General features: G+C 37.1%; 23 protein-coding genes, 1 long non-coding RNA gene and 1 pseudogene across 92 annotated transcripts; 10 read left to right on the top strand and 15 right to left on the bottom strand.

Annotated features, from left to right (window-relative positions):
- The first annotated feature begins 9,666 nt into the window (after positions 1-9,666).
- Positions 9,667-11,093, top strand: LOC126632138 (ethylene-responsive transcription factor ERF021-like). The gene is made up of 2 exons (XM_050302380.1): positions 9,667-9,812; positions 9,971-11,093. Exons 1-2 carry the CDS (start codon positions 9,782-9,784, stop codon positions 10,495-10,497), a joined length of 558 nt encoding a protein of 185 aa, XP_050158337.1. The 5' UTR covers positions 9,667-9,781; the 3' UTR covers positions 10,498-11,093.
- Positions 11,094-21,046: 9,953 nt separating this feature from the next.
- LOC126631488 (protein DETOXIFICATION 14-like) lies at positions 21,047-24,877 on the bottom strand. The gene is made up of 7 exons (XM_050301608.1): positions 24,602-24,877; positions 22,989-23,536; positions 22,269-22,355; positions 22,119-22,175; positions 21,784-22,022; positions 21,282-21,487; positions 21,047-21,094 (listed from the first exon to the last, which is right to left on the bottom strand). Exons 1-7 carry the CDS (start codon positions 24,875-24,877, stop codon positions 21,047-21,049), a joined length of 1,461 nt encoding a protein of 486 aa, XP_050157565.1.
- A 5,067-nt stretch (positions 24,878-29,944) lies between these two features.
- LOC126632193 (uncharacterized) lies at positions 29,945-42,375 on the top strand. Of its 49 annotated transcripts, none has more exons than XR_007626605.1 (18): positions 29,948-30,454; positions 30,952-31,046; positions 31,571-31,690; positions 31,790-32,401; positions 32,497-32,538; positions 32,935-33,032; positions 34,058-34,167; positions 34,877-34,951; positions 36,237-36,297; positions 36,409-36,434; positions 36,528-36,582; positions 36,798-36,878; positions 37,109-37,147; positions 37,235-37,339; positions 37,859-37,947; positions 38,514-38,588; positions 39,030-39,153; positions 40,291-40,452. XR_007626605.1 is itself a non-coding variant. In XM_050302476.1 (14 exons), the coding sequence occupies exons 4-11, from the start codon at positions 32,222-32,224 to the stop codon at positions 36,425-36,427; spliced, it is 465 nt and encodes a 154-aa protein (XP_050158433.1). In that variant the 5' UTR covers positions 29,953-30,454; positions 30,952-31,046; positions 31,571-31,690; positions 31,790-32,221; the 3' UTR covers positions 36,428-36,434; positions 36,517-36,878; positions 37,891-37,947; positions 40,291-40,452. The 49 variants fall into 49 exon arrangements, 12 of the variants coding, with proteins under 12 accessions (XP_050158427.1, XP_050158433.1, XP_050158432.1 ...); XR_007626601.1 differs by having other exon boundaries at positions 29,949-30,454; positions 31,790-32,224; positions 32,335-32,401; positions 36,528-36,878; XR_007626609.1 differs by having other exon boundaries at positions 29,945-30,454; positions 34,058-34,209; positions 36,528-36,878.
- Positions 42,376-44,499: 2,124 nt separating this feature from the next.
- On the top strand, positions 44,500-46,579 carry LOC126632322 (cytochrome c). 3 transcript variants are annotated; one of them, XR_007626707.1, is made up of 4 exons: positions 44,500-44,746; positions 45,514-45,674; positions 45,763-45,852; positions 45,906-46,201. XR_007626707.1 is itself a non-coding variant. In XM_050302694.1 (3 exons), the coding sequence occupies exons 1-3, from the start codon at positions 44,635-44,637 to the stop codon at positions 45,784-45,786; spliced, it is 297 nt and encodes a 98-aa protein (XP_050158651.1). In that variant the 5' UTR covers positions 44,500-44,634; the 3' UTR covers positions 45,787-46,201. The 3 variants fall into 3 exon arrangements, 2 of the variants coding, with proteins under 2 accessions (XP_050158651.1, XP_050158650.1); XM_050302694.1 differs by having other exon boundaries at positions 45,763-46,201; XM_050302693.1 differs by lacking the exon at positions 45,763-45,852 and having other exon boundaries at positions 44,505-44,746; positions 45,514-45,647; positions 46,179-46,579.
- A 334-nt stretch (positions 46,580-46,913) lies between these two features.
- Positions 46,914-54,187, bottom strand: LOC126632321 (uncharacterized). The gene is made up of 13 exons (XM_050302692.1): positions 53,925-54,187; positions 53,730-53,814; positions 53,572-53,642; positions 53,171-53,285; positions 52,981-53,060; positions 52,441-52,525; positions 52,259-52,339; positions 50,922-51,016; positions 50,719-50,769; positions 49,976-50,056; positions 49,031-49,103; positions 48,848-48,925; positions 46,914-47,187 (listed from the first exon to the last, which is right to left on the bottom strand). Exons 1-13 carry the CDS (start codon positions 54,044-54,046, stop codon positions 47,149-47,151), a joined length of 1,056 nt encoding a protein of 351 aa, XP_050158649.1. The 5' UTR covers positions 54,047-54,187; the 3' UTR covers positions 46,914-47,148.
- Positions 54,188-63,809: 9,622 nt separating this feature from the next.
- LOC126633172 (uncharacterized) lies at positions 63,810-66,285 on the bottom strand. Of its 3 annotated transcripts, none has more exons than XM_050303724.1 (7): positions 65,968-66,284; positions 65,578-65,719; positions 65,412-65,493; positions 65,098-65,314; positions 64,475-64,616; positions 64,289-64,379; positions 63,810-64,088 (listed from the first exon to the last, which is right to left on the bottom strand). In XM_050303724.1, exons 1-7 carry the CDS (start codon positions 66,161-66,163, stop codon positions 63,984-63,986), a joined length of 975 nt encoding a protein of 324 aa, XP_050159681.1. In that variant the 5' UTR covers positions 66,164-66,284; the 3' UTR covers positions 63,810-63,983. The 3 variants fall into 3 exon arrangements, with proteins under 3 accessions (XP_050159681.1, XP_050159682.1, XP_050159680.1); XM_050303725.1 differs by having other exon boundaries at positions 63,810-64,049; positions 64,277-64,379; positions 65,968-66,283; XM_050303723.1 differs by having other exon boundaries at positions 64,027-64,379; positions 65,968-66,285.
- Positions 66,286-67,425: 1,140 nt separating this feature from the next.
- On the top strand, positions 67,426-68,499 carry LOC126632833 (F-box/kelch-repeat protein At1g22040-like; annotated as a pseudogene).
- Positions 68,500-72,775: 4,276 nt separating this feature from the next.
- LOC126631487 (uncharacterized) lies at positions 72,776-73,753 on the bottom strand. The gene is made up of 3 exons (XM_050301607.1): positions 73,718-73,753; positions 73,477-73,619; positions 72,776-73,109 (listed from the first exon to the last, which is right to left on the bottom strand). The coding sequence occupies exons 1-3, from the start codon at positions 73,730-73,732 to the stop codon at positions 72,776-72,778; spliced, it is 492 nt and encodes a 163-aa protein (XP_050157564.1). The 5' UTR covers positions 73,733-73,753.
- A 1,666-nt stretch (positions 73,754-75,419) lies between these two features.
- On the top strand, positions 75,420-83,990 carry LOC126633483 (uncharacterized). 4 transcript variants are annotated; one of them, XR_007627073.1, is made up of 3 exons: positions 75,420-75,495; positions 75,724-75,876; positions 83,740-83,990. It is a non-coding gene; the product is annotated as an uncharacterized LOC126633483 (long non-coding RNA). The 4 variants fall into 4 exon arrangements; XR_007627074.1 differs by having other exon boundaries at positions 83,687-83,757; XR_007627072.1 differs by having other exon boundaries at positions 83,677-83,748.
- Positions 76,686-82,710, bottom strand: LOC126633482 (uncharacterized). Of its 9 annotated transcripts, none has more exons than XM_050304099.1 (9): positions 82,688-82,710; positions 82,465-82,565; positions 81,513-81,594; positions 80,961-81,098; positions 80,118-80,179; positions 79,254-79,314; positions 77,624-77,676; positions 77,314-77,405; positions 76,686-77,214 (listed from the first exon to the last, which is right to left on the bottom strand). In XM_050304099.1, exons 2-8 carry the CDS (start codon positions 82,495-82,497, stop codon positions 77,358-77,360), a joined length of 477 nt encoding a protein of 158 aa, XP_050160056.1. In that variant the 5' UTR covers positions 82,498-82,565; positions 82,688-82,710; the 3' UTR covers positions 76,686-77,214; positions 77,314-77,357. The 9 variants fall into 9 exon arrangements, 2 of the variants coding, with proteins under 2 accessions (XP_050160056.1, XP_050160054.1); XM_050304097.1 differs by having other exon boundaries at positions 76,686-77,202; XR_007627066.1 differs by having other exon boundaries at positions 76,686-77,202; positions 77,314-77,676; positions 82,443-82,565.
- A 2,346-nt stretch (positions 83,991-86,336) lies between the features above and the next one.
- On the bottom strand, positions 86,337-88,212 carry LOC126632795 (uncharacterized). Its single transcript, XM_050303287.1, has 2 exons — positions 87,408-88,212; positions 86,337-87,233 (listed from the first exon to the last, which is right to left on the bottom strand). Exons 1-2 carry the CDS (start codon positions 88,040-88,042, stop codon positions 86,534-86,536), a joined length of 1,335 nt encoding a protein of 444 aa, XP_050159244.1. The 5' UTR covers positions 88,043-88,212; the 3' UTR covers positions 86,337-86,533.
- Positions 88,213-95,085: 6,873 nt separating this feature from the next.
- Positions 95,086-95,703, top strand: LOC126632406 (50S ribosomal protein 6, chloroplastic-like). The gene has a single exon (XM_050302814.1). It carries the CDS (start codon positions 95,148-95,150, stop codon positions 95,505-95,507), a length of 360 nt encoding a protein of 119 aa, XP_050158771.1. The 5' UTR covers positions 95,086-95,147; the 3' UTR covers positions 95,508-95,703.
- Positions 95,704-96,483: 780 nt separating this feature from the next.
- Positions 96,484-102,281, bottom strand: LOC126632405 (inositol-tetrakisphosphate 1-kinase 3-like). 2 transcript variants are annotated; one of them, XM_050302812.1, is made up of 11 exons: positions 101,901-101,919; positions 101,119-101,200; positions 100,903-100,935; positions 100,296-100,517; positions 98,514-98,634; positions 98,254-98,346; positions 97,966-98,085; positions 97,690-97,866; positions 97,299-97,354; positions 97,132-97,216; positions 96,484-96,989 (listed from the first exon to the last, which is right to left on the bottom strand). In XM_050302812.1, the coding sequence occupies exons 5-11, from the start codon at positions 98,554-98,556 to the stop codon at positions 96,901-96,903; spliced, it is 663 nt and encodes a 220-aa protein (XP_050158769.1). In that variant the 5' UTR covers positions 98,557-98,634; positions 100,296-100,517; positions 100,903-100,935; positions 101,119-101,200; positions 101,901-101,919; the 3' UTR covers positions 96,484-96,900. The 2 variants fall into 2 exon arrangements, with proteins under 2 accessions (XP_050158769.1, XP_050158768.1); XM_050302811.1 differs by lacking the exon at positions 100,296-100,517 and having other exon boundaries at positions 101,901-102,281.
- A 2,657-nt stretch (positions 102,282-104,938) lies between these two features.
- LOC126631486 (uncharacterized) lies at positions 104,939-106,069 on the bottom strand. Its single transcript, XM_050301606.1, has 2 exons — positions 105,807-106,069; positions 104,939-105,446 (listed from the first exon to the last, which is right to left on the bottom strand). Exons 1-2 carry the CDS (start codon positions 106,067-106,069, stop codon positions 104,939-104,941), a joined length of 771 nt encoding a protein of 256 aa, XP_050157563.1.
- A 13,684-nt stretch (positions 106,070-119,753) lies between these two features.
- LOC126632657 (probable inactive poly [ADP-ribose] polymerase SRO3) lies at positions 119,754-123,057 on the bottom strand. 3 transcript variants are annotated; one of them, XM_050303099.1, is made up of 6 exons: positions 121,920-123,057; positions 121,474-121,712; positions 121,265-121,383; positions 121,038-121,140; positions 120,219-120,370; positions 119,754-120,036 (listed from the first exon to the last, which is right to left on the bottom strand). In XM_050303099.1, the coding sequence occupies exons 1-5, from the start codon at positions 122,825-122,827 to the stop codon at positions 120,321-120,323; spliced, it is 1,419 nt and encodes a 472-aa protein (XP_050159056.1). In that variant the 5' UTR covers positions 122,828-123,057; the 3' UTR covers positions 119,754-120,036; positions 120,219-120,320. The 3 variants fall into 3 exon arrangements, with proteins under 3 accessions (XP_050159056.1, XP_050159055.1, XP_050159057.1); XM_050303098.1 differs by having other exon boundaries at positions 119,754-120,028; XM_050303100.1 differs by having other exon boundaries at positions 119,754-120,020.
- A 3,788-nt stretch (positions 123,058-126,845) lies between these two features.
- LOC126632190 (KH domain-containing protein HEN4-like) lies at positions 126,846-132,182 on the top strand. Of its 3 annotated transcripts, none has more exons than XM_050302465.1 (8): positions 126,846-127,007; positions 127,441-128,170; positions 128,447-128,902; positions 129,048-129,302; positions 129,571-129,906; positions 130,162-130,350; positions 131,316-131,465; positions 131,656-132,182. In XM_050302465.1, the coding sequence occupies exons 2-7, from the start codon at positions 127,472-127,474 to the stop codon at positions 131,457-131,459; spliced, it is 2,079 nt and encodes a 692-aa protein (XP_050158422.1). In that variant the 5' UTR covers positions 126,846-127,007; positions 127,441-127,471; the 3' UTR covers positions 131,460-131,465; positions 131,656-132,182. The 3 variants fall into 3 exon arrangements, with proteins under 3 accessions (XP_050158422.1, XP_050158420.1, XP_050158421.1); XM_050302463.1 differs by having other exon boundaries at positions 131,653-132,182; XM_050302464.1 differs by having other exon boundaries at positions 126,892-127,133; positions 131,653-132,182.
- A 678-nt stretch (positions 132,183-132,860) lies between these two features.
- Positions 132,861-139,535, bottom strand: LOC126632192 (amino acid permease 6-like). Its single transcript, XM_050302466.1, has 7 exons — positions 139,322-139,535; positions 138,979-139,212; positions 138,769-138,862; positions 137,236-137,450; positions 137,001-137,143; positions 133,614-133,841; positions 132,861-133,494 (listed from the first exon to the last, which is right to left on the bottom strand). The coding sequence occupies exons 1-7, from the start codon at positions 139,431-139,433 to the stop codon at positions 133,069-133,071; spliced, it is 1,452 nt and encodes a 483-aa protein (XP_050158423.1). The 5' UTR covers positions 139,434-139,535; the 3' UTR covers positions 132,861-133,068.
- A 15,409-nt stretch (positions 139,536-154,944) lies between these two features.
- LOC126632159 (uncharacterized) lies at positions 154,945-164,966 on the top strand. Its single transcript, XM_050302404.1, is given in 16 exon segments — positions 154,945-155,303; positions 155,305-155,468; positions 155,672-155,757; positions 156,617-156,771; positions 157,192-157,256; positions 157,349-157,543; positions 157,677-157,731; positions 159,171-159,398; positions 159,505-159,638; positions 160,670-160,862; positions 161,024-161,083; positions 161,166-161,420; positions 162,306-162,564; positions 162,637-162,842; positions 163,089-163,139; positions 164,020-164,966. Coding segments are annotated over 16 exon segments (2,436 nt in total). The 5' UTR covers positions 154,945-155,264; the 3' UTR covers positions 164,311-164,966.
- A 14,676-nt stretch (positions 164,967-179,642) lies between these two features.
- On the bottom strand, positions 179,643-221,796 carry LOC126631485 (uncharacterized). Its single transcript, XM_050301605.1, has 3 exons — positions 221,482-221,796; positions 220,880-221,351; positions 179,643-179,671 (listed from the first exon to the last, which is right to left on the bottom strand). Exons 1-3 carry the CDS (start codon positions 221,794-221,796, stop codon positions 179,643-179,645), a joined length of 816 nt encoding a protein of 271 aa, XP_050157562.1.
- Positions 181,805-183,455, bottom strand: LOC126631695 (probable protein phosphatase 2C 55). The gene has a single exon (XM_050301824.1). The coding sequence runs from the start codon at positions 182,841-182,843 to the stop codon at positions 181,944-181,946; it is 900 nt and encodes a 299-aa protein (XP_050157781.1). The 5' UTR covers positions 182,844-183,455; the 3' UTR covers positions 181,805-181,943.
- Positions 184,076-185,048, bottom strand: LOC126631694 (probable protein phosphatase 2C 55). The gene has a single exon (XM_050301823.1). The coding sequence runs from the start codon at positions 185,046-185,048 to the stop codon at positions 184,128-184,130; it is 921 nt and encodes a 306-aa protein (XP_050157780.1). The 3' UTR covers positions 184,076-184,127.
- Positions 187,390-192,713, top strand: LOC126631692 (xylulose kinase 2-like). The gene is made up of 11 exons (XM_050301821.1): positions 187,390-187,632; positions 187,967-188,621; positions 188,782-188,870; positions 189,467-189,531; positions 189,720-189,775; positions 190,709-190,829; positions 190,916-190,990; positions 191,468-191,521; positions 191,901-191,998; positions 192,093-192,264; positions 192,349-192,713. The coding sequence occupies exons 1-11, from the start codon at positions 187,574-187,576 to the stop codon at positions 192,576-192,578; spliced, it is 1,674 nt and encodes a 557-aa protein (XP_050157778.1). The 5' UTR covers positions 187,390-187,573; the 3' UTR covers positions 192,579-192,713.
- LOC126631693 (tubulin alpha chain-like) lies at positions 192,671-194,464 on the bottom strand. The gene is made up of 2 exons (XM_050301822.1): positions 193,620-194,464; positions 192,671-193,529 (listed from the first exon to the last, which is right to left on the bottom strand). The coding sequence occupies exons 1-2, from the start codon at positions 194,316-194,318 to the stop codon at positions 192,873-192,875; spliced, it is 1,356 nt and encodes a 451-aa protein (XP_050157779.1). The 5' UTR covers positions 194,319-194,464; the 3' UTR covers positions 192,671-192,872.
- On the bottom strand, positions 214,136-218,023 carry LOC126631691 (receptor protein-tyrosine kinase CEPR1-like). The gene is made up of 2 exons (XM_050301820.1): positions 215,193-218,023; positions 214,136-214,630 (listed from the first exon to the last, which is right to left on the bottom strand). The coding sequence occupies exons 1-2, from the start codon at positions 217,975-217,977 to the stop codon at positions 214,236-214,238; spliced, it is 3,180 nt and encodes a 1,059-aa protein (XP_050157777.1). The 5' UTR covers positions 217,978-218,023; the 3' UTR covers positions 214,136-214,235.
- A 271-nt stretch (positions 221,797-222,067) lies between the features above and the next one.
- On the top strand, positions 222,068-222,865 carry LOC126633445 (SKP1-like protein 11). The gene has a single exon (XM_050304055.1). It carries the CDS (start codon positions 222,068-222,070, stop codon positions 222,638-222,640), a length of 573 nt encoding a protein of 190 aa, XP_050160012.1. The 3' UTR covers positions 222,641-222,865.
- Positions 222,866-231,634: the final 8,769 nt, after the last annotated feature.

Below are 231,634 nucleotides of genomic sequence, written 5' to 3'. Positions count from 1 at the left end.
AGAGCACTGAATTATTTTAGCCTAAGCTAAATATGTCTCATTGAGAAATTAATTTTTGTCATTTGGTGCTAAATGACACTTTAGCCTAACTAGGCTTGTTTTGCATGCAGTAAACAACTGTAACTTAAATCACAAGCCCTAGGTCCAAGCCCAATGGGCCTTGAAACCTAAACCTTCTTATGAGCCAATTCAACATGTTAATCTTAATTATAAAATTAACACCATTAGCTGATTTATCTCGAAATTAGAATTCATCCATGAACTATAGTTTTTTTAATTTATGTCCCTAAATATAACAAAATGTGCATTATTGGTCCATGCCGTTCAATTAATTTCTTAAAAAAAGTTTGTTCATCTTATGATGCAGCCCACATGCGGATTCTCATGTCCAATTTTGTGATGTCATGTAGATTAAACAAAAATATATTAATATATTAAAAATAAAGGAAAAGGAGAAGGATTCAAGATGGAATTGGGGAGGGTGTTCACGTGTTAAGTATTAGAAAACATCTCTAATGTAGACAATTGAGTTGGAATACCTGTTTTAATCAGACACGTAAGTAAAAACTAGCTCCAATAATAGAGGCAATTGAGTATGCAAATTATGCATACCCTCCAAAAATAGGCACATTGCCTACACCATCATGAGTAGGCGATTCAGGCGCCACACCCTCCTTTGATAATCAAATATTCGATGTAGAGGAAGATGACAAAACCAAAAAGTAAAAATTGATGTTACACACGAAATAAAGAGTAGACGTGATGTAAATCCAATTTTTTGAGTCATTATTGAATTTAGTCCAGTTTGTTGGACTAGGTCTACTCATTGATTATCTACATCAGTTTATATTTTATTTTATTAAATTGTAAATGTTATCCCTTATTTATAGGAATGTCTTTTACTTGAATATTGTATGTTGTAGGTGCTATATATCATCATAATATATATATGTGTGTGTGTATATATATATATATATATATATATATATATATATATATATATATATATATATATATATATATATATATATATATATATTGTGTGTGTGGATTTATAAATGTATAAAAGATAAAATATCTTCGACTATTTTTATGGATAATAAGTATATTAAGTTTTATTTACTTTCGTATATACTTTTTATAAAAGTGGTTCTATTTTCAAATTTAAATATTCAAATTCAAATTTTGAGTAAAGATGCATAAATCAAGAAATTTAATTAAAGTATAAAAATATGGAACAAGACTAAATCCAATAGCAACTTTAAATTTTAGACTTGGATCAAAGTATAACATATAATTTTGCCTAATCTATTAGAGTCGTTTCAAACTATTATTATAAGTCAATTCAGTAGGCAACATACTATAATATAATTTTGCCTTTTATAATATAATTTTGTTATTTTAATTGAGTATTGTTGATGCACAAACTCAGTGATGACTTTGTTACAACAGAAAGTGTTAAGTTTGTGACATTTGCTAGATTGCTCCGGTCATTAGTGTTGATAAGTATGTAAATGGATAGGGACAGGGAAGCAAACACAAGATGTACGTGGTTCATCCAGATTGGCTACGTCCATGGAGTAGAGGGGTTCTCATTAATTGTGAAGGATTTACACAAGTACATAGGTTCAAGCTCTCCTTTAGTGAGTACAAATGAATGATTTAGTACAAATGACATTAGGAAATATTGTGAGAGAATGATATCTATTTATAGAAGAGAGTTTCTAGTTTCATTCTGACATTGACACGTGTCGTGCTGTGATTGACCTCTGATGTCAACACGTGTCGCGTTATGATTGGTCTTAGATGTTGACATGTGTCGCGTTGTGATTGGCCTCCTGGTTGGAGGGAGACTCTTGTAGGTCCTTGGGATTATAATGTTGACCAGTACTTAGTAGTTTCGGAGTTAATCAAGTATGGTACAAACAAGTATATTATTGAAATGCTTTATAATAAATAAATTCGTAGGTCTAAATAGCATTGTATATTAATATGTATGCCATCAGAGTATATTGCCCCGCAAGATCCTTCCTTGCTTAGTCCTTTCTACTCCTAATTTTCTAGTGATTATGTATGTCTCAATCAATTTGTTTCTGACTGGAGTCAGAATAGAATCTGACTAAACCACCGACCTTTTGTCCCCCAAAAGTCAAGAGACATCGCAAATTTGCAATGTGAAAACTTGCAATTCGTGCGACCCAAAAACAAAGGAAAAACACATGAAGAAAACTTGCCAATATTGCTTTTAAACTTGAGTCAAAAGTAAAATAATGTCGTTTTTAGTATTTAATCATATATAACATCCAAGCACTCCATTGTTTTGCAGCTGTTTTCCGCATTGATTCTCGACCTTTCTAATTTAATTAACTTAATCCGTTTAATGGTTTAATTATGACATATAATAAGATCTCTTGAGGTGGATCACTTTAGTCACCTTCTTCTTTTCAATGAGAGTTCGGATTCTCTTTGTGAGGATCCTAGGGATCCGTGAATCGTGTTCGTTCATCGTACATCGTACAGTCAAAAATTATTTTAAATATTTTTATTTAAAAATAAACATAAACAGTACTTGACAAAAACTGACCGCATGATATACAATGAACGAACACGATTCACAGATCTCTATGAGCCTCACCAAAAAGATCCGGAGAGGATCCTGTTGGTTTCAAAGGTCCAAAAAAGTCAAGGTTGGTCGGATCTACTTCTGAGATGATGAGTTATAAGACCCAAATGATGACGTCGGTCGCCATTTCGCCAATTAGCCAAAAAATAGAAAAAGGCAGCCGAACACGTTGGATTTGGAGGCCTCGCACTGCCATGTACGGCAGGTGGTTCATGGGTGAGTTTTGTAGAGGGAAGTAAGAGCTTCAAACTGGCAGTGGTGGCGTCAAAAAAAAATTCGCCACAATTGGCCGTAATTTGCATAAAAAACTTGAAGTTGTGCGGCTCGGTATATTTAGTGGGTCGCGAATTATTGGTTTCGGTTGGGTTTCCATTTCTGGAAACTACTTTATGCTTTTTTTTTTTTTTTTAATCTGGAGTCAAGTTTTTATTTATAGTAAGTGACAAAAGATCAAAATGCGAGCACTCTATAACTTCATTTCCACTGTGATTCGCAACGGTTGTTGCCCATGCGTTCTACCTATCTATTCTAAATCCGCCTCAAACACCAAAGTAAAATTTAAAATGACCACAATGCCCTTTAAAATCATTTTTCTCACAACTGTGAAATGAATCATTTCAAGATGGCGTATCATAGGTTATGTCCTAACTATTGGAGATACCGCAATATCTTGGAGGTCAATCAAGCAGACCTCTTAGTTGTGACTTTTTCGAATCATGCCGAGATCTCACCTTTCATGAAGTTATGCATGAATGCTTATGGTTAAGTGTTGTTAGTGAGGATATTAAGAGTATTTGTGGACCTTCTTCCGTAGTTAATTTCCCTACAACGGTTTATGAAGATAATGTTGCTTGTGTCATCCAAATCAAGAAAGGTTACATCAAAGTAGAGAATAGCAAGTATATGGCACCAAAGTTTTTCTATTCACATCAGCAACAAAAGCATCAGAAGATTGAAGTCAAGCATATCCGATCCCAAGACAACCTTATTGATTTCTTCACCAAGTCATTTCCGAAGTCCATTTTTTCAGAAGCTTGTTCAAGAAATTGGTATGCGTAAATTATCTGAGCTACAACATTTATAATTCTCATTTGGATGTTTTGTCAAATTCAATGGGAGTATCTTGCAACACACTCATTTGACCTTAATGTTCTCTTTTTCCAACAATCAGGACCATTTGGTCCCATTGGATTTTTGTTGCCTGACGAGATTCTGATGAGACACCTATCCTTGGTTGGTCATACTCGTTTGTGCGTCCCACTGGCGGTCTATACACGTTTAGTGTTGACAGGTTTTGCATTAACTCACTTTTCTACTAGCCTATAGGTTTTGTCTCGCCTTGATTTTCAACATAGCTAGGTTTTTTGAGACTTACTTTCCATGTGCATTTCGTGTTTGAGACTTCATTAACTATTTTTACATCATTGCTAAAAATCTAATGCACCATCTACTTGAGTATTTACACAAATAAGGAGGAGGAGTGTTGCAGTTAATATTCCATTAGAAGTGCAATTGTGTAAATCTTAGTAGATTATGTATAAGATTGTATGAGATCATTCTTTATTGTACTTGTATTACTTGGAGAACAAGACTCTTTCTTCCATATTACTATAAATAAAGACATAAAATGGTGAAATCACAGCACATAATTCCCACTCTCTGTCTATTTTCTCTCCTATCGCGGGTCCTCTCCCTTTTCTTAGCCTACAACAACTATATATCATTTTTTGTGGAATTAATGATTTACTAATATAAAAAGAAAAGAATAACTAATATTCTAATTCAGATCCCAATCGTTACTCATACAAACAAAAGTTGTCGGTGGTAGACAAGCTAAAGGCTCGATGACCAACATAAATCTAAGGACAACAAAAGGCTCTTGCTCTTATTTTGTTTTATTTATTTTTTTTATCAGTAAGGCTCTTGTTCTGCATTCAGTGAATCAAAAGATTCATCAACGATTGTGGATTTTGTGATCGAGACATTAACTTTTTATAGTTGCTTTTTTATTTTATTGGCTTTAGTTAATAGATTAATCCTTGTCGGTTTCAACAAGTAAATGTATAAGTCTTTCTTAAGCACAAAAAGTACGGCAATTGAATTTTGCTTAATTTTAAGTAATTGTGAGTTAGACTAATCGATTAAGGTAGTGAGCAAATGTGGTGAGGCTAATCGATTAAGGTAGTGTGTTGGTCCATCTCACTTAAATTTGAATGTTCATTTTTATTAATTAGAATAATTCAGAATTGAATAAAATCTAATTGCACTTTCTTAGTTGGTAAATTAGGTGTGTTTAAGATGGAAGATTATACGGTCTAGTGATATTCATCTTTATATATAAATGAACGTTCTCTTGTTTAATTCATTAGATGGCGAGGCCAAAGTATATTTGTGTTGTATTCAATATGTAATTAGTGACTGATATACAATGTAACTTAGTGCAATCTCCTCTTATTGTACAGTAAAATATCGCCTCCTTTAGAGTACATCGTTGTATTAAAAAAAATAGAAATTTTAGAACATTTTTGAGCATGTAATCCAAAGTGCAAGAATTGGATCCTCTCCTGAGCTTGGGCTTAGGATCCTCTTGACTGATACACAAGGGCCGTTGGATTTTGATCCAACGGCTACAATTATTATAATTTTTAGAGAGCTCCACTGTTTGTAGCCGTTAGATTAAAATGCAACGGTCCTTATGTGTTAGTTAGAATGATCGTGAGCCCAAGCTCATGAGAGATTTTTTAGTGTGACCGTTACACGAGGTGATACATCACGTGTCTTTATATAAATTGTGGAATATGTGTGTTAAAATGTTAGTAACTTAAAAATTAAAATTTTCTACCACTTACATAAAAACACGTGGTGTACTATCCGTATTCCCTTCACAACTAAAAATTTCTCGTTAATAACTTAAAAATTAAAATTTTTCATCACTTGCATAAAAACATATGGTTTACCATTCGTATTCCCGTCATAACTAAAAATTTCTCGAAGAAGCTCAGGAGATGATCCAATTCCCAAAGTGCAAACCATCTGACTTCCACATGCAGTCATAATAACCTTGGAAACTGGAAGATTGAAGGCAGGAAAACTAGAAAGAAAATGATGATTTTATTACTTTACGTCCTGACAAGGGAATAAAAGAGGGACAAGAGATCATTCAACGGATTCTTTGTCTGAAGATTTGGAGAGTTTCGTGATCGGGTACGTTATCATCGTATATTGTATAATTAGTTTTCGTTAAATATTATTTATATTTAATTTTAAATTTTAAATTTTAAATAATTTCTGACCGTACGATATACAATAAACGATTACAGAATTCCTAGAAAAAAGAGCAGATCCTTTTCCGATTCAAATGGCAAATTTTGGACTGCTCTGTGAATAGTGTTTTACGGTTGTATTCCATTTGGACTCATGATACTTTATTTGACGAATTAAAGGGTTAAAAACAACACTTAAGTTTTAAGAAGGTTTTTGGTATTTTCCCGTTTTGTTTTCTTTTGCTTCTAGAGTTTTCTCAAGATTATATAAACGACTTTAGAGTTATATCATGATTATATTACTCAATTGAAAATCGAGATTTTCTCTAAAATCTATAAAACTGTTCGTGATCCTGTATTCTATAACTTATGTTGTGTCACGTCCACCGTCAAACATACGAAACCTCGAGTGAACGCGGAGATCGTATATCCGTACGCCGCATCAATATCATATTGTCATGACAAAAATTCAGAGAAGATATTCATGGCAGCGCTGATTATATAAACCTACGATTATGGCGACGCTATTAGTAAACCTTGAAAATTATCACATATTAAATGGGAATAAGGGGTAGAGACATCGCTTAATTATATTTTATTATCAAGATAATCGGATGCTTAGCATGATCCAGCTGTTTCACTCTAAAGAAGGTCTCTCGTCCGCTGTATGGTCTCATTTGGATACATATTGCCCTTGAGCTGTTACCCATTAAATCCATTTCCTATTAGGACTGATTTCTGTGTTAGTCACTAGCCAAATTACATTAGAAATATGACACTAAGTGGACCCAATAGCTAGCTTCTACTATATTATATATTCGTGTGGTATAATTTACGAAACTTTGGTTATTTAGATGGGAGAAGATATATATTGTAATTTGTGGTTTAGGGTTCATACATTGAATGAACAAACGTGCATAACTTTCTAAAATTTTATAAAGTAGCTAGAACCAACCAACTTCGAATGAAGAGGTTCTTTAAAACGACTGACAAAAGAGGCAACTAAAGTGCGCTACTCCATCACATACATGCAAAGCAAATAAGAACACACAATCCTCAATCGCTTGGATCAAACTATAAGAAATAAGTGATGATAAACATATTCTCAGTTTATTTCTCAAAATAATGCCTTATAAATTCTATTCGATATGTAGTAGTATATTTTGAACAAATATTGAAAACGTAAATACCTTATATTTTCGTACTCCTCACATGTAGGTTCATAGTTGATTTCATATGGAAGAGAGTATATCGTTCAGGGGATACTGTGGTACTTTGGGGTACCTCATCTTTAAGGTGTTTTGGTTATTAAATTTTTGTTTAAAATACAAAAATAAAAATTTAAAAGTTAAAACTAATAAGAGCATCTATATATATTTCGAAGCACGATACAACTTTTGTTTCATTTAAAAAGGTACAAAAGGAAGCGATCATAATGGAAGCACACAACAAATATTTTTGCATCGATTTAGGCTACTTTTAGAAACCCATTAAACCCCACGTTTCTCATTTTAATGTTAATTTTGGGTGTGCTATCTACAACTACAAGTATTTTGTAGTGATAGTTTAAAGAACACGTGCATACACACGAAACATAACTTCTTCGTCTTTTCCTGGTCAACAGAATTCTCTTTTCTTTTTTTTTCCTTTTTCTTTTACCAATACAGAATTTTACTTTCTTGACTACAAAAGAATAACATTCTTACAAGGATCCTGGAAAAGGACATTATAGTTTGTATCATAAGATAACTAGAGTAAAGGGTAAGCTAGTTGCTGTACAAAGTAGAGAGAGATAAGAAGAGGAAAGTCAGGATGGAGAGAGGAAGAAGGTAAATCAAAATTATTATATATGAAAGTTATATTTAAACTGATTAAAAGTGTTAAAAGACACCATATTTAGTTGACAAAGAGAGTTTTCTTAAACGTGTAGGGGACGAATTCCACACAAACTTAAAATTACTCTGATATCTTTGCAACCAAGAATGAAAAGGTACATGTGAGACCTTGCCACATGTACACTAGTGTGGTGTGAGCCAAAAGCTCTTTGATGCTTAAGTTAAACTTATTGTAGGAAAATGAATACTAAGTTATGAGTTTATTAGCTAAAGGATATCCTTCATTGTATAAGCATACCTTTATATAAAGACAAACATGGGCTCGAAGGTGATTTATTAGGGCACACATGACGCTCTTTAAGTGGTTGGTTTGAACTCACGTTATCCCGCTCATTTAGCCAACAATTGTTGATTATATGAGAGACGTGATAAGGAGCACCAATTAATAATCTTGTTTAGGAATGACTTGTTATATCGGTAATCATGACCTATGTATGAGCCATGATTATAGGGATCATTATGTCTGGGTCGTTTCATAATGAATTGGTTTTCCATAAAAATAGAATGCTACGTCTCTCCAAAGAATCCACTTAGTCAATCCAAATCAAGAATTGAATTCCTAATTTTGGGTAGGCTATGCTTATTTTTTTATCCTTCCATGCTCATTGAACTTGTGAGTGATTCGTAATTGCAATCCAACTCCTTATTTTGTTCTTATTAATAACTAGTAAACATGCCAACATAGTATACAATACATATGAATTTGATTCTCTTTTCTAATATTCAGCATGAATAGAGGAAATGATGGGTGACACTTAATCTTATGTAAGTTAAACTTTTGGAATTTCAATTTTTTTCTTGGACGACGTCAGTGATTAGATTGAAATCTAATGGTTTAGCTAGGATCACTTAATGTGACTATACTATGTTAAGTATCTGAGTATCCAACTCAAAATCATCGGAGATTAAAAAAAAAAAAACATTTTTGATTATGTTAGGTAGAAAAATTTGAGAGATCATAAGAGTCATAAAAATGTCTTCAGAAGCTAGGTGCTTCTTCAGGAGGACCTTCTTGTTCAACTTAACGCCTCTCCTGTTCAACCCATTCTCCTTCCCTTAGTGTAGCTTAGAGTACTAACTTTACTTCTGATGAAAAATTTAAACGTAAAAGCACTTTTAGAAGGAACACTTATGACTCATTGGAAAATACTTTGTAAATGACTGAAAACACTTTCAGAAAAAATATTCTTTTGGGTTCCAAAAGCATTTGAAGTGCTTTATGCAAAAAAACTAGTTATGTGCTTCTTTCATGAAGTAGTTTAAATGTTTTTCCAATTAGATTCACTTGCATTTTTACTAAAAATTGGTTGCAAAAACATTTTCATAAAAAACGCTGTCAATTATTTTAAAAACACTTTTAAACGAGTCTTTATGAACATTGTGGTTCCTAGAGAAGCAGAATCCTTAAACAAGTTTCTAGTAGGTGGTAACATGTGGTATTCTTTAACAAAAAAAAAATGTGGTAGTATTAAATCACACTAAAAAAATTCAATTTATATATTACACTAAAACATGGGCCCTATTGCAAAGAAAAATCAACATAACAGTACAAAAAAAAAAAAGGTTGTGTGGTGATCTTAGATTCGCCATGAGCTGATCACTGATCAGCTCTACATTATCCTGTCTTCTGTGAGAACGGATATTCAGTGGGTCCAGACTCCGAAAGGATTTCATACTTCAACAAAAAAGGAAGAAGAAGAATGGATATATATATTTCATGCCACCTGGGTTTAAACCGCGTCCTCAACAGTTCAGTACATATTATTTATCTATTAATTATTCTGGTTAACTGCATCAGTCCGTCCAGAATTTGGCTTAAAACATTCCCCCAACACTTGTTAATCTTCTGATTCATCATATTGCCTGAATTTTCATCCCCAACTTTTATAATTTCAAATATTTTTTGTTGATTTATTTTTTAGATTCTTCGACAAATAGAAAAGATAATTCTGCAAGCAGGCACCTGAACAAGGCAACTGCGTGGAAGCTCACTTACTTTCATGTTATGCGACCACGTATCGTTCAAAAATCGTAAGACGTTCGCATCTATAAATACGTATCAACTGGATCACACTTTCACCAACCAATGTGTTTTATAATTGTACTACCATTGCTTCAAAGTTAATTAATTTTCAAACACAAACACCAATTTTAACGTTTCTGCTATCATTTCTCTGCATGCATGGGAGATCCCGCCAATTCTAGCAATGCCTCCGGCCCTGCCTCTTCGACCTACAGAGGCGTCCGCAAGAGAAAATGGGGCAAATGGGTGTCGGAAATCCGTGAGCCCGGAACCAAAACCCGAATTTGGTTAGGCAGCTTCGAGACACCAGAGATGGCCGCCGCCGCATATGATGTGGCCGCGTTACATTTCAGGGGTCGCGACGCAAGGCTCAACTTCCCTGAACTTGTCAGTAAATTGCCTCGCCCCGCCAGCTCAACCCCCGATGACATACGCACGGCGGCACAGGAAGCAGCCTTGATGCTGAGAGGTAGTGGTGCTGGTGCGGTTGAAGGTCATGATCAGGTTGAGGGCTCCAGCTCAAACGTCGGGCCGGTGACAGTGGGGCTCTCGCCGTCTCAAATCCAAGCGATCAACGAGTCACCCTTGGACTCGCCTAAAATGTGGATGCAAATGGCAGAGCCTACGATGTTCTCTGATGACTTTGAGAATCAGTGGGAGGATATGCCAAATGACTCTCTTTGGGATCCTTAATTAGGTAATTAACGTTTAGTACAATGACAAAATATGAACTACATATATTAATTTCCTAAAATTATTATCATATACAATTATTTTTATTATAAAATACATGTTTGGGACGTAGTTTGACTAAAATATATGAGCTATATATTCAAATAAATCTTCCAAACATATACAGTTTCATTAAAAAAAAAGATGGGGACAAGTCTACCTTATAAAAAGTTTGGTAAAGTTTGAGCTTAATTTGTTTCGAATTGATTGACAAAATTAGCAGATTAAAATGATTTAATTGTTGATGGAACAATCATATATATATGGTTTGAGGAAACACCAACTTTCTTGGTGATCCAATTTTTAAACATCTGGATTGGAGGGACACTGATGATTGATCAAGCATTAGTTCTGGTTGGTAGTAGGTGAGGTTGGATCGATTTGTGTTGTGTGAAGAAGGACCACAAACTCTTTGGCTACTTTTTAAATCAGCTTTAGAAGAGTGTACTCGATCGTGTGATTTAATTTTTATTGCTCCCATTGTTTACATTATTTGATGTAATGCAAATAATTTGTCATTGAGATTACGCAATAATACTAGTGTGTATGGGCAATCACTTATTACATTTTTTCAAACGATAGAATTCAAATGGAAACGTTACATCAGAGGCCAAAGTAAGAAGTGTTAAACAATAACTCTAGCTCAAAGGAGTCTCATCTATAAGGGCCACCCTCCCTCAAAACAAAAGAAGTCACAGATGTACAAAATTTCATGCCTATTTCTGAGAGATGACAAATATGAAATTGTTGAGAAATGGTTATTAAGTATGAATGCATTTTGTTCCCTTTTCCTATGATTGGTCTAGTAGATAATAAAAATAAACAACAAAACTATCCCGGCAAACAAAAATAACACATCCGTCGACACACTCTTTGATAAATATGAGCTCTAGTATTATGTGTGAGCATCACCCGTATTATAGAGAGTGTTTAAGTAATAGCATCATCCCAAAATAAAATTCAGTTCAGTTTTTCACTATTACTGTTAGAGAAAATTTATGTTGAGTTATTAGCATGTCAATCTTATGAATGAGGAGACCAAGAAGAACTATAATTCAAACCTGATCAGAAGTTGATAATTAAAATTGAATCTTTCAGTGGTTAATGGTACTTAAAACTTATCAAGGACAGCACTACATGCTTAAAACTTATCAAGGACAGCACTACATGCTTGACAAAATCATTTTAAAAAATAGGCCCCTTGTGCATATATTATATATAGAGAAATAGAGAATGGCAGAAATAAGGAAATAGAGCAAAGAATAAGAATCTGTGTTATGGAGTAAATACTTGATGAACCCTTTGCTCATTCTATTGATACAGATATATAATCAAATAGTTGACTTTGTATAACTTGTAACAGGCAACTAATAACTATTGATTATTTACTTACAACCAATGGCGTAGCCAGAAATTATTCGGTGGGTGGGCTAAGTTAAAATTATTACTACGAAATCAAATTTTTAATCTTATGTTGCCTACATAAAGTTATATAATAGTAAAAACTTGAATGTAGTAATTTAAAGCAAGAATTTTATGCTATAGGTTTCTAGCCTTCAAGTGAATAACATAAGGAACCATTTGTGGTATGGAAGTTTTAATTTATTACTATTAAATATAATATTGGTTAAAGCGATGAGTTTATTTAACATCTATTAGCTCTTATTATTCTTAAAAACAGCCTTACTAATAAAAAAATTCATTTATTAAGTAGAATATGACAATTAAAAAACATAAACGAACCCAAAAATTAATATTTTTAAGCTTGAAGAACCAAACTCTCCCTATGCTATAGCCTAGGGGAGCCTTGTACTTGGCTCCACCCTTGCTTACAACAATAAGGAGAGATTGGTGGAATCACAGTTTAATAGTAGATTCATTGGAGAGATTAGAGGTTGATTGGACAATGCTATCCCCCCTCAAGCGAAACGGAACAAAGTGTAGATTGAGCTTGGAAATAAGGAAAGAGCTGTTCACGGATAAGTCATTTGGTGAAGACATCAGCAATTTGTTTATAAGAAGAGATGTGTTGAGTATGAAGGACTCTTTCAACGATAAGCTCACAAACAAAGTGTTAGTCAATCTCTGCGTGACTAGTACGCACATGAAAAATAGGATTAGCGGCCATGTGTTAGCATCTCGAGTAAACACAACCATGTGCAGGTTCTCTTGGCTTGGGTTCCTTCTCCTTCTAGGACCTTTAAGTTAAATGTGGATGGTGCTAGGCTTGGTTCTAATGGGGTGATTGGAAGTGGGGAATTAATTAGAGATTGGCATGGTAACGGATCATTAGTTTTATTGCTAAAAAATGAGTTGGGGAAGTTCTCCATGCTAATCTTTGGGCTTTGTTTTATGGGTTGAAGATAGTGAAAGCTAGAAATTTCTCTCATCTTATTGTAGATGTTGATTATTCTTTGGCAATCTCACTCATTCATGGTTCGCCTATCGTTAATATTATCCTCTTTATGGTCTTGTCTCGGAATGCAGAAGTTTAATCATAGAGAATTAGAATTGTAATGTGCAACATATTTATAGAGAGCGTAATTTTGTAGTTGACGAGTTAGTCAAATTGGGTTTAAATTGTGAGATGGAGTTTCAAGAGCTTGCATAACCTCCTCCTTGTTTAGTTCAAACTATTTCCGATGATTGCTCTGGAGTTGCTACAACTAGATTAGTTATTCCTTAGTTTTTCTTTTTCTTCTTCCATGTTACCGAAAAAAAGAGTTGAAACATTGTCGACAAAGATGCATGGTGGAGTGCGAAGTGGAATGCCTAGTTCACAAAAGAGATAACAAAACTATCGTATCAGCTGCAGTCGTGGCATCTGAGTTAGAGCGAGACATGTACAGTGGACTTCTTTTTGGTTATCCAAGTAAGGAGATTGAGACAAGAAATATGCAAGCACCATTTATGGACTGACAATCATCAATGGAATCCACCCAGTCAGCTTTGGAAAATTCACGAAGAGAGAAATCATGGGATGAACGGAAGAGAAGACCATGCTCAACGGTGCCTTTTATATAGCAATAGATGCGTTGACAGCCTAAAGATGAGGTGATTTGAGATTGTGCATGTACTAACAAACTTGATTGACAATATAGGTGATATTGTAGTGTGTCAAAGTCAAATATTGTAGACTAGCAACCATGCTTCAATATGTTTCAGGATCAGAGATAGGATAGCCATTATGAGCGGACAAGCGTGTAGAGGAGAGAAATGGTGTAAGGCATGGCTTACATAATTCTATTTTGAATTTCTTCAATAATTGTGAGGCATAACAAGTTTGAAAGAGAGATAGATGATTGCCATGTCAAATGACCTCCGTGCCGATAAAGAAATTAAGCTCCCCTAACTTGCGACTGGTAAAGGTAGTGCACAAATGTATAAACTTTCGAACTGCATCAGAGTTGGGACCTGTTAGAATATGGTCATGTACAGACACCAAAACATAGAGTGAGCATGTAAAGGAGTGGTGGATAAATAAAGATGCATCCGATTGTCTCTTGAAGAACCCAAGACTACAGAGAAAGGAGGCTGAACGTTGAAACACATTATGAAGTGGGTCCACAAAAATGTGCGTCAAAAGTTGCAAAAAGAAAGTAGTGCCACAAATCCTTCCTATTGTAATATATTATTTGGGCAGATTCAAGGATAGGTGCATATTGGGGACTCCTTTAACCATATTCAAAACCATAACTGAATAATATTTACGGTTTTTTCCCCATATCCGAAGAATACCCGAATTTTCATTCTTAAATCTGCTCCACTCGGACGTTTATCCACGGTTATCGGGTATAAATAAAAGGGCAAATTTCAGAGAAGCAAATTGGTTATATAGTTGGGTTTTTATCACGCCGGTTAGTTTTCCCCAATGCTTATAAATATCTCTTATTTAAACTTCCAAGAGTGACAACAAAGGAATTTCAACAAACACCTTCCGGACAAAAAAAATTCAATTGAAGAAGAAAAAGAAGAAGCTAAAGATGTACAACAGAGTAGGGCTACAAACTCTTAGGGGGTTTGGGAGCAGCGGCCATGTCCAGACCAACTTGTTCTTCATCAAATGGATTGAGTCCCAAACAGGGACAGGTAGCCCAAACCTCCAAAAGTATGGCTGTCATCACCAAGAAGCCGAACAAAGTCATCGTTGAGCATGATAACAAGCACCAGATCGAACTCAAGTTTGTGGTGCTTGATGACAAGCTGGTCGATCTTGATATTTACTGTTAGAAAGTTTAGAATAAAGCTTTACTTGAAAACCATAGTGTTTAGGATTTAGGGTTTAGTGTTTAGGGTTTATGGTTTAAGCTTTATTCTTAAGCTTTATCCTAAACCCTAAACCCTTGCAAAACCTAATCTTTTTTTCTTAAGCTTTATTCTACGTTAGTCGATATTGATAAAGCTTAGAATAAACCATAAACCTTTGCAAATAAACCGTTTTGACGATTCGAACATGTGACCTTTTGGTCACAGAGGAGCAACCCTTTCGCTGCACCAAGACTTGCCATCTTTGAAGGCATTGTATGAATATTCAAAATAAGAGCCCTCTGTGGTCACAATACTTACACCATAACATCATGCATGGTCATTCCTTAACCCTTTCCTCTCTTCTCCACCCTCACCACAAAAGATTATGTATGCTCATACAAAAACATTTCTACATCTTGTGCACTGCCTATAGGTATGAAACTTTATGATGGATACCGTATGTGAAATATGAGCCCAGCGTGCTTGGTGAACGCAAGTGCTTTTCCAGTTCCTAGATGCAGCAGTGACACGCCTCGATCTTGATGTCCGAGGGATATTGGGATGGCCACATGCTGGCCAACACCCAAGGGTGACGCAAGCCATTTAATGAATGCATATGCTGAGAACATGTGAAACATGCATGTAAATTTGGCGCGAACTACGCAATGTAATATTCCAACATAAACCTTATAAAATAATATAATAATATTCAACTACCAACAATGATAATGATAGTGATAATGCATGACATGTTCAGAGCATACATCTAATTCAGAATACAAGGGGAAAATGCTATTACAATGATGTCGAAGCAGAAAGGATGGCATGATGTCACTGGTAGGGGAACGCCTCATAGCTTGGATCATAAGCCTTGTTCCAATGTCCTGAGGGGGCGCAAAACAAACATGAGTGGACCAAGTTAATGTATAAGTAGTGCAAACATAGTTATTCAACAACTTACTAACCCCAAAAGTTTATGAAAACTAATAGCATAATATGTAATAGGTTTCCGGAAACACTAGTATGCCATAAAACCTTTCTTAAAATATATATCATATTTAGTGTGCTAACTAGTGGTATCATAATTGCCTGAAGGCTCTCCATCACGCTCCCGTAGGCAGGACATACATCTGTAGACAGAACATACGCCTATAGGCAGGACCGTCACAAGCCCGTAGGCAGGACATACACCCGTAGGTATAACATACGCCCGTAGGCATGACAGTGACCACTAGATATGCACAAAAACATTGAATATAATCTTTCCAACATAAGTACATATATCTCAAAACATCTTCATAGTATATAGTCATCCATCATATATACTATAAAGAGTGTAAAAACATGTTCATAAATAGTATATAGTCATCCATCATATCTAGTACAAAGAACATAAATTCGATAAAGTATGGTATTCCAAAATAGTCTCAGTAAAGCATGATAATAATAAAGTATAAATCTAATTTACTCATAAAACGTAATCATTAAATCATGCTTTTTCATGTATGCATTTATACTATTAAATTATGCATTTTAGAAGGGGTCCACTCACAGATACTCCGTTGTCGAAGAGCCGTGCGAAATAAGAATGACGGAATCCCCTCTAATAATCGCACCTAAACAAATAAAGGGTCCAATTAATAAAACTCTACCATAATGATTGAATTTTTGCAAATGGACGTTATAAATAGATTCAGGACGTCGAAAAACATAAGGAGGGACCTCAAGTACCCCTACGCCCCACCGCAAAGTGGCGGCTCCGGTAGCCACGCACCTCTATGGGTGGCTGGAAAATTCATCGGTGGACGGTGGCGTATGTGCTCTACGCGTCGACACGGGCAACCCCTCTCATGCGCGCCCACACGCAAGCTTACACGCTACCTGGGCTCTAGGTTAGTTGGTTTGGGCCTAGGGTTTGTTAGGTTTGGGCCTAAGCTTTGGACTTGGGTCCAAAGGGTTTGGGCTAGTTTTAACGGGCCGAATGCCCTATTTTGTACAGTCTAAGGGCCTGGGTTCAAAGGATTTTGGGTTTGGGTTCTAAGGGTTTGGGCCGAGGGTTTAATAGGCCAAATGCCCAAGTCATTACGACCCAAAGGCCTTGTTTCATTTGGGTTTTGGGCCTGAAAGCCCGACCCAAGACTTGGGTTTAGGTCTTAACCCGGTTTTGCGAGGGAGAAGGCTAGAGATTTGGTCGGGATTCTCCCTGACTCCTTTTTAGGGTCAAACCTTAACCAAATTTCATCATACAAAAGCCAAAATGAAGATAAAATAGTAGGGATCCAAGTCGTACCAAGATGGGTTGGAGTTGGCATCGGAGATGACCGGAAAATGTCCTGAAACCTACGGTATTTCACGGGAAAATTGAAAAATGCTTCCCTGAGTTGTTTTCGTGCTTAAACCTTCACCAAAACCATTTTCCATTCAATAACCAAGCAGTCTAGACTATGAAGGAAGGAGATTGAAGGGTGATTTCGACTTACCTTTGTCGAAAAATGCTTGTACCGTGACTGCAATTGGGTTAGCTTGTTCTCATGCATTTATGTTGTTATTTCTTAGTTAATTATGTATTTTAAGCTATTTTCGTGTGTTTGTAGGTCCAAAGGGTTAATATGGCAAAGAAGTGCATTTGGAGCATTTTGGAGCATTTTTGGGCATGGAATGGATAGCTTATGCTTGGAGCAAAAGCAATGGATGAAATTTGAAGTTTGTGCATCATCATCTCCCTATAAATAACCATTTTAGCACACTCATTTCACCCAACACATTCACCTACCACTACATCCACTCATTTCACCCAACACATCCACTCATTTCTACCACCCAACACATTCACCTACCACTAAATCCACTCATTTCACCCAACACATTCACCTACCATTACATCCACTCATTTCACCCAACACATCCACTCATTTCTACCACCCAACACATTCACATACCACTACATCCACTCATTTCACCCAACACATGCACTCATTTCTACCACCCAACACATTCACCTACCACTACATCCACTCATTTCACCCAACACATCCACTCCTTTCAACCACCCAACACATTCACCTACCACTACATCCACTCATTACCACCACCCACTACATCCTCTTCCTAGTCTATAAATACATTCATCCACCCTTCATCAAGGGGAGATGAATCCAAACACATCCATTCATCTTCACATCCATTCCTCCATACAAACAAACCTTCAAACACTTACCAACACCTTGTGCCGTAGCAAAAGAAGGGAAGGTAAGTGCTTGGATGTGCTTGCTGTCCAACTTGGATCGTTGGAGCGTTTAGGTGTTTTCTTTCTTTTGTTTCCAATGTTTAAATTTATTTTATTTTGTTTTGTTGTGAAGATGAGTGGTTAAACCCCTTTTGGCTAGGGGTGATTTCAAAGCCATGATTATGTGTGTAATATGATTTGATAAATTCTAGTTATGAACTCTTGAATCGTAAATGCAATTAGCTTAACTATTTGATTGATAACTTATTTGTATTTGTTGATTAAGGGTCGACACTTAATTGGCATGCATAAATCCGTTGCTAGAATATAAGGAAGTTTCACATAATCATTACAAACTTATATTCACATGTAGTGAAGGTCGCTTATAAACGATTGCGTTAAGTTCAATTCCTAGCATGAGTGACATGATGTCATAGTTGCAAGTGCTTTGTCAATGCTTATGATTTTCATTAAACGTAATGATCTTTGATTGTATCTCTATTATGATGTCATGTAGGGAACTTTAGAAGAGTGTTTTGGGTTGTCAAATGATGTCATCAAATCCAATAAAACAAGGAAAATCTGAGAGTTAATTAGTGATGTCACGGTTAATTTGGAGCATTGTCATTCATAATTCAATGAAGTAGTAACTGGAAATCGAGTTATTTGCATACATATCATGTGTGGAGAAAAAGCCTCTAGCTATCCTATCCATCATCTTATTTCTCAAATTTGTTTTACAATCTGTCTAGTTTTTCATACTTGTTTGTTTGTTTCAACTTCGTCCAAAACTCAATCCCCCTTTACTTTAGTGTGTCTAATTAGTTAGAATTTGTTTTAATTTGTGTTTTTAAATGTTTTGATTCAAGTAAAAGTCAATTTTCGTCCAAAGTCATTCCTAGTGTCAAGTTTAAGTTTATTTGGTTGTTTTAAGTTGTTTTGAGTATTTTAAGTTTGCTTTGAGTCTTGTGAGTCTTGTTAAGTGTTTTTAAATTTAGTTTTATATTTTTAAGTCAGTTTAGAGGTTATTAGCAAGCCCTCCTAATCCCCGGTCCAGAACGATCCCTACTTATACTTGTACTACAATTGTCAAAAGAGGGTTAAATTTGTGTGCTTATATATTTCGCATCAAGGACGTCGAAAAACATAAGGGGGGACCTCAAGTACCCTTACGCCCCACCGCAAAGTGGCGGCTCCGGTAGCCACACGCCGCTGTGGGTGGCTGGAAAATTCACCGGCGTCACCGTGGACGGTGGCGTATGTGCTCTACGTGTCAACACGGGCAGCCCCTCTCATGCGCACCCACACACAAGCTTACACGCTACCTGGGGTCTAGGTTAGTTGGTTTGGGCCTAGGGTTTGTTAGGTTTGGGCCTGAGCTTTGGACTTGGGTCCAAAGGGTTTGGGCTAGTTTTAACGGGCCGAATGCCCTAGTTTGTACAGTCTAAGGGCCTGGGTTCAAAGGATTTTTGGTTTGGGTTCTAAGGGTTTGGGCCGAGGGTTTAATAGGCCAAATGCCCAAGTCATTACGACCCAAAGGCCTTGTTTCATTTGGGTTTTGGGCCTGAAAACCCGGCCCAAGGCTTGGGTTTAGGTCTCAACCCGGTTTTGCAAGGGAGAAGGCTGGAGATTTGGTCGGGAATCTCCCTGACTCCGTTTTAGGGTCAAACCTTAACCAAATTTCATCATACAAAAGCCAAAATGAAGATAAAATAGTAGGGATCCAAGTCGTACCAAGATGGGTTGGAGTTGGCATCGGAGACGACCGGAAAATGTCCTGAAACCTACGGTATTTCACGGGAAAATTGAAAAATGCTTCCCTGAGTTGTTTTCGTGCTTAAACCTTCACCAAAACCATTTTCCATTCAATAACCAAGCAGTCTAGACTATGGAGGAAGGAGATTGAAGGGTGATTTCGACTTACCTTTGTCGAAAAATGCTTGTACCGTGACTGCAACGATGTTGGGAAAGAGAAACGATTTGTTAGGTGTTTGGTTGAGGTCGAGGGTTGTTGTCACTGCCAACAGGTGGTGATGATGGTGTGTGTGTGTGTGTGTGTAGATCGAGGAGAGGGAGATAGTGTGCAAGAGAGAGAGAGAGAGAGAGAGAGTGAGAGGGCTCGGGGAAAAGGAAAGAATGAGAGAATGAGAGAGAAAAGAGATGGGGGTGCGGTGATGCCACGTGGCAAGCAAAGAGAGGGGAAGAATTTGGAGAAAATCCAAAAAGGAAACCAGATTGGGTAAGTGATAGGAGGCAAACTGGTCATTTTATAACTCCGTTAATATGCCAACATATATAATTCGAGACATGGTTTTACAAGTAGTGACTCTAAAGAAAGAAGGATTAACGCGATGTTTAGGAAACAAACTTGAAAGTCAATATAGAGGTGACCCTCTAAGAAAGAAGGATTAACGCGATGTTTACCTGAAAGGCAATATCGACCACATATTCATGAAAGAATTAGCTAATCAATGGTCTATGTTTACAGTCTGCCAACAGAACACTTCGCTGTATGAGTGTGTGTCATATAACTCAAGAAATCCAAGACCATAATTTTCTTGAAGAGGGGAAGAAAACATGAGTTGATTACCAGGTCATTATAGCTAAAGGAATAGCAAACCGGAAGAATTCTTTCAGCTTAGAATACAGCTTAAAAAGAGAATAGATTTTGTGTTGGACTTTCATCTCTATCTCAAAAAAGACATAGTTGCGCCTTGCCTTGTTAAAACCTTTACTTGAAAAACATAGTGGGCAAAACTAAAGGGAAGGAAAAAAGAGTACTGCATTCTTCTAGACAATTGAAATGGTGTCGTACGCATTTATGATGCTTCGTTAAAATCTTGTTTTGGAAAACCCTATGAGACATAAACCTAGTCGAACATAAAAGAGTACAACGTGGATTTATATGTCCTTTTTATAGAAACTTGCTAGATGCTCCTTCTCATGAATTACTCCTGAAACTGTATGTTAAGTCTTCTCCTCTTTTTGGAGATTATATATATATATATATATATATATTATCCAACTGATTCCTCTCTAGGTACGTACGACCTCTTTCAGCATCCTCTCTCTTGCAAGTGAAGCCTGCATCATTCCACATGAGCTTAATTAGTTAACATATCATGCTTGGGGCAAGTTTGACATTGTTGGTGATGATAAAACTGCTTCTGTCAGTGCCGAGAAAATAATCAGCTGTGTGATTGGTAAACCATACTGGAAAAGTGTTGTATGTGTAATAACGAAAAAATAATTGGTGAAAGAGAGCTTGAACCTGCTTTTGCCAATTTGTGAGACTAGTTTTAAGAGTAAGCAGGATAGCCTGAACAGTAGACCCTGTCAATAATCCAATCCAAAGGCCCTTGGCTCTCAAGTGCACAACAAAGGCAAGCACTACACCCACAGGAGTGCCAACCAAATAATATGCCCCCAGATTTACATAAGCTCCTATGTTCTGCCATCCTGTTCCTCTAGCAACCCCTAATTTGAAACAAAATCAACCGTCATGAGCATGTCTCCTAGATTTCAGAGGCTTTGTATGAATATTTAAAATACGGCTGAAAATGCAAGAGGTACAAATCGTGCACTGCGCCAGACTCCTTACGTGATATGTGAGCCCAGCGCCTTGGCAGAACACAAATTTATATCGGTATCTCTTTTTTCTAGTTCCTAGAGGCACCAATGACCCTCTAAAGGAGTGGAAGTGAAGTTTGGGAAACAAAGAGGCACCAATGACCCTCTAAAGAAGGAGTGGAAGTGAAGTTTGGGAAACAAACCTGAAAGTAGTGCTTGTAACCCATCCATAACAATGGAAAGACTAATAAGAGGACCCATATCTGCAATACGCTCCACTACCTCCTTGTCTTTGCTGAATGCATATCCGAGATTATGGCGGTAAGAGAAAAGAGTTGTGCTTACAACAATCATTTCCATGATTGCAAGAACTGTAACAGCACAGACTGTCACTTTAGCAGCACGAGGATTCCCAGCTCCTAACTCATTTGAAACCCTAGTGCTACAAAATCGGCAAAAGTATTCTTTGAAAACAATTTAGATACGAATTTGAATTAAAATTCTCTTTGCCGTTATCAGGATCAGGTTAAGGGCATACCTTGCTGTGGCTCCAAAAGCATATGGTACGTAGTAGTGCATATAAGTAACTGTAAAGCTGCTCAAACTCGATGGAAATGAAAAACCATTAGCATGCTGCATAATCTTCAAAATGTATCAAAGACATTAGATAATTATGAAGGAAACATACCATATAGAAAGCACTGATGTCTCCAGTTTCGGATTTGCTAACAGCCCAGAAAGCAAAATAAGCACCTCATAGGACCACCATTCAAGACTACAAATGTGTAGCATGTCAATTAGAAAAAAGGCCAACAGGGAATTGAATACATGTATCTGCATGCTTGTTAACATGAAATAGAGACAGTAAGGAAAGGGAATCGAATCTACTACCCTCCTCAGTTGATTTGATTATTGGTTTTTATGTGTTAAATTACGGAGTTTAAGGGGGGAACCCACACTTTTTCCGATTCCATATGTGTTGGTAACACGGGAAGTTAGAAACTGAAGTCATTTCAACACCCATGTTATAGTAGGCCCAAGGAACTTAAGAATCATACTGATTCCAATTCCTATTCCATAAACGTCGTACCCAGTGCACAAGGCTCCCGCTTTACGCAGGGTCTGGGAGAGGTGAATGTCGGCTAGCCTTACCCCCATTTATGGAGAGGCTGCTCCCAACTATTCCATAAACGTGCTAGAGTAATTTTCTTGCTACACTTATGTTGTCCGATAGTCAACTTAGATGATATATTCATGAACGTAAGAATCTGATTAATGGTTTAGATTTACAATATGACTGTTAAAACTTTTGTTATATATGTATGATTGCGCGCCCTTGCAGACACGGGCAAAAGAAACCAAACACTACTATCTTGTTAGAAAGAGAAAGAAAAGAGGAATTGATTACCAAGCCATTGCAGCTGATGGAATAGCAAAGCAGAAGAATTCTTTAACGTTTCGAATGACTCCTACTGAAAGCACACGAGCACGAGTGTTTTCACATGCCACCGAATACTTCATGTAAAACCCGAGTACAATCACATTAAACCAGTAAGAGAAGGTTATTGCTAACGCTGCTCCAACACTTCCTAAGTTCAGTTTAAGGGTGAAAGCCCAACAAAGAGGTATATGCAAACACAGAGTTGCACCTGAGCTATACAACATCGGAAGAATCAAACTCTGCGTCTGGAAATACCGGATGAGCGATTGAAGAATGGCGTATGAGAAAAGATTAGGGATGAGACAGACTGAGTATTTGTGTGCTACTTTGGAGATTAAAGGATCTTGACCTATCAAATTTAGAAGTTTGTCTGTGAACACCCATAGGAGGGATATTGGGAGACAGACGAGACAGAGACAGAGGATGGAGGTGTAAGTATGAATTCCAAGCTTTTGATATTGCTGTGCCCCATATGCTTGTCCACACAGAGTCTCCAGTGCACCAGCTAGACCAAACTGCAACATTTTCAAAGATTAATTATACATCATGAGTAACTTAAGGTCACTTGACGACTAAGTAACAATTGAGCCAAAAGAAAAATTTATGATTTTATCAACATATTTGAGTTTCCAGCTTGTAGAACACGATTTCTCCGGGCAACTCATATCATTGCACAGTTTTTGGATGAAAATATAATAAATCTATCTAAGACCCACTCCAGTGGTTGGGTTAAAACTCAAAATTTGAGTCCTAAACCTCTCAAAGCTTCTCTAATCATTGGGCTAAAAAAAGGTTTTGTATTAAAACTTATTTTTAGCCCAAAAAATGAGCAAGCATAGTGGCTAAGACACAGTTGCTGTCATTGTCGCACTTGTGGAAATGCCAATGACTATTAAATCCAACGGCTCAAATAATTTAAAAAAAACAAAATTCACTGAAAAACTCTATATACCTATGTTTTTGTTCAAACATCCACACAAAATTCGCTTTCATCGTACAATTCTTCCATTTTTTTCTTTCTACCCAGTTTATGTGTTTGTATTTAAGAATGGGGTAGGTTGTTTGGTTTTTCATGTTCTTTCATGTAGCACATTTGTAAGGATGAGATAGATTTAGTGATTTTTCATTCTTTATTGGAATTTTAATATTTTTAAGTTAAAATGTTTTGAAAAATAAATTTGGATAATCTAAATAAAATTTCAATGTTACTGAACCCAACAATTGGAATTGGTATGAAGGGTTAATTGCAATCTAGTGGTATTTTTTTTATTTTTTTTGGTTAAACGTGGTCCAAATCGTTTGATATTACATCCTTACATCAATAGTCTGATATTATTATATTTTTGCACGATGATATCGGTAGTAGGGGGCGGGTTAGAGCTACATCACACAATAGATTAGCAATAATTTGGTTACGATAGTATCTTCCAACCCCTTGGTAACCTTTTTCGTTTACCTTTTCACTGAAATTTGAAGATAGTTGTTTAAAAATGCAAGGAGCTAGAGCACAAGATATTAATATCAATATGAACAGGATGCAGGGATTGCACTTAAAGGAGAAAAAAGAGATAGGGACTTACAAGAAGACTGAAGCCAGTAACACTAGTGAAAGAGGTGGCGATGGAGACCCCGGAAAGAGAGAGCTGGTCGACATGTCCAACCATCATCACGGGAACAACCTGTATAAGGTACTGCATCACCATGACAGCCACCATCGGCGCTGCCATGTAGCTCACCTTCTTAAGCTCTTTCAGGAACTCCCTCCATTTCCCTTCCATTTCCTGCAGCCCTTGCTTTCTCAACGTGGAAGATATTAGTGCCTCCTCTAAAGTGATTTCATGCTCTCCCTCTCCCATATCGTAACTAGCAAGGAAAGTCCAAAAAGAGAGATGTGGATTTAGTGAGTGGTGGATTGTCTTTAGCCGATTCTCCTTAAAGGATGGCGCAACGATGAATTTCTGCAAATGGATGTCATTAAAAGTTTTATTGTTTTTCTTTAAAAAGTAATTACTTGAAATACGTGTTGTAATCCATGCACAGTGAAACAGGAATATTGTTCTTTTGTGATACTGGGTTCGAGTTATGAAAACAATCTCTTTGTAAAATAAGGATAAGATTAACTACGATAGACGTTCCACCCAATTTTCGTAAAGTTAAAACTAACTACGATAGACGTTCGACCGATCCTTGTAAAGCACGAGCCTTATCAGCTTGAGGTGTGCGGTGAAACCATAGTACATTTATTAGGATATCAGGATATTGGAACTTCGGAACTCGAACAGACTAGCTAGGCGCCACGTCATATTGTGATGTGTTTAAGAGCTTTTATTAGTAGTACAAAAAAGTTACTTTGCACCGCAACTCCCTATGAATATTAACAAAACATGCAAGATCTTATCATATTTGGTTGTGAAGGTTAATAGTTGTTAGTGAAGGTTATTATCCTTGGCACAAGACAAATGTTGCTCCTTTGTAATTGAAATATCACAAGTTTAAATCGTGAAAATAGTCATTTTGTAAAGCAAATGTAAGACTGCATGCGATGAAAGTTCTCCCTCCTCTCGCCCCCTGACCCTCGCAAAGTGAGGAGACTCCCCCCACCCACCCCACCCTTCCACATACTTGAAGGTAGGCCTGGCATTTTAGACCCAACCCGTTAACCCGACCCGACCCAACCCGTTAATATTTGTATTTGGGTGGATGCTTAACGGGTCGGGTAGCTAATGGGTGAACCCGTTAACAACCCGTTAAATAACGGGTCACTTTGGGTCAACCCGTTAGGATCCGTTAACACCGGTTAGCATCCGTTAGTTGAGGATATTTTAATAATTTTAGTAAAGTCTTAATAACAAAAAAAAAACTTTATGCAAAAAAAAAATAATAATAATAATTGTTAACGGGTGAAACGGATGATCCGTTAGCTTAACGGGTCGGGTTCGGATGACCCGTTAGCTTAACAGATTGGATCCGGATGACCCGTTAACTTAACGGGTTAGGTTGAACCCGATCCAAACCCAATAAACCCGACCCGTTTACAGGTCTACTTAAAGGGAACCAACGCACCATACCTCTATTTCACTTGCTATCTAATGTCCTCTTCTTGTTTACTTTCCCTTCCCCATCGTTGTCTTGTTCCAGCAAACTCACTAATTATATTTTTTTGTATATATAGATGACTTATTGGGATAAAGCTTCATATAGCCAACCCTAGTCAGTGAAATAAAAGGTTTGTTGTTGTTGTATAGATGACTCATTGTTTCTCGGTGTCTGCATTGTTGCAGTTCCGAGTTTCTGTGTAGACTCGAGATGCTGAGCCGGGACTTTAACTCTCCAAAGCCGTGGTGACTACTGTCCCGTATAAGATCAATTGGGCTAACGCAGCAGGATCATGAACGTGTCATCACATTTATAACGCAGAAGCTGTTATGAGATGGATAGCATATCTCAAGGATGCATCAACACCAATCTTGGTCAACAAATGCCTTGCCTCCTCCGACATTTCAACTTCTTGGCATCTGGTTTCCAAAATCTTATGGATTTCAGCCTCTGTATAAGGATGGGTGGTAACAATACGCAGGCGATCAAGGAGATCAACAGGGATTCCGCGTGGGGATCTATAATTTGTGCCTCTGGTAGTAGTTCTGTTGGTAGCAACAACTAATATCGAAGCCATCTCATTCTCAAAACATATAGCATACAATTCAAGTGAACCTGTAAAAGAGGAACATTCAAAAGGTAAAAGATGGAACTCAACTTCTTTCACTGTGTTGCAAATACTAAACAAACTATCAAAAGTTTCTAGACTCGCGATCACATTACATGAATATATGTGTTAAGACACTGAAAAAGAATGGCACAAGATGCATTGAGAATAGACAGAAATCGTCATATTACTACGCCAATTGGAATCAGCTGACGATCACTCCTCAATCTGCCTACTATTGCAACCAATTTTGCTCTCCTTTGCATAGGTTTCTTTGTCGATAGTGTGGAATTGCATTTACAAAGCTCTGCCAAAGACTTCAAACTGGCCAATGACCAAGCCCCCAGGTACTTTACAGTACATCCATAAGATGAACACAAACACGTACATCCATGTCGAAAAATATTTTCTTGAAACTAGCGATATTTCTCACGAATGCAACTAATTAAGGACTCAACAGCACTTGATTCTTCTGAAACCCAAGTGAGGCATGAGCCCAAGTGTTGAACATATTTTAAAATTGCACAAAAATTACATGTGAGAAGCAAAAATGTAGCTGACGAGGGTGTTGACTAACACAACCTAAACAGCTTCCTCTGCCCGTTGTACATGTAAGGCTGGGGGTTAAGGTCTTCCTAGCTGCATTTCTAGTATTCTAAAAAGAATGCCAGCCAAACAATGGAAACTCTATAAATAAATAAAAAAAGAGAGATAACAAAATGCATTACCTTTTCTTCTTTTGGAAACTCAAGTCCAACACACCAAGAAATAAGGAGATAGAATGTTTTTATTCTTATAGCCTGCATAGCAACATGAAATCGTTGAGGAAAATTACCAAAAAGTTCAACTGATTTGTATTAAGTCTAGCAAAAATGCTTTTGAGTATCACTTCAACAATTGGAGGTTCGATAATAGGAGATTTCACCACTTCAACTGGAAAAGAACAAACAGGCAAACAGACACCAGAAGGTAATCTACATGAAAACAAGGCGAACACGTTTTCTGGAATACATCATCCAGTTCCTGCTAGACTAGAGAACCTGCTTTCCAAATCTTCAGCCAAACCACTTCTGCCTGACTTGGACAGCCGTTTCAAAACTCTCACATACACTGAATAATCTGGTCTAAAACCCTTATTAATCATTTCGGTCAGAATATTTTGGGCAACGACTACATTTCCTTCCTTCATATAAAGCCTTGCCAGCAAGCTGTACACTGAACTGCTAGAGAAACTGTCTTTAGCAGCTAAATCAACAACGTAATTATATGCTTCCTTATATCTCCGCAAGTTAAAATAACCCTTGACAAAGGCAGCATGTGTTGAAACACGAGGTTTAATGCCCTCCAATATCATTCTATCAAATAACTGTCTTGCAAAATCAAGATTTCCAACTTTAAATAAGTAAAAAATAAATATTTCGTAGGTTATGCCATCAGGTTGACAATTCCTTTCTAGCATTTCTTCATATAGTTTAGTAGCTTCAGCAAATTTATGGTTCTTGCATAAGCTACTGAGCAGATAATTGTAAGTTTTGGCATCTGGGTCACAACCCACTTGCCTCATCTCATCAAGCATATCAACAGCTCTGCCAAAATTTCTTCCCCGACAAGTTTCTCTGATCATTATAATGTAATAACATCTCTTCCTCTCTGTTTTCTTCATCACAAACTCAGCCATTTCAAATAAACCCTTGACACTAAACATCTCAATCAAAGAGAGCACTCCAGTTGCCCGACACAGTCCACCAACTTTATTCAAAACCTCTACCACTTTGACAACAGAAGCCTTATTTGGAGATATAAACCCAAATGCCTTTTGGGTGAGACGAATTTCCTCTGATTGAAAGTCTTTCAAAATCTGAAGCATTGCAGGGTAATCACCTACCCGCCCACAATTATCAATAACCAAGCTACATATTTCATTCCCATAACAACCAATGGGTTGTGAATCCCTAATCCAATCAAAGAAACATAAAGCAGGTACCTTTTCAGAATTCAAAACCTCGAAAACCCGAGTAATGGAGGCAGGAGATAGACTTACATTCATGGAATTCAACTTGGACTTCAAATCACTCTCACCCATTCTGATCATATCAATAATTTCCAAAACTTGATTTGAAGTCTCATCCGGTCGAATCCCATCAATAACCACATTCCCAAATCGATTACCCTCATCGGAACCCGAAGCTCTTGGCGGCGAGGAAGATTCGAACACATCGGAAGGCGCAGTGGAAAATGGCTGAACGCGTCCGTGACATTGATGCTTGAGTGAGTAAATAGTCAGCAAAGATTGGGAATTTTGAGAAGATGGGGTTGACCCAAATAAGGAAATCGAGGAACTCAGAGAGGAGAAAGCAGCTTCTGTGTGGGGCAGATTTGAATTGGAGAAATTGCCAGGAGGAGAGGGCTCGTGTGAGACTAGGGTTTTGGGAGGAACAATGGGGGAATGAAATGGGGGTGTGGATTGTGATAAGAAAGAGTCGAGATTGTGAGAGTTGGAGAAACGCCTGAACATTTTCATGGTGGTAAGATGTTGAAGGTGAACAGCGACTGAGCTCGCGACGGGGACAGGGGAGAGCTGCCAGTGGAGCAGGGTTTGGTGTTGGGAGATGGACTGTGGAGTCCGCCAGATTTTCAGAAGTGGGTTTGCGTTGGCTTTCAATTTATATTTTAGTAAACTGCATTTTGCACCACCACAGTTTTAGGTTATTTGCAAATGAGCCCTGAAATTTCCATTTTTTTTTTTCCTGAATTGTATCCATTTAATCTCAATTACACCGTCTAATTACACCGTCTAATTGCACGTTCATGTGGTGACGTGATATAGACTAAGCCACATTCACCAATATATGAAGATTGAAACATTGTGGCTCAATTCGCAAAATTCTTTTTTATTTCTCCTTTTTTTTTTCATTTATAATTTCTTTTTTGTCAAACAATAGTTTTTGTTAGATTAGTCATCGACGATATTCAAACTTACGCCGTTATATAAGGGTTCAATACATTTTCATCATTATGATAAAGAGTCATTTGTACTCCTTCTCAAAAGTGTATTTTTCTTTTTACATATAAAAAATATTAAATGCACAACGAGATTTCTGAAACCCTCTACTTGCTCCATTGAGATGGGGACATTGGTTCCCAACATTACTTATTCTAAAGTAGGGGGGAGGGCAGGCACTGTTCATGTTTGTTTTGATTTTGCTTTATTTACAACAATACCAGCCGAATGGGAGTGGGTTGGGAGGGTAATTCTCAAAATTTCAGAGGGTAATTTTGTCCATATGGCTTATCAGGGAGCCACTCGATTTCACACTATTTACAGCAAAGCCGTCAGGTTTGGGCTGATATTGGGGGTGGGTTGGAAGGGCAATTTTGTCCTGTGCGTTTGAGACGGATTGGGGTGGGTTTAGGTTTGCTGTCATTCGGTGAGGGCTTTCGGGGATGGGAGGCCATGCCTCCGATAGAGAGAGAGAGACAGAGCGAGAGAGAGAGGGAGCGGGAGGAGTGGGGATCTCAGCACCATTGCTGCAGATCCTCGATTTCATTTGGCTTCGTTTACCCTTTCTGAAACCCTAGCAGCCACAACACCATCTCTGGAATAGCATCGGCTCCCTGCTTCCTAAAACCAAAACCACTCAAACTGGCCTTCATTTCTGTAACTCGGTGAGATGGAGGAGAGGAGCAGAGAGATGGGCTTGAGTCCGCGAACGGCGGAAGAGATCTTCAGGTTTGATAATTTTCGCACTTTCTCGAATTGATTCAGTGAATTTTTTTATAAATTACTCAGTTTTGGGTTTGAATCTTTATCTGGAAATCCAAAACGAAAAAACTGTGCTCTGCAACACGATTGACGATTTCGATGTCGGCTTCGTGAGATCTCTTCGATCTTTGCTCCCAATTTCTGTAAATTTGGGGTTTCTTGGGGTATAATGTTTTCAAACTCTGTTACTTATTGGATGTGAAGATCTAATTCAATTTGGTGATTAATATAATTAGATTGTATTAAATTTTTCATGATTTTGTAGAATTTTACGTTTTAATTTGTGGGTTTTGGAGAATTCTTCATTAAATTTCTGGGTTCTTTTGATGTGGGATTTAGTTAATTTTTGTAGCTTTTGTAAAATCCTTCGATTAACTTTTTTTGTTTTTTTTTCTCTTTTCGTATTAGCAAGTTATGGAACCAACTAAGATCAATTAACTTATAACTGATTCTTCTCTCTTCAGGTTCATGGATTGTTAACGAGAGTGTGGGAAAGAAAGGGTGCCTCACTGGTTAGGCACTTGAAATCAATTATTTCCATCGGAAGAACTACTTGGAGGTAAAGTTGAAGAAATAATTATTAAAGTACCTTAAAAATTGTAACTTGCGTTTTGATATTCTATTACTCCACATGCTAAATCTGCTTGGACATTGAATGATGGAGGAGCTGGTTTCTTTTTTACTTAGGGCGTGTGGGATGAGATTTAAATGTGTGGCTCTCATGATTTGCATAAACATAACTTGGATATGAAAGTATAAGATATCATGAATCATATGTTATTTTCTAATTTGGATACATTATGTGAATTATTGCTTCTTTAGAAAAGATTAAGGAAGGTGGGTTCATCATGGGATTTAAGTTTTAACAATACAACTTCTTAAAATTGAGTAAATGCTCGCATTTGATAGAATTTTGAAGATGGATTTTCAGGTTCAAATTTTGGTTGTGTATTGGTACTGTGGAGTTTTTACTTTTATTTTATTTGGATGTATGGTTGGGAATGAGGTATCTGAAAATTTTGGAGAAAAATTAGCGGCTATTGTTTACTTGCAAAGTCTGTAACTTTCTTTTAGCTTTTGCAGTACGTTTGGGAGCAAGCTGAAATTGATATCATTGAGCACAAGACAAGAATAAGCCTCAATTTCCATCTCCTAAAAGCAGCAGAAGAAAATTAAACAAGCATTTTCATACAGCTAGAGGCTGTAAGTTGTTTATGTTTTTCCAATTATTACTTATTTGATAATATTTTGTTTTTCTGGTGAATTCTGAATTACTGAGAGACAATTACTCATGTGTTACAGGTGGTCACTGCCTGACATCAAAGACTTCTTAGAAGTGGCAGCCTTTAAGTCCGTTCATTTTTTAATGCGCAAGATGCAAGACAACAGAAAAATCCGAAGAACAGAGGAGTTTACTATCGGCCAGGACATAAAATATGAAGAGATGAAACGTTTTCATCAACATGATTCTTGGAAATAAGAAGTGTGCTTATGTTTTTGTCACAGATCCTGAAGAAAACTATAGATCTGCATGCATTTGTATCTTCAGAGAATTCTAACTGTTTTGAGAAAATAATCTCAAAACATATGATGTGAAGTGGACTTGGCTGATAATTCATTTTGATTATGTATATGCAGAATTAGTAGCTGAGAAAATAGAATGGCCAAGTATACAAATGGATTTGATTTGATTCTTGGAGCTGACATATATCTTCACAATTGTTAATTTTTATCATGGTTAGGCAGCATGACTATATTATTTGCTACTAACTGAGAGAGTGCACCTGCAATTCAAGCCCTTAACGTGTTCTTTATTTATTTATTTTATATTGAAAATCATTACACAGCGTTGGTGGTGGGTACCTGATACGGTACCTCTGGCTCTCTTCTTCACTGCAACAAGTTGCCAGAAAAGTAAGTCGAAATCGTGATGCATAATTTCCTTTCATTTTTTAATTAATTTATGAATGTACTTTCATCATAATGTATTTACTTCTTGGGCAGTGCAGCATTTACAGAAAGGGATGCATCCATTCTTTTCCCTGGTACAGGTATTGACCTCTGTTAAATTTGATTTTCCTAAGCATTTTCTTTTATTTAAGGTCAAAACTATTTATGAGTCATATTTATCATCGTCATGCATAGAAAAATGTTGTAATTATTTCTCTCTCTCACAAAATTAGTAGATTTGAAGTCAGTAATTGACTAAATCATTTGTATTTTGTTTGAATGCAAATGTCTTATTAGTTCATTTATGATATTTATTGTGAGTGTTAAACTATTATTCTCATAATTATTTAAATTATGTTTCTTACCATAGTAACTAAATAGTTAAAAAAATCTAAACAGGAATTAGTATGCAGTTTGTTGAATCCGAGTGATATTTATATATGCCCTCATTTCATCTGAAAACCGGCTTTTATGCTTGGTGACAATGTGTTTTTCAGTTTACTGCAGCCAACATCGAATTCTATCTAATTGGGGAAAAGGTCCAACAGATTTCCACTGGATCCATCAAGCGCATGATTAAGCTTTTGAGATTTTTGTAAGTAATTCTTTTGTTTGTTCCTTTAAGTTTTGCATATATGATTTTTTGCATTTATAAGATTTAAAATCAAGTTTTTTTTTTTTTTTTTTTTTTTGATGAGAATGCAGGTTTTGGATTTAGCATTTGATTTTCTTTGATGGGATTTTGAATTTATTGTGTGGAAATTGGGTTTCATCTTTTGCATTTATAAGAGTTAAAATCAAGTTTTTTTTTTTTTTTTTTTGATGAGAATGCAGGTTTTGGATTTGGCATTTGATTTTCTTTGATGGGATTTTGAATTGATTGTGTGGAAATTGGGTTTCATTTGAATCTGAAAAATCTGAATGTTTAGGGTTTTTGTTTGCTGATTATTGTTTGTTTTATTTGTATTTTTTTGAGTTATATTTAATTTATGTTTATATTGGGAGGTATCTTTAAGGTTTAATAGAATAGATGAGTGGATAAGGTTTCTCAACTTTTAAATTGTTTTGTTATCAACGTGCAACACCTATGCTCACAAAGTCCTAAACTAATCTTATTAAATTAAGGAGTTGGCCGACCACTTACAAAATGATGGAATCAAGGAATAAAAAAAAAAGTGGTCCATTTCCCACTGTCCTAACCTGTCTCCCCCTACCCTTAGCAGAATTAAATTTTTGTTTTGAAGTGTATGCCATTTCGGATAATTTGGGCTTGATTTTGAGCACGTTGTTAAGATTATTAATCACACTTTTTCATGGTAATTTAGATGAAAAAAAATGCTGAATTTGGGGGCATGGGGGAGTGGGAATGCAGAGATAGAATTATGGGTTGAGTAGTGATGCTGAATATGGGGGTATGGGGGAGTGAGAATTTCAGAGAGAGTGAGGGAGGGATGGGGTTGGTTTTGAAAGATTTGCTCTACCTAGGATTGTTCCTATAAGATTTCGACAGAGTTGTCTCTCTAAAATTTGTACCATTTTCTGGCGTTTGTAGGGTTTAGGTTTCATCAGATGGTGTTTGTAATGTTTATACTGAACTGTCGACTCTTTTATTCTATGTAGGTGAAATTGAAGGTCAGTAGATCTCTTAAATTGATGAGGGGGCTACAATTCGTACAAGGAAACTAGCCAGAGATATGCTACTATTTTGGAAGAAAGTAGATAAAGAGATGGTATCCTTCTCTTCTCCTTTGGAAATGCATTGAGTACAAGAAGTACATGCATGAAAATATCAAAATGCATGTCTTTTTATCCTATTGATCTTAAATTTAGTCCTATATAATGATGTGTAGTAGACCTCTAATTCATATCTTGAAATATTTGTGTCTAAAGTTCTGTACATCTTATGTTTTGGGGTTTTTCCTATTTTAGGCTAAATAAAAAAATTATTATGAAGTTTGGATAGTCATTTAGAATTTTGGTGATATTGAGAGTTGCTGAAGTAGGTGATGAAGGAGGAGGGGACGGAGAAGGTGAAGGTACTGATGGAGAAGGTTATGAAATTGGTGAATTTAAGTCTGAAGACACTATTATTTTGCTTATTTGCACCACTGATATATAATAATTTTCATCAGAAACAATATGTCGAACTACTGCTGCTTCATCAGAATTAGCAATTGAAACAATTGAGTTTATTTATTTATGATTTTCCTTATTAATTTGACCATAAAATTGTCAATTATTTTCTAAATATTGGATGCTTTAATTCCTAAGTTGAGCAGTTTGTGTTACCCCTGTTAGTCATTTTCAAGCTCATTATTTAATTGCGGACATTACACTAAACGTGTTCAATCGGTTTCATAATTTCTGATAAGTTCATGCCCATTGAACGCATCAACTTATTGTATATATGTATCTGATATATGTGACTGTTTGAATCAGGACTTATCGAATGAAGGCAGCAGCAAGGGAATTTGAGCCTTGGCCTGTAGAGATACGATTTTGCAAGGAAGCTAGGTAGCTTTCTAAACTTATTGGATGTGAAGATTTGATTGATAAAATTTGTGAATAATGTAATTGGATTTTATTAAAATTTTCATCATTTTATAGAATTTTTTGTTTAAATTTGTGGGTTTTTTTTCATTTAAATTGTGGGTTTTGGAGAATTGGTGCAACCATATCTCACTTCCTCTGGTACTCGCTCTCTCTCTCTCTCTCTTTCTCTCTAAAATCTCTGTTGGGTTTCTACCAATATGTCAATTTGTATAATTTATTTTTTGATGTGAGATTTGGTGCATTTGATTTGGGTTATGGTTTTGAGATGTTATTTGGAAGATTTCATTTTTGAGTTGGATTCATGGTTTTTGCTTAAAATCTTTTTTTTTTTCTTTTTTTTCCTCTTATGGTCGCTGTAGCTTGCTGTGCATGTGGTATTTTCTTCCATGTCCAATATTATCCAAATTCATTACTGCATTTCAAGAGCTTGCGACTTATAACTTCGCTCCCAACTCCCAAGTGAGTCTTAGATAGCAAATCACCCTAATCGGCACACTCTAATCGATTACAAGTTTTGGATCCTAAACACTTTGAAAGGGTTTCCAGAAAAGACATCTTTCCAAAGGCAAGTAGTGACACTGTCAATTTCCTCAACTAATCTTCACTGGAATTTTCTCCGTCATCCTATATATTGCAGCATTAACACATTTGATAAGAAATTTTCAGTTTCTGGTCACTTAAGATGGTAGGAAAATGAACACAATAAATTATCCATGGTCTTTATCTTGCTAGCTGACAACTGGAAAGTGCCTGAAGTTATTAGTTATTAAACTCTTCCTTTTTGTTTGAAATGCTGGTGGTGTTGGACAAACGGGATAAAAGAAATGGTTGTTGCCCTGTATTTTACTTTTTTGGTTGGCAAGAAGCATGTTCAGTTGATTCAATTTATTCTTTTACTTTCTATGACAAAGCAATCCTTTGCAGTCCTTTGGTATCAAGGTTTTTTTTTGAACCAGCATCCGTGGTATTTTATTGATTCACTACCCGATTAATAAAACTCATATTTTAATTTTATGGATTTTTGGCGTCTGATTTTGGTTTTTGATGTTTTCTCAGCGATTGACTTCTTTGGTGTTCATTTTTTTATGTTTTCTCAGTGGTACAGTGACTACCAGAATTACTGGGTTTTCGATTTTATTAGAATCGGTTTTTAAGTCGCCGGGTCTGTATCTTTTTTGGTCAGTTTTGTTTTAATCTCATAATCTTTGTTTCTTTCATCGCTAAATTTTGAACTTAAAACATGCAGACTCTAAGGGACACCATCCATCCAGAGTATCGTCATGTTGTCGAGAGGCGAGTTTTTACAGGTTTGAACCCCTCACTTGCCCCTCATCAGTGGTTGCTATTTCTGGAACTTCTACTTGAATTTCTATGATCTGATTTTATAGTTTATTTCTCTTGCATTTTGTGAATCTCAGTGATGGGCGCAAGAGCTGATGAAGAGGTAAAACTTATTGCACTGTTGAAATTACAGTATATCTATACCACTGTGAAAGCTCATTTTCTAATTATTTTACTTTGTACAAACAATTGAAAGATTAATTGAGACAGGAGACGGTGAACAAATTTTCCAGAAGGCAATCCAAGAACAAGTGGGAGGCCAGATTTGTCAAATATCCTTTTTTATTCTCTGCCCCCAGATAAGCACTTTTTACAATCGAAATTGTGCATTCTCTCACAAACTTGACACATTTTTTGACATCTTAAACAATTAATTTTAAGCTCCTAACTCTTCTAGCTTGGGTTGTTGAAAACTTAATTTTCTGATTAAGATTGATCATTTCCAAAATTGTGTATCAAATTGTAGATAATGGACACTCTGGTCGAAATTCAAGAGCGACATGATGCTGTTAGAGATCTTGAGAGGAAGCTTCTCGATTTACAACAGGTATCTTCTTAGTTTGTTCAATGATGTGTACTCTCTGATGGAAATGAAGTTGCTATATAATACAGATGTCTAACATAGGCCTTACTTTTTAGAGTTCACTTTACAATTTGGTATTGCCGTATTGAATATAATAACATTTTATATTACATTGATCGGTATTATTTTAAAGTATATATAAAGATTAGTTTATAGGTGTATGCACTTAATATTGGATATATAATATTTTTCAGGTTTAGTTTGATTCCAACTCCTTTTTGAATAAAAAATTGGTAAGTTCGGGTCAATTTGATTATTTCTTGCTTTTCTACTTAATTTTGACTTCTTTTTTTTCCTGCTTTTCTACTGTTTTTCTGCAGCTTATCTGCTGCCTGTCTGCTCTCCCCCTTTTCTGCTACTGTCCATTGCCTTGAACAAAAAAAAAAACCCATTTGCCAAAGCCACCAAAGCCACAAGAAAAGAATGTATGATGTTGGTGTTTTGTGTATCTGTTTCACATCTGTGAATGAAAAAAAAAAAAAAAAACATTGTAATGTTGGTGTTTTGTGTATCTGTTTCACATCTGTGAATGAAAAAAAAAACCATTGTAATGTTGGTGTTTTGTGTATCTATTTCACATGTGTGTTGCAAAAATTTGATTAGAATTGGTGGATTTGGGTAAGAAACTAAGAAACCGAAACATTTCTTTCGGTTTTAAGAGCGGAAATGGACATGCATGTGTTTCTCTTTGTGAGATATAAGGGATTGAGGAATTTTGAGAGTGATGGCTAGCTAAGGAATAGAGAAGGAATAATTTTTTTGTTTTGGGATCTAGAGTTTACTGCAAAGTTGATTTCTCTTGATTTTTTGTTGTTTTAATATCTTTTGTTCATGTATTTGAATGGATTTTTTTTTAATTTCTGCCTATTTATGTAAACCCCTATTCAATTTGTTGGATTTCATCAGAGAGTATTGGGTCTAATCATTTCTTTTTAATTTTTCAGGTTGTTTTTTTATTTCTATAGGGGAGTTGCAGGTGTCCGTGTCAGATTCATAAGGAAAAAGAACCATTTTTGTGGATATATTGAAACATGTAAGAAATTGTTCTCTACTAACATATTAGGAAAAATTAGAAATTTTCCAGTAAATTTGTTCTCTTTCGGTTAAGTAGTTTAGGCAATATGGACAGATTACTTCAAAATTCAAATTGAATGATGGTTTATTGGTGTGAATTATGTTACATGTTTAGCTATTCTAATAGATGTATATGTATTAATCTTCAATTTATCCCCATTCTCTTATGTTGTTTACTAAACTGTTGTGCACTATTGCTGCACAACCTCTGATGGTTCCATTGTTGGGCAAAAAATTGAGATTAAATTAAATTACAAAATAAAAAACTAGATCGCTACACAGACTCTGATGTTGTTTGCATATTTAGTTGTTTTGTAACTTAGTTGATTTGGGTTTGTACAGTTTTTTTTCGTCTTGGAGCCACTGGCTTGCAGGTTTTCGAGTGTTAAATTGTTTACTCCTTGCTATAATATATTCAACAATAACATGTTAACAATTGTTTTAGACAACATGATCTGACCGCATTTCCAAAACAAATTAAAAAAGTAATGATTGAAAACCTTTTTTAAAGTCTGCTTGAATCAGGCCTTATCGAATCAAGGCAGCTGCAAGGAAATTTGAGCTTTGGCATGTATAGATACGATTTTGCAACGAAGCTAGGTACCTTTTAGACTTATTGGATGTGAAGATTTATGTGATCGAATTTGTGATTAATATACTTGGATTTTATTAAAATTTTCATGATTTTATGGAGTTTTTCGTTTAAATTTGTGGGTTTTAGTTTAAATTGTGGGTTTTGGAGATTGAATATGTAAAGGCTGCTTGAGAAACTAACAATATACAAAATTTGAATGATTCTATTTGTTTCTATCTGTTTTTCCGGATTTGTCTGCTATTGGCTATTCTGATTTTCTCTGGCTAACGGACTCTCTGAAAATGTGTTTTGGCTTTTTTAATCGAAAAACTAAAACTCATTTCATTTGTCGACGATGATTTGTTATGAGGTATTGCTATAAAATGGAGAAATTAACACTGATTCTATTACTATGTGTACATCAGTTTGTAATATCTAATCTTAAAATATATATATTTTTTTGGTAGTCAGAAAGAAGGCACTCAAATTACTTCTGCTCCAACCCATTTCAACAATTTATCAAGCTTTAGTTGAAGCTCCTGGGAAGCATATCCATTATATTGCCAACCTTGAAAAGCCTTGGTAAATAATGTCAGTTGTTGCTTCTCCAACTCTTTTCCCTAATTTAAGCTTTTTAAGCTTCATTTCCTTTTTCCTATATGTAGTTTTGATTGTGTTGGGAGTTAGCATCTTTGGTTTCGACATTGTTTTGTTTGTGATAGATCTCAATATATTGCAAATATTTTGCAAGTTGAGGTGCTAAAGATTTTGCATTAACTTATTTTTTCATTTGCCCGTGTTCTAATCCAAAAGGTTTAAAGTTGGTTGAATATTACAAACTGGTATAAGTTTGGTTATAATAAAAGAAGTAATATAAATTATTACTAGAGGTGTGACATCCACACACCTCATTTTACTTCTCACACACCTTTTTAATTTTCGGCCATCGGATCGGATGAATTGAAGAAGATCAATGGACTGAAATTATCAAGGGGTGTGTGGATAGCACACCCCTTATTACTATGACATAGTAACATTGCGAGAGGTCTTTTATTAATCTCTATCTATGACAGTACGAAATATATCATAGATGAGACTAATATTTAAAACCATGTTTATGTACTGGTGAAATACAAGCATCTATATTTCATTGGAAAATCAGGTGAAATACAGGTGTTTTTATTTGCAAAAAATTCAGATATGGTGTCTTAATAACTTTCTCATGCTATTCTATTTGATTCTTTAATCAAAGTTTTGTAGCTTTTAGATTTGGTAGATGTTAGTAAATTAGGTAGTAAAAAGTACTCTTTTGCTTATTCTCAATGTAGTCAAATTTTCTCAAGACGATTTGAGTGGGGAAAAACAATGTCAAACATATGTCGTATATATAAACGTTTCTTTTGGTTGTGAAGATAATACTATGGAGTGTGGGCATATTTGAATTTCCAGTTTCCTCGACTGTATTCAATCTCCCATTTCATTATAGAGACCTCACGTAGTACTTAATTGTTCTCCACTAAGATGCATGCTTCAGTACAATCGAATGAAAAAAAAAAAAAAAAACCATTGCAATGTTGGTGTTTCGTATATCTTATTTATAACAATGTTTTCTATTGCAAATCATTGCCACAACAATTTATATACGCAAGGTCCATGTGGCTATTATGCATGCATTATTTTCTTCTAACTGAGGATACGTTTTAATTAGTTCCTCCCTTAATTTTTTAGGTACATTGTGGTGTTGAAAGTTTTCCTCATTATGCTCCTATGCCCAGTTGGTCGGGTGTATATGACATACAGTGAGCTCAGGGACACAGATAGGTTAATTCATCCATGATGTTGAGCCCTGTCTTGAATGGTATCTTGGGCGCCGCGTTTTAGATGCTTAGGTATATGATTGAAGTGTTATCTGTAGTTTTTCTTTTTGAATTCATAATAGTTGCAACTATAAAAAATAATATACTTTTATACCTCTGTTTCTCTTTTCTTTGTTTTCATGAAAAATTAATTGTCATTGGCAGCACTATAGAAAACCATCTTTCTGCATTATTCTCCGCTTCATACATAGTTACATGATTTTAGGTTTAATATCTAGCTTTTTAGTTGTAGATTACTTATATGGGTCTTTAACTACAATATCAAATTTCTTATTTTGTCATGTTTTTACTTTTGACTTGCTGATATTTATTTTAGAATCTGGAATTATATCTAATATTTGTTTATTTCCTGTCATATTCCCTCACTGTCTCCAGATTTTAAATTTTGGTAAGAACCATGAAAATGACTGAAAAGTACAATGTTGTTTTTGAAATATATATTAGCATCCCCTTCTCACCCAAATGCCAAAATCAGGTGGCTTGACTTGAGGTGTTTTCAGATATTGTAATTGAATCAACAATTAGGTTACACTTTAACAAAAATATGTAAAAAGGGTTGATAACCACATTTTTAAGAGAGAAGTACTATTTTGTCTTTGATAGTTAACAGATTTGTGGTTGAGTCAATAACATGCTCTGAGTCTGAAATCTTTGCTCTTCTCTTTTGCATTCCCAAAATTTGTTTCCTGTAGCTTGGGAAGAAAATTTTGCAAACTGTGCAAGATCCTTTACATGTGCAATTTGGGATGCTCATTTTGCAATCCAACAACAGAAAAAAAGTTTAAAGTCTTAATTGAAAACGTTAATTCCCAACCATTTATAACAGGATAGCTTTTTAAGTGTGAATAATCATATTATTTGTTACACATTGCTGTATAACCATTTGTGTGGTAGGCAGATCAACTACTTTTTTAGCTGTTATAATTTCTTTGTTTGACATACTAATTTTTCTTTATTTGGTTGATTTGTTTTGTAACAGGAACCAAAGAGAAAAAAGAATGAGCTCAAGAGTGCAATATCGTTGAAAATCAGCACTAAACAAGTTATGTAAATCCTATCAACTCTCTACGTATAGAAGGTTCTGCAAATATAACTAAGCTACCAACTAATACTTAGTAGTCAAAGTACTCCAATGTTTGGAGTACATCGGTAAAATAGGAGCGACTATATTTTGGGCATCTCTTAATATGTATATATCAGTGTACATAGCTAAGCTATAAACTACTACTATATACTTTATATAAATAATTTGTGCATGTTCTATATAAATAGTTTTTTCATATCTATGCAACATGCTATAATACATTTAGGCCCTTATCTTAACCCTTTTATACAATACTTATAATTTGCTTGACATTTAGGCCCTTATCCTAATTCCTAATTCCCAAGGTTAAACCCAACCGCGCTTTATTTAGCTGCTTAAAGCTTTAGTTTGTTGATTGTTATGTTTTATCAGCTGTTATAAAGCCGCTCTCCATGTTTTTTCCTTTGAACATGTGTGCTTGAAAACTTGCTGAAACGACAACGGAACAGTTTTTATGTTTTTTGTTAACTGCTTAAACAGGTGCCTGGCCTGCAGGACAAGTATTTTGCCACCTTTACTACAAGGGCAAAATATGTGTGGACTACATCTTCCTTCTATTTATTTTGTAACTTATGGAAACAGGCATCCTGCATCTTTTTAGCTTTGAACATTAGTGCTTGAAAGATTAGTTGCTGAAACAAGAAGAACCCACTTTTTTTTGCTTTTTTGTTTAGCTGTTAAAACACGTGCCTGGCCTGTAGGACATATATTTTGCCGTCTTAACTTGAAGGGCAATATAAGTGTTAAATGCATGTTACTTCTGTTTCTCAAGGAAACAGAGCATTTTTTTGCAACTATACCTTTTGTAATCAGCTCGGTTGAATGTATATAAAAGTCGAACTGCTTATCTTATCGACACCTTTTACTCATCTATCCCTTTTGTTCGTTCTTGATTATGTTGACTTTTTTTTTCAGGTTAAATGTCTTAATTCATGTGGTTAAGGCTGGTGCATTCAAGTCCCGCAGCAACGCGCGGGCATTTTTACTAGTAACATCTAGAATAAAAGAACTTCAGCCTAGGTCACTTCCAACTCATGGTATAAAGCTCAGGTTTTGCTGCAGTCATAGGGTATAGTCCTCCTGTATTGAGTCCAAAACCCATGATCCATCTTCCACTGTCATCCCTAAGCAAACCCCCTCCTGTGGCAATACCCGCACTTCCCTTTACACTACCATTTGTATTAAGAATTACACCTACTATTCATTCAGACAACATATGAACTCCATGGTTTGTTGGCTAGATATGTCAGATATTTATTATATAAAACATATTATATAAAACTATTGATTAAATTGTTTAGTACTTTAATGAATTTGATAGTACAAAATGAAAATTTAAGTGATTACGAGTCAGTAATATTTTACAAAATATTTTTTGAAGCTCTTATAAAGTTATAGTAAATTTTAAGAGAAATAACGATGTGAAACATTTGGTATAATAAACATTGGCAAAGTGGGATAAGCTGGGTGGAGCGCCACGCCAAATCCTAGTATACATTCAGCCTATGTTAACTAGCAAGTTAGGTGGTGTAACATGGAATTGGATCCCATCCGGATTCACTTTGTGGGGATCCTGGCATCCTTACATCTTAACCATTCATCGTGTATCATACGGTCAGAAATAATTTGACTTTTATTTATTTAAAATTAAACACAAATAGTATCTAACGAAAACTAATTACATGGTGTACGATGAATAACTAGAATCTAGTGATCTTTAGGATCCCCACAAAGTGGATCCGGAGAGGATCCTCTCCCTTTTAACTTAATAAACATTGGTAAAGTGGGATAAACTGGGTGAAACTCTCCCTACTTTTTCCTCAATTCTTCTTCTTCATTGAACCAAAATTTGCAAAAGCATTTCTCTAATCATCCTTTGTCAAGTTTGAAAAACAGATGATAAAAAATATATATATATATTAAATTTTAAATATAAATAAATAATTATTATTGACACTTTAAAATTCTCATTTGAATTCTAAATTTTCTATATTTAAAAAAAAAATACACTTATAAATAAACAAAATAAAAATTTTAAAATGCTAATAAATGTTTTATGTAAATGAGCCGAATGGTTATTTATTTATTTTTGTTGTAAATAACCCGAACCACAAATAAAGCAATGAAAAACTAAACTGAACAGTAATTTCAAGAGCCTTCTATATATATATATATATAATTCAAATGATGCCCAACTCAATTCTAAATTGATTGATAACGCTAAGAAGATTAAATATTTAAAATAAATTTACAAACCAAATGATGTATTACCATAAGGAAATAAAGAACACAGATTTTCTCCTGATCTGTGCAACCGGAGCCTAGGAATCAATGGATCCGGGTCATTAAAATTTGATCTAACGGTTGCAAACAGGGGCCCCTCTAAAAATTATAATAATTATAGTTGTTGGATCAAATTTCAATAGCCCGAATCCATTGATCCCTAGTCTTCAGTTGCACATATCCAGAGAGGATATGTGTTTGAAATAAACACGTTAATTAACGTTTAAGTAATAATTCAATCATCAATTACCACATCATTTGGTTTGCAAATTTGATGTAAGAATTTGGTCTATTTAGCATTTTCCATCCTTAAGCATTATTATTATTATTATTTTACAAACGATATTATCTATATTAAGGGAATGAGGTAAGTTTAGCCTCACAATGAGTTATCAATAAAATAATTCAAATTCATCTTTAACAAAAATCAAATATAAAATCTCTTATTTACAAATAAAAAAAAAATTATTACACCGTAATACTAAGTAAGCCTCATCCTTTGTATTGAAAAACAATAGCAACGGCACGTCGAATTTATGGGTGCGGGGAAAGGCGCATTCCGTCGGAAGACTCTCCCTTTTTTCGCTCAATGTGAAAAGGCTGAGGCCTTCACGCGCGGATCTCGCCACGTCACCTAAACCTTGGGTCTCAGGCTCACCACGTTCCCTATACCTTGGTCTGGAAGAATCCGCGGAAAATAAATAAATTAGAGAACATTTGGCGTGGTGCGCCTCCGTCACCAAATCAAAATCTCACGTCTGCAAACCCTAACCCTAATCTCTCTCTGTCTCTCCTTTTCCCTCTTTCTCTCTCTAGATTTCCCGAGAAATGGCGTCGTTCGCCGAAGCTCCACCCGGAGATGCGAAGACCGGAGAGAAAATCTTCAAGACGAAGTGCGCTCAGTGCCATACTGTCGAGAAAGGCGCCGGTCACAAGCAGGGTAATCTTATCGTCTCTCTCGCTCACTAGACCTCGTTTTTCCTTTTTGTTTGGTGATTGATTTGGATTATTTTCTTGATCTTGTTTGTAACTGACAGTTGTAGCTCCTTATTTGCATTTGGTTCGGATTTGTGTATTTTGATTTTTGTTTCGATTTGGTTGTTTGGATTACCGATTGATCTTTGCCCGCCTTTATAGATCTGATCGATTTCGTTATTAGGTTATTCGTGTTTCCAATTTATATAGTTTTTTGTTTGGTTTCTGAGAAAATTGACGAGAGCGAGAATTTCAGTTGATGTTGGTTTACACCATAGGAAATGAGTGGTTCTAGCAGTTTTTAGGTTTAAAATGATTGGTCTAATATTATCAATTTTCCTTTCTTGTTTTTGATTTTTGGATTTCGGTTACAAGTTATTGTGTTTGTGCAAGTAATTCATAAATCCATCAATTTTCCTTTCCTTTTCTGTGATTGTTAATTCGCAACTTGTGGGAGGAAAAGTTATGTTAGATCCTTAGGAGTATACATGCTCTGTGATTGTGTATATATAGAAAGTTTTGATGCTACTCAGTATATAGGGGCACTATATATGATTCGTTAGATTGATGTGACGAGCTTGGTGATTGTATGATCTTGTGTTTATACATTGGCGTTTATGCGAACTATCTCTATCGTTCTGTTTTTCAATCTATTGGATTTCTACATGCATTCTTTGCTAAGTTTCAGTGAGTTTATTAAAGTTGTTAACTTTCGATTGTTAAACCTTTCAGGACCTAATCTGAATGGACTTTTTGGGAGGCAGTCTGGTACAGGTGCTGGATACTCATACTCTGCTGCTAACAAGAACATGGCTGTGATTTGGGAGGAAAAGACCTTGTATGATTACTTGTTGAACCCCAAGAAGGTATGCAATTTTCTCTATTTGTTGTACCTCATGACTGACACAGAACCAAGCGCAATGGCGTTTTCATATAGCCAACCCCACTTAGTTGGAAAAGGCTTTGTTGTTGTTGTTGTACCTCATGACTGACACCATTTCTTAGAGCGAGGTTTATACTAGCATTAGAGATAGACATAGATCATCACCTATCAGTCATTCATGCTGACATGTAGGTGAGCTCAGTGATAAAAAAAATAGTTGAGATATACACGGTGCATAAAGTGTAAGTGTGTATAGGTGGTACCTCTCACATAAAAGAACGGATGGAAGTGTATGGGTCTGAACATCAGCACTCTTTTATTCTTAGACTGTGACTATCTCTTCATTTATAATTCTACGTAAATTCATTGTTCATTCTAGATCTTAAAACTTTTCATGATACTTCGTGTTCTGTTTAGATGATGTAGGATCCCCTTGCATGTGTTAGGTAGTGATAGTTCATTGATGTGGACAATCCATACTGTAGACTGATCCGGTGTAATTGTTGTTATGCAGTACATTCCCGGAACTAAGATGGTGTTCCCTGGTTTGAAGAAGCCACAGGACCGTGCTGATCTCATTGCATATTTGAAGCAATCGACTGCTTAAACCTTTTGCATTTTCCTAGTCCTCGATTCCCATTTTGCAGTATATGGAGGTGGTAACTTCACACAAGGCGGATAGTACTATTTTTTTTGCCAATAAATCTTAAAAGGACCGTCCGGGTCTGCAATTCTTGTTTGCATGTCTAGCTTGCTTTTTGTGTTTGTAGGAAGAGGTTGCTGTAATTGGCAACACAACATTCAATTCAATTTAGAAGCTGTGACTATATCTTGTGAATTTGGCAAAAATGCCAGTTTTTCTGATGATAAATTTACTGCTACATTCGTAAAGTGTGTAGCAACAACTTATAATGATCGCTATTCTTGCTGGTCACTCTTAATTTGTTTACTTGGGTCGATATTTTACCCGTTGCTCTCTCAAATAAGGGAGGTTAGGCTCTAAAACGATGTTTACAAGCAGGACTCTTTTTGGTGTTTTGTTTTGAACAAACGATATCTACACTTCTAAAAGAGTATGGTAGTTGGTCACTTATGAAGAAAGAAGAATATTACTAGACCGTAATACCAATTCATGTACACAGCATTCTTCACTAAAAGGAAAAATTGTTCTCTCTGTGCTCAACGCATGACCTCCTTCTGCGTTCTCGACTAATTGAATGTACAAAAGTAAAATAGCAAGCAGATTAGCTTCTTTGCTAGAAATCGCACTTTTATTTCTTAAGGAATGTCACCGGTTTCTAATGTCTTTGCTCGAAAATTGCCTTATTCTAAACCCACTCTTCAAACATTTCCTTAACTGCTATACATCTGTAACTCAAGTGACGATTATCATTTTTGTCAACTGGGATGCCTTCCCACAACATTCCCCAAAGAAAAATGCAAATGGAACCCAAAAGCCACTATTGATTCGCGGAACTTTTGATTCAAGGTTTGGGCTGGGATGGCCGACGGAGTCCTGGAATCTGCAACACAACATATGATGTTAAAAGGCCGGCAAACAGACCCATAAATTATACGTCAAAGGACATGGCACAATTTAGTACCAAAAAGAGACCTAAACATCAGTTGGTCATTATTAAAATAGATATGAACCTGCAAATTCCCAATTTTATGCATGATATTATACAAATTTCGTTAAATACAACAACAACAACAAAGTCTTTTCTCACTGAGTGGGGTCGGCTGTATGAATCTTAGAATGCCATTGCGCTTGGTTCTGTGTTACGCCTTCTGTTAGATCCAATTACTCCAAGTCTTTTCTTAGAGTCTCTTCCAAGGTCTTCCTCTACCCCTTCGGCCCTGAACCTCTGTCTCGTAGTCGCATTTTCTAACCGGACCGTTAGTAGGTCTTCGTTTCACATGTCCAAACCACTGTAACCAATTTTCTCTCATCTTTCTTTCAATTTCGGCTACTCCTACTTTACCTCAAATATCCTCATTCCTAATCTTATCCTTTCTCATTTGCCCACACATCCAACGAAGCATTATCATCTTTTCTATTCATTTTATGTATGTGTTGGTGCTTCACCACCCAACATTCCATGCCACAAAGCATTGTTGACCTTATTGCCGTCCTATAAAATTTTCCCTTAAGCTTTAGTGGCATACGACAATCGCACAACACACCTGATGCACTCTTCCACTTCATCCATCCAGTTTGTATTCTATGGTTGAGGTCTCCTTCCAACTCTCCGTTCTTTTGCAAGATAGATCTTAGGTAGCAAAAGCGGTTACTCTTTGGTACTTCCTGATCTCCAATCCTCACCCCTAAATTATTTGAGCCTCCATTCACATTGAACTTGCACTCCATATACTCTGTCTTTGACGAACTTAGGCGAAGACCTTTAGATTCCAACACTTCTCTCCAAAGGTTAAGCTTCGCATTTACTCATTCCTAAGTTTCATCTATCAACACTATATCGTTTGCGAAAAGCATACACAAAGGAATATCATCTTGGAGATGTCACGTTAACTCATCCATTACCAATGCAAAAAGCTAAGGACTTAAAAATGAGCCTTGATGTAACCAGTTAGCATCTCCTATGCTTATAAGAGTTTCTTGGTCCTAAGAAAAGGGACATAGCAAGAAAAAGGATATAGCCTAAGTAAACGTCTGCGGATAGACGCATTGCCATTAATTGCAGTGTTTGTAGCAGCTTAAACGTCAGTCTTGAGTATGTAACTAAGAGCAGCCAACGGCACTTCGTCCTTCTCTGTATGACCTAAGCAAGCTATCCTATTGTTTTTCATTCTGAAGCCTATGTTTCTTGGATGGTTTCGAAGGGGAAGAGTCCAAGAGAGAAGAGTAAGGGTAGGTGATTGGAGGAAGAGGAGAGTTTAGTGGAATGAGAGGAAGAGCGAGATTCACAGGTAGAGCGTTCTCTCGTACAAAGAAAATTATTTATTAATTTATTTTCTGAACGTCAGACGCATTCACAACTATTAGATGGTGGCTATCTAAGGGCTAAAATGTGTCCATATGTGGCTCCTGAACTGGACGAACATATTTAAGGGTGGGACTCTGAATTTTGAAGGAATCAGAAAAGTTTCACGAATCAAAAATACCAAATACAACCTATCTCCATATGTTATAAATTATAATTTCTATCAGGATGTGCATACCTCAACTCCACGAGGGCCTATGCGATTACGGGATATAAAATTAGTTACTAGCGTTGCAAATTCATCAGGTACATCTTCCTGTACAAATATGGGACATCAAAGTTCTAGTTAGCTTCTACGGATTAGAAAGAGTAATATTTTAGAAGACAAAAAAAATCCATGGAAGATAAACAGAATACATACTTGTATGGCATGCCCAGTATGTCTGATGACAACCATTTGGAACTTCCCTTGCATTTGACCAATTGTCAGAGCTCTGTAACAAAAGAAAGAAAAACCCAGCCCACATCATTCCTTGAAAGCAGTCATGGTTCTTGACCCAAATAAATTCGATCATAGCAAGCAAGCACGGACAAAAGATAACCGAGGAAATAGAAATATTCCATTAGCATGGAAGTGCCAAAAACTATCACTTACACGCAAATCACAAATATAAGGTTATCTACCTAACCAGCCGATCAGTGCTATAACATTGTGTTTGTATGATATGTCTACACAAGGATAGTCACATAGCAGCAAGTAATATCAAAATATTGTCTAATTAAATACCGTGTATAACATGCAAAATAAAGTGGATACTTAACTCCAATAAGAGCATTTGACAAGACGATATCACAAATATGGACTTGAAGGTTTTCCACATTTTTTTATTTTAATACGAAATAAAAGGGAAATTACAATCGTTTTATGAAATTTTCCAATACACTTGTATACAAGTTTCAACAAACCTCAAATCTTTCTCTTTTTCAACCCAAAAATACACTTTATAAATTACACAATTCATGTTGGTAAGACAATGTGAGGAAATTGCTTATATCTGTTTGTGTGTATGCAAAACGTTAAAAGTAGATGCCCTCCCGTTCATGAAGATTTCCTTTCCTAGTTTGTCATGTGTCAAAAATTAAACCCATAGTGGGACCCAAATCCTAAACCGCTACGCATGCCATAAATGTGTTAATGTGCATACCATCTGCAAACAGTCAGAGTGTGATAACATAGAACATCTCTAAAGATTGTGTCATCACAAAATCGATATGATTAGACAGCATCATACTGATACTTTTTATCAAACAAGGATTTCATTAAACTATATGAGCAGATTATTCTGGCAAGTCAAATGGAAAGAACCTGTCTAGTCGGTCTGTTCCAGCTAACAGCAGGATCTTTGGAACGGGAGATGACAAAAACTTTTCTGAAAGGCCTTCATACCTGTATTTGAGTAAATATATTCAACAGGAAATGATTTATGACACAAAAGTCAAACCAAACACAATGAGTAAAAGCATCTCCATGTATGATACTTAAATGAGCTTTATCACTATGCTACCATGGCTATCAAATATTATGAGACATAAGGATAGCTCAAAGTGATGCAGTTTCATTTACATCTCTAACTCCTCTATCCAAACCCAACTAGTGTAAATCTGAACAATATTGGTATGCGGGCCTGTTCGGCAAGGCTTCTCGAAGTGCTAAAAGAGCTTTCAGATAGCCAAAAGTATTTTTGATAGCCTTTAATGGAAAATTTAAAATGCTTTCTAAGTTGTGCACTTTTCAGTGATTTCAGGAGAAGCACCAGGTGATTTTTTATGGAAATTTCCTAAATGCTTCTACTGAAAGTGTTTCCTACAGAAGCACCCTGAATCAGTCATATGAACAGGTTGTAACAAGAAGCAAGCCATGCTACATTCTTGATGCAGCAACCAAACAAGAAAACTGCACACAAGTATGCAGAATGAAATGTTCCAACTCATAAATGTTACATAGATGCGGGCAAGTCTGGTTTCAACTGAAATACGCACAACATGTAGTGACATGGACCCTGACCATTTGCCAAATTTTAAATGGATTAACAAGTAGTTTGAACATACCAGCTTTTCCAATATTGTTCTGTTTCTTCAAGTCGTGCTCTATAAATGTAACTGCAGAACAATACCAAAACTGTGCCTGTTATGTACAGGAATAAGATTAACAGAGACTTGACAAAAGGAATACAACAATGGATCATGGGAGTGGATAAATTATCATAATTTGCTTACAGGAATTGTAAAAGAGCAGTTACTAAAATACTTACCATTTCTTTGAATCATCATACTTTAATGTGGAAGGTATTGACACCCGAGCAGACTCAATGTTTCTTAAAGACCCTCCCCTCATACTCCATTCAATCTACAAAGGAATAAATTTTCAGTTTCAGCATAACAACTCATCTCCGTCCGTTACCATTTTCATAACATGTATATTAAGGAAGCCATTTGGTTCTGACAAATTCCATTTTCCTTGTTTGCCCAACAATTTTATTCCACATTACTTTACTTCCCTTGAACATGAAAAAGTATAATAAATGCTTATGATCGTCCATGGATTTTAAATAGCTTTACTTCACATTGTAGCCCGGCATACCAAACGAGCAAAAAATGTAATTTTAAGAGTAGAGTCCACAATAAAACAGAAGGGGAAACTTCAATATCCTCCTTGAAGTTTGGGGCCAATTCCAGTGTCCACGTTTGACCTTTTTCTCTTTGGTGCTAAGAGGATGCTAACCTTTACATTTAATTTGACCACTGTTTCCCCTAAACTAAGTAAAATTTCGAAATGCCCTTTTCCTCAACCAAATCTGTTAATAGATCGTTATGCATGTAACACGCTCGTGATTTTCCATGGAAAAAATGGTAATTAGCAAATAAAACAATAAAACTGGTATCTTCCAATGCCCTACATAGCCTAGGAACTGCTGGCACTGACATCTGCAGCACCATCAGCATTGCCACGAGATGAAATCAAATGAAAGATATTTGAAAATAGAAATTTCCGCTGTAAAAGTTGACAAAGGTGATCACCACAAGAACATGATTACGTCCAATCGTATTCAATGGGACTGGAATGGACTACATTTATAGTAGAGGATGTGTGCAGAAACCGGTTTTAGAACCAGTTGTTGGAATAATAATCTGCACTGTAGGACTAATGCGCAACAGTGGATGTGGAGCTCATGTTAGTTTTGAGTTCTTAAAAGTTTTAAGTCTTTTTGTTTTTAATTCATTAATCTAACATTTTTTTCCTGAAAGTCAGAAAAAAATTGCACAAATGTAATTGAATGGATTTGGTTGGCAGGAAGATTTAATGTTTAGGCTCTACATTAATCAAACCGGAGGCCAAGAAGAAATTGGTATTGACCCCTAAGTTCAAGGGTGCCCTTTGATATATTACTTTAAAAGCCATATATGCCTTGATCACATTTACATATGTGCATCCTGGCAATAAGAATCTTTGTATTAATTTGTTTATCTTCTAGTGTGATGCCCTAATTGCAGTGCAAGTTTTGAACAAAATTGTGCTTCAAGCCACTCAAGCACACGAGAACGTAAACAAAAGTCAGGAATTATTAGGGTTTGAAGACATTGTAGGTACCGCTTTTTCAATGCTTGAAAAATGCTGCACCCTGCCTGATAGGATTTTCTGCATATGAACCAATGAAGCCAAAGCTGTACCCTGAAATGTTCACAAATGCCAGTGTAATTTGACTGCATGTATGCCACTAAAGGTAACTAGTCTCAAACAAATCTGAGATACTAATTTGTCAGTAACCAAACCTCTACAACATCAACAACAACCAGCCCAGCCAAACTAGACAATGCTTTCCTTGCAGCAATGTGCACAGCAACTGACCCTCCCATACTGTATGACAGTGACATAAGTCAACAATGATTAATGTGAAAATTAGGAACACCGGGTATCCTTAGAGATTCATGGAAGTTAAAAAAAATTAGTAAATAAAGCTTAAGAAAATGAAATTGGGATTATCATTGATATGATCTTCTACAAAAAATTCACCAATAATATGCAATTGTCTATTCCTGCAACCAATAGCAGTATTGTGATAATGAGCTACAGATTAATGATGATGAATGGAGCTTATGTGTTTCGAACTTTCAAGCCCAAAACATCAGGAGTTCTTCATAAATGTGGTAATGTAAGTTGTCAAACAGAGGAAAACCCACAAATTGATTACTGTGATCGTTTTGATACATTTCGTAAGTGTTAAATTCACTTCTCTCAAGACACACGCCGGAACCAAAGGTAATGTACTGCAAAAATTTCAATGGAAACTAAATCATTAAAAAACTACAAACCTGTGGCCAACAAGCACAATTGCAGGAGGGGAATCTCCATACATTGCTTTCACAACAGCTACAACATCATTGCACATAGTCTGCACATAAGAGAACTACCATTTAGTTGACTGGATACTTACAGAGGAATCACAGCTTAGAAGAGCAAATCATAATTTACGTTTAACAATCCAATTTTGACCGCATTTACCTCAATAGAAAGATCGGTATCATTTTCAGTAGTTGATTTTCCATGTCCTCTCAAGTCCATGGCAACTACCCGAGCTTTCTCCTTAATTTTACTTGCTGACAAGGCAAATGAGAGCCTGCGCAAATAAATCATGTAATCTACCATAGCATAACAGATTTTCAAAGTATCCAAGCATAAAAATAAATACAATGTGCCGATCAAACTTAAACAGATGCGTGGAAAAATGTTAGCATTCAATATTCATGAAACTATGGGCTTATTCAAATTAAGTAAACCACAAAAAAGAGTTTATTACAACAAAATGTGATTGCTTTCAAACTTCCCTGAGTTTATTATAACAGATGTTTCAGCTCAACCTGAACAACTGAAACCTGAAAAACCAAATATTCATTCAAACATACCCTGAGTAACCACCTCCGTGTAGACAGAACACAACTGGTCCCTCCGTTCCTGCCGTGTATACATGAAAAACCTGAAACAACAAAAGGGTAAGCACATTTGAAGATCATAAACACGTAGTGGAATCAGAAAATTCACAATTCTACACAGACAGACTCACATCATTCGAACCCAGAATGCTGATATCATCCTCTGTGTCGAAATACTCCTTCCAATCCAAAGCTGAGTACTTTTCTGAACTAGTCCTGAAACAACAACAGCAAGTGAAAAAGCATTATTATGACGCTCTCGAGACCCAGAAGTTGAAATTAGAATTGTTGAAATGCAGGGAGGCGAGTTGAGAAGAACAACTCACTGAGTGGGAGGGCGATCGGGACGAGAGGCAAAGGCAGAGAGAGGTCGGGGTTGTGGTGGTGGTTGTTGTTGTTGGTCTTCGAGTGTGTCCTCCGGAAGCGAGGTGAGGTTTGAAGAATCCATGGCTGGAAGATCGACTCGATCGCTGAGGTCAGTGTGGGACGAAATGAAAACCGGGCCAAACGCAATTTCCCGTCCGAAGCGCCGGTGGCTGATTGCTTTCTCTGTTTTTTACGGTTTCAACCTTTTATGACAAACTTATAAAGTTCAGAAATTATGAACTCTTAAAATTATGGGAATTTTAACGAAAAGCACCAGTACTGTTCATTTTAATGAAAAATCACATTTTTACACTAAAAAGTCAATCCTGGTACTATTCACTTTACCCTTTATTTTGTCCTTATCATTAAAACTCAAAGGTTTTCAAGCCATTTTCATTAGTTTTCCTTAAAATTATTCGTGGTCAATTTATTGAACTTCATGCTTACAATCAAAATCGTTTATATTATAAATCACCTTATAAAGATCATCTCTGCAAAAAATATATTAAAACTAAGGTTGTTTAGTCATCAAACTGTATAAAAACAAATGAACGAAATTGGTAAAAGTATTACAAACCTTCTATGTATTTGCTAGAATAGTCATCAAACTGTATAAAAACAAATGAACAAAATTGGTAAAAGCATTACAAACCGTCTATGTATTTGCTAGAATAGATTGACTAAACAACCTTCATTTTAATTCATTTTTGCTCATGATCTTTACAGTGTGATTGATAATATGAATTACTTTAATCATAAGCAGAAAACTCTATGATTCAAATACTAAGAGTTTTGAGTATGAGTTCCTACTCATCTTTGAATAGCCAAATAATGTTCCATTTTTATCTTTCATGTATTCTTATTCATTTTTAGTCATCGACTTTTTCAATTTTTTTTTTTTTGGTCATTGACTTTTTTGTTTCTTCAATTCATTTGATTCAAAAAACTCAGAATCTAATGCAGTCGAATAACTCATCTTTGGCAGACATACTCAATTTTGGACTTCTACACCTCCCACCCTTCCTATTAGGGCTAGAAAAAATTCCCGAATTTCCCAATCCATACCGAACCCAAACCGAAATTATCTCGAAATTTCCCGAAATTTTCGGTTTGGTTATTATCCCGAACCGCCCAGTTCGGTTTGGTATTCGGTCTAGCATTTGTGGATTTCGGTTTTCCCAAACCGAACCGGCAAGGATTCGAACCCCTAATCTCCCCTTGGAGAATCATGGAACTTCACCACTGAGCCAACTCTCAATTTGTCAAATTATAATACATAAAATATATTTATATGTTTAATAACTATTAGTTACTCATACTTTAACATTTTCATTAACCCTAGCCGCCTACCATTTCCCATTTATGCAATTTCATCTCTCTCCTCTCGATTTCAATTTTTAGAGTTGCATCTTCTCTCTCAAACTCTCTCTTTCTCTCGGTGGTTTTGCCACCAACACTTGACTCACCAGCTTTATCTCCTTTCCTTTCACTCGCTTCTTTCTCTCTCGACTCTCCTTTCAGCCATATGGTATTACTTTTTGCAGGTTCTATCATGCCTTCCAAATTGTTCTACCAATTTAAAACTAAGTCATATTCTATTCCCTTAAAGAGTTGGAATTTATGGTGCAACTACTGCAAACTGGGGATTTGGAGGAAGCTTGGGTATCTTGTTTTTGAATTAGGGCTCGAATTAAGGATTTACAAATTGGGGATTTGTCTTTGTTTTGGTTTGATTTGGGATCCTAAAATACCGAAATGTTTTCGAGAATTCCGAAAATTGGGAAACCGAAATTTCGGTTTCGGTTTCGGTATTCATAATCTTGTCCTGAAAGAGTTCGGTTTAGGAATCGGTTTGTGCTTTTTGGTTCAGTATCCCATACCGAACCACCCCTACTTCCTATGCACAACACAGCAAATGTGGGGGCACTTGTGGAGGCAAAAATAATATAGAGAATCCAGGAGGTGACATGTGAACTTTTACCCGTAAATGATAAGAATGCCCTCATTAAATTAGTGTACCCTAAATTGTTCCATGCCCAATCCCACCCTCAAGAAGACCTAACGTGTTGAATACAACTTCTCTGTCATATCCCGGCCCGAGCCCCCACCACATCCCGGGCTCGACTCCGCCGTAGCACGATATTGTCCGCTTTGGGCCCCAACCATACCCTCACGATTTTGTTTCTGGGAATTCACGAGCAACTTCCTAGTGGGTCACCCATCATGGGATTACTCTCGCGCGAACTTGCTTAACTTCGAAGTTCCTACGGAACATGAAGCCAATGAGCTCCCAATTTATGGTGCCAACAAAAGCTTCATCAATGAAGGGCAACTATAACTCGTAGAAAGCTTCACACACTCTTGATCAAGACTGTTCGAAGCAAATTCAATTTATATGGTTCATCCAAACCTTCGACTACTACAAGGTGTGGCTTGCATCACAATCTCTTGCTCAACAGTGTGGAAGCAAAATTTGTATATGTTGTCTTTCCCACATTTTCAAATTTCTAAAATTCCCAAAAAAAAAAACAAAAAAAAAAAAAGGAAATTGGGAAATTCAACAAAGCTTCATCAATGGAGGACAACTACAAATTCTCAAAAGCTTCACACTATCTTGATCAAGATAGTGTGAAGCAAAATCAATTCATGGTACCCAACAAAAGCTTCAATTCCAAAGCTTCACCTACAAAGCTTCAACTCCAAAGCTTCACCTACAAAAGCTTCAACACAAAAGCTTCACCCACAAAAGTTTCACCCACAAAAGCTTGACCCACAAAAGCTTAACCCACAAAAGCTTGACCTACAAAAGCTTCACCCACAAAAGCTTCACCAACAAAGTAGGGGTGGGCGCGGTGCGGTTTGGTGCGGTGCGGTTTGGTGCAGTTCAATTTTGAAGCCAAAACCGAAATGAAACCAAACCGTTCGGTTCGGTGCGGTGTAGTTTCAAATGGTTTCGGTTTGGTTTTTGAGAAAAAAAATGTACAATTTAAAATATACACCTATTTATGCATAAGACGGTCTTATTTTCCTCGTATATTAATTAATGAATATGCAGTAAAATTGCATAAAAAACAACAGCAAAAACTGCACCAAAATTGCACAAAATTGCACCAAAAAATAATGCAGCAAAACAGCATAAAAAACAGCACCAAAACAGCACCAAAAACAGCACCAAAACTGCACCAAAACTGCACAAAACAGAACCAAAAATCTGCACCAAAAGTGCCAGCTAACTTGTACCAAACTTGTACCAAAACTGCAACAAATGACAACTACTAAAATTGAGACAACATCCAATGCATCAAAGGATTTAAACTTTAAATCCTTATGCATCACATCTACTAAAATTGAACTTGATTACCAATCACAATACTTTATAACCCAATTGAAAGGTTAAGTTTGCCATAATACAAACCTATAAGTTATAACCTAGTTGAAAAGTTTAAAATATAAGTTATATAACATTTATTTATTATATGGTGCGGTTTTGGTTTCGGTGTGGTTTTGAAAACCCAAAACCGAAACCAAACCGTTTTGTGCGCCGCAGTTCTGTTTGAAACTGAAACCGTTTCAAAACCGCAAAATCAAACCGTTTGGTGCGGTTTGATTCGATTCGTGTTTTGGTTTCGGTTTTTGGTTCCAAGTGCCCACCATTACTACAAAGCTTCAACACAAAAGCTTCACCTACAAAAGCTTCACACACTCTTGATCAAGATAGTGTGAAGCAAAATCAATTCATAGTACCCAACAAAGCTTCAACCTCAAAGCTTCACCTACAAAGCTTCAACATCAAGGCTTCGCCTACAAAGCTTAAATATATATATATATATATATTTTTTTTTCGGAAATTCCAAAATTCGAAAATTCAGAATTTCGAAATTTTGAAAAAAAAAAAAAAATTTGTCAAGCCTCTTATTCTTTGGGCCTAACAACTTTCATAACACATATATGTGAATAAGGAGTTTTGGGCTACCACTTAGAAAGGAAAATGGTGAAGTTTTGTTAATTTAGAAGCTTGGCTACTAGCAAGACACCTCATTCGTCAACTCCCTCGACCGGAGACTTGGGGGACTCCTACCATATGCTACTGCACCTTGATACTCGGAAGTCTCACGACCACTCAGTGACTTGGATTTTTCAAGTCTCCAACCGAGAAGTTTTCCTCACTCGGGAAATTAAGGGAACACTACCTCAACCTACATGCTTCACTCACAAAGCTTCAACATACAAGCTTCAACAAAAGAAAAAATTCAAAGAACTTAGTGAATGAGACTTTGGTGTATTTAACACAATACGTTGAAATGAAGCAAAGCTTATTTATTGATATCTCCAATAAGTTACAAATATGTATATATACATGAGTCAAAATAAACAAACAAGAGGGAGCCTTCACAAAGGTTGTTTAGGAGAAGTCTCAGCAGTCGGTAGAGCCCCAGAAAGAAAAGGCACCGAAGGGTGATCATTCGGAGCCTCAGTACTGGACAGAACCCCAGAAGGAGGAGGCATCAGAAGTTGATCATTTAGAGCTTCATTACGCGGTACAGCCCCAGAAGACGAAGGCAATAAATGCCTTTGGAACAAACCCACAAACCTCTGATGATCAAGTAAAATATGACCATCAGATTCCTGCGTCTGGTCAAGCTTCCTCTTCATGTTTTTAGCATAGTCATGTGCGAGCCTGTGCAACTGTTTATTCTCATGCTTGAGCCCTATAATATCCTGTTTGAGACTTATCATTTCAGCCGCCAATGATTCAACTTGGCGGGTTCGAGCAAATAGGCGTTGGCCCATATTAGACACAGAACCTGCACACTGAACACTGAAAGCCAGGGAATCCTTAACAGCCAACTCATTAGACCGTTTGGAAAGTCGTCTGTATCTTTGGGAGTGAGAAGGTTCCTGGCCACCACCGCAGCGTTCATATCATTCTTCATCACAGAGTCTCCAACGGTAAGAGGACCAGTAGGGGATAAGAAGGATAGGCGCCATATGTTGTCTTGAGGAGACATAGCTGCCTCTTCACCAAAGTTCAAGTCAAAACGACGGTCGGATGGGCCAGACATTTTCAGAAATGATGAAGGAGAAATGAGATCTAATAAATCTCTGAAGTACAAAAATAAGGGGAAAATTCTTACAAGCAATAACTCTCTGAATGTACTTCTTGCACACAATTGGTGCCCTTATAAAAGAAAGGGCAACATGGCCGTTGGTTAAAAAATCGAAGAGGCACCACTCTCTGGATTTTGAAGAGGCATCACTTTCCACACGCAACATTAGCTCCTCGGGTACCATAGATAACTTTGCCAAAAATCTTTGACAAAGTTTAGACACGTGAAGCTTGCAGCTCCCACTACATTGCTATGACTAAGAAGGGTAAATGAATAGCAAAGAAAGGGCAACATGGCCGTTGGTTCAAAAATCGAAGGGGCACCACTCTCCGGATTTCGAAGAGGCACCACTTTCTACACGCAACATCAGCTCCTTGGGTACCACAAATACCTTTGCCAAAGATCTATGACAAAGTTTAAACACATAAATTTTGAAGGTCCAGCTACCTTACTATTACCCACAAGGGTAAAGGAACAGCACCACTACTTGATAACTGGAAAGTTCAAATGTGTGTCAACCTCTGTGCGCTGTGGCAAGGCAGACTGGCAAAAATGCCCAACCTTTACTCACATTCGAGAAAACACTCCCAACAAGATTGCTTGCTCAAAAATCGAAGAGGCATCACTCTTCGAATCTCGAGAGCCAAACTCCCAACAGGATTACTTGCTCAAAAATCGAAGAGGCACCGACTTCCAAATCTCGAGAGCCAGACTCCCAACAGGATTACTTTCTCGAAAATCAAAGAGACACCGCTCTCTGAATCTCAAGAGCCAGACTCCCAGCAGGATTGCTTGCTCAAAAATCGAAGAGGCACCGCCATCCGAATCTCGAGAGCCAGACTCCCAACAGGATTACTTTCTTCAAAATCAAAGAGACACCGCTCTCTGAATCTCAATAGCCAGACTACCAGCAGGATTGCTTTCTCAAAAATCAAATAGGCTCTGTTCTCCGAATCTTGAGAGCCAGATCCCCGACAGGATTGCTTGTTCGAAAACCGAAGAGGCACCGCTCTTTGAACTTCGAGAACCTGATTTCCTTGGATAAAGCTTGTCTGCAATCTTCACACGCATCATTAGCTTTCCAGATACCACAGACGACTTTTTCAAAATGCTCTGACAAAGTTAAAACACGTGAAGTTTGCAGCTCCCACTATATTGCTATGACCAAGAAGGGTAAAGAAATAACATTACTACTTGTTGTTAGGGAGACTCTTATATATGTCGACCTCCATCCTCAACGGACAGGAAGACTTGCAAAAATGCTCAACCCTTCCTCATATATGAGAGGGCATTCCCAACAAAGCCTCTCGAAATACTCAGCTTTCTTTCCCCCCTGATAATACCTCTGCAAACAAGCTACACCAAAGCAAGAATATCTCATATCATTAGGGTTAAAAGCAAGAGTATCCCATATCATGCTTTTTCCCTGTCTTTTCCTTTGGCCTTGTTCTTACCTGCAAGACAATGAGAAAGAGAGCAATCAGTCAGCACTTGGAATCAAGCTTCTAGTCAGGAACTGACTGCCTGGAACCCCTTGTCTGATTACTTACATGGCATTGCTCTCGAGTACTCACCTTCAACATCTTATGCTTTCAGAGAAGATACCACATCTGCCTGAGGAACAGATAGGGCAAGTGAGAAGGATACAAGGAAGCATGTGGAGACAAGCGTAACAGAACACGTGCCGATACATCCACTACTTTGTCAACAACAAAAGTATCACATATCATCAGGGTTGAACGTACTCTAGATTTGATGGACTTGTTTTGACCCTCAAATTCTTGAGTCGGCCTTATACTCTGGAGGAAACCAGAAAACCCTCCAGCCCAGTTCAAGAATAAGCATGTGGAAAGTTACTTCTTTAAAAGCAAAAGTATCTCATATCATCTATTCTCCTTTTTCTTCTCTTTATCCTTCTTGCTGCCTGCAAGATAGGGAGAATGAGAACAATCAGCTGGAACTCGAAATCAAGCTTCTGATATGGTATTGATTGCTTGGAACTCTGATTGCTTACCTTGTCTGTCACCTCTTTCGGCAAATCTCCTAGCTCGGCGATTTGGGGGACTCCTACTACATGGTTTGTATCGCGCTTGACCAAGCCTAAAACTACAAGTAAGCTTCCAGTCAAATTGATACATTACCTTGTGCATCTTCACCGGTTAAAGATACCACCCCTGGATGGAGGAAAAGTACTTCCAGAGAAGATGACACATCTACCTATGAGACAGATAAGGCAAGTGAAAACGATACTACACTTCGGTACTTAGAAGTTTCGTGATTACTCAGCGGCTTGGATCTTGCAAGTCCCCAACCGAGGAGCTTCCCTGACTCGGGAACTTAGGGGAGCACTGTTTGTACCATACTTGACCAATCCCGAAACTACCGAGCACCGGTCAACGTTATACTGTCAAGGACCCATAAGAGTTTCCCTCCAACCAGGAGGCCAATCACAGAGTGACACGTGTCGATATCATAAGCCAATCATAGCGCGACACGTGTTAACGTCGGAAGCCAATCACAACACGACACGTGTCAATGTCAGAACAAGGCTAGAAACTCTCTTCTATAAAAGGAGATCATTCTCCCACAATATTTCCTAATGTCATTTGTACTAAATCATTCACTTGTACTCACTAAAGGAGAGCTTGAACCTATGTACTTGTGTAAACCCTTCACAATTAATGAGAACTCATCTACTCCGTGGACGTAGCCAATCTGGGTGAACCATGTACATCTTGTGTTTGCTTCCCTGTCTCTATCCATTTACATACTTATCCACACTAATGACCGGAGCAATCTAGCCAAGGTCACAAACTTAACACTTTCTGTTATACCAAAGTCCTCACTGATTTTATGCATCAACAGTATCGATAACGGTGTATCACCAGGGATCTATAAATCAATTCTATCACTATTCTTTAGCCATCATTATTAAACTTTTTGAGATTTGAAATCAGAAATAGTTTTGGTTCCTTGGCAGTGTCCGTTAGAATACCACCTATTAGAATTCCTACGAAGTCTACTCTCGTCAAGATTCCAGAAATGTATGGAGTGACAATGTGGTGCTACAGGGGTAGCACTCAATGGAAGAACATCTTGGGACAATCACTTTTGGTCCCTGATAACACTATTCTTACGAAACGCACTAGTGGACATTCCGGGTCGAGGTGTGTCATTCTCCAACCTCTCATGTCTATAGGAAGGAGAAAAATCAAATGTATTAAAGATAAGATTAATAACCAGATCATATCTTTGAAGCTTTTTTTATTGAAGGCTAACTCAATCAAGCAAAGAATCACAATCAAATCTAATCAGGGATTTTACGAGATAATTTCAAGATATTATTAATTAAATAATATCTTCAGGATAATCCTCTCCTCCATTCAAAAGATGACACGCCTTGGCCAACTGCATGTCAATGCATGGCAAGGAAAAGACTACACATGTGGCTGGTTATCTTCTAATGGATACCCCATTCTCCACCAAATTCTCTTAAGCTTTTGCTACGCCAATTAAGCCTAAAGCTCTTTTTTTTTCTTAAAAAAAAAAAAAAAAAAAAAAAAAAATTTAGGCATCTAAAATCCATTGGTTAAACCCTCTCACCCCTTCGTGGGCTCGTGGCTTTGGTCATTGATAAAAAAAATGTAGGTACAAATTCATCAAGATGGAAAACGCCAGAGGACTTTTGCTACCAAAATTATGAACAATGATTTTTTTTATTTTTTATGTTTGAGCAACTGCCAAACTCTTGACTTCGGTGGATGATTATTTTGGTTTGCATTCATTCTTGAACGTTATAGTTGTTTTGGTTTGCTACTTAGTACTACGGTCAAGTAACATTTTCATTTTCTTTGTAAGTGAGAGGTCTTAGATTCGATTTTTGCCAGAGAAGAATTTGAACCACATGATTGCTAGACCATTATGAGACTTAGCCACCCCTTGTTTTTAGTGTAAATAATATCGTTTGTTAAAATAAAATAAAATAAAATAAAGGCAATCCTACTGCAACATAGGCTCCAAATGGCTTTTTACTCTTACACGTTCATGAATGAGAAAAATGTAAAATATTTTACAGTCAAATCCCCTTACGAACATAGACGTCGGAAGGCTTATCTTACAAATTAAAGTATCCACTAAGAGGGTGGGGGAGTGGGCTAATCTTTACAATGGTATTGCCATAATAATGTGGTTTAACTTTGGTTTTGGCGAGAATCGAACTTAAAACCTCTCACTTACAAATGAAGAAAAATACCACTACAGCGTAATATTAGACCTTACAATGGTCTGCGCTTGTCAGAAATATCATATTTTGATCCCATGATTAAGAAAATGTCGGAAAAATCCTATTCATGTATATGCAAGTGTATCGGTTTCAATCTCATTAAAAATACTTCAACTCAACGAGTGAACGGATCGTTAGATTTTAACCCAAAAATAAATGGTTAAAATTTACAACCCAACCCAGCCCACTCAAATTCGGTTTGGTTGGTCGATAAACCCACTAAAAACCCACCCCTACACCAAATCTTCATACTCATGCTTCTTGACCCCTTCGTTTAGGGCCTACATGCCAGTGTTATTTTTCCTTCGTGTTACTGTTCTTTTTGAGCCTCTTTGTTGATGATTGTCGCTCTTCTCGCTCTTTAGAGTTTTTACTTATTAATAATTTACAACGTCAACAACCACCACCAAACCTTATCCCACCAAGTGGAGTCAGTATACATCCGAGCGCGCCACTGAATTTTACTTGATAGTAATTTGAAATCAAATCATTGAAAACTACAAACACATGCAGCATTTCAATATTCCAAAATCCACTTGACTACCTAGGCAAGTCAAATAAGACCGTATACAAAATGTCATAAAAGTACAATGCAGGTCTCATTTCTTGTATCCCATATTTGCTTCTCATTAATACTCGTCCTCCTCATCATCGTCATCGTCATCTTCCTCCTTGTCATCATCATCGTCATCGTCCTCCTCGTCATCATCATCGTCATCGTCCTCCTCGTCGTCCTACAATGATCAATAAGAAATGCAAGATCTCCAAATGTGATTACCATTTACAAACAAGCTACAAAATGTAACACAGACATGTTGACAATTATTCACTGAAACACAAACCAAAGACAAGGCCAATATTGACCGCATGAAATAGATGCCAAATGGAGTAAATATAAAGATAAAATCAATAGAGGCCACACCATGCCCTTTACCTTTTCAATATTTTCCATCGTTACTCCTTTATCTTTTGAGGCTTGAGCAGCTTTCACCTCAGCATGTCTCATACGCTCCTTCAGTTTGGACCTATAATATCGCAACCAAAGTCGAGGAATTACAACGCTTCATACAAAAGGAAGGCACCATCCATTTAATGAAAGAAAAGAAAAAGCAACAGCCACCTGAAATCTTTGTTCAGACTATTTACAACTGTTGCTACAGCTAATCCTCCACCAAATCTGGCAGTAAAATCCTTCTTGATTTGATCGAGCAAGGCAAGAGGAATTTTTCGACCCATAGCCTTAGCTGCAACCACACAGTATGCTGCAGCACCCAAATGGTGTAGTTAGTTCAGCTATATGCATACATGCATCGTAAAGTAAAAAGACATGTGCGACTAGACAAGCTTGGCTATCAAGAAAGCAACTGGTAATAACCAATGAGATTCTAATTATATATGTTAATAAACCAAAAGAGGGCCACAAAGGAAAGAGACGAGAGAAACAAAATCAAATTAATAGAAGTGTAGACCGATCTCATACGATGGTCATAAAAAATGGAACAATACTCTTAAGCCTGTTGACTGCAAGGACCAAATGATTCAACAACCATACATTGAAACAATTTAAATGAAGTAAAAAGGAAATCAAATACATGAGCACGACCTTATCGACTGAAAAGTAGAAATCGAACACAAATACATGAGACTGAAGTTGCTATCAAGCAGGTAGTTGATCGTGTAGCCACAACCTTATTGACTGAAAAGTAGAAATCAAACACAAATATATGAGAGGAGAGGTATTACTGAAGTTGCTATCAAGCAGGTAGTTGATCGTGCAGCCGCCACAGTCGTAGGTGATCTTATTTATCGAACAGGGGAGCTCAGAGAGATAATCCACAGCCAAGCCACTGACCGTATGGTCAAATTGCAACCAATCCGCAAGAACCACCGTGCCGTGCGCCACGAAGCTATAGCTCAATGATGGAGCTTTGGATTTTCTTCTCATGCGCCACCCTCGATTCTATTCTCAAGCGACAAGAACAATATTAAACATATGAAATAGATTGGCAGAGTAAAGATAAAATGAAAATCAAAAGAGTTGAGAGAATGCCCTTTACCTTGTCAATATATTCCATCGCAACTTGTTCGTCTTTTGAGACTTTAGCAGCTACATATTCCATATGCTCCTTCAGTTTGGACCTACAAAGTTGAGGCATTAGAACACGTCGTAGAAAAGGAAAGGTGCAAGCTATTTAACAAGTGAAGGGATAAAGAAACAGCTACCCTAATTCATTGCTCAGACTATCTGCAATTAGTGCTTTAACAAATTGTGCACGACATTTGCCAAGAAAATCCTTCCTGACTTGATTGAGGAAGGCAAGAGGAATTTCTCGACCAATATCCTCATCTGCAACTACACAGTATGCTGCACCATTGAAATAGTGAAGTTAGTTCAGCTATATACATAGCGCTACAAAGCAAATTAAAAAGACATTCAGTAAAACAAATAACTAACTTATTCCGAACCCCAAAAAACAAGTTAACAATTTTTCTTTTTATTCGAAAACCAACAAAAACACGAATGACGAATTTCAATCAGCGAAATTTAGACGAGTCTTACTATCGTCTAAACCAGAACCGTAACAAAGGCACGGCAAGAGAAAGAGATATTACTGTAGCCAGAATCGATCAGGTAGTTGAAGGTGTAACCATCACCACGTTCGTAGGTGATCCTTCTCATCGAACGGTCGAGCGTCTCGAGCAAATTCAGAGCCAGGCGAGCCACATCCTCCTGATCCTGATGATTTGAGCACTCTGCAAGCATAACCGTCCTGCACATCACGAAGCTGCAGATCAACGATGGAGCCATCGATACTATTCGATTCTCTTCAAACCCTAATCATACGAGAGAGAGAGAGAGAGAGAGAGAGAGAGAGAGAGAGATAGAAAGCGACAGCGAGAGATTGAATTTCAAAACGTGTGTGAGACAAGTGACGATTTTTGAAGGGACCTATTTGTATTTGTGTTATGGTCTGGGTTACTAATGAACGGGCTTAGGTCGTTGAGGATAGGCCCAGTAGATTAGAAGCTTCCATTACTTCTTGGCCTAAATCGAATACAAACGGTCCTTGAGGTAAAAATATTAGGAATTTAAACCTTTGTGATATAATTCGTTAGTAAATTCAGTTCAATAGTAATTTTTGTAGTTAATTGTCTCTTAAATTCTTTTAAACAATGCAATTCTTGCAAAAGAACGGAGGATTGGATGGAAACTTCATTAATAAAATACAAGCTGGATGGATGTAAAATATATAGTAAAATATCAACTCAGATAATTTTTAGAGGAGGGGTTTGAGTGATATTTGGAGTTAATTTTTTTGGGTTATTCCATGAGAAGCAACACGAAATTTAGTCCATATCAGTCAACAACATGTGGGATGCCTTTTGTTAACTTTGGAGCCAAATGTGCACAAGTTTCATCTCGCATCCGGTTTTGATAACTTTGGAACTGGCCTCGTGAATTTAGCTTGTTGTAGCTGTTTGTGCGTGTTCATTTGGCCTTTTGCATTCTTGAACTGAAAGTAGAACGAATAATTTTGCAGAACTTGGATTGAAGTCAAATTTGGTCTCGTTTCTTTAGGTACGCTGATCGCAGTTCTGGTGTGCGTGTGTTGTTTTAGTTTTGGAATTGATCAACTGAAAGTAGAATGAATAATTTCTGCATCCATGAGGCTAAGGGCTGGTTTGGTATTGCTGTGCTTTGAAAAAAAGCTGCTGTGAGAATAAGCGGCTGTGCTGTGAGAATAAGCGGCTGTGAAATAAATCAGCAGAGTGTTTGGTAAATTTTTATGTAAAAGTGCTTTTGGAAAAAAAAGCAGTCTGATAGTGGGTCTTTTCATTAAAGGAGCACTGTAGTTCTGTGTGCTTTGAAAAAAAACCAGTTTTCCAAAGCTACAAATGGCAACTTCAGCTTTTTCCTTTGATTTCAGCTTATTCTCACAGCAGCTTCCAAAATAAGCCCTTTTTTTAGTTTATCAAACACCAAAAACACTTCCAGCTTTTTTTCATAGGAGCTTTTTTTAAAATCACCTCAACCCCAAACTGGGGCTAAGTCAACTATGTAGTTGTTTTTGAGTTTGGCTGGTCCCAACTGTGGGACTAAAAAGAGTCGTGTGATCTATGAGGTTTACTGATCTTTGCAGTTTCTGATGGGGGCTCTTTTGAGATTGGCTGGTCCAAAGTCTGAGAGAAATGAGTGCCATGAGATCTCTCAGAATGACACCTGCAAGAGGCAAAGAATGTCACCATGTACTTTTGAGGAGACCCAAAGACTAATTCCCAATCTTCCTGATGAGCTATCGATCCAAATTATTGCTAGATTCCCTAGAATTTGTTACTTCAATATCAGGCTGGTTTCCCGGAAGTGGAAGGAAACTGTTACTAGCTCTGAACTATTTAAATTGAGAAAAGAACTTGGTACAAGTGAAGAATGGCTGTACTTGTTGACGAAAATTGAAGAGGATAAACTTTCCTGGCATACTTTTGATCCCCTGTCAAGAAGGTGGCAGAGGCTACCTCAGATGCCCAATGTAGTTTATGAAGAAGAAATCAGCAAGAGTTCTTCTAGGTTTTCGATGTCGAATATGGTGGGCCCAAGCATCAAAATTGATCATACTATTAGAGGCTGGTTAGGGAGAAAGAACGCATTTGAACGAATGCTGTTTTGTGGTTGCCATTGGTGCTGTTGATGGATGCCTTTATGTTCTAGGTGGATTTTATGAAGCTACGACCGTGAGGTGCGTCTGGAGATTTGATCCAATTCAGAATGCATGGAGTGGAGTGACAATCATGTCGGCAAGTAGAGCCTATTGTAAGACAGGTATTCTGAATAACAAACTTTATGTTGTTGGAGGGGTTACTCGGGAACGAGGTGGATTGATCCCTCTTCAGTCTGCTGAAGTTTTTGAGCCCTCCACCGGTACATGGTCTGAAGTACCAAGCATGCCATTCTCAAGGGCTCGAGCGCTGCCCACTGCCTTTTTGACTGACATGGAAGGATATACGGGCGAGCTGTATGCCGCGCGAAGATTGAGTTGAGTTGATAAGTGGTGCACTTTGCATATATAAGCACATGCTTTACAGTAATAAGCATATATCAGAATAATGTATGTTGCCCTCGACATTGAATCTTCCTAACTTGGTGTCCATTTGAGTTGAGTTGATAAGTGGTGCACTTTGCATATATAAGCACATGCTTTACAGTAATAAGCATATATCAGAATAATGTATGTTGCCCTCGACATTGAATCTTCCTAACTTGGTGTCCATTTGCTCGATCATGTAGGCCGGTGAAAAGGAAAAAGAAAAAGATCATGTAAATTTGATTGGTTGTACAACTTTAGAACAATCCTATCAAAAGTACTTACTAGATGGTTTTACAACACAATTGGGACTGCATCTATACAAAACAAGTATGCTCATGTGCGTTTTTATTACAACTACTTTTATTAGAACTTCATTGAAACTTTTATTAAAAATATGAGTGAAGTGCTTCATGAACCAGTCCTGTAAACTGTAACTTTTAAGCTTTTCTGTCAAATCAGGCTAAAAACGCTTTTAGTCGGCAGCCGTTCCAAAACCAGTCTCAAGTCCATATTTATCACTTACTTTTCAAAATATTATCTGCCCAAGAAAACATTATCCTCAAAGTGGTTTGCCCTCCATGACTTTGATCTGAAAAGGTTAGTTTGGGTGACATTATTGACTAATTCAATAACAACGTGACAAATATTGATGTTGAGGAAACATTAAAATCAGATGCTTCCCATGAACCAAGTCACATATGGTTCAAGTCATCTTCTTTTTTTTTTTTTTTTTTTTTTTTATCAAATGATAATTTTTTTTAGATTAGATGTTAGATTAGGGAGCCAACGGGGGTTCTAACCATTGTGGTGCAAGGGCAACACTCATCACCACCACTGTGGTAGAGGGTCACTTGCAAGCACTGTTCTAAAAATCCCCGTCTAGGCGCTAGGTAGCTAACTACCGCCCCGATTCATCCCTAGGCATTTGAAATTAAGAAAGAGACCTAGATTTGCTTAGGCATCTGCATAGCCCACCCAAGTGTCCGCCTAACCCATGGATGCAAATTTCTTCTTTCTTGTTCTTGGACGAAAATGCACCTGCAAAAACAATTAACACCTTAGGTCAAGGCTGAGAGCCTCACACGCCCACGATAAATTGGGGGGGGGGGTGGATTTGGCTGAAGAACCTTTGATGCCAAAGTTAGAATTTTGAGGGAAAAGTGTTTGGAGAATTTAGAGAATTTTGCAAGATGTTTCAACATAGGTTTTGGAGAAATGAAGTGGTATTTATAGGGGTGTGGCTGGCCCCCTTTGGAGAGGTTGGAACCGGCCACATTTGATGGTTTTTGGGTATAATTGTAAGATATTATGTCACCATAATATCTTGCAATCAATTAGAAAATTAATTAATCCTATTTTGAATGAATATTTGGATGTTACCTTGTGGGGAGGATTTGATGAAGATGGATGAAATAGGTTTTGAACAAATACCTATTTTGATTACTTTTGACCTTGATTGAGTGATTATTGTCTGCTGCTCGCGTGTAGGAGTTCCGATGTGCCTCGAGGGTAATCTTGTCTTTTAACCCAAAACTCCACGTGTCGCCTCCATATTTTTCTTGATTATTTTTGGCTTCATAAATGCCCCCACACCTGTTGGGCTGCTCGCAGGAAAGGGCAGCAGGTGTAAAGATATTCTTGCTTTAGGAAATGTAGGACTGTTTCCTATTTTCCTTGTCTTCTTGTTGGATAATGATGTCATGAGGCAGCTATCGGGGTGGTGCGGCACATCGGCTGGCAGGGACCAGGAGTCGGCTCGGCATGGGCACTACTTGGGCTGTCGACTTGGCTAAAGCCAAGGGCAGCTTATTGTGGATTGAGGCATTGGGGCGCAGTGCTAGGAGAACCGCATGGCTTATGTCCTTTAGGCTCTTGGACCTAACGCAGGCCAGGCTGGTAATTGAGAGAAATCAGGAAGTCGCGAGCCTCTGGGCTGTTGGAATGCTGGGCATGCAGGCCTCCTGCCTACTGGTCTGAGAGAAAAAATAAGGGAAAAGCCAGTATGGATTGAGCTTCCCTGCTAAGTACCGTGAATGGTGTTAGCTGCTTAGTCCTCTTGGTCGGGAGAAAGGTGGGCTGCTCCAGAGATATGAGGTAAAGAGAATCATCTACATCCATCTTTTCTATTACTAATGTGCAGAGAGATTATTCATCTACATCAACTCAACGATGATCACGGTATTTTTCGCATGACGGAGTTCTTAGTTGTTCTTGAAAGTGTATGCTCAAATTACTCATATGCTTTTGGAAATTGTCGTTGCTTTTATCAATCATATACTATGAAAGTGTATGTTCATGTTAGTCATAGTTGTTGCATATATGTTGCTGATGTTGGTAATTAGACATATCATGTGTTTGCCTCTTGCACAAACAGAATATTGAAAAAATTGCAGACAAAGCCGACATTTTGACAGAAGTAATGAAACTTTGGTTGCTTTATGATCGCACCATTGTGCTTTGGTTTGAGATTGACTTATATTTTTTCTCATGTAATGTAATCTGTTTGATAGAGAAAGAAAATGGTCCAAGGACAATAAATGATTTGACGCTTATTAATGCGGGAAAGATACTGGAAAACACAGGACACTTGCTGATTCCAGAAATCCAGTTGGTGAACTCCCTGGAAGTCTCATCACTATGCACGTGGTTGTGCGCCCTCCTATTGCAGACAAAAAGAACGGTAATTATGTTTATGTTTTACTAGACTTGCTTGCAGTTGTGTTTTTCTTTCAGCCTGAATATTTGCAGTTATGCTGGATATATCTTGTAGCACATGCTCTTTGTTGAGTTTGTTATCTTGACTAGCCTCTTCCCCTAAGTATCCGACTTCTTGGTAGTTTTCATGAGTGTTTAACCCCCAATTGGCAATCGATTTTTTTAGGACTCATAATTGTTGTGCATCAATCTCTTATGAACATAGCTGTTTCTGAGGAATTCAGCAGCAAGGTATCTTGCTTCTGGTTCCTCTCGATTTCTTGACCTGAGCTCACATGCTAGAATCTGGATGTAGTCTTACGTCAATAACTAATTTCTCATGCTACTTCTTGTAAGTGCAGTTTCTGTATGACATGACACAATTTGTCTTTATTTTGTATGTTTGTTCCTTAACTGAGCAAACGTGTTGTCTTTCGTAAAAGCTCCAACCAATAAAGCAGGATAGGCTCTTTTTCATTTGTATTTGTTTTGTATGCTTGTTTTTTAATTGGGCCTCGGGTCCTTTCCCTCCCTTGATGTATACCTTGCCTTCCTAGTTTTTCCTGTGTGCTATCATTCTGCTATTATATATACTCTTCCAAAATAAACAATATCCGTAGATCTTTCCTTCTTTTCAATAATTTTAAGTAGATGAAATTATGGCTAGCAGAAAAGTAAACGAATCTTGATATATATGCGACGCTTTGACATTAATGTTATGTAATGCTTCGATATAGGATTATGTTACCAAAACAAAAGAAAAGGTTCCGGAACAAGGAATTGACACTTTAACAGTTGCATTTTTATACAGATAAATTGATGAATGATTCTCCAGAGCAGCCTCAATGTTCATGTTCAATATTGTAGCTTCTGGTAACAAGCTTCGTGGAGCTCCTTCAGTCTGTTATTGTTTTCCGTGTCTTCTCATGTGTTGCTGATGGGATGCAGTTCAAATCTCAGTTACCGGGCGGTGAAGTAGCATCAAGAAATTCATGGATTCATCAGCCAGACTTTTGTTACTTTGAATCTTATCGTGTCCGTATGTAAAACGCGTTATAGTTCCTTATAGCATGTGATTTGTTACTGAGAAAAGGACCATATTGATGGATTAGGAGCTTCTTCTGTTTTTCTGGCATCAATGAATACAAGCGTAAAAGAAAAAAAGCAAACGAACATATTGATTTGATTGATTCGCAAGCTTATTGTAAAAGCTGAATTCGTTTTTTATTGGTTCAAGAGCGTTTTTTATTCACCTGTAGATTTTTGTCTTGAATGCTCTTAACCACTTGAGTTACGTGTTCTTTGCAAGTCTCGTCTCCCAAATGAAATTGGTATGTAGAAGGGATGCATGGGGAGAAAATGCAATATCTTTCGATGTTTGAATAAATATGACAAGAAATTTGATTGACTATATCGCAAAACTACAACATATTCTCCCAGCATCGTAACAGCGTTCTATACCTGTGATACCATAAACCAGTTGCACAAACCAGCAGAGGTTTCTATTTACACTGCTGCTGAGCTTTCGATACCACATTTCAACATCGTGAAGTTTCACGGCTAGCGGCTAACTGGCCCGTACATTATTCACCTTTCACATATACGATAACATGGTGCAGCAAGGCATGTCGGACCATCAATTCTCAACCCCGTAAAGGGCTATTTCTTCGCAAACAAGAATGGATGGCTACGGTGACTATTACGAAGGGTCTAGAAAAGGGGATGTTGAGGAGCGATTCAAGTATAGGGCTTTCTTTGACGCTCGGACATTCTTGATAGTCATCATTCGTTTTTGTCTCTCCTTCGACCTCTGCAAATTGAAGGCTTAACTGGGAGTAACGGTCATCCATGTCTTTGAGTTCAGTTTCCGCGGTAGCGTATCTTCCCTTAATCTCCAGCATGTCTTTAATCAGCTCGTTGACGTCTCTGAAGCTGTGAAACACTGCTTCCTCGTCGCTGTGTTGTTTCACGAAAGAACTGGAACAAAGGAGGGTGTCATGTTAATTATTAAACTCATGTATTCCTAGTTCTGCTGAACTTAAAATAACCATCTTTTCCCCCACCTTAAAAGCCCCTAAAAGTCCAAAAATCAATAGATGAAGTACATTATGAAATTCTTTTGGTTCATAAATGACAAATTTAGCGGGGCCTTATGATCCCATAAAAGGTCATACCCAGTGCACAAGGCTCCCGCTTTACGCAGGGTCTGGGAGAGGTGAATGTCGGTTAAACACAAAATACACCAAAGCCGAAAAGCCGAAAAGACATTACCCGTAACCCTGCAAAGGTTCTAGTTGACATGCATCTAAACACGAAATAGATAATTTACTCACTTAAGATGTACCTGTGAAACTGGATAGTTGATTTCTTCTTTGCCTGCAATGCTTCAGCAAGTTCAACTTCCAAAGCTAGCACCCTCTCTAATGCATTGCCACTGCAAGAAAATTCGTTGGAGCAGGGAAATATATTTCCCAATTCTTCATTTACCTAATCAAAGATCCGAAACATGAAGTCAGTTCAAGGACATGCTTATATGAAACATGACACAGTTCAAGGACAAGCTTATATTATAAGTTGTTATTTACCTTATTTAATTGCATAATCTCTCTTTGTAAACCAGGAAATTTGGTTCAAGGTGTTGATCATCGACGGAAAGAAGCAAATTTTCATGTTTCATCCTTTCCAACCGCAACAAGATAATGCAGATTAAAAATTCTAGAACCACCGTTGAGATATTATTATCCAGTTCTGCTCCCCACAACTTATATAAGTTAAAACTGTAGCGATACAAAAGCATCTGATCACTTGTGATTATACAAAATACATACCTCCTTATTTATGTTTTCCATGCTAGACTTTAAGCCTGGCCTTAAAATTCTCATTGGCAAGAACCAAATGCTTCATGTCGCCATTAAGAATATCCCTTTGCTTTGAAAGTACTAGCCATTGTATTTCTCTTTTACGTTTTATCAAAGAATTTTTGCAAATAAAAAATTCTAATAATAAGAACGTACAAAAAAATACAAGTGGACTAGAAAATAGAGAAAAACCTTTTTATGCCAGAGTCTTCTACGAGTGTGGATTTCTTCTCTCAATGAAAGTATCAATTTGTGGATGCAAATTTCTTCATCCTTGACTTGGACAAAATTGCACCTACAAAACAAATAACACTTTAGGTCAAAACAAATAACACTTTGGTTGAGGGATGATCGCATGCTGCTCGCGCGTAGGAATACCAATATGCCTTAAGGGTATTTTTGTCCTCTTTTATCAAAAATTCACGTGTCGCCTTGTAATTATTTTTGGCTCCACAATGGGGATGGTGAGGACATAGAAAGCCAGTCAAGAACAGCTGCAAATGCCCCAGAAATGTTCACTTACAAACAGCTTTTAGTTGCGACTCAGAACTTCAGTAAGGAAAATCTGTTGGGTGCAGGTGCATTTGGAGTTGTTTACAAAGGCATCCTTTCATCACATCCTCCTAAAATTGTTGCTATCGAGAAGATTTCAGCAACCTCCAAAAAAGGTTTGTTATATTTGCATTGTTTTATAATTCACAAAATGTTACACCAATATGGTACATGAATATAGCCAAAGTAACATTTTTTCGTTCGGGTACTGCAATTATTTTCCTAATAGTTTCTTTCGATTTCTGTTTATTGAAACAATTTTTTTGTCAAAAACCCACAACAGGTGAAAGGGAGTACTTAGCAGAAATATGCACCATTGGCCGCCTAAGGCACAAGAACATTGTGCAACTACAAGGATGGTGTCATGAATAGGGGCATCGTTTTCTGGTCTACGAATACATGCCTAATGGAAGCCTCAATCAATACATTGGAAAACCATACATTGATTGGAGAACAAGGTACAAGATCTTAATAGGATTGGCATCAGCATTTCTTTACCTCCACGAAGAGTGGCAACCCTGTGGTGCACAGAGACATTAAACCAAACAATGTGATGTTGGACTCCGGTTTCATTGCTCATCTAGGCGATTTGGGGCTAGCTAGACTAATGTTCCAAGACTCAAGCCCTGGCCCAGTGCAGACAGTGCAACTGTCCAGGGCCCAGAATTTTATGGGGCACCAAAATTTGCTATACTAACAAATATGGAGGATATATGAGAAAATAAATAAATAAATAAAAAATTGCAAACCCACACTTGCCCCGCCCTGGCCCAGTGCAGACAATGCAACTGTCCAGGGCCCAGAATTTATAGAGCACCAAAATTTGCTATGGGGGACATATAAAAAATAATAATAATAAAAATAAAAATTTGCAAACCCAGAAACGTCTTCAAGTCTGACTCTTCTCTTATTCCTTCTTCGCAACTCGGAAGTCGCGTCTCACAGATCATTAGGTATTCTTCTATATATTTTTTTTGAACGAGAGGTATTATTCTATATTATATATTGGGTTTTCCGACTCTTTTCTTAGTAATTTACTAAATTTTACAATATATGTTTGTTGGAATGATTGCGGTCTGGCCTCTCCTCCGATTTGGCATCTTTCTTTTTAATGGATTTATTTTTTATTGCAGTTTGATAAGGCCTCTTTCTTTTTAATGGATTTATTTTTTTTATTGCAGTTTGATAATGGATTCATGGCTCAATTTTGCAACCAAATGTGAGACTGCATTTTGCGATGTCTGCAAAACCCAATTGGCAACTGGAAATTGCAAAACTCCTCTTCTACGAATTTCAGATTGGCATGGATTGCCAGCTTGGGTTGATAATATTAGGTATTTTTCATAATATATATTAGTAATTTTCTATTATATAGTTGGAATGATATGTGCAATGATAATTGATATATTAATGATATTTTTAATATATACTTGGAATGATAGGTTAGTATTTTTGATAATATATTGGAATTATAATTTGATATTGAAAAATTTTCAAAATTAAAATTATTAAAATCTTACTTGTGACCGGTATAACTCAAGTAGGCTAAATAATTTAGCAATTTTATGCATTTGGAGACTTGAATTCTGATAATATATTTGATGATTTTACTTCAATAAATGAAGAAGATGAGTTCTTAAAGGTTGAAATTTCAAGAGAGTTTTGCTTTTGATGGTTAGCGTTTAGGTATTACTAGTAATATGCCCGCGCGATGCAGCAAGATTTGAATGCACCAGCCTTATCTATATGAATAAGACACATTTAACCTGAAAAACATTCAACATAATCATGATCGAACAAAAAGAATAGATCTAGGAAATTATAAAAAGCATTGTAACCGTAGATCCAGGAAATTATAAAAATCCATCCAGTCAAGTGACAATATAATAGTTGTGGGGAGGTGGGTATGCAATCAAGAATCTAAGATACACTTGACTTGCAATTCCATTATAATTTCACACAAAAAAATAGATCAATTTGTTCTCCAAAAAAAAAAATGGATCAATTTTTTTATTGAAACATCAAACAAAACAATCTCATCTATTACAGATTGGAACAACTAAATAAAGAATATATTGACATGATTTTCTACCTAACTATAAACAGCTTTATAACAGCGAAATCTACATTATTTGAACTCAACTAAAAAAAAAACTGATTGCATGTTATAAATTCCATAGGTAATTTGATTTTGCATATTAGAAAGAGTCGAATAATATTGAAAATTACTAAACCCCATCACAACAAACCCATACCTATACCTCCCTTACCTTTCAACCCTTGCATAAAATCCTCCCATCACTCTCACCCTTGTCCCATCTCTTTGTCTGTGCAAATCGCAGAATACATACTCTAAACCAAATCCCTGAAATCCCTCGCCTAAATCCTCCCACATCTCTCTTGGACACCCCTTATCTCTGCCTCTGCAAACCCTAAACCAAATCTCCTAATCCCATCTTGGACCCCCCTCATCTCTCTGCCAAATTTAGCAGTTTACAGAGAAATATAAATATTGTTTTCAAGGAATTAATATGATTGCAAATGTAATAGCTCCATACATAGTGAGGTAGGATAAATGATGGAAGACGCATTGAAATTTGAGGTCCATAGGTTGAGAAGAGTCCATAACATTGATCCATATATGGATATCTTGCACAGATCTACAATTCAAGCTCCAAACAAATTATCAATTTATCAGCAATTGTGACATTCATTATTCTTTATTGATTCACAAATAAACAAATGAAAGTAATCAGAAAAGAAACGCTTACCACATGCTAGCTGAATTCGAACTCAAAATGCCCACGATATTTTCTCAGCGATGATCACAGGGAGATTGCTGCCTGGGACTTTTGTCTATCCCCTGAAAACAATGGAATAATATACCAATAAAAAAACGTCACAAAAGATTTGCAGTAACTGTCCCAACCATTATAATTATATGGTTCTATTGGCATATTCAGACTTCAAAATAAAATCTGGCAGTTGTTTGCGCTTGTAAACAATTTCTCTTTACAAAACTATATAAATTGTAATGACCCAAGAAATCAAATTTTGATTAGGCATTAGAAATAATGTTACCTTTTGAAGAGAAGGATGCTCAGCCAAATGGAAGCCCAAATTTAAAACAGCAACTGAATGAGACTCTAACGTTATAAAATCCGTACGTAGCGCATAGTGTGTCTAATTTAAAAAGTGTCTCACACATATGTAATTGCACGTAGTGCACCAGATTCAAAAAAAAAAAAAAAAAAACTTGATACCAAAGGTCTGCAAAGGATTGCTTTGTCATAGAAAGTAAAAGAATAAATTGAATCAACTGAACATGCTTCTTGCCAACCAACAAAGTAAAACACGCTGCAACAACCATTTCTTTTATCCCATTTGTCCAACAACACTCGCATTTCAAACAAAAAGGAACATTTTAATAACTAATAACTTCAGGCACTTTCCAATTCTCAACTAGCAATGATAAAGACCATGGATAATTTATTGTGTCCATTTTCCTGCCATCTTAAGTGACTAGAAACTGAAAATTTCGTATCAAATGTGTTAATGCTGCAATATATAGGATGATGGAGAAAATTCCACTGAAGATTGGTTGAGGAACTTGACAGTGTCACTACTCGCCTTTGGAAAGATGTCTTTTCTGGAAACCCTTTCAAAGTGTTTAGGATCCGAAAACTTGTAATCGATTAGAGTGTGCCTAAAATCAAACAATGATCTTCACAAAAACTAACTCAAAAACCCTAAATCCCTAAACCAGAAATTCACATAATAATTAAAAAAAAACCCTAATTCAGAAATTACCTAATCTTTTGCAGGATGATGGATGTAACTAAAAACTCTACCCAAAATATAAACAAAATCTCCCTCTCCCTCTCCCCCAAAGCCAATCCAATCCCTCATGAGAACCCATAGCATGATGTAATTATAAATTTTACCCAAAATTAAAATAAAAAATAAAAAAAATAAAAACAAAACAAAATCTCTCTCTCAAAATATACCCAAAAGCTAGAAACTAAAACTAATCACCCAAAATCCCTAATCGTTAACCAAAAACATAATCAGTACTATGCATAATTATTTTCTCTGAGTACTATGCATAATTGTTTTCTTTGAGTACTATGCATAATTATGTATAAAAATAATTATTTAAGATAAATGTAAATGCTTAAGAAATAATTATGCATAGAAACAACTGTGGCCCCATTATTATTTTGAAACGCATGCGGTTACGATAATGCCAAGCCAGGATATAATTATGCAGCACCATCACAAATTGAAATTTGAGTAACTCGCTCAAATGATTGCAAATCTATTACATGTGTATGCTCTTCTAACAATATACAAATAGAAGTTTCTTATGTGCGATTGTGTGAATGCACGATTTGCTTTCACCCTAAATCCAATACTCCCAAGGCCAGCCCTGATAGACAACATGTTTAAAAATTCAATCAATCAAAAATTCGAAATAAACCCAGTTCTCATAAATAGCTCGACTCTAAGTTGGAAGTTCGGCAATAATGTGCAAACTATAAACACTGAACTATCATGTAGCACAATACATATACCAATCACGAATCAATCAAAAGACAGGAAAGTGACTGCGATGAAACATATTACAGCGACGATAAAACCACCATACCATCATGACTATTGATCATGTTGTTCGTAACATATCAAGGTAAGAAAAAGAAAGGGAACTAACCTGCATTGAACCTCCCAGTGAGATTCTGAAGCGCAGCTTGAGCATGTTCTTCATCCCTGAGCTGTGCGTACACATTCCCAACATACACACACAAACACAATAAACTAGTCCAAATAATTAGGCAACTAAGTACGTAACCTAGCAGAGTAATGAAACCCACACAGGTTCAGGTTAAGTTAAACAATCTTACTAATCCACACCGAGCCCTAATCCTTATCAACCAAAACTAATTCGAGATGATTCCATTCCATTGTCCCACAACGTCAAGTTTTTAGCTTACCATGATGAAATTTACAAAACGATACTGACCTTGATTTCAGTCAAAATTATAAAATAGCTCACTCTCTAGAGTATAAAATTACAGAAACTACTTCAAAAATAAAGAAAATCTCTTGCTTAATGATAAGGAAAGAGCCAATACTAAAATTCCCAAGCCTCGCCACATTACTCTTCCTGTCATTTTGTTAGAACTTTTTTGTAAGAAAAATTACATAGTACTTATCTAACAATTATTTTCTATTTCTACATAAACACAAACAAATTAATCACCCAATTACATTTCATTTCTTTGCAACTGCTACAACAATAAATAAAGTCTTCATTCAATTTGGGATTTCAAAATAAATAACTCTATTTACGGAAAAATCGAACTCTTTCTCGCCACAAAAAATTCAGCAACTACTCCCAGTTGAATAAAAACAACCCAAAAATCCTTATACTTGACCGTATTTCACCAAAAATTTCTCCACATATATAAATTCCTCCCCCCCCCAAAAAAAAAGAACCCAGAAACCATTCCATTAAGACAACCAAAAAACTGTAAATTCACAGAAATTGAATGAGAGTTAAGTGGTAAAGAACTACCTTCCAAGAACAGAAGCGAGAGTGTTGAAACCACAATTTCCCTCTCCCTCTATCTGCCTCACCTATCAAACCAAACCAATAATCAATTTTGGAGTTATCAAATTTAATCAGCACAGAAAAATCCAGACGTACAACCACGTCACAGCAACCCCAAAATCCTCTTCAGATAATTCTAAAATATTTCAATTAATTTAGAATTTTTACCTAAATACTTTAAGAAATTATAATAAATAAAATAAAAAAGCTAGAGAGAGAGTTACCGAGCGTGGAAGAGCAAGCAGTGGCAGATTCAAGGACAATGAACGCAATTCTAACGAAAAGGAAGGGCAAAACTAACGCGAGCACCAGCAACAACGGCAAGACCGTCCGGACGGAAATTCTCCGAGTCGCCGCCGTCGAAGGAGATCCCTTCCCGGCGCCGGCACTGGATATCGTCAGCCTCTTTATCCCCGTCGTGGATATATAAAACTTCATCTTCCCCCAAAACAGCAACTCCGCCTCCGCAGCAGCTTCATATCAATGTGACGGCGATGCCAACCTGACCAAAGAAATGGATTTCCTCACTTTCCAGTGCTATTATATTTACCGTGCTTGAGACTATTCAAAGATGAAAAAAGTGGAAATTTCATGCAATATGAAAACAAATCTCTGATAGTTAATACTGCTTAGCATAGAAGCTAACAATCTCATTTCGTACGAAAAACATCAAAATCACTAAAAGACACCAGAATATAACTTTCATCAATGACATACTTTATGAGAATTTTGGATCCAAAAGTGGCTCCAATAAATAAATTTAAGCTCGTATATGCAATATATTAACATGTGAAAAAACATCCGTACCTAATGAAATAATGAGGAGAATGGCCTTCGACAGTTTGTTGTCTTTGATACAACTCTTTTCATCCATGCCTTCATGTTTGCATCCTTTAAGACATTGACATGAATAATTTCCAGGTGAATTTATGCATGTTTCAATATCTGGAAAGTAAGGAACCATGGACGAAAATCAGTTAAAATCCCAAATTTTGAATTGGGAAAGAACCATTTGTACATTCACACGGTAATGAGAGAAATAACCTTGAAAATGAAAAATGCATCTTCCTTCTTTCCCTCATCCCCACCCTCTCTCTGCAGCCAACACACTCGTTCCCCCAACCCTACCCTCAAATTGTGCACCCAATCAACTCTCTTTCTGTCCCCCTAATCATGCACCTGCCCTCACCCTCTCTCTGCAACCAACCCCCTCCCCTATCTCCCCCAAATCACGCCCCCACAACATCTCAGCAGTGAAGAATCAAATCCAAAAGTAAATTGCAGTTACCTATTATGGTAGGATTAAAATAAGAATCTCCAAATAGAAAGACAAAGCATATAATACAACAAATAGCTCACCAAAAAGCTGCAGCCCTTTCATAGTGGTGATACATTTCTGCTCATTACGCATGGCTTTTTCAATTGTAATTTCTTGCATCTCCTGCAGAAAAAAAGACAACAGAACAGATTTCAATAACCACTCATACCTATTCCATCTCTGGAACTAAAACTTTCAGTCATTTATCTATTTATAAATATTGATTATGATCACATTTTGATCATCGACATAAAATACAAATCATTGTATATTTGCACAATCAAATATTTATGGAACTCACAACCGAGAGCCAGAGCTTCAATTCCTGTGAAACCACCATTCTCTCAAACCCTTGGCGACAAATTCTTACATCATCTATACCGTAAACTTGATCATTCAATCAAAGATTTATAAAACTTTTGAATTTTAACCTCAATTACAACATGCAGACCCAAAATTGATCCAAATCAAAGTTGAAGAATCCTAATAAGAACAAAGGCGCTAAACTATAGAACTTGGGTATTTCTTAAAACCCCTAACCCATGATATTTTAAATCCTTAAATTTTCTGAGCACCGAAACACTATCAAACTAACATGATTAAAGAAATTGCTAATTACAAATGGGGAAAACTACAGCCCATGGGTAGTTCCTAAAATCCCATCATGTTTTCAATTCCAAAATTTCTCGTCATTTAGAAAACCACTAAGCTTGTCTACCCTGTACTATGCACCTAATAATAGCGAAAGGAAAGAAAAAAATAAGATAAAAAAAATACATAGCTATACGGCCATAACTGCATCCTATCTAAAACGCAATAAAATGTCAGAGATAAAGTTTGGAACTCAGCATTCTATAACATTACAGATGACAACCAATTTAAATTTGTGAAAAGCGAAACCACCCTATTGTTTTGAATGTTGTTATTTTGGGAAACCTTGCAAATCACATTTTTAGGCGAGGGCAAACTACCAGAAACGAAAAGGATTTATGCCTTTATCAAAGATCTACAGCCTTCCTCCGCCATTGCTTGTCTTCTCCGGTCTGGGTTTTACTTTCCTTGCAGTCTCTTCCTTCCCTGGTAGTTTTTTTGCCCTGTTGAGAAAAAAAAAATAAGGATTAAATTCTAAACGCAAGGCTCCTTGATTCTTATGCTTCAGAAATTTGTTGTCGCATAACCAAAAATTAGAGAAAATAAGCTTTGGTTCAGAACTTACTCTCTGCAGACATGGGTTCCTCCCAAGGTCTAAAATATCGATGATATCGGATATATCAGTAGTTCAAAAACACGGAAATTTCGATAGAAATATCGGAACATTATCGATATCGATAAAAATTGAATAAAAACCACGGAAATTGTAAGAAAAACATGGAAATTTTTATTGAAACTTTGCAGGATGTTTATTTAGTCAATTATCTATTAGTTTATCACAAAAAATTGGAAGGAAATGCATTGCATGATGGATTTAACTGATTTAAGTTGATTATATAGCGAGCTGGCAAACATTGTGAGTGTAGAAAATATGTAGTAATTAATGAAATAAGTTTAAACACACAATAATCATTTATATATAAAGAATTAGTACAATATTTTACACTTTATACATTGCATGGTAAGATACATGAGTGACTTAGTACCACATAGAGCTCCTATCAAGTTCTAAAATATCGATAATATCGGAAATATCAGTAGTAAAAAATTACGGAAATTTCGATGGAAATATCGGGAGAATATCGATATTTTAGACCTTGATTAGGAGGACTCATTGTTGTTGTGATGTGGGTCACGCGTATCTCACTTTGTCTCATATTTTTTGCTATAATACATCAATATGAATACTAAGGATATCAATGTGATTAAGCAAAGAAAAATGAGCAAAACTTGGGTGGGTGTTAAGTTGTTTGAGCGTGTGGTCAATTTTTACGCATGTAAACTGTAAAATCTTTTTTGAATTGGTTATGCTTATGCTTCAGTTTCTATGAATTTTTTTCTCTTTTAATAGCGCAAATTACTCAATAATATGAAAAATGAAGGATCAGACTTAAGTTGAGAATATAATATATTTGCTTACTACCAAGCAGTTTAGACTATTGAAAATTTAACTAATAGAGAGCAAAAAATTCACTAAATAAAATTGAACATACAAGACACTACAGTAGTAAGTTCTCCCCACCCTACATTTATTCCTTTTTTCCAACAAAAAAGCTTTTGACAGCTCCCTCTATGGCTGGTATCTCTCGCAACTTCCACCCCACTCCAACAAACTAGACTGATTGATGCAGCGGACTGCAGTGGTGAACGTGACTCCGACTCCGACTCGTGATTATTTCTCGAGTCCCGACGGCAAAATTGTTGTTGCTCACCAGTATTTGTACGTATCCCTTCATTTATCAATGGTTTGTTCGGACATACATGGATAGTTAAAGAAGCTAAATGGTCTTTAAATTGAATGAATTTTTTAGAGACACTTTAAACAATGATAAATAGAATAAGAAGTTAGAATCATGACCTTTGTTTGATAAAATAATGTCACGTCGTCAAGGACCGAGCCATAAAGGGATCAAAATGGTCTCCGGCCTACCCTGACATTATTTTCACAGAGAGCTTGTTCTCCTAAAATTTAATTGTTTTCACATGGTGCTGGTGGTTGTTGACAAGCTTGAATTATGCTGACATCAATGTGCAATTTTCATGTTCTCGTTAGCCCTTTCTACTAGGTTGTTTTATTTGCCAATCAACTCTCAATTGGCCAAGCCACTTAGTACTATGGTATGATGGTACTATGATCTTATGGTATTCCTCTTCACTTGTAAGTGAGAGGTTTTGTTTTCAAATCTTGTGGATGACGAATTCTATACCAAATTAGGTTGCCCATTGTATCACTTAGCCGAACTCCCCCTCCCCTTAGTGTAAAATATACTGTTGTACTAAAAAAAAAGTAAAAAAAAAACTCCCAACTGGCCAGAACGTACTGATGAAATGGAGTGGAATTGAAAAATCAACATTATCGTCACCGAGCAAACAAACATCAGACTCAGACCAAAAATCTAAAGCAGCAGAGTAGTGACTGAGACAATGACTAGACGATGGATGACACGATGACCAAACGACGGTTGAGAAATGAATTCGTGAGAGAGGGATTCGTGAGCGGTTGTAACGTTATTGCATTGTTGGCAATATTGTTGCATTTTTTTGTTTTTTTTTTACATTTATTAGAGGTCATTTCTAATATGAAATTCTAACTCCACCACTAACGCAGTCATTCCAAGGGTAACGGCCAGGGCCAAATATTAACTTCCTCAACATCATCTGAATATTAATCTTATGAATTTCCGAAACAGATACCTGCTCACTGTATTCATATCATAATTCTAGAAGTCAGCTAAACCCTAGGAATGTAGTTTAAGGGATCCCATAGTTTAAATAAGGAATAATGGTGGCTGACACTGACAGTTCCAAAAGTCATAACAAATCACAACGAAAATATGATATAATTGTTATATAAAATTAATCCCCCAGCCAAACAAAGCCAAACACGAGCAAGCCAATAAGATATGATAATCCCTCCTTCGTCAAAGAATGCATTTTTGTTCCCTATCATTTAATGTGATGTATGCTCATAATTTTATTTATCATTGTTAGATGAATTTGAATTTTGAGATTTGTGCTTATCTACTACACGAATCTCGAAATTCAAACTCATCTAACGGTGATAAATATGGTGGTGAGTATACACCACACTAAATGGTGGTAAGCAAAAATGCTCCCTTCATCAAAAGCGCATTACAGCTATCATCCACATTAATTAATAATTCCCCTACTTTTATTTGATTAATTAACTTCCACTCAACCGGACAGTACTGACTACTGAGCGCATAGCCTTCACCAAAGTTTAGAAAATATTTCAGATTCGTGTTTTTGATTTATTCTGTGTTCATGTCATAATTATTTTGATAAGTAACGCTGATAATAAAAATAATGTTATAATTATTTTAATGGTTATAGCTGACAAGTAATATTAATGTACTTCTAAAATTTGACGGAATGGTGGACGGAATTTAATGGTAAGAAGTTAATTGGTTTATTTCAAACAGTTCAAGAGATTAATTTACAAAAAATAATAATTTAAGGGATTAATTTTAACTTAAATAACAATTCAAAGAGTCAAACTGCAATTTACCGTACATTATTATATCGAAACAAATTACTCAGTTTTATTTATTTCGTTAAAAAGGAAAAACAAAAACAGAATAAGTACATAGCGTGCACGCCCTTCCCTTACCCAAATCTTCAAACATACATAATTGCGTATCCATAAAACTTAATCAATTAATTACTACTTTATACTAGACTACAGAAACAGAAAAGCAGCTAATATTAAACTAATTAATGTGCTTCGCTGTGCCAACAATTGGATCACAGCTAATGCACATTTAAATTATTTCACTAATCCAAAACTAACATCAAACATTTTTTTTAAGATAAATTACATTTTCCCTCTTCATATTTGGGTGTCGTTTTGTTGGCAGAGTTGGGTGAGGGGTGGGCGAAGACCAAAAGAAGGAGAGAGAAAGGAAGGGGTGGGTTGGAGAAGAAGGAAAGAGCCCTTCTATAATTTAAAAAAAAATTAATTAATTAATCCACGTGTCATATGTACATGGGGCCCGTGAGATCCACATAAGTAGATAACTGAAAATATAACAAAAATTAAGACGGTTGTCCGGGATTGAAATGAAATAATAATAAATATATGAAATTAAAATATTTTAAAAATATAGTAATTGCATCCAAATTTGAAGATGCAAAATGTAGTACCTTTTTTTTTTAAGTCTGCGTCTCCAATATCATTCCTCAAATAAAAAAAATTGCAACTAAATCAGACCCTTCATTTAAAAACTAAAAGGGAAAATTAAACAATAGCCACACGATTAAAAACAAAGTGTGCCCTGTCTACTCTCTCTCTCCTCTCACTATACACACCTACACATTCTCTCTCATCAGTCTGTTCGTCAGTACAAGTAAGGACCAAACCCCCATAAAACGACGACGTTGTTCATCCCAGTCAGCCGACCAGATCTGACTGCTGACACAGCTCCTTCCTCAGCCGCTGCGAGAAAAGCCTGCAGGCATCCATGCTCAAATCAACGGCTGCGGCCAATGCCACGAAAGCCGCTGCGTCCTCCGTGCAGTTCACGTGCTGCACGCTCACCTCCACCGCAGGTTTGCTGCATCTCCCCTCACCTTCCACCTTCGCCGACATCACAAACCCTCTGTACATGCAGAAAGGCCACAACCCGTACCCGAAGTCCCCGCTCCCCCTCGGGCTACAACCCGGAGAATTTGGGCCGGCTCGGTTACTGGACCCTGACCCGAGATCCAGGACGAATTTCCCGCCCTTGTTTAAGCTGAGAGTGGACTCCGCCAACACGACGCCGGCGCCGCTCGTGTCGGGAATGAGTTCAAAGCGGTAACCGAGGCCGTCGGCGCCACCTCGTTCGCGCCAGGCCTCCAAGCGTCCCCAGGGCTTCCAGGTGTTGTCGCCGGGCCGGAGAATGAGCCAGGAGCCTGGGTTGGACCGGCTGACGCGGTCCGACCCGGGCGAGGCCACGAAGGGCGTGACCATCGAGGCTGCAGCCACAGGCGACCCGGAGAGGTCGTGGACCGTTATCGACCAGCCCTTTCGTTCCCTTCCGTGTCGCTCTCGCTCGCTCCCGAACGAACTTAGCCAGCTCCGAGAGCTGCCTTGGTCCGACTGTAACGACCTGAAAACAGAGGGCAAAATGGGAATACAAAATTAAACTGAGATTTGAACCATTGGCATCGACGTAAAGAGAATTAACGGGATCGATTCAATTCAGACGAACATTGAACAAAACGTCGTTTTAAGGCAAACAAAAATTCAAACTGAAACCCAAATTGGAAAGAGGGAATTATACCTGGATCTCTGAGTGCGGTCGGCGGGTGTTCTGAAGCTGAACTTGCAGGTGAAGACTGGCTGCCGGATGTTGCCTTGGATCTGAAACACTTGCGGGCTACACTCGGGTTCGCCGTCGAACTGGAACACGAATCTGGGGTCGGGTTCGGCCTTCGCATTCAAATGGAACTGGGACTGAGCCGACGACCCGCCCTTGTTGGCCCCTTTTCCCACGGAGACCCACCCGTTGTGGAAAACGCTGGGCTTGGACTCGGTTCCCGCCAGATCCAGGGGAACCGAAACCCGGCCCAACAGCCTCCCGGAGCTGACGCCGCAGGTCGTGCCCCTGCGGCCGGTGTAGATGGAGATTTTGAGGCAGAGCCTGGAGGCGAAGATGGACTTGGAGGCGAGGCGGTCGAGATCGGACTTGCTGAGGTGGAACGTGGCGGCGGTGGCGGGGTTGTCGAGGGTTTGGGTGTCGGGATGTAGGCAAGGGACGACGGCGTTTTGAGGGGGGATGTTGAGGTTGTTGAGCTTGATCTTGCAGAAACACGGGGAGGAGGAAGGGTGGACGACGGAGCTGGCGGGCTTGGAGGCGACGGGGATCTTGAGAGCCAGATTGCCCACTGTGACCCGCACAAATGGGCATGGATCCATTTGAGCTACAAAATCAAATCAAATCGAATCACAGTAAATGCTTATGCTCTTTTCTCTCTCTCAGTGGAGTCTTGTAGCAAATGCTAATGCTGCTGCCGCCATTGATTTCTGGTTGGGATTTGGATTTGGAGTTTCTAAATTGGAAAGTGCTAAGAGGGTTAATGGTGAGATTGTACGTTTTTATTTTATTTTATTTTGGGGTTGGGAGACAGCTGGGTACAGCCTGCCCTCGCTGCCAGCTCGGACCGAAGTTTACGCCATTTTCAGGATGAAGTCTGATAATTTTTACTTTTCACACTTTTTTTTTTAATTTTAGACCGTCGGATCGGATGAATTGAAGAATATCAAAGGATAAAAATTAATAAAAAAATGTGCGAGATGTAAAAAAAGATGTGTAAATAGCACGCTTCTTCAGGATTATGGATGAATAGAAACAATTCTCTCTCCCCTTTTTCTCTCTCCTCCAGTGGGACCCCACCTGTCTTTTCACTGCCGCCTATAAACCTATTCTGTGTCTGTAATATTTTTTTTAAAACATCGATATTTTTACATTAATAAGAAAAATTTCGGCAAAATCACACAATAGACAACTAATTTGATATCAAATTTACCATCTACGATATTTGAACCTAAAATTTTTTACTTCCAAATGAAAAGGAATACCACTAGACCGTAGTACTGAGTGACTCTCCTACTAATCCAAGAACTTAAAGGTGCACTTAGTGTGATATCACCCAAGATGAACTGATCAAGATCACCATAATTTCACTTGGTTAGACTTTATCAAGACAATTAATTATTTTAATACTCTGCTTAATTACAAGTTCAAGCTATTTGGCGTCTCCCCGGTAATATTAATAAGGGTGTTTAATCTCTCCAGCTATGGGATTGAGAGAGGATGGAATGTGCGGCTCTGTATGCCAAGTATGTAACTAGCAAATCTGTGTGCTGCTTCTTCCCCCTGTGCCACATGATGACAGACGGGCAAACACGTGGGTCATACTCATTAGTTAGGCATGAATATGGTCGTGTTTCTTTATTTATTTATTTTTGCTCAACCGCCCAACTCTGTTCACAGGTGATGGATCCCTCAAACGCCATATGTACCATCCGGCTGTGATTCATAAATACTCAGTCGCGGCGTGACGATAGATTTTTTTTTTGTGATCGGCATACGAGGTGATACATCACATATTACACACTATCCTCTATTTGTATGAATTCTGATTTGCACACTATCAAGGTCCATTTTACACACTATCCTCTATTTGTATGAATTATGATTTGCTTAATGAATATCGTACTTTTGTTATAAAAAAAATCCTAATTGTTGATTTCTCTACTAATCTAAAAATAACGCACTCAAAAAGGCCACGCTGCACCAATGGTAATTTTTTATACAGTTAGGATCATTTGGCCGTTGAAAATCCAACTGCTATAAAACTGGCGTGTCATGGAATCGTTTGTGTTGGCAGTAGAGCTGCTACAACGGGCCCCATGATCCAATCAACTATTGATTTGGAAATTACTTTAGTCTAAAGTAAGGATTGCAATTGGCACTATTCAAATGAACAGTGTTTGCATCCGAATTTTAGTTTAATTACAACCATGCCATTGCTTTATGAGTGGGCTTTGTGGACGGTTTGGGTTCGGGCTGGGGTTTATTTTTTTGGGTTTGGGCTGTGGCTGGGTTTGTTTTGGTTGGAGTGAGGTGGATGCGGTGACTCATCCACAGAGCCTAAACCTGCAACTTGCAAAATGGCCGAGAGAATAGGAGAGATGGAAAAGTCGTGGGTGAGAGAAGGGCTAGGGGTAGGGTTCCTTTTGGAATTTCAGTTTGTGGGGTTGGTCGGTCAGGAAAGGGTTACTGAGACCATCTCCAACATTTTAGCATAAAACCTAAAATTTTTAACTCATAAAATTTAGATTTTAGTTCAGAAATTTTTGCTCCAACTTTTTTGATCTAAAATTTTAGTTCCAGATTATTAAAGAATGAATTTAAATTAATTTGTTTCTTAAAGTAACTTTTTTTTTAAATAAAAAATTATGTAGACTATCATAATTTAATTTTATGAACATTTTAACCTAAAAATATCTAAATTCTAACAAATACTGAAAAATCACTAATCGACACCATGAAACTTGTTAAACAATATGAAACAAATGAAAGATTTTTTTTTATAATTATTTTAACTATTAGATTTAAATTTGGACCGTTAAATTTTTTTTTACCGTTGAATTTCATCAAATTAGATCTTAACTGTTGGATTTAATGAATTTATAAATATAAAACTAAATAAAATATACATATATGGTGGTCTAACCCCACTAATCCTGGGCTAAATTTGGCTTCTATTTGATATTTAGGTTTTAGGCCACATTTTAGCTTGGTGGAGTTTGAGATGGAATAGAAGTAGAAATTTGAGTTTTAACCCGGGTTGGAGAAGGCTGAGGGAGGTATGGGAGAGTTTGATTTCTCTGTTTCCTCCCTTGATTTCTCTGTTTCGTCCACTATATACACTAGCCATAAAACACAAAAGCAGTTATACTGAACACACACACACACCCCAGACACCCTCATAACTCACCACCCCACCTCCATTTCAGCTTATAGCTCAGCTCAGATTCCGGGCGTCCAAATCAACCAGTTTTCCGACCCTTGAATGTCTTTAGGTACTTTTCTGTTTCTTTTGGTTCCTTCTTTTGTTACTTAAATTCATGTGATTATCTGCTGTTTTGGTGGTCGAGAAAGTCTGGAAAAATACAGCGAAAAAGATGCACTTTTTTATGGGATTGACAATTTTCGGCTTAATTTTGGCTAACAAAAGAATTAGAGTGTTTCTTGTTAAGTTGAGTTAACAAATTTGTAGGATAAAACAGAACACATAGGAGAAGTTTTGAAACGAGTTAAGACGATCCAGCTGAAAAGAGCATACAAGATAGAGAACTGGTATGCTGCTTTGTCTTTGTGTTGGATTTTGATGTTTATGTTCTGCTACTAAGTAGATTTTATAGTGTTCTAAAACTGTTTTAGCTAATGTTTGCGAGTGGTCTCCCAATTTTCCCAACCATTGTCAATTCTAGGCATGGTCTACACCTTAGCAGGAAAATCAACTATCATTGATAAAGGGCAGGGATCTATGCAGAAAAGAACCTAAGTTCCTAAAGAGCGGGCTTTGTAAATGTCAAAATAACCTGATTTTTTTATGGGTGATTGAGTGGTGTTTGATTGAGAAATTTGCTGATTAGGGTTAGGTTGGGGTTTGTTTGGATTTTGGATTGTGGTATTGTGAATTGGATTGGAATCGTAGTATTTTGAATTGAAATTTGGATTGGAATAGGTATCTTGTTTAAATTAGAACCATGGTATTTTGAATTGGATATGTGGTATTTTGATTTGGAATTTGTAAATGTGCTTAAAGATTGGACATGTTATTGAATATTAGCCATGTAGTTTGAATTGGATATGTGATTGAATATTAGGTATTTAGTTTGAATTGATTTGGATATGTGGTTTATTGAATTGGAATTTGGATATGTGCTAATTTGAATTGAATATGTTGAATTAGAGATGTGCTACTTTGAATTGGATAGGTTGAATTGCAGATGTGCTATATTGATATATGATTAACTTATGGTTACTGAACACACACACGCGCGCACACGCGCGCACACGCACACACCCAGACACCCCCACAAGTTGTGGGCCACAACTGACCACCCCACCTCCATTACAGGTAGATCATGCTATTATGATAACAAAAAAGATTAGTAGATTTGTATATGACCCCTTCTCCAACAAAATACTTGGCAGATGCAGTAGTGCTGTTGCTGAAATATAAAACGAATTAGGAAAAAGTAAATAATGTTTAAGATTATGGTAGGCATAAGAGTGAGTGTCAGAGTGAAGAAATGAACCTCAAACATGTCAATATTTTTTCCTTATTCTTTCAAATCATTTTAAGGTTAATCAAAAGTAATCCTAATTAATCAAAAGTAATCCTAACATTTGCATTTTTCCGATGAGTTTCAAAAATCCGACATGTAATTTCTGGTTAAACGATAAGCAAATGTTGTCCTAAGCGTCGTCGTCCTTCTTGGTACAAGGCAACAACGCAACCGCACACCACTCTTCCGCTTTGCTGGTGAGGTAACATCACTATTTAATCTGGGGGAATTTTTAATGTGGTTATTAATCTGCTTTTCGATTTATTTACCATTAAAATGTGTATGTTGCTTAGATTTATGTTGGTTTCGATACGAAAACTAAATTGTTTTGCTAAGTAGTAATGGCCTATTAAATTGGGAACACATTTAATAGGAAATGAAACTATGCTTGCACAAATTTAGTCTCAGTTGTATTATACTTCTTGGCTTTTTGTTTCAATGATCAATGACGGTACCCCCTCATAAATCCTTCCCTCACGTGGTGAATTGGATTTGGAAGCGAAGTTAGGCCAAGAAGATTTAATACGTAGTTTCAATGGATCGAAGATTTGGTATTGATGGTTGAAATGTTCGACTGAAGATTATAGACTGAACCAAATAATAGTTCATAAGAAATTAACGCATATACATGACCATTATAAAAGAAAAATAAACAAAGCTGAAATCATTGCAATAACTATAATTTGGTTTTGTCATTTATATATGATATTCCTTGATAATTTATCAGATAAATTATAAATTTGTTGTTTTGTCATACAAGTGAACAATAATATATTTATATTCATTTGAATGTCTTGCAACGAAACTCACGAATGAGTTACAAACCGTGAAGGAAATAGCAGAAGAAAGATTACTGCCTGAAGCCTATCCTGCTACACCCTTGAAATATAATGCAAATGAGGTACCCTAATATACTTTTTCTTTAGATACGTTTTCTCACGCAACCCTTTGCTATGTGAATGTGCAAGAACTTTCCTAGGACATCTACTTAGTTTTCTATTACCGGATGCATTTGGTTATATAAATGTTTTAGATTTATTGTTTGAAAAAGAAAGGGCAGTGGACCATAAATTGGTATGTCAATTGGAAACTGAGGTGGTTGATGCAACTAAACAAGTCTGTCTACATTACTTAAAAAAGTTTGTAATGTTAATGATAGCTACAAAGTAAATTGTTCGAAATCATCTATCACTTTTAATTTTGGGCCAACGTACTTGAATAGAAAGACATTTTCAGGGTTATTGTTAAATGAAAATGTTCTGTTTCTTATGCGTATTAGAGAAAAAAAAATATGTTTCATTCTGACTTCATGTTTTTTTCCACTAAGTTTAGAAGTATGAATTTTCCTTTTTGTTGACCTTTTTAGTCGGTGCTCATAATTTGTTTTTTTTTTTATTACTAAAGGTTAAAATTGGTTGTAGAGAGAGAGAGAAAGAGTTCGTTCAATGCTTAAATTGGTGAAAGAGAACATGCAATTTGTTATATTTCTTGATAATGTGTATATGGGTGATGATGAAATATGCAATTAATTTATTTGCTAATTGTTTCGTTTAGGTGGTACATGAAGCAAAGCTCTAAATTAAGGATGTTAGAATCGAATATTTTACTTTTGTGTATATAGGTACAACTATTGATCGAAAGCCATAGAAACTACCTAAAGGCCGGAAAACTACTTGTGTTAGAAGAACAAAATATGGTGCAAAGCTTAAATTTTGGGCACTTAAATATATGTTTTTTTTTTCAATTACAATAACTTGCTTGAAAATTCAATTGGGTTTGTTTTGGTCTCCAAGAATTTTGCTTTGTTTGGTTACTGATTAACTTATGTGGTGGGAGTTTAGTTTTTGCCTTTCTGCCTATGTATATATGATTCGAAATGGACCATTCATTTTGTTATATATAAATTTGTAATAAAAAAAGCTTGAAGAAGAGGTGAATTACAAACAATGGTGGGAGAGTGATGGTGTTGAGGAGTTGAGAGTTTACGGGTTTACTTGAATTTTTGTAATTCATCCGATTAAGCCTGAAACAGCTGGTTCCCGAAGCAACGCGCGTGCATATTTTCTAGTGACTCTCTATATCGAGTGTTTCGCAAACAAATTAGGGCTTGACACCAAATTCGACATTAGCTTACCTGTTGACAGTAATCCCACACATATTCTCCACCATATCTTGGCTATGTTCATCAACTGAAACATAGAGGTTGCAGAAGACACCAGTTATGACCCCTGTTTCCTTACACGTAAAGACTTTCCAAGTGTTCTCTGACCTCATTAATCTTCGGTATAGCTCAACTGTGATGCATTGATTGAAAGTACCTTCTGGTGGCTTTTTTTTTTTTTAAATTTGAATTGGCTAAATAGCTAAAATGGTCCATGAGATTTGCATAACTCATCACTTTGGTCCCTAACATTTTAAATCGACAAAAGTGGTCCCTGAGATTGTCCATCATCTATCATTTTGGTCATTTTGGCTATTTAGCCATTTGAATTTGATGGAAATCTAAAAATCCACCGATATGGTGGTTATTTTTTTTTTTTTAACAAACGATATAATCTATACTAAAAAATGAGGGTTGTCGGTGTACCTGTACCTCACAATGGGTCAGTAAAAGTATGGTTCAAATTCGTCTTTCGAATTTAAGACCTCTCACTTACATATAAAGAGAAAATAGACCGTAATACTAAGTGGCAATATGGTAGCCATTAGATTAGCCCAAGCTGACCTTGTTTTTTTTTATTTAGAGTCTTTTTTGTATATACTTTTTTTTAAATGAGTATAGAATTGCTATCGTTACGCTAAAGGAAAAAAAACTAAGGAAAACTAATGAAAAATTACTAGAAAATTTTAAGTTTTAACGAAAATGAAAAAATAAAGGGTAAATTGAATAGTAACAGGATTAACTTTTTAGTGTAAAAATATAGTTTTTCGTTAAAGTAAACAGTACCGCGAACTTTTCGTTAAAGTTTTCAAAAACCAAGGAAATGGCAAGATTGGTGGCTGCTCATATTGTTGAATTGGACCCAATGAGCAAAGCAAAAGGCCCATTTAAACACCCAAGGTCCAAGACAAATAAGGATAAATGTGGTATCCTCAACGTTATCCCCGAACGAACAAACAGAGGAGCAAAAGCAAGAGCAACCCAAGCGAAGCGAAGATGTCAGTCTCAGCTGTGTTGGGGTCTCAATTCGTCGCGGTGGGTGTGCCCGTGAAGAACCCATCTGCGACGGCGTCGTTTGGTGTGACCAGTTCGGCCCCATGGCGCGGCTCAACCACCGGTAACGGCGGCGGTGGTGATGGGTTCGTGATAGAGTGCTCGTCAAGGCCACAGAAGAAGGCGACTGCGCACCACCGGAAGACTCGGCCGCGCAAAACGCAGCCGTGGGACGTTAAGCGCAAGCCCACTGTGTACGCCCCCCTCCCTCCTCTCCCTGCCGAGTGGACCTTGCTCTCTAGTGCCGACGAAGCTGCTTCTGCTTCTGCATCTTCTCCGGAAGAGTCCTCCTCTACTGAGTAGTCGGTCTCAGTCAGCAGAGCTTCTTATTTACCTCAATTAATCCATGTTATTATGTTTTGTTTTGTTTAATTTAAAGTTTGGAGATTTGAAGTTTGTTTTCTGTTTGTTTAATTTTAATTTATATTTACTTGTTTAAATTGAATTATCAGAATTTGTACTCATTTGTTTGGATATTAAGAAACTTTAGATTTCAAAATGCAAGTGCAGAAATGGGGAAATATTGGAAAAATCAGACAAGGAAATAGGAAGGGGAGTGAAATCTAAACTTCACCTTACATCGGAGAAATTCGAAATGTTTGATATTCATTAAGGTTTCATTTTAAATTTTCATCATTTCCATTGAAAATAACCAATATCGATATCTATCAATATTTACACAAAATCACATATCGATATTTTCATTTTAAACTTCAGATTTATGATTTTAAAATTCTCAAGTCTCCCTCTCCATTGCTTGGTAATACAAACAAGAGAATTAGCGTTTAGAGAATCTGAAGTTTTGTCAAAATCACAAGTTTATTTTTATTGTCCAAACATATCATAAAATAACGATAATTCAGGATGGCACGGTCGTAAAACACGAATTTTATACAAACAGGGGATCAGAGTTGCTTGATACGAACTCGAAATCAGCACAATCTACTAAATTCTACAGAGTTTTGGTTAGTCTTGAAACTCTTAACGCGATTTTCGTTTCTTGATACGGACGCACGCAAGGCATAGAGATAGAGAGGTAAGGCAGATTTTGATTGCTGGCGTGAAACCAACACACAAGCTAACATGATCGCAATTTGATCACCAGACCATAATAAGGCACAACCGGAACCCGGATGATGCCGACAGAAACAATCGAGCCCTCGAATCGCCGCGGTTTTCGTGTTCTAAAAGCTCGTTTACGTTAATGGAAACGATGGTGCATCATAAACTTTCAAGAAATAGAAAAGGGATGAGTTAAAGAAACGAAGGGACACTAGAATTGCATCTTTTCGATCTTTATTAGCTTAAAAAATGAAAATGCAGATCAAATCCGAAATTAAACTGATACATCGCAGGGATATATGCACGTCCTACATAAAAAACGCCACAAAGTATGTGATTGTGTAATCAGCAGCTGCTCACGTTACCTGCCAACATCGCAAGCGAGTAGGAAGAAAATGAACCAACAAACAGAGCCGTTAGATTTATGAGAACTCTGTACACGATGCATTATTCCGGGCTGAACATCTCCCGTTAGCAACTTGAATGTACGGACAAACATACTCCTTCAGCCATCGGCAGGGATCCACACCAGTCACTGTACGTGGGACGGAACCTTGCCCTGCAGAATCTTATTTAGGTGCTTTGCTATCTGCGTTAAGACTGTCACCTCGAAGCAGAGTCGATGGAAAAGTTTTCAGCCAGATCTCTTTTTGAGCTTCCCCTTCACCAGGCTTAAGAGGAAGTCCGTGAATATGTGCTCATATTCCGGCATTTTCCCATACCCTGCAAAAAAGTTCCAAGGCCAGTTTAACAACCATACAAATGACTGCTGTTTGTGCAATCGATAAAGTCAACATACTGATGTAAATAAGACGCTGAACTCAGTCAGCAGTAAATTGATAACTGAGAAAGATTATTCACTTACCTGGGAAGTAGTTAATGTCAATGACATAAAACCGATCTCTGGTCCCATGCTCTCGGATCATATCCAAGTTGAACAATCGCAGACCCTATATAAAGACAGGACAAACTCATTAATTCCAACTTCCAACCTGGCCATGGCATAAAACCACAGTGAAAAGTGTGAGTTACCAGTCGACGGCGAAGTTCCTTGGCAAGTTTCTCAAGTAATGGTCGCGGAGGAAGTTCTGCAAGCAAAATAGTAATTACAGGTATTAGAGAACCCTGCATTTAAACTTCACAGCCAAGATAGAAATTTCAAAACCACTACAATAGTAATTGGCGCCTAACAAAAAACATAAAGAAATGTTGAATTTTACTGTTCATTCCCCAGTTGCCGGCTCAACCCTTTCAAATACCAACGACCAGCCAATTTAATTTGTTTTTTTTTAACCAATGCCAAATTATACTCAAGAGTCCAAAATCCAGCAAAAAAACACAAACTTTATGTTTGAAAGCCAGTAAATGCAAAACTTGTAAACATGCAATGGAAGAACCTGAATTCCTGGACAGGAAAACTCACCAGCAATGCATGGGTCCAGATCTGCATCATCTGCTGACGCTGCAGCACAAGAAACCCTCGGAAAACGATATACTCCAGCCGTTTTGGAGAGCTCTCGTTTCGTAACATCCGGTAAAGAGAAACGCCTGACCACTTTTATAGCTTCACCAACTATATAGACTTTAAAAAGAACGCCTCCTATAACCAGGAAACAAGTGAAAGTTCAATAATTATTATATGCTTGTGCTGCTACTCAGGACATAATGATAAGAAACTATACGGATCTTAGTTGCATACCATGGTTTACAAACTCCTGAAGAACAAGAGGAGGGTCAAGCTTTTGGAGAGAGTACCGATCGTAAGCAAGTGATAATTCATGTGACTTTTTGCTTCCATCATTGACCAGTGGCTTTGCAACTGAAACATAAAATCAGTACATTTATCAAAAAAGACTGGCCAGAAAAAAATTACAGATATGGAACTTATGTCTCTTAACAGAAAATACTTAAGTAACATAACACCAATGGGTAAGCAAATGATCCTGATAATTTACTATAACTAATTACTACAATACATTAACCATACCAATGGGTAGTTTCAGCCCAAAATTTGCAACAGCATCAGGGATGGACGATGCATCTTTCTTAACAACCAACTGTTTGGGAACCCCAACTTTGCCTGCATGAATTCATCAATAGCACTACCTTTAGCATCACTAAGGACAAAATTTCAGTTGCCACGCTTATAATTTAACCCGACTCTCAGACTAAAACGTGTGAGCCAAAGTTCAAGCAAAATACTATTCTCGGGTAATCCAACATTTGAACAAAAGGCACAGAAGTTACCATAAGAGTCAGACAAGTTCAAATCAGCAACAGCCTGGAGCATGGATTGACGATTGTGTAAATGTTGTATGGCATCAGGAGGATCAAGAACGGTGACTTCTGGGTGTGTTTGCCTATAGTCCTATATAAGGAAGAAAAAGGGTTGTCAAGGGAGTACAACCCAAATTCTACAAAGCACATAACAAATATTACAAAACAATAAGGATTTAAATGAGTAAAGCAATCCGACCAAATTCCAGTAACAGTACCCCTCAAACAAACAAACAAAAAAACCTGGACTTTGCATAAGATGTCATCTATCACCTTTAAAGCAAACATACAATTCCAGTCCATATCATATTTCTACAAATACGAAAATGAACCTAGGCCATGATGAATCGTACATAGAACAAAATGCCAGCCTTCCAATAGCTTCTTTCAAGAACATAAGTGGAGAAGAAAGCAAACAAAATACAGTGCTATGTATAAATACTTGAGTCTTTTGCATACAAGGACAGTGCAGCACATGGACAAAAAATGACGAGGGGGAAGAGAGTCGTTCTGGTCCAGTTTTAAAGAATAGATTGAACCCTTATTGTCCCATTGTTAACGTAATTACACAATAAAATTTTGACAAGGACTTGAAATGTCCATTTAAAACAGGATTGGATTGTGCAAACTATTGTTCCAGAAAACAACTTGAATGTGGATATGTATGTGCACCACCTTCCCTCATTATTCAACACAAAGCAAAACTGAACAGAAAATCATTGTTACTGATCACAAAGATGTATAAATAAGAAAATAGTCAAATACGGTAGTCTAACACGGAAACAACGATCAATCAACTTTCACCAGAATTTCCAACATTTGGCAAACGTAAAATATTCCTTCTTAAACCCTTTGTTTCAAAACTTATGAAAGTTGTAGTACAAACCTAAAGTAACATCCTCATCCTCATTAAGGTTTTGGAATACTAGCAGGCATAAGCAGAGGAAAAAAGTAAATGATCCTATATCAGATAGATTGAATAAATTGTGTTTACTGTAACTGATTACAGGTCATAGAACCAAAGAATCCTATTTGGGACACAATGGACATGTTAATAACTTAATATTCACTTCCTATTAAACTGAGTGTTTTGGATCTGAAGATTAGAATTCAGTATACTGATAGAAAACCAAACAATTTCCAAGATATATAGAGAAAGGACTTCACAGAAAAAGTATTGCATGACAAGAGATACCATGCTAATTACATGTTAACTGAAGTTTCATAATACTATAAGCCTAATGCAGGCTGCTGACAATGGGTCAATTGTACACAACATAGATCATCAATTACTGACTTGAAATTTGATTTGTGAAAACCACTAGTAGAAACAATAAAAGGTAGTTATTGAGTGACACTCACAACATTTGTCCAGAAAACATAACCATGCTTTTGGACACATTACCCACAATCACAATGACTATGATCGAGCCCACCAAAATAATAATAATTCTGATTAGTCCAAAGTGTTAGTTGCATAATCATCATTCCACATGACCTTTACATGTCACGGATTTTTTCTAAACAACAAAGAAGTAGTTTACATGCCATGGAAGGAAAGAAAATAACAGAAATCAGGATATAATTTGTATATGGTTCATGCTGAGGTCGTTCAAGATTTTAATCAATTACCAAACATACTAAGTTGTTTAATCTACTACTTAATACTCTCCCATAAGCACAAGCAACTACAAGTTATAACATAAAACATCAATCCAGCCAATATAGGAAAGTTTGCAGCTATAATCCTACCAGTGTATAATCGAGGGCCAGCAATCTAAATGCACCCAAATGTTGGACCAGCCATCACAACCAGCGCCCGAAATAGGATTTTGAGGATGGGTTTTTGCAGACCTTATCCTAGAACTTATAGCGCCCTAGACACTCAAAAGCAGGTGTACCAAATCTAAATTCACTCACATCACTTCAAGTTCGCTAACTCCCATTCAGCTGACAGTGAGGGTTAGTTATACCCTGAAAACATGAACCCATTGAAGAGAATCACGAATCTTCCACAAGAAAATGCTTAGAAAACCTGAAAAACTCAGCTAGATGGCCATGGAAGTAGAAACATCATCACTTGCTGGCTTGAGGCCTCGACCTCAACTACAGAGTCATAATTCATGACGAAGGAAAGAGAAGCACTCTGCACGTGTCGTCAGACAGGAATAAGTTCTAAGCTTTAACATTCTGGTTGCCAACCAACAAGTCAGTGATTATTTGATCCCGTACAATGTATAAATGATGTCATGCACAAGATGAGGATATTGAATTTAAGCAGCAAGTGTGGTTTCAAGACAAATCAGTCTAGAATATAAGTTCTTAAGGCTATAAAATGATGAAATTTACAGAAACCAACCTCAAGAATCTGGCGCCACTCTTTTCCAGACAGCTGCAAGAGAGAAACGATAAAAATGTATGAGTTACTCTTGACCATCTACATTTATCAGACCAAAATCAATAGTGGGTATGAATGGTGAAATGAATACAGCGGGAAGAAGACTTTTACTAAATCCCTCATCGTACGGGTTGGAAACGAACAAGATAAGCAACTGATTAAAGGAAATTTCCTAACCTTATGCAGCACTATGTCAAAAGGGCCTTGATCCGAAAGGGGCTTGTTATGATCAATAGCAACAAACAATATCCCCTTGTTTCTGCATTAAACAAACAAAACAACATATTACACTTAGTAAGGAAACACCTGAGTAAACACTGCATGACAACATCACCATTACTTGAAAGAGCAAAGACATAACTCCAACACGGAAACTCCGAATCAAAGCTATCCATCACAAGGAAATTAAGAGAAGGAAAAAATCCACACTAATTGAATAGTATTGAAAAGGAAAATTTAACATTCAACCACTAATCTTGGTACACATGCAAGTGACACAAAGCATATTCATAATTTTGAAACTTGTTAGAAATTCAAATTCTGGCAAATGCGTATGAACACAGATTAGCAATTTCCATAAAAACAAATTTACAATTTTATATTTTGGATTAAACCCAGATTACAAACGTGATTGCATTTCTAATAAATGGGTCTTTGGAAAATGACTTAAAAGCACACAACTTTTGCGTGCCCTTAACTCCTAAAGAATAAAAAATAAAAAATCTCAGGACTTGGTCGAGAAATAATTGATGGTTAGAATATTCCGCAACTTTCTTTCACTTTCTCGCCAGCCAAACAAAAATGACAGTAGGGACTGGAATATTCCAGATCGGAAAAACCCCACATCACAACAAATTCAGTCCGCAAATCAATCCTCATGGGCACATCAGAAAACATAAACATAAGGGTTTTTCAGATTATCAAATTGTGATTAAGGTCCACAAACAGATATTAATTACCTAGCTAAACCTTCGAGCTTTGGCTGCAAAAAGCTCTTAATCTTCTTAGAGGTAAGAGCGTAACCCACCACCACCAATCTCTTATGACTGGTATTAGGGAACCCACCTTCTTCCTCCCTCTCACCTTCTTCGATTCCGTACGTCATTTCCTCCCTCATTTCTCTCACCATGGAAAGATAATTTCAAAAATTTAACTCCTGGGTACTGAAGATCTGGTAGGTTTAATGGCGTCTGATGCGACAGAGAGAGCAAGAGAGGCAGAGAGGAACAGAGACAAGTGAAGGTGATGACGATGGTTTTGTAATGTGCGTAAATTGTGTATGTGATGAGAGCGAAATTGATGAAATACGAAATGTGGAAATAAGAGTTTAAATAAGATTTGGCCTCCGACCAAAAAAGTAAAATGATTTGCTTACGGTGCCAAGTAAAATCGGAATTTGAATGCCCCCACCCCACGCGTTTATCGTCCCAGATAACGTACTGTATTAATCAAATAAAGATATGTATAAATTTTAATTAATCACGTGTTTTTATTTTATTTTCACGAGATTTGTTCATGTGTATTTATTTTATTAACACAAAATGTTATATCGTAAAATACTCATGCCGTGTAAGGGTTAGTTTGGGTTGCTGTGTTTTTTATTCAAAATTGTTTATGTTGTGATGTGAGAATGACAGTTGTGATAAAAAAACATGTTAGTGTTAGGTAAACTATGGTGGCTAGAGTGCTATTTGCATAAAAAAACACACACACAAAAGATGGGTAGTATTGTCGATATAAAAGTTTCATTAGTTGGTATTATTCACCTGCCTACAATGAAAAAAACGCTTTTTGAGAAGCATGTATAGAGCTGCTTATGCTTTCTGCTATTTTGGACGCATAATTTTGAGACTTTTTTTTTTTAATTTACCAAACACAATTAAGGTCCTAATTTAAAATATAAAAAATTTAAGCAATTTCAAAACAGTCCTAAGTTATTCTTTTATCTTACTCATTGCACATTAAATAGCACCTCTATGTTCTTTTAGAAAAAAAGACAATGTATTTGTTTACCAAACAAAAAGTTTACAACTCAATTGGTTAAGAACAATTACATCGATCCTAATTTTTGTTTGTTCTTCCTAATGTCGTTCGATATGTAAAATGTAATTCTGATGGGCCAAATTGTTTATGAAAAAGAAATTTGTGTTTATAATTCGGCAACAAATGAGCACTCCCACTAGTTACTAGTTATAAGGGCTATATAAAAATATGGGTACATCAACATCATCTAGATAATCATAGTAGGCACAAAGACTCAATCCACCTCTATTGCGTCAAGAAGCATACTTTGAGTGACGACATATTCGCTCACAAAACTCAAAAATGAGTGGTGGGTGAGAAAGTTAGGGTTCCTTGTTATCGTTCTTGTATTAAATTTTTAGGTAAATTACAAAAAATTGCCTCAATTATTGGGGTCAAGACAGTATCATACTTCATCTTTTAAAATTGACAATGTCATACCTCATGTTTAGAATATAGTTCAGTGTTATACCTCTGTTAGCTTGTCCGTGAATTCCCTAGTTAAATGCTAACCTGACTTGATCCAAGGCCCAGTTCATCGCCCATATGGATTCCAGGTGACACCACATCCAATGTTTTCCCACCAAATGGCATCCACATCAAAAAAATATAGGGAACTTTAACGAAAAACACCTGGTACTGTTCACTTTAACAAAAAACCACATTTTTACACTAAAAAGTCAATCCTGGTACTATTCACTTTACCTTTTATTTTGTCCTTATCATTAAAACTCAAAGTTTTCAAGCCCTTTTATTAGTTTTCCTAAAAATATATTTGATTTTTTTTTTTTTGGTAATTTGAATTTCAAATTTTCAAATTTGAAATTCAAATTTTCCCGCAAAAAATTGAAACAAATATGATCTTCCATTTTAAGGACAGATTATTATCCTTGACCTCAAATTAGAAAAATCTCACTCAAAAAATAATGATATAATCACAACAAAACAAGTGTATTCAAGCACAAACTACTCATCATTTCCAAGAAAAACATGAAATAGACCAAATTAAGCATAAAACCTGCTTAATTAACCAGAAATTCTTAAACTTGTTCAAAAAACTAACATAATTCATCTAGCATATCCAACCAACATTACAAAACCTACTGAATTCATAAAAACCTGCTACATCATCCATTCAATTCACAAAATACGTACTGGATGCATAAAACATGTTCTAACTTTACAATTCCTTTACAAAAAACAACCATCTGTGCAAAAAACGTGGCTGGATTGCTTGGTATTTCTGTGCTTGGTGCCTTTGATGATTCAGTTATGGGTTTGCTTGGTCTTTCTCTGCTTGATGCTTCTAGGTGATTTAGCTACTGATTGTGATGCCTAAATCCATAGTTCATTTGAGACCAAGCAAGCTTTTTAACTAAATCCAAATGTTTTACAACTAAGGAAATGGTTAAGTTTTTACCTTTGTTTTCCTTGTCCTCTTTTTAGGTGCAGTTTGAGCTGAATTTGTTGATGGTGATTGTCCTTGAACAAATGTGGATGCCTACAAAACAATTTAAAGGATTAAGAGTCTGATATGATGTTAAAGGATTTTAAAAACCACATAAAGTAGAAAATGTTACATGTTTTCTCCCTTGGAGGAAGATGTCTATGATGGGTTCTTGTATTATGACCTTCCTTGTTGCATATAGTACATCTTGCCCTTTCCTTCTTAGCTTAAGTGGCTAAGGAGGACATTGAAGATTATTGGTTGGGTTTGTGGGAGTTTGTTCACCCTTATTGTACCTCTCAGCAGCTTCCTTGTTTCTCCTCCTCATCGGCCTTCCAGGTTGCCTTGTATATGTAGGAGGCAATATTGGTTGGTTATCAGTTTCCTTCCACAAAGACATCATATTCATCGACATTACTAAATGAGAATACACCTCAAAGTACCGTGCCTTCGAATAATAAGCATCGACATAGTCTTTCAGTTTTTCTCTCTTGAAATTTAGGCTGTTATTGCATGGTTGCATGAGATTCATGTCAAGCCAAACTTTCTGCAAGAATAGGTCTTCTCAACCAAGTCAACCACATATTGCTCCCCTTCTCCAACATCAACTTGAAATTTAGCGCCCCCTGACCATTGTGCAATGCACCTGCCACTTTGAATTTTGGCTTCGTCCAATTTCTTCTTGATTTTAGGACAGAGATCTCCAACCTTGTTCACCATTATATCCCTTCTCATCTGAATTCTCTTCATCAAAAGTGTGTGAATAAGGAGTAGCATGGTGACAATAGGTTTTTGTCTCGGCACAAGTATGACAACATTGAAACTTTCACAGAGATTGTTCAGCAACATGTCACACTTGGGGTATGTTTCAAAATTGGACTTGCTCCAATGATGTGTAGACTTCTTCACCAACCAATTGTAGGCTTTTTCATCAAGCTTCTTCATATCCTCCATTGCGTTTTTGAAGTAGGGAACTGTTGTTGTTCTGGCTATTGACCACAAAGCATCCTTCAATGTTTTCCCCTTAAACAAATTTCTGAAGTTGGTATACAAATGTCACACACAAAATCTATGGTGGGAATTAGGGAGGACTTTTTAAAAGGTCGGAATTAACCACTTTTGCTGATCACTGATAAATGTCCATCCCCCTTGATTGACAATCCCAACATCAACGACCAATAACTATAAGAACCAAATCCAACTGGACTTATTCTCCATTTCTACAATTGCATACGCTATAACCTATGTTTCATCATTTGGGTCAATGCCAACAACACAAAGAAGCTGACCTCCATGTACACTTTTTAAATGACATTCATCTAATCCTATCGCTGGTTTACACCCTGACTTAAGCCCCTTTTTGCAAGCCCCCAAGCACACATATATCCTTTGGAACCTCCCCCTATCCAACTTCACCTTCACTGTGCTTCCAGGGTTAGTCTTCCTCACTTCCTCAGCAAAGTCCCACAACTTTGTGTATTGCTCTGCATGTTTTCCCTCAATGATCTTCAAAGCCCTATCTAAAGTCTTGTAAGCCTTCCTTTTTCCACAATTGTGATTCCACTCTGATTCGACTGTTACTAAAAAAGAATCCGTAGGCCATGTGAGATTCAGTTTTATCCTGTCCATGTACAAATCAGTTAGCAAATGGGACTTCATGTTCTTGTTTGCCCAAGTTCAGTATGCATTTGGAATCACCTAAAGCACAAAAAAAACTTATAATAGGTAGGCATCGTTTCATCGAGATCGTCGCACACATACCACCCCATGTCGAATCCTTCGATTTTTCTTCGAAGCTAATGGAACCCAAATGAAACACCCTTCCAACACCAATGAAGTCAGGGAAGCGAGTCGACAAGATGGTTTGGGTTTTTCACTGAATTTCTAATCCAATTGTTTAAGATTTGGAGTCACGAGAACTAAGGTTAGGGTTCTTGTTTTTCTAGAATTGGGAATGAATTAGATGGACAAGATTTTGGTATATCAGGGGGAAAACCAATTCGCAAGGCACACTTTACAACGTTGCCTTACCTTTTTTAATTTTTTATTTTAAAAGAATTTACACATGTCATCCTGTGAGAAAGCCACGTATTGGGAATCTCAGCTGGATGCCATTTGGCGGGAAAACATTAGGTGTGGTGCCACGTGGAATCCATCTTGGTGAGGAACTGAGCCCCAGATCAAGCCAAGTCAGTATTTAACTGAGAAATTCACGGCCAAGCTTACGGAGGTATAATATTGGATCAAATTCTAAACATGAGGTATGACATTGTCAATTTTAAAAGATGAGGTATGATATTGTCTTAACCCCAATAGTTGAGGTAGTTTTTTGTCATTTACCCTAAATTTTTCATTTTTGAAACTAATGAGTATTAAATAATTGGCCAAAAATTTTTCGTGATCCTTGTGGTGATACTTTACTTTTAGATTAACTCATGTGGTGAAAAAGTTATTAATTGTAATCACGTGGTGAAATTCGTTATCAATTATAGTCCTAATTGGATTTTTCCTCATTCTTCTGTCATTTGAAGGGGCAAAATTGTTATTTTCGTTTTTATTGATTCCATCAACCAATCATAAAGCGCCATACAGACATAATTTTTTTTTATTTTTTAAACTTTTAAAGCTACAATAAAAGAATAAAAAACAATAAAATTACAAGGTTCATATTATTAGACTTTCTCATTTCAAGAGAACAAAGAGTCCAAATCTATGATTTAAAAAATCACAAAGTACCTCGTCACATTTATGTTAGAATATAAGTTATTATGAAAACATTGAATTTAGTTTCATTTTAAGAAGAACATTGGACGGGATGGCTAGGGTTATGTGAGAGAGAGGGGGGAGGTGATGGGTGGTCGTTGTGGCTGTGGTTGACAAAGGTAGGGATTGGGAAGGAATTTCTTTTCTTTTTTTTCCCTTCTATTTTTGTTAATTATAAAAAAGTGGAATTACCAAAAAGAAAAGAAAAAAGAATGGAATGACCTTTTTACCCCTGCATGTGGATGAGATTTTGACAGAAATTTCAATTTGGACTACGATTGATAACCAACTTCACAACAGGATTAAGATTAACACTTTTTTCACCACGGGGGTCGATTTAAAAGTAGTGTCTCACCACAGAGATTTAAACAAAAATTAGCCTAAATAATTTAGCTACAATTAGCGTTTTTTTAAAACAAAGATTAGATCCAAGAAGAATTCACCAAATGCAAGTTTTATAAAAACGAAGATGCAATGATCAGATTGTCACTTCTCACAAAATAGTTTGGTGCTCGATTATGATTTTCCAACCCAACAATTGTATTTTGCAAAACCATCTTAGAGCTGGTTTGGTATTGCTGTGCTTTGAAAAAAAACTGCTGTGAGAATAAGCGGCTGTGATGTGAGAATAAGCGGCTGTGAAATAAAGCCAGTAGAGTGTTTGGTAAACTTTTTTGTGAAAGTGCTTTTGGAAAAAAAATCAGGATAATAGTGTGTCTTTTCATTAAAGGAGCACTGTAGCTCCGTGTGCTTTGAAAAAACTGGCTTTTTTTCAAAGCAGCAAATAGCAGCTTCAGCTTTTCCTTTGATTTTCAGCTTATTCTCACCGCAGCTTCCAAAATAAGCCTTTTTTTTTCAGTTTACCAAACACAAAAATGACCGTCAGTTTTTTTTCACAGTGATTTTTTTTAAAATCACCTCAATCCCAAACGGGGCCTTAATACTACGCTCATAGAACCAAATTTAATCCACTGTTTTTGAAACAAGCCAATCTCGTGGACCGATTGAAGTGGTTTGATGACAAAAATTTTGATTTTCGAAACACAATAAATGCTTAAACAAATTTCGCATTACAATATCAATTTAAGAAGTGCAATTTTCATTTCTCGATCGTATGTAAGATTCTCGTCAAAAACTTCGCGAGTGGCCGATTTTGTTACGATCTCTCTAAAAATTCACCAAATGTTTGATAGCCAAGAAAATTGGTGCCTTTATGTCCGGATTGTCGACTTCAAGATGGTGTCGGCGGTCCACGACAACGCCGTTCATGATCCCATGAATTCAAGGTTACTTTGCCAAGTTCAAATTTAGATCCGAATGAGCATTTGAAATTCAAAATTACCAAACTGCCCTACTTTAAATTTTTTTCAAAACTGAGATTATTTTTTTGAATTTTTGAACAAAATCCGAGATAATTAAATAATAAAAAAAGGTTTTTTATATTAGCATCCCACAAAATGTGGAATGCACCCCACATTAAAATTTAATATTAAATAATTTATTTACCCTACTATGTAATGGCAATTTTGACCTTATTAGGTTAAAATAAATTTAAAAAAAAAAATCTATGTACACCCCAAATCACTTTTAATGTATTATTTATCTTCTTCAACTATTAAACCCCTCCTACCCTCAATTGTTGAACAAAACCCTAACCAATGAAACTACAAACATGTTGATTGAGAAAAAATATTTTTGACGAATGAAACATGAAATCGATGTTTCGGAAGCTTTACATCAGGTAAGACTTCATATTTTTATTGTTTTAATGATTTTGACAACATCGATAATTATTTAATCTTGTTTTTTATGTGTTATTCAAGCTTCTATGTTCGTATTAATCTTTTAGGAATTACATGAAGAATTAAACACCTAAACTTACCATCAAATATTAAAAATAGATGACACAAGTTTTAATGGTGGAATTGAAAACAACTCACATATGCTTTAAATCCCGTGCGGCATCTTTTGTCAAAATTCTAGTCGGCATTTTTTGTCCAAATTAAAAGCTTCATAAGATTTGAGAAATGTGGAGTGTATAGAAAATATGGGATGCATGTAGAAAATGTAATGTGTATATTAAGAATGTAGGGTGTGAGGGTATGATGGGGAAATATGTGAGGTGCGTTAATATAATTTTTAATTGAAAAAGAAAATATGGGGTGTATTAAGTATGTGAGGTTTATTCAACAATTTGTGAGGTGTTAATATAATAAGCCTAAAAAAACCAATTAAAATTCGAAACCCAAAATACGAAAAAATGAATAGTAAATCTTGAGACGATAATTCACGGTAGCAACAAAAGGGAACGGACTTTCTGAATTAGAAAATGAGATTGCTCACTTTCGCTCTTGCAGTGATTCTTCAAAAATATTGTAATTCATTGTCAATTTATGCAATACGACTCAAAAGTTAAGAGGAGTATGTGAAGGGTAAAAAAAAAAGTGTAGGGATAACCCATTTAATTTGGGCATGTCTAATTCAAATTAGTGATGGATCCAGAAAAAATTATTCGAAGGTTCACATGTAAAATTCACAAACATTTTTTAGACATTCACAAACATTTTTTTAGACATATAATAACTTAAATTAAGGCATAACTCCATCATTCATTATTTATAGAACAAATAACAATACAAGTTACAATTATCCGGGATGCATTTTCATATTTTGAAAACGCTACATTATAGCTTCATTATTTAATGAAAGAAAAAACATACTCTCTATATAAACCATCATGTTATCGCTCACCCATTTATCTCCCATTCAATTACGCAATGGACTTTTCATAATATGCATAGTGGAAACAACTCTATCTACTGAAGCAGTAGCAACCGATAGAATCAAAGCCAATATAATTAGAGAATACACCTGATTATATACTATGTTATCAAAGCCAATATAATTATAGAATACACATGATTATATACTATGTTCCTCCCCTTTTTGCCATTTTTTCTTTGCAAGACTACTAATTCTTTTGAATTGAGAAAATTCATACTTGAACGCATATCAAGAATATAACACTTAAGTTGATATTTGTTTTTAAAAATAATAAGAACGGTAACTCCTCTTTAAGACATTTCATGAAGCATTTAGATGTCATATGTGAAGGACAACTCCTACCTTAAAAAAGATAGCACCAAATTATCCACAGAAATTACCAAACTTCAGAAAGTTAGCTGAGAAAGATTGATCGACCAAATTAATTTTTTAAAGATTATAAAGATTGATCGACCAAATTAATTTTTTTATATTAAAGTATCTTAATTAGGTCCAGATGGGTCTGAGAACCTCTGATGATTAAATCTTATCTACATGGTGTGGATTAATTAAGCAATGGCAAGCTGTTCACCACTATTTGTTTTCATTTGAATGACAAAGATTTAACACTGCATTCGTGTTCCTCAGTGGCCGACCAAAGCCATGCATGCTCTTCCTCAACCATTATTTATTTTTGTGGAAACAGATTTAGCAAAGTTATGCCTACATTTTTTTATAGTAAAATCGATGTATTATACTACTTTATTTTAAGACGGACATGAAAAAGTTTGAAGACGATATACAGTATGTAGAAGAAGAAAACAATAACGACCATGGACATTCACGATTTGCCACTTATACAGTAGGTAGGCGACGGATGTGTGACATTTGGAGTTGTCGTCCCCGTTTTCAATTGTCTCAACAATTAGATCATATTGAAGAATTAAAATATTACATGCGTAAACTAAATATTATAAATATAGGCGTGTATGCAGTTTAATAATTGTTCTTATAGAGTTAACTAATTCGTGTCTTTCATGCCAGTCGACAGGAGGTGCACAGGTTGTGTATGCTACAAGGCTTCATTTGGTAGGTTGGATGAAATAGGTTGTCATCAATTAAAATAAACTTGAGTCTAATCTGTTGTTTGTTGTGTCAAATATGAAATGGACATGATTGGACATGATGGGTTATGAGTTCACAGTAGAGTGAGTTATCTAACCTATTCTTATACATAAGTTATAAGTCCTGTCAAACAAGTTCATATCAATCTAATCATATTCCTAAGATTCACTCTCATCGAGTTCACCGAACAGGCTCCAGTTGACCTTATTATTATTTATAAGAGAAATATTACATAATTCTCTTATACTCTCTAAATAACATTTATTCGAGAGGCACCTTGTGGATTTCGATATTTTTTGAAAAATTTATAATAAAAAAATACAATATTAACAATAGATCAACAATATTTATGTTAATTATAAATAGATCAATCATGTATTGTAATACTTAAATGCATTTAAAATTACAAAAAAAAATTACAAAATTTGCCACTACAACTGGCACACACTTCAACTAACACTCTCTTTCTCTTAGTTTTATATTTGGAATAAGTCAATACGGATTAGACACTGCAATGCAATGTTTTGTTCCTGATTATGTTTTTTACATTTGGATTTAGACACTGCGTTGCAGTGTTCATTTACTAGTTTCATTTTTTCCATCACTCACACGCCTCCTACATGTTCATTTGTATATTTGGATTCAAACACTACAATTCAGTGTCCGTTTTCTGATTCTGTTTTTCACTTTTGGATTCAAACGCTACGTTGCATTGTCCATTTCCTGGTTTTATTATTTTCATCACTAACACATCTCCTACACTTCACACCTCACGACTCCTGATTTTTACATTTAGATTCAAACACTGTAATGTAGTATCTGTTTCCTTGCTTTGTTTTTTACATTTAGATTCAAACACTATAATGTAGTGTCCGTTTCCTAGTTCTTTTTTTTTCTTTTTTTTATTTACATTTGGATTCGGACTGATTCCCTTTTCTTTCTTTTTTTTTGAGTTGAGTAGACTCCTCCATGTAAACAAAGTATGAGAAAGAGAGTGATAGAATATATAGACTCCTCCATGTAAACAAAGTGTGAGAAAAAGAGTGATAGAATATACATGGTCTAACTATTTATAGAATTTAGACTCTTAAGATCAGTTCCATAAGAATAGAAATCCAATGGCCGAAGCCTTTTTCCCCACCTCTCTTCCCTTTCACCTCCTTTTTCTCCCTCACACCCCCACACCCCACCGTTGTAACAAACCCCAAATTCAATTGCAGGTCATCTGTGCTCAAAATCTGATTTATTTTTTCGCTATCCCTTACTATTTTGGCTTTTTATTTGTCATCTTTTTCTTTTTCTTCATCTTTGAGATTTCTCTCTGTAATTCTTCCATAGTTATGAAAAAGATCTGGGCAACCAAAAGACATTGGTTTGCACGACCCCCTTTCTTTGTTGTTTCATTATCATCAACTGAAATTTTAAGGTCAAGGGACTTGCAATTGAGGGATGTGGCGGTTGTCGGGCTGATTTTGGAGAGGTTAAGGTGAGGGACTTGCAATTGGTGGTTGTGGCGGTATTGGGGTTGATTTTGAGATTATGTTGAATTTAATTTGGAATTTGGGGAGTTAGTGGTTCGAGGTTGAGATAGAGAAGAGTTGATGGGAAAAGATGAAGGATAAGACATTTTGGCTGTTGGATTTGTATCAATGGATGAGATCTATCGATCCAGAGGATCTCCACAAAATTGATCTAGAGAGGATCTAAATCTGTATTTATAATAGCTTAAGCCCATATGACATTTATAGAGGGAGAAAGAGAGAATGATAGAATAGTTAAATTCTAATTATTTATAATGACTTAAAGTCTATGTGGCATTCATCATTGACATATGTCTAATTAATAAAAATATATCATTGATTAAGCCCAAAACAAAAATATGGCAGTGATATATGGCTTAATAATAAAGTTTTTATTGACTTTTGGCTAAATTACCTTTTCATTTATGGTGAAACATATGTTTCATATTGCAAACATTATGAAGTTAAATTCTCCGTATAATGAATGGTTTCACTTATTACTAATTGTGTATTGAGGCCTTGTATAAAATCCCACACCGAGTAGATTGTAAAGGTGGTCAAGTTAGGATCAATATCGATGTTGATAGTAGTGGTTTTGACGTGTTTGCAATTCATAGATCTTTTTTTTTTAATCTAAAACACTTTAGATTTCTTCAAACATCTAAGTTTAGCCAAAGAAATAGAAAAGCAAGGATTTTTAAAAATAAAAAATTAACAAGAATATGTCATTGAATCCTTAAGAGAAGGACTTAAAAACTGAATGATTTTAACCACTGAATTATACAGTGCGGAGTAGAGCTATACAATGCGTTTTTAGTTGAGATATTAATGAGCCGAATATATATAATATATAATAAAATAGATAAATGGCAAGGCATGCAGGTACAAAGTTAGAAATTTCTTCTAGTGGAGCCCGTTTGCAATACAACTAAGAAAACTTTATAATAGTATAACTTATACTCAATATGATAATGAGGATGATTTCAAATGGCGACTATCACAATTACAATGTTAATTACAAAAATAGTGGAAAGTAGCAAAGTAATGAGAAAAATATTAAGACATGAGAGGCGGGAAAGGAATTTCCGGTTTGAATGACAGAACAAAAACATTTTTGCTCATATAATATTTGGTAGGGAGTAAAGTAGTATGAAAGTACGCTGGAATACATATATTTTCTTAAAAAATAACGAATGTAAATATATATAACTATAGTCAGCAGCTTAACAAACAAATTACTTGAATGAAGACATCTAAGCTTGGAATACATATATCTTCTTAAAAAATAACGAACGTAAATATGTATAACTATAATCAGCAATTTAACGAACAAATTACTTTAGTGAGAGCATCTACTCCCAGTGGACTTCGTTGGCTCCATGATTATATGCATGTTTTGTCACTATCCTCGTCCTTAGAACGCAGTACTTGTTTTGGAATATAAATTGTCTTGTCGTGGACATGACTTTTAAATTACTTGAAATGTAGTTCAAACTTCACGTGAAGAGGACAAAAGCTTTTGGGTTGATGGCGACATATGTACATATCACGCTTGTTTCTTTCTTTCTCTCAGAATTTTCGACCGCTCTCTCATCTGTCTTCCACTTTGCATTTGTCTTTCGTAATTTCATTGTTTGGAATGCGCATATATGCATGCATTAAGTCTGGAAAGCAACTTGCACCAAATGAGCTTGCGGTTACGTGATGGCTTATTACAGTAGTGTTATATTTCTCTACGGTGACATGATTTTATTGGAGCAGAACGTCACGAAAAGTTGACCGTGTTTCATTTAATTCATTCTTCGATAATATGATTACAACGACACGTATTACTGTTCTCGATTATGATGATATTTATCTACATCAAAACAGCATAAATCTTCACTACAGCAGCACTAAAATTATTTGTACGTACACTCCAGGTTTTATAGCAAACTTTCTTCGATGTAATTTCAATGCTGCGTATCAATAAATGCTACAAACGCTTTATTTGTCACTAACTAAACTATACAAATATGGATCAAACTAATATTTGTATATAAATGTATGTATCAATGTTCCACAAATCCAACACATGTAAGTGACCGGTTATAATATCATTTTTAATAATTGGAGTTTATTGTCATGTTTTAAATGTAATTTTCATGCATATAAAAGTAAAAAATAGTGATAAGAATTGGAAACTATAAATCTTCAGTCACATGAAAAATACAACATGCCAGAAAATATACCTCTGTCGGTCATGTAACGTCATAATTTATACCTAATATATATATAATTATATATCCTTGAGTAATATTCTTAAACCACATTAATGTATTATTTTATGTTGAAAGTGACGCATAAAATTAACATCACTTTCATTAATTGACATGATATATAAACATCACTTGCCACATCAGATAATAATTTAATTTGGTACAAAAATATGATCATCCTGACATTTTCCTTTTTTATGTTTTTTTTTTGTTACGGAATTTATTTGGTAATTTAAGTCAAATGATTTATACACATTCCTTTCTATTTCTTATATATATATATATATCTCTCTCTCTATATATATATATATATATGGGTAAATTACATAGTAGCCCCTCAGGTTTGAGGTCTATTGCAATCTTATACAACATCTTTAAAACATTTCACTTTCATACCTCAAGTACCATTTTATTTCAAAATAATACATCCGTTAGATTTTCCGTCTATTAATCCGTTAAATGCTGACGTGGCTGCCAAATGTGTGCCACGTGGCAAAAATAATAATTTTTTAATTTTTTTTAGAAACCAGTCTGCCACATATCTTTTTTTTTCTTCTTCTTCTCCTCCTCTTTCTTCTTCTCTTCTTCTTCTTCCTCATTCTTCTTCCTCCCATCTCCTCGCCCCCATACCTGCACCTTCAACCTTCAACCCATACCTGCACCTTCAACCCAAAACCCAGAAAAAAAGAAAAAGAAGAAGAACCCCAATCCCATATCCCCCTCACACCCAGATCCCATTAACCCCCTCCTTATCCTCCCCCCATGAAACCCAGAATCCGCCCATCCCCCCGCGCGAACCCATATCCCCCCCTGCGCGAACCAAGATCCCATGCATCGTCTACCATCCTCCACCCCCGTGAACCCCCCAACCCAGAAAGAAAAAATCCACCCCCTGCCCCCGCGAACCCCCCTGCGACGACCCATATCAGATCGAGGTCCCCATCCAAACAACAATCCCGACCCTAACCCTAAACTCAAATCAAGGTCCAAACCCTCCATACCCACATCGCAATTCGACTCAATAACCCCAAAACTACGACCCTCGTCGTCAATATCTTCATAAACCAAAAGAGATTGAGGATGAGGGGTTGGGTCGGAATGGGCTCAACGTTTTGGTCTCCGTGGCGGTGAATTTGGGTCCTGCGCTGCATCGCAGCCTGTACCGCAGAGCTCTCTCTCTGATCCCTCTGCTCCTCATGGAGGTCCTTCATCACCACCCGATCTCGCCGTCGATCGGGATTTCTCATCGTCGCCCTGCTACTCCTGCTCCTGCTCGTTGTCGTCTTCGACGACGAAGATGATGCGGGTGAGGATGACGTCCTTGCAGTTCGAGGGGGGATATGGGTTTCACGCCGGAGGCGTGGTAATGGGATCTGGGTTAGGTTTCGCGCCGGGGGGGGGGCGTGGTAATGGGATATGGGTTGGGGGGTGGTCGTATGGGGTATGGGTTTCGCGGGGATATGGGATCTGGGTTGTTCTCTGGTTTTTTTTTTTCCTTCAAAGGTGCAGGTATGAGGTGGGGGAAGATGGGAGGAGGGAAGAAGAAGGCTGAGGGGGGTTCACGGGGGTGGGGTTTTGTTCAGCTTCTGGGTTTTTTTTTTTTTTTTTTTAATTATTTTTTTAAATTTAGAAGATTTAGGTTTTAAAAAAAAAAATTATTATTTTTGCCACGTGGCACACATTTGGCAGCCACATCAGCACAAATGTGGCAGCCACGTCAGCATTTAACAGATTAATGGACGGAAAATCTAACAGATGTATTATTTTGAAATAAAATGGTACATGATGTATGAAAGTGAAATGTTTTAAAGACGTTGTATGAGATTGTAATAGACCTCAAACATAAGGGGCTACTATGTAATTTACCCTATATATATATATATATATATGTCATTGGATTAAACAAATTAAAGGTGAATAACGACATAATTAAGAGGGTGTGCAAAAGATTAAAAAAAATGTGTGAATCACTCCCAGTAATTCATATAAAAAATGAATCCCAGTCGCCAAATGCTGGCACACATTTTTTTTAAGGAAAACTAATGAAAATGGCTGGAAAACTAATGAAAAATGGCTTGAAAACTTTGAGTTTTAATGATAAGGACAAACTAAAGAATAAAGTGAATAGTACCATGATTGACTTTTTAGTGTAAAAATATGGTTTTTCATTAAAGTGAACAGTACCATGAACTTTTCGTTAAAGTTCCATTTTTTTAAGTATAAAGCAAACAGTGGAGAGAGAGAATCCACGTAAGATTTTTGGTAGATATACATTGGGATCAATGTGGTACGAGGATTATTCGGAATTTGAAAAATATATACGTGGATGTTTTTTTAGGACTCTATGAATGTGTGCATGGTATGGGTCCATTTTGGGCCATCAAATATTTGATGGAATGCATGCTAGGCTTCCCAGAGGCATATCTCAGAAGCACTCGGTAGGTAATGTCGAGAGTATTTGACAAATCATCTTGATAACACACATTAAATTGCTTCTACATATGTCAATATATGTTGACATGTGCACAACAATATTCGATTGACGACAATAAACCAACAAAGTGTTTGACAAAATGCCTCAATGAATAAACTGAAATTTTTTGCACACTTCACACTCTATTGCTATTACAAAACTTAGACCTTTACACTAGGATTACCCGATGTTCGAATTTGTATTGGTAAATATTCTTAACTATTAAGATTGCAAAAATAAACATCAAATCTAATCTAAAAGTTCAAGTGTAAAAGTAAATACTCTGATTGCAAGTTTTTTATTTTTCTATGGAGTAAATTGTAGAAATGGTCCCTCAACTTTAATTCAATTGAAGCAATTATCCCTCAACTAAAAATTCATTACCATTGGTCCCTGAACTCATCAAAACGGGTAGCTCTAGTCATTTTCGTCAAATCCGTTAGAATTATGTCAAAATGAGTTATGTTGAAATGACTATTGCTAGAATTGGGTTAAAGTAAAGGTACCATTGCTCTAATTGAGTTAAAGTTGAGGGACAATTTCTCCAGTTGGATTAAAATTAAGGGACCATTGCTACAATTTTTTTTATTTGAGTTTTCATATTTGCCCATTGATTCAGCCTCATGTGCATGACACGTGACTCATTTTGACGAAAGTTCTCAAGGAGTTGACAAAAAGGACCATAACTGCATATTTTGATGAGTTGAGAGACCATTAGTAATGAATTTTTAGTTGATGGACTATTGCTCTAATTATGTTAAAATTGAGAGACTATTACTCCAATTTACTTTTTTGAGAGAAGTATATCACCGCATTCACTTTATGGGAACAAGACAAAAGTCTAATTCATTTCATTTACCTACAGTATTCATATATGAGAGAAGTGGATGTGGTGATGGTTCCATGGACCACCAATCTTTTGTTTAAAAGTGGATGTGGTGATGATTCCATGAACCACCAATTTTTTTTTTTAAAAAAAACAAACGATATTATCTACACTAAGAGGAAATGGGTGGGCTAAACCTCACAATATGCTAGCAATAATGTGGTTCAAATTCGTCTTTGGCGAAAACCGAATCTAAGACCTCTGACTTATAAATGAAGAGAAATATCACTAGATCGTAGTACTAAGTGGCATGAACCACCAATCTTACACCTCTAGTTTTACTTTTTCCATAATTTGTTCTTCTTTCTTTGGCACTACCTCCTGCAAGATCATGCACCAAGAAAATAGGAGCACTGCCCTAATAGTGGGGCCGAGAAAAGTTGCGGCACTAAGCCTATGTGGTTGAAACATTTTTCCAACTCTTTAGGGGTGGTGGTGGGCCGTGGGGGGTAACAAAATGCAAATTGCATTGAAAACATGTAGCCCAAGTGAAGAAGGAAATTTTTAATGTGCCGCAAATACAATCTAGTACACAAATCACTTGTATAAGACGTTTGGTGTAATGGGCAGTGTTTCTAGCACGCTAACGAAGTGATGGGGCATGATTTTAGGTTGTTTGGGCTTGAGTAGTGATTAATTGTAGCGCCGGTTGTTTATATTCGTTTGTGCGGATTTTGTTCGTTGCACCGGTTGTTTATATTGCTGTGTTAGACTTTGGTTTGTTTTTCGTGTTTATGATAACTCATTTCATGTAATGTTGACGTTTATTTGATGAAAGATATTTTTTTGTTGGACAAAAATGGAGTGGCGATGATTTGATTTTAGTGGATGTAACTGCTCACCGGTCACATATGTGCATGTATGGCTTTGTGTGGTAAAAGCTATACTTACCTAAAAGTCAACTTAAGAGTCCAATAGATGATGAATTAATTTGTTTTATTTTTATTTTATTTTATGGGTTTTTCTGGGTGTTGGATCTTCCAACAAAAGAGAGATGATGATAGCTCTGTTGCTTGAGAGGATTCCACTTATGGTGAATTATTATGAGTAGCACTTCATGGTAGGGTGTGGTGCATGTATAGCCCATTCACACATAGCTAGTTGGTGACGAGTACAAGGACCTTTGTGGAATTTTATTTTTAAGCATTCAGTATTCAATCGAGTACTTCACGTGTCATAAAAAAAACTGAAGAGATACCGTTGGAAGTTGTCCATATTTGGGGGTCTCAAATGGACGTGAGAACATATAAGAACTCTTGAATGGAGATGGAAAAGAGACCTAATCTAGTTTCTATGGAAATGGCAAGATCTTGGCCAGAAGAAGATGGAGTTGACTCGTATCATTTTGACTTGATTCCGATTTCTCTATGTTCTTTTTTTTTAAGAATACCTAGTTGGGCTCTTCTCCTACCCGTATAGAATAGAACATGCTGAGCCAAAATCTTCTTTATGTAAAACCTACTTTATTTAAATCGGAAAAATCGTACCTAGAATTTTTTTAATCAACCTCGTTTTCCACTGCATAGGGGATTTTTACAACTCACAGTTAAACACATTTGTCAAACGATGTCTTTTGGGAAACGATATCCTCACACATTTCTTGCTCCTGTTATAGCACTTGCCAGTTTAGACATATCATTTACACGATAACAATATCATTTGGAATTAGGCAGCACGTTCAAAGGCGACCGGATTGGGGTCTGAACTCAGGTTTCCACCACCAGTTGGGAGATCTGTTTTACCCAGAAGGGGCATAGAGATTGGGATTGGGACCAGTAAGCCACTCCAAAATGTGTGCAGCTTGAAGCTCCGGCGCGTATTTCTGCACAACTGCAAAACTAACAATGAGAAAGTCTTTATGGCACCAAATTGTCTACCGCCCCTCGCTGATTTGAAATAGCGTTCTTTCTTTACGAATAACACATGAAATAATACATCACAGACCACACCTAATGTACCATCCTTTGACACAAAACATATACAGAATTGCCAGATAACGATCATCAAAATAAATACTCACAGTTCACGATGAAGATTTGGACAAGTTACAACTCGCAAACAAGTTCATCAAATCTGCAACTGAGACATTTTAGACGGCCTTGACTTGCATGATAATACACCTTCAGCCATCCATGCCAAGCAACCGAAGTACTGATTGATGAACTCTTTCTTCTGAAAAGCAAAACTTCCACATAAGCCATCATAACAGATCCAGGCGCATACCGCTGCGCTCATGTTTGAAATCTTATCACTCAGTTGTTGAAATTTTAACGCTCACGAGGCACCCACACTGCCCCACACACACACACACTCACACACAAAACACAAGCCTCTTCCATGAAGGCGAATATCGTAAGAAGATGCCATTCCAATTTGTTAATGAAAATAACGGAACTTTACAGCAATCCCGCAACAGCAGGCAAACACACCACACAAATTCGTGCACATGAGCATAAGCTGCACAAACATTCACATACACAGGAGCACCAACTGTCATACTTGAGAATGTTTAATTCTCGTACAACCTTGGATATAGGAAAACCAGTCTCAACCTCAATGCAGGCTTCTTTGTTGAATTACGTAACAAGAGAACACAAGTACTAACAGACAATGAACACTGCCTTTCTTCAATGCTAAACTGAAAGCATATTTGCTACATGTATGATTCGGCAAACCAGGAAAAAAAAATTGGAATAGCTTTCGTTGTTTTGTATGGTTGGGCATTTTCACCCTGATCCTAGTATGAATTTCAAGAAGGGGGGTACATATGGTTCCATCAATTGTAGACACCATGACAACACATTTATATACGTCTTCCAGCAAAACAAAACCTAAGAACCTTGCTTCTGGAGACGCAACTCGTTAAGAGCAGATGCCATCAATTGCTCCCCAGTAACTGATCTACACTTTTTGACGAAATCATCTCTCGCCAGCTTTCCACCCTGCAACATTGAGAAACACCGAAAACATTTTTATTCTTAGATTACGTTTTATTGTTCATATCTTTTATAATACACAGAGAGACAATATGACCCACAATTCTGAACCGGTGAAAAGAAGATTCACCTTCAACGCGCAAACCAGAGAGGACAGTTCCTGAACTTTACAAGGAGGAAGGTAGCTCTGAATCTTCGAAATTAACATATCTACAGGGTATGCTCTTCGCACCGAACCTCCTAATTGAGCTGAAATCCACAAAACAAAACCAGTTATCATCAATGAAACAAAGAAACACAATAAAGCAACCGTAACAAATAGAATCGAAAGAAACATACCTGGCACGTAATTCGATTTGTAGGTCACAACACACTCGGGAAGAACGTGTCTATTCATGTTGGTCGACCATATCACATACGACTTAGGATTCTTAGGATCATCTGCGCCATTATCGAATTCCACACTAGAAGGGTAGCATTGCTTAGAACCTGCCTCAATTTTTTCAACACTGCCTAGTATAACCCGGCACAAAATAGCATATTTTTCGCCATTATCATCCCGTTCCGACTGCGCACAACTGCAGAATTCAGCATTACAATATCAAATTATCAACAATTCAAAGGGAATGTTGGGCAACGGGCACCCTCGACTATACTGCGGCAGTAATATCTCCGAGTCAAAGCCGTATAAACGAGAAATGGAGATGGAGAATGAGGGCCATTTGGTCACATAATTCCAATTGGGTTTTTGGTATTGTTGAAATGAAACACAAATTTGAAATTACCTCAGGAAAGGCGCCGATAAATGCGAAAGGTGAAGACCGACGCCATGCGACTGCGTCCCAGAAACCTTGCTGGGTGCGCCGAACCCATGTGTCAAAATGCCTCTCACATCGCTGCCCGAGACGCCGCACCAGGCGTATACAACATTGGCCGAGCCCCGAGCCGCCTTGGTGATCTCAATCTGCTTCTGAAACACCTCCAATCGAGCCTTATCCAACGGCCCGTCACGAACGCACTGATGAACTGCCGTCACAGCAGCCGAGAGATCGACCTTCCTCATCCCCGCGAGAAACAAATCGCTGCACACTGTGTAAACCCTCTCAACTCCTCCCAGCAACCTCACATTCGGCCACTCCGAACTCAGCGGCCTTATCGACGATGTCACTTCGTCCTCATCCGCCGGCTCTTCCTCCGTCCGCCTCTTGCCCAAAACCCGACCCGATACATTGACCCGTTGGTTGATTTGGACCGTCGGACTATCCGACCGGTCCACCAAATCCTCGCTGACAAACGCCTTAGGGAAGAAGGGCCTGCCGTTCACGTCAATCCAAGCGATAGATCTCTGACTCCCAGCCCCCAAATCAATCTGCAACATTCGCACAAAGTCAAACAACACCGTTGACCCCTCCATGTCAACGCTGACCACCGCCTTGCGCTCCGCGAAACCTGCACGCAGAAATTCGACGATCGGGTTCGGCAAGTCGTCCCAGGACTCGTTCTGGAAGAACATAACCCGTGCCGGGGCGGCGCTCCGCTTGAAATTGGAGGGGTAGTGCATCCGATTGGACGTCCGATTGCAGAAGTTTTTAGAGCTCGCTGAGGAAGACGACGGCGAGAGGATCCCCTTCGGAACCCTAACGGTGACCGATTGGAGGATTTTCTTGGGGGTGGTGGCGGCGTAGGAAGCCATGGATTCTGCTGCGTAGAGCTTTTCGAGCTGATGCGACGGCCTCGCAGAACTCAAAGAACTCGTAGAATCAGGGGACTTCGCGTTGGCGTACGGTTTTTATCGCGGGAATTTGGGGTTGTATGAAATTACTAGAACGCCCCCTTTGAGGCGGTGCTTTTTGTTCGAATGGTTCGAGTTGATGAAAGGGCATGCGAGGTAATTTGCGCGTGGGTTTATGCGGCTGCCGTTTCGGTTTACTTCGGCCCAAAGGAAATTAATTGAAGAGAGAGAGAGAGACCGTTGGAATGGATTAATGAGGTGGCTCTGGTAATTTGAATGAGTTTTTATAGTGCACAATGCGGAAGGAAATCCTTTTGGGACAAGGAATCCCATTCTTACTAGGAAAATGAATAAAAAAACGGATCAGGATCCTCTCCTGAGCTAAGGATGAGGATCCTCCTCATCAATTGGTGTGGGCCGTTGGATGAAAATCCAACTGCTACAAACAGAGAGTTCCTTTAAAGTTATAATAATTGTAGCCGTTGGATTTTTATCCAACGACCCACATCTCTTGATGAGGAGGATCCTCATCCTTAGCTCAGGAGAGGATCCTGGTCCTGAAACGGTTACATAAACACGTGCATGGCACGTGACAAGGGAAATTATGTGGGAAAAATGGAAAAGTGAAAAAGTGAAAAAGTTATGAGTTTATGCAAGTGGTCATCTCCCACGCAGAGAGGAGTATTGTTTCTTGCATCACAACATGGGTTCGAACTCCGTCGACTTCTTAATATAATATTTAATTTAACGAATTTATCGTTTGCCAAAAAAAAAATGTTATGAGTTTATGAGCTATAATTTATTTTTACACCCAACTTACTATTTGCACCCATTTGATTTTTAACTAAACTATTAATATCTATTTAAACCCTAATTTACTACCTAATATACCACATAAACCCAATTCAATATGTGGATTTATTTTTACACTAATTTGATTTTTAACTCTATCAAAAGTCGTTACTTTACTTTTTAACTCATCTTGATTTGGATTGGATTCCCTTGTTCATACAGGAGTTCAATATGCTAGACTATGAGGAGAAAGTGGTTGATGGATTTTATGATGTATATGGACCTTCCCCGGATATAGCAATTCAAGGAAAAATGCCATCTCTCACAAATCTTGAAACAAACCTTGGGAGTTTTGGATTCAAAGTTTCATTAGTAAATCGAAAAGTTGATCCTGTCTTGGAAGAGTTAGTGCAAATTGCACAGTGTATTGCTTTAGACTATCATGTCACCAATGTTGGTGTTTTAGTTCAGAGGCTTGTCGAACTCTTTAGTGAACGTATGGGTGGGCTTGTAAAGGATGCAAATGTTGTATTAGCGAGATGGATGGAAAGAAGCACAAAGTTGAGGACATCAATGCAAACTAGTGTGCTGCCTATTGGATCTATAAATGTTGATAAACAAAAAGTGATCGTAGGGTTTAATTAGAGTGTTTGGGTTTATTGATAAATTTGAATTTTATTATTAATTTCATTTTGTACTTAATAGTAATTACACAAAAGGGTAAAATAGACAATTAAATTTAAAATTTAAGTTAGGTGTAAAAAGAGGTTACATGAGTTTAAATAAAATTCTCCAGTGGAAAATGGGAGCTCACAATAGGCTAGCAATAATGTGGTTCAAGTTCGCATTTGACGAGAATCGAACATAACACATTTCACTTAGAAGTGAGCCTAAACCTTACTTGTTAAGTATTTCAGTTTTTTTTATTATTTATTTATTTATTTTTAATTTAAAACTAAAAACTAAAAAATAAAATCTCAATGTCAAATTTAAAAACTCAAGAAAGTAATTTTCAATTTTTATTTTATAAAAATTAAAAACTTAAAATAGTTACCAAACAAGATTTCAGTTCTAAAAAACTTGAAAATGAAAAAGTTATTCAACGTCCCTTAGTTGTTTTTTTGACCTAGAAGTTAATTAAACTCGACTTTGCACATTTTTAAGTGGTTTCTCTTTCGTGTGTTAACCTTAGTCGGTTAGAATTGCTTGGAAAGACTAAGAATATAAAGTAAAGATATATTGTGCCGGCTAAGGCTTAGTGAAAAAGGTATTATGGCCTAGACGCGTTTTATATTCTATTATTTACTCAATTAAGGAAAGTACATATGCATAAGAATTCCTAGTAGACTTAGGGCTGGTTTGGTATTGCTGTGCTTTGAAAAAAAACTGTTGTGAGAATAAGCGGCTGTGCTGTGAGAATAAGCGGCTGTGAAATAAAGCCAGTAGAGTGTTTGGTAAACTTTTTTGTGAAAGTGCTTTTGGAAAAAAAAGTAGGATGATAGTGTGTCTTTTCATTAAAGGAGCACTGTACCTCCGTGTGCTTTGAAAAAACTGGCTTTTTTTCAAAGCAACAAATAGCAGCTTCAGCTTTTCCTTTGATTTTCAGCTTATTCTCACAGCAGCTTCCAAAATAAGCCCTTTTTTTTCAGTTTACCAAACACAAAAATGACCCTCAGCTTTTTTTCACAGTGGCTTTTTTTAAAATCACCTCAATCCCAAACGGGGCCTTATGATGGCGTATCCTATTAGGAACTTTTTGACCTTCTTTCCATACATTATCTTATTAGGATTATGTACTCTATACACGTTATATAATAGGGTGAACTGTGAATTTAATCCTTGAATTATTATATGAGTGAAAATTAGGTCTCTAAACTATTATTTTTCAGAAAAATAAGTTATCAAATTATAAAAATTTGTCAACTACATCCCTAATATTAGATTTGAAACTACCATATTCCAATATTCCGTCAATTTAGGTCACGTTATTTGCATGTGATACACATTGCAAGGTAGATTGATAATTTTTTGTTAAGAAATAATGTATGGAATCAACTTTGGAGGGTAAATTAAATGTTAGATTCGCAACTTATATGAAATGTTAAGGGGTTTATAAGCGAGAAAAGAGCGGTATTATACTCTAAAGTGTGTCAAGTGACTTAACTTTGATGAAAAATTAGATAAAATAACTTTGAATGTAATAGGAGGGTTGAAATTAGCAATTTTTAGTGAATTTAGGGACTTATTTGACTGACAAAAACCTAATTTTTACTGAGGTGATAATTCATGGACTAATACGACACTTCACCCTATATAATATGCTCATTAGATATTGTAACTTTCGAGTAGAAACCAATAAGCTGCCTTGCTACACATGTCGAGAGAGATTCAAGAATATTTCTATCAAATCTGTCAATTACTACTATTGTGTGTTTTAATCATACGCGCATTTTACATTAACATGTGGTATCAAAGCATTTATTCATATGATTAAAATCGCAAAGAATTCGCATGTTTTGAAATCGCCAACTTGCAAATAAATTTACTGCAAAAAAAAAAAAAAAAAAAAGTTTTTGCACAAGACAAAACGTAGTTTATGTTCTACTGTTCTAACTTGAAGACATCTAAATATAATATGTGGACAACTCATATTGAACGACGATGAAGTGAGTTGTTTGGGCTCAATGCATGAATATCTTGGTCTACCTTGATTCACAAAGTCTGAATCAATTGAAAAAGGATAGACGGCCATTGCTCAAATTTTTTATTTTTTTCAATTGAAAAAGGATAGAGGGCCAATGTAGAACTAAAGCAAAATGTGCGATGGTTCACATGAAGTGTCGTGTTGTAGAATGTACATAATTATATATCCAAATTCAAACAATAATACAATATATACCTCGCAATTTGAGGTCAATTCCTCTTATAATATTAACTGATTTTACTACTAATTTCACCGAGACCTCTTACGATAAACCTCGTAATTTGATTTGAGTGCAATGCATCTCCAAACTTGATGCTCCATCACTTTTATTTATTGATTGTTTTTTTTTTTAAATTTTAAATTCGAGAAGTGTTCTTTTTGAAATAGAAAACATAAGCTATGGGCCGAAGCCTTTTCACATATATTGGGTTTTCAGTGCAACAGTAGACAGCCTTCTGGGCCGGGTCATCCTTAACCAGACCGGAGAAACCAATCCGGTTCACCATATTAGGGATTTCATGCTTTTGGCTTCCCAAAACCAAAACACTCGTTCATCGGAAGAAGGAAACCAACGTCCAGAAGTTGAACAAGTTCTGTCTTCCGACCAAACGGAAACCTCTGCTTCTTCCGAATCCACCACAACCGGTGAGTCTTTGACTTTACCGATCAGTTTCTCATGTTCTCCTGTCTCTTATTTCTTTTTCCAAAGACAAATTTCATGTGTTCTTGCAATTTGGGGGCTGAACTCTAGTCTTTTGCAATTTGGGGCAGGTGAGGGAACTTTCATAGTACCTACATTTTCCTAGCTGCCAAACAAGATATTAGGGGTTTTGTTGTGTCTGCTGGTTTTGTATCATTTGTTGGTAAAAGTGTTTGCAATTGGGATAAGGGTTTGTTTATTATATTTTATTCGAGCGATATTCGAATCTAATCTAAACTACGAGGAGGAGGATTCGAAGTGGGATGGGTTACTGTAGCGTTTACTGTGATTTTAGAGCTCTACTGACTATTTTCGGAGGCCCCGAATGTTAGATTCTTCTTATGTTTTATTGTTTTTGTGATTCTATGCGAATTGCAGTGCTGTTGGTCTGCTATAATTTTGGGTAGAAATGTTGGCTCCATTGACGCCTTCGAAGAGACCACATGAGGAGAGCGTTACGGAGACTGATGGGAAAGGGAAGTTGCAGAAGTCTGAAAATCTAGATTCTAAGCTCTCCGCTGGCAATGTTGCTTTCCGGGTGCTGTGCCCTGCGTCCAAAGTTGATAATGTCACTGGTGAAGGTGGCTCTGTCATATCACAGATTTTTCAAGAAACTCTTGTAAAGGTCAGAGTCGAGGAACCTGTTCCGGGATGCGATGAAAGAGTTATTATCGTGGGTTCTGATAGAGAGAATGATGTTGGTAGCGAGCATAGAAAGGAGGACGGCATTGAAGATGCAAATGTGGATGAAAAGCAAGATGACGCTAAGGAGCCAAGAGAGAAGGATGAAACTCAGGAATCTGTTCCTATCGAAGATTCAAAATCTGATACTGAAGATTCAGTAACCCCATCTTTGCAGAAGGCTCTGCAACTTGTTTTTGAGAGAATAGTTGAAGGGGAAACGGAAACCGATGGAGGGGATGAAGAAAGTAATAAGTCTTTGACATTTGTTTGTAGGTTACTAGTCCTATCATCTCAAGTGGGATGCCTCTTGGGAAAGGGTGGTAGTGTTATCAAACAAATGTCATCTGAAAGTGGGGCACAAATCCGGATCCTTCCCAGGGATAAACTTCCATTATGTGCTTCAGCTTCGGATGAACTAGTGCAGGTAACTTCAAATATCACTATGTATTATGTAATGCTATCAACCATTGCTGCAGAAATACCTACTTTAACGTTTTCCATCACTTAATTTTAATATAATCAGCAGGGTTGTCAAATGCTCATGCAATGGAATAGTGCGGATGTAATATTCACGCATTGGGTGTATATTTAAGCATTGGAAATTTGCACATTACAGTTGACTTTTGTGTACGTTAATATGTTGACAATTCTGATGCATAAAGATCTATTTGGACATCATATTTTGATAATTTTGCTGCAGATTACGGGGAACATTGATGCAGCTAGGAAAGCCATTGAATCTGTTTCCCAGCAGCTTTTGGAGAATCTGCCTCGCGATAGTGATGATTCCCTTCCCACCACCGGGCCATCATCTAATTCATTCGGTCAACCGCTTCCAAGACCAGAAATATATCCACCACCTAACCATTCTCAAGGAGCTCCTGATATTGATCAGCCTGGAGATTTTGCTGATTCCCATTCTGCTGCTCATCGATTAAACCCTAAATTACATGGAAGTGGCATCCCTCGTAGGATGAAGCCTTCTCAGGAAGTCCTGACTTTCCGCTTATTGTGCCCTGAAGAGAGAGTAGGCGGGGTAATTGGAAAGGGAGGAACCATAATAAAGACACTCAAGCAAGAGACAGGCTGTGAAATCAAGGTTATGGAAGGCGTGCCTGACTCAGACGATCGTCTTATTGTTATATCTGGTCCTGCGGTATGGTTTTGGATTTTTATTTTTATTGGACTTGTGTCGTTTGCACACACATAAGAAAAAAAGAGACACATTGACAAATAGAGACATGTACATGCCTGCACATGAACACAAACTAAACTTTTTGACAAACGATTTACTATTGCAGCACCCAGATGATAGGATATCACCTGTCCAAGATGCCGTTATTCTTGTGCAAAGTAGGATATTCAGGGCTATACCTAATATCAAGGAACAATCCATGATGGCGAGGCTTCTTGTTTTCTCTAATCAAATTGGTTGTCTCCTTGGAAAGGGTGGTGCCATCATTGCAGAGATGAGAAAGTTATCTAGGGCACATATCCGCATAATGGGGAAGGATCAAATTCCAAAATGCGCTTCAGTTGATGAAGAAGTTGTTCAGGTATATTTCTTTAGTGCATGTGTGGTTCTTTCAGCCTGAAAAGGTTGGCCATATCTCTATTTGGGGTATCATTATATGTGAAGTTGCTGCTATTGCTTCTCAGTTTAGTTGCTGTAACCCTTTATGTGGATATGTGCATGTTGCTCTTAATAGTCCAGGAATTCTGACTTTTTTTGCACGCAAATGTTCCTTGTTTTGTCATATTAAACAAACTCGTCCTTTTTTCTACTCAGCTGTGGTTGTTGCTAAACTGTTCCTCTTATTACAGATAAATGGAGAATTTGAAGCTGTTAAAGATGCTCTTCTGCAGATCACCACTAGGTTGCGGCTGCACTTTTTTGGTGATGCATTTCCTTCTATAAATTATCATCAAAATCCTGCGTTTTTGGATCAACCACCATTTCAATCATATCTGAGGAGGGACTTCTCACCTCCAAGAATGCATTCTAATTTAGGCCCATCGTTTCACAAGTTCGATGCTGTTGGTGGCCTTCCCCCTCATGGTAGTTTTCATCCTCACGATGATCGTGCTCCTTTTATGCACAATATTCATAGGTTAGGTGCCCCCCCACATTTATCCGAGAGAAGACCTTGGGGTCCGCAGGTATTTAGTTGGTTTAGACACTTTTATTTATAGTTTTGCTTTACATGGTTTCTGTAATTCTCCACATAAATCTTTTCCAACTTTTGTTGATTTTTCCCTCTGTTGCTTCAAACTTTTGCATCATATGCTCGTTTCATCTTGAGATAACTACATGAATTATGTATGGCGTCTATCTGCATTGTATGGTAGTTTGAAATGGGTAAGTCTAATAGTATGTAAGTTGCTGATTACGTTTGTATCCCAACCTATCTGCAGGGACTCCATGAAGGTGGTGGTCCACTAGGCTTGCCAAACTTTCCAGGCGCTCCTCAAAGAAGAATCCCAGGGTTTGGAGGAACCCAACCAGCTATAGTTACCAACACCACTGTCGAAGTTGTTGTGCCTAGTTCCCTTGTTCCTGTTATCAATGGAGAAGATGGTGAATGCTTGAAACAAATACGTCAGGTACATTCTTGATCCAACCAACATTGCCATATTATTAAATCAAGGGCTGTGAGGATACTTGGAAATGGAATGAAGAAACTTAGGTTTGCTTTCCACTTTAGGTATAAAATTAAATTAATGATTAAGAATCCTGTAAGTATTTGGTGGTGTAGTTCTGCTCAGCAAACTACTCCCAGCTGATTGAGGTTTTCTCCTAATCACCCTTCCGGTACTCCTAATTCCACAAAAAATAGGTCACCAATTTTTTCTATTGCCTTGGCACAATGTTAATTAAAGAATGTTACATTCATAGTCTTTTCTTTTTGTTAATTTTATTATTATCTTAAGGGGAGGGGGAAGGGTTCGAAACTATTACAATAATTTAGGGGAGCGGGAAGTTTCAAACCCGGGACGCATGGATAGAAACCCAACACCCTATCCACTAGGATATTGGACCACATGCAAAAAGAATTTAGTTTTGCTTTCATAGTCTACTTCTATATTGAATCGGCACAAAGAAATTAATTGTCAGGATACGAACTAAACCAATGAAGTGACATAGCTAGATAGAGAAATGGAGAAAAAAGGTTGGTGAAACCAAGAAAGAAAGAGGGACACGAGGGTGAACAGAAGAGGGGAAGCTAGGATTTCAATATTCTCCAATGTTTTGCATAATCAAGGCAACTCCTACGTTACATTAAGTGCATCTCACTGTCCTTGGTGCTTTCTGTTATGCAACAGTCCATGTTTTGCCTTTTACTTGGAAATAAATTAAGCGGTTCGCAATATGCCAAAATAATAATTATTATTATTTGTACTAAACCTCAAATTTGATTGGTTTCCATTGCATGAAAAAGTTCAACTCAATTTTGTTGGAACTTCGAAGTGTATTTATAGATACTAATTTTTTGATTATCTATGATTTTGGTAAGAACATGCTTTGTTGAATAGCATTTACACTTCTAACATGACCAACACTGTTCCAGATTTCTGATGCAAAAGTTACCATTACTGAGCCCAAGCCTGGAGCAGTTGAAACTGTGATTATAATATCTGGAACACCTGAACAAACGCATGCTGCGCAGAGCCTTATTCAGGCATTTGTAATGAGTGAGACTGAATCTTCGTGATTTAGGGTAATACTTTTTTTTCTTCTTGATTTGGTCATCATATTGGGCATATTAAAAAATTTGGTAGTATATACAAATACAATGTAGCACAATAGTAGCAAAGTATGTTTTGTTGGTTAGGTCTCTCTTGCTCTCGCTAAGTTGCGTGAAAGAACATTCCATATGGTTGGTAACGTGTGCTATTTGAAAACAGTAGCTCGGCTGAAGATGAAGATTGAGATCAATGTTGCAGTTCCGAGAAGATTTATCTAAATCTAACAAGGAAAATTCATTGGTCCATACATGAAGAGCTTGAGTTCCTCCTCCTCAAGTTATGCGAGGGATCCCTTTTGGAGCCCATGAAGTTGAAGAAAAGACTGGATTGGATAATGAGGTTGTAGTAAGTTCTGAAGAAGTTCTAATATCACATTCTAGCCTGTCTTGTGTATCTGAGCATGTGTTAAACTTCGATATAAAATGTTGGATAACCTCACGCTGTCAATTTTAGGTAAATCCGGTTTGTTCTCTTTTTTCTTCCCCGAAAAGAAATAAAACATGTTCAACCATCCTTTTTCAGTAGGACTCCGATGGATGACTTTAATGTTAGTAGTAGAATAGTAAACAATCCAGATCCTAGTCAGGTGCTTAGATGAGTTCAGATATTTACTTTGTGTTTGGCAAACATTTAGTTACCTTGGTTTGAAATTTGAATTAAATGTCTCGATTAGGACAGTTGTTAGTTAAGGTTCAGGTTTGTATGCTATCTTTGATACTTGGTTTCTTTTTCTCCCTAACTATTGATTGCAACATGCAACATAGAATCTATAACCTGCATTGTGCTATGTTGACATGTTCTAACCTTGGATCCGTGTTGACAATTATGGTGAATGGCGTTTCTTAATGATTTTCTTTTATTTTGTGCTTAAATATTCTTGTTTGAATATTTTGTCTGATTTGTTTGACTGGTAGGGTAAGCATTTTTTATGTTACGATCAGTATAAATCAGAACATTGTGTTTAAAGTTTTAACTAAAAGGTGTTACTGCTTCGACGTTACCATTTATAGAGAAACTAGCTCAATTTTGCTTACCTGTTGTGAAAATTCAGCCGTATCCAAACCCCTGGGGTTAGCAGTGAGACCTGTGAGGATAAGTGGGAAAAAGGATTAGGATTGGGATTAGATTAGGTCAAAGGTTCGATTCCCTTCTACCGGAATAAAGGAAGTCTGACTTGTATACTGAAAAGCCTTCATAAATGAGTTAAGAGTAACAGGCGGGGGTGTTATGTTCTCGTTTGGTACCATATTTGTTGGCTTAAGGAGACACATTTATGAAAATGTAATGTTTGTTCTCGAATATTGTTTCGCTAATCCACATTCCCTTATTTTGGTTCTTCCTTTATTTTCATTTCCAACTCTGGCATATTAGCATAATCAAGGATTAGTTACATTTACTTTTCTTTTGAGAAATACATTGCAACCTTGACCAGTTTGGTAGCTTCAAACTTTAGGAGATATTTAAAATTACAGACTTCATGACTTGTAGGGTTTTACTGGAAACAAAACAATCACACACTACTCACACCTGTATACATACATACATATATGCTATATAAATAGTGAAAAAGGACTACTATTGCTCGGTGTGGAAGGGCTTGTATTTCTTGACATCCGTTGCCAGACCTTGAATCGATGCAGCAGCTGCAACGAGCGAAATTACCAGGCACACCCAGCTCAGAATCTTCATCCAAATCCAGGTGAAAGTGAACTTGGGCATTTTTGTCCTTGCAATGTACATCTCTATCGGGAAGTAGACTGTCAGCGGCCAGAAGGAGGCTGCTCCGAGCAATCCCAGGAAGTCGTTGAAGAACGGGAACAGCATGGCTAGGATTGCCGTCATCACCACGTATGCGGTCCTCCACACCAATCTGAAGGAGTTGACACAGAATTGACCACAGAACGGAATGTTAATGGGGTACTCGCCATTTATGAACTCGCTTTCCGGCCACCGTTGAGCACAGCTGCTTTCAACAAACCCGAATATGGGCTGGCAGAAGACCTGAACGGTAAGAGTATTGTTATTTATACCATCTCGACTGGTATTGCATAGGTAGATTGTTCCACCTCTACTAGAACGGTGGTAAGCAACATGGTTATGCTTAATAAGCGCTTAATTACCTGGTAAGCACCGATTAGGTGGATGGCGATGCAAATGTTGGCGACGTCGACTAGCCAAAAGGGTTCGTAGAATCCGAAACCGGTGAGAAAATTTCCCGGTGCATCATTCCCAAACGCTGCATAACCAACGCATCCGCAGAGAACATAGAACACTGTGGTGGTTGCGATGCCAATGCTAGTTGCCCTCTTCATGGCTTTGTTTTCTGCCGGGGGTGATTTCAGTGTGTCCTGCAATTAGGCCAAATCCATGAGAACACAGCCATAATCGTTAGGATTATTCTTAGAAGTAAGGATTCTACAACCTGTAATTTCTCACTTTCAATAGTCTATAGTAATAGGGTGATGATTTCCGCACATCCTTTTTAGCTTTCAAACACTTTATTTTTTTCTATCAGATTGAATCAATTAAAAAAAAGTAACGGACAAAATTAAACAGATATGTTTGAGAAACTTACAAAAAAAAAAAATGTGTTCATCAGTTTTCTTATAATAATAAGTACACATCAACTTTTCTGAAAGGTCATGGAAAAATGACTTATCTAGCAAATTACTTTGATCACCTACCCCTTGTTTTAGACTGTTTTGGTGAGAAACTACTTACGTTAGAAGTGCTTTTCTTTCTAAGTATATCACCAATGTCATTAAAAATTAATAATGTATTAAGCTATTTTGTCAAACGTAGTAAGAAACATATTTTTTCTTTTATTATGATAAAGCACATTTAGTCAATTCAAAAATAATTTTAAACAAACCCTAATTAATTATAAACATGGCTACAAAAAAATAAAAACTAATTTATTTTCATAATACGTAACACGAGTGATTTAAATAATCACAATAGTAAATATACATATAGAAAGTGATCCAAAAATCAATAATTAAATCTGCATAAAACTCGCATCATAGAATAATACATATTATAATAACCCAACCCCAAAGAAACAATATTTTTTATTTCTTTGTAGTATATAATTCATGTCCAAAGTTTAAGGTGCCGATTCCCGGCTGATAAAGGAACAACTTTAAGGAGATGTGACGTCATAATTCATAATTCATAGGAGGAGAGGAGAAAGACGTGACACAATAAATGATGGTCCGCAACAAGAAAAAAAAAGGATGGAGGACAAGAAAAGTAGAAAGAATTTAATTTTTTTTTAAAAAGGTCCAAGTTATTCGGTGGAACACCTTTAATGATGGCCCCCTTGGAAACTAAAGTGGGCTGTACAGCTAAAAGAGTTAAATGTGACACCACTAATTATATATTCTCAAATAGCTTAATTATACATTCTTTTTCACTTCTTAATAATAAGTCTTAGATTCAATTATCGTTAAAAATAAATTTGAATCACATTATTATAGCATATCATTGTGAGGCTTAGGCTACTCCACCCCTTAGTGTAAATAATATCGCTTGATAAAAAAAAACTTAATTAAAAAACATGTTTTTATAAGCAATGTGATTTCTGATTCTAATTTTTATTTTTATTTAAAAAAAACGATATTATCTACATTAAGGAGTGAGGGAGTATGCTAGTTCTCACAATGAGTTAGCTATAATAATGTGGTTCAAATTCGTTTTTAGCGAGAATCGAACCTAAAACCTCACTTACGAGTGAAAATAATATCATTAGACCATAGTACTAAATGGTTACTTTCTAATTATTTATAATGTGTAAACTGAATAATTTAAAATAGGGTTAAAAGACATACAAAAACAAGCGTAAAGAAGGAGAAAATGAGTTCGCATAAATCTTTTCTCTTTAGTTGTATGTGGCGCCCGGCTATGTGTAAAAATTAGAAGAATTTAAAATGTTTTAACTTTTCATTTCTTACAAAATCATATTCTATATTATCTTAATTTACAAACAAGGAAACGAAGCATAAAGGTCTAAACATTTCATTTCATTTTATTTTTATTTTTGTAGAAGTATGATACTTTAAAGTATTCTAATTTAAAAAACAAAAGATTCGGATGCAAGAAGATAACACTACTTTAGACGACTGATTTAAGCACACTGCTTTAACATTTCATTTAAGGGTATATAACCTTATGGCATTTTCGAACCATTTAACTTTATGGTTAACTACAGTGTAAAGCTTCCAAAACATATTCCATTTTGGTGATGTGAAAACAAAATTAAATTTTGTGTCACTTTTATTAATTGTCTTTTTGTTAGAATAGATACGTTATTCCAAAACAAGCTTCTTACTTTTGGTACTTATCACTTTAAGTTATCGGACCACAAGTAACTACGATTTTTTCCAACTAACTTCGGATAAAATTTTATCCAGTTTGCAACTTGCTTAATTATTGAGTAAATTATCTAGAAATATCTATGCACAAAGAGAAAGCTAGACAATTCATGCTTAAAAGGTTTTTTGTATCTACTAACACAGGTTTTAACATACGTGGATCGTATTAATGTAAGTGAGATATACCTGTATTAGAGAATACGTTAACAAGCATAACAATTTTCGGTGTCCAACTTTTCAATTTTTAAAACGGTTGGAAAGTTAAAATACTTGAACTATAAAGACTGATCATAGATTGAGTCGAGATTTGAGTTGAAATAAGGTTGAATGAAATGAGCATATTTAATTTTCGACCAACACCTCGACTCATATATCGACCCTATCTTAAACCTTTTATAGGTCTACATAAATATGGAAAACCAGCACAATTGTGTCACCCCTACATTTAATCAGGCACACATGTCAAGTTGCACGTATATGGATATGGTGCCAAAATATTTTGTTTCGATTTTTGTGGCAAAGACAAAACAAGCCATATTGCATGCATGTGAGATATGGATCTGGATCCTCTACCGTTCTTGGGTTGCCTTCTCGAAAGGGTGAAAGAAAAAGAAGAAAGAGAGAGAGGAGGAGAGATTAGAGGGAAGGAGAATGGAAGGGGAGAAAATCCTACTTCATGAGATATATACCGAAATCATTGATATATGACAAATGAACACACCCTAGCAAGCCGTGTGTTCGCGCATATTGTTATGTTCATTTGCGCACCAAGGTAAAACAATTAGCTTAGTGACTAATAGAGATTATGATTCAACGATGCCGTAACACGTGAATTAATAATTTTATAGATAAGTGTGACAATTATACTTGAAAAGTTTACTATCGCCTCAAAGAAATACCTAGTGATGCATATTTGAAGCAGTAAACACGTCATCACCTAAGACTGTTAGCACGTGTATGTAGTTAAAATTTTGTCCGTCTAGCATTACTGATTGCATTTCTTACAGAATCAAAACTAATCACATTTCTAATAACACTTTTTGTAAAACAAGTGGATCTTACTTTCTAGTGGACACAATATGTATGGTAGGATTTAGAGATTAGATGGAGATATATAGGTAATTAGTGACTTGCCTGTATTTCCACAAGAACGGTAGAGTAAGCATAAGCAAAGGCAATGTCTCCAATGGCTTGGAAGGTCTTCCAAACTTTCTCAGAGGCCGACACATCTATCCCAACTGTTCCTCCGGTTAAGGTTGTCCTTGCATGAGGTCCACCTAATTCATTTTCCATACAACAATTATAAACACATATAGATATATCATCTGTATATATTTGAATCTATTAGGGTTTAGGTTTAAATATTTACTTATAACTTTTGCTAGGGAGAGGCCAAGTCCTATTGAGGAATAGGCAAAGGACATGATGGCTGCAACTATTGAGAGCCACCAGAGCTTGTGAAAGTTTTGTATTTGGCTGAGAAAGAGTTGGATGCAAGCAAAGATTATCATAAAAGGGTTATTTGATGTGTGACACTTCACATGATGGCCATGCTTGTGAAAACAATTTGACCTCTTCACCGCCCTGCATTAGTACAAAACCTCAAAGTTAATTTCACTTCAATAAAAAAGGGTTTATTTATTTATTTATTTTTTAACTCAAAATAGTCCATGAGATTGCATAACTACTGACTTTGCTCTCTAACAATGAAAATCGATAGAAGTGTTTCTTGAGTTTGTTCGGCGTAAATCACTTTGGTCATTCCGTGAAAATCTGTCAATATCCTCATCAAATTGTCACGTGAACGATTTCGTGATCACCTTTTAAAGGTATATTTGTCAAACCAACCCATCCACTTAACAAGTATATTAACAATTTTTTCACGGAATGACCAAAATGATTTACGGTGAACAAAATCAGGGATCACTTCTATCGATTTTCATTGTCAGAGACAAAAAGCAAGAAGTTATGTCAATCTCAAAATACTATTTTGGCTAAAAAGCCAACAAAAGAAAGAAAAAAAACAAGTTTAAGCAAAAATTATGTTTTAATGTAGAATAAATTAACGAGGTAGGTACAGAACCATTGTAAATATCAATATTGGCTGTATATGACCTCTTAGGCTTTTCATAGTAGTTTGAGTGAATGTAATACTTATATATAAGAATCAGACAATCTGAGTTTGATACCTATAATATTACTACTACACTAGTTTGAGTTCAATAACTGTAAGAGTCATACTTTAAAACATGCTAATTTGAGTTTAATATATTGAAGTTTAAATTAATACCCAAAAAATATCGGCCCACTATAGAAGTTTGATTCATATATGAGATCAATAAATTAGTATCACTCTTTTTTTGGGCATAATATAGAAGGCCTTATGTATCTCACCCTCTTTTTCTCTAGAATACAAAAGCTTTATACGGTTAATATATGGTCCCTATTTTTGCTAGTGTGGACCTAGATTCCTGCTAAAAAGGGGTATATACACATACTGTATTCCAACAATATTAATTATTTAATACCAAATTAATTTGATACATAGGAATGTAAATTCAAACTTGAGTGTCAAAAAAAGTGTACACGTCTCTAGCCAACTTAGCCATAGAAAACTTTCATTCTCCTTATTATTTATTCACAAAATCGTGTTTAGTTACGATTATGTATATAGTCCAAATATATGTAGACTGCTGTATCATTCAATACTAACTATACAGATATATAATCTCATGAACAAATTATGAAGCACGAGTTTATTGTGTGTAATACATATATACATACATACATACGTACATATGTATATATGTATATGTGTGTGTGTGTGTGTGTGTGTATTGACAAGGAATCTGATGAGTTGATTATAATTTGTTAGTGAGCATGAGCGGCAGCGGCTACTTACACCATGCTGATGGATGCAGTGATTGTGTAACCGATGGTAACACCGACCAGATTTGAATACTGAGCCAATCCACACAGCTGCACTTTTCTGCCTCCTGCTCAAACAAAACCCAGGAACACTCCCCAGTTAATTACGTGACCATTGATTAATATAATACAAAATAATAATATAATTACGTAAATAAGAGGATACTATATATGTATATATTACCTAGATTGGCTCGTACGACGTCCATGTAGGTGTAGTTTCTTTTGCCGCTGACAGGGTCGGGAGACCTGTAACAGTCGGCGAGCAGAGTGGCGGTGAAGTAGGTGATGAAAGAAAAGGCCATGAGAACAGCAGGCCCTGCAACCCATCCCAACTGAGCTATTGCCCATGCCAGAGACAATACCCCTGACCCTATCACAGCCGTTATGATATGTGCACTAGCAGTCATCCATGTCCCTTCAAAAATTCACAAAAGATAACATATATAAGTATATATATTTCATACGAAACAGTTGAACAGATTCTGAGTTCAAATATCTTGGACGACAGATAAGTGTATACGTACCAGTTCTTTTGGGACGGCCATCGTCGTCCACGTTCTTGCGAAAGTCACCGTTTTCGATTATTGCAGGGTTGTGATCTATGTACATGCTAGTCTTCTGAAACTTCCCTGCCATCTCTCTCTCTCTCTCTTGATTCCTAGCTCTTAGTTTTGGTCGTCGGGAAGTTGAGAGAGCAATGGTACTTGAAGACCAGAAGGCTTTGATGATAGAGAGAAATGGGGAGTGAGGAGAGTATATATGAATCAGTGAAAAGGAAGAGGGCCCCTAGGGGTGATGGCACATTAAGGGTGAGGACCAGAGTCAAAATAAAAGACTTGTGCAAAGCATGTGGAGTCAAAAAGGTGGGGTAGGGAATTGAGCCATTTATAAAACAAACATTACTTTAAAATACAAATATAGCAAAAAATGATTCTAGGAAACTACATGGTTATTAAAAAAAAATTGTGTATCATCCTAATAAATTATGTATACAATTAACATCTACAATAAATTCATTAATATACGTGAAATGTAACATTATTTGTCACATCAAATTGTATATAAATATGGTACAAAAATATAATCTCGCTAATATTTTCTTGAAGCAAAACAAAATGGCTATAATAATAAGGCAATTGGAGAGCCTAGGATTGGGTAAATGGTTGGTACTTGCTTGGTTTGGAAATTGTCGAAATCATTATCATTAGGGTGTAGTGTCCTTGTGCACCATCGATGGTGTGGTAGGCTTAAATTAAGGTCCCCAACATTCAGTGGTGCTTTTGGATTTGGTCCATCCATTTGGTGGGTTTCAATGGCATCCATTGATTGTGGATTTTGAAAGTTAGTGTGAGAAATCTCTCTCTCTCTCTCTCTCTCTGCATTTTTCTAATCTCATATTTCTCATACACTTGTGCCTTCGGGTCGCTTTACTGGCGACTTGAAAATAATACGGTCTCATAGTTCTCACACACTTGTGCCTTCGGGTCCATCTACAGGCGACTTGAAAATAATACGGACTTGTTTGTTTAGCACAGGCACTTTCTTTTTGCATTCGACAACTAGAGGAATGCTAATGAATTCGTAGAACTCTTCATAAAGTTCTGTCACTTCATAAGAAAATCTCTATTTTAAGAGTCTCTAGCATTTTTCTCAACTATTTGATCATTGACTTCGGTTGAACTGTTATGACTAAAAGATGTATGCTGGCCCCTGCAGCTGCCGACTATTTTCATCATGTATCTTGAAAGACAAGCTAATTATAGCTCTTAGCATATAATGTTGTACCTTATTAGTTCTTAATTTGGAAATATTCCAACAACTAACTTTTGTGTGGTACACACTAAAACCTTTAGTGTCACCTTTTTAAAATTTAGAAATACAGTCACGAGATCGCTTAAATAAGATTCATTCAAATTGTGACAATTTGTCCCTAATTTTATGATTTTATTAATTTTAAAAGAGTGAATTGACGAAAATGATCTTAGAGGTGAGGATGTTGACTTTCGTTGACCAGTGTATTGTGAGACATATGAAACATTCTTTTAGCGTATTCTTGTAGTATTTGTCACTACGAACGCGTAGGCACAAGCGGAATCGAATTTGAAGCTACGATAGAGATTTTACAGACTTACAAATGCGAAAGGTGAATTGGTAATTTCAATAGGGAGATATTTTGTGACTTGTTTTGTGAGCCACGTGGAGCCCACACCCCATACTCCTCCCTCTCTTTCGTGAGAAATTTTTAGTTGTGACGGGAACATAGATGGTACACTATGTGTTTTTATGCAATTGGTGGAAAATTTTATTTTTTAAGTTATTAACCTTTTAACACACATAACCCATCATTTATATAGGAACACGTGATGTACCACCTCATATGACAGTCACACTAAAAAATCTCTCCACTTTTGTGTCTCCCTCTAGGCTCTTTACTCATTTGTCACTCTCTTTCTATACTCACCCACTATTCTGCTGACACCTTACCTTACTACTTGACTCTCTCGCTCTTTTTTTTCTTTTCTTCTCTCTCTCTCTCTCTCTCTCTCTCTCTCTCTCTCTCTCTCTCTCTTCATTCATCTCTCTCAGCTCTCTCTCTCTCTCTTTCAAACTCTCCTTCCTCTCCACCTTTCATTCCCGCATCTCTCTTTCTTTGTAAGACCATCATCGACACACCAGTCATCATCTCCGTCGAACCCACGCTGTGAGACTGCATTGCCACCTTCACTAACTTTTTTAGGTGATTGAGGTGGGACACACGAACCCGAGCCTAGACCGAGACCCTTGTTTACGAACTCGAACCCAAACCTCAACCTCCATGTTTTCCTGCGAGACTTCATTATTTTCCAACCAAGGTAGGCCTTGGGAACCCTTATCTCTCATCATTTTCGTCATTTGTGAAAGATTTTAAGGTTTCAGGCCTTTGTTGTAGTGTTTGGGGACAGAAACCACTCAAGTAAACACTCCCCAGATTCTAGCGAACTCGCACAACTTTGGTGGCTTCTCCAACCATTTTCTCAACCATGACAATACCTAGTGATGGTATATTTCATTTCCTCTCCTCTTAGGCTTTAATTTGGTAGGTAAAATGTGAAAAATTGTTGAGAAATCAAGCTAATCAAACCTCGTTTTGTTTTGTTCTCTAGCGAGATTTCCAGATTCCGACGATCACAGCGGCAACCGTTAATTGACTTTTTGAAAATTTCTCATAAATCCTCCTAGGCTAATTTCAACGTCTCGAGTTCGTTTTTGATATCCATTTAGTGAAATTTGAAAGTTTTAATATAGTTGACCATCGGGGCGTCTTGGTTCACTTTTTAGGGTTGATCGTTGACTTTTCATTGACCTTTCACAAAAATTGCCCAGGACCCCTCTTAGCATATTTCGATGCTCTAATTTCGAATATGCACTCCGTTTTCCTAGATTTAGTCGTTTGAGTTGAGTTTTACTAATGGGTCCCAATATTATGCTTAAGTGCGATTACTATTGGAGACTCCAGCTTTCCTAGCTCAAATGGATGTGACATCACAAGTACCTGTGAGTAGGTATTTTCTTTTATATAGTATATATATAATTGTTAGTTTTCATTTATACATTTCATAAAGAGTTTTCCACAATACACCTAGATTAGCGTGACGTTTATAAGATTTAGCGCATTGATATAAATTATGACGTTATGCTACATCCTACAGGATGCACAGGTATGCGTATTATTATTAATGCCTTAATTATATTTCTGGCCGTGATTAATTTTATATTGACTAGAATTATCAAATCATTGTGGCATGACTATATTTATGTTATCTACTTATCGTTTGCTGCACTGGTGTTAGTACTTGCCCAGGTCAGAGCTAGTCTTTCACGTGTATGTTCACATCGCACTGTCCGCTCACTTTGGATCCATTGTAGGTCCCAATCTTGTCCTAGATTGCTATAAGCAATTAGGACTCGTATATAATGCACATAGCGTCAGTCTTCACGTGATTGCAGTACTAGAGCATAAATCATTATTACACCCAGTCCTATTTATGTCAGAATACCTCTGCATGAACTCGTGTATCAGCGTATGTCAATGAGCACTCGATATGATATGTTCATTCCTGCAAGATATTGTGATTAGTGGTAGTTATATGCCTATTTACGCATTTTGTGATGTATTGAATTCTTGAGATATTGCAAGCTACGGTAAGTATTTTTATACTATACGTAGTATGTATATTTTGGGAACTATACTTGTTTTATGGCGAGAGGTTATAAAGTTTTCAAAAATGTTTTTATAAAACTTTATTTTTAGGCCCACTCACCTTTGTTTTTTCACCCCTCCAGGTTTTAATAGCTGAGTTTTCGTATCAATGAGGATTCTTGGCAAATCTTGGAATTGGAGATTACCTTTGATGGTATAATTCTCATCCTACTTTATTGTACTTTACTTATGCTCTAACATCACATGTGAAATGGGTTCATTTCCGCTTACAAGCGCACTCTTATATTTTAGGCACTTTTAGGTTTAAATTTATTCACATTTTCCACTTCACTACACTTTATGGCTTCTTCACATTCCAGGTGTCGGCCAACACAGCTTCATTCGGAGTCCATGTGGACATTCGGGATTGGGGTGTGTGACAAATTTTCTCAATTTGTTTGCGTATTTGAAACTTTTGAGTGTTTAAATTTGTAATGAGTTATATATTCACAGAGTTTGATAGAGTTTAATGGACTTTTATACACCTTATGTGAATTTTGAGCGAGTTCCTTCAAAATTTAAGGAGAGGGGCATGAGTTCTTAAAGTTTAAATACATTATGAAATCTCTACAAATTCATCAAAATCCTTCACTTTTTAATATACTTTAAAATCAAACCCTAATTAATAAACCCATACTATTATAGACTTTACCAAATTCTTCATTGAATACACCAAGATATATATAGACCTTTATGAACTTCTTTAAAATCCTCCAGATTTTATTACATTCATTTAAAATCTTAATTAAACACTGTTGGATTTTAAACTCTTATTATATCCTTCAAAATCTCAATTAAATACACTATGTAAAAAAGTAGTCTAACTTTTCCTACTTTGGAAATTTCCATACTATAAACTTAAACATACCATAGGTTAATTAATTGATCAGTAATATATATACACACATATCTATTTTATTATGTAACATGGTAGATTATGGCTAGTTAAGTATTTATTTTTTAACAAAAACTGTTTCACTTTAAAATTAAGCAATAAATAAGTGTTTAATAAAAATAAAATATTTTGCTTATAAAAGCAACGACATTAAGGCCCAGTTTGGTATTGTTTTTTTTTCCCCAAAAAAAAACTGCTTCAATTTAAAGTTAAGCAGTAAAAAAATATTTGGTAAAAATAAAATATACTGTTTATTTTAAAAGCAATGACTTCCAGACAACAGCTTTTAAAACAGGTTGTAGGTTGCTTTTAAAAGCTGCTTTAATAAAAAGCAAAGTTGAGCCTTTAAAATATTTTTAATTCTTGTAATAAGCTCTTTAATTTTAAACAAAGCATTATTTATCCTTTTAGACACTGTTTTTACATTGCTTTTCATACTCACCACACTTTTAACAATACAATTTATCAAACGCTCAGTTGCTTTATTTTGCAACTGATTATTCTTAAAGCACAGTAGAAGCAATTTATTAAAAAATCACAACAATCCCAAACTGGCCAACAGCTTTTAAAAGCAGTCTGAATCTTGCTTTTTAAAACTTCCAATCACTTGGTTAGATACTTGAAAAAACAAAACTTTTCAATTTACCAGGAATGCAGCACAATATACCAAATGTCATAACACAATTGGTTAGATACTTGAAAAACAAAACTTTCAATCACTTGTATTATGACACTTAGTGTACCGTGTTGTGTTTCCGGTACACTGAAGATTTCTCCTATTTCCTTCTCTTTTGTTGGTTGCTCAAATGTATGTTAATAAAATGACTAGAATTTTGTAGAAAACAAAGCAGGATTCTCATTCTCATCGGTCCTTGTTGGAAGACAAAATTAGTAGAGAATAATCAATGTGCATTTTTTCCACTGCTGGTGGTGCATGAACAAAGCATTTCACTTATCATAAAAAACTCCTCTTTGTCAGGGAAAAGAAAAGCTAAACGGAAGTTTTCTTGACATGTGTTTATTCTCAAACTCAATCATGAAAATCTTTTGTTTCTTCCGTTCCACACCCTTTTGAATGCATCTTTTTTTCCCTTTTAAATCACAGATTAATATTACTTGATTCATCCATGTTGGCATAGCAGTCCAAAACTAGTGGAAAAGGAGAATTTTGTTTTTGCAGCGAGACGCAGGTCAAGATAACTTCTCAAAAAATAGATTTATGCTGGAGTTGTAGAATTATTCTTGTACGTTTTTTGAGTCGTAATTTGTTATGTTTTTAGTTTCCTTTGATTTTGGATAACATGTCCTACCTGGTATAGTCAAGGTTTTGGATGCTTACAGATACACCTTTTTAGGTATTAGGTAGCTTCATTTCAGGTTTAAATCTTCTCAGGAAGATTACAGCATTCGCAAAAGAAAAAGAAAAAGAAGCAGCTTTGTAGTTAGTCTCAAAGGAGTGATTGTGCTTTTGCATCCTTAAACAACGCTTCAAACCAAACATTAACAGCAATTTGAGGCTTAATGTTAGGCATGATATATACCCGAAACATCAGGGGTGCAAAATTTTCAATATATAATTAAAAGCACTGACTAGTTTGCTGGCTAGCTGCATATGTGTGAATGGAAGAGATAGATGGTGGGCGGACAGAGAAGAGACAACACAATAATTGACGAACAAAAAACCAGTAAACTTCATGGATGGTCGGTCCATGCAAATTGCAATAGTTGACCCCAGTTGACGGTATTAGGGTTTAGGGTTTCAGCTCACAAAAATTCACTCTTTTCTGTAGAGAAAATTTAGAGAGATAGAGGAAGAGGGGCGGCAATTTTTAGTGTGTGTTATTTTTCTTGCATGGCGCCTTTATTCATTTTAACTCGAGAGAGGATTTACGTGTTCTACAAGGAATACAATAGTACACGAGTCTACTTCATGTCTAACCTTACTACTAATTTACGACACTCTTCACAATTCTGTCTAATATATATATATATATATATATATATATATATATATATATATATATATATATATATATATATATGTATGTATTCTCCTTTCTTACCAATTTAGCCACTACAAGTTTCTAAGGCCAACTAATTAACAATCAAGGTTAAAACAATCATTCCGGATGTCCGAAAAACCCCCACCTTGCAATTTTGAGGTTGAGGTTGGAAATGGATCCTATCTGGATCCCTTCCACCAAATCCACAAATCCAGACCCTTGAAATTTGATCAAACGGTTAAAGTTATTATAACTTTTAAAGGGGCCCGTGTTTTTAGCTGTTTGATCAAATTTCAAAGGTTCGGATTGATGGGTTTGGTGGAAGGGATCCGGAGAGGATCCCTTTCCGTTGAGGTTGACATGATCCTTGACACTTGTAAGCCACCCATCCCAATTCCCATGACGACCCATCCTATCTTCTTTCTATTCACCCCACCATCTTTATCAAATTAGGTTATGATCATTAGACGGCATGTTTATCAACAAGCATGGTTGACCTAGCTAGAACATTCTAACAAAGATAGAAGATTGAAAGAATAACAACAGGTTTGTTAATTTCGTGGCGGTGCAAAGGACCAAACTCATACAAAAGTACATGTGAAGATGATTTGAGAGTAATAATCAAACGAAAAATAAAGGTAGCCGGAACATAAGAAATGATATTCGATCGAGGTTGGAGGAGCTATAACAAAGGAATCAGTTGAGACCGAGAACCAATTGCATGCAAAAACCCTACTCCTGATTATTATAAGTTAATGCGAAGTTTCTTAATAGTGTTTGCACTAAACGTGACATTGTTCTTCTATAAATAAATATGTTTAGAAAGTAAGTATACAAATTGGAGGAAACCCTCAATTCAATTAGGATTGGTACTTGCAGGGGAAAAGAATAAAATCTGTTTGTTAAACAAATCAATTAGTGTTATGTTTTGTTAGTTCGTAAGAACATCTCATTAAACTCTCATTGACCTAAACTTTAGACCGATCGATATCAAAGTTGGTCTTAATGCATATAAAATTTTGTAGTGGGAGAAAAAGAATGGACCAAAAAGAGAATGAATATAACTCGTATGATTACGTTAAGAACTTAAGACATCTTGAATGGACCAAAAATATAATATTTGTTATCACTGTCACACTTCACCTTCACCAATCACCTTGGTCCCAGGCAGTGATCGAGCTAATTAAAGTTACTTCTAGAGACAAGACAAGTTCATTATCTTCTTGCATGTAGCTTTTCGTTATTGGTTTTGATTCATTTTTCTAATTTAATAGATTTTGGTTTTATTTTCCGAGAGGGACCACGTTGGCACGGTCCTGTCGAATTTTCGAAATAATGTACTGTTGTATTCACATTCACTTTATATATTCACCCAAAATGCCAATCTAATCCAACCAGGCCTGGGTCAAAATCCTTAATTTGAGATGCATTTTTCTTTTACAGTTTGACAGAGATGTATTGAGTTAATATAATATTGATCGATTATTTGGAAACGAAATGGAATATTAAGAGAAACTAGCACTATTATTTGCATGTATCATCTTGGACTTGGTTGAGTCTTTCGGCTAAATTTGCCTCCTCCTATATACCAAATGTAACTAGTGAAAGTTTCTTTCATCCTTTTTTTTTTCTTTTTTTTCTTTTTTCTTCGGTTGGGGAGGGCAAATCAAATACAAGATCTCGAGTTATGGAGAGAAAAATACTCATATACACTATAGTTACTAATTATTTATACCGATTTTATTTACACAATGACACATTTGTGAGTAGTACAATTAATATTTATAAACAGAAGTTTTTGGAGTGGTACTGGTACGTGATCTCAGTAAACATCTTTCTTTTTTCTCAAAGGACATTTCCATATAAGAATTAATGGAACATTTTGTATCAAGTTGTTAACGCAAGATTCTTTATTGACACATTAAAATAATGTATAGTTATAATCCTTCGGGATTTACCTTCTACGAGTGCTAATAAATCAAGTTACTAGGCCCATGAACCAGCTCAAGAGCTTCCATAGGTCGAGCATTGCCTCAAGCATGGTTGAAGAACATCAATCCTCGACCACTCAAACCAATAAACCGTCATCTCTCAGTACCGAGTAAAAGTAACAAGTGTTGGAACTTAAAGTACTTTATGACTGCTCAAGGCAAATGAAAGAATTAACAACTTTATGACACGGAGTTTCAAAGAACATGTCTGCTTAAACGTTAACTTCATGCCATGTGTCGATCATCAACTTGAAAGGAAGTCTAAAACGGAACGTCATAACTATGAGACCGAGCGCTTGGTCTAGCTACGTTCCAACCCTCATAGCCGAGCGCTCTGCTCCGTAGTATTTTGACGTAGAAATCAAAGGACTAGACATGTTCAAATGTCACTTTTGCTCCACGCGTTAGTTGGCCACAAGAGGAGTAGTTTGCAGTGGGACTCACGCCTGCAGCCAATCCATCAAGTGAGCGGTTCGAGCTTTAAAGGCTTAACACTTTCTGGGGTAAAGAGAGGCCTATATAAAGGGGAGTATTACTCCTTGGAGTTGTATCCTAAAGATTGAGTTTTATTACTGGACATTGAGAACCCTTGTAACTCCTAGCAAATAATAGTATATTTCTTCAGTGGACGTAGCCCATCCTCATTAGTGAACCGCGTAAATATTATTGTTCTTATAGTTGTTTTACCACTACACCCATCAAAAGTTGACCATACTGACCATTTGTTGACCTCACAGTTTTGAGAGTTAACACAAGTAGCAAAATAAAGTTGGACACAAAGTTTGTTCTATACTCGAGCATCTCAAAAGTATTGACAAAAATTGAAAATAACATTCATATACTCAAATTGTATTATTAAATTCAGTAACGAAGACAACAATTTTATGACCATATATCACTGGAAACATCATTCATTTCGAGATGAGATCCTGCCACTACATCCAGTTCAACATGTGTGAGTAAGTCATATATTCTAATATGGTCCTAGTCATAGAAGACTTGTTTAGGCGTTGAACATCTCCATAAACTAGTACGTATCACGTTGCCTCAATTTGGGGAAGGACTTATCTTTGATCATTAGTCTGTTGACAAATAGATAAATAGGTGCTAATTAAATAATGAGTAAAGTACTGTACGAAACCACTGAACCTAACATAATATCGGAAATGGATCATCTCCAGATCCATTCCTCCTAATCGACCAAGTTTGGGGATCCGGGGAGTTGAAATTTGATCAAACGGCTAAATGTTTTATAACTTTTAAACTGGGTCCATGTTTGTAACCATTGGATCAAATTTCAACGGTTTAGATCCCCGGACTTAGTGGATTAGGATGAAGGAATCAAGAGTAGATCCCTTTCCCATAATATCGAACCACGAAAAAGGAGTTGGCAGGATCACAAGTGGCAGCACCACACGATAATAGTTTATTTCGTTCAATTATTGTGCACAATACTTGAAATAAAACACAGTTGTAGGAGTAAGCATAACCATCCCCTCTACAATCACGTGCTCGCCACTTCGACCAGGTAAAAAAAAAAAGAAGTTCTTAAAATTTTACGCTTAAAAAGTCCTTAAACTCATTAAAAACTGCAACTTTTCACTTGTGGTGGATAAACAGATGCTTGTCTGTTGAACAAGTTCACTAAACATTGACCTGAGGTTACAAAGCTTATCAAACGTTACAAAACTTTAGGTTATAGTATGCAAATAGTTCTCATACCTAAGGCATCATTAGTATCTTGTGCTTGTAGATATGAATTTGATTTCACCTTAAAACCCTCATTGATTCGCAATGCCCGGAAGTGTGATACTTGGGTTTATAATTATATGTATGGATATGGAGATACATGAATGCCCAATAAGGAATCTATCGACTTCTACTAATTGTTCAATAGAAGAAGATATCCCTCAAAACCACTTGAAGATCCATATAAGAAATCTTCAACCAGAGTAGTTGTTGATGCACAAAACCGGATGGTCTTGGTACAACGTAAATCCGACTGTGAATCTGCATAAAATGTAAATGACACAAGAGTTATCGTGGTTCACCCCAAGGTTTGGGCTACGTCCACACTGATTGTATTATATTTCTCTGTTGAAGAGGGAGAGAGAGCTTAGGGGATGTGAGGAGGCTTGAAAGGGTGAGGAGCCTTAGGAATTGGCCTCCTTTAATTGTGAGGGTGAGGGATCATTTTATAGAATAAGGACTCCTCACTTATTACATATTTGCCCATTCCTTTATTACATAATTACATTTAAGTCCCCCGAGTATTTATACGAGGTCTAAATACGAAGGCCCTAAATATGGTATAAACAGTAGTCCCCCAAGTCTTCAGTCAAGAGAGTCTTTTGGCTGGAGACTTGAAATTCAGTCCATATGTGGGCCGAAGTAACTAGATGTTGTCTTGAACCGATGCTTGATATGAGGCGGTGCTCAATCTGAAATGATGATCAACTAGAAGTAGCACATGCTGCGAGGCTACGAGGCTCGTGGCTTATGTTGCCTTGGTTGGCTCGGCCCGTGGTGTTGAAGGTGAGGGAGTCCCTTTTATAGAATAAGGGCTCACTCCTCAATACATGGATGATGAGTTAGAGTTGATGCTCTCTAATGGTGGTGAGGGGAGTCCCTTTTATAGAATAAGGGTTTGCTCCTCAATACATAAATATGGGTTCGGAGTGATGCTCGCGGCGAGACGGTTGCTCAGCTGGCGGTGTTGCTCTTTAATGAAGGTGAGGGAGTCCCTTTTATAGAATAAGGGCTCGCTCCTCAATACATAAGTGATGGGCTAAGTCCCTCACGTTTTTTTTTAGGCCCAATTGAGGCCCAATATATGGTGTATAGTGTAGTCCCCCAAGTCTTCGATCAATAGAGTCTGTTGGCTGGAGACTTCAAATTCAATCCATGTGTGGGCCGAAGTGGCGGTTGTTCGGAGGCGGTATTTGTATACCCTGCACTGAAGCTTTGTAGGTGAAGCTTTGCAAGTGAAGCTTTGAAGCTAGAGCTCTGTAAATGACGCTTTCGAAGTTGGAGCTCTGTAAATGAAGCTTTTGAAACTAGAGCTTTTGTAAATGAAGCTTTTGAAGCTAGAACTTTTGTAAATGAAGCTTTTGAAGCTAATTGACATGAGTGATGCTCATGAATGTTTATGTTGATTGACATGAGTGATGCTCATGAATGTTGACGTGAGTGATGCTCATGAATGTTTATGTATGATTAGATGAGTGATGCTCATGAATGTTTATGTATGATTGATATGAGTAATGCTCATGTATGGTTTGAAGTACTAGGCGTACTTTTGATCACCTGGTTGGTGGCATGAAGGAGAGTACGGGTTGTACATTTCATCACCTGGTTGGTGGCATGAATGGCCAGTTGCCAAATGATATTAGAGTACGGGTTGTACATTTCATCACCTGGTTGGTGGCATGAATGACTAGTTGCCAAATGATATTTAGAGTACGAGTTGTACATTTCATCACCTGGTTGGCGGTAATAGCGGCAGGTTGCCGAATAATTGTGGAGTACTGGGCGTACTTTTGATCACCTGGTTGGTGGTAATAGTGGCAGGTTGCCGAATAATTGTAGAGTATTGGGCGTACTTTTGATCGCCTAGTTGGAGCTATTTTGGGCTTATGGGCCTTCGCCCTCTACACAACATTCCAGCCCATTTATTTTGGGCTTTGCCGTTTTTTTTTTTGATATTATTACCCTCTGATAGGGTTTATACAGATATCTCCGAAAGATATGAAAAATAAATCATACAAAAACAAAGGTTTCGACACAAAAGCTTCGACAGTTGCAGATCGTTGGTGCGTTGCTTTTGCTTTTGCTTTTGCTTTTGTTTTCTGCTTTGTTTTTTTTTTTGTTTTCTGTTTTGCTTTTGCTTTTCCACCACTCTCTTTGTCTCTTCACCTGCAGACAAAATGAATCGTAATCATAGGAAAATTTTTGCTTTTCTTCTTTTCCTTTTCACTTTTGCTTTGCACCTCTGTCTTTGCTTTTCTCCAGACATCCCTTGTTTTTCTTTTCACTTTCCACCGCACACCTCTCTCTTCAGGTTTACAGCAAAGCCAAGAACGCAGCGAGATGGTCTCCGGGAAGTTTAAGGCGTAACTGTTGATGAATGCGAAGCCTTCCACGTAGTCGAACGAGTCGCCGCCGTCGTCCTGCCGAGTCACCAGCAACTCGGTGTCCCAAGTGAAGTCGTCAAACTCGGTGTACACCAGCTTTATCCATCTCATCATGTCTGGGGCGGGTTGCAGAAGAACCCTAGCTTTGGTGATGATACCGAACTGACCGAGTCAACCAAGTGCGCCGGAAAACAGCTCCGAGTTTTCCTTTTCAGAGCAGTTACGAATATCTCCCTTCCCCGTAACGTAAAGTCCGACCGCTGACGCCTGCGTTGGATAACGTCCAGTCCATCGTCAAGTTCAAGTAATCAGTCCATGACCGCAGATTTGCAGCTTGAAGCATCTTCTGAAGTTTCCTGGAGATAACGTAACTGTGCAACCTGAGGGACATCTTCGGCAATGTTGAGACCTTATCCGGCTTGAGCAGCGTGTACTGATCAGCAGCAAAGGCCAGCTCAATATCCGGCGAAAACGTTGCGTTTTGAGCAGAGCCGTCTTCGTGCCCAGGCTTCTGCGAGTACCCTCCGGCAGTCATGCTCACACCTGAAGCGCTTATCTTTTGGATGACGTTATTGCCCTTATCGACGACGAAGACGATTCATTTCAGACTCACGGCGAAGCTCCGGGGTTTCTTGAACTGGGCCGAACCCGACTTCTCATCTGAATATCTGTCGTCGTTGCCGGATAATCGTTTCATCACTTTCTGAAACTTGGGATCCGAGCGTGGGGAATGGTACGGCGTAGACGGCACTATCAGAAGAGTCGAGGACGAGAAGATCGGACGATCCAGGGTGAGCAAGCGCCGAGTGCGGGTTGACGCTGAGTTTGTGGCCGTCGATCGCCGTTGTGACGGTGTACTCGTCTTCAAGCACCACATCGGCAGAGACTTGAGGTGAGGCGAGGCTGAGGAGGAAGACAAAGAGAGCAACGGCGGAGGACTAGCAATGTAACGTCATTGATCGTGACAGAAATAGAAGCAGAAACTTTGCCAAGCTAGGTGGTGAGATGAAGCCATTTTTATGAGGGTGAGCAAGCACCGAGAGCTTCTTTACATTTTTGTGATTGTTGTTGCTTGCTTTGAAATTTGATTGGTAGGGGTCGGATCTTTGTGAAACAAAGATTTAGGTTCCTTCCCAATGTGTTCTCCATTTTTTCTCACAAATTAGAAGCAGCTACTACACAGAGAGAGTTCTGTGTCTGTGTCTCGGTGTGGGTTTTGCAGATCCACGGTGGACGGACAATGGTGAGGTTGTGAAGGTTTCACGGTGGTGGGATGAAAAATTGAGAGAAAACCGACATAGCTTTTTGTGTCGATTCCCACAGACGGCGCCAAATGTTGATGCACAAAACCGGATGGTCTTGGTACAACGTAAATCCGACTGTGAATCTGCATAAAATGTAAATGACACAAGAGTTATCGTGGTTCACCCCAAGGTTTGGGCTACGTCCACACTGATTGTATTATATTTCTCTGTTAAAGAGGGAGAGAGAGCTTAGGGGATGTGAGGAGGCTTGAAAGGGTGAGGAGCCTTAGGAATTGGCCTCCTTTAAGTGTGAGGGTGAGGGATCCTTTTATAGAATAAGGACTCCTCACTTATTACATATTTGCCCATTCCTTTATTACATAATTACATTTAAGTCATCCGAGTATTTATACGAGGTCTAAATACGAAGGCCCTAAATATGGTATAAACAGATATGGAGATACATGAATGCCCAATAAGGAATCTATCGACTTCTACTAATTGTTCAATAGAAGAAGATATCCCTCAAAACCACTTGAAGATCCGTATAAGAAATCTTCAACCAGAGTAGTTGTTTATCAGGCTATGTTTGTAAGAATTGCTTCAACATGAGATGTAAATTAATATCCATAATAGGGCTCCTTGTAACTCATATAAATACACAATTCTAGAGTTCATCCAACGTATCAAACATTGCACTTTGCATATCACTGGTTGCTCGCTAGCCAATGCTTGAATTCTAAATATTTCGATATTGATTTGATTTGATTTTCGGAGAGGTTTTGGCCGGTTCCACACCGGTGCCAAGTCTTCACGATCACTCTTTCTTTTACAAGTTTTCGACGATTATTCACCCTTGCACAGTGGTGCAGAAATTTGATTTCAACTGTGGCTAAATATGACCGAAACTATTGTAGATACCTAATGTGGGTGGGGAGATATGGTTTTATTTTCAATTATAAAAGAAGAAAGAAACTCCACGTCAATGTGGCAATTGGTCGAGGTAATCATTTGGCATGAGATGCATATGGTATCAAGAGTAGTCACATAAAGCAATAATACCTATGCATTTAATAAATGTTCAATCTCCACCGCTTCTCTCTTGCAACAACTAATAATTTAATCCAACGCTGTTGGTTTAACAAAAAAAGAAAAAAAAAATCAACTGGCATGAAATGACATTTAAGAAAACTTTTCACATGTTACACTATATTTCGATGAGGAAAAAAAACTTTGAATTTTGATAAAAGTCAGAATTTATAAATTGACATGCACCAATTTCCTTGTTTGGATTCATAAACATAAAAATTTAGAATTTCCGCTTGGGAAAAAAACTTGGAGTTTGAGACCCAAGTTTAAATTTCATGTAAATATGTGTCATTTCTGAATTTTCATGAGTGAGAGTTTAAAAATAACAAGTTCCGTTTCAAATTTTATTATTATTTTAAGTTAACCAAACAAGAAAATTCATAAATCCTAAAAGATAAAATTTCCTCATTTCAATTTTCATTATTTTAAAATTCCTTAGTAATCGGTTAAAGAAAATAGACGGAAGGATGACAGAAATTGCAATTTGATCGACATTCTTAAACGGCTATTGGTTTCCGTCGCCAAGGACAATATTGTAAAAGAGCACAAACAAAATTAGCTGATTGCACGTTGATGAGGTCCCTGATGTTTTCTTCCCTTCTCTGACTTTTTTCTCCGACTACAAATCATGAATCCCAAATTCCACGAACCCTAGCTGCCAGCACACAATCGTCTCAAGATTGCCAATTATCGCAGTCACAATCGCTCGCTGATTGAATTTCCTACTCCCCAACACTGTTACGTTTCGTCGTGGGCAACACAGTCGGGTCAATTCCGCCATGAAATGGAGCTTCTGAGATGGTGATATTTGATGAGGATTAGGGCGGGAAGCTGGAGCTGGAGCTGAAATCGGAAGTGTTTGAGGATTAGGGATGCAAATTTTTTGGATTAGGGTTACGCATGTTTCCGCATTTGGGGTGGTTTGTGGGTCTCAACTATAAATCATCATCAGCAAAGAGGTTGCCAGATGCCAAGCCTCCCCCGGCTAAGATTAAGCCGGTGGCTATGTTGGACGCTGTACAAGAGGTTGCTATTTACATTCACAGATTTCACAATCTCGACCTTTTCCAGCAGGGGTATGTTTGTTTCTATCTGCATTTTGTGAATTGGGTTTGGGGTTTGAACCCGGGATGCAGTGGGTTTTAAAGGAAGGCGGTAACCCACTAGGGGCAATTGACCGTTTTCTGTTAATTGGTGTATTTTGAGCTTGTTTGTGATTGTTTTTTGCTTAGTTGAATTTATGGGAATTTGTTAACTTATTTATGTTTTGCTTGTTTAGATGGTACCAAATTAAGATTACAATGAGATGGCAGGACAGTGAATATACTTCTGTGGGGACTCCAGCAAGAGTTGTGCAATATGAAGGTAACTTACTTTCACTGGAGTTGTTATGGCTGCTTTCTACTTTATCACTCTTCTAGTCTAAAGTACAATCATAAATATATGTGAAGTTCCTTGCTTGTAAGTTGTAAGTATATATAACTATGGGGCTCGACTCTCACAGTATGAGATCTTTTGACTCATGGTTTAAGCCAAAATTTTATAATGCAGTATAATTTTACAAATCTTATACATTGACATATCGTAAACTACCCTAGAAGTTTTGACAAGTCCCTTATACATTGAAAGTGTATATATTCAATGGTCATTTGTTTCTCCTTTTGAATTTTCTCAATTTATCACAAGTTGGTTGCTGTTGTTTAAGAGCTAGGTTTTCATATTTTGTTTTGTAGTGTTATTCTTTCTTTGGTTCATATTCGAAATGATAGACGGTGTAGGGTCAAATCTTTACATGACCTATCCAACTATTTTTTACAACAGATCGTTGGATATTCTCATGGTTTAAAAATAATCCTTGAACAAAGTTAAAATAGTTAATAGAAAAGCATAGAAGAATCCACCCACGGTTTCTTTGTTCCCCATATTGATCATTGGGTGGTGTTGTGGTAGAGCCTCTTAGTTTGTTCTCTTTGCTTTCGTTTCTTTGTTTTAGTAGTGGTCCCCTTAACCCCTGAATCCGTTTTGTATTTTTATTCCATTTGTTTGCGATAAAATGTCTCTTTCTAAAAATAAAAAATATAAATAGTGACCATTGGGTGGACCACTTTTTTAAGATTTACAGAGCAATGTTTTGCTTCAGTTAAAAGCTTGTGGAATTTAAGTAATGCTGTTTTCATAAACTAAGGGCAAGAGTTTAGAGATAATTAAATTGTTCGACTGGCAGCTTCTGATCTGGGTTCTGATGATGTATATGGAGTATGGAGGATTGATGATTCTGACAACAGCTTCTCAAGTCAGCCGTTTCGAATCAAATATGCCAGGCAGGATGTCTTTTTATCAATCATGATATCGTTCAATCTATCTCTTGCTGGACTTGAGGTACTATAATCTCTCTCGCTTTCCTGCTCTGTGTGCATGTATATGTGTGTATGCACACATTTGTGACTTATAAGGATTTTATTGAAGATGGTAGCCCTCATAACATGTTTGGTATCTGGGTTGGCTACCTACTTCTGTCATAACATTGACTACTAACTTAATTTGTTTGGCCTTATCTTATTTCCTCCCAATGCTGAAAGGTCCCATTTGCATTCTTAATATCTTAGAGGCAAGCAGCTCAAATTCTTTAAAAAATAAATACTGATTTGCAAATGAGATTAGATTACTTTTCGAAGGCTGTCATTGTTGGCCAAGTATGTGTTATAATTTGAGGATTATATATTCTATTTTAGCCCAGTAGAATGTAGAAATGTTCATATAAATTATAAAGTATTCATGTTTATAGTGTATACTTTTCAGGGTATATCCTCGTCTCCTATTATTTTGAAGTTTGAACTTCTGCATGCCCCCATATTGGGAAATAGGTGAGTTGACATGATTCATTTTTTTTTTGTTTTCTTACATGATTAAGTTCGCAATTGAAATTGTAGTTGGTGATTGTATTGTATAATTGCAGGTCTGATTTGCAGGCTTCTCTAGATGCTAGCCCTGCCGCTGTCCATGAATTTCGAATTCCTTCTAAAGCTCTTCTGGGTTTGCATTCATATTGCCCTGTTCATTTTGATGTATTCCATGCGGTACTTGTTGATGTTAGTGTACACATCAGTCTACTGAAGGCTGTCTCGTATACACACCCATTGAAGGTACTCAGGTTTGTCACATATTCTAGTCTATAATGTAGTTTGGCATTCCATTTTGAGGAAATTAGTAGTCTTGTGATATTGGAAACTAATTGTTGTGCACAATTTGTTTGTAAATTTAACTCAAGATTTGATTTATTTCAGTGATTCTTCCACTCCTGAAAATGTTGGTACAGAAGGTGATTCTGGGTCCAATCAAGTATGTTGTTACCCATTAAATTCTACTAGATCTTTTTCTTGCCCTCGGGAAGCTTGACATTATTCACTCTCGAATCTTTTATCTTGTTTTGCAGTGTATTTCGATGTGTTTGTCATCTTTGCTTTTCTCTTTCACGTACTTGATGACAATATCAATAACTTGTGCATACACATGTGCTTTCCAAGGGCATTTACACAATACCAGAACATACAAACATCAGATGATTTGGCATATGAAAGTTCTGCATGGTTGTGGGCCCTATGGTTACACATTGCAGTGTGAAGGAATTCACTTTGTAGTAGCATTAAGTTTATATTTTCATAATAGAGGGCTTTATGAGTCATTTCCTTAGTTACAACAGTTTAAATTACTTTCACTATCCCTAATTTATTCAATATCCTTGGGACTCTTTTCTCAAGAATATCCTTAGCATTTGTTTATTATATAAATGTCATAAACACTCATTTGAAATTGCTGTTGCTAGATCAGGGTACCATTCAGTGGAAGTCCTTCCCATTATGTTAGGATTCACATTATATTATATAAATGTCAGTTAATGACTTTTTGTTGGAGGAAGAAAGACTAGACAAATACACTGAGCAGACTTGACTAATTTACTGAGCAGACTTGACTAATTTACAGGCTATAGCTACCTTTTTGGGATTGCATGATCTGAGAAGCGCCAATACGTAATTACAATATGGTTATGATATGGAATTACAAATAACCTGACTTGGAAAGTAGAAAAGTACACATCTATTGTCTGCAAAGTGATATCGATGTTGAAAAATAACATCTAAACTTGTTTAAGGTTGAGAAAGAGTTCTTGACCGCTGTTCTCACCAAATAGTTACTAACCAAACCATGCATTTTGGAAAAGGGTGATTGAAAAAAAAAACCCTTCTGTGATACACAAGATTTGGTAGTGTTTTAGAGAGCGAGGCGTGGCACACCTTGAGGCATGGCACCATTTGAAGATTGATCATTATGCTTGAATGACAATTAATACTGGTTTCATTATTTTATATTCTTATATTATATAATAACTTAATACTCAAAAAGCTTTATTATTTTATATTCTTATATTATATAATAATTTAATACTCAAAAAGCTTTAGTCTGAATGCCTAGAGCAGAAGTTTCATGGCGATATCAGTTCCCTTTAACCAGACATCTTTCTTAAGTCCCTAGCACTAGAAGGTTTTAAACTTATGAAGAGAAGTACATTGAGAATAAAGAGTACCGAGCACAATATAAAATATGTTGAATCAATGTAATTGAATAAAAAAAAAAAAAATTCAAAATTGGCTATGCTTTTGAACTATAAAGGTTTTTAGTATGCTTAATCTATTTTTTACGTTTTATATGCTCTTTTCTTCAGAGGCTGTTCTATATATACGTACAGTTTAAAATTTGTTATTGACTTGGCATCAACACAGGCAGCTGCTGCAGATGTGAATGACATTATTCTTGCTAAATCATTGCTAAATGCTCGTGACATACTGCTTGAAGAACTGCAGAAACTTAGCAAGGCTATTGACCAAGCTATTGATTTGACTGATTTTATATCTAAAATAGACGACACAAAGTTCGATTTCCTGCAAGAAAATTGGGTTGCAGCAGATGACAAAGTTTCAGGACAAGGCAAGCCACAAAATGGTCTTGAGGTCCTTCCTTATTTCATACAGCACAATGTTCTTATCCCTTGTTTTTTTTTTGAATTTGTATGCTTTAAGGTTAGTGTTTTTTCTTACTTTATATGTTCTTGAACAGAAATTAAATGGCACATCGAAGTTTGGAAGTGGTGAGTTGGTACGCCACTTGTCAAGGGGTGCCCTTCAGAATTCTTTTCATTCGTTGGGTGATCAAGTTTTATATTTATGGAACACTTTTTTGAACTTCCACAGGTTCGCTTTCATTTGATAATGTTATTACTTTATTATGGGTTTTCTATTGGTTTTTTTTTTTAATTGAAATGATGCAATACTGAATGACGGTCCCAATCATGGACGTGTATGCTTTTGTATAGATTTACATATGCACATGATATATATGTGTGTGTGTCAAATGGACCTGTGGTTTGCTATAATTGTCAAATTAGTAACATGGTTTCCATTTTGTAAATATGGCCTTTGTGGTTGATATTTGTTGTCAATTTTAGTCAGAATAAGGTTATTTAGTCTTTTCAGTCCACCTGGAACACCAATTATGATATCTCCCCTCCTGCAGCCAGCCCAGAATCCCCATCCCACTGCCCCTGATCTATCCCTACCCCGACCCGACCCCACCCCAGCCACCACTCCTCCCACACACCTCCCAAATCAGTCTCATCCCAGCTCCCACCCACCCACCCACCCCCCTCCACTTCTTCTGCAATGCCAGTACACCCCTCCTTGATCAGACTGCTTGAAAGACCATCATACCTGTGGTTTTGTTAGTACGATTGAAAGAATTAAGAATTTTGAGAAAAATGGCCAAGTTGAAAATATTGAATTTGAAACCACAACTGAATTTGACTTTGACATCTGTAGCAAACCACAGGTACCATATACATATCTATCGTATATGTATACTGAAACAGGCATCCTCTCTTAGAGTAAAGGGGCCCCCATATGAGGGTGCATTAGAGTGGATGCCTAATTGAAGGACATCTGGACATGCAATACCAATAAGTTCTTATTGTCAATATAACCTGTCAATAGTCTGTCATTACGTATTGACAGGTTATTGCAAATCAGCGGGTGAAGGGAAAAAAAAGGCATCACCTTTAGAAGGGCCCAAGTTCGTCTAAGCTGTTCAATAAAAAAGGCTCGGGTCCTCTCTGATGTTGATTGATTAATCTCCTATTTGTACCCACAATAAACAAAGGAGGGCTAGTTCCTCTGGTCTAATTTCCAGATCTTCTGTACGTTTGTATGGTGATATTTATTCATTGCAGGTTTAACAAAACAAAGATATTGGAATACTTGCGTGACACGTGGGCTAAGGATAGAAGAGCTGAGTGGTCAATATGGATGGTTTACTCTAAGGTTGAGATGCCTCATCATTTTCTGAATAGTAGTGGGGGTGAAGAGTCTTCCCACAATGGTGGCCATAAAAGACTTTCACCTATGTGGAAATTAACCGACGATGTAAGTATTCCACATGATTTGTTAGTTATGAAAGAAAAGTGTCCAACATGTTTTAAGAAATGTTAAGGGGGTGTTCAATGTACCTTGTGCAGAGTTCAGTTATGAGCCAAATTTAGATTCTTCAATCGATCTTTTATTGATCTGACTTGTGTTCTGTACAGCCTGCCCAGACTGCTGCTACCCGTGCTGAGCTTCATCGGCGAAGTATTGCGCAAATGAAGGTGAGTCATTGCTTTCAGATGAAGTGCTGTATTGTCAGTCCTCTTGGGATTTTTTTTTTCTAAACCAAAATTTTAAATTCAGATTAACAATCGGTCAATTCAAGACATGCATATTTTTGGAGATCCATCAAGAATTCCTATTATCATTGTGGAACGTGTGTTGAATGCGCCTAGGCGTACAACTAGTGAAAATTCGTACTTGAGAAACTTGGACGTGATTAACTCTCCTGGCTTACTCTCTGGATCTGGCTCTGACTCCATAAACAAGAAATCTGACTATATCTCACCAAAGAAAGGCTGTGTTTTAAAGCTTGTTGTCTTTGTGCATGGCTTTCAGGTAGTTTTGTTCTCTTATAGCTTCCCCTAATTTTATTATATTTCGTCGTTTTCTCTGTTCTTTCCTTGCTCCCCTCCAGTATTTCACGTGTGATGGACTTGTTTTTATTTTTATTTTTAAAGTAGAAATACTAACAATTTTGAACTTGTCAAGGTATCATTTTGAATTTAGGTTAAAACTTGTTAGTCTTATATATTTTGATTCTTAAAGAGAGTTAAACGTTAGTGATTTGTGGGTTAATATATTTATATATTGGTCATTCATATTTTATGCTGCAAGTTTACAACTTCATACCAGTTTAGTTGATGGAACAGCTGCATAAGTCAATTCATTTGTACTCCGTACTGTTCTAAAAATCCCAGCCTAACGCCGCCTAGGTCCCTCCTAGACACTAGGCAGCTGGTCACCGCCTCCATTAATGCCCAGGTGTTTGAAAATTAAGAAAGGGCACCTAGACTTGTTGAAGCACCTGCCTAGACCGCCTAGGCACTTGCCTAGCCTACCTAGACCCGCCTAGGCACCCGCCTAGGTTGCGACTCACTTAGAAGAAAATAGATAACTTTCATTTGCATTTTATTTTTTTCAATAAATTGTAAGAGACTCGTTGAATACTTGAATAAACACACATTATATGCTTGTTCCCCATGTTTTCATTATGTTCCAATACTTCATAATACATGTCATTTTATTTTGTAGTTTTTGATGAAATTACATATATTTTAAGTATAAACAGACACTTATTTACATGAAATATGTAGATTTACTTAAATCCGCCTAGTCCGCCTAGGCACTAGGCCCTAGCCCGCCGCCCAACTAGTGCCTAGCGTCTTTTAGAACCTTATTAAGACAGCTTAGTGGATGCTTATTTCAATTCTCACACTACAGGGGCATCACCTGGATTTACGGCTTATTCGAAATCAATGGCTATTGATAGATCCCAAGGTAGAGTTTCTAATGTCAGAGGCAAATGAGGACAAAACATCTGGTGACTTCAGAGAAATGGGACAAAGGTTGGCCCAGGAAGTAGTTTCTTTCCTCAAGAAGAAAATGGATAAAGTTTCGAGATCTGGAAGCATAGCTGATATTAAGCTTAGCTTTGTGGGACATTCTATTGGGAATGTTATCATAAGAACGGCACTAACAGGTATTAAACTATTGACATCATGTTTTCCCATTATATGCAGTTGGTGTAAGATCTTGGCCATTGTTTTTGCAGATAGCATTATGGAACCATTCCTAAGATACCTGTACATATATCTTTCTATATCGGGCCCACACTTGGGGTATCTATACTGTTCAAACTCTTTATTCAGCTCTGGGTTGTGGCTCTTGAAGAAGCTCAAGAACACACAGTGCATTCATCAGCTTACCTTCACCGATGATCCAGATCTTCAAAATACGTTCTTTTACAGGCTGTGTAAGGTACTGAGAATTCCTTTATTTAATGCATTTAGCTCAGCCATTGAGGTGTTTGCCTGATAACTGCTCATCATCTTGGGAAATGTAATCAAATCATGACATTGCATACTCGATACATTTTTCTGTGATTCAAAGTCGAGGCAAACATGACTTCTGCATTTTTATAATTATAACTTGGTTTAAGAAAAAATGGTTGACAAATGTGATGTGTTTATTTTTGCTGATGTTCTGAAGTAATTCTTTTTGCAGAAGAAGACACTCGAGAATTTCAAGCACATAATCCTGTTATCTTCACCACAGGTATTTTGATCTCTTCCCTGGGGCTTTATGACCTAGTTTACTTAATTAAACTGTTAAACTTAACTGACACATTGTTTTGGTCGCTTCAACTCTGCTGTTTTCCACCAAGTTTAATGTGAGACATACAATTGGTCTATCCACGGACCCTAATTTCTCATGTGAGCCACTATGTTTGACAGTTTGAGCACCTACGATCTCTTAAAAATCAATCGCCATCTTACTCGCTTATTATACTGACCAAAAAGAATAGACTTGTTTGTCATCCATCCTCAATCTGTAGACTTTTATCCTACTGCTGAACTAATTAAAAACTCAATGTGCTCATTCAGTCATCATTCATGTGAGCAGTACTCTATGGACCTTGGTGAACTAGGACTCTTAAAACCCTATTTTGTAGTTCGTTCTGTGGCTCCAAAACAAGATCATTATGCTAGATTTTGACATTACTGAACTATTCATGCTTTCATAATGACCATGGTCTACATTACGAAGACAACATACACTATTTCTTTGCTTTTGCTCTTCATACTGAAAGATTTAATGTTTTCTTGGGAGGAACTCTTTATACCACTTTTGTTTCTTTATACATTTTGACGTGTCATAGAAACACTTGTATTGAAGGGTACCTTTCAGTTTACAAATGTCGATGTCTTAGAAAATGCAGTGATTTACTAGTGCCAAAATGGAAGAGCTAGAATCTCATGAAACTTCTTTGCTCTTCATATTCTAATTATGGTTTTTTGAGGAAAATTTATTCTCATGATATCTATGTTATTCCAATGGAGAGTGAAACTTTTTCTTGTAACAAAAAAGAAAATTTCTTTAATAATTTGTTATAATTTTCTCTGATACCCGTAATATTATTAATTGTGTTTTGCAGGACGGTTATGTTCCCTATCATTCTGCTAGAATAGATATGTGCCAGGCTGCTTCATTGGATTTCTCAAGGAAGGGAAAAGTGTTTCTGGAAATGCTGAATGATTGCTTGGACCAGATACGGGCTCCTCAGTCTGAGAATCGAGTGTTCATGCGCTGTGACATCAACTTTGATACCTCGTTGTATGGAAAGAACTTGAACACCTTCATAGGAAGGGCGGCTCATATTGAGTTTTTGGAGTCCGATGTTTTTGCAAGATTCATCATGTGGTCTTTCCCTGATCTATTTCGGTAGCAGCCGTTGCTGGCAATGCAGCTTCTTCTCTTGCCCTTCTTTATCTGGTTATCTCACTACCTCCACTGAAAAGACCATGTGAGGAAGACATCGGCTGTTGTAAATTTTCAGCTTTAGAACTCAAATGTACGGGTAGAAGTTGTGCCATTGGCATCACATCCTTCTCATGGTGGCATCACGTCCTTCTCGACATTGAGGACGAGCAAATGATTGAAGACATGGGCTGTTGTAAGTTTTCAGCTTTAGAACTCAATTAACGGGTAGAAGTTGTGCCATTGGCTCAATGTGAAGTTTCTAGGAATGCCAATAGCCCGTGGAGCATAATATCTTAGTATCCAAGCGAGGCTGCTTGTGAGTTTTAAGAAAAGTAGAGAGAACTGTAAGCATTTTGCATATTCTAGGCTAATTAGATTCTATAATTTTGCTTTTGATCCAGTTCCCGTCAAAAGGATCGTGTATTTTAAGCAGGCAGTAGCGACCGGGAATGGAACTTGCAAAATTTAACTAGTTGTGCAGTAGTAAGATTATGTTACAGTTATTATCCTTTTGCAGTTGCTCTTGGTTCATCTTGTCGTGACACTTTGATATCATCATTGTTATCTCCATGCTGAGAAGTTTATATACTTATATTCTGAGAGACGAATCTCGTGATTTAATACTTGAGGCTCAATTTTCCGTTTAGATGAACTCGTCTTATGGTGCCAGCATTGATATTTTAGAAAGCGATGTTAGCAATTTTTAGACCGAAAGGATTGTGTGAAAACGATTGAAAGTGTTATGGTTGTCAAATGTTGCACCACCACGAAAGCTCTTGAACCGTGGAACGATGAGTAGGGGTTTTTTTTTTTTTTTTTTTTTGGTCAAATGATAGATTTTGTTGGATTAGTTACTGACGGGATTTGAACCTATTCCGTCATACAAGGGCTCAACACATTTCTACCGTTGTAATAAAGGGCCACTTGCACAACAATAAGTAGCTTAGTTGTGGCAAAATGATCTTGTTTAATTGTCTACAAGCAATCGCACTCGGCAACCCACAGCTCTTCCTTGCGAAAGACACCGAGACACATCTGCTGTGAAGATGCTCCTCAGTTTGATACACCATGCAACTGTCAAAATTTTAAGATTATGGAACATCGCGTGTTGGCTGGGGCCATTCCATATGTTTTCTCAGTGCCGGTAGATCCTCCAGTTTCATCTCTCTGCATTTTCCCATGACAGTTTGCTCCGATTTGAGCCCATCGGACAAGTCTGAATGGAGAAGTGCATTCGCAAAGGTGTGACGTTTTTTCACTTCCAATAAACGTCAGATTGCCTAGAGATACATCTGGTAAGTCACCAACGCATAACTGTTTTAACTCATTCATGTTACTAGCACACAAACTCTTCCAAGTTCTCGAGCACGAGGTTATTCGGAGCCAGATTTGTGGCCTTGTATGCATCTGATGGCAACATTCGACGTGGAGAGACATCAATTCATGTGGTCTCTCAATGGCATGTTCCTTGATAATGTTATTTACGCCTTACATTCAGCCTTGTTACTATGTAGAGGTATTGTTTGACTCTTGATAAGTCAGTAAAACGTTTCCCAATTTGGATGGAACCCAACATTTTCAGGAATGCATTCTGCAGCATGAATCTGAACTCAAAGACTTGATGTAAAATCTTGAAGGGAACCCGAGATTTGGCTCTGAAGTAAGTCATGTCGAAACATTTCATGGTCTAAGAAAGCAGTGTTCGTGGCGGGAATTTCCGTGGGGAATGCTTCCTGGCCGACGAGCACACAGCTCCCCGAGAGGTTGGCGCCGGTTGATGCTTTCTGTTGGGCTTCTGCTTTACTGGCGGGCTTGTCGGGCAAAGCTTGTCGGGCAAGGCTGAAAGAGAAGAACAGAGTTAACTTTGAAAGGTGCCTTTGTGAGGCCTTAGGTGTAGGCCTTGAGGCTCACGATCAAGATTAACTTTGAATTGCTCAGGCGTGCCACTACCATCTTCAGCATGGCAGATGTAGAACGGATGTTTGAGTTATAATTATATATATTCGAGAGACTATGTTAGTTATTGACAGGTGCCTTTGTGGGGCCTTAGGTGTAGGCCTTGAGGCTTCCCATAAATAACTAACTTAGTACTCAAACACATAAGGTTCCTTTTGTTGGTTATATGGGTCTTATAACCATTATACTTCTGATTACCTGAGCTCAAAGAGCAAAATGAATCCAAATAGGTGCCTTTGTGGGGCCTTGAATAGGCCTTGAGGCTTCCCATCAGAACCCCTTCTGTACTCAATGTTCTTGCCCGAGAAATAGGATGAATCCAAATAGGTGCCTTTGTGGGGCCTTGAATAGGCCTTAAGGCTTCCCATCAGAATTTATCCCGTACTCGAACGTTATATGGTCATCATAATATAACAGAAATAAAACTACGTGGCAGGTTGATTACTTGCGCCCCAAGTAACTTCGGACTTCTTGTTTATCAAAGCTTGTCGTGGATGGGTTAAGTCCACATTAGGTTCTTTTTTATGCCTTGAGGCCAAGGACTTTTTAGGGTGATCAAATCTTATATGCTCGAGGGCTTAGAACTTAGATCTGGCTTGAACTGTGAAGACATATTCAAATTGGATTCAAGCGCTGAGAGAGTCTTTTAATAGCCATATTACTAGAAATAACTTGGATACAACTTGAAGTATACAACATATTGCTAGGCTAATGAATGAAAAGACAAAAAAACAAAGAAGGTCAGGCAAGGCGGATCGTCTTGCAACTTCCTATCTTTGTGGGTAAACAGAAGGTTTGAAAATTTAGAAAAGGGTTTGGGAGGTGAGTTTGTAGAAAAAAAATCGATACTACAGCAGGCGTTGAACATGGTAGCAGAGCTATTACAAAGGGTTTGTCTCGAAATGGATGAAGGCTTGGGCTAACTACAGCTTCGTTTTGAAGGCAAATCTGGCTTTGAGCATAGTTTGTGCTTTTGTTTGTTTGTTTGAGTGTCCTTGATTCTGACTTCTCTTTCTCCTTTTATAGCCACCTTGGCTTGGCCTCCTGTAGCAATAATCTTGCCCTAATGCAGTTTGAAGAATAATGACTTATCAGCTATTTACTTGTACTGCCATCATAAAGTACTTTTGGGCTGATTAGCTGGCTGGTCTATACCACTTAGCCCTTGGGTAGGTGAGCAAGTGGTGCAAATGATCTGCACCTAGTTGGGAAAGGCCCTTTCTGCTTTCTAGGTCTGGGCTGAGCTTCGGGCTTTTCCCTTCTCTTTTTGGGCCAATTCCCTTCTAAGCCCAAAGTTTAAGTTTCAACCCAAACAGTGCCCCCTTCAATCAATATTCAAACTGGAATTCCAGGCGCCAATATTGATTGAATAGGTCTCTATTAGTACCCACGTCTTTCATCCTCGGGATTTGCACACTTTTCAACAGCAATCACCGCTTTTCTTCGGTTAATCCCATCACTTCCGAATCTCCTGCATTATTCTTATTTCCGTAATCGAAAACTTCCTAACCCTTCAGTCATTTCTTCCTTGTCGTTTCATTTCCAAACTTCATCAAATGGCTTCAGGATCCAGCCAAATCCACCTATCATACGAATCTGGCGAAGGTATCGTCACCTTGAGCCATTTACTCAACGACCTGCATCGCCCTCGAGCAGGTTTGTTTTCTGAGCTTTTCTTTAAAGTACATGGAGTACAATCGTTGGGTCCTGCATGGATTTCTCGGGTCCCTGCAGTGATAGAGGATAATATACCCAAGGATAACTGGTTTTCTCTAAATCTCTATTTGGCTAAGTCAGGGATTTCCTCATCTAAGTGGTCGTCATATCGCCGAGGTTTTCCATTGATGAATGATCAGGCTTGAGCACAACGGATTGATGAACTAGAGCCAACATTTAAGAAGAAATGGATAAATAATGGCATTTATGAGTTGATAATGCTCTAAAAAACCACCATTATTCCCAAGCCCGAACTACTTGCTTCCTCTCTTCTTTTCTGGAATTCGGGCACAAATACTTTTGACTTTCGTATGGGTCCCATGTCTCCGACTATTCTCAATATGGCTCAAGTCTTCGGGCTAAGGTTGTCGGGCAGGATAGTAGACGTTACTCAAGACTGGGCTCTCCTCTTAATTGCTGAAAGCTCAGGTTCATCCACATCATTCCTCTCCCTGGAATATAACTCCGCAACCTTCAAGAGTTACGGGACCTTGTTCAAGGGATTCATCCCTTTTGTAAAAGTTAACTTTGGAGCAGGTTCTTCCCGTGCTGATAGAGATCAAGATCGTATGTATTTCCTTTTATACTGGCTCAACAAACATATCTTCCCCAACAAATCTAAAGGGGTAAAGGTTGAATGGATCCCCTTGGTTTAAGCTCTTCATAACTTCGATGATGTGGCAACAGGTCCATTCATTCTTTCTCATCTTTACCACCTTCTCTTCGAAATGACTCAAGGCGAGCCATTTGAGACCAACCTGAATGGACCCATATGGATGATACAAACATGGCTCTAATGGTATTTTCCAGAGTTTCAGGCTGCCAACTTAGAGTTCCCGGAAGGTGTAGCCCCTGCCCGAATCCTAGCTGAAGCTGCTCCTACTGATCACTCCACCTTTGCCTGCTTTTATTTCTTCAAAGTTTGTAAGACCCGATCAGACCTGGAATGAGGTGCATCAGTCTTGAGAAGATATCCTTGGTTCTCCGATCAGGCCTTTCAAGATACTCCTGGGGAAGATGCCACCTCTTCTTGTAGGGAGAAATTTATTAGTTGCATCCAATCGAGAGATATGGCTTGGGGAGTCCGGGGCAATCGATACGATCGAGGATTGGAGGTGTATCACCCTAACTTTTGCAGCAGGCAATTAGGCTTCATGCAAACCATCCCCATCCCGTTTTTTGACTCTGTTCACTGTGGCACTTCTTTTCGTTTAGTATCTCTCTCTGAAGCAACCTTTAGAGCTGCCCGACGCAGTCTTGAAGTCATGAATCAAGCTGCCTGAAAGTCCATCATCCTCAATTTTGAATGCACTTCACTCTTCTCTTCTTGGTGGGAAGACAAATGGACCAAGAAATATGGAGGAGACTTGAGAGAGACTCATGATCGCCTGTTCGGTCAACTTTCTCTTAAATCATACCCTAGCTCGGGCGAACTTGAAAATTGGAAGGAGATGATTCAAGAGAAGAATTGGGTTCTTCTAATAGGTATCATTTTCTTATCTTGATTCCATAATCCTTCTCTTAAACCCTTTTAACTTTTTCCTTTCTTAACCCTGCAGCCCAAGTGGATGTTGAATCAATACCTACTGAATCCGAGGATGACTCAGCTGATGCAGCAGTTCTTCATGGAGCTGCGGCAGAGGCTGAAAGGCGAGAAGCTGGAGAAAGTGGGGACGTTTCAGAAGATTCAGGAGCTGAAAAAGAAGCGCCTGAAGCCACCATCCAAGTGTCTAAGCGAAAGAAAGCAGTTATGATTGAGAACTCAGATTCTGATCCTGCATCCCCACCTAAGACTAAACGACGAATTCCTACCCCTACTAGAAAGAGTAAGAGAACCAGAACCATCCAAACAATCAAGTCTTCAGACCCACCTACTCCAGTTGTTGAGGCGGGCAGAAAGAAAAAATCTTCAAGTGAGTCGTGTTCCTTCTTGTTAGGCTGCTACCTGTCTTCTTTATCTAGTTACCTATGTTTGAACACAAGACCTCAAGCATCAAAGAAACCAACCATCGTCTCCAAGGATGAACCCTTAGAAGCTGCAATGTATAAAGAGACTGAAGAATTGAGAAACCTAACCCTTAAAGAACTTGAGGTATAATCTACTTGTATGTCTGCATAATCTTTCCTGTTTTCACAAAAACCCTGAGCATGGTTTACTTGAGTCAGGCTGCAAGAAACGAAAAGCTCCATCCGCCTGAGGTCTCTTCACCACTTGCTCAAGAGACAAACCTCTCCCCCCCCTCCGGGTTGATCCTTCGAAGGTATACTCCATTTCTCAAACCTTAGGTAACTTTATGATTTCTGGGGGTAATGCTTGATCTTTTCTTTCTTCTGACTTCATCCAGGTCGGGGTATCTGCCTCCCTGCCTAGTCAAGGTTCTCATTTGATTTCTCCTTCTGTCCTGGAGGCAACCCCATCTTCTCAATTTGATCCATCCACGAGGGTAATGTTGCACTTTGTGGATGAGGACAGTAATTTGGTGAGTAACCATCCTTACAATGATTTCCCGTACATTGTTTTGATATGAACTTCTATTTACCTCTTCTTTAGCCTTCTTCAATACAAAATCCATCAGTGGCAACAAGAACAAGTGACGAACCCATAGTTCCTAAGATTCCTGTGACTTCAGAAGCAACTACTTTGCAGGTGTTTGCCTGCCCGATAGTTACTCTTGATGAACTTCCTTCATCTCCTCAGGGTCGAACTCTGGTAAGGAGATATTTCCTTCCTGTTCCTCTCTTACCATCTGCTTACTAACCATTGCTGCCCTTCCTAGGCACTTCCAGGGTATTGGTGAAGGTTTAGGCGCAGTTTCTTCTTCCCCCGTCAGTGGTAGGGAGTCTCCTCCTCAACCAATAATTGGTATTCTTCCTTGTGAGACTCCAAGGCTTAGTCAGGTATATTTCTTCCTCCCCAAACTTCCCTTCATTTTAAACTGTATATTTAACAATCTGATCTTCTTTTGATCTTTACAGCAAGTTCTTAAAGAAACTTCTCCTCCTCGCTTAGTTCGTAAACCAAAGCTCCCCCGACCTCATTTAACCATTGGGAGAGCCGGGATTGTTCATCCTGGAATGGAGAAGGCCGGAGAGCTAAAAACTGCCCCATCAGTAGGCGCTACTTTATTAGAGGAAAGTGGAGTACGAAGTCCCCCTCCTGCTTCTCCAGCTTCAAAAACTGCTAAGTTGCCCGAATTGTTTGAAAAATTCGGGCAGCTCGAGACAAGGCTGAAATCTTCGAAGCATTCTTCACCTTCAGGTTTTCCAGAGCAGAAGCGAGTTTTCCAAGAATGGGTAAGGAAGGATTTCTCCGTTTCATTTAGCCTTAAGGCCCTTTATGATCTGGAAAAGGTTACGAGTGAGTTTTTTAAGGTCGGCCAACTGTCAAAAACCCAACATGATTCTTTCCTTTCTTTCTTTGAAAATCTGAAGGCTCTTTGGGACCAACATAAGAGAGCAGAAAGACAAGCCAATTGTGTAAGATGTTTCCAGGAGAAGGAATCAAGTACATCTGCTCAGGTAGACAAGTTGATGAATGATGGTTCATTAACAAAAGAAAGAATTGGAGCGGTGACCGCTGAAATCCAAAACCTAGAAGAACAACTGGTTGTTCTCAAGGCTGAGCAAGCAACTCTTCTGGACACCCTCGAAAATCAAATCGAAGAAGTGAAGAAGACAAACTCGGAATTGGAGCATTCTAGATCTCAGCTTGCAAACAGCCACACTGTCCTAGCCGAACCTAGTAGGATTTTTACAATTATGCAGACATATCACTCCCGAATAATCACCCTGAGTGAAGATGTAAAATTATTAGACTAGGATCACTTGTAACCCCTCTCTTAGTAGAATGAACATGTACTTGTCTTTTGCTTGCTTTGCTTCTGGTCTTTGTTTAAACCTTTTTTTTTTCCCTGGCAACTCTTTGCCCCCTTTTCTACCTTCTCCTTTATTTGAGCGAGGGTGTGGTGACGACCTGAGATCCATCTTTCCCTTTTATCGTACCGACTGATGACACTGGCTCCTCCATCTAAACCAGACGAATCGCGTTGATAGGAGCTTCCGGAAAAGGATTGGTATCAACCATCATACTAGCTTGTGGCTTGTCAAGTAACAATTTTCCCTTCACTATAAGGTTTTGTACCCAGTCTATGAACTGGACACAATTGGTTATAGAATGGTTGAAGGTATAGTGTAACTTGCAATACTTCTTTCCCCTCAGTTCTTCTGGTTTGGGCATCTTTTTCGTACTGTCAGGCACAATCACCCTTGCCCGCACCAGTTCTTCATAGATCTCAGGTGCTTTCGCCAGATTGAACGAATAGCTCTGGTATTTGGGAGGCTTTATCGGGACAAAGCCTCCATCGTTCATCATAATCTTCTGGTCCTTGATGGGCTGAACTAATCCTTTTACCGTTAATGGTTTGAAAGGTGTAGTCATCTCAGCAGCACACACCTCGATTTCCTCTCTATCATGATCGTCCTCCTGCTCTGGCCCAATTTCTCCTACCTCTACATGATGAATTGTAGCTTTGTTTTTGTAGAAGGGAGGAGTTTTGGACGTATGCTTCACTTGTTGTTCTTCTGGCAATAGCTTTTCATATCTTGTGGCAGCAATGACTAATTCATGTAGCTCATTAAATTGTGTATCATAAAATCTTTTCCTCAAAGGTAATTTCAGAACCCTTTGAGCAATTGATATGAGCTGAGCTTGATTAACAGGGAATTGGCACCTCATCCTTGTCTTCCTGAACCTCATCATGAAATCTTCTGTGGACTCATGCTCGTATTGTTTGACTTCAACCAGATCATTAATAGTCATTTCTGGTTCTATTCTGTAAAATTGTTCATGGAAAGCCATCTCCATTTGTCCCCAATTGGCAATAGAGTTAGGGGGTAATAGAGAATACCACTGGGATGCAAGCCCTGCCAACGAATTTCCAAACAACCTTAACTTGTAGTTTGGGTTGTCCTCATATGCCACACAATGATTAGAGAACTTGAAAATGTGATCTCTGGAGGACACACTGCTGTCTTCACCCGTGAATGTTGGGAATGCAAGCATCTTGAAGTTGAGAGGAAATGGATTCTGTTCATCAATGTATTCAGGATAAGGCTTTTGATAAGTAATCCTGAATATTGGGCGAGCTCATGGTTAAGCATTTTGAACCACTGCCCTCCTCAATTCGGCCAACTCATCCCTTAGTTGTTGAGTAGCCGTATTATTCTGGAAGAGAATGGCGGACTCATCCTTCGGGCTTCGGTCATTGCCTATGAATGCTTCTTTCTTTGATTCAGGCTTCCTCCAGTTGGTTCCCCCTCCCATATGGGCCAATGGGGGTGGCCTATAAGGAAGAGGTTTGTCTGGGGCCGCAGAGCTTTCTTTTTGGCTGGACTCTCCCGTTGTTATGGGCATCCCATACTTTGTCCTTTCCTGCTCGTTTTGCTTCCTGTTATTAAATGTTAACAACGGGAAGCTAGGAAATTCTTTCCCTAGGACCGGCTCTATCACGGGTTGACTTCCTTCAAGAACTGCTTTCTTCTTTCCCCTATCCGCTTCTTCTTCTAATAGTGGAAATAGGGGAATGACTGGCTCACTTCTGATGGTAACCTGGTTCATCCCACTCTCTTGAGCGCCTTTTAGAGTGGAAAACTCCAGATCCAGCCTTCTCCGTAAATTTCCTGTTAAGGTACACAGTCTACTGACTTCCCCCTTGGTCTCCAAAGAGATTTTTTCCATACTTCTCAGTACTTGTATCATAGTAGCCTGTAATTCCTCATTCGTTCCTTTTCCTTCCGACTTTCCGGATGAAGATGGGCTTTCTAGGACCACCCGTCCTGATGGGGAAGAAGGATTTCCTGATTGCTCTGTCATTGGTAGCAAATGTTGAGAAGAAACGTTCTTCGTACTCTTTTTGCAAAGTTTATGGCATTTTTTCTTTTCTTGGACATACAAGATCCACACAAATGCAATCCCACCGGGCGTGCCAAAACTATGTTCGTGGCGGGAATTTCCATGGGGAATGCTTCCTGGCTGACGAGCACATAACTCCCCGAGAGGTTGGCGCCGGTTGATGCTTTATGTCGGGCTTCTGCTTTACTGGTGGGCTTGTCGGGCAAGGCTGAAAGAGAATGACAGAGTTAACTTTGAAAAGTGCCTTTGTGAGGCCTTAGGTGTAGGCCTTGAGGCTCACGATCAAGATTAACTTTGAATTGCTCAGGTGTGCCACTACCATCTTCAGCATGGCAGATGTAGAACGAATGTTTGAGTTATAATTATATATATTCGAGAGACTATGTTAGTTATTGACAGGTGCCTTTGTGGGGCCTTAGGTGTAGGCCTTGAGGCTTCCCATAAATAACTAACTTAATACTCAAACACATAAGGTTCCTTTTGTTGGTTTTATAGGTTTTATAACCATTATACTTCTGATTACCTGAGCTCAAAGAGCAGAATGAATCCAAATAGGTGCCTTTGTGGGGCCTTGAATAGGCCTTGAGGCTTCCCATCACAACCCCTTCTGTACTCAATGTTCTTGCCCGAGAAATATGATGAATCCAAATAGGTGCCTTTGTGGGGCCTTGAATAGGCATTGAGGCTTCTCATCAGAATTTATCCCGTACTCGAACGTTATATGGTCATCATAATATAACAGAAATAAAACTACGTGGCAGGTCGATTACTTGCGCCCCAAGTAACTTCGGACCTCTTGTTTATCAAAGCTTGGCGTGGATGGGTTAAGTCCACATCAGGTTCTTTTTTATGCCTTAAGGCCAAAGACTTTTTAGGGTGATCAAATCTTATATGCCCGAGAGCTTAGAACTTAGATCTGGCTTGAACTGTGAAGACATATTCAAATCTGATTCAAGCGCTGAGAAAGTCTTTTAATAGCCATATTACTAGAAATAACTTGGATACAACTTGAAGTATACAACATATTGCTAGGCTAATGAATGAAAAGACAAAAAACCAAAGAAGGTCAGGTAAGGTTTAACCTTGTCGGGTAAGGCGGATCGTCTTGCAACTTCCTATCTTTGTGGGTTAACAGAAGGTTTGAAAATTTAGAAAAAGGGTTGGGAGGTGAGTTTGTAGAAAGAAAATCGATACTACAGCAGGCGTTGAACAGGGTAACAGAGCTATTACAAAGGGTTTGTCCCGAAAGGGATGAAGGCTTGAGCTGACTACAGCTTCGTTTTGAAGGCAAATCTGGCTTTGAGCAGAGTTTGTGCTTTTATTTGTTTGTTTGAGTGTCCTTGATTCTGACTTCTCTTTCTCCTTTTATAGCCACCTTGGCTTGGCCTCCTGTAGCAATAATCTTGCCCGAATGCAGTTTGAAGGATAATGACTCATCAGCTATTTACTTGTACTGTCATCATAAAGTACTTTTGGGCCGATTAGCTGGCTGGTCTATACCACTTGGCCCTTGGGTAGGTGAGCAAGTGGTGCAAATGATCTGCACCTAGTCGGGAAAGGCCCTTTCTACTTTCTAGGTCTGGGCTGAGCTTCGGGCTTTTCCCTTCTCTTTTTGGGCCAATTCCCTTCTAAGCCCAAAGTTTAAGTTTCAACCCAAACAAGCAGTGTTTGTTAGTGCTTTGGCCAAGCCAATAAATGCCCGTAACATGCTAGTAACCACAATATGACAAGCCAAAGGCATGCCAATGCCACGAGATGACATGCCAACGACATGCAACGGCCAGTGAAGAAAATATCGATAATATCGGCGAAATATCGCCGATATTATAGTTTTTTTGGGACCCCGATATTTTATTAACTATCCAACTTGTTTTCGGCAGAATATCGTGATATTATCGATAATATCGATAATATCGCGATATTTGGTATGGACTCATCGGAGAACACAGCCGGAGCAAATAATCCGAACCCCTAAATCCCCAAATTCTAATTCAAAGCAAATGAACTGAATCTACAATACAGGAATCCCTAAAATCGATTTCAGTACAAAAATCAACATGCAGAAAAATCGCAATCTGTACAAAAATTGTAATTTACAAGCCGAGAAGAACGCCGGAGCAAATTAACCGAATCCCTAAATCCCCAAATTCGAATTCAAAGCAAATGAACTGAATCCCTAATTCCTAAATCCCTAAAATCGATTTCAGTACAAAAATCAAGCAACATGCAGAAAAATCGCAATCTGTACAAAAATAGAAACCCTAATTCCTAAATCCCTAAAATCGATTTCAGTACAACAAAGGTGCAACATGCAGAAAAATTGAAATCTGTACAAAAATTTAAAGTAAAAGCCGAGAAGAAGAGAAGTAGGAGCCTGGGAACATCGTCTTCCTCACGAATCCAAGACGGCTGGGACAACGTCGTGCTCCTCAATGGTGTCGACGGCTGGGACTACGATGATTTCTAGTCGATCTCCATGGATCAAGGTGGTTTAGAAGGCGGTTATCGAGTGGTGTCGACGGCTGGGTTTAGGGTGGGTGAGATGGGAGGAGCAGAGGGAGACACGGAGACACGGACGAGGAGGATCGAGAGATGGATCGAGATTCGAGAGATGATGTCTCTGTGTGTGTGTGGAAGAACTGGAGAAGGGGGAAGGGAGGGAGAAGACTGAGAAGTTCTCAGTGAGAACGAAGGCTCAGACCTCAGAGAGAGAGAAGAGAGAAGAGAGAGATTGAGAGGATTCGAGAATATGGTAGTGGGAAATGAATGATCGAGAGAGAGACTGAGCTCCGTGTGTGGTGTACGTGTGTGGTGTGCGTGTGTGGTGTGGTGTGGGGGGTCTCGAAGTGTGAGTGTGGTGGAGTGTGAGTTCTTCACTCTTTTTTACTGTCTGAGTGGTGGCGTGTAAGAAAAAAAAAGCATCCAATGCTCCAAATTATTCAAAACCAAATCATTCCAAACCTATGTCTAGCTCTCTGATCCAATGATCCAAATAACTTTTTGCAATTTCAGAACATGGACAACAAATAATACTGCTTTCATAATGAAATCGTGTGACAGTCAGTAAGAGTCTTTCACATGCAAAACAGTGTCAATGTCTGTTATATACTTACATTCTTTCACCCAGTGGAGTATCAGAAGCATTCACAGAAATTTCGTTTCTTCTTCTTCCCATACCATTTTCAAAACCATTCCAGATTCTTTCCAAAGCTTGAACACAAAGGCTTCCATATTTAAGGTAAGTTTACAAACTTAAATTTATATTATTGTAATTTATACAACAACAAATAAATTTGTGTGGACTCGTATGTTAATTTTTTTAAGTAATTAATACTTGCATGTTAATTTTTGTAAGTAATTAAGTAATGTTAATGTTAATTGTTTTAAGTAATTAAGTAATGTTGTATAATTATTCCCTAGGATAATTTTAATATGTTTAATGTTATTTATTATTTTATTTTCCTTACCATTTTCAAAGTCATTCCAGATCCATTCCAAAGCTTGAACACAAAGGCTTCCATATTTAAGGTAAGTTTACAAACTTAAATTTATATTATTGTAATTTATACAACAACAAATAAATTTGTGTGGACTCGTATGTTAATCTTTTTAAGTAATTAATACTTGCATGTTAATTTTTGTAAGTAATTAAGTAATGTTAATGTTAATTGTTTTAAGTAATTAAGTAATGTTGTATAATTATTCCCTAGGATAATTTTAATATGTTTAATATTATTTATTATTTTATTTCCCTTACCATTTTCATTATCAAATTGGATTATTATTCATTAATATTAGGTTTTTTTTATTATCAAATTGGATTATTATTCTTTAATATTAGATTTTTTTATTATCAAATTGGATTATTATTCATTAATATTAGGTTTTTTTATTATCAAATTGGATTATTATTCTTTTATATTAGGAATTTTTTTTATCAAATTGGTGGATTATTCATTAAATTGGATTATTATCAAATTGGATTATTATTCATTAAATTGGATTATTATTAATCACCATGTTTTATATTAGGATTATTTTTTTATCAAATTGGTGGATTATTCATTAAATTGGATTATTATCAAATTGGATTATTATTCATCACCATGTTTTATATTAGGATTATTTTTTTATCAAATTGGTGGATTATTCATTAAATTGGATTATTATCAAATTGGATTATTATTCATCACCATGTTTTATATTAGGATTTTTTTTTTATCAAATTGGTGGATTATTCATTAAATTGGATTATTATTCATCACCATGTTTTATATTAGGATTATTTTTTTTATCAAATTGGTGGATTATTCATTAAATTGGATTATTATCAAATTGGATTATTATTCATCACCATGTTTTATATTAGGATTATTTTTTTTATCAAATTGATGAAGATAGTGAAAAATTTGAACCTCATAGGAACTCTATGTGGTACTAAAGTGTAAAATATTGTACTAATTCATTATATATAAATGATTATGGTGTGTTTAGACTTCTTTCATTAATTACTACATATTTTCTACACTCACAATATTTGTCAGATCGCTATATAATCAACTTGATAATGTTAAATCCATCATGCAATGCATTTCCTTCCAATTTTTTGTGATAAACTAATAGATAAGTGACTAAATAAACATCCTACAAAGTTTCAATAAAAATTTCCAAGTTTTTCTTACAATTTCCGTGGTTTCCATGTAATTTTTATCGATATCGATATTTTACCGATATTTCCGTCGATATTTCCGTGTTTTCGGACTACCGATATTTCCGATATTACCGATATTTTCTTCCTTGGCAACGGCTTCCGCATGACATGACAAGACCACTCTCTCACATGCCATGGCATGCCAACGGCTTCTCTATGACACGCAATGCCAAACCAAGGACATCTCAGTGACATCTCGAGCCTAGCAAAATGTTGGCAGAATGCAAGCTATGGCATACCAAGTTTCGCAAAGTTTCGGCATAATGAATGTCATGACATGCCCATTGTTGGGAAAAAACTTAGAGTACACAACTCTAGCACAAGTGTTGGAGAGACAACACAAGTAAACAAATTACTTGTATTACACACACAAAATATTACAACACTCACAAGGACACAACTTTAGAAGTTATGACACTTACTCACTTTCTAGAGACAAACTCTAGATCACTCACACTCCTCACAAGACTACTCTTACTTCTCACTCTCACTTGGTTGGTTGGTTGATTGGTTGCTTGATTGATACAAATGGTGTGGATGCCTTCTCCTTTTATAGGCATGGATGGAACCTTAGAGAAGCATGGAAACATCATGCTAGAGTTATCTAGATAATTCTACTAACTTCCCAAGCTAGAATTATCTACACTAATCTTGCATGTTGGTGGAAACCTCACCATTCTTCTAGAATCTTCCACCAACTTAAGGAACAACCTTCTTTGCTAGAGTTTTCTAGCATATTCCCATTATAGAATCTTCTAGAGAAAACCATGCATGTTTGAAATAGACCAATCCAGTTCCTTTGTACCGACTGATCTTAATGGGCTGGTGTTGATCTTTAACACTCCCCCTTAACACCAGTTCATTCTTTTCTTCTCGCTCAGTCGACGCTTTATCTTGAACACCCATTTGCATGATATGGGTTTCACATCTCTTGACCTTGCCACTAGATCCCGAGTTTGATATTTCTTTAGCGTAGCATCCTCTTCTCCCAGCTTTACGCCATTCAGAATTCTGTGATGCTTCTATACGCATCTCAGCTTCAACTGCTTCTTCTACTATGGCTGCGTTGGCATATTTGAGATTTGACTTCAGTATTCCTGTTGGCCTCCTTAGTTGTGATCGTGGAAACGATACTTCCACTTCACTAAGTCTAACTTCTTCAGTTTGCCAATGACTTTTAGGTACTTCTTGCTTGACATTGTCACCATTAAACAATTCCTCGAGCTCATCTAGACTCATTTGGGTTTGGGCAACTTGGTCTCCCATTTCCTCCTGCAACGTATCCTCAATCTCTCTTGAGTCAGGGAACACCTCATTTTTTGAGCACCACCAAGAAGATGCTTCAGCGTCTCATTCTTCCTCCATAGCTAGATATGCTACGGCGTCCCAGTCATCTTCACTTTGATTCTCTGAGTTGGTAACGTTAATCTCTGCGGGCTTTTTGAACCAGCAATCATTTGCCATATGGCCATTCTTTCCACAATTGTAACATTTGCCCTTAAAACTTTTATTATTCTGGGACTGACCATGGTTGCCATGATACTTCAGAGCTCCCCTTGGTCGAGAACTCCCTTCTCCTTGATGACCTTTCGCTTTGTCACCATTTATTTTAGATCCACCATGAGCACGCTGCTTAAAGCTACCTTTAGTTTTGGTGTAGAGTGCTTCCTCCTCACCTCTTAACGAGACCACTCCCATTTGCTTTGCCAAAGCTTCTTGATCGGCAAGCAAATTCTCAAACTCAACAAGTGATGGTTGGGTCGGCCATCCTTGTACAGCGGCAATGAAGCCTCGATATTCAGGTCTCAATCCATGGATGATTATTCTTTTTATCCTGGATTCTACAATGGCAACACTAGGATCTAATTCAGAAATTTCACGACAAATAGACTTTACCTTGTGGAAATATTTGGCAATCGTCATGTCTCGTTGGGCCACCGATAACAACTCATTCTTGAGAAGCTGGAGTCTTGTATCAGTCCTCTTTGAAAAGAGTGTGGCGAAGGTGTCCTATGCTTTTTTTGGTGTCTTGGCCTTCCGTATGTGCTCCAACATGTCATCCTTGATTGTGGTTTTTAGGGCGAACATGGCTTTCCCTACCTTGATCTTCCACTTCCGTAGAGCGTCGCTGGTGTTTTCTTCTGGCTGTGTAACTTCATTACTGCCGACGACATCCCAAAGATCTTGGCCTTGTAGGTAAGACTCCATACACGTCACCCGTGTGTTGTATTTTTTGTTGTTCAACTTTTGATTCCTCCAACAACTTGAAGATCTCCCATCGTGTCGGCAGAACTTCGATAAGCCGAACAAGATTAACGAATAATCTTGTGAAGTATTAAACTTCTCACGATTCTCAAAAACTTCACTAGAGACGGTTCCTGATCGTACCGCTCTGATACCAATTGTTGGGGAAAAATTTAGAGTACACAACTCTAACACAAGTGTTGGAGAGACAACACAAGTAAACAAATTACTTGTATTACACACACAAAATATTACAACACTCACAAGGACACAACTTTAGAAGTTATGACACTCACTCACTTTCTAGAGACAAACTCTAGATCACTCACACTCCTCACAAGACTACTCTTACTTCTCACTCTCACTTGGTTGGTTGGTTGATTGGTTGCTTGATTGATACAAATGGTGTGGATGCCTTCTCCTTTTATAGGCATGGATGGAACCTTAGAGAAGCATGAAAACATCATGCTAGAGTTATCTAGATAATTCTACTAACTTCCCAAGCTAGAATTATCTACACTAATCTTGCATGTTGGTGGAAACCTTACCAACCTCACCATTCTTCTAGAATCTTCCACCAACTTAAGGAACAACCTTCTTTGCTAGAGTTTTCTAGCATATTCCCATTATAGAATCTTCTAGAGAAAACCATGCATGTTTGAACTAGACCAATCTAGTTCCTTTGTACCGACTGATCTTAATGAGCCGTTGTTGATCTTTAACACCCATACCATGCCAAGCCTCGCGAAGTGTCTCAAATGCATGTCATGACATGCCAAGCATCATAAAATTAATGCATGTCGGAAAGCATGTCATGACACACCAAGCCTTGCAAAAATGTCGGGCATAATACATGTTATGACATGCAAAACCTAAAGTATGTTTAATTGAAAGACTTAATGTACGTAAAATTTTGATCAATACAAGAAACAAAATTTTCATTCATATTAATAACAAAGAAAAACATACATCTTGATTAATAGAAGAACAAATTTTCATTCATACGTGGAACTAAGTTGTAGTTGCATATGAATACTATTAGATAATGCTAGCTGGTCTACTACAAAGCCACAACTTGAGCAACAATAACGGTAATGTCGTCGATCTTGCCTCCTTTGTGCTCGAACCCAGCCTTTCTAGCGTTTTCTGAAAAAGGGCTAGCGCTGTGTTCGTCGAACGAGTTATAGAGAGCTAGATTGGCGATGCTCGAAGCCAACTCACCACAACCAAGATCAAGATCACGATCACCACCACCACCTTGTACAAGAACCTTCTCAATCTCACTTGGAAACATGTTGTCCAGTAAGCCATCAGTCCCAAGCACTACGATGTCTCCGGGGACTGTCTGAATCCGCTCCTCCCAAGCAGAATCAGGCAGATCACTGCTGATGCCGTTCCCCAACTGATAGGGACAGTTGAACCTGTGTTGTTGAGTTGGAGATTGGTACACAACCTTGTTGTTCCTAAACAGCAAGAACCCACTGTCCCCAACGTTCACAGCATGCAAGACTCCGCTCTCTTTGTTAAGGCTGAGGATGCAAGCAGTCGACGAGCCTTTCTCCTTGGTCTTAGTATAAGTTTCCTGCAACACTTTTCTTGGATCAACGGCTCCGATCATATCCGCGACCTTTCTTTTTCTTTTCTGTTCGTCGATGTTATTCGGATTATGGACGGCGATGAAGGCATTGTTCATGAGTTCTCTCGCGTACTGACCCGCGTCGATGCCTTTCTTGGCCCAACCGCCGACGCCATCCGCCACACCGATAGTCTGCTTATCCGGGCAGATGAAGTGAGCGTCTTCGCCTAACTTGTTGTCTTTGGGAAGATAAACCGACCCACAAACCATCTCGTGCAGGTTTCTCCTTGTTTCTTGACCATGGCAATTGTTATTGTTGATGATACCATTGTAGTTTACGTACTTCAACATTAATAAACTCAAAGTAGCTTCCGTCAGCATCATCTGCTCCCTTGCGTAGTCACCGGCGTCGACGCCTCCCTTGGCTCAACCTCCGACGCCGTCCGCCACGCCATTAGTTTGCTTCTCCGGGCAGATGAAGCGAGGTAATTCAACCCTTGGTTTCTTAGCAATCAACATCTTAGATAATGGAGAGATAGAGAAAAAGAGAGACAGAGAGGGAAGAAATTAACAGTGGAAATATGGGGTACTCAACTAAGAGCAAGTTTGTCTTTATAACTTTGCATAACTGGTAATTTCAAGTTTCCTTTTCGAACTGGAAATGGGAAACCATAAAATAACCAAACTCTCATATTTAGCAGCCAGAAGACTACTTTGGTTTCTCAAGGCTTCACCAAAATACTTAATTAAGTCAAGAAAATTATCTTTTACATATATATGTAGGTAATATTTTCCACACAAATATATATAAAATAAAAAACCACTACACTACAGCAACTTCTTGCTTCGTAATTTTTTCATTTTTATACATAATCTTAGAGTTTCCTTCTCTTCAGGGTTTAGTAGATCAATATTGCAAAAAGTTGGGACAAATCCAAAACGATTAAATAGTAGTAAAAAGATGGCCGAAAAAGGTATGTCAAGAAAACATTATCAGCTAACAACCATTTCATTGCGTGGTTTAAAGGATTTCGGATTTGAGTGTTTTTCTATTATTAATAATTGACATATAGTAACTCAAAGACTTAGCATATCTAATTAAAGTACGTTTAATTCATTATCTCCATGCTTAGAAACCATTTCTGACAAGATGAAATGTTGGGAGGTCAAAAACCAACATGTATAAAAAATGAGTGTAGCGAAGATGAGAATGCTTCGTTAGATATGTGAGCACACGATAAGATATGATTAAGAACGATGATATCCGAATTAAAGTAAGAGTGACCGTGATTGAAGATAAGATGAGAGAAAATTGGTTAAGGTGATTTAGACACATGAAGTGAACCTATAAATGCTCTGGTTAGAAGATGAAATTATGAGAGGGAGGCTCATGACAAAAGAAATAGAGGAAGACTTAACATTATGAAACACCAAGTCTCGCAAAAATGTCGGGCATAATGCATGTCATGATATGCAAAACCTAAAGTATGGTTAATTGAAAGACTTAATGTACGTAAAATTTTGATTAATACAAGAACACAATTTTCATTCATATTAATAACAAACAAAAACATACATCTTGATTAACAGAAGAACAAAATTTTCATTCATCCGTGGAACTAAGTTGTAATTACATATGAATACTATTAGCTAATGCTAGCGAGTCTACTACAAAGCCACAACTTGAGCAACAATAACAGTAATGTCGTCAATCTTGCCTCCTTTGTGCTCGAACCCAGCCTTTCTAGCGTTTTCTGAAAAAGGGCTAGGGTTTTGCTTATCAAACGAGTTATAGAGAGCTAGATTGGCGATGCTCGAAGCCAACTCGCCACAAGCAAGATCAAGATCATGATCACCACCACCACCACCACCACCACCACCACCACCTTGTACGAGAACCTTCTCAATCTCACTTGGAAACATGTTGTCCAGCAAGCCATCAGTCCCAAGCACTACGATGTCTCCGGGGATTGTCTGAATGCACTCCTCCCAAGCGGAGTCAGGGCGGTCACTGCTGATGCCATTCCCCAACTGATATGGACAGTTGAACCTGCGTTGTTGAGTTGGAGATTGGTACACAACCTTGTTGTTCCTAAATAGCAAGAACCCACTGTCTCCAACGTTCACAGCATGCAAGACTCCGCTCTCTTTGTTAAGGCTGAGTATGCAAGCGGTCGACGAGCCTTTCTCCTTGGTCTTAGCATAAGTTTCCTGCAACACTTTTCTTGGATCAACGGCTCCGATCATATCCGCGACCTTTCTTTTTCTTTTCTGTACGTTGATGTTATTCGGATTATGGACGGCGATAAAGGCATTGTTCATGAGTTCCCTCGCGTACCGACCCGCGTCGATGCCTTTCTTGGCCCAACCGCCGACGCCGTCCGCCACGCCGATAGTCTGCTTATCCGGGCAGATGAAGTGAGCGTTTTCGCCTAACTTGTTATCTTTGGGAAGATAAACCGACCCACAAACCATATCGTGCAGGTTTGTCTTCGTTTCTTGACCATAGCAATTATTGTTGTCGATGATACCATAGTAGTTTACGTACTTCAACATTAATAAACTCAAAGTAGCTTCCGTCAGCATCATCTGTTCCCTTGCGTAGTCACCGGCACGGGCATCGACTCCGTCCGCCACGCCAATAGTTTGCTTCTCCGGGAAGATGAAGCGGGGGTCTTCAAGCCTTGGCTTCTTAACAATCAACATCTCAGAAAATTAATGGAGAGATAGAGACCGAGAGGGAAGAAACTAACGGTGGAAAATATGGAGGAACTCAACTGAGAGCAAGTTTGTCTTTGTAACTTTTCATATCTGGTAATTTCATGTTTCCGTTTCGAACTTTTGAACTGGGAATGGGTTTCCTTTTCCTGCTGGGAATGGGAAACTATAAAATAACCAAACTCTTGAACATATATATGGCCAATGAAGTATTCAAAATATGATTTATCCCCTGAAATTTAATTCTTTACATAAAAATTGATATTAATTGTTACTCAAATAAAACTCATTGGCTACTTTCATATTAACAAATTTATTAATTATGTTTAACTTTACTATTTAATTTTTTTTTGAATGCCTATAATACGCCGCTTTGAATTTTTTTTTTTTACACATTTAATTCCATGCAAAGTGTAAACGATAATTAATAATTTTACAAAAGTAAATAAATAAATGTTATAAATTCATATTACTATTAATTGACATATAGTAACTCAAAGACTTAATATATCTAATTAAAGTATGTTGTTACTTAGTACTATAGTCTAGTGGTATTCCTCTTCACTTGTAAGTGAGAGGTCTTAGGTTTGATTCTTGCCAAATGCAAATTTGAACCTCATTGTGAGGCTAAGTCCATCCCCTTCCCCTCATTGTAGATAATATCGTTTGTTCAAAAAAAAAGTATGTTTAATTCATTATCTCCATGCTTAGAAATTATAGAGAGAAAGAAAAAAAAAAGTGTAAGAGGAGGGGATTAGGAGGAGAGAAAATCTTACACCAAGTAATACACCCAAATTAAAACCAGTTCAATGAAATAACATAATCTTGTTATATTGACAACACCTCATTCAGGATTAATGACCACCTACATAGAAAGACCTCCAAAAATTATAAAATGGTCGTAAAAACAGATGGGAGATCAAATATGAATGATAACATGGTTACATATATAAGTAACCTTATTCGATGATATTGATGAGTTGTTTTCGGTAATCTAGACTACTAAGTATTCTGATTTTTAACCATATTTATTAATTTTAATGTTACTTTATTGTTTACAAATGCCCTCATTCAACATAATTTTCTGGCTTAGTCCCTATAAAGCATGATAGGCCCCATGTGGGAGTAGCATACCAAATGTGGGTGTTTACTACATCATATCCTACACTAGTAATTGCATTTGAAAAAAAGTTGGCCTCTCCAAAATAATACCTCCCGAAGATATGGTTGAAAGACGAAGAAATTTGACGAATGTCTTGAGTAATAACCTTCAATCTCTAAAGAGTCCCGCACTTATTCTTCTTAACTGCATCAATGACAAGTTTGGAATCCCCTTCCACTTCCATCTATTGAAAACCTTTTAGCAGCTGTGCATGACGAAGAGTGTCCCGCACGTGATGAATTTTAGGAAATGAAATTCATGCATTTTTTTTTCTTTTGCACCACTTTTGTTAAATTATGTCTATTTTAATGTCTTACTACGACGCTAATCACTCATTTAACTTTACTCTCTAGACTCTAATTTATAATATTTTTTATAATCTAAACTAATCATTTTGTAGGTTTTCATTAAAAGATCATTTATGCAAAAATTTAATAAAATTGAAAGTTGTTTAGTAATCTTATGACTTGATAAATTGATGAATGTAGTATAATGGATAAATAATGAAATATTCGTAACAATACTTATAAGGTTAAACGATTTTTTATTTGGGTGAATTTTTCAACTTCTGAGACTACAATGTGGGTTAAGATTTTGTACAAGTTATTAATGTTGTATTAAATTACTAACTAGCTAACGTTGACAACTCTTATTCACTATTGTTGGTAAAAAAAAATTAAAAAAAATAAAGAATATATTATTGAAAATATACATGTTGGGTCAGCATGTGATTAAAAGATGCATGAAAATATAGTCGTTGAAAAAATATCATATTGGTAAGTGTTGAGAATGAATTTTATATTGATGAGAGGAAGATCTTGTATGAGCTTATAAATAAGTTGGGTTACTTCTCATATTGGCAATTGGTTTTCTGGTGGAATCTCAATTTTTTTTATGGTATCAGAGCATGTTATCCCACGTGTATGAAACCAAACGGTCACACGCTCTACGTCAGTCTGTTGTGTCCACGTGTTACTATGTTAGCTTAAAAATTCCCATATTGATGAAAAGAGAGCATGTGCTTAAAAAACATGCGATAGCAGGAACCTTTATCGTCCTCTAATCCTCTGCTCCTAATTATCCGTTGCTGCTAAAATTTCCTTACCGGGATTTGTGTCGGCAACTCAATACATTTACATTACCAATCTCCGTTTCACTCGTCACCAACTTTGGTATAATCAAGGCTTCCAATTTTCTTGAAGCAGAAGCCATCAGACTTGGTTTGACTTCTCCAATGGCAGATTACTCTCTCCCCAAGGATTCCTATTTTCTTGGGTTTGACAGTTCCACTCAGTAAGTTACCATTCCCTCACTCGTTCTCCCTCCAATTTCATATCTTTCTTTGATGCTGCTCATGAAATCCGAATTACCCACATCACAAGTTCACATTACTTGGTTATGGATTGGGTTTTCATTGTTTTACTGCAGTCCATGATAAGTTAATTAGTATCCCCTGTAATCTGAATTGGGTAAAACTTGATTGTTACTTGTTAGTGTTTTCTGGGTTCTCGTTGTCTTACTGTGAAATTAAATTTCATATGGGAATATGATTCTCTGGATGCTCTGTAATCTGAATTGGGTAAACCATGATTTTGTTTTAGTAATTGTTATTGGTTTCTACTACAAGGTCTCTGAAGCCAACTGTGCTAGACTCCAATCTCAACGTTGTTACTACAGAGCTTGTCCAATTTGACACTGATTTGCCCCATTACAAAACCAAAGACGGAGTCTACCGGGACCCTTCGGTTAATGGTAGAATTGTTTCACCCACCTTGATGTGGGTGGAAGCTCTAGATCTTGTGCTTAGAAAGCTTTCCAGCTCAAATTTGGATTTTGGGAAAATTGCTGCTATTTCCGGCAGTGGGCAGCAACATGGCAGTGTCTATTGGAAGAATGGAAGTTCTTCGCTATTGTCATCATTGGAACCCAAGAAGCCATTGGTGGATCAGTTTAAAGGAGCATTTTCAGTTAATGAATCGCCAATATGGATGGACAGCAGCACCACAGCACAGTGTAGAGAGTTAGAGAAGGCTGCTGGTGGAGCATTGGAGTTATCCCAACTTACGGGTTCACGCAGTTATGAAAGATTCACAGGCCCACAGATTAAGAAGATATTCGAGACACATCCTGAAGCTTACAAAAACACTGAGAGGATCTCCCTGGTTAGTTCGTTTATGGCATCTCTTCTGATAGGGAAATATGCTTGTATTGATGAGTCCGACGGTGCAGGGATGAACTTGATGGATATAAAGAAAAGGGCCTGGTCTAATAAACTTTTAGAGGTCTGTCATATTTTAAGAGTAAATTTTCCTTGTTAATTATGTTTCTCTGGTCTTGTTAAGCTTCTCGCTTTTTCTTGGAGTGAGTGTTACCTCTGAGTAACATTATCATTTTACTGTTTCTAGTTTGATTAATTTTCTTGGTGCTTGATGTCAATTGAAGGCCACTGCCCCTGGTCTGGAGGAAAAACTTGGAAAGATAGCTCCTGCCCATTCTGTTGCTGGCCACATTGCTCCCTATTTTCTGGACAGGTCAGTGGCACTCTTGTAGCGTTCTCTTGACATTGATCGTTATATGCTGTGTTAGAATTTTCATGAGGGACAAAATAAACTAGGTGCACCACAAAAGAAAAAAATTGTTAACATAATCCTGCATTAGGGTGAAGTAATTAAATAAAACAGCAAACCAAATGGAATGCGCCTCTGAAACCAGGAAGTGGACAACTGTAGTTTGCGCAGTCCACTTTTATGATCTTATATGTTTTGCCGTTTTTGGATAAGCGCTTTTGTGTAGGTTTCTCCCATTTCAAAATCAACTTAATCTATAGTTTCCAAGTTCTACTTATCAAATAGGAAAAAACGACTATGATATCACAAAGTGATACAAAGATTTTAAATATCACACAGGGAGTGATAAAGTCGTATGGTAGTTGTATCCTGCATAACTTTTCAAATAATAAGCCTGAAAATGTGGATGATCATGAAAGTTTGTCATAAAAAACTTGTTCGTATTGAACGGAGTTATGCTACCATGGTCATGATTTGAGTCTGCAGCCACTGTAGTTACATGTATACTTTCTCTCTGAAAATATTTCCCTAACAGATAAGAAATTTCAATCTCGTTCCAGATTTCGCTTCAACAAGAATTGTTTGGTTATTCTGTGGACAGGAGACAACCTCAACAGTGTGGCAGGTGCCTGATTTTCAAGTTTCCATTACTGAACTCTTTTAAATCACTTAATATGTTGCTAATATTTCTAAATTTCTGATGAACTGGTGAAATCTCTTTAGCTCCTTCATGGTTCTGCTGTTAGTTGTTGTAGTTTATCATTCCATGTAGTGAGGGCGCTGTCATATGATTTAGTTTTGTTAGAGCTGCAGGTTTAACCGTAAGTACCCCAGGGGATCTAGTAATCAGTCTTGGTACAAGTGACACCGTAAGTTGAAATTAACTTCTTCGGATCTTCTTGATACTGTTTCTATTTTATGTTATCTTTTCCATGTAACAGAATAGGGAGAGGAGAGAAATGAGAGTTGAAACATTGAGAGAAAAGGAAAATATAGAGCTAAAAAAAGTAGAAAATGGTTTCTGGGCTCCTTTGTGTTACTTTTCGATATTAGCTTTTAGTTTTCACTTTTAGCTAAAGGTGGGGAATGGAGGCAAAATGAAAAACTAGTTAAAATTTGTAACATCCCACATCGTCCAGGGAAGTGATCCTTAAATGTATATTCCCATCTCTACCTAGCACGAGGCCTTTTGGGGGCTCACTGGCTTCGGGTTCCGTAGGAACTCCGAAGTTAAGCGAGAAGGAGGCCAGAGCACTCCCAGGATGGGTGACCCACTGGGAAGTTGCTTGTGAGTTCCCAAAAACAAAACTGTGAGGGATCCTGGGAGACCCACTGGGAAGTTGCTTGTGAGTTCCCAAAAACAAAACTGTGAGGGAATGGTTTGCTTGTGAGTTCCCAAAAACAAAACTGTGAGGGAATGGTAAGCCCAAAGCGGACAATATCGTGCTACGGTGGTGGAACGGGCCCGGGATGTGGTGGACCCGGGCGGAGATGTGACAAAATTTGAGAACGTAAGGCAAGACAAAGAGAGAAATAAAGAAAAATGTATGAACGAAAAACTTTAAAACTGCTTTTACTAAATAGTTTGCAGTTTTCATAGTGTAGCATTTTAAAATATCATCTCCTGCCCTTAGTGTAACCAGTTAAAATTGTATCAGAGGTATTGCGAATTATTATAGTATTGAATGTTGCACGAGTCATGACCAGAATCTCAGTGGTTTCTTCTACGTAATTTATTATTGAAGTTACTCTGGATTCTTACCGATATCTCCTGTTCTCATTTACTCGTATCTGTTGCTCAGCTGAATTGGATTACTGATGATCTTCAACCTAGCTTGGAAGGAAATGTTTTCCCAAACCCTGTTAACACAAAGGGTTACATGGTAATGCTGGTTTACAAGAACGGGTCACTAACTCGTGAAGGTACAAACCGTGCGCTGACACATTTTTATGGGTTCCAATTGAGATATCTGTCTAGTTTCCTGGTATGACCTCAATTTTCATATTAGATATTCGCAACCGCTACATGGAAAGCAGTTGGGACAGGTTCACTCAAGCGCTTTCAAATACATTACCTCTAAATGGTTAGTACATGGCTTGCCTGAATTACTTCTTTCCTTTCATAAACCGGAAAAATAAATAAATAAAAGCTTTTTAGCCAAAAAAATTGTCCCTGAAATTTGCATAACTCTTCTCTTTGGTCCCTGGGATTTGAAATTAATAGAAGTAGTCCTTGAGTTTGTCCACCACCAATTATTTTGGTATTTCCGTGAAAATTCTGTTTAATAAGGACCAAAATGACAAAACTACCCTAAATTTAGTAAACAATGGGCCAAAATGATTTAACAAATTGAGGTATTTTTGTCATTTTATCCCTATTTAATGGAGATTTGATTGATGTGGATAAATTGAGAAACCACTCCTGTTGATTTCAAATATCATGGACCAAAGTGAGGAGTTATGCCAATCTCGGGATCATTTTGGCTAAATAAATACTTTCTTTTTGGAATTATTGTCATAATTTCTATATTTCATATTGTAGTTTCTACTTTCTTGTACAGGTGGGAAGCTGGGTTTCTACTACAATGAGCATGAAATTCTTCCCCCACTTCCAGGTTTGTACCTGTAATCTCTCTCACTTACTGACAGAGGTTTATCCAATTTTACGATCTCCTGTCGAATTGCCTTCTTTTCTGGGTTGGTTTTCGATCAACAATACTAGTTAAGTCATCGCAGTTTCCGGCCAAATTGTAGGTAAATAAAACATGGTTGATCTAAATGGTTGCTTTTTGTCTATTTATTTGCCTTGGGAATCAAGTGCACTGATCGGAGGTAAGCGATCCGACGGAGAGTTTGCTACCAGGCAGCTTTAACACTACATTGTTGCTTCTTTTAAGTGTTTTACATGTTGGTTTCCATCGCAACCAATTTCTGTAGTGCCTGGATATCCCAACTGCATTTCAACTACTTACTTAATTTCTGTAATGCCTTCAGTTGGTTTCCATCGCTACGTTCTTGAAAATTTCAATGGCGAGACTCTGGAGGGCGTGAATGAACGTGAAGTAGAGAAGGAATTCGACGGTGCTTCTGAGGTTTGTACTTTTGAAATGGAAATTGTTCACATAGGTGGAGGATACCCTACATGAACTCTTCTCCCTGTGAAAGGCGAATTTACGAATTTTGCAGGTTCGGGCTGTAATAGAGGGCCAGTTTGTGTCAATGCGAGGTCATGCAGAGAGAGTTGGAATGCCTTCTCCAAAACGATTAATAGCCACCGGGGGTGCGTCTGTAAATCGCGCCATCCTGGGCGTCGCAGCTTGTGTTTTTGGGTGCGAGGTTTACACAGTTCAAAGGCCGGGTAAGCGTTTCGCCAAATATATGCGTTATGTGCATCGAGAGACCGCAACTCTTTAGTTCTTTTCGTTCTCTAACCTTTTTACAGATTCGGCTTCTCTAGGAGCTGCCCTAAGGGCTGCACATGGTTGGCTATGCAACAACAATGGCAGTTTTGTGCCCTTCAAATGCCTGTATGAGCACAAGACGGAGAACGCGTCCCTTAAGAGAAAACTCGAAGCGATTCCCGACATTCATCTAGTTCCGAAGTACGGGTTGATGGCGATGAAGAGACTCGAAATAGAGAACCGCCTAGTTGAAAAAGTAGGACGTCTCTAATACATCGATTGGCACCGGTTTTGGTCTATTTCCGGGATGGAGTGCTTCGAATTGCATTATGTAAAGAACCGAAATTTCTAATCGTTTCATCATTTTGATCTTGGCGAATGAAATACCAGACTGTATTCAGAAAAACCCAGCAAGAAATATAAGATAGATTGCATACTGACATAGCAAAAGTGAGTGTGCTATGAAGATGCATAGCAACACCACCCAGAAACACCGATCAGTCGCCATAACATCCAAAGAAAACATAGCAAATACGAAAACAAATAAAACCATGGAGGTTGAGGATCAGTAGTCATCACCCTCGTCACCGTCATCTCCCTCGGCAGACTCGGCGCCAACCTCCTCATAATCCTTCTCCAGAGCAGCAAGATCCTCACGAGCCTCTGAGAACTCTCCTTCCTCCATGCCCTCACCCACATACCAATGCACGAAAGCACGCTTGGCGTACATCAGATCAAACTTGTGATCAATGCGAGAGAACACCTCAGCAACACTGGTGGAGTTGGAGATCATGCAAACAGCCCTCTGCACCTTGGCAAGGTCACCGCCAGGAACAACAGTTGGTGGCTGGTAATTGATACCGCACTTGAACCCGGTAGGGCACCAATCCACAAACTGGATTGTCCTCTTGGTCTTGATGGTGGCCACAGCGGCATTCACATCCTTGGGAACGACATCACCACGGTACATCAAGCAGCAGGCCATGTACTTGCCATGGCGGGGATCGCACTTGGCCATCATGGAGGCAGGCTCAAACGCACTGTTGGTGATCTCAGCCACCGAGAGCTGCTCGTGGTACGCCTTCTCAGCGGAGATCACAGGAGCATACGAGGAAAGCATAAAATGGATCCTGGGGTATGGAACCAAGTTAGTCTGGAACTCGGTCACATCCACATTCAGAGCTCCGTCGAACCTCAACGACGCTGTCAGCGAAGAAATGACCTGAAAACCCACAAAAAATCAATCCATCAGCCATCAAATCATAACCAATAAGAATCAGTGGTTATGCAGGTAAGGTGTTCGATGAAATACCTGAGAGACGAGGCGATTCAGATTGGTGTAGGTGGGACGCTCGATGTCGAGGGACCTGCGGCAGATGTCGTAGATGGCCTCATTGTCGAGCAACACAGACACGTCGGTGTGCTCCAGCAGAGAATGGGTGGAGAGAACACTGTTGTAAGGCTCCACAACAGATGTAGAAACCTGAGGAGAAGGGTACACAGTGAATCCCAGCTTGGATTTCTTTCCGTAATCAACCGAAAGCCGCTCCAGAAGCAATGATCCAAGACCCGATCCGGTACCGCCACCGACGGCATTGAAGACCAAGAACCCTTGAAGCCCAGTGCAGTTGTCAGCGAGCTTCCTGATGCGGTCCAGGCAGAGATCCACGATCTCTTTGCCGATGGTGTAGTGACCACGGGCGAAGTTGTTGGCAGCGTCTTCCTTGCCGGAAATGAGCTGCTCAGGGTGGAAGAGCTGGCGGTAGGTGCCGGTGCGGACCTCGTCGATGACGGTGGGCTCCAGATCGACGAAGATGGCGCGGGGGACGTGCTTTCCGGCACCGGTCTCGGAGAAGAAGGTGTTGAAGGCGTCATCGCCGCGGCCGACGGTCTTGTCGCTGGGCATCTGGCCATCGGGGCCAATGCCGTGCTCGAGGCAGTAGAGCTCCCAGCAGGCGTTGCCGACTTGGATTCCGGCTTGCCCGATGTGGATAGAAATGCACTCTCTCATTTTGGCGGGAGGTGAGGGTTTGGGTTCCGACTGTTAGGAGAAAGGAATAGGAGGAGGAAGAGGGCGGCGTTTACCAAGACGCCTGAGGAAATGGGTGGTGGGATTGGATTGGATTGGATTGGAAAATGGGGGAGGTCTAGGTCTGGATTATAAAGGAGGGTAAATCTTACCGGGGTTAAATATTGACCTCGGAGTGGGGTTAAAATCAGGGTTTGCCAGCTCTGTGCATGTTGGGACACGCTGCCTGCCTCTTAACAACTGGACCGTTTAAATTTGAAAATTTAGATCTGGCCAAAAAGATAAGATTAAAAAAATTAAGAAAAAGGCATTTTAGGGGTCAGTTTGGATTGTTTTTACTTCCACCATGATGCACTGGACCCTAGTAGAAAATAATCGGTTTACTTTTTGGGCCGCTCTCTTAAATTTTAATTTAAATGTTAGATCAGACAATCAGTAAGGTTCGAATTCACGTTACAATGCAAGAAGAACGTTCATTTTCATCGAGTGCCACTTGCCTCTTAAATTTCAATTTAGTTTTACTTTATAATTAGGGGTGGCCCAGGTCTCATTTAGCAAAAAGACATCCTACATTTTAGGGGGTTTTGAAGGAGCGGGAATTACTCAATTAGCAAATATCTTATAGTTTTATATCAAATTACTAGGTTGGTTTTTGTGCAGATTCCTACATGTTAGGCTATTAGCATACCAATTACCTACTGCAGCCTATTGTCACCAATGACCATGGTCCACTCGGTTTGTTACTGCTGATCTCTAATTTTATTGTGTTTTATTTTTTGAAGTTGTGAAGTGACAAAATGCTCATGAAAATTGAAAGGGCTGAGTGGAAACCCTACAATTTGACAGAACAAAATTTGAATTTAAAACGAAAATTCTATAAAACTTTGACGTTAAGATTAAGGGCTGGTTTGGTATTGCTGTGCTTTGAAAAAAAACTGCTGTGAGAATAAACGGCTGTGAAATAAATCAGCAGAGTGTTTGGTAAACTTTTTTGTAAAAGTGCTTTTGGAAAAAAAAAAAAGCAGTCTAATAGTGGGCCTTTTCATTAAAGAAGCACTGTAGCTCCATGTGCTTTGAAAAAAAGCCAGTTTTCCAAAGCTGCAAATAGCAGATTCAGCTTTTTCCTTTGATTTCAGCTTATTCTCACAGCAGCTTCCAAAATAAGCCTTTTTTTTTTCAGTTTACCAAACACCTAAAACCCTCACAGCTTTTTTTCATGGGTGCTTTTTTTTTAAGCACCTCACTCCCAAACTAGGTCTAACTCTAATCCTTAGAGCAAAACTCAAATTTTAGATTTTAAATTTACTCCAACTTGCCCCAATTCTTGGGTCATATATGAGTTTTAACCAAAAACTTATTTTTGGGGCAAATTCAGCCTAGGAATTCTCCCGAGTTAGTGGGTTGGCCTACTATATATGTGTATTTTATTTTACTTTTATATTTATAAATTTATTGAATTCAACGGCTAAGATCTAATATGATCAAATCTAACGGTATAGAAAAAGATCTAACGGTCCACATTTAAATTCAACAGCTAAAATAATTGAAAAAAAATCTTTCACATGCTTTTATACTGTTCCACGAGTTTCATGATATCGGTTTAGTGATTTTTCAATATTTATCAGAATCTAAATATTTTTATATTAAAATGTTCATAAAATTAAATTGGATAGTCTACATAATATTTTTTTTTTTTAAGTTACCTTAAAAATCATAAATTCATTCTTTAGTGATCTCGAACTAAAAATTTAACTCAGAAAACATGTTTCTACATTAAAACTTAAATTTTCTGAGTTAAAAATTTTATGTTTTAACCTAAGGGTTGGAGATGGTCTAAGGGTGATTTTGTAATTTACTTTGTAATTTTATCACTTTTTGAGCACTTCTTATTTTATTTTGCGTTCGGTTGCGTTACTACCTCTCACTTCACACGGAGGAAGAAGGCGACACCACCGCGGCTCTTGTGAATGCAGGCAAAAATATTGCAGCGTTTCTAGCGTCGGCGGATTGGTGAGCCACTGTTGATGGATCTCAGTGTTGGACAGCATGAATTTTGAGGCCCAATGCTAATGCATGCTGTAGGCCCATATGCAGACTAAACCTACCGAATTGTTGGTCTGCACAATAAGGCTTTTTAGCCAAAATGGTCTTGAGATTTACAAAACTCTTCACTTTGATCTTTGAGGTTTGAAATCAATAGAAGCGATCCCTGACATTGTCCACCATCAATCATTTTGGTTCTTCTGTGAAAAATTATGTTAAATAAGGATCAAAATGACAAAAATACCCTCAATTTAATAAACAATAGGCCAAAATGATTTGACAAAAAAATGAGGGTATTTTTATCATTTTATTCTTATTTAATAAAGATTTTTCAGTGAATGATCAAAATGATTGATGATAGACAATTTCAGGAACTACTTCTATTAACTTCAAATCTCAAAGACCAAAGTGAAGAGTTATGCAAATTTCAAAGACCATTTTGGCTAAAAAGCCGCACAATAATTAGGACCAGGTTGTCATTGATTCTGATCGCGAGAGATTATTTTTGCACATCATTTTTAATTTTTTACACGCTCATTTATATTTTTAGCCATATGATTGAACAAACCAAACAAAAACAACAAACAAAAATAAACAAGAGTGAGAAACTAAAAAAGAGTTTGTATTTATCATTTCCTTTTGCTCGAAGATGACATGAATTTAAATCTCATGGACGACATTTCAAATCCACGGATTTTTCAACGATGAACTTTGTAGGTGAGAAGGGTTTAGGTTTAGCACGTTATTGCATCACCTCAATTCCTAAGGTTGTACCAGAACATGATCAAAACACAAAGACATGTAAAATGTGCTCATATGGAAACCCGAGAAGGAAGACGAAGACATAGCAGAAGCAAACAAGCAAACAAACAAATACAAACTGCAGAAGCCCGGATCCATTGAGCTCTGCAGCTACAAGTCAGAAATAATGCCAAAAATTTGTGGCAATGTAGTGTGTTAAATCAAAGACCTTGCTGATCGAAGCCTGCTGTAGGATCTCAACTTACTAAGCAGGCCAAGGTCAGCCATCTTTGTCTTCTCTACTGAACATGTATGTCCTATGTATGTAAACGTTATCCAATCATCCAGGAACGACAGATTTAATAATCGCATAATCATTCAATAAGCAATTGTAAGTTGTAGTGTTATACAAATATTCAACAAGCAGCGCTAGAGCCCCGTCGGATTAGCAAATATAACCGCGGAGTGAATACTTGACAAGAACTGCTGATAAGTAAAAGGTTTAAATTGCTTCGAGACAGAACCTAAACATGTTAGAGACTAAGGCAAACTTAAGAGTAACTTTTGGGAGGTAAATTATAAGTAGCATAGCAGAAATTTACACACAACCCAGAATTTATATTGCGTAACCAGAGACGGTATCAAATGATTATGAAACGGCACTTAATGATCGCTTCTGAATGATCTGAGAAGACTTTCAGCAGGTAAACTGGAAAATGGTTAGGCTAATTCCGCAATGATTATAAAAGAATTATAATTTATCGGCAGCTGGGAGAATGTATGCAGATGACCTTTAAGCAGACTGCATGTCAAACAAGGAGACAACTGAAGTATGACTCTGATAAAGTTTTGGTCATGCCATGTGTAGAAATTGGTTCGAGCGCTGTTAGGACGAGGTCTGGAAGTTGCTTTGTCTGAGGGATAGACATGAGGACGGAAAAGTTTTGCACAGTCTAAGACAAAGTACTTATACCAACAAACAGTATGCTAAATTGACAATCTGAAGCAAGACCCAAAACACAGAATGCACAGCAACTGTAACAGAGAATGATAAACCAAATTTTGATTCTTTTTTCAACATGGTTTCAGCATGATTTCCTAAATCCCTTCCACCCATTAGCAAGTTTCAACCATGTATTTTGGACCTTACCGACATCTATAACTAGATCCTCTACAGTCCACAACCTTGACCCTATAGAGAAACCTAGTTTCTCCTCCATCGTTACTGGTTTCAGACAACAAAAACACTCATAATTTCAAGTTTCATTGGACGCAATGGCAAGAAATCGCCTAGGAAGATCGACAACACTACAGACAAAGAGTTTATCCTGGACCTGCTTCATCGATCCTTCGCGTTTTGAATCGTGTTTTCATAACTTAAAACACAAACTTTCAGCAACTAATTAGCTTAAGAAACCTACACAGGGTAAAAAAAAAACATCTATGATGCAATGCATTGAATGAAGTCTTATACTTTACCAACTCCCACACATCTGTAAATAGACCGGTGAAAAAGAAAGATAACCGATTCAAATCAAACGGTCGATGAAGACAGACAGACGGTAATTTCTTAATCAAGCAGGCTGCTTTGCAATCATCAAACCCCTTATTCACTTCAACAAGCAGCACACAGACATCAGATGATTTTTCATATGATTGCTAAGCAAATAAAATTAAAAGAAATTAAAAATAAAATAGCACAAATGGGAAACCACATAAACTATACCGCTATATTTTATAAGATGTATGGAAAATTTGGGGGAAATTACACATACATCATCATCATCATCATCATCATCACATTAACAGAGTCTTGTTCTTGACATTTCAGTACCCATGAAAAATGATGAACAGTAGGCTCCACCTCCATTTCTAAAATTTCAAGGACCTTTCACTTCCCAAATAAATTTGGAAAAAACCCCCACAAGGAAAACCCCATAAAAATAAATAAGAGGGCATGAAATTTTGTTACTTTTTGCTCTTTTTTTTCTGTTTTTTTTTTTTTTTTGAGAAAATATATATGAACTTTGCCTGGCTCCATCCTGTTTGCCTTTTCCCAACCAATAAAGGTTGGATTTTTCGTCGTTTTACAGAGAGAAAGAGCTACATTGTAGTGCTCTCAGTCTGTGAATGCACGAAAATATCCCTCGAAATACCAAAGCATGGTGAGAAAGTACCTCCACCTCAAGGGCAACTGGGTCACTGCACAGAGTGGGCGAAAAGGAGAAGGACGACATGTCTTTCACAGCCATTGCAAGCCAAGCGAGCACAGACAACTCTCTCACTCTCTCCCCTTCGCTGTCCTCTTTGAGTCCCTTATAAAAGCTATTTTCCTTCTGGGTTTTGTTGTGGGGTTTTGGGAGAGAGAGAAAGAGAGGATAGAGAGGAGAGAGAGAGGGCGAAGGAGGGTGGGTTGTTGTTGGTGGTCTATAATGGCAAATTTGATTGGTTGGGGGGAGGTAGTTTTTATGTTTTGGAAAGCATTACGGTTTTTGGATTTGGGGAGGCCGGTGAAGTGCCATTTTCAACTTTCTCTTCGTTCCTTTTCTCCTTACAGACACTCACCCTTTTGTCTTCTTTTTCTTTATGATGCGATAAAATAATTTTTCACACCAAATTATGGATTTAATAACCAAAAAAGAAGTTGCTGAATAGTACTACGTTGTATTCATTTTCATTTATAAGTAAAAAATTTTAAGTTCGAATCTCGTAGATGACCAACTTATTGTTAATTCATTTTGTAGTTTAGCCAACTTCTCCTCCTCATAATGTAAAATACATCATTGTACTCATAAACAAAAACAAAAAACAAAAACAAAAAGAAGTTGAAACAAATCTAAAGATGATAAACACCTTCACACCACAAAAAATTAGGGTCCACGTGATAACATTTTCAATAGGGATAGTCAACGATTATGACGAACGGGTAACCACGGTTATTTACTCATAACCGTTTACCCGTTGGGTATTTACATAAACGGGTATACCCTTACCCATAACCGTTTATAAACGGTTAACCATACCCATTTATCCATAATCGCATACCCGTTTACTTTTTTTTTTTACCCGTCTACCTATTTTTTTAACAACTTGAAAATTAAAATGAAATTTGTCATAATTTTCTTTTTTCTAACTATTAGATATCGTTGTAAGTACATTTAACATGTATTTGTATATTAACGGCAATATTATTTATGAATATATGCGATATCTTCCTATTCGACAGTCAATCTATTACAAGAATCATACATGGTTGTAAGTTAATTAATATTCTTGTATACATATACATACATACATATATATATATATATATATATGTAAGTATGCAACAGTCTGCTAATAAGCTAATTTGATAAATATTTGGATTTTTATTTAGAAACATATGTTCATCGATCTAAGCCATTTAATCGATTTCTAATTTTGGGGTCAAATATTTATTGAAAACTCGAGGCCAATTAAATATATATATATATATATATATATATAGAGGTACATATCATCTGATAATAACATGTTTCTAAATGCTCAAGCTAATCATTATCTTGAATTGGTCAAAACTTCAAAAGACTCCAAAACAAAACTGTCGAACACTCTGATGCTTTAGCATATTCAATCACATATGCAACATCCCACATTGCCCAGGGGAGTGGATTTTGTAAGCCTTATATGTATATTCCCATCTCTACCTAGCACGAGGCCTTTTGGGAGCTCACTGGCTTCGAGTTCCATCGGAACTTCAAAGTTAAGCGAGTTCGCGCGAGAGCAATCTCATGATGGGTGACTCACTGAGAAGTTCTCGTGTGAGTTCCCAGAAACAAAACCGTGAGGGCATGGTCAGGGCCAAAACGGACAATATCGTGCTACGGTGAAGTCGAGCTTAGGATGTGGTGGGGGCCCGGGCCAGGATGTGACACATATATTAAACATTAGTCCATTTTATCAACTATATTTTTCTCTCAAGTGAGGCATATATATATATATATATATATATATATATATATATTATGGGCCTTTATTACCAAATATATCTCGGTATCTATACCTAGTTAGAAACTAATTTTTTTTTTTTTAGTTTTACATATATTAAAATAAACAGTTAAATAGGTACCCGTTTATAACTGCGGGTAATACCCATAACCGCCATTTAAATTTCACGGGTAAACGGTTATACCCATAACCGTAACCGTCAAATTTAAATGGGCGGATAACTGCAGTTACCCATAACCAATAGGTATTTGTCCATCCCTAATTTTCAATTTTTAGGTTTAGCTTGCATTTAAAAACTTGTTTGGTAACTTTTTTTAATTTTTAGTGGTAAAAAAACGAAAACTGAAAGTCAAATTTTAAAATGTAACTTTAGTTTTGAATTTCGGTTTTTATTTATTTTTTAACTCAAACCTAAAAACAGTTACCAAACAAATTTTGAGTCTTGTAAAAAAGTAAAAACTAAAACTAAAAAAATGAACTGGTTATCAAACCCAACAAGAAAATTGATTTATAACATGAATCCAAAGATATTGAAAGAGAGATCGACTATTAATAAATGACCACCGTGTACTTAATTGATACATTTTTTTTTTAACAAACGATATTATCTACATTAAGGGGAGGAGGTGGGCTTAGCCTCAATTAAGCTAGCAATAATGTGATTCGAATTCCCCTTTGGCTAGAATCGAACATAAGACCTCTCACTTACAAGTTACAAGTAAAGAACAATTGATAGTTACTCCCTTTTTGTTGGAGAAAGTACTGAATTTAAATTCAATAATTTTTTATTTCAAAAAGCAATCAGAAAAAAGAAATGAGTATTCATTAACGTGAATCCATAGATGATAAATTTGTTGATACAATAAATAGTGTATGACAACACAACAAAAATTCAATTCATAAAACAATTTACTATTAATTACTAGGAGCATTTTCGCTCACCACTCTAAACTTTAGTGTATGCTCATGTACACATAATCATTTGTCATGTATCATTTCACTTAACATTGGTTATTTTTTTTCAAAATTGAAAAAGTAATATTTAATGTGAAAGTTAACTAAAGTTAGTTGAAATGACACGTGACAAATAATTAAGTGTATAGTGAGCATACACCATAATTAGAGTAGTGAGCAAAAATGATCCCTTAATTACTAGGAGAAAAAATAAAAACACAGCCTCAGAGGGGAGGAGGAATAGAAAGTCTCCTCCATCCCCACTCGTTGTTTCTAATTTTGGTCCTCGTGAATAACAAGTCCCTTGTGGTGACTAGTATGAGTTATGCTTATTTTTGGTACCCAATCACCTATTTTTCGCTCACTCTTCATTATAATCCATCCCCCAAACTATTTTTTTTTTAAATACGTGTATTTTCTAATTATATTTCTGCACTCAATTTGAATCGCAATTTACCCATTGCTTTTTGCATGGCTGTTTTTGATATTTTAGAGGTCCTATGCAATTTTTTTTTTTTTTAAAAAACCCTCCTTATTTAAAAACATAAAAGTATTTTGGACAATATATTCATACAAAGTTCATCAATTAATATTCAAACTTAATGAAATTGGCATCTCACTTTTACTAAATGAATAATGTCCAATTGCAATGAATCATGATTTAGGGTTCGTCCATGAAAAGATGGAGCTCGACTAAAAGAGAGATACTAAAATACGTTTATGTTTGTGAAAAAAAGTAATACACAAGTTAGTTTTTTATTGCTAAAGGAAAGTGGAAGAACACAAGTTTTGTTTTTTTTTGTTTTTTTACTTCTAGAGAAAAGTGGAAAATTAACAAATTAAATATAAACTCCACTTAATCAATTGTAATATAAATAAATCAAATGATGATGATTATTTTTAGTTAAAAACTTTTTTATTAGAAAATTTATACTCATATATAATATATAGAAGAATAAAAAACTTTGAGGCCCTCAAAAATTCGGAACCTTGTGCCACTGCACCTTTTAACCCCTAAAGCCCCCTCTAGCCTTTTGGCTTGGCACACTTTGTCTTATGGAGTCCGCTAAAATTTCTGTCCAAAGTTAAAAAATTGGTGGTAGAAATGATGATAGTCTAAGGTAAGTTGACAAAAATTGGACCTTAAGAAAAGTTGACTATTGATTAACGTGAATCCAAAAATAATAAACTTATTCATAAATAAAAGCGGATGATACTTGTATATGCATTTCTTTTTTGGGATGAGTTCATTTTTCTACTTGCAAATAACGTATCTTTACTGAAAAAATTTCATAATATGAACCGTTTAGTCTCTTAATCTTTATTTGAAGATCATCCCTGCAAAAAATCATTTGAATTGGAGACTGTTTAGTCATCCAAATGCATCAAAATAAATCAATTGAATGAGTGATCTTCAAATGAAGATTAAGAGACTGAACGGTTTTGATCTTGAAATTTTTTTTTGATAAAGATACATTACTTGCAAGTGAATAAAACCCTCGCTTTTCCAAACATGAATGGGTATCGTTGCCCGACATGGCTAATCAGATACTAGTTGTTGTGACGAAGTCAAAGTTATACCAAAAAATCATTTGACAATATGAGAAAAGTCAAATTACTTATAAGTACATGCAATGTTTTTTCTTTCTTCTACGTAAAATTAATACTCTCATGCTGTACAAACGTCCCCATAGATCTTGTTATCGACGTTCTCCAGCAACGCACAGAATCAACAAAACCGCAAAATAGATAGCATCACACACCCTACAAACACATGCATGCACACCAAAACACACATGTTTCAACTAAACATGCACTTCGGTGATAACTGAAATATTTTAAGTAGTAATCAAGAACCCCTTAAGTTTGCAAGAAAACCCTCTTTGTGAAGTATAGTTGCAAGTAGAACTGGCATTCGGGTCATGTTTATCGTGTTCGTGTCGTTTTCGTGCCATACTCGATAGCTTAACAGGTTGTTTCATGTAATACATATTAAAGTAAACGAGTAATATGACCCAACCTGAAATCAACCCGTTAATATTATCAGGTAATATGACCAGACCCATTACCCGTTAAAAAAATATATTTTAAATCAATAAAAATGAAAAACATAATTATACTAAATTAGTATATACATACTAAATTTTGAAGTTGACCCCTTCATGAAAGTTGTAAAACTTTTCATTACGAGTGATTATATTTTTCACACTTCTACAATAATTATTATTAATTTTGCACTCAAATAAAAAACACTTTTCTTGAGATTTGGAGGGTTTTAAAAATCTAAACGACTATGTAACCATCGTTTAAGCGTTGATGATGCAATTATGACCATTTATTATGCTTTCACATCTTTCAGACTTATACATTAATGATTATGAATTTTGTTTATTTTGAACTCCCTTAAAAATACTACTCATGAGAGTTTGTATGGCTTTAAAAATTCACATGATCATAAACCCATCCTCAAAGCGTAGAGGATGTGACTACGAGTGTTTGTATATTTTTCGCACATGTAAATTAATTATTATAATTTTTTTAATGTGTTTGGTATTTTTAAATTACTTGATATTTTTATTTTTAATGTGTTTTATGATTTTTAATCTCAATCTTTGCCTATAATATACTATAAAAATAAATAAATAAATAAAACTTCAATTTTAAAATTTATATAGAATAATAATTAATAAACAATATATACATATTCATTATATATATTGTATTTTATAGTAAGTTTTTTTACAGTAGTTTAAAAAATTAAAATCATCAAAATAACTTTTTTTTTCTTATCGTGTGAAATAGGTTACTCGCGTGTTACTCTCGTGTAAACCTGTTAAGGACCCGTTCTTAATGAGTTATTATCGTGTGACCCGATAATAATCTGATTAGTTATTGTATTGATCTGAAACCCGTTATTTTCGTATCATTTACGTGTTGTGTTAACAAATTGTGTAAAAAATTCCCAGACCTAGTTGCAAGCATGGCATTACTCGGCTGAGAGAGCATGAATATTTCAACAGGTGGAAAGAGACCTTCTAACAGAAGAACGCATCGATGTCATAGTCGCGACCTGACTTTTTCATTGACGCAGAATGTCTATATCGATCTACCCAAAAGTTGTTTGCAGATTGGCATTTAATACCATCCAACGGTTTTAAATACACCTTGTTATAAAATTGCAGAGCCCCATGTCATTCAAGATCTGAGTTTTTTTTCTTTATATTTAATAGATATCTCAACCATAGAATAAATTAGATAAATAAAGTGAAACAGTACATCAGATGTTGTGCGACCGTCATATGACACTAAAGTTAAAGGGAAATTTTTTATAGGATGACAATAATGTCAGCAATAGTTTATGGCGTAAAATGTTGGACGGTTAAGCATCAATATGTGCAAAAAATAATTGTAGCGGAGATGAGAATACGTCGCCGAATATGCGGCCACACAAGAAATGACAAGATTAGGAACGAGGATATCCGAGCTAAAGTAAGAGTAGCCAAAATTAAAGATAAGATGAGAGAAAATGGTTAAGATGATTTGGACACGTGAACCAAAGACCTACAAATGCTTCGGTTAGAAAATGTGATTATGAGATAGAGGCTCGAAGCACAAGGGGAAAGAAGACCTAGGAAGGCTTGGAAAGAGACTCTAAGAAAAGACATAGAGTACTTGGAACTAATGGAAGACTTGACACAAAACCAAGTGCAGTACTGTACGTTCTAGAATTCACATAAATGACTCCATCTAGTAGAAAAAAGCTTTGTTATTGTTGTTGTTGTTGTAATATTTAGCCTTAATTATTATTTATTTCATGAATAATAAAATTTGTTTCTTGAATTTTAGTTTAGTTCATAAAATGGTGGGAGTTCAAGTGCAAGACACCAAGTGACCCATTGAAGTTCTGAACAATGAATGTCAACTGCCAAGCCACTCGGGCACTTGCGTACATAGGTTTGGTTTAGTGGAAAACGAGCAAAGTTTAGAACTCAAACTTTGAGTTTGAGCTCTTAGCATGTATTTTTTGGCATCATCGGTTCTAATTTAACATACCATTTAACTCAGAAACCGAAAATACACAACTGCACTTGCATTATGTGGTACAGAGATTGTACGAAAAGGGAGATTAGTTGGCCGTCCATAGATATATGAATTGTCACATTCATTTACCTCTATTTGGAGTTTGTTATTTTTCCCCTACAATTATCTTTTCCCATCCATGCGTGATAAATATGATGTAGTATTTTCATCTTTTAGTGTAGTTTGGACATATGCACTCAATAATATGGTTTGTACCTTCATTTTTGAGTGTTTTTAGTCGAGATGGATCGAGAGGTTGACAATACATGATTGGAAAAAAAATATTAAATAGTGTTTTCACACTTTAAAAAAGTTATTCGACACTCTTTTCAAGTGTGTTTTTTTTTTCTCTTGTATTTCTATATGGTTAGAGTGCACAATAATTATTTTGAATTGTCAATAACAGCTCCCTTATGTTATTCCATTTTAATGTCTTAAATTTTAGAGATCTATCATCGGAGAAAATCTTTTAGGTTTCCAAATTCTCTTGTATCTAGATATCATTCTTTACCAAATGTTTATGATTTAAACTTGTTTGGTAACAATTTTGTTTTCAGCTTTCATTTTTCTTAAAATAGTGAAAACAATTACCAAATAAGTTTTTCAGTTTGCAAGTAGGTGAACTAATATGGTGTTGAATTTTTACTCATCCGTTATGAGTTTGAAACTCCATCCCTTAAATTATTGTAATAGTTTCAAACACTTTCCCTTCCCTTAATAATATTTTTAAAAAAGTTCTTCAATTTTCAAATAATTGAAAGAAAACAAATGAAGGCTTCATTTTTTTTCAAGAGACATGACTTTGAAGCTTCATTGGGCAGTAAGGGGAAACAAGTTTTATCGAGGGGACCTAGATTAATTATCTTTGACACCTTCCTATATAACTCAACTGGTGGCGAAGCCATAAATTGGGGGGGGGGGGTGCGAAAACTCGTCAAGCACTTCCACAATCTCGCCCATTTCTCCGCATTTGGAATACAATTCAATCAATGCATAACTAACAAACATATTCAATCCAACCTTGTCATGTTTCTTCACAAACCCATGTATTTTTTTCTCATATGTGAGTGCCTTAACCTCGCACATGCCTTATGAGCAATAGGAATGGTGAAATTATCGAGTTTTTCATCATTGCCTCTTAACTCAAATATCATGTTATGGAAGAGATACAAGGTGTCTTCCCATCGATTCTCTTTACAATAACTCATGAGCGTGGCATTCAAGAGAGAGACAGTTAAGCGGGGGTGTTTCATTAAACACCTTGTAGCATGACTGAGTGACTCATATAAATATAAGTATGCCTATGGGGCTCTATTCCCTCACTCAACTTTGCATTAAAATACCTCTCAGCCATCATATACGATTGTGGCGCATAATCGGCCTTAAATAGACCTTCATAGGACTTGAAACTTCTTTGCACACCCAATTTCTTTAGACTATCAAACAACTTAACAGAGTCTTGAATAATGATAGCCTTACTGTACTCCTCTTCTTAATGATATATGTTGTTCAATATTTTTTTTTATCCCAATTCCAAAATGAAGTCGTTTTGGCTTGAGTATTTAAAAAATAAAATGCAAAAGAAGTAGTGCAACATATTTCGGTGCAATTCAGAAGACCAGAGAGGCGAAGTCCCCATGTAGCTTTGCCCATGAACTCAACCGCGTCGGTTTTGATTCGAAATGCCTTAACCACGTTGTGAGGTAAAAAAGGTTTATTGAGGTGACCTATGTTAGAGTATGAGCATGAAGTATGTCGTACAACGTAGACTAATCATCTTAGACACTAACACTAAGTAATCTTTGTTGGAAATTATATATTATAATATGAAATATTGTAATATATAATTTTAATAATTGAATGAAAAATAGTGTTAACCAACATCTTAGAAAGGTTATGTTGTTTAAGTGATATTCCCTTGATAAGTGATGTATACTTATAGTGAAAAGTTACATCTCTTTAATAAGTAGAAGTTAGATTCTATATAAACCCATGAAACCATTGGTATTAAATATAGAAAATTAGAGTTAATTTTCACTTTTGAGAAATAGGGTTTCCCCACTTTGTTTCTCAAATGATTCGTGTGTCAAATTCCGAGTCGTGTCTTGAGAGTATAGAATATATAAAGTTCGCCAGAGTCCGAAGATTGAAGTGCTTTGACTTCGGATTATAGATTGTTGAATCCTGGGAGATGGACGCCTATCGAACTACAAGCACAAGAGTAGGGGCGAAATTCTATCCTTAGGACATTGTATTTATGCAAGCCTCAATCTCCAAGTTTGTTAGTTTTTCTAACTTTATCTCTAGTTGTTTATATTAATCTCATATATAATTGATGTTGTGAATTTCTTTATCATTATTATCATTGGAGTTATATTGTTATTTCTCATATTTTCTATTATTGCTCCAACAATCTTTTGTTTAATTCAGTTGTGCGTCAATCATTAGAGTAATCCACTACTTACTAATGTACATATTTATGAAACCCCATGGACACCACCATCTTTTATAATTTGTGTACCATTTTTAAGTTATCCTCTCCACATGTGAGACCAGCAAAACTCGTGGGCCAACCCAAACACCAGTCAGAAATTAGAAGCCCCACAGAATTGTTATCCGAAAACATCCGATTTGATAAGTTTTTACTTTTTACGTTTCTGATTTCGATCTGTTTGCTTCAAATATAGATATTTAATATAAGGATGTCAGATGCAAAGGTGGTAGATGGCTGTAATTAATCCAGCGTTTAATTGTTAATAAATGGTAGTAATAACATAGGCCACAGCCGTCAGGAATACTTTGTAATTGCATGGCAGATGTGCTGTGATCTGTCGAATTCATCACTCGATCGTTTTCACTAGTATTGCTGTTTTAGTGGTTGCTGACAAGACGTTCGTAGCAGCTACGCTGCTGTCTGCACTTGGAGAATAAGGATTAGGGTTTTAGTTTTTGTTTATGTTACTTTTCGACAAATTATTTTATATAAATTTGATCAAGTTTGTCGTGCTCAAACGTTCAAGAACACGTTCACCACCATTGCAATATCTCCGTCCAATGCATTATTGGTAAAAAATAACACATGACACAATGAACTCATTCTTTGTAAGTTTATTTGAAAATTGCGGTTTTTTTTTTTAATATAGGAGGTATTCCACCACATTGATGATAGACTCTCCACCTCATGTAGCTCATGTATAATATGAGACAGTAATATACTTTTGACTCTAAATCAAACCGTGGTGACCCCAAAGAATGCATTCACCAAAGAGAGACATCCCATTTTTAGAAACTCCAACGGGTGGAGGAGTAAATGGAATTCGCTATATATTAAGACATACAACCCGACAAAGAGAGTGATCAGCCACCCCATTCATTTCCGATCCCTTTTGTTTTGTTTGCTTTGCCATTTCTTATTAGGTAAAAACAATAATGAACGGGAAAAAAAAAAAAAGAGAGATGAACATCATTGCATAACTTGAATGCATTGAGAGTTAATTCACATTAACACCAACCATTTTTTTTTTTTTTTCAATTTTACAAGTGTGTTTGTGTTGCTCTAAGGAAGAGTTGCCCCCTAATTTGTATTAGGTATAAACCTTAATTGTGATTTTGGTCGAGTTGACGTTATTTGTTCCGCATGCATTTTGATGATTTTGACAAAGAGAATGATAAAAACACACTTTTTCTTCTCATCGCTTATTTAATTATGTTCATTACTTCTGTTTGACTTTATTAAATTGTGATTGAGACTTACAAAGTTACAATGTTGTAATAATATTTCGCTCCAATTCCCATGCTTATATTTTTGCAGGATATTTTCTCTCGAAATGTAGAATTTTCATAATGGGTCATTGTTCTTAACGATTTTTTTTTCTTTTTTGAGCAAAAACGAAAATTATTATTTGAACAATTGAGTTTTAATATGTGTGTTTTGTGTTGCACGTTTTGACGTATTAAGTTTGATGCCTTTTTCAAACTCATACAAATAGGAAAATCGAATTTATTGCCACTTAATATTACGATATAATAATATTCTTATTTATTTGAAAGCAAGAAGTATGAATCTTGTAAATAATTAGTTTGACGTCTTTCTGTTAGCAGCCGGTCTATGATCACTTTAAAAAGGCCCAATGCTATGCTAAGCTAGGCTTTAAGTCCACATTATGGACCCAATTCCATACACTAGCTTTTAACTTATAGAGTTAATTGCAAAATGATTCGCTTTAGAGTTGCAAAATTGATCCCTTATATGCATTTGGTGATTTCACTTTGGTTAAAAAAATAAAAAATTATTTGTACCAAATTGGTCCCTAATCTTTTTTGTTTGAGTACATTGATATTTTTACATTGAGGAAGGGGAAGTTCAGCTAAGTTACACAATGACAATTAATATTACAATGGGATGGGGAAAAAAAATACGAAGTTGTCAGATCTAAGATGTGGTGTGATGTTGTCGATGATGGTGGTGGTGGTGTAGCACTGATTGGTGGAGACGATGGAGATTTGCAATATGGTGGTGGTTGATCGTGTTGCCTGAATCGTGGTGGCCATTGTTTTAGTAATGGTTGCGATGTCTTCAATGATGGTGGCAGACGGCAGTGGAGAATTGAGATGGTGAAGTAGATGGAGATAATTGTTGTTGATGTCGACAAAAGTTTTCATATTCAGTGGATGTTGTTGATATATCTTCAATACTGGGTAGATATTGTCGTATGGAGTTTGCTACCAAATACATCAGCCACTGCTCCAATGGCCAAATCCAAACCAAACTATCCAAGTCAACTTTGATTATATTAGGGTGGGATCCCTTTTTTTTTGCACATATGCTTTAGTGTGCACTTGGCAGACATTGCCACGACATAACCTAAGGGCAAAGGCATCAACATTTTAACCCTAAAATATGGGCGCAACTCTCTTTTACAAGGCTTATAGCACAAAACACAATCGTAACATTTATTAGAAAAAAAGAAAGAAAAAAAAAAAACAAAAATGCTTGGAAGTGTCGAGTTTTTTAATTGCTTTACTATTTCTTGCCACAATCTAGTTCTCAAAGAATCAGAGTCCCAAAGGCATAATTCACATGCGGTATGATTTTCAACCCAGTTAAATTTAAACCACCATTGCTTGGCCTCATCATCAGCGCTTCATTTGTGGACATAGTAATCATTGTTATGATTGTGTATTGTTTCTATATGTTTGTGCATGTCATTGTTAGCCAAACATCACTAATTTCTTACTTTCAATACTTCTTTTGTCCAATAATCCTAAGGATGCAAACTCGGAACATAACTTTTAAATCCCAACTGATGCGGTTGTAGTTCATTTGTTTATATTTTCGGGCCACCGTGATTTTCACTTACTTATAATCATATTATATGGTATTAAATGTCGGGTTACGAGTTGGTAGCCCTAGTAACCGGAACTATTTTGTCATTTCAGGCAGTGGAATGGCTTCAAATAATCAAATCATATGCCGTAGAATCAGGTAAAATTTCAAAACAGACATTGACAACTTTGTTTTCTGAGTTAATTTTTTCAGTGTGTTGATAACACAGTCTGATATACTAAAGGCTGGTTTGATATTGCTGTGCTTTAAAAAAAAGCTGCTGTGAGAATAAACGGCTGTGAAATAAATCAGCAGAGTGTTTGGTAAACTTTTTTGTAAAAGTGCTTTTGGAAAAAAAAAACAGTTTGATATCGGGTTTTTTCATTAAAGGAGCACTGTAGCTCTGTGTGCTTTGAAAAAAAGCCAGTTTTCCAAAGCTGCAAATAGTAGCTTCAGCTTTTTCCTTTGATTTCAGCTTATTCTCAGCTTCCAAAATAAGCCCCTTTTTTTTTAGTTTACTAAACACCTAAAACCCTCACAGCTTTTTTTCATGAGTGCTTTTTTTTTAATCACCTCACTCCCAAACCACCCCTAAGTGTCACAATACAAATGGTAGGAATTTGTTTTAAAATACCCAACAACTTGTATTATGACACTTAATAATTTGGGTCTTGTTTTTGACCAAATATCTCTCGTTTTCTAGGACTATATGCAGTTAAAAGTCATGATTATGTCCGTTATATTTCGTGTAAGAATATAAAAGAAATTTGGAATTTTGAAGGAAGTCAATGATGGTAGCTCATGAGAATGATTGCAAAGGTGTTTGTAGAAATGACCGAATCAACTTAGAATTTAGTGGCCTGCTTTGTGATTTGCCTCTTGTACTTCTTGTGGAGCATATATCATATATTTGCCTCTTAAAATTTATGACATAGGTACACTGTCACAGTAACGTCTCGTGTCAATAATACAACATATGTTAATTTTTCTCAACATATCCTTATATTATTTACATAAAAACACTATCGTAGTAATATATCTGTGTCATGCAAGTTCATCTCCAACTATGTATTTATCTTGATACCTTGTACTTTTCGTTTGAAGAACCATTATTTCCTTTAAACTGTCGAAAGCTTGCTGCTTTTGATCTCATGGAGTCTCCACCATGCCAAAAGAAAAAAAATATTTGTCCCCATGAATCTCATTCTGCTAAGAGTGTGTTCTCACACACAAAGTTAGACGCAGACAAACTTGCAATGCAAGTGTGTGTTCTCACACGGTTGCAAACACACGCACGTGTAGTTCATGAATCATATATATATATATATCTGTATGCTTATCTTGCAACTTGTTTTTCCCATTGACTCTTATTTGCACCAAATGGGCGACTGCTTTTCTATCACAATGTTGACGTGTGACATGACTCACTACTTAAGAGATTATTCTTTTACCATATAATTAAGATATGCTTTAGGATTTTTCTTATACGGTACGAATTCGTACATGACAGAAGATTTTTGAAGCCATTAGATTGTTGGGTTCATCTTTCTTTATTAAGGTAAAAATTAATTATAAAATTTTTGTGAGTGTTAGATTGATGGGTCATTCTTCTCTAGTAAGGTATAAATTAATCACAACACACTAAATTATATTTTCGTAAATAAATGCTTGTACATAAGTCCACCCTTGGTCTCGAGGAAAATGAAAATTGAAAAATGATCAATTTTAGGTTGAACATGATGTTGTCTATAGCATGGTCTAGCTAGTTATAGAGCCTCATGAAACTAGTTAGTGATAAAATATTTAGATGAAATGAATTTGAGAGAAATAAAGATATGTCACATTTGGAATGCCTTTAATCATTAAAGACTGTTTCCACCTTGTGAGTGGAAAGTTCATGCCTCACTATCTATGGTGAAGCAAGCTTGGTGCTTTTCCATGCGCGCACACCTCACTCCAACATAAATCAATCGAGTTCATTTAGAAAAAATAGAAACAACACAAAAGAATACAAAGATTTACTTCCTTCTCATCTATTCTTAACTTATAAATGGAGATAATATTACCAATACGAGTTATGTCAGTTGATTATGACAGTGTGTTCGTTCGTTACTTTTAAGTGACTAGTTTAAAATATTGTCTTACAAGCTCAACTGTCAGTCATGCCCAAGGGGTTGCTAACTCAAGTGGCCCCTCCGCACAAGAATCATATATGCTTCCTTATCTATAAAATCAGAATAAGGAACTCACTTTTTGGATGCATAAAGAAGGCTCTCCCACAATTCACAACCCTCCACTCCTCACTAACATATATGTGCCTTTTTATTCCCCACTCCAATACAAAAGAGCACAAAAGATAAAGAGGAAAAAACAAAATTCACAAAAGCTAGGGAAGATTTGATTAGTTGGTCCCTCTGAGATATGGATGCTGATGAGCTAGGGTTACTGTAAAAAAGCAGCTATAGTGACTGAATTCCTCAAATCGTTACAAAAACAAAATTACAAAGTAGAAAAATAGACAAAGAGATTGAGATATGGAATCTACAAGCCACCTTCATGAAAAAGAGAGTAATTAGTTATACCTTTATGACCTGTCCCCCGATCAGTTTGAGAGGAACTTTACCTATATGGTTATCTGATATCATATATATATATATGTATATATATATATATATATATATATATATATATATATATATATATATATGCTATATAACACTACTTGACCTAGGACTGTGGGACCCAACAAACAAACTCTTCCATGCAAATTAGAACTCATAAGGGTTCTTGACCTTTGTCACATTTGGTGCTTCTTTGGTCTTAGTTGATGACTTGCATGAATCAAATCTGCAAGGGTCAGCTTCAATCAGCAGCTGAACCACCTCCTTCATGCTTGGACGCAGCGAAGGCGCCTTATAGGTACATCGAACGGCAATGCGAAGAACCTGGATCATCTCCTCCTGGAATGAGTCCGATAATCGCTTGTCAAGCACCTCCATGGCTCCTTCCTTGGTGTCCACTTTGTTTGAAACCCAGTATATGATGTTCTTGTTGTCTCCAAACTCTGCCTCCACTGGCCTCTTCCCTGTTATCAGCTCCATCAAAACTACCCCAAAACTGTAGACGTCACACTTGGTTGTTGCTTTGGATGAATATGCATATTCTGTCCCAAAAAAAACAAATTAATCAATTAAATTTAGTTAAACATGATTTGGAGTAGTTACTAATTTAAGTCAAAACACAACTTAGTAAAAGTAAATCAAGATATCATGCATATAGTACTTGTTTAACCTAAAAAAGCAACAACTAAGAGCAAGCATAAAAACAAATTTGATACAAAAGGTAACACATAATGGTTTCTTTTTTGTATCAAGTGATATTCTAATTTAATTTAAAATACGGGGAGGGGGATTTGAACTTGGGTGCCGACGAGGAGAAATTTTTCATTGTGGTGGGAATGCAAGTGGTACACCACGCGTTTTAATAGAAGTGGTGGAGAATTTTATTTTTTAAGTTATTAACTTTTTAGCACATATATCCCACAATTTGTATAGTAACACGTGATGTACCACCCCGTGTACGGGTCACATTGAAAAATTTCTCGCCGACGAGGGAGCATACTGCTCTAGTCAACAAGACTATGCTTGGGTGTGCAGAGTAAATAATAGTTTTACTCTAACTGTAAATGTTTAATCAATCTATAGAAAGTTTGATCAGGAAATTACCTGGGGCTAAGTAACCATAAGTCCCAGCAATAACAGTGGTGGTGGAATCTTTTCCTCCACTTGCTTGTAAAACCTTGGCTATGCCAAAATCTGCAACCTTGGCTTGGTTATTGACGTCAAGCAGGATGTTGGTAGACTTGATATCTCTGTGAATAATTGGAGGCATCAGATCATGGTGGAGGTATACCAAACCCTGTGCAATCCCGAGCGCAATCTGGTGACGAGTAGGCCAATCTAGATGGATCCATCCTTTGTGAAGGGCATCCCAAAGGTTACCATTTGGCATATACTCATAAACCAACAGGTTGCAGTCCAAGCTTGAGAAGTAGCAGTACAATTTGACAATGTTTTTGTGCCTGATACTTCCCAGCGTCTCCACCTCAGTTTTCAACTCCTTGTGGATGAACGGCTGATCTTCTGTCGAATCTTTTGCTTTTCTACTCCACAGCCTCTTCACTGCAATCACATCCCCGCGGCTCAGCTCAATCTTGTACACTGTCCCTGATCCTCCATGGCCTACTATGTTCTTATCAACCATGGCTTCAATGACCTCGCGGTGGTCGAAGCTTATTCGATGAAAGCTCTTTACATCATATGAGAAGAATGATGAGGACAGGGTCTCATCATGTTCCACCTCTGCTCTTTCTTTTCCAAATCGGCGCTTTAGGAACAGCAGAGCTCCAATGAGGAGGAGGACTACCGAAACTATAACAACCCAGAAAGAATTCAACTTCTTTTTGTTCAAGGATTGTGAACATATGGGAAAATTATTTTGATCTGAAGAAACTTTAACACAGAGGCGTGGGTTGCCTGAAAAGCTTTCCACCAACCCGCCTTTTATCAATGAGAGCGGAATTGGACCAGAAAGCTTATTGTTTGAGAAGTTGATGGAGTTTGGTAACAATTCACTGAGACTCTCTGGGATTTTTCCAGTCAAGAGGTTGTTGGAGACATCAAGAACATTGAGAGATTTCAGTGAAGAAAGTGAATCCGGAATGGAAGAGTTGAGCTTGTTGCATTGCAACATCAGTAGATTTAGCTTTTTTAAGTTGCCAATTTCAGAAGGAATTGGACCAGAAAGAAAATTATTACTGAGGTCAATCTTCACTAGGCTGATTGCTCCAGAGATTGCAGGTGGTAGAATACCTGAAATCCTGTTGCTTTGTATAAAAAATTCTGACAAGTTTCTAGCTCTTCCAATTGTATCTGCAATCTGACCACTCAAATTGTTGTAACTCAAATCAAAGATCGAAACATGGGGAAGACTAAGAAGTCCTGCAGGTATTGAACCCTCCAGATGATTACCATTAAGTCGAAAGCGAAGAAGAGACTGGCATTCTGCGTAGCTCTCTGGTATCTCCCCAGATAACTTATTGTCCAGCATAAGAAAATAGAGCAGCTTACCTCCCTTGCAAACCTCCGTTGGCAATGGACCGGAAAGATGGTTCTCGGACAAGTCCAGGACAATCATGGATGATGAGTGCCCCAGATTTCTTGGAACTTCTCCTGTCAGGAAGTTATCGTACAGCGACAGCATGCTTAGTGTTTTCGAGTCTGCAATGGCGCTTGGTATTTCACCTGAAAGGCTGTTGTTGTAAAACTGCAGGACTTGGAGCTTGGGAAGGCGACAAATAGATTCTGGAATATTTCCAGTCAGCTTATTGACTGACATGTCTAAGTCTTCGAGTTCAGTGAGATTTCCAAGCTCCTCAGGGATAGTTCCAACAAGTAGGTTGTAGTAGAGCTCTAACTGTTTCAAATTCTTGAGCAAACCAAGCTCCGCAGGAATTTTACCAACCAGGTAATTGCCACTCAATTCGAGATCAACAAGAGAAGTCATGTTTCCTATTGATGGAGGGATCTTTCCTTGAATCATGCACGTTGTCAAGATCATAGAATTGAGCTTTGTCAGCCGATGGATGTCATCTGGAAGTTGCCACAAGTTGAAATCTCCGTTTTCGTTGAAGTTGAGCACCTCAAGATTGGTGAGATTGAACACTGACATGGGGAACTTGCCTTTGAACAAATTGTAAGACATGTCAAGAACCCTCAGAGATTTCAAGGGTGAAAAATCCGGAAGCGTCTGACTGAGGGTCAAATGATCCATGTTAACCTCTTCCAAGAATGAGCAGTTGGTGATGCTGTCCACAAAGTCACCCTGGAGATTGTTACGTCCAAGACGGAGAACGCGCAACTGAGGCAGGTAAGAGCAGATTCCTGCAGGAAACTTGCCGGACAGAGACCTACCGGAGATATCAAGCTCGAGAACATACCCATCATTGTTGCAGGTGACGCCGGAGAAGTTGCAGTATGGTTTCCCTCCTGTGACATCCCAATCTGACAGGGAGTTTCCTGAGTTAGCTGAAACAGACTTTATTATGAGCACAAAAAACTCAGACTGGTTAGTATTTGTACTGATGACGGCTTGAAACGGATAAAAAAGCGAGTGAATTATAAGCAAGATAGAAAGGACGAAGCTGGTAAGATTATAAGAAGCCATGTTTGAAAAATCAAAGATTGAGAGAGAGAGAGAGAGAGAAGGTTTTAGAGAGAGGGAAATAAAGGGTAGTTTTAAAAAACTGATAGGAATTGTGGCAGGGAAGGAGGAGAGGAAGAGAAGCGGTTTATAAATGTGATGATTGAGGGGATCATTGGGTGCTGCAGTAACAAGAAGCATGGATGATAAAAAAGGAGGGATTGTTTGTGCACCAGTACAGAATAGTAATGCTGCTGAAGAGAGAGAGAGAGAGAGAGAGAGAGAGAGAGAGAGAGAGAGAGATGGCATATATCTACCTATCTTTGCATAAAGAAGCTTTACGTTTATACTCCACTAAGATGTACGTAGTAGGGGAATAACATCGATCAGTGCCAGCTGCTTTATAATGAAAGCCACATGCCCAGAATTTAAAAGAAAGTGTATTTGTCTCCATGAATCTCATTCTTCTGAGAGGACCCCACCCACCCCCTTCCTATACCACTCACAAATTTAGACATAGACAGATATAAATGCACCTGAGATCTTTATATGTAATATTTTGTTCGATTTATATATAATGTTTTCAGGAGTACACTGCTGGAGCACCTGTTGAGTAGTATGTTTATACGTGCTCAATAACCAATAATAAAAAGATAATCGTATAAACAACCAATACTAATAAGATAATAAGACTGATCTTTCTTTGGAAATGGAACTGGATTTCAATTAGGATATGAATGACTTCAAATACTAGAGAACCTGTTGAGTAGTATGTTTAATACTTGTCACACATTGTCACTTTTCTACTACGGGTTTAGTGTTATTCTTCTTCATTTGTAAGTGAGATGTCTTAAATATGATTTTTGCCAAAAACGAATTTGAGTCACATTATTGCAAGCCCAGTATGCTAAGGACTGGTTTGGTATTGTTGTGCTTCGAAAAAGACTGTTTCTGCTGTGCTGTGAGAATAAGCTTATTTTTGCTGCTTCACGTTTTCAGTTTTTTTTTCACCCAACATTGTGAAAATAAGTTGTTTTTAAGTGTTTACCAAATACCTTTTTCAGCTCAGCTTTTTTTTATACTCACTTTTTATAAAATCACTTCAGTAAAACCAGTACTAAGCCCAACCCCTCCCCTTTAGTATAGATATTATCATTTGCTCAAAAAATAAAAAAATAAAAAAACTTGTGACACGTTACACAAGCATAGTACGGATGCTTGCTGCTTCTTTGGAGTATCCAAACAGGTAGCATCAACAGAACTGACTTTTATTGGTTTGGTTTTATACTTTTGAAACAATGACTCGTTTGGAAGTGTTTTAAAAATGGCTGAAGCTTTTGGTAAAAATATTTTTAAAACCAATCCTTAATAAAAATCCAAGTAGATCCTGGAAAAACACTTTAAGTGCTTCTTGCAAGAAGCACATATTTGGTGCTTCATCCAACAAGCACTTAAGGTGCTTTTGGAACCTAAAATCAATTTCACCAAAAGTGATTTCAGTATTTCCAAAGAGTTCTAAAACCAAACTGAATCGATCATATATCTTTGAATTGTTCATTTTATTTATTTTGCACACGTCGACTTATTATAGGTTATTTGGAAGTCTTACGGTACCATACTTTGAGTTCCTACATGATATAAGTTGTAATGACTATTAATAATTAGGAGATATGTCTGTATTTATGTTTATGTAAAATTATAACTAGTAAATCGTGTTCTAGTATGATATTTTATTTAATTAAAACTTAGTCCTAGTTAACTTGATGAAATTTTATGTTCTGTTAAACTTAGTCTTTTGACTGAATTGGAATGTGTTAGGTGTGAGGATGTTTAGAAATTAAAATTCTTGAAATGTTGACCTTTTTAATTAGTGCATTGGAATTGACTTTAACCGACCGAATCAAATTGATTAACAATGCTTTGGTTTGGTTTTGTTTTCAATATATAGTGGTATTGGTCAAAACTGAATCAAATTGAACTATATAATACTAGTTGATTTGATTATATTTTTAGTATTTAATTGAATCAAACCGAATCGCACATACCCTTACAAATATTTTTATGATAATAGGTTTTTATTTCAAAAACCTTGAAGGTACGAAGAAAATGTATTAGAAGAAAATCAAATGGAATATGAAACAGTACTCGTAACATACATGAAGAATCAATAAACACAATATTAAAGAAGGTTGTGAAACTCGTCAAATATATTGGTTTTTTTTTTTTTGGTAAAGATAATATTTGTTTTTAAAATGGGAAAGTGAGAGGGAGAAAAAAGAGGAACGTGGAATGGGAGAGAGAAGTTTGTATGTTATTTTTTATTTTTCAAATTAGAGGATGTTAGGATCACCTGTAGGTGAGATTTAAAAAAAATTGTAAAATTTAGTTTGTGTGAATTTACTTAACTGCCCATAATTTTAATTTGTGGTAGAGGACTAAATTGCCTTTTCACCATTTTTTGGTTGACAAAGAGAGTTTCATTAATATGTAGTTTAGATATACTGTTTTGTTGATGTTTTTTTATTAACTAAAAATCAAAGAAATTTTCATTGGAGATAATCAAAGATATTTTCAAATCATAGATTTTGTTAGATTAAATGCTAGGTTAGCCATCGACAAGGTTCGAACTCACGCCATCATGCAATGACTCGGCACTTTTCCACCACAGTTATAAAGGGCCACTTGCAACCAAGATTCTAAAAAACGCTAGGCGCTAGTCGGGCGGCAGGCTAGGGTCTAGCGCCTAGGCGGGCACTTAGGCAGATTAAACGGATTTAAGAAAATTTATTATATTTCGGGTAAATAAATGTCTGTTTATACTTAAAATATATAATATATATAATTATGTCATAAACTATAAAATAGAATGACATATATATTATGAAGTATTGGAACATAACGAAAACATGGGGAACAAGCATATAATATGTGTTCATTTAAGTATTCAACAAGTCTCTTACAATTTTTTGAAAAAAAATGAAATGCAAAATGAAAGTTATCTATTTTCTGTCTAAGTAAATCGCAACCTATGCGGGTCTGGACGGGTTAGGCGGTCCAGGCAGGCGCCTCATCAGGTCTAGCGCTCTTCTTAATTTTCAAACGCCTAGGCATTAATCGAGATAGTGGCCAGCCGCCTAACATCTAGGCGGCGCTAGGCGGGGATTTTTAGAACAATGCTTGCAACATGATCAAAGATATAAACATGTCAAACAGAGGCGGATCCACAGTGGGGTCAATGGGGTCGCACGACCCCTTGGAAGCCATGGAAACAACCTTAGAGACCCCTTGGAGCTGCTGGTGCGACCTCTTGGAGCTGCTGGTGCGACCTCTTGGAGCTGTTGGTGAGACCCCTTGGCTGCACACCAAGTGTTCGACGAAAGGTCTGAAAGAACCCCTGCCATGCTACTTGTCTTCCCGATTGTCCATACTGCAGGAAACCTCAAGGTAATTCTTGTTGAACAATCACCAACACGAGTATTGTGTTTTTCATGATTTGTTATTTTCATTTTTATTGTTGGGAAGGCGGCCATGCCAAAGGAGCTAGAGCTATGGATCAGGAAAAGTGGGAAATTGGCACATCTAGCTCTCACGATCCTTATGCTGGAAAAGAATGCAGTGGAGGTTTGAATTTGGAAACTGGTTATGAAGACCATGATGATAAATCTGTCGAAATCTTGGATGATCTGTGCCCGAGAAAATCAAGGGATAAATCACTAGTAATGCCCAAGTTGGAAGAAACTGATAAACATGATGATGATTCTAATGATGATATTAGTAGAGATTCTGATGAAGTACAAGACGATCCAACAATACCTGAGGAGGAAGAAACAGATTATGAAGATGATGAGTCGGTCGAAATCTTGGATGACTTTTCACCCTGCCCGAGAAAAACAAGGGAGAAATCTCCATTACCATGTCTTCGGTGACACAAGAAAATGAGAACATGTTCAAGTAGTAAAGCAAGCAGAATGCAACACAAGACAGCTGATTTGTCTCTGCATCCCATGAGCCTTCTCCAATCAAAGTTGTATTGGGATCGAATGGCCTTCGATACCAGACGATATGCATGCCGTTTCTGTTAAAAAAAATTTGCGCGCTACGTGCTATCCTTATTGACCCCCCAAACATTATTTCCTGGATCCGCCACTGATGTCAAATGTGAAAGTCCTGGTTTTCCGCAGGAACTCCAAATACTTCATGGATTCTCATTCCCATCCCAAACGTGTGATTAGCACATTAACGATTAAAGCCACACACAAACTCTCCCTAATCCTAATTAGGAACGAATTAATCCCACCTCAGTTCCTTTCGGAAAATCCCAAACCACCCCTATATATATAATCCCCTTCTCTTTAAATCCTAAACCCTAAACCTAGATTCGTGAACCGTGCTCATCGACATGTCGACTGAGAAAGAGGATATCGAAGCTCGTGACGCCACTGACATCGAGGAAGAGGAGCAGTCGGCGACGGAAAACTACGAGAGCAAGAAGATCTCCCTCAAGACCTCTGATGGCGAGATCTTCGAGATCGAGGAGAATGTCGCGATGCAGTTCCAGACTGTCAAGACATTCTTCCAAGATGAGAGCGTGGCACGCGACATGGTGATGCCGGTCCCGAACGTCCACAGCGGGGAGCTCGTCAAGATCATCGATTTCTGCACCAAAAGCCTAGATCTGAATCGGAAGGCGGAGCACGAGGAGGTGTCGAAGAAGGAGCTTAGGAAATTCAACAACGATTTCGTCAAGGACGAGACCACCGGTAACGTGATGGAGCTGACCCTGGCCGCCGATTACTTGAACGTCGATCAAATGCTGGAGGTGCTGAACCAGTGCGTCGCCGATCGGATCAAGAATAAGAGCGTCGAGTACGTGAGGAAGTTGTTCGGCGTCGAGAGTGATTTCACGCCCGAGGAAGAGCAGAAGCTTCGCGATGACTATGCATGGGCTTTTGAAGGAGTCGATGAAGACTGAAAATTAAATTATTTATTGTTAGAAAGTTACAGTTTCTTGTTGTCGTTGAATTTAGGGTTAGGGTTTATTTTGTGGAAGTTAAAAGGGGAAGACTTGTAGTGGAATTTTTTTTTTTTGGTCAAACGATAGATTTTGTTAAATTAGTCACCGATGAGGTACTTCTTTCTACTACGGTGGTAAAGGGCCGCTAGTGGATACTGGAGCACAAATAAGAGGTCACACATGCATGATAGCATCAACGAGTACTAAATTTAGAAGTCAGAGACCTATAGTTAAAGAAACCACAATGAAAAGGCTGCATCACTCTTTGATGATCTTACAACCATCAACAAAAAGTATTGCTATGAATTACAAATCGAACTTCATCCTCATAATCTGTTTCAAGTGCACAAAAATCACGATCTCAAATTTGAACAACAGTTGCTGCACTAAGGTTCGATGTTAAGCACTAGGTCATAGCTGCTAAAGAAAATTTCTCAAGAGAGCAACGAACTACCACAACCCAGGAGATGGAGATGGATAGAAAATAGAATAAACAGAGAGTGGATGAAGGGAACAGACCAAGAGAGATTACTATCAGCCCTACAGTCAAAGGCAAAGGTCTGTGGTAGTTTATCTTTCCTCTATTTTTCTCCCTAATGTGAGGATTTTCTTCGCTCTCAGCTATTTGGATTAGTTGGTTCGTGTATGTTATGATTGGCTCACTTTTTACAAGTGGCGTAGATAGAAGGTTAATTACGTTAAGTTCTTTATTGATACCGCGAGGAATTCATTAATGATGTGAGGAACAATTTTTACAGAACATTCCACTATATGCTTAATACTACATTTTTTTTTCGAAGCCTGAGCTATCCCACACTTTGTAGGGGAACAATTTTTACAAACATTCCACTATATGATTAATATTACATGTTTATTTTTTTTTTTGGAAGTCTGATGGGTATCCCATACTTCGAAAGGTAGGACTAATTTCTAGTACTAGACCTGAAAAGACTAGAGGCATTCAACCCACTTCTAACCACAGTCAAATGATATACATTCCCCCAAAACTCTCAACCAAAAAATCTCCAGTGTTTTTGCCAGCTTTAATGCTTTATATTACATTAATAATACAACAATGTACACACTTGAGCTAGTTGTGGTATATACTGACTTCTTAGAGTTATATTTTAAATAAATAAATAATTTGGGGTGTACTATATATCTACACACCCCTTGTTAATTTTTATCATTTGATTTTCTTCAATTCATTCGATTCGACTGTCGAAAATTAGAAGGGTATGTGAGAAGTAAAAAAAGATGTATGGCTGTCACACCTCATAAATAAAAGATAATAAGGGCACATAATGGCCTTTGCCTCAAAGTAATAGCCATTTTCATACTTGAATACATATTGCATTAAATTAATCGAGGGATTGATTCGATCTTATATAAACTGTGAACACGGAAATTTCCTGAAACGAAAGAGACAAGAACAACGTGCACAAACAAATATTTGTATTTGATGATTTTGGGTTACAATCTCTCTCTATTTTGATCCTCTGATTCGATCTTCGTAAGGTGTGTATTTGTGGATGTGCGATTGATCCAAAGGGCCGTCGGGCTTGATCTAAGGATGAACGTTCTTCAAGGGCGGTGGACTTGATCTTGAAGGTGGATTTGAGCGGATCTTCAAAGGGGCTTTTGGGCTTGATCTTTGAAGAACAGTGATGAACGGATCTCCAAGGGCTTTTGGGCTTGATCTTGAAGAACAGTGATGAACGGATCTTCAAGGGCTTTTGGGCTTGATCTTGAAGAACGGTTGGATGTGTGGATTTGTTGATGTTTGTTGATCCAAGGGCCGTCGGGGATTGATATTGGATGAACGGGTGATGAACGATGGTGCTTTCTTCAAGGGCCGTCGGGGCTTGATCTTGAATTGGTGGATGGTTGATCCAAGGGCCGTCGGGGCTTGATCTTGGAAGAACGATGAACGAAGAACGAAGAACACTTTCTTCAAGGGCCGTCGGGGCTTGATCTTGAATTGGTGGATGATTGTTGATCCAAAGGGCCGTCGGGGCTTGATCTTGGAAGAACGATGAACGAAGAACGAAGAAGGCTTTCTTGATTCTTCGGGAACCTGGATGCTTGAGAGCTTCGGAGTTTCAGAGCTTCAGAGCTTCAAGGTGTAATATGAATTGGTCCCTCAAATGAATGAAATGGGCTTGTATTTATAGAAATTTCCAAGGCCTAATTTTGAATATAATATCCCAGATGAAATAAGTTGTTTCTGCCAGGTGTTGACACGTGTCATATTTGATGACTTTTCCAACTCATTTCAATTTTCGTTGAGTCGCACACTACGTGTAAGATTTATGTAATACATGAGCGTTGAAACTTTGATTTATCGGTCAACATTTATTTACCGAAATTTCGATGTCTACATAAACATTTGTTCATGGAGAGTTTAGTATATTTGGGCTCGTTTGATGCTTAGGATTAGTTTTGTTTGGACAATTTACTAGATTGTGTGAATGCTGAATAGAAATATGGACGTCAATTTTCATATTTTGTTCAAATGAAGGTAAAAGATGAAGTCATGAAGAAAACTTGTCCCTCTCAATTAATCCTACTATTTTTGCGCAGATTAGAGAAATTTTCTTCATGATTTCATCTTTTACCTTCACTTGAACAACGTATGCAAGTTGGCATCCATATTTTTATCAACATTAATAGAATTTAGTGAGTTGTCCAAGCCAAACAAATCCTAAACATCAAATGAGGCTTAGGAGTCTAAATTATACTATGTATTGTCGCACAATCTGTTCTATTTTATGGGAATTGAAATAGCTAATAATTAATAACAAAATATTTGCACTAAATCTGTTGATACACTAGCTATAAACTAAATATTAAGATACAATCAAGTTAATAAATAATGGACGAACCACACCTACTGCTTAAGCATCTGCTGGTCTGATTCTGCCAGTTGGTTTTTGGGTGCTTTTTTACTGTTTTCAATTACTAGAATTCAAGGAAAAGAAAGAATTTAGTAAATTCAACAGTAAGTATATATTCGGTATGGTAATAATTTTGTACCTCTTTGTGCATAAGTGTATGGAATTGGGACATAATTTTACTCTTTCCTCATCATGCGAAGGGAAAAGAGCATAAGGCAATTAGCTGGTACGATTAATTTTTAATATTTGGTGGCTGAAATGACCAGTTTTTAGCAATAATAGCATACAAATTATATTACACAATGATGACATAACGACCGCACAATAACGATGACATGATAACGATTGATAATTTCTACTAGTATCAAAACTTGATCATTCCAGCTAATTGGCAAAGAGTATTTGTGCCTTAGTAATTAAGGCAATGAAACAGTTGTTGGAAAAAAAAGCAGCACATAATGGCAAACCACCCTTTTTCAAGTGACCATTTTAGGCCAATCAAAATCTATGAATATTCTACTGTCTAGGCATGTTTACAAAAGGGTAAAAAATTTTAACGAGTGAATTTTTATAGGGATCATTGTCTTAGTGGCACAGATCAGTATACTAATCCTCAAATATTCCTAACTGGATGGAGGTGGATAAGTTGGAATTACAGCAATTGCAAAATTGTGTTAGGGGAACTCACACCCAAAAAAGTAGATAAAAGGCACCAAGAGAGTGCACCATTGTAATTTGTCTTACAATATCCACATGAATAATGTGAAGGAAGCCAAAATTTTAACTAAATTCATAAACTAAAAGATGTGTAGTACTAGAAAATAAGTACGTTAATTACACTCAGTAATCATTCAATCATGAACATCCACATCATTTAGTTTGCAAAATTTGATTTAAAAATTTGGTCTCTAGTCCTAAAATTACCCTATTCACATAGGCTCATTCTTTGTTGAGACTTCTCTTACTCTAAATCCAATTGGTTAAGGTACCAAGAGGATACATAAAACCTTAACTTTTTATGATTTTTTTTATTTTTTATTTTACTGCTTTTTTTTCTCTTTTTCCTTTTTTAACCTTTTTTTATACAACAATATAAGAGAGTGGATGAACAAATTAGTTACAAACTTATCATTCTTGAGATTCAAACTTAAGACCTTTCTAATGAAAATAAATACCATTATACTATAGTACTTCTTGACTACAAAATATTTCACCTTGACTTTATATGGTCTGTCTGGTATTGTCTTAAAGAATGATTTTTGAAGGACAGTTTTAGAAAGAAAAAAAAACCGACAAATAGTATTGTGCATTTCTATAATGTGAGAATGTGCGAGGTTGTTTAATAAGTGATGTTTTTAATTTTAACTGAAAATATAGAAAACGTATTTAATTGGTTACAAAATTATAAACATCTAAAATCAATGCATATAGTATGCATACTTGATATTTTTTTTTAGATCTTAAATGTGCTTCCTTTCAGTAATTAGCAGAAAATAATCATAAAGCAAATTATTGATTTAATCTTTATAAAAGAACACAACATGGCATTTGTTGGTGTCAAAACTTGGAAGGAGTTTGGACTGAGTTCAACATGCATGTATTTTGAGTGTTGCTTTTGGTCTAAAGGGAGGCTCTGGAGAGTTGGTGTCCTATCACCATTGGACCAGGTACGGCCAGTGGCAGAACCTATTATGGGCAGCTCAGAGAGCCTATAACATATGTCATAGGTTGCCCGGAGAGTTCATGACTTGTACTATATGCGGCTTGGAGAGGCCACAGTCTGTTCTGGCTCAAAGGCCCATTACCTTAGGGTAGATTATGTCTTATTTTCCTTAAGGTAATTTGGTGGTCTACTCACAATGTCAAGGGCAAAGCCGTCATGTTTAACATATAATCCATGTGTCCTTCTCCTATTAGATGTGGTTAATTTATGTCTACACAAGCTTGCCACTATTGGAAGCTGCCAATAGACAATGTGTTTGAGTGTGTGTTAAAGATGTGCGTTAATCTAAGTTCTTAGTCAAATGATTGTGCACTAAGTGTGATGCTGGTTTAGTTAAGTTCTTTTATGTGCCTCTAGTGAATAAGGACAAAAATTTCAATGTAACTTCGTGTATACTTGCCAAAAAAGTAAATAAAAGAAAAATAGAAACTCAATGACAAAATAATATATTCATCTCATGATGGAGTCAAGATTATAAATGTTCACAAAAGTAAAATCTAGGTCGATGGGCCGAGCTTCATAACTTGAAATGTAATGAAAACAGTATAAGTCTAGCAAGATTTAGGCCATGAAGGGTAAGATAATGCTAAAGGAGCCCGCCGAAATCACTAGTTTCGATTTGAGCTTAATACAAAACATTTATCTCATCAAGAAAATTATGGTGGTTGGAATTGTACATCAACTAAATCATACCATGGCAGAGCTATAAAAGTTTTAGATCTCTGTGATGGAAGGCAGTATTTTCTTCGAATGAAGGCCTTGAGATTGTAGCTAAAAAGCTAAGTGAGTTTTTGCTAAAGAGCAATTGAGTTTGTGCTTGAAAGTAGTTGGGTTGATTGAAGGATCACTCAAGGATTTTGTTTAATTGTAATGATTGAATTTGATGAAGGTTATGATCTTGAAGGCTTATGGCTCTATTTATAGGCAGGGGAGAAGGAGTAACCTTGATCATATTGATGGGCTGGAGCAAAAGTAGATCAATTATTTGGCATTAACAGTGATTGTAATTCCTAGTTGGTGACCTTCAGTTTTATCTTGAGGAGGTTCGCATGATCTCGGTAGTGACCTTAGCGTGTCGGATGACACTTGCGTATGCATTTATGAGGGCGAGATGACGCGTGGTAAACGTGCCTCAGAGAGAACTGTGTATTACCCTTGGACATGATAGAGAGAAATGAGATGGTCATCCAATCCCTGATTTGGACTTCAAAGTTGGTGGATCGGAATTGTGCGACTTTTGCGTACATAAAAATAGATAGACCATAGCAGGCCTTATTTTTATTGTAACTCAAACAACATCTTATCCGTTAACTATCTCGAGAAGCGTTAGCCAAGTCAAATGAGGAATTTCGAAGAGCTTCAATTGAACGTATGAAGGAGGAAGCTAGCTAGGTTAGGTATGTATATAAAGTGCCTCATACTTTTCAAGATATGATGTTTAGCAACTAAAATGTGCACCTTTCTTTTGTCAAAACATTCACTTTGTGTGGTCACAAACACAGAGGTATATATATCTGTGTGTAATTAGAGGTGCCATGTAGCATGCATGCATGCTCGACTCAAATGGGGCAGCTATTAATTTAGGGCAAAAACCCAATCAAGAGGCCTCCTCAACAGCAACAACAACCACCACAACCCAAATGAATAATCATGGCTGATGGGAATCCCAGTTGGGATATAAAGGACCATTTCATTCATACGATACGAGTGCTCAATGATGATCCGCAAAGCAAAGATACTTAGATACCCCCGGTCTCCCACTCTCGATAAAGCTTTTGCAGTTGGGAATTTCAGCAAAACCTGAGTTGGCAATGCCTAACAAGCTGCTTTTGCTTTTCATGGCCGATACTTTTCGATTTTTCTTCTGGTGGAGATGCTAACGTGCGCCTGAATCATGAGCGCACAATAGCAACTGCATGCTTTAGTTACAACTTACAAGTATTGGACATGCTAAGGTTCTCCAACAAAAAATATATATATATATATATATATATATATATATAAGGATAATGCTAAGGAGATGATTGGATTATTATTTAAGTGTTGATGTGGTTGTTAATGATTAGATTATTACTTAAGTGTTGATTAACGTGCTTATTTCCTATTGATGACTCATCGTTTGGTTTATAAATTTAATTTGAAATTTTGGTTTATCTAGCATTACCTATATATAATGTATTGGACGTGCTTTTCTTTTTGGTGTGTGACAAATTGACAACCACTTCTAAAGAGTGATGCAGATGCTCATGCTTGAGTGGCTAATTAAATTAGTTGAAGCAAGTAATTAAATTGAAAATTGAGATAATCAGAGTTGTAATTAAGGCCTTCAAATGACCACACACATCTAATTAGAAGATCATTTTCATGCTGCGGCAGACCGCGTCCCACTGCGTTGAGAAAATTAATATTCTTCATAATCTTTATATCTTATAGGATAGAATAAAGTCTGCTTTTGATATTCAATTCTCTCTCATTTTTTTGCAATGTAATCGTTTTCTGTAGGATGGAATATGAAGCAATATAGAATTGGGGTTGCTGTGGACTTTGGAGGGTGTATTCACATTTTGGAATGTAGAGAACGATGGAAATATTGGCGATATGGATGTTACTTCTCCTACAACAAATCACATAAGATAAATATTAGTAAATATTATTTCACATCAAAACAATAAAATAGATAAAACTAATATATTAACAACAAAATACTTATCTTTATAGGTAGAGAACGTTTTTTGCCGATCCTTGATTAGAACGAGATTTTAGGTTGAGGCGTGTAATCACTGTTCTTAAGAGTAGATTTCGCCCTTCTAAGACAATGTCTTGGTGTAGCAGATTATGTCGCCCTACTCTTCATGATACAATAACCTATGATCCTTGTAAGCGTACACTCGCAATACTCGAATTGAGTGAACAACTCAATTCTTTCCTTTGACATATATGAGGTGGAAAATATTAAAGCATTTTAGAGAATACATGAAATTAAAAGAAGAGAGGACGATGGGATTCTTTTCAAATAGTGGAATTTGTAAGAAAGAAAGAATTTGAAATTTAATAGCCAAAATCTACTCCAGGGAAAAAGATATAATCTATTGTTTAGGCCCAAAATATTGGTTTGGGCCGAGCTTAGGATTGTTCTCGGCCCGTAAGCGTTGCTCAGGGGCCGGCCGTGTCCTATCAGGATGGGGTAGTTGAATCCTGATACAATAAGGAGTTTCGGCAGGATGAGGATGCTGAAACTTGGGAATGAATAAGGCCTGATAATGGGATGAGTTCATAGTCCTAATAGGAGTAGAACTGGCTAAGATAAGATTGGATCGGGGGTAAGGAGTCCTAATCCGAGTATAGTTTTGATTTGATTAGAAATAGGTTTGCTACTATAAATAGAGGGAGGAGCGCATCATTCAGCCCCCCAATTCAACACACAAACTGCTTTGCACAAACTCTCGCTTTAAGCGAAACCTCTCAACAACCTTGAGATTTTCTTATTTTCTTTTTCGCCAACACATCTTCAGTTTGGATAAACAACACTGTGAAGGCAACCGGTGGTACCTTTAGTTTGGATAAATAACACTATCGCGGTAGAACTAGTCGATTACGGAACATCTTCAATTTGAATAAACAGCACTACGTCGATGCTGACTAGTTATCTATCCAAGTCTCGGTTGAGAGAGACTTTTGGGTCTTTATTGGCAGAGGTCATCTCATTAGCCTTTTCGGCGAGGTGAGGTGTTACAGTTTACTAGGGCTCAGCACATCGAACGACGAGTTGTTTTATGATTAGATACTCATAAGTAAGCTTTAGAGTTTGGCATTCTGACGACCGAACCATATTTACCATCAAGACATATATCTGTTATGAGTATCTGTGCCTTTATACTTTGGTGTCTATACGGCGTGCTTATACCCTTACAAATATAATCACTGTGACCGAATCTGGCACCAACGATTTGTGAATTTTGCAGAATTAGCAGCCTTGTCTTCAGGCTCTAGAGCCCAAAGTCAGCCGTGCGCCCAACGCCGCATCTACAAATTTTACTCATCGATCAAGCTCGGCCGTCGAGTTGGCACACCCCGCACATAACTGAAGGACGTAGTTAGCTTATTAGTTAATCGGCATGCGTGCCACGTAGGCTTGGTAGTTTTTAGGGTCAACATTTTAGCACACTCAATGAGACCGGTGCTAAAACTATGAAGTTTATGACCATCGAGACACGATCGGTTAAAAAGAAAGCAATCATGGGAAAGTCAATGACTGATCTGCCAGTTCAGAGTCTTGGACAAGAAGTGTCACATGCACGAAATCCCTTCGTTGTTGTGACCCTTGAGGCTGCA

Source organism: Malus sylvestris, chromosome 8 (genome assembly GCF_916048215.2).
Source record: "Malus sylvestris chromosome 8, drMalSylv7.2, whole genome shotgun sequence".
Classification (NCBI taxonomy): Eukaryota; Viridiplantae; Streptophyta; class Magnoliopsida; order Rosales; family Rosaceae; genus Malus; species Malus sylvestris.
The sequence above is the reverse complement of the archived record's forward strand: the minus strand, read 5'-3'. Positions and strand labels throughout refer to the sequence as shown.

Bases quoted from the DNA above. Each gene is read 5' to 3' on its own strand.
- LOC126632138 (XM_050302380.1), top strand. From the start codon at position 9,782: ATGTTATGCGACCACGTATCGTTCAAAAATC. The intron at 9,813-9,970 runs GTAAGACGTTCG...CATGCATGGGAG, and splicing joins CCACGTATCGTTCAAAAATC to ATCCCGCCAATTCTAGCAAT.
- LOC126631488 (XM_050301608.1), bottom strand. From the start codon at position 24,877: ATGGGAGAGGGAGAGCATGAAATCACTTTAGAGGAGGCACTAATATCT. The intron at 23,537-24,601 runs GTAAGTCCCTAT...AAAATGTTGCAG, and splicing joins TTACTGGCTTCAGTCTTCTT to TTTGGTCTAGCTGGTGCACT. The intron at 21,095-21,281 runs GTTCAAGCTCTC...GGAATGATGCAG, and splicing joins TCACAAATTGGCAAAAGCAG to GCTTCACTTGCAAGAGAGAG.
- LOC126632193 (XM_050302470.1), top strand. The intron at 33,033-34,876 runs GTAAGTAATTCT...TGTTTGAATCAG, and splicing joins ATTAAGCTTTTGAGATTTTT to GACTTATCGAATGAAGGCAG. The intron at 34,952-38,499 runs GTAGCTTTCTAA...CCTTTTTTAAAG, and splicing joins CGATTTTGCAAGGAAGCTAG to TCTGCTTGAATCAGGCCTTA.
- LOC126632322 (XM_050302693.1), top strand. From the start codon at position 44,635: ATGGCGTCGTTCGCCGAAGCTCCACCCGGAGATGCGAAGACCGGAGAG. The intron at 44,747-45,513 runs GTAATCTTATCG...TAAACCTTTCAG, and splicing joins AGGCGCCGGTCACAAGCAGG to GACCTAATCTGAATGGACTT. The intron at 45,648-46,178 runs GTATGCAATTTT...GTTGTTATGCAG, and splicing joins ACTTGTTGAACCCCAAGAAG to TACATTCCCGGAACTAAGAT.
- LOC126632321 (XM_050302692.1), bottom strand. From the start codon at position 54,046: ATGGATTCTTCAAACCTCACCTCGCTTCCGGAGGACACACTCGAAGAC. The intron at 53,061-53,170 runs GTAAATGCGGTC...TCTTATGTGCAG, and splicing joins ATACCGATCTTTCTATTGAG to ACTATGTGCAATGATGTTGT. The intron at 49,104-49,975 runs GTTCTTTCCATT...CTTTTGTTACAG, and splicing joins GGAACAGACCGACTAGACAG to AGCTCTGACAATTGGTCAAA.
- LOC126633172 (XM_050303723.1), bottom strand. From the start codon at position 66,163: ATGGCTCCATCGTTGATCTGCAGCTTCGTGATGTGCAGGACGGTTATG. The intron at 65,315-65,411 runs GTAAAGGGCATT...GCTTGAGAATAG, and splicing joins CGATGGAATATATTGACAAG to AATCGAGGGTGGCGCATGAG. The intron at 64,617-65,097 runs GTAATACCTCTC...TGGGTGCTGCAG, and splicing joins CCTGCTTGATAGCAACTTCA to CATACTGTGTGGTTGCAGCT.
- LOC126631487 (XM_050301607.1), bottom strand. The intron at 73,110-73,476 runs GTACATCTTAAG...CCTTTGTTCCAG, and splicing joins TCAACTATCCAGTTTCACAG to TTCTTTCGTGAAACAACACA.
- LOC126633482 (XM_050304099.1), bottom strand. From the start codon at position 82,497: ATGGCGGAGGAAGGCTGTAGATCTTTGATAAAG. The intron at 81,595-82,464 runs GCATAAATCCTT...TTTTTTCTGCAG, and splicing joins GCTGTAGATCTTTGATAAAG to GAGATGCAAGAAATTACAAT. The intron at 79,315-80,117 runs GTAGTTCTTTAC...GTGTACGCACAG, and splicing joins CTCGCTTCTGTTCTTGGAAG to CTCAGGGATGAAGAACATGC.
- LOC126632795 (XM_050303287.1), bottom strand. From the start codon at position 88,042: ATGGATCCATGCCCATTTGTGCGGGTCACAGTGGGCAATCTGGCTCTC. The intron at 87,234-87,407 runs GTATAATTCCCT...CTCTGTTTTCAG, and splicing joins GACCGCACTCAGAGATCCAG to GTCGTTACAGTCGGACCAAG.
- LOC126632406 (XM_050302814.1), top strand. From the start codon at position 95,148: ATGTCAGTCTCAGCTGTGTTGGGGTCTCAATTCGTCGCGGTGGGTGTG.
- LOC126632405 (XM_050302811.1), bottom strand. From the start codon at position 102,070: ATGGTGAGAGAAATGAGGGAGGAAATGACGTACGGAATCGAAGAAGGT. The intron at 97,867-97,965 runs GTATGCAACTAA...TCCTGGTTATAG, and splicing joins TCAGGAGTTTGTAAACCATG to GAGGCGTTCTTTTTAAAGTC. The intron at 97,355-97,689 runs GTGAGTTTTCCT...TTTTGCTTGCAG, and splicing joins TCTGGACCCATGCATTGCTG to AACTTCCTCCGCGACCATTA.
- LOC126631486 (XM_050301606.1), bottom strand. From the start codon at position 106,069: ATGAAGTCCCATTTGCTAACTGATTTGTACATGGACAGGATAAAACTG. The intron at 105,447-105,806 runs GTTCCAAAGGAT...TACCAACTTCAG, and splicing joins GTGAAGTTGGATAGGGGGAG to AAATTTGTTTAAGGGGAAAA.
- LOC126632657 (XM_050303099.1), bottom strand. From the start codon at position 122,827: ATGGCTTCCTACGCCGCCACCACCCCCAAGAAAATCCTCCAATCGGTC. The intron at 121,713-121,919 runs GTAATTTCAAAT...TGAATTCTGCAG, and splicing joins TTATCGGCGCCTTTCCTGAG to TTGTGCGCAGTCGGAACGGG. The intron at 121,384-121,473 runs GTATGTTTCTTT...TGTGGATTTCAG, and splicing joins CAAATCGAATTACGTGCCAG to CTCAATTAGGAGGTTCGGTG.
- LOC126632190 (XM_050302465.1), top strand. From the start codon at position 127,472: ATGTTGGCTCCATTGACGCCTTCGAAGAGACCACATGAGGAGAGCGTT. The intron at 128,903-129,047 runs GTATGGTTTTGG...TTACTATTGCAG, and splicing joins TTGTTATATCTGGTCCTGCG to CACCCAGATGATAGGATATC. The intron at 130,351-131,315 runs GTACATTCTTGA...ACACTGTTCCAG, and splicing joins GCTTGAAACAAATACGTCAG to ATTTCTGATGCAAAAGTTAC.
- LOC126632192 (XM_050302466.1), bottom strand. From the start codon at position 139,433: ATGGCAGGGAAGTTTCAGAAGACTAGCATGTACATAGATCACAACCCT. The intron at 139,213-139,321 runs GTACGTATACAC...GAATTTTTGAAG, and splicing joins TGGCCGTCCCAAAAGAACTG to GGACATGGATGACTGCTAGT. The intron at 137,144-137,235 runs GTAAATATTTAA...AAAATGAATTAG, and splicing joins CTCCCTAGCAAAAGTTATAA to GTGGACCTCATGCAAGGACA.
- LOC126631695 (XM_050301824.1), bottom strand. From the start codon at position 182,843: ATGATGCTGACGGAAGCTACTTTGAGTTTATTAATGTTGAAGTACGTA.
- LOC126631694 (XM_050301823.1), bottom strand. From the start codon at position 185,048: ATGATGCTGACGGAAGCTACTTTGAGTTTATTAATGTTGAAGTACGTA.
- LOC126631692 (XM_050301821.1), top strand. From the start codon at position 187,574: ATGGCAGATTACTCTCTCCCCAAGGATTCCTATTTTCTTGGGTTTGAC. The intron at 188,871-189,466 runs GTCAGTGGCACT...ATCTCGTTCCAG, and splicing joins GCTCCCTATTTTCTGGACAG to ATTTCGCTTCAACAAGAATT. The intron at 192,265-192,348 runs GTAAGCGTTTCG...ACCTTTTTACAG, and splicing joins TTACACAGTTCAAAGGCCGG to ATTCGGCTTCTCTAGGAGCT.
- LOC126631693 (XM_050301822.1), bottom strand. From the start codon at position 194,318: ATGAGAGAGTGCATTTCTATCCACATCGGGCAAGCCGGAATCCAAGTC. The intron at 193,530-193,619 runs GTATTTCATCGA...GTGGGTTTTCAG, and splicing joins TGAATCGCCTCGTCTCTCAG to GTCATTTCTTCGCTGACAGC.
- LOC126631691 (XM_050301820.1), bottom strand. From the start codon at position 217,977: ATGCCATCTCTCTCTCTCTCTCTCTCTCTCTCTCTCTCTCTCTCTCTC. The intron at 214,631-215,192 runs GTAATTTCCTGA...TTTTTGGGACAG, and splicing joins TTATGGTTACTTAGCCCCAG to AATATGCATATTCATCCAAA.
- LOC126631485 (XM_050301605.1), bottom strand. From the start codon at position 221,796: ATGTTTGGGGGGTCAATAAGGATAGCACGTAGCGCGCAAATTTTTTTT. The intron at 221,352-221,481 runs GTATTGTTGGAT...TCTCGGGCACAG, and splicing joins ATCTGTTTCTTCCTCCTCAG to ATCATCCAAGATTTCGACAG. The intron at 179,672-220,879 runs GTTTGACATGTT...GTTGAAGCTGAG, and splicing joins CCCACTGTGGATCCGCCTCT to ATGCGTATAGAAGCATCACA.
- LOC126633445 (XM_050304055.1), top strand. From the start codon at position 222,068: ATGTCGACTGAGAAAGAGGATATCGAAGCTCGTGACGCCACTGACATC.